At 40.6% G+C, this 236,573-nt stretch overlaps 1 long non-coding RNA gene across 2 annotated transcripts; it reads left to right on the top strand.

Annotated features, from left to right (window-relative positions):
• Nucleotides 1-10,007: 10,007 nt before the first annotated feature.
• Nucleotides 10,008-221,525, top strand: LOC135188106 (uncharacterized). Of its 2 annotated transcripts, XR_010307564.1 has the most exons (5): nt 10,008-10,325; nt 102,093-102,141; nt 190,769-190,964; nt 210,558-210,653; nt 221,431-221,525. It is a non-coding gene; the product is annotated as an uncharacterized LOC135188106 (long non-coding RNA). The 2 variants fall into 2 exon arrangements; XR_010307565.1 differs by lacking the exons at nt 210,558-210,653; nt 221,431-221,525 and adding an exon at nt 192,168-192,252.
• The last annotated feature ends 15,048 nt before the right edge of the window (nt 221,526-236,573 follow it).

The following is a 236,573-nucleotide window of genomic DNA, read 5'->3' on the forward strand; positions in this document are numbered from 1 at the left end:
CAATCTGCATTTCAGTTTACACTGTGGTTGTGGCTTCAGAGATTATTAACTTCCTACAAGCCTGAAGAAGAGCAGATGTTTTCTACAGAAGGAAGGGCTGAGGTACAAGTTCATCTTTTACTGGATCCCCAAGAGATCCATGTAGGAAAAGGTAGGTGATGTGGAGTTCTCACCTATAATTCACCCAGAGGACACAGACTTCTGGAGACCTGGTCCCTGCTGTTTGCATGGTGTAGAAAGCTGCTTGTTCAACCTTCCTTGCCTCTTCTACAGAAGATGATTTAAGGAATGAAGAGACAATGCTGGAGCCCATCTGCTTGCTGTATACTGTGAGAAAAGGAGTTCTCATGTTGCTTTAGTTAAATAGCCATTTTCTTTTGAGGCCAGAGTGCTTTCATTACCTTTGCCAAAGGCTGCCAGGTGGGCAGAATTACAGCTGCCGCTTCTGTGGAAAGCAGGACACAGCGAATGCATGTCAGAAATGTGTAATTCCTGCTATGCATCTTCTTATCTGGTATGTTAGATGATAAGAGCTCTGTCATAACACATCAGTTGCACCAGATAAATATACAGCAATACACAAAGGTTCATGATATCAAAACCAGTCCATTTCCCAAGACACTGATGCACATGCTGTGTTGGGCAGTGCTATGGCTGCTTCTTGGCATCCTCAGCATTTTGAGGAAGAGCAGACTTCCTTCTTTCCAGTGCTGCGTGTGGAACACACACTGGTGAAACAGGAGTCTTCATTAATTTTATCTCAGAGCCTTTTCCTAAACAGCACTTTCTTATCTCTCTACTATCTGAAACTGGAGCCTGAGATATGAGCCTCTTGTCCTAGGTTTGCATGAACTCCTTTGGATCAATGTACATGCCCGGTCTGCAGGCTGTAGAGCATGAAATCAAACTGAAACACCACCATATCTGAAAATAGCTGGCATTCTCTGGTGGAAAGCCTTTGCTGCTGTGCTTTCATGGTATTTGTCTTTTACTGTATTTCTCTTAGCAAAGATTTTTTTTTCCTTTGGCAGAAGAAGGCAACATAAGAACTCATCTTTTACAATTTACACACGAGGCGGAAAGCTTTATTGTCTCACTGGCTCCTTTCACCATCCCACAGCAAACATTTATCTTCTCATTCCTCTAATGGGAGGTGCCTTGTTTAAACATCATATTTTGAAAGGCTGCAATTTAACAGGTGTATTTTATCCCTCCTTCCCTAACATGCAGATAGTTTGCAGAGACCAAGCATTTAAAAAGCAGTGCAACCTTCCAGTGATCAGAATTTCTACCAGAGCCTTCTCCAGTGTGCCTGTTCGCTTGTAACTTTGTACAATCATAGAATCATAGAATCAACCAGGTTGGAAGAGACCTCCAAGATCATCCAGACCAACCTAGCACCCAGCCCTATCTAGTCAACTAGACCATGGCACTAAGTGCCTCATCCAGTCTTTTCTTGAAGTCCATCCCAAACAAACATCTGCATCATGCTTGCTCAGGGCCACTCCAAATTCCCACATTCTGTGGTAATGCAGGCACTATGATGAAGGTTAAGAGTGGCAGGGTCTAAGTTGCAGAAAATTAGCTGTGCTGTTTTAATGCATGCACTGAAATTCACTGAAGCAAGAACATTGTGAGTTCCTCATTATTTTACTAGCAGCAAGTAATGCACTGATAACTGAAATATCCATTTCCTCCCCTCACAGTGTAGATCGAAGATAGAATTCATTCCATCAGGGAAGCACCCTAAGGAAATTCTGAGCTGTCAGCTGGAGCAGTGCTGTATATAAAACATCTCTGGCTCTATTTTTACCATTGCTGATGAGAGTCTTTAATCGTCCCTACCTGGTGCAGGGGAGACAGGACTAGGCTGCATTTTCTTTCTGGCATGAACTGTGCAGGTCTCAGTGGGGCTTTTTAAAATATTTTTGTTCATTATTCTAAATAAATAGAATTGGCACTGAACAAATCCTATACAGCTGATTTCAGGTGGGTTTTACAAGCTGAAATTGTCCTGTCTGAAAAGAACCAATCCCTGTAGAAAAGGCTGATTAAGGGCCAGCACTTCCCAAGGGGAAGACTGCCACATCCCTTCCTGATGCTACCTGCTCTGAGAGACTGTAGAGGTGCAGGGAACATCACAGTGCTGCAGGGTGAACCAGTTGCCTTTTCAAGTCTCTCCTGTATAGCTGCCCCAAGCAACAGCTCACACCTAGTCTTTGCTCTTGGAAGTGATGCCCCTCAGCCAAAATAGGAGCATGTGATGAAGGCATGAGCATCTTGATCCATCTCTTTCTCAGAGGCAGGCTGAAGCTCCATGGTGTGTAACAGGTGCATGACAAGTATGGGTTCTGAAGACAATGCAACCACAATCATGCAGGGCTGTACATGGATAGATGAACAGGCCATGTGCTGACAGGTAGGGAGCCTAACACAGGTTTCTCCAGTGCTGCATGAGGTACAGAGCTGAATGCTTCAGGAGAATTAAAGCAGATGTGAAGCCTAGAAACTGCTAATGCAGCTGTTGGCCACTCACATCTTTTGGATCTTCAGCAGCTGTTGGGCAGGTTATGCAATTACCAGGAGAGCACAGGTACTTGTCTCTGCCATTTCCTAAGAAAAGAGACAGGCATATAGTGTCCTGAGGCCTGCCCATGTATGTCTAATTGCCTAGGAAGAAAAGAGCAACATTACTGCCTTAGCTAAGGTGTGAAGACTGAGGTCAGCCAGCTGAGATCATTAAGGAAGTGAAATGAGAAGAACCAGGAGCCTCACCTTTTGAAAGCACTGGAAATGTGGATGCTGATTTCTTTCTGAGCTTATGTTCTTTTCTGTACAAGTAAATTAAAGCATCCTCTGGTGATGTCCTGAACAGCAGGTTTGTTGCAATTTCTTTGCTAATAAATCTTGTAGGGAAGAGGACTCTACAGGCTGGCCTGGATCCTCTTTCCAGCTAACCTGCTTCCTGCCTGTGGGGAACTAGGAGCATGAATAGGTCATTCTTAAGGTTGTGTTTTACAGCAAAATGTGAAAATGTCACAAGTGACACATGAGTGGGGACCTCATCTCCGACTGGTGAGAGGTCTGCCAGCGCCTTGCCCTTGCACCACTGCTCTCCAGCACTCAATAGTGGCCAAGTAACACCTGAGCACCAGCATTTCCAGAGGACAAGGGTGGGAGTGTCCTGGTGGGCAATTTGCAGCAGTAGGTTGTGAGCTTCTGTAGAAATTGTTCCTCACAGGGGTTGAGATTGCACATCTGGGACAGCAGAGTAGAAATGTGGAGGAAAAGGCTGGTTTCTGAAGGCTGCCCTGTGAAACTGAGCATCCTGTGCTGTTTCGCTTTCTGCAGAGAAAGTGAGCAGAGAGCCCTGGGCAGTGCAGCAGCTGCTGGGCTGCAGCTCCAGTCTGCCTCTTTCCAGGACTCAGAAATAGCACGCAGCTCCCCATCTTAACACCAACCAGGAGGTAATGGCTCCTTGGGCATTCCCTCTCCAAACTCTTTGGCAGCATCCATGTAACTTGGTAATGTGAGTAATTTGTGAGTGTGCCTAGTGGCTCTGTTCATGTTATGCTTTCCTGTATCAGTAGTATAAGGACTGGTTAAATCTCCAGATTTATTTTGCATCATGAAATCCTTGAAAAAAAGCTCCAGCACCACACACAAAAAGACCTGAAGATCTGAGGTTTTAAGTATGAAAGCTATTTCTTTATATCATTGTAATAATGCAAATTTCCCAGTTAATATAAATCCTTAAATTCATACTGAATTAGCCAATTAATTCACTAAAAACCTGCAATAAGAGTTTGCAAATACCACAGAGGACATTCAATTTATCTGAATTAAAATGCTGCCAGTCTCTTGCATAAACATAGTGTGCACTTTGGTTTTGTACATGGTCAAACACGGAATGAGGCAATTTAGCCAAAGGAAATGGTAAGCAATGCAAGCCATTGCTGCCCCGTGGAATGCCAATACTTTAATAAAACATATGCTTGCTAGATCAAATATTCCTGCCTCTCTTTGCTCTGCAGTGAAACTGTGAGATCCAAGCAGAAGGTATGCTGAGATACTCTGCTCTCCGAAGTGGTAAACTGCTGAGCACCTCAAATCACCAGCTACTTCAATTATTCTTGGTACCAGGATGTACCTGTGTTTAAATAGATGTTAAAGTTCTGACTGTAAACAGAAAATAAAAAGCCACCCCAAAGCCCAACTAACCAAGCAAAAACCCCGTGCTGGAACAGAAAAGTGAAAACAGATGCTTTTGAATGGCAGAGAACTGTTTACAACTGTGAAAGTGAGTTTTAAAATGTGAAATGGAAGGATGATGCAAAGAACTGTTCTTGCTGGTGGCAGTGCTGAAGCTGGCAGGGTGCTGATCATGGGTAAATGGCTGAAGCACAACAGATAAATAAGTCCTGTACGTCAGTAGAATTTGCGTTTTGTCTATCAGTAGCATGCCATCACGTGGGGAGTAAATGATGCAGTATGTCAGTATGAGTACATGATACCCACACATTTCAGATTGTATTTCCCCCAGTATTTACGTATATTGGCTTCAGAGTGAGTACTTCCAAATCTGCATTCCCTTTGTGGTTAAGGTGTGTTTAAAATGCAGATTGAAATGTGTGTTGAAACTTGCAATGCTTCTTTTACCCATATTGACTAAACTGGAGGTATATAATGTAGGTATGTGGTATCTAAGAGCTTGAATCAGTTCCAGGGACAGCATATCTCCTCTGTGATGGTGAACAGTCTTGGCATTGCTGTCTACAACTACCTGAAGGGAGGTTGTAGCCAGGTGGGGCTGGTCTCTTCTGCCAGGCAAGCAGCAACAGAACAAGGGGACACAGTCTCAAGTTGTGCCAGGGGAGGCATAGGCTGGATGTTAGGAGGAAGTTGTTGCCAGAGAGAGTGATTGGCATTGGAATGGGCTGCCCAGGGAGGTGGTGGAATCACCGTCCCTGGAGGTGTTGAAGCAAAGCCTGGATGAGGCACTTGGTGCCATGGTCTAGTTGATTGGACAGGGCTGGGTGGTAGGTTGGACTGGATGATCTTGGAGGTCTCTTCCAACCTGGTTGTTTCTATGATTCTATGACTGCAGCACAGCCCACAGCCCAACTCTTCACTCAAACAGGAGTAAACTCTTCCAAGGGGAAAACCAATGGAAAGCTAGCACAGGAAAAGGTGTAGAAAACATGAGAAATACATGCTTTGGTGTCTCGATTTTTGCTTGAGCTGCAGAAAAATGTAAACCCCAGACAATTTGTTTTCCACTTTTTCTCTCTCACCATCAAGCAATCCGCCCTGGGAAGGCTGGGCTGTCTTTGGTGTGGCTCAAGCTTTCCCCACCAGAGGTGCTGGCTACAGCATGAAACTCAAATGATATTTTTTTCTATTTTTAATTCCTTGTAATGATTCCCTTGTAGAAATCACACATGTAGTCACACAGAGAGAAGCAGTTGTGTGGTGTGTGAGAATACCCCTAGGAAAGAAAACCCTTAGTGAGTGCTCCCAGCTCTGTGCCCAGGTTATATGCTCAGCTGTGGGTTGTGTCTACATCTGGCTTTGAAGAACTTGGCAGCCTGGGTGAGCTGGAGGTTGACAATACCTGGTGCCTGACCCAATGAGGCTGCTTTTGAAAGAAGGTTGTGAGGTAACCTAAAGCAGGAGGTATTCTCTCTGTATTTCACAAAAGTAAATTAAACTCTGGGAATACTCTGCTTCATGCATGGAAGGAGACCAAGAATTCTACAGACATATGCTCAAGTGGGGAGAAAAATGATCTAAAGTAATTAATTGTGTTGGTTTCTCAGTTGTTTCTTAACTATTTTGCATATAGTTAACCTATAGTAACTAAAGTTAACTATAGTTCAAATAGTAACATATAGTTCTTACTATGTGGATGAATGACAAAAATAAAAGAGGGGTGTGTGCAGTCTTCTCTTCCTTTAAAGATGAATGGAGAAACTGTAATGCAATGAAGAGGTTATCCCTTCCACAAATATAATGGGCAGCACAGAAAGTGTTTTCTCTCCCCCACTGTTCAGTTTATCTAGACTTTGGCCTCAGATGGGATTCCTATTTAGTGAAGAGATACACTGCCAGTCCTAATGTGTGGGTGTTGCTCATCCAAAAGAGTCCTGGGGGCAGTAAAATTCCCAGTACAGCCCCAAAGCAACCTCAGGAGTCTCTGGCAGAGAGACTTCCAGCAAAGCTGTTTGTTTCAGTGAGCTTTGCTGCAGTTACCAAGGGTTCACTGTGAAATTCCTCCCAAAACCGAAGGCACATTTAACACATTATTGCTAAACTCAAAAAGATGTCTGTGGGGAGGCTGATGCTGTGGTGATAGCTTATTGTTTGGAAATTGAATTGTCCTGCTAGAGCTGTTACCCATCTGTTGCTTTTCCTCTCTTTCATCCCTGGTATTATTTTTTGAAGTGTGATAATGCATTTCAGGAGCCTTTCTTGATTGAATAATTGTATGTTTGAGGTTACATATATATACACACATAAAACAAATGACAGACAAACAAAAAAACAAAACCCCACAAACAAAAGAAACACAACCTCACAAGATTGTTGTGGTGTAAAGATTCAGCAGGAAGAATCCGTGTACTGGAGTCAATGAGAAGATCTCAACTAACAGTGTTTGATGATCTGAAGCCCTGTTACAGTGCAAAGGCATCCATGTTCGCTGCAGCAGTGTACAGCTAGCTTGGCAGTGCTGTACAAAGGGCTGAAGAGATCATTGATTGTGAAGACACCTGTGTACCTTTCCTGTTTTATTTTTCCTTCTCAGAGAATGTTTTTAAGCTCGTTGCACTTTGAGTGAGTTCATGACGATTTTTCTTTCCATTCTGAGATGTATTGCAGATCATGTTCAAGTTTGTCTGTGATTAGATTGGTGGGGATGGTTTGTGGCAGGAGTCATGGTACGTTTTCCATTCCTTTAAAGCTGCATACTACACAGATTTTTTTTCCTCACCTTGATCAATTCAAAATTCATGGATTACTCAGTGCCAAGATTAAGCAAGAATAATTCTGTAACACAGGAAGATATTAGGCTCAGGTAAAGCCTTTTTTTTTTTTGGCTTGGCTCTTGTAACTGGGTATTAGACTCATCAGTAGGGACTGCAGGGCAAAGCACCATCAGAAAGATGGGTCAGTGCAGAACTAAATAGCAGAAAGCCAGAGCTGCTTGGGTGTATGTGTGGCAGGGGCACTGTCTTGGATGTGGTGTTTTGGCTCGAGGTGGCCATCTGTGCACCCAGATAGGCAATAGAGACAGGTTCTCTGGAATGATGAAAATGCCTTTTGCAGAATAGTAAAAAAAAGCCTGAATACAAACATGCCTGGGAAGATTAAATACCTGGTGAAATGATCAGCATGTTTGAATGTGTAGGTAGGGACAGTCCTCCAGCAGGTACCCAGCCTTGAGGTGGAGGTTAATGGTAGGAAGGCAGACACGAGTGCCACTTTAATAGGCAAGCAACAGGCCTGCAAGGTTGTTAGTTCACCAGTTACAGTCTATAGATAAAGCTTCAGAAACAGGTCAGAGCTAAATCGGCTGAAATCTGCTTCTCAGTAAGCTTCAAATGCAGTTATTTGTACGATGAGCGGAAAGATGACATTACTTACCAGTTGGTTTGAGTCTCTGTGTCTCTGCAGATCGTATTTCTTTGTTGCCTTTTTTATCTGATTTCTGTTCTGTCAGAGAGATGATTCCCAAAATACCTTGGGGTACATTCCTCAGTCTGGATGTTCATTATCTGTAAATGCCTTGAGCCCCATATATTTGTTTTCTGCAGACCTCTGTCTGGAAACAATAAACTCTGCAGCCTGTTGTGGCTGTGCAGCTATCTGCAATCTGACTTATTTATTAATTTACTTGCTCTGAGATTTTGGTTTCATTGCTACCTGCTGCAGTTCAAAGAGTTCTTCTATTCCTTTTTAATAGTTTTCCCCCAAAAGCTGAAATTGTATTTTCCCAGATGCAGGTCACATTTCATGTCATTCACCTTTCTTCAACTCTTCCCCAGCCACCACAAACTGACCAAACCTTAAGCAAAAACAAATATCTTGATAGATATAAATTATTACAGCTTTGCAAAAGCTCATCTTGGTCTGCTCCTGATTTCTAACCTTGTTAAAAAGAATAGTGAATAATAGAGAAGGACTCACTTGAATTGACAAAATAGTAGGGAGGTAAGTGTCTCTTAGATATTTGGGTTTGCCCTTACAATTTATCTTTGCTGTAGGTTTAAAGTACTCTTCCCTGCATTTACCCAAACTCATCTACCATCACTGCTCAGCATTATGGAAGCCTGGACCCCAGGGCTGCTTTCTGGAGGTATAAACTATAGTCCTCCTCCTTTGTATTGTGACAGCAGATCAATCTTTGCAGAGATTTGTGATACTCATCCAAGTAGTTTACTACTCTGCCTCTGAGTTAAACCATTGCCCCGAACACAGGGACTGTGCAAAGTAACCTGGACACACTAGAGTGGGAAGCATGTGAGGAGCTTGGAGAGGTCCTGGGTGACATGCACAGCTGGGTGCCTCAAAAAGCTGCCGACCATGTCCCAGGGACTGTGGGCTAGCAGGAGAGATAAGGTGGAACCACAGCTGGGCAAGCATTGCAGGAAGCTCACCTTGGTGGTCAGCACCTGAAGGATGTGTACTTACTGAGGTTGACAGGTGAAGGAAAAGCTAAAGATCTGCTCAGTGAGGGCAGTTTGAGGGGAGTGACAGTTTCTTGTGACCTTCCAGAGGAAGGAGAAAGATGAGAGGCTAATTGATTTTTAGAAGTTTTAGGGGTTTTAATATTGTTTATTAATTTTGATATCCAGGAATCTCACCACCCCACCCACTAGTTTTAATAATGAATGGTTCTTTGCATGGTCATGGAAATGTTATACAGAAGAATAACTAGGTCTAGACCAAATAACTAGCCATAATACAACACTGAATTCAATTGAACTGGAAGAGAAGGTTCTTGCAGGCAATTATACTACTTGCCCATTAGATGGACTGAATTAGCTCCTTTCTGTTTATGGCAGAAGGCAATTGGTGAATTACAAGAGGTCTTCCAAGAGATATAGCTGATAGGCATACTTTGTGGTAATGACTAAACAGTGATGAGAAAGAAGGTGCCCTCAAAAGAGAGGCTGTGGACAGGTACCTTAGCACTTGAACTGCTGCTGTGAAACAAATGTCTTCCTAGCGCTGAGTCCTCAGTGACTGTTGCAGATAACAACCACTCAAAGATGCCACCAACATTGGGTACAGGCATGGCAGCTTAAAGAGTCTATGCATGCTCTACACTTCATTTGAGCATTCAGGAAGGCTTTTGGTAAACATTGCTGATTCTTTCTTTTTGCAAAGCTAACTAAATAAAATTAAGCCTCTTCATCAAGTTCTAACCATCTCCCAGAAATATTTTGTGTTCCTGCAGGCTGTTTAAGTACACACAGTAACAGATAATTTTCAAGTACTTGATAAGTCTCGTTGTTACATGTTGAATAATACAGAGCAGCATAACAACAGAGTTTTTTTCAGAGCTGAAGAGTGAATGTTGTTTGGAATACTTTTGCCCTTTTGAGGCACCTGATTGCCTGCTTAATGGGTCTCAACAGGAATTCTCAGCAGTTATGGCATCTCCCAAATTACAGTTAAAACTACAGAAGCCATGCAATAAAGTAGTTTCACAGGTGTGGATGCTTGGATCAATAGTCTTGAAGTGATCAGGTGGAAGAGACACAATGCATGCCAATTTAACTACAACAAGAACCACCTGCAAGCTTCAAATGAAGTAAACTTGGTTTTTTTTCCTTTCTGGAGACTTAGAAATTTATTAAAAAATAAGTTTGAGATCTTTTTGTCCTTCAAGGTCTCAATCAGGTTCAGGAATGTGACAACAGTATGAGAAAAAAAAAAACAAGCTGTGAGAGTTTTCAGGCAAATTTTAGGGACCTAAGTGCTATTAGCCAGCAGAAGGTAAATTGCAGCTTCAAAGTGCACCTGTGGAGCAATCAGAGTGATTTGGCCAGGGCTGGTGAGGGCTTGCAAAGTGTGAATAGAAAAGCTGAACAGAGCGTTTGGGGCCATGCAGCCTCTGGGTCTGCTGGGCATACACAAGTGTTGTCTGCCCGGAGGAGACCTGACTTGCTGTATCCTGAAGCTTTCAGAAAGGCTTTTGCTTGGCAGCCGTGGCACTCTGAAGGCAGAAGCTGAGAGATGGATGTGTCCTGCAGAGCTGACGTAGAGAGATGAGGAAACTCAAGGTCCTGTGACTCGGCCAGCTGAATACCTAGACCAGTGTAAGTGTTTGTGTGCTTTGGCCTGGATTCTGCATGTTTTTCCCACCCTGCTTTGATCAGTTCTTTTCAACAGAAATTAATTGAATGTAGCTTGTATCTGCGGTCAGAAGCATGCATCAGGTTGTAATGTTGGGTTGGGATCTGTGAAACCTCAGAATTAACATTTGCTGTGGTTGAGGGTTTTGATAAGGTATCTTGTGGAGCTAAAACTCGCATTCTGCCAATTTTCACAAAGCCTAGGAGCCAGCCTGGGATTTAGTGGCTCAAAATAGGTAAAAGTTAAATTCTCTGATATGAGTGAGAGTTCAGGCTGTAAGATGCATTAAACTGCAGAGTACTTTGACATCCCACTTGCTTTAAATTTTCTTCAAGCACTGCAATAGTTGAGGCTATTGTAGGGTTTTTACAGATTAGAAGGAGTTTTATATCTTTGCTTTGTACTCAAGAGAGCCCACAATTGCTTCTTTCACGATATAAGGCACCCATGTGGCCAAAATGGGGTTTACACAACCTAAGATTTGCTCTAGAGCAGCAAAATAACTTCCTGTAATGTGAAAACTGAGAAAGTGTAAAGTAGCAAAAAGTAACAGGTGACTGTTTCTGAGTGATGTACATTTATAAGATGTTGTTCCGTTTAGGATCTTTTGAGGTATGCAGTGGTAGTGGGAGGTGTTGTGATTAATTCTAAGTGCCTTTGAGAGATGGTTACAGAAAAAGGAAGGGTGAGGTGAAATGGGAAGGGTAGGAGTGAGAGAGAATGCCAGGACTAGAGGTAAACAACGTTGCACAGGTGCATGTTTGCAAGCCATAAATAAAGACACATTATACAGCTGTGGAAATGCAACCCAAAGGACTTTCCACCGTATGATTGAGCTCACTCTGCCTCTGGGATAACTTAGCACCAGGATCACAGATTCCCTACAGTAAAGACAGCAAAGGAAGGTCCTTCTGAAACCTGGCTTTAGCAGACTTCTATCAGAGAAGAGATAAACCACATTTTCTTAATGAGTTTTTAATGACTGAGTTGGAACAGATTCCCAAATGTGGGCTTTTTACTTTTCATGTAAGATACCTTCCCATAACTGGCTTCCCACTCAGACCTGCAGCATAGACTTCACATACACTTTCTGGTTTTGCTGATTCGCTAGCAGCAAACTAAAGTAAGTCAGCTTGATTAGTTGTGATTAGAGACAGTGAACAAAACAGTGGCCTGGAGTTTAGGTATTGCTATTAGGTATTGTATTGCTCTGTTTTGAAAGAGCTGAATGGCCACACCAAATGGGCATCAGAGATAGTAAATAATAATAACTAAAATTGGAGGTGTAAAAGAAGCAGCACAATAGATTTCCAGAGGTTTTACTAGTGTTGTTATTAACAAAGACATGACTACACAGAGCATCTCCACGCATCCGGACAGTGAATGTGTTTTAGGTACAGCAGGGAGAGAAGTAGCAGCAACACAAACAGCTGTTCAGAATTCTTATTGCTTAGGGCAGCTGGAAGGTAAATCTCTGTTGGAATCCTGGAAAAGAAAATGTGAATTTTAGATTGTATGGGAAATAATAAACCTCAGATTGGGGCAACTTGTGTCAGAGGAGGGAAAATCCAACTTCAGTGAAGTCAGTGATTTATTTGGTCCCTGTAAACTGAAGGAACAAATAAATACCCCATTTGTCACATATACATTTAAGTGTTGATGGCAAATGGCATTACATGGGAAAAGTGTTTGTGTAAGGATTCTGCTCTCCCAAAGCTATCATCAGATTAATGAAAATATTTGTATAGAACCCTCAAACTTCCTTACGAAGCCTGCATGTTGTTTATTAGTGCGGTCAGTTCATTATGGGAGGTGTATCACCTTAACCCTGCTTTAAAAAGTAGTTCTTGGGACTCTTAGCATGGGATTTGGCATGAGACTTGAAAATCATGCTTTTACATTCCCTGTGTGCTTTGAGGCATTTGAAAGAATATAGCAGAGTGTTTCTTCAAAGTAAAAATATTTACCATGGCAACTCCATTATGCAATCTGGCTGAGAAGTTTGATAACCACAGCAGTTAACAGAAAAGAAGCACGTAGGTGGGAATAAATGGAGGAGCTGCCTCATTTATGAAGTGTTTTTTAAGTAGAACTGGAGCCTGTGGAGTGGACATATGTTTCTCATTTAAATAAAGCCAGTTTGACTCTGACATTTATGAAAATGAGACTAATGAGCAGAGATCAAGCTGTGTTCTCACCCTCAGCAGGGTAGCACCAGATTGACCTGACCGTGCATAAGTGTGAGTGCAATCTAGTTCATTTATTGTCTAGTAACAGGCAGTTGTTACCTACTAATCTTTGTGTTAATTTTTCCACAACTGTGTTTTGTTGGCATAAATGCTTAAAGATGGCCTTTTCAAAATCTCACATGCTTATTTCTGACAGAACTGTTATGGTAGACAGGGAAACCTCCTTGCAAGCTGTACCTGTGAGAAGTGTTGTTGGCTGATTTGTCTGGTCCTCTCCCAGAAATTAGAAATGGAGAAAGAAAGGATTTTTATATTTCTCAGGCTGTTTGCTAGAATTTCCTATGTGTTTCTTGGAGTACTGAATTTTATTTAATTCTCCTGAAGAACCTTATCAAATAGGACAGAGCCAGGACTTCATGGCTGGTCATGTTCAGCATGGCTGGAAGGAGATGTTGCTGTAATACAGGATTTTAGTTTGGATAAATTAAGAAAATGAACCTAATGTGGAATCTATTAACAAAAAGGTAGTCAGAACTGTTAGAGATGTTCAGAGTGTGACACTAAGGAAGTGAGCAGGAGCTGATGGGAAATGAAGTGGTAGGAGACTAAATGATTTAGGTTCATTTATTACTGTTGTTGTCCCAGAAATGTTAAAAAGCTGAAACAGACTGAGCTATAATACTTGAGATGTCTTTCCACTTAATACCAGTGTCTGCTTTGAACACATCTGCTCTTTGGAACTTCTATGAAAGGTGCAAGAATTAACATTTAAGGTACCTCTGACAGGTATTGATCTAAGGCTCCATGGAGCAAGTCAAGGGTGCAAACTCAGGGGGACTTCCCAGCAAAAGAAGCTCTGTGTCTTATTTTCTGCCAGTCCTGGAAAACAACCACAGGGTAGACTTTTGACACCATTTAGCACAATGTGAGTGTTGTTTTCACTCTAGCCAATCTCTGTTTTAACCAAATTTAATCTGAAGATGTGTAGATGTCACCCATCAACATAACAGTTCTTGCTTATTATGTTTCTTCTTTCCCTGACCACAAGCCCTGTTCAAGCTTAATGACTGTGCAGTATGATTGCTCATTACAGATGCAGAACTGCATCTGGAGGGGAGTAGTTCTCCCAAGGGAACTCAAGCAATCAATAGAGTTGTGTTTCACCTGATGTCTGTCTCACAGAATAATTGAGGTTGTAAGGTACCTGTGGAGGTCATCTTGTCCAAGCCCCTGCTCAAGCAGAGCTGCCTAAAACCAGGGTCCCAGGACTGTGCCTAGGTGTTTTTTGACTATAAGAATGGAGAGTCCACAGCCAACTTAGCCTATTCCAGTGCTCAGTCACCTTCACCATAAGAAAGTATTTCCTGATGTTCAGATGGACACAAGCTGAGATATGGGCGGTTCCATTTCCTCCAGTCCTGTCACTGGTGACCACTGAAAAGAGCCTGGATCTCCCTTTTCACCTTCTCTTCAGGTACATATTAGCAAGATCCCACTGAATGTTAGATCTGGCTCTAAATTTGTGTAAAATAAAACCCGTCTGAGGTAGAATAGTAGGGCTAGTCTATAATGGCATGAACAGAGTTCAAACAGATTTTAGCATGAAGTTAGAGGTAGGTGAGCTATCAACTTGGTGATGAACAGGAATCTTAAGTGGCAGCAAATCTGCATCAGAGTAAGTCTTATTTTATGAAGAAAATGTTAAAGCTGCAGAGGTAACCAAAATGTATTTCTTTGCCAGGAACTGCTCTCCTGATGACACTGAAGTCTTGCACATCCTGCCCCTGTGGCCATCCTGGCCCTCGTGAGGTTGGAAGTTGCTTAATGAGGCAGCCAGTTGTATAGGTTTCAATATGCAAGCAAAATGTCTCTTTTAATTGTTTTCCTTCAGTGTTCTAGGTAAGAGGTTGGCAGACCAAAAGGAAAGTGGTACATCTAACTAGAAACTAGTGCAGTGGCTTTCTGCATACAGCCATTGTCTCACACTTAATCAGAATTGTGCTTATCTACTCTTCCATGAGTTTCTGTACTCATTCTGGTTTGATTTCTTATGCTAACTATCACACTAGGCAGTTACACACTCAAGAGGTGCACAAGTCCTGACTACTTTGAAGAGGGATTGATAATGAAGCCCTGAAGTGAATAAAATACCTTGTCTTTTATCCTATCTGATACCATGTCAGGGATCATTTGGACTTTGAAAACAGTCATCATTCTCTAATGGTGACTTGTAAAAGTTTCAATTTGTGTTGCAGCATGCTGCCATGCCTTGGTGTTACACAGACAGTAGAGAATTAAGGGTACAATTAAGCTGCCCTGGCTTGAATTGCCAACTGACTTAAAAGCTTGAAGGTAAAAAGAAAATCTCTCTCTCATATATCTTTGCTAATATATGGCTGTGAGATAAAAAAATAACGAAGAAATAACTTCATTGCAAGGGTCAAGACTGATGCTAAGTGACCAGCAACAAGTTCAAGGCAGCTGCATGTTTCTATAGCTACAACATTTTCCTCTATATTCTATTTAGAACCCAAATAGAGCACCTGAATAACTTTCAGTAAGTCTTATATCTTCTAAGTGCAGACACTTTATTTGAATTATATTTTATTCTTAATAGGAGGAATGAAAAGAATGTATTTTTTGGACAGGGTTTAGAAATAAATACTGAAAATGAATAGAAATATTTTTGTGAAAAGCAGTATTAGAGATGGATTATTGCACAAGATTAGGAGAAGTAAGATAGAGATTTGCTTTTAGAACACTTTCATTCTCTAAATGTGGTATGCTGAGGTCAGTGCAAGCTCCTGATTCAGGGGATTACTGAACAAAACACACAATTATCTCTGGGTATGTAACAGAAGTAAGCAAAGCTTTTAGCATCACTGGAGATACCAGCTAACTTAGAGTATTTCATGGTATACAGCGGAATAGCTGATAGACTATAATAACTCATAGAACAGATGACAAGGAGCCAATTTCTTTACTATACTCATAGAACCATAGAATGGTTTGGGTTGGAAGGAACCTCCAAAGGTCACCTAGTCCAATCCCCCTGCAGTGAGCAGGGACATCTTCTGCTAGATAAGGTTGCTCAGAGCCTTGTTGAGCCTGCCCTTGAATATCTCCAGGAATGAGGCAATCTGTTCAGGTGTTCCACCACTTTCATGGTAAAGAATTTGCCTTATTGACTTGCTCCCTAAGGATCTGGAAGTTTGCCTTCCTGAAATTTAGAGTCCTGACTCTGCTTCTTTTCCTGTCCCATGTCCTTTAGGTCTGCAAACTCCACTAGTGCATGACCTCCGCAGCCCAGACTGCCCTGAGTTTTAACATCAGTGAAGAACTCACCAGCATTTGTGACCATCAGGTCTAGTATTGCATTCCCTCAGATAGGGCTGTCTATAATTTGGCTCAAGAAGTTAGCGTCGAGGCACTGCAGGAGTCTTCTTGATTGCCTACAGTTTGCTGTGCTGTTTTTCCAGCAGATGTCAGGGTAGCTGAAATTCCCTAGGAGGAGGAGAGACTGCAAGTGTGAAGCCTCCCGTACTTGATGTAGGAAGCATTATAGCATTAAAACGAAGTGAAGTTTCTGGCTTTTGGTTCATGTTACACCTGAAATATCAAGCAGCAGGATAACCTTAAACTGTGGATTAAATCCATCTCTTACCTGTGAGGCACCTAAGTTAAGTGAACTGTCAGATAGCTTTTTTGAAAGCCTGACTCATTCCTCGAACTTCTGGCTGGCATTCCTGATTGCTGGATGTTTAGCAAAGAATAGCCCTCCCTTCATCATAAGGATGCTTTCAACTTTCTTACAGTGAATATGAGCAGTTATGTGTTATTCCCACTGCAAAGATACTCTCTGTGTCCAAAGCCTGCTTGAAATTCACAGCCATTCTTGTCTATGATTGTCCTCTTGTGCTTATAGCAGATACCCACTTCACACTCCAAATTAAAATCCTTCAGTGGCTTTTACCACTATACTAACTTCTTGTATCAGAAAAGCCCAATAGGTTATCTTTTCATTTATGAAACAGTAACAGCTGAAGTTGTCTTGCTTAAGTCTTCCTAATGAGATTTCTTACTGTTCTTCTTCAAAATGCTGGGGGCAAAAAAGATCATTTAATGCAATGTTTTATGACACACAGTCTCAGGGGAATAACTATCATGGCTAGGTGACACATGGGCTTTATTGAATAGCACAACTGGCATATCAGATACAGTTTCCAGTCATCTCTGTTTTTGTATTTGCGGCAAGGGTCTACTCTGGGTTGAGCAATGGAAGGTATTTACATGAAAATATTTATCTAGTCCTCAATGACTTTTGGTTTTAACCAAAGATAGGAGGGGGTTACAGTATTTTTCTATGTGTTCTAGGAAAAGGCAAAGGGAAATCTGGAGTTATCAGGCACCACTCTTTGTCTAGGAGAATATTAAAGCTCTGATATTCTGTAGGTGGGTAAAGCAGGGAAGAAGCTATTTCCTCTAAAGGTGAATATGGGAATAAATGGGGTACTGGTAGAGCGTAGCTGAACATGAGCTAGCAGTGTGCCCAGATGGCCAGGAGAGCCAATGGCATCCTGGCCTGCATCAGGAACAGTGTGGCCAGTAGGACAAGGGAGGTTATTCTTCCCCTGTACTCAGCACTGCTCAGGCCGCACCTTGAGTGCTGTGTTCAGTTCTGGGCTCCTCAATTCAAGAGAGATGCTGAGGTACTGGAACATGTCCACTGAAGGGCAATGAAGCTGATGAGGGCCCGAAGCACAGCCCTGTGAGGAGAGAGGCTGAGGGAGCTGGGGGTGTGCAGCCTGGAGAAGAGGAGTCTCAGGGGTGACCTCATTGCTGTCTACAACTACCTGAAGGGAGGCTGTAGCCAGGTGGGGCTGGTCTCTTTTGCCAGGCAACCAGCAACAGAACCAGGGGACACAGCCTCAAGTTGTGCCAGGGGAGGTCTAGGCTTGATATTAGAAGGAAGTTCTTCCCAGAGAGAGTGATTGGCATTGGATTACTATCTGTGAAATGGTTGAAAGGAAAAGCTCCCTTTGTTTCATTGAAAAACTAAGAAGCATTTGAATTTTTAGCAAAGAAAGGTAAAACCCAACAAAACCACAAATCAATTCCCCAAAGGACATCTGTTTATATTTTCTTTAATGTGGAAGGATGAAAAAAAAAATAGTGTGTTTTTCTTTTTTGCTTGGTTGGTTTTTGCCTTTTTTTTTTTTAACGAATGCCTTTTGAAAATGATGATAGCATATCTGGGGAAACACAGGTCCTAACTCGTGCAGATCATTCTTTTTAACTTGTAGCTTAACCAAATTCAAAGAGCATTGTGGTGGCAAATCGACACTTCCAGTTGCCACTTCACAAAGGCATTTTACAAATGGGTTTATTCTGCATGAATATCTTGGAAGTTTATGAGATAAAATATTGATGCTTTGGCAAATTCTGGCTATTCTAACAGTCTGTGTACTAGTAGCACTCACTAGGACCTATTAATACATTTGATTTCAATGATTACACAAGGTGTATAAAATTCTACATGCATATAGCACTTAGAGGAATGTGAAGATCAGTTTCTTCTGTTTGTGACTCATCACACATGCTCTTGTAAGACCCCACCTGGAGTACTGTGTGCAGTTCTGGAGCCCCCAATACGAGGACGTTGAACTGTTGGAGTGAGTTCAGAGGAGGGCCACGAAGATGCTCAGAGGGCTGAAGCAGCTCTGCTATGAGGACAGGCTACAAGAGTTAGGGCTCTTCAGCCTGGAGAAGAGAAGGCTTCAAGGAGACCTTATAGTGGCCTTCCAGTCTCTGAAGGGGGCCTATAGGAAGGCTGTGGAGGAACTAGTTACAAGGTCTTGTAATGACAGGGCAAGGACTAATGGATTTAAACTGGCAGAGGGGAGATGTAAACTAGATGTTAGGAAAGGGTTCTTTACAATGAGAGTGGTGAGACACTGGCACAGGTTGTCCAGAGAGCAGGTGGATGCTTCCTCCCTGTAGGTGTTCAAGGCCAGGTTGAATGAGGCATTGAATGACCTGTTCTAGTAGGACATGTCCTTGCCTATGGTGAAGAGTTGGAACTGGATGATCTTTGAGGTCCCTTCCAACCTAAGCCATTGTGTGATTCTAAGATGCTCTTGCCCTTTTTGTGGCTGTAATGCAATAAGACCAGACCATCCAGTTGAATAAAACAGCCAAGATCTTTACTTCTAAGGTCAAATATTTTCTAATTGTGAATGTTTGGTAAATAGCTTATTGGAATGCAAAGTATTTGGTAACTATTAATAGGGAAATTAAACTTGTGCCATGCTATGCTTTCCTGGCTTCAGTGTTTGAAGAAGTACCGGAAGAATTCTTGTGGCTCTATTAATGGGCAGGCTGTAGAAGTGAGGATAAAGGAAAAAGTCAGCTGGCTTACCCACAGGTGAAATATCCTTCATAGCAAGTCTCTAGCTATTACTCTTGTTGCCTCTGTGTGACCTCAATAGTTATTTATCATTCCTCACAGTTGAAATTCTACTTTCTCCATTAACTTCTCTCACTTCAGCTGTCACATTTGAATTTATCCCTTCCTAGAAAAAATATTTATTTTCCTTTCCTGTGAAGTGGGAATGCAATGATTAGCCATACAATCAGGAGATGTTGATCTTCAGAGAAATTCTATACTTTATGACATGAATAGGAATTATACACCCTTAAACTGTATTAGTCACACTCCTTAGCCAGACAGTGCGCAGAGAGACAGGATAATTCAGCAGCCTAATCTGAAGCCAGAGGAAAGGCTTGTGCTAATTTCAGCATGCTTTGAATCAGGCCAGAAGTCTGAAGTAATTATATCTTCAGGATTACAGCATTGAAAGAGTAAAGAAAGGCTCCTTATCTTCAAGCTCTTCCACTCTGAAAATACTTTGCAGTGGAACTACTTAAGGCAGGCAAACTAACAATTTGTTTTACCTTTTGGGAAGTAGACTGAAATAATAGATCTGCTTCATTCCTATTTTATGACTGAATGCCATCATTATTGAAGACAAGATTTTCTTCCCTGGGCTCCCAAAGGACACCACATTATTTTGGTTTTATTATATTTATCAATGTGCCTAACTTTATAGATACTGTTATTCTTTCACTGAAATAAAAAAGCCACTCAGGTGTGTTTGGCTAAAAATTCATCCTAGTGAAATGTAAATTATTCCAGAGGGTCCATCTACATAAGTACACATTAATCTGCTTCTTAAATATGTAGTAGAGTCTTTCCCCTGAGGAGACTATGGAGCTGAGAAAATATGTAACAGTAATTAATTACCAGCCAAGAATAGATTAATATTGCATGATAGGAATAATGAGACAAAATGCATATAACTAAGTGGTGTCTGTAGGATAATGTGAACAGGGAAGAAACATCAGACAGTGACAGTGTTATATTTAATATCCCATCAAAAGGAAAGGGCAGTTTTTTATTTGAATGACATTTTCTGTATAGCACAGCTATTTATTTTCACAGCTCATATTCTAGACAAATGAAAACATTTTATTTCCTGTGGCCCAAGAGAGCTGGCTTTATTGTTGCTGCAAAACAGGAAAAAAAAGTGTCATTTCTTCCTTTGGGGATTGCTGTTGGGCATACTGCTGAGGTCTGTTCCTTGATATTAAACATCGTTGCCTTGTCTGTGTTTGTGTGTAAACTCAAGATCAGAATGTGTTCCTGAAAATATCTACCATGCACTGTACTTTGCCTCTTGTCATTTAAAGGTTTTGCCCAAAGTGTCACTGCACCTCACCCATTCTCTCAGCTGATGCTTGTTTTAAGTGATGCAGTAGCAAAGGTCTCTGGAAGACATATAAATGGAATATCTTTAGGTTTAACTCAAATACAAAACTCCATTAACAATTTCAAATATGAATTATGTGCTATGCACTAAGCTGAACAAGAAAACCAGCAAACTGCTCTGATTTACAGTGCGGTGTAAGAGCCACTGCCACACTTGGTGCTATTTTATCCCTTAGCGATATAAAGATTTCCAATTTGTTTTTAATTTAGGATATTAGCAAAGGACTCAAGCTCTACCTGTTTAACATGGGAATATAAAGGGAAAAAAGCTGTCTGGGTCACTGAATCCAATTTCTTGTGCTTGGAGTCAAGCACATTCAGAGTATTTAGTCCAGAATATTACCCCAGATCAGAAGGCCTCCTGGCTTTTCTGGCTCCACGAGCCCTACGTTACAGTTTAGTGCTTCAGCAAACACAGAACACTGTTGCTCCTAACACAAAAAAGTGTGGTGTGCCTTAGGACAGCAACACATGTCGATATCCAGGGGCCCACAACTATTCCAGATATCTAACAAAACCCATGACACTTGCTGGATGAGACATTCCATGGTGCCAGAGGAATAGATGTGCTCAATGATCCTTGAGTGCAGTCTGTGTGAGTCTCCTCCTTGGCAAGGAGAGCACCATAAAGACACAGCTCATAGGCTTTCCTCTGAGGGCAGAGCTGAGGAAGCAATACTCTGTTCAAGCTGAGAATTTCCATGATCACCTTTACTTTCTCAGAACCAACAGATTCCTCCTACCTGGAGAAGGTGAAAGCTGACTTGGACTTGCCCCAAACCAGCCTTGTTCTTGTACCCATTCAGACCACTGTTTTTATTCCAAGTGTCCAGCCGTGAAATTCTTCCACAGGATATGCAAATTACAGCTCACTGAGTGCATCTGACTGCGTGTTTGCTCTCAATATTTACTTCTTGCTTTGTCCACAGGTTGAAAATAGTCCTGCTTTTTCCTTTTGAAATACACTTTTTTTCCTTCTTGTTCTATGTATTTCCACCCCCCTCGTCTGGAAGCCAGTTCAGAATTGTAGAACAAATTACTTCCATACAATTGAAGCTCTACTGCAGGCTTTTCTTCTGCTGCTTCCAAGTATACCATGCACACTTTTTAATAAGGGATAAAAAAAGCATAATTAAAATCAGCACATGGTGCTTCCACTTGGGTGAAAAAAATGTGGTTTAGAACTTAAGGATGGCTGCAAGAACAGCAAGTGAACAGCATAGCACAGTGCTTCAGGAGAGGTTTGTCAGCTCCTGCTTTAGAGCGGCTGGATAAAAAAGCAACCTTCAATTTCCACTGGGGTAAATTCAACATCTGTTCTCCTAGCTCACTTTTTAAAAACAAATTTAAGTGGAATAAAATAACAACTTCTGCCAGCATCTTTGAGATGAAGATATTTATATTCCTTGCTAGAGCAGAGCAGTGTAGTGTGAGGTTTGAAATACCCTGCTTTCTCCTTTTTGTGAGCAACTATGGAACTTTGCCAGCTGAAATAGTCTTAAAGCCTTCTCCTTTACAGAGAAATTGAAGCCTGGTTGGCTTTTTTCCCACTTCTCTAGATGCAAAGTATCAAAACCCAGCAAGTATAGCATCAGACAGTAGCTCCTAGGAAGTGTAAGCACTTCACTTCATCCTATGCAGCATTTCTCAGGAAGGTCATTTAGAGAAGAGATCTCACAGCACAATTTGCCTCCTGTTTTATGAATTGTCTGCACTTTTTTTAGCATATGGCTATGCATTTATCTGCTTCTGCTTATGTTACAAAAGCAAAGACTACCCAGTCACTTACCTGTGTCTTTTTGCATATGTTTGCTACAGTAGATATTTTTTTTTAACCCGTCACTTTTCTGTTCTAGGCATTAACAGCTTGGAAAACAGACGTCTGTGGTATTTGCTGTGTGTATGTAAGCTGGAATGAACATTAGTTTGATTATACAGGGCCCTATTTGTGCTCCTAAGTTACTCATTTATTATAAGGACAGGTTCTAGTGTGCACTAAACACACATTTGCATGATTGAATGTGTTATTGTGCTTCCAAATGCCTCTCTGTGTCTGCAGTTATTCATGACCACATGATCTAGTGGCTAGAGAAAGAGGCTGTGAGTCTGCAGACCATAATTCTTGTACTGGCTCCACCACTACTTCATCATATGGCATTGGGAAATTGCTTAGGGCGGTGGATAGTGGTGACACTAGTTAGGCAGCTACCTCATTGATACATGAAAGCAAATGCTAGCCATTTTTGCTCTTCTCTGTAGAAGAAATCTTCTGAATACTGGTTTGTGGTCTGCACCACAGTGCCTTAACAGTAGAGCAGGAACTCTGTGCACACCTTTCATGTTGTGCGACTTGGAGTGAGCTTTGCAAACAACAGTGTTCTGTGTCTGGAACACATTGGAGGAGCCATGGCAACTGCCACTCGTGTCCAATCCAATTGAAAGGAAGTGCTATCTCTTCAAAAGTTTGTAAGGTACAACCAGTACTATCTGTTTTAAAGTTTTCCTTATGGTGAGTGAAAGAAGACTGCACTAAGCTACAGCACAATCCCCTGAGGACACTAGCTGCTGTCTTGCTATTTTCCTTTGGGAAACAGAAAGGAATTAATATAATATAATCAATTTGGTCTTTCTCACACAAGAATGAGACACATCTGAGAAGCAGTGGCATCAATATAGAAATGCAATAATGATATATAGGGTGCTGCTTTGGTCAGGTTGTGAGGCTTGCCTGATGCAATTCACCATTGTTTTAACGTTTGGTGTTGGCTGCTGCCAGATGAAATGATAGGTTAGCTGAATCTGAGATGGGCTGTTCTTTTTGTGACCCTGTTCTCCAGTGGACATTTTCACACACAGCAAAGTGAAAAAGAACTCTTTTTTTCTTAACTTTGTAATTTCCTGCTCCTTCCTCAGCCTTTGTAACAGCATATCACAGTGTCAAGACTTGATTAATTCAATGAATTATAGGAGAACTGGAGCTGTCAAGAGGTTGCCAGTGTGTTTTGATTGATATTCAATTACTTTTCATGTAAACAGCAATGATTTTAATGTCCTTATTTTCTGAAGTTATTTATGAAACAAATTTCCTGAAAGCCATCAGAGAAGCCAGAGTCACTACTGACAGGCTCATCACGTGTGGTGCAATAATGACTGGAATGAAAAGTAAAATTTGATTGCCATAGGGACACAGGACCAAAAAACTCCTACTGCAAAGGGTCCCTCTAACTTAGCCACATCAGAGCATCATGTTTAATATCATATTGGTGGTGAATGGTGCCACATCCAGTTGGCAGCCAGTCACTAGTGGTGTTTCCCAAGGATCAGTCCTGGGCCAAATCCTGCTCAACGTCTTTATTGATGATCTGGACCAGGGGATTGAGCCCAGTATCAGTAAATTTGCAAATGACACCAAGTTAGGAGCAGGTATTGATCTGTTGGAGGGTAGGAGAGCCCTGCAGAGGGACCTGGACAGGCTGGATGGGTGGGCAGAGGCCAATGGGATGAGATTTAACAAGGCCAAGTGCAGGGTTCTACACTTTGGCCACAACAACCCCAAGCAGCACTACAGGCTGAGGACAGAGTGGCTGGAGAGCAGCCAAGAGGAAGGGGACCTGGGAGTGCTGGTAGATAGTAGCTGAGCATGAGGCAGCAGTGTGCCCAGGTGGGCAAGAGAGCCAATGGCATCCTGGCCTACATCAGGAACAGTGTGGCCAGTAGGACAAGGGAGGTTATTCTTCCCCTGTACTCAGCACTGCTCAGGCCACACTTTGAGTGCTGTGTTCAGTTCTGGGCTCCTCAATTCAAGAGAGATGCTGAGATACTGGATCATGTCTAGAGAAGGGCAACGAAGCTGGTGAGGGGCCTGGAGCAGAGCCCTGTGAGGAGAGGCTGAGGGAGCTGGGGGTGTTTAGCCTGGAGAAGAAGAGGCTCAGGGGTGACCTCATTGCTGTCTACAACTACCTGAAGGGGCATTGTAGCCAGGTGGGTCTGGTCTCTTCTGCCAGGCAAGCAGCAACAGAACAAGGGGACACAGTCTCAAATTGTGCTGGGACAGGTCTAGGCTGGATGCTAGGAGAAAGTTGTTGGCAGAGAGAGTGATTGGCATTGGAATGGGCTGCCCAGGGAGGTGGTGGAGTTGCCATCCCTGAAGGTGTTCAAGAAAAGACTGGGTTGGGCACTTAGTGCCATGGTCTAGTTGACTGGCTAGGGCTGGGTTATATAGGTTGGGCTGGATGATCTTGGAGGTCTCTTCCAACCTGGTTGACTCTATGATATAGGACAAAAATCCAGATGAATTGCTGTCTTTTCACTCTGTGAACATTTGTACACCTCTCCGATCCCACCAGTTGATTTGTACCGGGGCTATGGATTTCTTATGCAAAGAAGAGCAGACATGAGCATTGCAGATGACCTTGATTTCTTCATTCTCATCACCGAGCACTTCTCTGAATAGTTCCAACACCAGAGATTCCACAATGACTCTTCAAGGAGTGAATGCATTATGTACCCTTTGTGACCAATATGGTCCAAACAATTCTTTCTTTTCCTAAAAATCCTATCAGAGGGAGAGCCTTGAAAATGTTAATTTAGCACCTGAGAACAAAGCTGAATGTGGTCAAATATGGCAACATTTTCCAGGATGTCATCAAAGTGTCAGTTACTAATAAAAAATAAATTAGTTGCTTGACCTTACACAGGATCAAAAGGAATAGGAGCTTACACAGGAACAGAAGGATCAAAAATGCATATGCAGTGTACCCTGCAACTTGTAGCTGCAGTATGTTCTACACTTGTTTTTTTCCTCAATGAGGTCTAATTCAAGCTTTAATGAGATCGAGAGTTGCCAGCTCTACTATGAATTAGTGCCAGAGGTTTGCTGGTTGTGAAATAAGAGATCTATCTGCAACAAGGCTAAAAAGATTGAGGAATCTCATGAAGGCAAGATGATAACAGGATGATTTTTGAAAGCCTTTGGCAAAGATAAGTCCGCCAGGCAATTCTTAATGTCCTACTGGAGTATGCAGTTTGCTTCCTAAATTCACCATGTCCCTCTTACTTGCATAAAATATTGTTGAGTGTTTAGCTTTATAAATAGATTATTTTGTCATTGCTTTTTATTTTCTTTAGATAAATAGGATTAGCCCACCAGTGCATTATGTATGTTTATCAAACATCCTGGGATTCTTAATCGTTGTCATAAACCTTGGAGGATCTTGGATTTGATTGGGAAAAAAGAATTGAAAAGTTTACTTTTTCGAGTAGCTTAACTTTATTTAAGCTTTTTTCTCCAAGAGAAAGGAAACATAATGTTGAATAGATATAGGATACCCTCCGAGAAAGGCAGATATCTGGAAATATCTGCTTTCTTCAGAAGTTATCATCTGCCCAATCAGACTATTTCATTCTATTATCATATTTTATGAATTAGCAGTCTGTATATAAATGTACAGTTTAATGGAAATTTAACAGCATATGCAATGAAATGCAAATGCTTTCTTAAGTGCAGCATAGCATTCTTAATTTTCCACTCAAGTAATTTAGAAACCATTAGTTTAAGTGAAAATCTAAGCTAAAGCACATCCACGTGGTTGCAATGGCTCCTCTGAAGACTGCACTTATAATTGTCTGAGAAAGATAAATTCCTAATTGCATTTCATTACATTTTGTTGCAGCTGGTATAAGTCTGTTTTGTAGGTACCTGCCTGCCTGCCAGATGGGTTTAGGTTATCCAAAAACTGTCTTTTCACACAGGAGCATTCTCCTCTGTGACTTCATTTGCTACTAATTGATGATTTCTCAAAGTGCAGATGACCATTTCAGCCAGATTTGCAGTGAAGCAGTGTGGTTTTAAAGCTAGAATAAAGTAAAAATCTTCCAATTGTGTTAAAAACAAGTGTAAATATTTGAAAGGGGCAGGCTGTGGCTGCTGCCTTCCTGGAAATTCATTACTATGACTGTGCGACATGGACAGGATTTCCTGGCTTGGGAGGAGGGTCCTTTGGCAGAGCAGAAATGGAGTAGAAATGTTCTAGCAGGACACCTGAATACTTGTGGTTTAGCTGTTGGGAGTGGTATCTTTCTCAAAGAAGCAATCTGACTAGGCTGGTATAAGCAGGATAGGAAGACCACATCTAAACAGTTTTATCAGTACAGCCATTGGTATGTGTGGTGCATTAGTTTAGTTAATTACGACAGCACAGAGATTCATTGCAAATTGTTCCTAGTTAAAACTGAAAATTCACTGGAACAAGGAGTGTACTGCAATGTGCAGAAAACCTTGCCTTTTGTTTTATTTTTTTTTCTCTTCCCCCCCCTTTTTTCCCCCTTTTTTTCCTGCTAAACAACTTCCAAAAATAGTGTCAGAGGTTTTCTTTACAACTTGATGATTCAGAAACCAAGCAGTCACCATTTACTTTGCTCCATCTGCTACATTAATTCTCATCAGATCTGCACTGTCTGAAGAGACAGCAGGTGTCAGATCTGAAAGAATAATTTCTGTTTGTTTGTTTAGTTTTGTTGCCATCTCCCTCGACATACTTTGCTGGGTAATGCATCTAAAGATGCTTCACAATCAAATTAAGGACAGACTTTTACTCTAGACGTATTTCGAAGTGTGTGCTTTAGAAAGTAGACTTCAGGGGTTTTCAGACTCTTCTTAAGGGTGAGTTGTTACCAACCCAATCAAATGCCTCGCCACTTTTCACAAAGTAGCTATTTGCTCTAAACAGAGGATGTTTGGGCTAATATTAAGAGAAGAATTATCCTTGGATTTTTTTTTTTTTTTTAAAGCCACAGCTGCAAAACCAGTATGAAGATGTGCATTTTTTTTTTCTACTAAAATTTCACCTCTGTGCAATTGAAGTTATTTGCAACAGAAAGATCTCCTTTGTTTTCAGTGATTTCAAGAAGCAGTTTTTTTTCCAAAGCCTAAATCTGTCTGCATGTAAATTGAACAATATTGTAACATGGACCATATATAAGTTCACTGATGTGTATTATCAAGAGAGATGTTGAGGTGCTGGAACATGTCCAGAGAAAGGTGATGAAGCTGGTGAAAGGCCTGGAACACAAACCCTATGATGAGAGGCTGAGGGAGCTGGGGTTGTGCAGCCTGGAGTAGAGGAGGCTCAGGGGGACCTCATTGCTGTCTACAACTACCTGATGGGAGGTTCTAGCCAGGTGAGGGTTGGTCTCTTCTGCCAGGCAACCAGCAACAGAACAAGGGGACACAGTCTCAAGTTGTGTCAGGGGAAGTATAGGCTGGATGTTAGGAGGAAGTTGTTGCCAGAGAGAGTGATTGGCATTGGAATGAGCTGCCCAGGGAGGCGGAGGAGTCGCTCTCCCTAGAGGTGTTCAAGACAAGACTAGATGAGGCACTTAGTGCCATAGTCTAGCTGACTGGTTAGGGCTGGGTGATGGGTTGGATTGGATGATCTTGAAGGTCTCTTTCAACCTGGTTGATTGTATGATCATGAATCTTACCTTAAATATCACTGGGAAGTAAGGATGGGTTTTTTTTTGGTTCTTTGATTTTGAATTTGTGGTGATTTTTGGGTTGTTTGCCTTTTTCCCCCTGTAGTTCACAGTACATCTTCACTAAATTGATAAAAGTGTTTTTATATTTATTAACTTCTTAGAAAGTAAATTAAACAGGAATGGAAACTCTCAGGAAGCCAGACTAGGTGGTGGTTCTCATGGTTGAGCACAAGTTGTTGGCTTGTGATTTTTATTTTTGTGCCTAAAACTACAAAGGTAGATTTGATGGTCTGGAAACAGTTCCATTCCAGGGTCTGAGGGAGACATTTGTCTGAGAATAACCTCAATTGAGTGAGAGTAACCGCAGACCTGTTCTTAGTAACTACGTTGCTAACACACAGTTTAACATTCCTTGTCTTTATTTTCATCTGCTTATTACTTGGGTACAAATATCTTCTTCTGCCCTTCCCAGCAGGGATGCATAAATTAGCTGGAGGAACTGATTCTAGGATTTCTAACTTTAAAAGAATTATGTGTCCCAAAATTACCCTTTTTAACTCTCTTTCATTATAGTCACAGATGAAGGTCTGATGTAAATTCATGAATTAAACGGGAAGACTTCTACCGACTTAAGCATTGAATCAGATCCTAAAGGCAGTGAATTAAAATTACTTTAATAACAGTTTTCCTGTGGCTTTCAGTATGCAAATATTCAAGCATCTCACATACCTTCAAGGACTTCTGTGGGGGGAAAAAAACTTGACCAAAGCCTGTCAATGTTTCACATGTATAAACTTTTCCTTTTAGACAAAATAGAGTAAGACTCCATTTTGAGTGCTCCGTTCGGTTTTGGGCTCCCCAGTTTAAGAGGCACAGGGATCTGCTTGAGAGAGTCCAGCAGAGGGCTATGAGGATGATTAAGGGAGTGGAACACTGCCTGGTGAGGAGAGGCTGAAGGACCTGGGGCTGCTTAGTCTGGAGAAGAGAAGACTGAGAGAGGATTTAATCGATGTTTATAAATATCTGCAGGCTGAGGGTTGGGGTGGGGGGGAGAGGCTCTGCTCACTGCTCCCTGGGATAGGACAAGGAGCAGCGGATATAAGCTGTAGCACAGGAGGTTCCACTTCAACATAAGGGGGAACTTCTTTACTGTAAGGGTCACAGAGCACTGGAACAGGCTCCCCAGAGAGGTTGTGGAGTCTCTTTCATTGGAGACTTTCAGGACTGTCTGGGCCCATGTTCCTCTGGGCTAGATTCTTTGATCTTGGTCTGGCAGAGGTGTTGGACTGGATGATCTATTTGGCCCCTTCCAATCCTTAACGTCCTGTGATGTAGCTCTGTCCATTGACTGAACTGATGTTGCTTGAATTGACTTGCTGCAGCGTTTGCAATCCATCTAGCTTTCAAAGTTCTTCAGCCTTTGTTTTCATGTAATACTAATTCTCATCCTTTCCATTTTGATTTCCTATTATTCTGCTGTACATTTTGTAGGAAATAATGGTAATGCAACTCAAATTATCTGATCAAACTCTTTGCAGGTAGTTGATTGCAGGATTTGTTTCCAAACATTTTACCTTTCATGTGCAGTTGGCTGCGTTTAACATCAACAGTATATGGAAAACTTAATACACTGTGCTCTGTCCCTTCTGCTGTTTCCAAGTCAGTTCACTGGTGATTTATTATTGTTAAAGACAAAAAAGTAACATATGCTCTGATCACTTAATAAAATCACTTTGAAATAGTGATTTGAATGCAGTCTTGACAAGTCATATGCTGGTCTGATAAAAATTGATGGAGTCTTAGCAAACACTGTATGGCTCTGCTGATTTATACCTGTCTCAACCTTGAGTTATAAAACTGACTTTAATTTTGTCTGGAGCAAAATTCTTATGAAATGCCTATCACTGAGGAAAACTATATTGACTCACAATCTGCACAATTTATATCTGCTACTTTACACAGACCTGTACCCAGGATTTCTGTTTATAGAGGAATATTAAATCAACAGTTCAATTGGACTCCTTCTGTTGACACCAGGGTTAGGCCACTTGGCAATACAGAATCGTGGAGAGATAGGGATCAAAAGGGACCTCTGGAGATCATTTAGCTCAATGCCCCTGTCAGAGAATGGTCATCTAAAGCAGGCTGCACAGGATGGTGTCCAGTTGGGTTTTGAATAACTCCAGAGATGGAGAGTCCATCAGCTCTCTGGGCAGCCTGTTCCAGTGCTCTGCCACCCTCAAAGTAAAGAAGTTCCTCCTCGTGTTTAGATGAAATTTCCTACGTTAAAGTTTGTGCCCACGTATTGACAGCTTACTTTTTTTAGGTAGAGATGCAAAACCTGGGGCTGAGGGAATAATTTTGCAGTCATCTGTTGAGGACTGGCATCACCTTTTATTAACTTGCATGAGTGGTGGACTTGGGCCATTACCTCCTCTATTGCCACCTGTGGGGACTGTGCCCTGTTAGAGTCTTGGCTGTTTATGCTGTGGTGAAGTTGGTCTGATACATCTGAGACTTCAGTAGGATAGTGCAGATGATACCTCTCCTTCAAGTGTCCAGAGCAGAATTTTCAAGGAGACAACACTAAAGTTCAGCTGCCTTCAGGTTCCAATGGAGGTGAGATAAGTTACTGTCGTGGCTTTTAAAGGTAGCCAACAGAAAGGAAACTCTCCAGTGAAACTGGAGTAAAAATACAGGATCATATTTGAGAGAAATACACAGAGAAACATCACAAAGCAATTACCACATCCCTGGCAAACCCCCTTGAATTTTCCCCCAACCCAAAAAGACCTGAACCTACGCTCCCCAGTGCTCCAGTCCAACCCCCCCCCCCCGCCCAGTGCCTCCGCCACCCATGAGGCCTAAACAAGCCTCTGGAGGCCCCTGGGCGGGCCTGCAGCTGGCATGTTCTTGCCGCTGGAGCGGCTCCCGCCAGACGCCGGGCAGGAGGAGGAGGAAAGGAGAACGAGCTGGTCCTGCTGTGAGTTCCTAAAGAGATAGCAGAATTATGGGATTGAATGACACTCTTCTTGTCCCCAGAAGACCTTTTTAACCCAATAGACTCAACCTGGGACAGTTACTGTCGTGGCTTTTAAAGGTAGCTGACAGAAACGCTGCTTAATTTGGCTGCTTTCACTGACAGGCAGGTGGTGTCTTCAAGAAGTCATTTAAGAGCTGAACAGAAATTATTCATGGTTAGGAATGGCAATTCACTGTAACCAGTTTAGGGTACATAAACCAGTGTCAGCTTTGTGACATTTATTCATGTTTGTTGGGAGCTTCCCAGCTTTGGGAAGGACACTGTGCAACCACTCAGCTGGTGAGGGGCCTGGAACACAAACTCTGTGAGGAGAGGCTGAGGGAGCTGGGGGTGTGCAGCCTGCAGAAGAGGAGGCTCAGGGCAGACCTCATTGCTGTCTACAACTACCTGAAGGGGCATTGTAGCCAGGTGGGGGTTGGCCTCTTCTCCCAGGCAACCAGCAATAGAACAAGGGGACACAGTCTCAAGTTGTGCCAGAGGAGGTCTAGGCTGGATGTTAGGAGGAAGTTGTTGCCAGAGAGAGTGATTGGCATTGGAATGGGCTGCCCAGGGAGGTGGTGGAGGCACAGTCCCTTGAGGTCTTCAAGAAAAGCCTGGATGAGGCACTTAGTGCCATGGTCTGGTTGACTGGCTAGGACTGGGTGCTAGGTTGGACTGGGTGATCTTGGAGGTCTCTTCCAACCTGGTTGATTCTATGATTCAGGCATTATCAGAAAGAAAACCATAGGTGTATTAGTCTTCAAGGTATGGCAGGATCCTGAATTTAATGCTGCATGATTTTAATTAGCTAAAAAGGGCAGAATGCTGCCTGGACTGTATGTTGGCTACGGAGATACTAGAAGGTGTATTGCAGTTCCTTATGGATCACTGTTGATAAAGCTAACCTGATCAGGAACATAAGGGTAATAATAACCACTTTGTCTTTTGGAAGTGTAATACATCTGAAACCTGCTTTCAGCGTTGTTTGATTTCCAGAGTTATTCTGGCATCCAGGTGATTCTCTTAGACTTTAAAACTCTTCCTTTTAACTGAAATTGCAATTTGTTCCTATACAAGGGTTGGATCTTCTGGCCCATATGTGCTCAATATTAGGACAAGGCAGGAACAGAGACAGCCTTAGGCTATGTCTGTGTTAGCTGGCAGTTTGATGAGAGAGGAATGGATCTATGCAGCCAGGCAGCTCCTGCTGAGGATGTGACATCTGTACTAGACACAGTGAGTTTTTACTTTGGGCTAGTTTGTGAGATGTGAACATTGGCCAGCAGATAGTGTGGGGGCCTCACATCTGCCACCTGTCATCTGGTTTGGTTTTATTGGGAAGAAATGTGCTTTCACTTTCAAAAGACCCCCCTATGCTGGAAGAGGGATAAATGGAAATAAGCAAAATGTTTGATTGTCTGGAGTGTGTCCAGAGAAGGGCTATGAGGCTTGTAAATGGCCTGGAGCACATGACCTATGAGGAGCATCTGAAGGGTAAAGTCTGGAGAAGAGGAGGCTGAGGAGAGACTGAATTGCTTTCTACCTGAAGGGAAGTTAGAGCAACAAGAAGGCCAGCCTCTTCTCCTTGGTAGCAAGTGCAGGGCTAGAGAAAACTGTTACAAGCTGCACCAGGGGAGGTTAGGCTGGATGTTAGGAAATATTTCTTCACTAATAAGGTTATCAAGCTTCAGCATGGTCTGCCCAGGGCAGCGGTGGAATCCCCATCCCTGGAAGTGTCCAAGCCACATGTGGACCTGGTGCTGGGGGCATGATTTTGTGTTGACCCTTCACTGCAGGGTCAAAGGTTGACTAGGTGATCTTTGAGGTCTCTTCCAACCAGATATATTCCGCAATTCTGTGATTTTTGTGATCCTGTGATTTTGAAGCTGCACTTTTGATACAAATGCGCTTGCTGATGTGCATGCATCTCTAAGTTCTTCTGCAGCACAATTTTTAAGGGCTATAATAGGGCAGACTTTCTTGTGAATTAGAAAAAAAACACATCCTGAGGTTTCCTTTTTAAACTTTTTTTCCTGATTTTTTTTTTTTTGTTTGCAAGGAGTAAAAAAAAAAGAGGGGACTGGGGAAAGCCTAGATTCTTCCAGTTTTTCAACCACTCTTTCATCATAGAATGACTTGGATTGGAAGGGACTTTAAAGATCATGTAGTTACAACTCTATTGCCATGGTTAGGTAATTAGTATCTGCTAGTCCTGTAGCACTTAGTTTGTGCTTTAAAGGCAGTGGCAGAGGTACAGCACATGATTGCACTATGGGTGCATTTCTGCTATACACCATACAAATTATCTCCAGAGTGATCATCATTCCTACCATCATATCTGCACTTGAGTGGCAAAAATATCTGAAAGAAGGGTTGAAGGAAAGAAGTAGTTTATGTAAGTGCATGCTTTTAAAGAAGGCTCTTGTACTGCAGAGATAATAAGCATATCTGTTTATTTTAAGTCACCTTTTTATTTCCTTTCCCCCCACCCACATGTATTTACTGTCAAGTCTTAGTGGGTTGTATTATCTTTAGGCTACAAAGCTTCTGGGCACAAGGAACTGTTTTCTCTCCTTGTCTACAAAGCTTTGTGCATTGCTATGACACTATAAAATCACAGAGAAGAGAAATAGAACTGACTTGGAGAATTGATAGCTTTTGCAGTAGCACAATGAATTAATTGAGGGAAAAATCAAAGTGAATGTAAAAATAACTTCTGTGTTCCTGCACTTTAAACAGTTTCTTTTCTCAAGGTTTTATACAAGAAGTTATTAACTACTAGAGAAAAGTCTACATTTGAGTGACATTAAGTATTTAAAATACACTATCAAAAGTCAAGGTATTCAGTGTGAGTGTATGAAGCTAATCTTCTAAAACGTGTACACTTGGTTCTCCAGGATTCAATGGCATCAAATTTTAAAAAGCACTGGTCTATAAAGGTTTTGAGTTAATGTAGTGTATATAACTCTTCCAAAACTGCCACTTAGTCAAGCAGATATGATTTCATGGGCTACTAAACACTGAGAATTGTCCAAACATATTACCTTAATAAAGCAGTTGTATCTGAGATTTTTGGACCTAGTTCAGTGTGAAAGATTTGCTGTGCCTGATAGCACAGACATTTGGGTCTGTGCCAACACCGGAGTGGGGGTGACTCTGCTCAGCACAGTAGATAATCTGCTGGAATTTCCTCTTTTATGAATGGAGACACAAAGGTTGCCTTTGAACATCATCTTGACACAACTGAGGACATGGCTAAACTAATAGCCACAGTTCCCAGGCCCTGGGGAGAAATAAGTGATATGGAATAATTAAGCCAATCTTCAGTTATACTACCACTCTTACTAACCTGTGTAACTATAATACAACATTCTCAGAAACAGAGATAATTCATAATAATTTGTGATGGTTATGATTTTTTTCTTCATTCCAGGCAAAATATTAACCTTTAGACTATTTGTGTGTTTGCTAGTGATGCAACTTTTTATTCCACCATTCCCATCACAACTCCTCAAAGGAAACTCTCCTTCCTTGTAGTAATATTTATTCAGATCTAAATACTTCCAGCTTCCAAATGCATGGAATGCATGCTTCCAAATCCATGGTGATGTGGGATTTTGTTCAATTAGTATTCTATTTGCATATTGACCTGTTCCATATTATCCTGATACATAACTTTTGGATATTGGCAATCGGAAGACATTTGCAGAGGGTATTCTTTGTGCCTGAAAGAATGAAACTCCAGGGAAGCATTGCCACTGCCTAGAAGAGGCTTAGCCAAATTCTATGCTGCTTTAATAATGTTAAGGACAGACCACAACAGAGGCAAAGTCACTGCACTTAACTGGCTATTGAATGGTATTGACACTGTTTGGTGGCCTAGTCAAGTCTTAGAGAAGTTCTTCTTTTGTGCCTGTGTTCAGTAGAAGTGAAATTAGAGAGAAGGTGACCTATCATGACAAAATCAGTGGAAAGAGACACTAGTAATTGAAGTAATTAATTTTCTATTTTTAATCTCAGGATTCTTTTGTTTTTCCCAGAACAGTGTATAGCTCTTATGTAAAATAAAGAGTTCTTTCCTTAGAGACTGAATCACCCTGCAGTCTAGAAAGGATGGTCATAATAAAGAGGTTTCAGGTGAGTGCAAGGCACAGCCATCTGCAGTGCAGAGGCAAAAGCTGTTCTAAAACTTTTCTAAAGTCAGGTTTCCTTTGTTTGCTCCTTCATTCCACATACAGAACCTTTTTTCTGCCTCTATGCACATATAGCACACCTATGAAATGCGTGCTCTCCTGCCCTTCTTGCCCCTGAAATTTCGATTTCGGCACAGGTTGTTATAACTGAGAGAAGGAAGTGTACAAAGATTCTGTTTCCATAAAGAAAGAGTGTGAGCTGCTCTGACAGTGTGGGGCTTTCTGGACTGCCATTTGCTCTTTTGGTCTCATGGATACAGAAGGTTTTAGTAGCTGATCATGAAGCTTTTGCCTTTGCCCAGCCATTGTTTGCAAAGGAGCAAAGTGAGACAGCATAGAATCATAGAATGATTTAGGTTGGAAGGGATCTCAAAGATCATCCAGTTCCAAACCCTTGCCATAGGCAGGGACACCTCCCACTAGAACAGGCTGCTCAAGGCCTCATCCAACCTGGCCTTGAACACCTACAGGGAGGAAGCATCCACAGGCTCCCTGGACAACCTGTGCCAGTGTCTCACCAGCCTCACTGTAAAGAACCTTTCCTAACATCTAGTTTGAATCTCCCTTCTACCAATTTAAACCCATTACCCCTTTGTCCTGTCATTACAAGACCTTGTAAATAGTCCCTCTCCAGCCTTCCTGTAGCTCTCTTTCAGATACTGGAAGGTCACTATATGGTCTTCTTGAAGCCTTTTCTTCTCCAGGCTGAAGAGTCCCAACTCTTGTAGCCTGTTCTCATAACAGAGCTGCTCCAGCCCTCTGATCAGGACTGGATGATACACTTAGTGTCATGGTCTAGTTGATTGGCTAGGGCAGGGTGATAGGTTGGACTAGATGATCCTGGAGGTCTCTTCTAACCTGGTTGATTCTATGATCATCTTCGTGGCCCTCCTTTGGACTTGCTCCAACAGTTTGATGTCCTTTGGCAGACGGTGGAGAATTTGTTTTGTCAGATATTATATGGCCAGTTCTTCCTTGCTAAGCTTAAACAAAAAGCAACAACAAAAAAACTCCAAACCCAACAAACAAAACCCAGACAAGAAGAATAACAAAAAGCCAAGCAAAATAGACAAAAAAAATCTCCCAAACCACAAAAAAAAAAAAAAATCCCAAACAAACCCTAGAAAACCAAAACCAAGCCAAGAAAAGCAAATTGAAAGAAACAAGCAAAACCTAATTATTGCACAAAGGGTATGAGTACATCAGTAGGGATTTCTTCTCATACAAAGTGGAGTGGTGCTAGTGAAATTTGTGATGTCTGAAAAGGAGATCTACTGTCTGTCTTCAGGGGGGATGTGTTCTTACATAAATAAAATTGAGGGAACAATTTCCTATTTGTGGGGCAATGTCAATTGGGTTGAGCAGAGGAAGACCACTTGCAAATTACTGGAGCAAGTGTGTGGGCAGCAGCACAGCAACGCAGCAGAAATTCCAGAATGCTGTTTTCTAAACCTCCTGTGATTGTATCTTGCCTTTATGTATTGGTCTGAAGTTTTTTTTCTTTTAAAGAGCTTTTTAAAGACCAGAGGACAAAGTCCTGTAGATTAAAGAGTGCTGTTTCCATCTTCCCTGCTCCTTTGATGCCCAGGAACTGTTTAAACTTAGATGCTACGATGCTGTTCCAGAGGGACACATTTACAGCGTCTGGCCACAAAACTGCAGCCTCTGCTTACTTTAGGAAGGCTCTCACTGTCACTGAAATCAATGATTTTAAGGCTCATAGATTGTCTTGGTTTTGTGAATGGAACTTATTTCTGTGAAAATTAATCTGGAATCAAATACCCTTTTAAACAGCAGGGAAATGAAGGCTTGGGTTACTTTTTAGGGAAGTAAAATACCAGAGTTTTATCTGTAAAGCAAAAGAACAAATTGGTCTGGAGCAGTGCCACAAAATCAAGGATTAAATAGCTCTGAAAACATATAAGTAAGATATCCCTAGAAGCTCTTTAAATGTTTGAAATAACTATTAAGATAGAGAAATTTTCATGTTGTGTACAGAGTATTTGAAGAAATTGGCATCAGAGTGGCCAGACAGACACAGTGAGCAAAGATGGAAGCTGAGACAGTAGCAATAAGGCATTTTGACTGACTCCTTCCAGCCCTCAAATTTCCTTTTCACAATTTGATAGTGGTGATAGTGACTGTGCAGACTTCATTATTCTGAGCCCTGTCTGCAGATTGCCTCCTGCCCATAGCATGGCTCTAATAAGAGGAGTAGCCTTCTGCCACAGAAAACAAGAAGAAGACTTTTCAGATCACTTCATGTCGACCCTCTGTGGCTGTGGCCTAGAATTTCTAAGCCATATCAAACCTGTGGCATTGTTGAATCTGGAAAGAAATTGGGTTACCAGAAGTGCACTTCACCTGGATGAGGAATGTCCATCACCAGACAGAGTGAGATGCTGGAGATTGTTTTAACTTTTTAAAAGTCCCTCTTCTCTGTATAGTTTGTCTTGTAACCCCCCTGTAAATTATGAGGGAAGAAATCACCATTTTTAGTCTTGTACACATTGTCATTGAGCACCTGAATAGAGGTGTTTTGGAATGGGTGTTTCTAAAGATCATAGGCAGCAGAATTGTCAACTTGAGAAGGGTAATTTACTAAGTTATAAGTAAAAGTTTCATATTTCCTTTTCTCCCCTTTTCCTATATCTTCTGTTACTGAAGATAGGTGGGAGAAAATTGTGTGTAGCATAGCTTCAAAGACCTGCTTAACAGTGCCAGATACAAAGCACCACTTTCAAAGAGCAAAATTGCATCTGGATAAGTTACTTTCCTTGAATATTCCTTTAATTGTAGATTATTATATTCCTTCCATAAAATGCATAAGTATCACTTGCTGCAACTCATGTTTTTCCTTATAAATCTTATGAGGAGTACCTGAGGGAGCTGGGGCTGTTTAGTTCAAAAAAGAGGAGGCTGAAGGGAGACCCCGTTGCTGTCTATGGCTACCTGAAGGGATGTTGCAGAGAGACTGCTGCTGGTCTCTTCTCACACATAATTGGAGACACAACAAGGGGGGATGGCCACAAGCTGAGAGTGGATAGGTTTAGATTGGATATTGGGAAAAGTTTTTTGTCAAGAGATTGTTCAGGCCCTGGAATGAGCTGCAAAGGGACGTGGTTAAGTCACCAACCCTGGATGTCCATCATCAGTAAGTTTTCAAATGACACCAAGCTAGGATCAGGAGGAGTCGATCTGTTGGAGGGTGGGAGAGTCCTGCGGAGGAACCTTGACAGGCTGGATGGGCAGAGGCCAATGGGATGAACAAGGGGACACAGTCTCAAGTTGTGCCAGGGGAAGTATAGGCTGGATGCTAGGAGGAAGTTGTTACCAGAGAGAGTGATTGGCATTGGAATGGGCTGCCCAGGGAGGTGGTGGAGTTGCTGTCCCTGGAGGTGTTCAAGAAAAGCCTAGATGAGGCACTTAGTGCCATGTTCTGTTTGATTGGACAGGGCTGGGTGCTAGGTTGGACTGGATGATTTTGGAGCTCTCTTCCAACCTGGTTGATTCTATGTGTTTAAGGGTCATTCACATGTGGTGCTTAGGGATATGGTTTAAGGTGAATCTTTTAGAGTAGGATTATAGGGTGGACTTGGTGATCCTAGGAGGCTTTTCCAACCTGAATGTTTCTGTGACTCTTCTTAAATTCTATTTAAATATCAAATCTCTGTTCATATACTTTATGCTAGAAAAATCCAAGAAAACCCATCAGTGAATATAGTCCCACACCTCCTGGATTCTCTAGGCTAGAGAATCCTCTATGCATTAGAAGTGGGAATAGCAGACGTGTAACAAATCATTGCTCTCTCAGTTCAAAGGGCTGGATTTAATTAAAATGCCTGATTTTTGTTTTGTAAATCTCATGACTTTTTCTAATATAGAATTCATGCTGTTGATCAACCATCTTAAGGGTTTTTTTTTTCCCTATTTGCTTAATTTTACTGTCCTCAAATTTATTTTTATATACATTAGGGACTAAAATATTTAATACATGAGAAAGAGATCTGGATGTCTATAGAATATTAAGTAGGTGGCATTAGCAGATATTCTTTGTTAGTGTCTGTCTTCAATCATAGCTAGAATGTTTTTTTATATTCTTCTAGGGCAAAGAATATGCATTAAGAGAGATTTGCTTTTTTCTGCCATTGGGAGAAGATAGATGTACAGTAAGATAAAATCCACCAGAGGTGGATGCATCATTTGAAATCTAGAGTTAGGGACTGGAAGTCTTTTAAGATGTATCTATCCATGCCAGCAGGAACTTCAATATTCCTATGAGTTATAGTTCAAATCTCCATGGTATCTTGGTAAAGATTACTCTGTGTTTGGGATTTATAAACCTTTTTTCTCATAAACCTGGAAACAAAAGTTTTATATGTGGTCATATTTAGTCCCAAGGCCAGTGGACTCTTCCACTGTGATCTATAGTTTAAATATTGAGCTATTGCTATGTGGCTTGAGATTTAATTATAGCTCTTAAATTGTGATGGATTATGCAAAATTAATAATCTGTATTAATTTTGATATCCAGGCAATGATTGTTAATAACTATGAAAACTGTTTATTAACGTTAAAACTCACCAGAAAACTTATTCACAAGGTTCAAAATGATCAGGTTGGAGATTTCTACACGCAGGGAACAGGCAAAACTAGATCACTTATTTCTTAACGTGGCAAATGCAAATATTATACTGGAAGAGGCTTTTAAGTATTTACTCACAAAATTATTATTACCTGGCTTGCAGGGCTAGCCACAGTCCCAGACAGTACCCAAGTGCTTTTAGGGAACTCTGTCTTGTTGGCCACTGAGGTTTGATTCTTCCCAGACTTTTGGGGAAAGGAGACAGACAATCTTTGATCTTGTCTCCTGGCTCCTCTGAAGGATCTGTGTATCTTCAGGACTTAGTAGGAGACTTTCAGGTGCAGGCAGGATGTCTTGCTATATGCAGTCCCAGCATGATGTCACTCTGGCTATGCAGAATGATCATGTGCAGGCATTTACAGCCTGTTCCTGGTAAGCTCTCCAGGCAAATTCAGGATGCAAAATGAGACAGCAGCAGCTTTGTGCTGCCTGCTATTCCCTTTTATCAATATCCATTGATAGGGCATTGGACATAGATTAGCCAATGAGAATGGCACTTTGCCAAGACTCATGATTTTAGGCAAAGCCAGGGTGTTTGCCCTCCCTTCCTATATTTGTCTCCCTCTGCACAGAAATAAAGGGAGCAGGGAAACATGTCTAGGAAAGCCAGGGCATGAATAAGCCCATGTTTGCCCTATCAGACCTACCACCACATAAATATAAAGAAGAGACTCTTACTAACTTTGTTTAGGTGAGAACTGAACCATCCTGTTTAGTGGATAGCTGGAGGTTCCTTTTTGTTGACTACTGCAGAAAATTGTGATCTAAATTAAGAACATGCATTCTTTTTCCTTTTAGACATTTTTTTTTTTTGCTGTTAGAACATTGCAATATTGTTAAAATCCTGTTAGTGGCTTCTTGATAAGAATCACCATAAGACAGTAGTAGGCAGCTACAAACCTTATTGATGATAATGCGATTTTCTAGCAACTTGTATAAGATTGCTTACCACAGAGTTTTCAGATAAACCATTAATTTGGAAGAACTTTTCCTTGGGCTGTGCTTGATAGCTATTGACTCCAATTTAGTCAACAACAGAGTACTTTCCTTCAAGTACACCATGACTCTCAGATCATTTTTCAACAATGACAATACTGAAATCTCCTGCTAAGAAATAGGATTCTGTATAATCTTACTTCTAAATGCTATGATCAATGAGAAGTTGTCTGGAAGTATTCACTCCCTACTGTGAATGCTGTGTTTGTATGAAGACATTTGATTTGTGAGGAATCTTTCCTGTTCTTCAGAGAATTTTGTTGAAGAGAATTGCCAGGTGCAATGTGACAGGGCAGTTCACTATAGAAATGAAGGAACCAGAACTTCATTTGTGAATTACATGTAGTCACCATGTAGTTAGGCCAGACAATCACTCTAGGTGCCTTCCAGTGAATCTATTCTGCTGCCAACACAATGTTAATTTTGGATTGAACAAATTCTCTTTCCTGTTCTTATTCTTATCTGTCATGGATCCATCTCCATCTTAGATGTTCAAACCTGTGTCACTAAAGCACATGGAATCAATTTGGTGAGCATCAGAGAATGTATTACAGGAATGTCTTCACAAATGCAAGTCATTTGCAGTGTCAGTAACACTAAAAAAATACATTAATTATATTAATTGTATTCTGTTCCTATTGCCAAAACACAGAATCAGGTTAAAATACTCTGATTGATTGATGGAGAGAAGCTGGAGGTGGGTAGGCTCAGACTGGACGTGAAGAGGAAGTTCTTCACCATGAGAGTGGTGAGACTCTGGAATGGGTTGCCCAGGGAAGCACCTCCCTAGAGGTGTTCAAGGCCAGGCTGGATGGAGGCCCTGGGCAGACTGATCTAGGGTAGAGTGTCCCTGCCCGTGGCAGAGGGGTTGGAACTGGATGATCCTTGTGGTCCCTTCCAACCCTGACTGATTCTGTGATTTTGTGGAGAAATAGTCATTTGTATCTAGCTATATTTATTTTTCTATGGGTGAACAAGAATTGACAGAGCTGTCAATCTGTCACTTTCTATAGCATGTTATTAATTCATGAATTAAAAAATCTCAAACACTAAAGTTAAAATGGATTATAGATGCTGTGATTACCATGGTGTTTATTAAACTAAAGACATATTTAGGGGGAAATAAGGAATTTCAATTAGTATTTACATATAAACTTTTAATAAACTTCATAAACCTTGGCCATTAGTTTAGTAACCATTGTGTTGTCTGCCAGAAGTCTTTTGTTTTTCAGAAACCAGGCTGAGGAAATGATACATTTCAGATTATTTTTAAAAGAAGGAAGGGGTTTAGGAAAGCTTTGAGTGCTTTGCACAAAGTTTGGTACAGACTTTATTATTCCTCAAGGTGGAATAAATGAGTTAAACCATAAAAGAACAGTGTGAGACAAGAAAAACCCAGTCTGTGGTTTAACACGTGTTTTTTCACGTGCCAAAAAGGGTGATACTTTTACACCATGTAGTGAGCTCATTCTGTTTCAGGATACCTTGCAGTTTTAGGTTACGTTTATGTGACCAGGTGGAAAGCCAGTCAGAGCACGTGCAGTATGAAATGGCTGATTATATAGTGCAGTTTGTACAGAAGATATGGGAGCATTGGTCATGATGATGCTTACCTGTGCCAATTATTTATTACAGTTGTTGTTCATTGCATGTTTTAGGGGTGTTTTTAATGAGATAAGTTCCTCATCCCAGATAATTGTAGAATAAGCTGGCAAGTGGTGGGATGTTAGTGCCATGGTCTAGTTGACTGGATAGGGCTGGGTGATAGGTTGGACTGGATGATCTTGGAGGTCTCTTCCAACCTGGTTGATTCTATGATTCTATGTTAGTGGCTTCTTGTGTCCTTACTTGCAGCTGACAAACAAGCTGTGTTTCCACTCACTGGCTATGAGGTGAACATCGAGCACAGCTATGTGGAAATGTGTGCTGTCAGGAAAGATTATCTATGCATGTCTTTTATGGTAAAATGGTTATGTCACTTCTCTTTTGGAAGAAGCTGGTCCCCAGCTGTATTTCCTAGGGTTTCCTGTAGATTTCCGTCAACATCTCTGAAGTCCAGTGACAAAAACCCAAGTTCTTGTGCTTTTCACTTTCCTACTGGTGGTAAGTTTGACCATGTAGAAAACTACCACAGCAGTTCATGAATTAACACTCTCACACTGGAGGTGTTTTCTGTATTGGGCAGTAGGAATTATTTGGAGAACAATGTGAATCAGAATCCACTAGAGACTTGAAAATACTCATTGGGTTTGGTTTGCAGCACCTAATCTGTAATTTATCCATCTTTCACAAAGCCTGTGAGGTCCATGTAAGACTGTTTCAATACTCACAATTGCAGAGTGTAAATAGATGGTTTTGAAAATTCAGCAATGCAAAACTTTGCCAAGCTCTGTGGTTAGAAGAACAGAGAATGCTTTCACTGGTGGTAGTAATTCCATGTGCATGTACTTGCATGCATTGGTCCTAGCAAACCTGGCAAACAAACAAAACAACAATAAATACATTTAAAAAATAAAAAAGATTTAACATATGAAGTTTTAAGTAAGTTTCTCTTTGAGTTAGAGGTGTTCATAGGCAAAGCAGAGGGGGAAAAAGATTTTTATTAGATATTACTATCTAGTGGGATCTTAAAATGCTTATTATCTTCAATAATAACAATCATATGATATGATGTGAACTCTTACAGTATGGGAAGCTGAATATAAGCATTTATATACAGAAGTATGTGAGTTTCTGTTTGATTTGCATTTCCTGTGGTTGAGGAACAATGCAAGAAAAGTCACCTCTGTGTGTCTCTCTGCAATTTCTAATGTGGATTTTAAAGAAAATTGCTCCTTAAGGGAGGAGAAAAGACAACACATTACATTATAAATAAGCTTATGAAAAGAAATGTTACTGCCATAGAAATAAATGTCATACACAATATAAAGCTCATCAAGAAAGACATCTATTTGTAGAGGCAGCAGTGATGGTGGGTAAAGGAGGCAAATGGAGCATTGTAATTTGGAACGATGTGAAGGCACTGAAGGAGAAAAGCAGACAGGACTGAAACACCGAAGCAATGACAAGGAGGAACCAGGTGCCCGAAGCTGGGCTAGGAACAGTGCTCTTAGCATAGGGAGAGCTTCTTTTTTGTTACTTCTATGCTCCTAAGTAACATCACCATCCAGTCAATGTGACTAGGCCACACAGAGTCTCAACATCATGAAGTGGCGCAAACTGCTCTCACATGTCACATCCCAAAGCTGATCTTAAATAACAGGAGGAAACAAATGCCAGATTTGTAATAGCTTGCAATATTTTCCTCTTCACCTTTTAATATACTCAGAAATACTATTATCTGTGTGTTTAAACCACAAAGTAATTTATTTATTGCCAGTTAAGTTTGTAACAAATCAACAGCTTTTAATTTTTGCCCCTTGTGTCTTCAACATAAGTTCTACTTGCTATGGAGAGACAAAACCTCAAAACTAGTCTCACACAGCTTCTGTGTAGCCATATTAAATTAATGCCCTATGATATATGCATTTTCAGTCCTGAAATCTGACCACAAATATTTAAATGTTGGCTATGTATGTTTATATACACAGAAATATCTTAAAGGACTTCTTTTTGATGCCAAAATCCTGGCTGTTTTCAACTGTCCTGTCAGATATTGTATTTGATATTGCTATTGGAAAGCTGGAATGTATTGATTTAAGTAATTTTTCTGTCTGCCTTGGGTAATGTTTATTTTCAAAGCCTAGCTATGCCCTCTACTCAATTTACATTTGAAATGAAATCATTATGTGTAGTTAACTGCTAAAACTTGAGCATTTGAACAGATTAGAAAAAAAGGATTAATAGCAAATTAGATTTTAAATCATAAGGAATTTCAGCTTCCAACCCTATCAATTCTATATATGTAGTTCATTATATTCCTGGAGACAAATGCATTTAACAGGCTGACAAGTTCAATTTCCTCACAGCTTTATTACACAAATTACTTATTGCAAGGAAAAAATGTCAAGTGCCTACTGCTCTAAACTGTGACCATGCCTTTTGAGCATTCCCACAAGGGAATTTGTGAAAAAAAAGATAAAATCCAGTGGTTTGTGTTTGATGCTGACATCAGCAACACTATAGCTACACTTCTCCCTACCCCAGCTCATCTGGCTCCCCCCATCATTCAGTACAATCACTCTTTCCACAGTTGCTTGCTTAGAATTTATTGTGACAGTTGTATCTTAAAATATGTAAGCTGTTTCTGGAGTTTTCTTTGCCCATCACTATCTGTCAGAAATTTGCCTTAATAACCATCTGTCAAATATAACAAGCAAAATTTGCTAAGGCATGCCATGGTTGCACAGAATATATTGTTGTGTACAGCTGGTGTGATTAGCTAACTTGTCTGGTGACCAAGCCAAAGTTAAGAAAATACCTAATATTTTTTTGAGGGTAAATCTCTTGCCATGGTTAATGCAGTTTAACTTCTCAGTAATCCATCTACAGCAACACAGCAAACTCTAACAGCTCTGGCAAATTCTCATTCCAAGCCAAATACACTGTTCATAGGGATTTATTGTGAAAGCTGTGTTTACCTGTGATCCATTTTAGTATGAGAGAAGCAGGTACCAGGTGGTTCTAGAATATGTGTAGCCTGCCTGTATTGGCAGGGCTGAAGGTGTGTCTCTAGGTGCTTTCCATTGGCAGACATTTATGGGCTTCATTCTCTCTCTTGTTTTGCTGTTCTAATATGACAGAGAAACCAACACCTACTTAAAATGTGGAGAACCAAAAATAATATTTGCACAAATTCAGAGAGAGCTCTAAATGTCTTTTGAAAATGGATTCAGGTTTCTCACTTACATATCCACAGCCTAACTGTTAGTTAATCAGTGCTCTCTCATCTGACAGATATAAGTCTCATTTAATGTTTCAGTTATAATGAAAATCATGTTCCAGCCACGATTTAGTGAGTTCTATGCAAAGCTGTCCATGGACAAATTATTCTTCCTCAACCCCTGCCAAACTGAATCTGATTTGAGAAAGTGTAGAAATGAAGATTGATGGCAAAAGGACAGAGAAGGATTTGTTTTTTGAAAGCCCACAGCCATAAACCAGAAGGAAATATTGAGTACTGGGTTTGTTCCAAGTGGGTGGTAGTTAGGAGTTTGATCTGGCTGGGTTATGTGCTTGTGGAAACAGCTGAGAGCAGAAAGTCAGAATGTGCAGGTCAGATCTGCACAGGTCAGTCACAGGTCTGGATTTATGTATTCCTGAGTTTTACAGCCGTGCCTTATCCATTGTGAAAGGCTGTCTTTTGGTGGTTTAGCCAATGCTTTATCTTTTTATTGGGATACATAAGAACCACATCAGATAAAAGAAAGAAATTGTTTGTGCTTTTCCACATCTGTAATGACTGTGCATGAAGCACTTTTGGTAGTAAAAATACTTTGCTCTTGGTGGTTAAAGGTCAGACTTATGTGATAATGGCACTTGGCAGACACAAGAATAAGCACACATCATAAGCCAAAACCCAAATCTGATTTCCTTTTGATGTGTTATTAGGGCAGCTAGACTGTCTAAGCATGACAAACAGCATTGGATTAAGCTATTCAGTTTGCAGGGCACAAACTATAACTTTTTTCACTGTACAGGTTTCAACTTTGCTGCCCTTTCTGAGGTACACTGCTGCTTTGCATCACTTCAGAATCTGAAGGCAAGAATCATGGCCCTTCAGGGCAACTCTATGCAAGCAGCCAAACCACTTCTCTTTAAAGTAAGAGAATTTTAAAAGAAAGTATTTCAGTTCATTTTTCTTTTCTTACCCCAAGTCATGATTAAATCCTCATCTTAAACAGAATTTCTTCCCAATACATTTGATGGGATTTTGATGGTGAAACAAACATATGGTTTAAAGAAAAACAATAAAACTCTTTCACACAACTCATCCTACCATGCAAGAATTAATCCTTAGGCACGTCAAAGTCAGTGATGTGGCAAGCAGCAATATAATGCTGCTGTTGTCACTGAATTGTCTGTATAGCTGTATAAAGCAAATTTGAAAGTGATAAATGTCAATCAGTAAGAGTATCTATAAGGAGTTTTGTGCTATTTTTTCTCTTTCTGTCAAATTTGACCAAATTAAGATTCACCAAGCATTCACAAGGGAATAAACAGCAATGAGTTAGGAGGTCCATTTTAGGACTACTCATGAAGTTATATGAGAAAATGAGAAGATGTGAGCTCTTCCAAACAGTATTAACCATCCCTCATTTTGTCTCTAATCTACTATCTGTTAGGGGTGACTCCATATAGATGCTTTAGACACTATTTCACTAGACTTAAAATGAGAAATTAGTTTTGTAGTATCTGGCCCAATTTTCTCTTCCTGTCATTTCAACTCATTCTTCAAGGCATATTGAATGTAGTGAAACATATGGTTCCTTTCCTTTGTCATTGACTTTATATAGAATAAGACATAGTGGTTATCATCATACTTTTAGCTTTCTCTCTAGTTAGCAGCCTAAGCACTGCTGAGTCCATCATGACTTGCCATGTTCCTGCTTGCTGCTCTCCTGTAGATTTCTGAGTGGTTCTTATCCATCCTGAAGCACAGATTCTGAAGCTAGATGCTGTCCATTGGCTCCCTATTTTTGCCAAGTAGTTAATTAATTCAGATGTTGATTCTAGGAGGCATTCAAAGAGACAACTGAAAACATGTCTAGAGTTTAATTTTTAACAGACACTCCTTGCATGTGAGTCCTAAAGTACTAAAACCAGCTTTTGGAGTAAATAGTTGATCGAAAACACCCTAGTCGCAAATAACTTGCAAGCACTTTGGTAAAATGACTTTAAGTTTTAACAGATTGCTGCTAAGCTGTACACAGTATAACATACAGTGCAAGTCAGTGAAGGACATGGTGCTTATCAATTAGAAGCAAGCTTAAACAGCTTCCTTAATCTTTGCTTATTGTCTGAATCTCTTGATGTTATAAATTTACGTTACCTCCACTGAGGTCAGGAGCAGCAATAGCAAATGGACTTTCTTTATTTTCTGATCTTGCATAAAAGCTCAGCTTAACATAGATCAATTTATCCAAATTAATGTTCTCCTTCAGAGCCCTTTAAAAAGTCTTGATTTTGAGAGTCTGCTGAGAAATTTTTCTCTACAAGCCAGACTTTGAGCACCTGATGGTGGGCACTGAGCACCTAAAATATTTCATGGAGCTGTATTTGAATGTGTGGGTATTATTATATTAGTAGAACAAATGTTCAACCTCTTATAGTTCTTATAGTAATTTATCTCTCTCTCTATATATATACACACAGACACACTGCTGAAATATAAATGAGGCACAGAATTAGTTTGTAAGAAACTATTGGTTTGGTTTTGGGTTTTTGTGTGTTATTTTTTCTTTTTCCTTTGAATCAGAAGAATTTCCAGGAAACACTGGTATGAGAGGCAGAATTCAAGGATGGCTATCACAGATGCAAAGACTCAGAAGAGAAAAGGGTGGGGGAAATATTGAGAAATATATTTGCTGTCATTAGCTATTCTCTGTTCAGATCCATTCTGCAAGAGCACTGAAGCAATCCCAGCTCAAAGGCTGGTGAGGGTTTATTTTTTTCTGGGAAAATCCTACATATTTCCTTCCTTTGGTGTACAGGACTCTGCTGTTTGTCTTTCTAGGGAATCTCCCTCTATGGTAGTAAATAATTTTGGCTTTACTGGGAATTTCTGGTTTGGGTCCAGCCTTCTCAGGCTTCTAGATCTCTTATCTGGATACAGATTTTGAAGAGCATGACTTCCATTCAGGATGCTTAATGGTGCTGTGGGTAGTCTCATTGCTTAATAGGAAAGTTACTTCAGCTTTTAACGCTTCCATCTCACATTTCTAAAGAGATTGTTTATATTTGCTCAAGGTCTTCTGAAAGGGTGATTGGACTTTTTGCTTAAGTGGGAACTTGATGTCTAAAAACCTTTTTCATAAGACATTGTAAATGCTTCGTAAATAAGCAAAATGAAGAGAAGTTGATTAGAATCAGCAAAGTGTGAGGAAAGCTTTAGACATATTCAGGTTTTGTACTGCAGTCATCACTGAGGGAAAGTCATTAATGCATTTGATCTATTTCTGTCAAGACTTGTAACTGAACAACGTTCAGACATTGAACAGAGATAATTAATTGAAATTTAACCTGAAATCAGTTGGCCTTTCATTAAGTGTAACAGACCTGTCCTGCAGCCTTGGGAAATGAAAGGCAAATCTTCATTTGAGTTCTAGAGTGTTCAGCGTTCAGTTCTGTTTAATTGGCTGGAGGGCTGGGCCCAGAGAGTGGTGGTGAATGGTGCCACATCCAGATGGCAGCCAGTCACTACTGTTGACCCCTGGGGATCAGTGCTGGGCCTGATCCTGTTCAATATCTTTATCAATGATCTGAAGGAGGGATTTGAGCCCAGCATCAGTACATTTGCAGATGACACCAAACCAGGAGCAGGAGTCAATCTGTTGGAGGGTTGGTGAGCCCTGCAGAGGGACCTTGCGAGGCTGGATGGGTGGGCAGAGGCCAATGGGATGAGATTTAACAAGGCCAAGTGCAGAGTTCTACATTTTGGCCACGACAACCCCAAGCAGACTGGGGACAGAGTGGTTGAAGAGCAGTCAGGCAGAAAGGGACCTGGTATCAGGAACAGTGTGACTAGCAAGACAAGGGAGGTTATTCTGCCCCTGTAATCAACACCGCTCAGGCCACACCTTGAGTCCTGTGTCCAGCTCTGGGTTACTCAATTCAAGAGAGATGGTGAGGTACTGGAATGTGTCCACAGAAGGGTGATGAAGCTGGTGAGGGGACTGGAACACAGCCCTGTGAGGAGAGGCTGAAGGAGCTAAAAGAATGCAGCCTGGAGAAGAGGAGGCTCAGGGGTGACCTCATTGCTGTCTACAACTACCTGAAGGGAGATTGTAGCCAGGTGGGAGTCAGTCTCTTCTGCCAGGCAACCAGCAACAGAACAAGGGGACACAGTCTCAAGTTATGCCAGGGTAGGTCTAGGCTGGATGTTAGGAGGAAGTTCTTCCCAGAGAGAGTGATTGGCATTGGAATGGGCTGCCCAGGGAGGTGGTGAAGTCTCCGTCCCTGAAGGTGTTGAAGCAAAGCCTGGATGAGGCACTTAGTGCCATGGTGTAGTTGACTGGCTAGGGCTGGGTGCTAGATTGGACTGGATGATCTTGGAGGTCTCTTCCAACCTGGTTGATTCTATGATTCTGTGGATGACTACTGAAGCATTGAAATACACTTATTTTTGTTTCAGTTTAAGGAAAAATTGTGTTTTGTCCCTGGTCCTTGGTTTATAATATGGATTAACACTTTGCAAGTAACTGCATGGACTAATAATCAAATATGAGATTAGGCTTTTTTTTTCCCCCTAGCTTTTTAAGAAATCAGATGACCCAACTATTATACTCTGGAAAGTAAAGATCATTTTCAGATGTATGTTTGTAATGACATTCTCAGATGTTGATGAACTCTTTACAAGCATGACTAAAGAGATACCAGAAGTCCAAATTAGAGAATAATGTATCCTTTGATCCCAAAACTGGTTCCCCCATGTAAGTTTCTTCAGAGATGAGTGTCGGTTCAAATAATTGGCAGCAAGAACAGAAAGTATAGAAACTGAAATAGATCTTAATTGTAAGATTACTCTTTTGTGATTTAGGCCACATTTGTTTCAACTTCTGTCTAACATAGCAGAGAAACACCTTTTGAGTGCTCTACAGCATGAAAGGAATTCTGTTGCTGGACTTCATGTCCCTGCTTTGGATCTTTAGTGATTGACACTTAAAAAAGGAGGCTACTAAGGGCAGTAAGATAAAATGTGCATTTACAGCTGCTAAAAATGTGTTTGAAAATCTCTCATCTTTGACTTGCCATGAGACCACAGAAGGCAGCTTCACTTGAGGCACTGGATGCCTGAGATTAACCATGGGAGTTCCAGTAGAGAGTGTGACTACTCTGAACTTCAGCCTTTCCTTTGAACACCTATCATCTCACAGAAATGGATAAAAATTTTAACATCATGGTTCCCTTAAAATGTCACTGTTATAGTCTCAAAAGGGGTCCCTTTTGCTCTCTTGGAGGTTTAGAGACTTGTTCTAGACAAAAGGAATTTATTGATGATAATTTTCAGACAACTTCCCTTGACTTTCATCTCTTGTCTCAGTCTCCTACCTTTAGCTTCAACTTGAGGGAGAAGAAAGTGAATACATTCAGAGTCTGATTTGCTTTTTGGTCGTGCAGACCTAAAGCTGTTTTGAGGGTTAAAGGACTGGAGGGGTTAGATCCTTGGCCAGTCTTGGCAGTTAGACTGCATTAGTGATGAACCTCAGGAAGATTCAGCAACCTACATTCATTTTTTATATGCTATTGCAATATACATATAATATTATTGCCACACAGACACTGGTAAACAAATGCTGTCATGGACCACTAAGGGCAGTATCAGTGTGACAGAAAGCAGGCAAAAGGACACTTGTAGAGTACAGCTGTATTGTGATATGCCTATTTACAGTCACTGACACAAGTAAGAGTTTTTCTCTGTCTCTAAGGGAGAAGAATCAGACACCTATTCAGCTAATTGGCAGCTTGCTTAATGTTTTGCCTGCTTAACTCCATTACTAGAGAAAATATCCCTTGCAGCCTGTATCGATGTGTCTAAACAATCAATAAATGAAACATCTAATTAAAAAAACTCCATTTATGTGGCACACAACAATTTAATTAATTGTAGTTAGGAACAAATTTGGATTGATTAGTGCTCATTGTTACTTAAAGTTACTTTCCCTTTTTCTTAGTAATATTCTTGAGAAGCATTGAAAGATGGAGAAGGAAATAATATGGGTTTTTTTTCCCAGTGAGGTTCTTGTCCAAATAGTAGGTTCTCTTTATAACACTTCTATAAAGGGTTCAAAATCATTATTTGTCTGAGTTAAACAGACTTAAGTTGGATATTGATACTTTTCACCAGTTTAAATATCTGTTTAATCAGCAGTCTATCTTATGCAGCTATGTAGGGAAATAATAAGGGAAGTGTAGAGCATGACAAGTATTCTATACTTCTCTGTATGCCAATACATTGTAATACACATTACAGTTTAGGAATGTTGCTGAACAGGGGCAGTCTTGAATCCTTTTTTCCTAAATACCATGATGGTTGTCCTAAGGATAGAGAGATGTAAAGGCTGGGCTCTCCTCTGTCTTTAGTTCATAACTATTAACATGGTTTAAATAAATTGCAATGCTTTTGTTTGTTAAAATCATACACTGCTTTCATTCCAAAAAAAAGTAATATTCATGCTTTGATGTCAAGCATGGACTGTTCCAGCAATGTTTATCATGCTTTATCTGACCCTATCTTTAAAAGACACATACTGCCTTTAATGATTTGCATTTTAATGTTCTTTAAATACCCATCGCTACGATTTATATAAACATACACTCGGTTAGTTCTCTTTTCAAGCTAGAAAAACACAAGCATTAAGCTTACTGAAATCTGATTCACAATTTCGAGGTATCAATTTAGTCCTTTAAGCTTTCACAGCTCCTAAAGGCTTAATATTGTAGGTCAAGTATTAAATGCTAGTTTAAGATTCCTGCTGCTTAAACACAGACTTGTGTTTTTGTTTTACTGCACTATTACAGTATGTTGGTATTATCCTTATATGATAATAGGTTTTCAAGGTGTTTTTATTCATGACTCAGTTTTTGAGAAATGGGGGAATGAACAGAATTTTTTCATGCCTGTTATAATAGATATCTGTAAACAGATGTAAAAATACAATTGTCTCCCTAACACATTGCCGCCTAGAGACTTAAAGAAATAACTACTCAGATCAGTTTACTGCAACATTAGTGTATTCAAAATAAGAATTCTCTGCAAGATGTATAAATAAAAGAATTAATAATAAAAATGGATGGATAAATATTTCAATCTCTCAAGCTTCAGTCTAGTTTGGTACTGCGTGGAAGCTGCCACCAGTAAAACTGCATATCTGAGTAGGACCATATCAGAGTGAATCTGTCCAAGCTGTGAGCTGCCAGCCTTGCCAGGAGCTTGTGTGTTGCAGACTGTGTCAAAGGCCTTGCTGAAGTCCAGGTAGACTCCATCCACAGCCTGCCCCACGTTCACCAGGGGGGTAACCTGATCAGAAAAGGAGATCAGGTTGGTCAGGCAGGACCTGCCCTTCCTAAAACCATGCTGGCTGGGCCTGATCCCTGATTTGTGGAATGCCTGTCAAATACCCATTGTGGCCAATAAGCCAGGTGTCTGAGGTCAGTGTCTGACACTCACCCCATCTATACCCTCATTGGGAAGAATTAAACAAGTTTTTCTTTCAAATGTTTTTACAAGGGACTTGGCAGCTCTCATGTGTGCCCTTCCGTGACCTCAAAGGCTTTTTAGAGGTGTTAAAGGATCTGTCCACTTTAAAACTATTCTTATATGAAATAATCAAGCTATAAAATAATACTCATATAGGGTACCTATGTAGGGTAGCAGCTTACGGGGAACAAAGAGTTAATACACAATAACTGCCAATAAGTTAAATTTTCCTGCAAAGTAGAAACTTCATCTTTGTCCATTGGACTAGATGATCTTTTGAGGTCCCTTCCAATCCCTGACATTCTGTGGTTGCAGCACAACTTCATGAAGAATCAAAACTTTCCATGATGGTTAGGAAGAGATTTTGTTTGAAAATTGCTATCTACAGATATGCTTTCAAAATTCATTTAGGTTACTCCTGCATCCCACCTGTAAAGGATCTCCTAATATACAGTTTTTAATACTGGTTATCAGTTATCAGCAGTGACTTGCCTATAAAAAGAAAACTTTTTAAGGTGAGATTTTTTTCCTTACTTTCCTTAAGGTAATATTGTTAATGTTTTTTCTTTACACAAGGCACTGTTTATTTACATTGATCAGTGTATAAATGTTTCTTTAATACAATCCTGTTCTAGAATTTGAAAACATGATGATGATAGAAAAGATGCAATGAAAATATCTTTGATTAGAAAGTTCTGTTCTTATGGAGGAGTACAACAGACCATAATGGAAGGTGCTTCACTGAATTCATTAGGAAATGTTTAGAATATGTATTAGAATTAAGAGTGAAAAAAGAAAACGTACTGAAAGGCTTACATGTTCTAATAAATGCCAGCAAGTAGAGTAACATTTCTGTAGGGTAGTTTTACATCTTGAACAATTTTCCTTTCAGGAAAATAAAACTTTATAATATATATATATATATATATATATATATATATATATATATATATATATATATATATATTAAGAACACAGCACTTCATCAGTAGATGTTGAATTATAATGGAAGTATATCCCCAACAGAATCTGAATTCATTAGCTTTCAAGTTTGGTGCTTGGCAGAAAGTCCAGTCCAGGAAGCAGCAGTTGTTACTGAGGTGGATATTGAGTTGGTTGGGTTCAGCTGTGGGGTGACAAAGCCGTGGGCTTGTTCCTGCTCTTCCACAGAAGCCAAATGGCTCCTGAGCAAGGTCATGCTGAGCCTGCTTGGGGTGGTGATGCAGACCAAAAGCAAACCCCGCACTGAAACAACAACCAATGAATTAGTTTTGAAACCAGAGCAGTTCTTGGACTGCTGTATGCAAATGTTTGAGCTTCCACAGCCAAGGGTTGTTGTTTCATCACTTGGGGCCTGCCTGTGCTGCTGCTGAACAACCAGGTCCTGAAACTATTGACTCCAGCACTAACATTCATCTGTAAATACCAGCAGGCAAAATACTATGGAAAAGGATAGGCATCAACATGTTCACTGCTGCAATCACCTCTTAGAATGAGTATTTTTCCTGTTGGGTTACAAAGACAGAGACATATTTGCTGCAGCCTCATATGAAGAAACTCACAGCTGGGCCAGAGGGACGCCTGCCCGTGCTGCTCTGACAGATAAATATGGAGACAGACCTAATGCAATCTCCCCATAAAGCCTGAGGAATGTGAATGACTCTAACAAGAAATGATTTTGCTGATAATAGCTGCTGCCATTTGGCAGTGCTGCTTTATGTCACACTGCACTCTGGCCAACGGAATCCATTCCTTGCTGTGCTCTGTACAAGAAGGCATTACACTGAGTCTGCTCCATGTTCCAAAGCATCAGTCTTTAATTTCTCTCCAATTTCCCCCCCTCTTTCTGTGGCTGTTGATTTTTTTTTTTTTTACTGCAAAATGGATCCTACTGTTGCTGAATTCATCAGTAAGTCTGACATCAGAAAGGCCACACAGAATCGTAGAATAGTAGAGTTTGGAAGAGACCTCCAGAGATCATTGAGTCCAACCCCCCTGCCAAACCAGGATCACCTAAAGTAGTCCACACAGGAATGCATCCAGGCAGGTTTCACAAGTCTCCAGAGAAGAAAACTCCACAACCTCTCTGGAGGTTTCTCCTCATGTTGAAGTGGAATCTTCTGTGTTCAAGTTTGTAGGCATTGCTCCTCTTTGTCTTATTGGTGTTGACCACCAAAAAGAGATTGGCCCCATCCACTTGACACCCTCCCCTCAGATACTTATAGACATTGATGAGATCTCCTCTCAGTCTTCTCCAGACTAAACAGCTGTAGGTCTCTCAGTCTCTCTCCACAAGGGAGATGCTCAAGTCTCACAGTCATTCTTGTGGCAGAACAAGACTTTATGTTCTTAAATTAGAAAAGGCTTGATCACCTTCTTGCCTTCAAAATATTGTGGCAGAATGAGCCTACTCAACAGTTCTATCCAACTATCCCTTGACTGATTTACCTCCCACCACAGCCCACGAGATCTACTGAACTGATGAATTTGTTCTACATTTAGCAGAGGCATATTTCTCCCTATGTCTTTTATTGGTCAAGCAGCGTCAGTACAGCCTTGAGGTACCATGATGCAGGGATATTGCTCTGAACTCATCTGTGGCAGTGTACCTCTGCATTGCATCATATGGAAATGCCTGGGCACAGTCCTCAAAGAACATAATTAGAGTGAAAAACTTGTTGGTCTGCTTACTCAAAGCTTTAGTGAAACCTTTGTGGAAACTCGCTAGTAATAAAATAAATGCCAACTGTTGGTTCCTATCTAGAACATTGCACTCTGGAGCTACATTTGCAGTGACTTGGTCTGTTTAGCTTACACACTAAAGGCAGCCCTAGTAGAGATGTAGCTGCATTCTTGATTCTTTACTCTGTTGTGGTGAAGGCCATCAGAGATCTATGCAATCTAGTGGAAAATCAATGAACTAAACAGTGTTTGCAAACCCCTACATGGAGTAAGTTATTTATGGACTTGTTTCAGAAGTTTGTTAGTAACATTTAGGTTTTGACACTGCAGTATTAGATTCAGTAGGATTCTTTTATCTGATTTTTTTTCTTTTTTTTTGGGGAGGGAGTAGAATTTCTTCTTGGATACTTCTGAATTGGGTGTAAAATAATTACAGTCCTTAACAGGAGATAAATGTTAAAATTGCTTCCATATCAAGCATGAATTGAATTTGAATATATATGACAGTCAATTTTATTACCTTTTTTATTCTGAATAGAAAAAAAAAACATAGAATGGATAAATACATTTCTAAATGCTAAAATTATCAGTTCTAGAGAACAAACATTCATTAGGGCTTGGAAGTGAGTTAATTAAATTCCACTTTCCAGTCTGATGGCTTTTGTGAAAAAAAGTGGATCAAGTGTTTGTATCTTGTGTACAAAGATAAGAGGCACAGAATAAAGAGAAATAAATATGACAGAAACAGCAATTTACACTGAATAGGAATGTGGAAAGAAGAATGCAAGCTGGATGCAGAGCTTTACTATGATATTGGAATAACCAAAAATTAACACCTTTCAAACTGTTGCATGATTATTTCTTGCTTCTGGATTGTAATGATAGTCCCTAAAAATTAAATACAATGTTTGATTCACTTGATTTCAGTAATACTTGACAGATCTTTATTTTTTTTGCATTCAAGAAGTGAGAAATAGAGGTGATACAATGTTCACATTCAAGACTACTACTGCTAAATCCTTGGATCAGACTGAGTTTAAAAGCTACCAGAAAACAACAACCACGAAAAAAAGGAAGATATTTGATAGAGTTTAATAGAAAACATATTTAAAAGCTCTTTTATTTTAACACCTTCTTTTTCACATTGTTTTTTTTTTTTTTTTTTTTTTTTATGCAAGGATAATGCTATGGTGTCTTGAAAAGATATTTAAAGATGGACATGAGCTATTCCTTCTAGGGAAAAGAAGTTCAGCTGAGTTGAAGCTCTCATTAAAAAGCTGACAATGTTACAGTGTATTAGAAGTGAAGACAGGACAACAGCAAGGAAAAGCAGAGGTTGGAAGTAGAGCTCACTCTTCTTTTCTTGCTCATCCTGGGGCAGGGCATAGTTGGAAGACTTTCCATTTTATAGCACCTCGTTTCTGCTGTGTTTACCAGATGGAATACATAGATATATACTCTGAGACGTTCCTATTGTGCACTAAAATCCACCTTAAGGGTGAAACTGCAGCAGCTGTTCCTTGCTGGTATTGCTACAGGATCACCTCAGAATGCAGTCCTGGAGAATATATCGTAGCATTCATGTGCACCCTTCATACTAGATCTCTGTATAAAGAGATGAAATTCTGTTCTCAGGCTTAGCTGTTGTCTAATGGATTTTTTTGTTGGTTTGGTTTTCTAGTTTCTTTTCAATTATGGCAAGTAAAATACCAAGTTTTTCAAAGGATTTCTTTTCCTTATTGGAGTTTTGACTGATTTCAAGAAGACAAGAAGTCCTTTTTATTGAAATATGGCAAAAGGGTGGCATAGTGTTACATACTCATCCGATTTACATTATGTCCTGTGTGTCTGATTCTTCCCACGGCAACACACTGCACTGCAATCCTGACCCTCCTAGAGGATCAATTTGTCAGTTCAACAATTATTGCCTTTTGTCTGTTTAAACCATCTACTTTCCCCTTTCCCTCCAGCCTTCAAACACTGAATAGAAAAGCGGATAGAAAACATCATTGAGCTGAATAAGTAGTGGAATGATGGTATTTGAGAGAATATTTTATTGAGGTCAGGATGAGGAAGACTGTAGATAACCACAGGCAAGGAGGACTGTGAGGAAAGTATTTGTTTCAAGAAAAAAAGAAGGGTGGGCACTTTTTAACATGTGAAGCCTTGGTCTCAAAGGAAAGATGAAATATGACTGTAGAAGAGTATCTGAATTTTTCCTTTAAATTTCAGTTATCTGGTCTAGGTATCCCACTGACCTTTCAAACCAAAACGAGCTTAAGGTGTCCTAGGCCCATTCCCTATGATAAAATACAAAGGGATTTATACTGCTCAGCATGCTGAGCACTCTCAGTTACCTTTGTGCTTGCCCGGGTTTCATGAAGTAGAATTTATTGACTTTTTTTCTTCCATGTTGTTCAGTATATTATCCAAGGGAAACACCAGTTTTCCTACCATAACAGAAGTGGCAAAAATAGTAGAAACATAGCAGCTTTATTGCAGGATGGCCGAACTGTGAGCTCCCTATGCTCTGCATGTGGTAGGATTTGTGCTGCCAAGACAGTATCTCTTCTGCCTGACAAGTGAGGTAGGAGCTGAGCGAAGCCAGTGTGTTCCACTACCCACTGTGTGGTTTAAACCAAATCAATGTGATACTGATGCTGCAGAAGCTTTATACCTTCTCCCAGGGTGGTTTGAGTAGATTTTGAAACTCTACTCCTGAAGTAGTCTGCACTTGACCTACCTCCCCCCCAACCCCCAAAAGATGCTCCTGAGACCTCAGTCGTGGCAACTGGGCTGTGTTAAGTCAACGCATGAGTTCATTTGGGTTTGAAATGTGCAGCAGTACAAAAGCTAAGAGGTAAGACTTTGGAAATCTACTTCTGGTAATGACTACCAAGAATCTCTGGAGGGAGGCCAAGATGGAATATACAGCTAATTATATTGTTCAGGGAGAGATTTAATCGAATGATAAGGTTGGAGGTGATTAAAAAACTTTCCCTGAGCTTCAACTTTTGTGAGTGTTCTGTGTGCAGTTTAGGGATTCTTTTTCCCCCCCTGTTTTTAGGAAGAAGTGATTTGTGTGTAAGATCAGTAATGCTGTATAGATATGCCAGGAGAGATTGCTAGATGCATTACTGACAGACAGAAATACAGAAACCCATTATTGCTTCCTAAGCCAAGTCACTGCTTTAAAGTGGTGAGAAACCAAATTTGTTAATAGAGGACGAACTGCAGTTTAACAGAGGTGGGCTTTCAAAATGTAATTGTTCTCCTGGTATTACAAAGGAGAAATAACTGTTACCTCACAACAAGTCAAAGTCTCAGTCATTTTAAGTAGTTTGTAATGATAATGTCTGGACAGATGCAGCCGGGAAACACTGGACCTGTGGAATTTCAGGATTTATGGCTTTGGAATAGGCAATTGCTTTACTGAGATTTAGGCATTGGCATTATCAGTTTGTTATGTGATACGTTTTCTACAAATTCAATCACAGACTCACAGGATAACTTGGGTTTGAAAAGATCTTTAAGATAATTGAGTCCAACCACTATCTAACTACCAAATCTGGGGCTAAACTATGTCCATCAGCACCACAACTTTGCATCTCTTAACCGACTCCCCAGCTAGCCTGTTTCAGTGTTTGAGAACCCTTTCATTTAACAGGCTTCTCCCTCGTTGTTCTGTGATTTAAAGACCTTACACATTTGGGGACATGGAAGTGGAATGTTGGCTGGAAGTTTTGATGTTTAAACTTCTCATTTCTTTCGCAGTCTTGGCTCCTGAGAATGTGAATAGGTAATCCCCACATAATTTACTCAGTTCTGTTTAGTGCAGTGGTATTACCAGAGAAGAAAACCCTGCAAATACTTCATTTTTTTTTCCATGAAGTGAATTTTGACAAGTTCCCAGAAATATGCCTCAAATGTTAACCTTTGCCTTCTTTGTAGGCAAAGAGAGATAACCGCAATGGAGATAAAAATGAGATGGTGACTTTAAGCAATGTGACAAGAGATTATACATCTGAGGACTGTCCTTGTACTGCACAGGAGATTGTAGTCTTAATTAAAAAGTTTTTGAGTGGCTCTCTGAGCGAGCCAATGACTCTTACACTTGTGCATCAGGATATCTACCTGGGAAGCCCGGTCAGTCTGTCCTGGGCCAGAATGAACTCTGAATGAGGCAGACAGTTATATAATCTGAACACCTGTATCAGAAGGGACACTTTGAGGTCTTTAATTCAAGACCAGTTGTATTCACACACTCAATCTGTGTGAAATGTGGGCTTTGCTTCCAGCCTGAGTGTGGACCCAGCATGGTGGAGCATCTTGTCCTATCTGCTGTGGTGCAGCCTTGCCACAGCAAAGCAGTCACAACAGCCTTGAAAAACCAGGGAAATCTTGGCTGTGTAGGCTGTGATTTGGACATTTAGTGGTGATGAGGCTGGCCTACATTTTAACTCCCCCTTCCTGGGGTGTTAATGGACTTTGTGGCACAGTCCCAAGGCTAAAACAAACAAATGTCTTGTCTTTGGAGTTGGGTAGTAGCAAGAAATACTTGTCCTTTAGGGATCTTGTCTGAGTTGTGTTGCATTTTGCAGTAGGGTTATCTTCACTTACTGGGAGCAAGCTTATTGAAAAATCAGAATAAGGTTTTATTTTGTCTGTCATTCTTGTGGAAATAGCTAAGAGGAGGTTCAGGAATGTATCATCAGTAATGGCTGAGAAACTTTAAGCACTTTAAAGTGCAGACTTAATTATAGCACAAGACTGTTCATTTTTCACATGAAGTATTGCAATATTTGGTTCTGCTGAACTGAAAGAATTTTTACTTCTTTTTTTTTTTCCCCCCTCATTAAAATGACTAGGATTGCAGGCAGTGTGTTCTCTGAGCCGGCCCTTTGCAGGCAGAACTTTACAATGTGGGTGGGGGAGAAAGAAGGAGTTTTATTCCCACCCACTCTTTTCCAGATTAGCAGCAGGTGGGACAGAACGCACATCTTTCAGTCACACAATCTGGTTGGACTCCCTTGCAAAATGAACTACTACCTTTAGCACAGAATTAGTTCTATCTGCTATAACACATTTGAAAAACAATTTTAATACATTTTTTTTTTGGGGGGGGAGAACAACCATAACAAACACTTTTGAGTAGTAGGCTTACAGAAAACCTTTGATATTGAATGTGGGTAACTTTACCTTATTTGTATGTTTGATCTCATACTGATTAAAAATAAGTTTTGCAATGGGGAATTATTTTGACTGGCTCTGCTTTAGAGGAAATTGTAAGGATGAAGTGAACTAACTTGACATATCTGCAAATGTCACCCTGAGATCTTTAACAGAACTTTAACACTCTGAAGGCAGAGAAATAAATCAAGGAGAAAATAGCATGAGATTATCATACAGGTTATTTTGCACTCTAATGCTTGGTGGCACTAGTGAACACCTTGTGCTGTGGAGCCAAATGCTGCAGGTTTGAGACAGTACAAGCAGTTTTACTGCTCTCTAGTGCGTTCTAACTAGCAGCAGAACCTGTCTTGCATAGATATCAAGGTACTGATTCAAATGGACTTTGGCACTAGTGTCCTTGTGCTCTTATGTACCCTTTTCATTTAAGAAGCTCTCTTCTCCACCGTGTATAGCATAGGTGCTCAAAATGCTGCACTAGACTGTTGTGGCTTAGCGTTCCATAACTTCTCATTATTACACTTTCCTACTGGGTGTATGAACTTCTATACAGAATCCAATGAGCCCACTAGTTGCCATCAGCTTAATACTTTCTTTCTATGAGAATCATCCCATGTGGCCATTTCCATATTAAATCTTTCTTGTGTGAGGCTGACAGTGGAATATAACATCCTTGTAGTGATGTAATTCTGTTTGAAGACCTTTTTAACCTAATTATGCACAAACCAGCTCAAGTAAATATAGCTACATTAAAACTAATTTGCAAGCTTATTATTTGGGAGTTGAGAAAGGATTAACAGGCTAGCTAGATTTTGTGTGGAGTTGTGGGAAAGTTTAACATCTGGTGCTAGACTAAGTTGCACTGACCTTAAGCTGGCTAGCATAGGTTGCCCCACTTGTCCTGCTGCTGTGCCTTCTGACTGTAATTGATCTGTACTGTTGGTATCCTTGTAGCTATGGTATCCTTTTCTGAGTTTGCTTGTGTAGGTTTGAGAGAACTGCAATCTAAAAAGCTATCTGTAAAGTGATGCTTCCCTTTAAAGGATCAATTTGTAGAACCAATGCCATCTTCTCTCCCATTAAGTTGTCAGACCCCAACAAAATCAAGGCAAAAAAACCATTTCAGAGTCTTGGAAACAAATACCTTAACTTCACTGATTCCTGTCTTTCCATTTTCTACTGTAATAATACACATACCATGACTCTAGACATCTGTTTCTGGCAGGACAACTGTTGCAGCAAGGAGAATAATGACTTGGAAGATCCAATTCTGTACAGTGTTTAAAAATATGTCAGTTTTCACAGGATCACTGTCCAGTGAACTGATACAGCACTGCAATTGCTCCTCAGCATACCTGTCAGTAAAGTTCATCTCAAGTTCTTTCTGGAAGTGCCACAATTATGGAAGAAGCAGTTAGAATGAGTTTGAGATACGGTGCAATGATTCACAGTTAGGAATGTAATAGGCACATTAGTACTAAGGAAGGAATAAAACACAGACATTCAGATTATCTTCTGTGGGATGAATTAAATTCTGATTTTTGAGTCCCTGTTAAATGTAATCAGATAAATTTCCTGTTGAATTCTTGGATACTTCAAGTATCACCTGATTACTTTTAATTGTGTTGCTTATTACAGCAATAATGTCCTACATTGCAAAACTTGCTATGCCACATAGAATATAAGATGAATAAAATCTTAGTATTGTTTTCTATCACTTCAAGCCTCTCAGTACTGGGTATTAAATGCAGCCAGGTCAGACCCATAGAGAAATATTCTGGCACTGTCATGCTGTATTTTTTTTTATTGTGGATGGGAAAAATAATTGTGATGTTTAAATGGATATGTCTCATTACAAGTGGTAACTTTTCTGTCAGTGTCTAAATGAAGATATTGTTTCAGCTCCTTGAAGAAAGAAGATGTTTTTTTGTGCTTAATATCACCTTTTAAAAACACCTTTTTAGACTATATGTGTTTTGAAGGGTTATGGTAAGTGTAAATTGCTCAGTTGCTCAATGTGATTCAGTTGTGAACTGAAATTTAGTTGAGTATTTCCAAAGGTGGAGATATTATGGAATCTGCCTGCCAGTCACAGGCTGACCATTCTTACTGTGAAGAATTCTTTCCTTATAACTTGGTCTTCTTTCTCATTTAACTTTTGTATTTGTTACCTTCATCTGTCTCTATCTTCTAACAATGCATTAAGTGGTAGAAGACATTGGTTTAAATCCTTCTCTGCCATCCTTACCCTTCTTTTCCCTCAGGCTGAACAAACCCATCTCATTAAGCTTTTCCTCTCAAACTGTGAGCTTCTGAGCCACCCTGTGAATGATATCCCTTACCTCCCTCATACACACCCCATTGGTACATTCATTTACTGAGAGTGTCCACCCAGGCTCTTACTGAAGATATAAACAGATATAACAGTATCAGCACCATTAGTACCTGCCTACCAGATGCATTTTCACCCCTCCTGGACCACCACTATCACTGCCTATCTTTTACAAGACTTGTTACAGGAATCTTTCATTTTCAGCTTAAATTTATTAATATCATTATGCACTTTTTGTGTCAATATGAGGATACAGGTTTTAATAGTTGACAAAATCCCCTTGGTTTAATCTGTTTTAGTTAAGAAAGACAGTCTTATCCAATACTTTTTGTTCCCTTGCTAGACCGAAAGAGCAAAACTAATTGATGAAATTGTTTGGAAAACAGGATTTGGTTTCCCTAGGTTGTCTCTTTTGATTCTGCATGAAAGAAAATTTGGGTGACACGGTTGATCAGAATCTTAGTAACTCAGACCATCTTGCATCACTATCACATAGAAAATGTGTGCACTTTCTCATCTCAGTTGCAGTTACTTCTCTTGCATGTAAAAGCCTTCCTTGATTTGTTCCTTATGTGGCCTCTAGTCACCTCTGAATATGCCCAGGTTTTCTCCTTATTTATTGATTGATTTGTCCCCAGTGACTGTTAGGGCTTTTAAAGGACCACAAGAAACATTGTGTTCTACTGCTGTCCTCAGTATTAGTATTGCTCAAGTAGCTTACTCAATGAGACTAGCTCCTATAAATGCACGACATATCGTGTCACTTTAAGGAAATACTGAAGTGAAAAGGCTTATACAGCTGTTAAATACAGTATTCTTAGGTTAGCTCTTGCAATGATATCATATTGGGAATATTGCAACCAAAGTGGCTGAAGGTATGGAAGATAAAGCTGCTCTAGATCACTTCCAGCTCTGAGAGAATAGATGAGAATTAAAAATTGTTCTGGATGGTAATCAGAGCTAGAAGGGCCATTTCTAAGTAGTAGGTTTGTTCCTTAAATGTTTAATTAAATATTACCAGTCTGCAGATTAGTCTGTTCCCACAGAAGGTTCTCTGGATGGCTGTTTCACAAAGAGCAAACATTACTTAAGAGAAAATAAAACTGTAGCTGTTACTATGATTCCCTGATGGTTTTGTATGTAGATGAACCCTAAAAACACACATACAATAGCTGAGTTGCTAGGGGCATATTCTTAGAGAGAAATGAAGGGTGTTGTGTGCGTGTTCAGTACTGCAGATCAGTTAATGGAGTGCCTCTGGCTACAGGCAGAGAATAGATGAGAATTTAAACAGACTAATAGCGCAGTCTGCAGCCATGATAGCACAAAGGTGGAGGAGCAAATCACTGAAAGGCACACAACTCTTACTCCTGCCCCTGTGTGCAGAAAGAAGTTACTCAAGGCTGAGCAACAGTGTGTAGCTCATTTTTAGATGTTTAATGCCAACGTATATGAATGGTTTCTTCCTTTCTTCTTATTGCTCTTGTAGTGAATCTTGGCTTAGCTTAGTTTGCACCAAGGACAAATTGCAGCAAATGTGAATAATTTAGTGGGTGCATAACTTGGACAACTGTTTTATGTCCTCACTTGTTCTCAATTTTTGGCCTTTGCCAAGTAGGTTAAAATTTCTGCTGTGTTGGTGAGAACTGCTAGTTAAAACCAGAATTTGTCTCATCCTTTTTTTAGCTTGATCGAAATGTCTGGAGCTGAAGTTGCTCTTTCCACTTAAGGTTTGTGCATGGACTTCACATGCTGTGGAATTGCCCTCACTGAAAATTAAATCGAATACTAGTGCAGCTTGCTTTAGAACAATCAGCATGCAGATTTAGAGGGTGAATGCTTTTTGTGTGATAAGCTAGATTCTGATCCACCTTTCTTCAATCCAAATTGCAGCATCTGCTTTACACAGGAGAGGCTATACTCTTTTATCAGTCCACCTTCTATATCGTTACTACCGCAACTTGGAATGCCCAAGCTGAAAATGTTATTGTAGCTTTGAAGGCTGAAATGCCAGACAGAGAATGCGATCTGTGGCAGAAGGTGCTTTCTCCGGTTTCTAGACAGTGAGGTGTACAAGCAATGCTTTGGATAGTGGTCCCTGCGCTCCAACACAGCAGTTACTTAGTGTCCTTTGTGCCTAATTACACCAGTTACTGTTCTTTGTGCCTAATTCTTGTCATTGTTACAGGGCCAAGCAGTAGTGTCAAGTAGCACTCCATATAGCTATTACTCACAAGTTTTAGCACAAGCTTTATAAAATGCTTTGTGATGATGACAAAACAACTCCTTTTGTCAATTACCCCTCTGTGTTTTATAGGTTGAATTAAAAAGTCTGCCGTGGGAAAAATAAAAAAAGGAAAGAACAAAGGAGTAAGGATTAACTATAGTGTGCAGTAAGATCGTAAAAGGGATGGTGATCTGAGACTGCCACACCTGACAGCATCTTCTCTGCTTTCTTTTTACTGCAGAACAGTAGAGGTCTTACACAAAGGGAATCATGATGGGTGTTTTGTATTTTTCCGAGGAGGTGGATGGAAGGAGAGTGAAATGATAGGTTGAGGAGCAGGTTTCTGGAGAAGGGAAAAGTAATGAATTAACTCAGAAATCTATTGTAAATGAAAGATTGGACATTAGTGGGGCCAGTAATGAGAATGTTTCCAATACATTCATGGACCAAGAACTGGCATTTCAAATCATACTACCTTTTGAAGTGTTTTTCTGCATTACAGCCAATGCCCTTATTCTGCTTACACTAAACACTTCTCCCTGCAGAAGAGCATCTTGGTGAAGCCTGTCACTGCTGCTGACTTGCTGAGATCCTCCTGGGGATAAAATGGGTGACATGGAAGGCAGACAGGGTGGCCAGGACAGATGCTGTCTGGCTAATAGAGACAATGTCCCCATCTGTTAGGAGGATTTCCTGCAGTTCTGAATGCTTGCTCCCCACATTCTCCTGTACTCAACAGATGGTGGGTTAAAAATGTGTAAATAACTTTGAAGTTTGGACAGAAAAATGCAAAAAGTATTATTTTCTGAAATTGTTGCTAACTCATGGAGGATTCTTACTGAACTTGAAACTTCCATTTTCTGTGAGGAAAATTAGTTGTGTTTTTTTTCCCCCCTCTCCTTGCATTTCCCAGCCATTTCTAAGGATAAATGATGCAGAGGAAGAACAATACTCCACAAGAGCTGCCACCATATGAAAAGTTATTATTTGCTGATAGCTGACATCTCCCCACAGATGTGCATAGCTATTTTCTATTCTAAATGTGGGAGAATAAGGACAATATTTTTCCAAGACAAGTACTTGGTAATCACAGGTAAACGCTGCCTCTTTTCTCCTTGCAAGTTCCACATTGTTCAAAAATCACACGGGCATAAACTTAAGCTAAAGTCATCTGAGCCTCACTCTGAATATGTTGACAATGAACAGCAGTAAAGGAGACAGACTGTCAGAATAACATGTAGGGGAGAAGTATTCACCTTTCTGATACAAACTGCTATTGTGGTGTCCTTGGGCATCAGAAGGAAGCATGCATGGTAAACTACAAAAAAAGATGAAAAGACTCATTTAAATTTCCAGAGGCTAGACTTGCAGTCTGAGGTAATGGAAGTGTCCAGCACACAATCTGAAGATTTTGGGGGCTAGGATGGGGTGGTGGAGTGTTTTGCTGGAGGGAAAACTTCACAGAAATGCACCTTTTAAAAATGCAAACTTGTAAACCTACCACTACCCTGATGGTTTGCATTTAGGGTTGATTGATAAACACCACTCCTCTCTAATGAGAAGTTAAAAGCAAGTTAGACAGTGGAAATCTTGTCCTGTGAAAGTAGCATCATTTTGATGAATATTTTGCTGGTGTATTGCAGATCTATGTTAATAAAGTCATGACAATTTGATCCAGTAAGTCTTTTGGTTGACTTAACCACTCTCAGTTTTGTTGTTGTTGGTTTGGGTTGGTTTGGATAGGGTTTTTTGCTTGGGGTTTGGTTTTGATTTTAGTATTGTGGGGTTTTTTTTGTAGGGGGGTGTTGTGGGTTGGTTTGTTCATTTGTGGGCTTTTTTGTTTGGTTTGGGTTGGATTTTTTTGGTGGTGTTTTTTGTGTTGTGGTTTGTTTTTCTGATTTGGCAAACAGCAGAAATATTGCTGAAATACTGAGAAAGCAGAAATATTTCCTGAAACTCAGAGAGTGTCTGCATTTTTTTGTGGAATAATAATGGCACAAAGCCTCTGAAAGCAAAGTCATTCTTCTTTGCTATCAGCCACTCTGCTTACTAAGGATGCTCAGAGGCGATGGTGTTTCAATGTTCTCAGTATATCTCTTAAGGATATTCATTTGTGCTTTGGAGCTCTTAGTTGCTACTTCTGTCCTTCCAGGGCTGATAAGCTTGGTGGCATTTGGTAAATTGTAAGAGCTGTGCCTATGACATCCTGCTATAGGACACAGTATAACAGGCTGATATTTTTGATGTTTTGCCTCAGAATTCTACTGTGTTATTAATACAAAATTTACTCTGTTTCCCAGCAAGTACCAATTCCATACACTTGCTGAGTTTGATGGAATTCAGCTTGGGAATGGTTTAGGTTTAACAGCCAGAAAAGAAACAAAGGAAGAAGTTTTAATGTTTGGGTTGTTGCTTGTGTTTCATTGCTCTTGGTGGGTGTTTTGTGGTTGGTTAGGGTTTTCTGTGATTTGGTGTTCTATTGTGTGTGTGGGGGGGTGGGTTGCTTGTGATTGGTTTGGTTTTTCAGTTGGTTTGGTTTGTTGGTTGCTTTTGGGTTTTTTGTTTGATTTGGTTTTGCCTTTAAGGAAAGCATAATGGATTCAGAAAACCAGAGAAGGACAGGAAAAGCTCAGAATCCCCCAGACACAAAATGTTACCTATTTAACTTGGCTAGACTACATACTTTGAGCTTTACCATAGCTAATTTTTGAAGAAGAAAATATGCTTAGCTGACCTCAACATCGTTTGGAGGGTTGTTTTTACTCTTCTTAAGAAGTAGTGTAGGGAAAGGAGAGCTAAGAGGCAATGTCATCATTATGTGTATTTATGAATCACAAGATCTAAACAGTGAAGTGTTTCATTAGTCCAAATGAACTTGTGTAACAGATTCACTAGTGGCTGTGGGTCAACTTTTCATGAAATTCCTTCTGTAGTTTGGGGAAGATTTACCTGGGAGCAGATAAGGGACAGACAGGTCACCTGAACTGAGCCTTTCCAGCTGCCTGCTTGTAGGAGACTGGAGCATTACTTCCAACAGTGACTTAGCTGACAAATAAAGCAGCCGTTGTAGGTAGAAGGATGCATTTCAATTTGTCAAAAGATGTAGTTGTAGGTGTTTTAAATTCAGTTTTATTCATTGTATCAAAAATTATTACTTGGTTATGAATTCGTAGAATCATTGAATCAACCAGGTTGGGAGACCTCCAAGATCATCCAGTCCAACCTAGCACCCAGCCCTATCCAATCAACTAGACCATGGCACTAAGTGCCTCAGCCAGTCTTTTCTTGAACACCTCTAGGGACGGTGACTCCACCACCTCCCTGGGCAGCCCATTCCAATGGCAAATCACTCTCTCTGTGAAGAACTTCCTCCTAACATCCAGCCTAAATTACGACTGTTAATGTTATTATTAACATTCAAAAACTGAGAAAAATCCCTGAGGCTCTTTGGATTTTTGGTTGACAAGAAGCAATTGCATAGAATTAAACAGTTTAATCAACCAGAACTTGGAAAACAGTAACATGAGAACAGGAAAAATTCCAACTAATGCCTATGGAGTCTGGCATTCAGTCCAGAATATACTGATGATGCCTTTGGTCCCTGAGTAAATCTCCTGCATGAAAGACACTTTGAAACTCCTGATACTCCCGGGGTAACGTACAGGCAGAGGAGGAAGGAGATGCTGCTAAGCCACTTGTGTGAGCCACATACACGTGGCCACCTCTTAACCAGCCACAAACCAGGAGCTGCTCAGTGCAAAGGCAGGCTGCAGAAAGGCTGCTGTAGAAAAGAAGTGTGGTTTTCTAAGTCACCTTTACAAACTCGATTTTGAAACCAAACTGGTCAATAGGCACTAGCACCATTGTTCTGGCCAATGAATTCAAAGCTTCCTGCCTCCTTTGACTATGCAGGCACATTGAGGGCAGCACAAGACTCCTGACACGAGGTGCTTTGCTGGCGGGAAACCCTTACTGTTTGCTCATCTACTCACTCCCGGACCCCAGCACAACAGAAAGAGGAGAGGCAGGGTTAAACCTGCCCGGCAGGATTTATGTCCTTCCAGGACTTTCATATTTCAATATAAGGATTTAAGGAGAGTTTTTAATATTGTTGCTACGTGTCCTCTGAAGGGTGCAGGCAGTTTGCATGAATGTGTTCACTGTGCAAGCAAATTCTTCATACCAACACTCACAGTTCAAAAGTCTTATTGTCTTCATGTATGCTACGCCCAAGAGGTGCAAAAAGCAACGTGAATGCATAGAAGTACCTGCAGAGACTTTCAAAAAATACAGTGCACCAGATGAATGTGAAATTAGGAAAATTATAGTTGTACAACAGACTCTTAAACCATACAGCTGTGTTCTTAGCAATAGTACGAAAGTGAATTCATAAAACTAAATGTGGGATTTGCTCAGCATTACTGAGGAAATGAAATTTATGGCTGCAATGGAGAAGCTGACAGGTGCTCAGCAATTTTATGCTCTGTTTAGAAGTGGGGAAACAGTGGGATACAAGATTTACTGCTGATAGCTTGTTTTAGTATTAGGGATTGTGTTTAGTTAGTTAACACAAGCTTGGCAAACCCCTCTTGGGACTGATGAAGAGGTTATAATGTCAAAGGAAGTGTCTAATTAGAGGTCCCTTACCATCGGTGTCATAAGGCATGTTGAATAGATGCTGCGTGACTGGACATTTTAGTAAGGGGTCAGTGGTTGCAGTGAAAAGTAGTGTATGGTTAATGGTATGTCTAATCATGAGAGGAACATAGCTTTTTAATATAGTCTCAACAAAATGCATCCAAGTAGCAGCTGCAAGACTATGAATTTCTTTCATATATCCCAAGAAACTCAGGAATCTATTTGAAGTTTTGAAAGTTCTAGAATCGATGAAGAAAAGGCAGTTGAAAATAACAGGGGTTACCCTGTGTAACAGAATTGTCTGGGTTTTGGGAGGTACATTCATGAAAGAAACAATTTGAAATGTGAGCATCTTTCTACTTTTTAAAATTGACATACATGTACTACTTTGGACAAGAAGAAGCACAGAGGTGCTTGTGGTTTTGAAAGGCTTTGGGTGTTTCATGATTGTTTCTTGACTGTATTTAAGTCTAACATGAAGTCAATTTACAAAACACAAAATTTTCAGCTATTGTTCCATATGTTTTGATACAAGTCTGTGTAGTTAGTTTAGTTAAAGACCTGTGCCTGTTTTTCCCTTAGATTTTGATAAAAGTGAATCAATCATTTCAATTTACAGAGCTGATATGCAGGCTAGGCTGTGCAGGACCCATTAACTGATATTACACGATTAAATCAGTGTCCATGGGTTTGAGAAGCAGAAGTCTAACTATACATGTACAATTTAGGATGTATTGTCAGGTAGCAAATTATGCTGATGTCAGGGATGGTTCTTTATTCTAGGAAACTGAAATGGAGAGTAAGGATTTACACCTCCCAGTGTATTTAAATGTTTGTATTTACAGATCATTCTCACTGTGAGATACTTTTACTTAATATGAAGCCTTGTTTTCTAGGCTTCCCCCCACCCCAGTATTAAATATTAATCTCTTTGCAGTTAGTCTAGAAATTTTCTAGTCTCCCTTCCTGTGCAAAAATATCTTTACACTTTCCTGCAGAGGACAGGTTACAATCAATGATGTTTCCCCTCTCATTGCAATAAATGTCAGGCTTTCTGCAAAATACCTTTGCTGGCTAACCAAAAAATGCACATCTGAATGCTGATGTGGCATTTGCAGCCAGGCTGATTTACTTAATGCTTCTGGCTAGGCCGTTCAGGGAGTGTGTAAAGTGAGGTCAGCTCCTTCTCCTAAAATCAGGGCAGATTTTCTTATGAGATCGTATTTATATAGAAACTGCTCAAGGTGCAATTAAAACAATTTTGCATGCATCTGAGTGTTGTAGTTTGGTGCTCCATTTCAGCAGTAATTTAGCTGATATTGCTCCCTAATTAATTCCCTTTAAGACTATTAGGCTTGCATATCCAGCATTGCTATTTTATGTGTCTTGAGTGAGTTTCTTCATTGCGTTTTTTTGCACCCTTCTAGAAAGTTTTAAATGATGCAATCATTTTAGTAATAATTGCTACCATATCACACAAGCACAGCAAATATCATCAATATCTCCATTTATTACCTCTGAACATCTTTAATTTTTCATTTTGATAATGTAATTATATGCAGTGAAAGGTGATGTGAGTGGCTTAGTGATAGCTATGAGCAGGATGTACTTGTCAGGACTGCTTGCTACTTGTACTCAGTATTCTAATATTTTAATATCTAAATTCTTTCACCAATTTTTTTTTTTTCCACTCCTGCTGACACTTACAAGGAACTATCATAATTCCAGAGACTTCTTTCAGGTGCTTTAAAAAGTGGGAGGGGAAAAAAGGTGAATATTCCTCAGGCTTCTCCTTTGTAAAAAGAGGACTCATTTGTCTGAAGTCTCTTTCCTAAAGAACATAAGCAAAATGTTATTACTTTAGTGAAACCCTTGTCAATCCTGACATTATATACATAAGCCATCAAAGTGGAGCTGCCTTTGTATCACTTGATGCCTTTATATGCATAAGAAGCAAGAATATAACCACATGAGCAACTTGGAAAAGCTGAGTTAATAATACTTTAGAAAAGCAAGCGAAGGAGAGAACACTGAAATACCTGGAAGCTTCAGGATAAGCAGAGCCTTCTGCAACACTGTTCGTCCTGCTGGAACAGTTGATATCTCTGCAGTACCTGTTCAGGAGATTTTTGCAAGAGGCTTGGTACAGAAAAGGGTACAGGGTACTAAACCCCTTTCTAATAGGAAATTTTCCCCTTCTGTTGTGTGCTTAAGTTGCTAGCTAGCTCAGGCTGTCTGGTTTCTTCCTCTTTTTACAAATACAAATTACTTGCATAATTCACCTTCTGTGAGCAAGGAGAAAGAGCTATTAAAAGAAGAAGAAAATGCTACCACTTGCAAGATGATCAAAGTTTCTAAAAGTAAGTTAGAATCTTGTGCCCATGAGTTTCACCAGCTTTAAAATAAGTTATGAACTATTTTTATGTTCCGGATGTGATGCCTGGGTGCAGAAACACCACAGATCTCTCCCAGTGGACCATCACATCAGTCCACCAAGTGTGCAATCCACTTCAACCTAGTGATCAAGGCTGGAGCTTATCAGTTCACTAGCTCAGCCTGACAAAGATCCAGAGCTGAACTTTGCTCAAAACTGACAGATGCAAAAGTGACCACGTCTCATCACTGAGAGGAGACTTCATTACAGAGCATAATGTGAAGTTGACTTGGAGTAAAAAGTGTCCATTCCAAACTCCTTTATTCTTTCAACTGTAGAAAGATTTTGTATTTCATGAATGCTTTACATGATGAGAAAAGTAGGGTAAACATTAATAGCTTCTAATATCTATGATCTGCTCTGGCACATGGAAGATCAGAAAATTAATGTTTTCTTTCCCTATGTACCTGTGGATTTTTTCCCCTCTGTACAGTATTTACTACAATATATATATAAAAAAAAAAAGAGTATGCCAATAAAATATGAATTACTGTAGTAGTTTATACTATCTGTTAATCCAACACAGTAGTAGTTATAAAGTGTTGTAATGTTCTGCTCTCTCCCTGAGTTAGATTTGCCCTGTCTAGTGTCATCGTTTTAAGCTCCAGTTTGTTGGCAGCAGCACATTTTTGTTCTAATACACACTGCAGACACTGAATGAAAGCGAACAGAGAGAGAGGAATGCATTAAATCTACGTATTCCCCTGCAACAGCAACTCTTTTACTTGCAGAAGCTCTGTAGCCAGAAGGCACTGCATAGGTGAGATAGTTCTTTATAGGGTGGAGTCTTTTTTCTTGTATCACTATCCTTAGTGTCTTCAGAACATATATAATAGAGACCATAATTTTTCTCCTCTATCCAAGCACTTCTATGAAAAGAAAGACAGCTCATATTTTATAGCCTTAACTTCCAGCCCTTGGAAGTCCCAATTTATGCTGATCCTCACCTGAGTGAACTGCAGTGCTTTGGACATGAAGTGATTCCTAGACAAAATGAGTTGGATTTCCATCTGTAATTTCCAGCGTTTAACAGCATATAATACAAACTCCCCTTTAAGATTCTGGACTGGTTGTTAACTTGCTGCTGGACATTTGCCAGTGCTGCCTGCACCTGCGATACTTCCCTGCTAATATTTCAAAGCGTCAGCTCAAGTGGCCTGAGAACTGCCTGTGGAAGTGTTGTAATTGCTGAGATACGCTTACTCCAACTGTGATAATAACACATGGGGAGGGACTGGACAGAGGGAGAGAAAAAAGATAACAGCTGGGATTTATGCTTGCAGGTTTAAAAAGAAAGCTGCTTCATAAGTTTGATGATAAACAGAATGTCAGACTGTAGCAATAAAACAGAGAGAGGGAAGTCTAGCATGAGTGAAAACACAGGAATATGCCTTGACTAAACCCTAGGTGCATGTGGGTGCGTTGGAGAAGTCATTTCCCCTTGATTGTGTGCAAACTGTGAATACTCCACAGATGCAGTGACAGAGAGTTGGAGCCTCTCCCTTATGGAGACAGCCTGGAGAAGCCAAGGCTCCAGGGAGATCTTAAAGTGGCTTTCCAGTACCTGAAAAGGGCCTACGAGGGCTGGGAAGGGATGTTTTACAACAGTTTTTAGCAATAGGATGACAAGGAGTGGATTGAAGCCTAGGGACAGATTTAGACTAGATATTAGAAAGAAATTATTTACAGTCAGAGTGGTGAGACACTGGACAGGTTGCCCAGGGAGGTCATGGACGCTCCTTCCCTGAGCTATCAAGGCCTTGAGCAACCTGGTCCAGTGGAAGGTGTCCCTCTCTGTGGCAGAAGGTTGGAACCAGATGATCTTTATGATCTTTATGGTACTTTCCACTCAAACCATCATCCACCGAATGATGCATTGGAAATTAAAGACTGTTTAGCCTAACACATACATCAAAAAACACACTCTTATTGGCTGTTTATTTTAGCTGGATTTTCTTTCTTGATGTGATACTTTGTTGTTTTTTTCTCCCAAAAAATCTTTCATGCTTAGAAATTCAAATGGGAAAGATGCATCCATTTTTGTTGTTATTATTTAAATATGCATTGCATGTTTTGGTTTGCACTTGAGTTGGGATGTCATACATTAATGCTGTTTATTTTTAGGTTTATACACATGGGAATCCAATAATTTCAGTATAAACTCAGTTTGAGCTAAAATGTCTTGCATAGTACTGGATAAAATGTTACAGAGCTCATCCCTTTGAGAAGACCACTGTTCTACTCATTGTCAGGACTAATCCTACCCCTTGTTAGAAAGAGGTGTTTGAAAACCTCGCTCACACATTCCTTTATGAAGCTTAGAAGAGTGTTTCTTGCACTGTCCAGAGACTAATCTATTGTTTCCTCATCTTATAGGGCCTCCAAAACACTCTTATTCATCATCTCAAAACCAGTTGGGGAATCAAACTGTCTTCCAATTTACTCAGAGGGAAAGATGCATATTCAGCCTTAATTTTCTTTCTTTAAATCTGCAAAGGATGCTAGAACAAGCTGAACAATCCATTCATTTTTCCATTCTACAGCCTTACTTTGAAGCTTATGTATAGAGGCTAATTGGTTTTCTGTCCTCCACACTTGGCTGCATCAAGGTTATGGTATTCCCTGGCTCCCTCAAACAACTTTCATTTTTCTTGAATTAATTTAAGTTCATGTTAAACTGTAATAAAATATTTTACATGTGATAAAGAAATGAACACTTAAAGTAAGAAGCACAGAAATCGTGTTAGATCAGTATTGCAAGACACATTTCAGAGACCAGTTGCTGGAATCTCTATTAGTAGATTGCCATTAGTAGCTGAAACACAAAGCTATAGAATAGATCCCACTTCTGCAAATCAAAATCCATTAGAATAACGTTCTTGCACACTAAAAGTCAAATCGATTCTGAAGAAGCAAGGACCTGCTGGTCCCAGATGAAAGTTTCTTAGATATTTTTTATAATTTGAAAATAAAATTAATATTTTTTAATTTATTTTTTCCTCCTTCATCAAATCTTAAGATGTGGACTTACAGCTGAAGTTGAGGGATCTCAGTATCCCTTAACTACAGGACATGTCTAGTTGATTGGACAGGGCTGGCTGGAGTGATAAGTTGGACTGGATGATCTTGGAGGGGCTCTTCCAACCTGGTTGACTCTATGATTCTATGACTTTATTTGGGGCTTCAGGGAAATGATGTGGAGAATTTTATACAATTATGTCAGCTCAATTTTTTTTCTATCTAGTCCCACTGATGATAATCCTTAATAAGGGGACAGCAACTTCTTTCTGTCTGAACACTAGTCAGTCAGTGGTTAACTGACAATTGTAGCAAAACTGCAAGAAAGAAGCTCTGAAACAAACTTGAGCATGACCCACTCCACAAACCTTCACACCCCCAAAAAAGAAGCAGCAGTCCCTACATTGTTCCCAATGGGCCACCCACACACTAAAAAGGTGGGTCCCAGACCGTCCTACCCAAACTAGAGTGCCTCTGTCTTTTAAAAGGTTTCCCTAAGTTCTAACTAAAACTTCATTACATTGATCTAAACTCCTTACCTTCTTCCAACTACAGTAGAAATTAAAATGAATGCACTGTTCCTTTCTTTGCAGCTACCTTTCTGTATCTGAAGATTGTGTCTGAGAACGTTTTCTGAATGTTTATGAGGCATGTTTCCTATTCATTCCTATTATGCAAATAGTAAGATCTAGGAAGAGAGTTACTCACAGAATGCTTAAGCTAATTCTGTGTTCATCTTTGGAGGAGAAAAAGATTCAGTAATTTTATCCATATATATCTTGGCCTTCCAGTTTGATTCCCTGAACTTGGGTTTTAAAAGTTAAAGCTTCAGCCTTTAACTCCTGCTGCTGTCAAACGCAAACCTATCTTACTTTTCATTAACATTTTAATGCACTGTAACAAAGTGTGTTAACTGAGACTCAACTAATGCCTCCTGTTTTCTCATAGTAAAATAGAGATGCACATGTTCTCAGATGAATCAGCTTTATTGGTTCTCTTATTTGGTCACAAGTTTTAGTATTATCAAATGCAATCAGCATTTCATAAACCCCTTTACTGAAACATTTCACTGAGGACCATTACTGAGAGAATCACTTTGCACAGGAGGGTGGAAGTAGGGATTTTACCCCATCGAAGGTGATACCCCTTGTTGGATATAGTAATGTTAAATGCAGTGATTTTGTAGAATTGTCTGATATTACACAGTGAAATAAGCCATGGACAGGCAAGAGTCATTAAGTGCTGATAGGGATCAAGTGGAAGGTTGGAACGACCTTAGAGAATGGTGTAGCAAATGTAAACAAGTGTAAGCCTGGAGTCTGTGGTTTTCACCTATCTATGCTGACAGAACTGCTCAGACACAATATATGTGTTGTTGAGAGAATATGAAGAATGCCTATGCCAATTAGTGTGTAATCCTGATGTAGTCCTAACTCAGGTGTGTGTAGCCAATCAGAGCATACATGATTTTGTACTCTTATTATGTAGCCTTCTGATAGAAAATACTTAAGCCATGCTTGGGGTGCAATAAACTGATTTGATTGGCTTGTGTCAGGCCTTTGCCCCATCTCTTATTATCCCCCTGATACTATGGTATCTCAGCCTGTGGACAACCCCTAATACTTCAAGCATTTTACTGTATTTATTTGAATAAACATTTCAGTGAAAAAGAATGTTTGAAGGGACATGGAAGGTGTTGAAAAAGCTTAACATGTTTTCATCTGGCTAAAATGAACATTATTCAATTTTTTTCTATTTGGAAAAAAAAAAGTTTAATTTTAGTCCAATCTAAAACTCAGTGGGATGGAGACATGGAGGTATTTTATCACTCATTTTAAATTATCAGCCACTGAGGTATAGTTCATAAGGAAGTGAATAAACTGCAAGATGTAACCTCAAAAAAATGAGAAAGTGTTAGAGAAGTTTTATTTCTTGAACACAAAAAATCTACTTGGATGAATAACACCTTGTTTCAATCTCTTTTATGATAAAATTCACATTAAATTGTCTAGTTTAAGGCTGGCTATGGCTTTTTTTTGAGATCTTATGACAATTGAATGGACTAGGTTACATGAGAAACTGCACTAAGCCTTTTATTTTTCCTTATCCACATTTCTTGTTCTTGCAGCTGCTACCTCAATAATACTAATCTTTGTAATTATCATAGCCTTGATATTAATGTAGGTTCTTAATTCAGCATTTCACAAATCATCCAGGAACAATCTTCCCCCCCCTGCTCCCAACTCTGTGGCATGAATTAAATGTGTAGAATAAAAACTGTGTCTCATCTTAAAGGGCTACCAGTAAAATGGATAATTGGTAAAGCAATTGGTAAATTGGTTTAGCGAGGTACTGCAGCATTTCCATTCCAAGTCATGATCTGGGTCTTGTGGGATTGCATTTTAGTCCACTGAAATCATAAAAACATCAAAGTGAGAGCAATGACAAATGAAGACATGCTTGTATCAGTAGCAACTGGAGGGAATTAGAATGAAAAGGCAGGAGTGTAGCAAGATATTTATTCTCTCCTTCAATAGTTGTATCAATCCATCAGCAAGGCAAATGCAATCTATCAGGATGGAAATCAATAACTTTCATGTGTTACATTGACTAAGCCAGAAGTATATTTTTCTCCCTGTCCTGGTTCTTTTGCTCAATAGACTGGCTTACCCTAGGAACTTGTGTAAAAAAATAAAACAGATCTGTGATGCCCCAGTCAGTGATTTCTCTTGAATGTCGCCATCGGATGTTTCTGATGAATATTTGCTGTTGTACCCTGATGTGTTGTTGCCTCTTCAGAAGCAGACATCACTGTGGTGAGTTCAAGTTTCTGCTTCAGTCTTCTGAAATTGTTTATTATAAATGAATATGGTGGAATACAGTCTCTGAAATAGCAGCTGTCTGTCTGGCAAGCTGGCTGTGAGAATGATTAGGGGATAGACTTTCAGCAAATGTAAAACACTGCAGATCAGGAGTGAGGCTCTGTGTCATGTTGTTTTTCCTAGCTATTATTTATTTGCTTGTCAGTGAATTTCCATCAAAGGAAATTATTCATCATCTCTTTCAAAATCTCATTCTGTTGCACATGTTTTGCCTGTCTGTGACACGCTGCATGGTGATAATTTGTGATACTCAAGTCAGTTAACGATGTGTAAGCATTTTACAGACTCATTAATCATTTTTATCAAAACTGGAAAAAAATTAGCTAGGAATGCCCTTGCTGAAGCCCTCAGTATATTAATCACAGAATTAACCAGGTTGGAAGAGACCTCTAGGACCATCAAGTCCAACCTACCACCTAACCCCTCTAATTAACTAAAGCGTGGCATTAAGTGCTTCATCCTGCCGCCTTTTAAACATGCCCCAGCTTCCAAAAGGGTGAGAGATACCGAATTTTTATTTCCCTCCTCCCCCTCGTACCTGCCTTTCCATTGTGGAAAGAATAAGGTAGCTTTAGACTCCTTTGTAACTTCTTGCTGCATTTCCTCTCTATTATTAAAGAAGCAGAAATGGTTTTCACTGTCTCCTTTGGTTTTGATCACTAATAGCAACATCAAGACAAAATCTTTATCAGAGAGATATTGTGTTGATATTCAGTATTCAGCCTGGAGAAGAGGGTCAGGGGTGACTTCGTTGCTGTCTACAACTACCTGGAGGGAGGCTGTAGTCAGGTGGCAGTCTATCTCTTCTGCCAGGCAGCCAGCAACAGAACAAGGGGACACAGTCTCAAATTGTTCTGGGGGAAGTCTAGGCTGGATGTTAGGAGGAAGTTTTTGGCAGAGAGAGTGATTTCACTGGAATGGGCTGCCCAGGGAGGAGGGGGAGTTGTCATCCATGAAGGTGTTCAAGAAAAGCCTGGATGAGGCACTTAGTGTCATGGTCTAGTTGATTGGCTAGGGCTGGGTGATAGGTTGGACTGGATGAGCTTGGAGGTCCTTTCCAACCTGGTTGATACTACAATTCTCTAAGTCAGGGCTTGCTTTTACCTTTTTAGGGAGGAACACTAACAGGTGTATAAAGACGTGCAGGTGCTCTGTTTACAACTTGGAAGGGACATGGAGGCCTTTGTCTTCCTTTTCCATGGCTGCTTCCTCAACAGCTAAAGAGAGGGAGAGCAGAAAACATGTCTCTGCAAGCCAGATTATGTTTAGGCCTCTTTTGGCCTTCCACAACGTAGTGAAATATTGCGTAATATTTATGGGCAGAGCTATTTTTTGGATGCTGGCAGACACATAGCAAAGCCATGAGAACAGGTGGTGAATTGATCTGGAGATAAACAATACAAACCACTGCATCATTAAGCAAAACTTTGACAATCTGTTTAGTATCTTAATTTTTACAAAAAAATCAAGATGTACCTAACTTTACCACATAAGTCAGTAAAATTGAGTCCAATTTACATCACTTCTTCACTTATAGGTGTTTAAAAGATTTAATGCATCTTTAAATTGTCCAAATACCCTCAACCGTGATCCAACAGCTGCAGCTTGTTATTCATCTCTAGCATTAAACCACATATTAAATCACTGTAGTAGAAAACATATTCACTGAATTTTAGGCTTATCACTACTTTACTTCTTTCTCAAAATGAACATAAAATTTTCTGTATCCCATACACAGAGAAATGAGTATTTTTTGCTACCAAAACCATGTTGTTGACAGACGGAGAAGATGTATTGCAAAGTAGCTGGAAACAATTACTGCTTCTATTAAGCACTGTAGACAGCTTTCCTTGACCTGTGATTCACCTGTTTCAGACATTTTTTGAAGTTCTGTTCTTCAAGAGAGTGAACAATACTTATCCTAGATGCTTTCCCCAAGGGAAGGAAAAGAGATCGCATAGACCTTAAATATATGAATAATAAAAGATTTTATTAGTTTAGGGTTTTTTCCTTTGTTGTTGTTTTTGGGTTTGGGTTTTGTTTTTTTACTTTCTGTGTTCCCTATGAACAGGGTAGCAGCAAATTTAAAGTGGATCAGTGTTTCCACCCCATGGCAGCCACTTAAACTAGCACAGTATTGTATCTGTAGAGTTCATTTGCATGGTCAGCCTTAGCTTGAAGATTATTGCTGTCAAAAAAAGGAAAAACACAAACTCCAGCTTAGATATTCCTTCAACTGAGCATTGTCAAAAACAGAAGAGACCGAAGTATGGCTACAGCCTTTATCAAATCCCTCTGTAAGTACATAATGCCATGTGGTCATTGTCCAGTCTGTGCTCTGAGAGATCACAGGAAGTCATGAACAGAGTTTAAGTCTCTTTCCAACTCATTTCATTAGATCATGGAATCATAGCATCAACCAGGCTGGAAAAGACCTTCAAGCTCATCCAGTCCAACCTAGCACCAATCCCTGTCCAATCAACTAGACCATGGCATTAAGTGCCTCATCCAGGCTTTGCTTGAATGGTGACTCTACCATTGATTAGCTTATTCTTCAAAATTCCTATAATAGGAATCCTGAAGTGGTATTTTCTAGTCATCTGGGTTTGAAATTATCTTTTCTAGACATAAAAATGTCATCCTGACTTTGTTCAGTTGTGGAAAACAAGGAGAACAGAAGTTTGTACCAACAAAAAAGTTCTCCATCTTTGAATGAACTATTCATCCACTTAGTTTAGTAATAGTAAAATAAATCACATATGATCTTTCATGCCTCATCATCCTATTTTAATAGTATGCCCTTTATTATGACAGATTTTATGGTATTTTGTGATGACAGTCATGGGGAAAAAGTGTTTAATGTACTGACATCTAATTTTATATCTCTGCTACCTCTTCATTTTCTCAAAGCATTTCTTTCAGTTGGTGTCATGTTAAGGTACTGTACTTTCAAGCTGGGCTATGACAGTATCAAGAGCTAATCTAATAAATCAATAAGGAAGCCAAAAGACCAGTCACAGAGACAACTGCATAATTCACTGGTGACAATGGTAACACTCAGAGCCTAGCTAAGCAATTTCTCCATCTATTACTGAACTTATTTTTCTAAAGTAAAATGTCTGTTCCCCAAGTGTGTGCTCCAGCCCTTTGCGTTTCTGCTGATTTTGTAATAGGTAAAATGTGATTTCCATGCTCAATGTGAGACATCCCAGTCACGGAGAAGACAATGTGCACTTTGGAAAATGAATTAAAATTCAGATTAGAGGGAGCTAAAAGGACCAGCTGATTATTCTCACCGTCAGAGTGCTCAAAATATAGAACTGGAACCCTAGAAGCTCATGCTGCCGATATTTGTGCAACAATCTGGTGTGTTTTAGGGTGCATCTGCCTGAACTTCCTCGTGGACAATAAACTTGCACACTACTGAATTCTGCCAGATGCAACGTCAGGCCTGTTCAAACAATCACGTTTATACTCTTCTTGTGGCAGTTTCTGTTATGTAGACTAGAACCCATAATGCAACCAGGCTAGCCTGTGTATCTCAGGATCGAGACTGTGTCTCTGGAGCCACCTTTAACAAAAGCTGCATTTGCACAGTAGAAGGAGACAGCTCAACAGTCTTCCAATTCACTGACATTAACTCAGAATGCAAAGCAAGAAAAACTATATGCAAGATTAACAACAATACCTCTCTTTTTTCCCCTTATCCCCCCTTTTCTACATTCTTCTGCTGGCTTTCCTGTATTTGAAAGTCTATTTGCTCATTTGTGCCATGGGCTTGAGACTACATAGAATCATAGAATTAACCAGGTTGGAAGAGACCTCCAAGATCATTCAGTCCAACCTATCACCCAGCCCTATCCAGTCATCTAGACCATGGCACTAAGTGCCTCAGCCAGTCTTTTCTTGAACACCTCCAGGATGGTGACTCACCACCTCCCTGGGCAGCCCATTACAATGCCAATCACTCTGCTTGTTTTGATAGATGGTAAAGAGGATATTTGCTAAGGACGGTGAGTTCCCCTTAAAGAGGAAACAAAGTCTTATTTTCCCTCCATCAAACCAAGTGGATGAAATGTCAGTAGCCACCCCTGTTCTAAAGACATGCACATACAGCTTTTGGAGACAGATATGGTTCAGAGGTATTTCCTACCTTCATCTCAAGGTTAAAAGAAATCTACACCAGAAAGTGATTAGCAGATGTATACACTCTTTTTTGTCTGCTTTATCCATATGAGTTCAGAAAGAAAAAAGATAATAAACAAGAGAGTGAGGTCCTTATGGAGCAGCCAGGATGTGGTGGACACATACCTGAGTCTTTCTAGCTTATTGCACTAGTGAGGCATTGTAGCATTTGAGGAGCATACAGCAGTGGCTATGCTGCTATAAAAAACTGAGATGCTCTTTTCATGCTGATTAATCTGAAATCTCCTACTTATATTTCCATACTTGCTCTTTGATGCTAAAAGACTAATTTCAAAAGAGACATCATGGCTCTAGCTACCAGATGATGTGTAGTTAAATTGTAGTCATGCTGTGCAGCTACTGTAGATTTGTGACAGTGGTGGAATAGAATTGAATATCATTTATATTGAAAGCTGAACTCTGGTATAGAGCAGAAATGCAGTGATACCATTTTAATGTGAGTGGGGAAAGTTAAGGTTCGAAATGCCTAGGTAAAATCTTTATATTTGGGGGCAAAAAATGATAAATGTTGACACCAGGAGTAAGGTTTGTTGGGTTTGTTTTATGGAAATAACTCCAAATAATTGCTCTGAGGATTTAAACGACAGGATTTTCCTAACTTATTTGTTTGCATTAGAAAAAAAGAGAAAAGATGCTGTTTGTGGCATTTTTTCTTGATATTTATTAATTCTTACTACTGATCAGAGAAATAAGAGCTTGAAACTCCCACTTTGTCATTTCATACATACAGTGAATAGAGAATATACAGTTAAAATCAAAGCAAACTAAGGTGTCTGGTTCAAGAAGTGATAAGTGTGAATATTGTGCAACTGAACTTGTTCACTGTCATCCTCAAATGGTTCTCACGGCTTTCATTGCTTGCCTCCTTCAAGGCTAATTGCACCAAGCAAGAGAACAAACTTATTCTAACAAGTTGTTGTGCATCAGGATGTATTTTACCTTTTCTTCTCTAGCTATTAGCTGTGCTTCCTAAAGGACAAATGATGTGAGTTCTTGACTGTTCTTTACAATTCTCAGTTTCATTGGAAGGATTCATAACTCCAAGGTGATGTGCAAATGTAGGTACCTTAGAATATTAAGAAAATAATAACCAAGAACAAAACCAAACAAGTAAAAAAAAAAAAACAAAAATTTGCAACCATCTCATCAGTAAAGAATAATGAACAGAAAATTGTTCTAGTAATGTAGAGAGGAAATAGTGAAATAAGGAGCATTTTCATATGTACTCCCATTCTACCAAAAAGGAAAAATTCAGAAGTATAGCAGAATTATACCTCTGGATTCAAAGAGAGATAATCTGAGACATTACCTTTTATGAGTATTTCCTATTTCATAAACAGAGGCTACACTTCTACTTCAGTGGCTGACTTAGTTACTGCTGTTACTGGAAGTCTGATGTTCTGCTAAGCCTTAGGTCTGCAATGACATCCTGGATGAGGCAACATCAGTTACTTCTCCTGACAGATAGACAATAAAGAGGTTTTTTTTTAATAAAGAGAAAAAAGGAAGGATACATTTCTGTATTGCTTTCAAACACAATTCAGTCTCCTAGGAAGGATATCAAACTAAATTCGTGCAGACAGCCAATGAAAGATGAGTCTCTACACTATGAATAGACAAAATCCTCCCTAGAGCAGCCACACCACATGTGTAGCAATGATTACATGAGCCACTTGAAGCAATATATAATCCACTCCCAGACTCCCTCCTGTCCACCTAATTCTGTATCAAAGACTTTTATTGAGGAGTCATGTATATTTCATTCAAGTGTGAGTATTGTCCACAAAAAAATCTATTCATTAGGTGCCAGGTTGGGGGCAAATGAATGACACAACCTTTGCAGAATTTCTTCTCTGTGTTTGCAATTGCTTTATTATAACAGGAGCCTGAACACCAACTAAAAATGATTCTTCCTTTTGTCAGTCAGTGAATGAAGATGCAACTGAGAATATCTAAAGGGAGTCTATTGTTAACTCTATAAACAAGTGGCCTGCTTTTGTTGTGATGTCTGTAGACTTTGCAGGTGGTAATGTGTCTTACCACTGCAGATTCACCAGCTAACAGCATTTTTCGTGATCATCAATGAAGGATTAGATGTGTATGTATAGGTGAATGAATATAAACTTAATTTAAAATGTGCAACTTATGCATTTGAGGTTCTGAATTCAATTTTTGGCCTCAGACACTAATAGTATGAGCCAGTGTCTCTTGAACTAAGTAAGACAAGGATAATTCCTCAATCCCCTGTCAGTTTTCATATTTTTAAAATTGGAAATTTTAAAGTTCCTTTATTTATCTCAAGACATTAATACCAAAAAGCTAGTCAGTGAATAAATCATGTGAGTTAGTTTGTTCAAGGTTTTCATTGTTTCATGTGGTAAGATACAGTTGCCTATTTGTATAGGTATTAATAAAAACACTTTCAAGGTTGTATACTCTTGAAATGAGATCAATGAACATTAGGAGACTCATCAGGTGGTGGGCAGTGGCAGAGTCGTTAGTCTGTTCTTGTATATTAAAGGTGCATCTTTAATATCCTTCCTTCAAAAGCTTTTCCTTGACATTATGGATGAGATTTCAGCCTTAACTTCCTGCTGACTTCCTAATGCCTCTTAGAATTTCATAAATCCTGGCAAAGTCACAAGTACTTGAGTCTGCACACGGCAACATAAGTCCTTTGTGATCATAGGTCAGCAAAATTATTGTGATCTCTACAGCTTGAAAAACCTCACACAAGACTGAAAACCCTAATCGTTCAAGAGCATTGAAAGAGAATGCTTTATAGAATACATAACCAGCCTAGATAGCATCAGAAAACTCTTATTTTTACCTCTTCTCTTCAAAGTAAAAGATACTATAAATAATATCTTTTATACTCTTCCCCTAATATAAGTTTAGATTTATATACCCAGATATAGGGGCGGTGGGTACTATGAAACTCTGACACCCTATAATAGTAGGTGTTTCAGAATGAGAAATAGCTGTGTTTAAATTTACTTCATTTCCTCAAGTGAAAAAGATCAAATACTCTCTTTGGGAAATGTGTTTTCCTAAAGATTTTAGTAAGAGAGGGAAGGACACTGAAAACTCACCTGGAGCCAGTGATTTGCCAAAGCTGCAGAGATAAGCGTATCATACCCACTTTATGGTCTGCTTTGAGCAGATGTGACTGTAAACAGAACCTTTTCTATTTTATTTTTTTTTTCCCATGAGTCTAGATTAAAGTTTGCTATTTCCCCAAGCTTTTGCTGAAAGACAAATTGTGAAGTTCCTCTTTAGGTAGCTTCCCAGAGAGCAGATGTGCAACAGTGTGAGGACAAAATTATATCCAGGAGTGTAACCAGATAGTGGGATATAATCCTACCCCATGTTTAATTGTATTCATTTCATGCAGTTAAAATGATGTTTTTCTTATACTGTTTTATCTAAGTCAAAACCACAAAAGCACCATCCTCTCCTTCAAGTAATAATGAGAGACAGTCTACCCTCACCTCAGCAGAACCAGCCACATCTGCATTCCAGCCACATCTCTCACTGTGCTGGCACCAAACCCACTGGGAACAAAGAAATGAGAGCTTTACCTTGCCCAGATAGTCTGTCTTTTCTTGTTTGTTTGTTTTTTAGTACACTAGATGTCTATAAAATATTGATTACACAAGACATTAGTATTTTGAAATGTATGAATTGTTACAGCATTTTCCATAGCTGTAACAAGGATATAGTTCTCAGTTGATGCTCTTGCACTTCCCTTGCACACTGATAAGAATGCTGCATCTGTGTCTGCTGTTGCCCATCCTGAGGTATGTCTGCAGATGTTGCAAGGTAAACTGCCCTATTTGGTTGATCTGTTGTTCTCAGTATTTATCTTTATTAACAACTCTGCCCATATGGTAGATCTGATGCTCCTTGTGGTTTGGTACTGGTGCAACCAAACCCCACTGAACAAGTTCAAATGTCTTGATCCGTTATGTGTGTACAGAGACTGTGTACATCACCCTTTCATTAAGCTTCTTCTGAATGACTGGATTTGTTGTGTGTGAGTAATAAGCTCAGCCAGGATTTCTGGAGGATTGATATATCAGATTAAATGTGACCATCTCTACTATAGTTACAGATTAGCTTTCCTATGGGAAAAAGAATCAAGGAGTTCTGGATATGTTTTTCCTATACATAACTCAGCTTAAGCTTCTCATGCTTAAAAGTAGTTGAGGCTCAAATTCAGCATGTTCTTAATGCTCTCAGTTTCTTATTTAAGGTAAGGCATCTATTTAATTGGCAGTAACCATCCCTATAGAAGCTTGCTGTGATTTTCATTGAATCAGACAGGCTGGAAGAGACCCCCCAAGATCATCCAGTCCAAACTATTGCCCAGCCCTGGCCAATCAACCAGACCATGGCACTAAGTGCCTCATCCAGGCTTTTCTTGAACACCTCCAGGGACAGTGACTTCACCTCCCTGGGCAGCTCTGTGAAGAACTCCTCCTAACCATCCCAGCCTATACCTCCCCTAGAACAACTGAGACTGTCCACCCTTGTTCTGTTGCTGGTTGCCTGGCAGAAGAGACCAACCCCACCCGGGCTACAGCCTCCCTCCCAGGATAGTTGCATACAGCAATGAGGTCCCACCCTGAGCCTCCTCTTCTCAGGCTAACAACTCCAGCTCCCTCCAGCCTCTCCTCATAGGGCTGTGCTCCAGACCCCTCACCAGCTTTGTCACCCTAACTTTACAAAACTTTATTCTGAACTCTACTGTAGAATGACTTGAATGCTAACTCGAATTGTGTCTGACTGCAGAGCTCCAGAAGTTCCTGCAGATACTGCAAACACTGTCAGGTTCTTGCTAAAATAGTGACTGCCTGGTGCAACACAGAGCTGAAAACTTGCTTTTATGAATGCAGCTTCTGGTTGCATTAAAAACAAAAAACTTACATCTTGAACTCTGAACCAAAAAAATCCTTTCAATGTGGGCAGTGCTTGAAACTCACTCATAGATGGGCTGGAACTTCAGGCTATGCTGTGTGGCTCAAGTCCCTACAGGGTGCATTTGTCAGCCTCCTGAAAGAGATTAATGAAATGGTGACCCATTTAGCACAAGTCTCTGTGGACTGTTAACATGGTTCAAGAACTTCACAAAATCTTTTTAAAGGAAGTAGGAATGTGTTTTAAAGAGATTTTTTTCAAGGACTCTGGAGTGCTCCATGGTCAGTAAGAGGCCTGGACTGCTGAAACATATGTTTTCTTTGTTCAGCTCCATTAACAGTCAGATATTGTGTGTATTGTCTCTGTTGAAATACTGTTTGTTCTTGAACTCCCTCAGATTTCAAAGTAACTCATGGAGAATTAGGATATGCTTTTGTTTGTGTTGCTGTGTTGGTTTATTCTATAGACTAGCTTTCTTTACTGTGATGTTTAGGAGGAACACCAAGTGTTGTCATCTGTGATTCACTCTTAGTCCTCTTGGTTTTTCTCTTACATTCTCATTAAAGATCTTCCAAAATCTTCAATATATAAGGAATGTAACCCCATTGTCTCCACAGCTCATATAAGCTGTAGGGTTTTACTCTCATTTGTTTGGAGTGCAGGCTGGAAAGATCAGAGTGGGTCATAGTGCAGGTATTTTGGCTTTTGCATAGTGAAGTGCAAACCTTTAAAGAGCTACTTCTCAGTAGAGGAAACAAGTTTCAAAATACTTAAGTAATGGGGAAATAAGTTATAGAAAATAGAAATCTCAAGGAAAACAAGAGTAAGCAGCAGAGGACAAGACTGCAGCTGCACTTACAGGTTCTTGAGTATATTTTTCTCACCCACAGATACCCTCTAACATCTGCAGTCCCTCTATGGGGAATCATGCTAGACTTCCACCAGTTGATGGCTTCTCAGGTCATGTTAGCTGTCACTGCAATTTACTTAATTCAGATCTCCTGAGCTGTGCACTGTGGTCAAGTCTTCAGTCATTAAAGGTTTTATTGTATTGACTTTTTTGTCTTTTACTCCCTCAAAAGGGTGTGTTCCCATTTGTCCCAAAGAAAAATCAATTACATCTAGGAACATGCTAAAGTGACTAAAGGATTGGATTCCACGTCTTCTCATTAGAAGGCTGAGCTAAACTGTAGCCTCCCTGAATGACTGGTGAAAGTGCTGGGAGTTATTAACCCACAAATACACCTTTCTCACATTGAACAAGCTGCATTGTGTGCTGAATATACTGCTTCAGAACCCTCTTGTGGCCCAAAGCAAAGCGGCACCACCTGACTCAGTGCTGGTAATTTCTTCTAGTATATGCTGTGTAAGATCATGATGGTCGTTACGCAGTGGCAATGTACTCAGGAACTTTCAGATGAGTGTCTGTGCACTTGTCATAGTCTCTCACTGTGTCAAGTGCTTCTATTTCACTTGAAAATTCAGGGAAAGAGAATAATTTCAGTTCTGCTTACTAGAAATCGGAAAGAAAGGCAGCATTTAGGCTGTTCTAATCTATCCACTATGGGATTAGTGTTTCTGTGATACCTGAGTTACAAACCTCCTGTTGGGGCCTGTGATGCTTCTCCCATCAGGGGCTTGCAGCACAGTCTAGTGACATTCTCAGACATTAAAATTTGGGCATAAGGCTCCAATACTAGGAAAATTTACATGTCATTATAAAGAAAATGAGCACCAGCAGGGCAGTCACATAGTTTCAGTCTAACACTTGACAGTTTCACTGCACCAGTGATTTCAGTCCAGAAGTCCTTTTCTTGTTGATTAAGTCTAGCCCCTTAGTTTGAAAATAGGCTTTGTTGAACAAGTGCTGCCAACTGAGAATCTTAAATGAAACCTGCTTAAAGGTTTAGAGCTCCATGGAGAGCAGTCTCCTGGTACATCACTGCAGGGTCTCATCACCATCTCTCTGCCTTACATGCATCCTCTAGATCATCCTTTCTGTAATACAAGAATAATTACTACCTCTTCTGGAACACAAAAGTACAAATGATATTTCTGATACTGTTTTTGCCAGGTTTTAAGTTTATTTGGGACAGCACAGTCTTTACCTTCTCTGTGATTGCAAATTACAAGTATGAAAGCAAAATACTACAGAAGTAAAATTATACAGCAAGGCAGGGGACTGTCTCCTTCACTCCATACTAGGGATGTTGTGCCATAAGTGGAGAAAAAAATGAAAAAGTAGAAGCCAAATGTTCACAAAACTTCTGCAAGAAGACACTATAATTCATGAGACTATCTAAGTATGCACTTAGGTGTGTATATCTACTTCTAATCTTGCTCTAGGGCAGCTACTTTCCATGTTCTGTAAATACATTTTGAGGCAGATTTTCAGACTTTGCTGTTAACCTTATGGATTTTACTTTCCATTAATGCTAAGTTATACCATAAATCTTGTGTAGTGAGAACTTACTAAAAAAGTCTGATAGAGTAGCAAATCTTTTCCTTTTTTTTGGATTTCAGTCATCAACCACCATAGTAAATTTTCTCTGAGGCCCTCATAAAGCTGATGGAGAGATGCCTTTGAAAAATAACAGAAGATCTTCAATTTTAGGTCTGAATTGGTTTTGCCTTTTTTTTTAACATAATTAAAAAGTCCATGTTAGTGAGACAGTGATGTGAATGAGTAGTGGTTCTAAATTGCAGAAAAGCAGCTTGGAATTCATGAAAGAGTTGATACACACCTGACAAATAATGGGATTTATTCTGAAGAAGTCATTGCTTTACTTCTACCTTTTTCCTTTGTGCAAGTATCTCTTCTAAATAATAACAAGACTAGCAATATATAGCTTTCTGTATGTCATCTAAATCATAGAATCAACCAGGTTGGAAGAGACCTCCAAGGTCATTCAGTCCAACTAGCACCCAGCCCTGGCCAATGAACTAGACCCATGGCGCCTAAGTGCCTCATCCAGGCTTTGCTCAACACCTCTAGGGACAGTGACTCCAACCACCTCCTTGGGCAAGCCCATTCCAATGACAATCATTCTCTCTGTGAAGAACTTCCTCCTAACATCCAGCCTAAAACTCCCCTGGACACAACTTGAGACTGTTCTGTTGCTGGTTGCCTTGGGATTGTAATGCAGGACATGAGCGTAAAGTTTCCTTCTTTATTGCATTTCTTATAATGTTCGGTCTTTGGCCAAAAGTTTTAGCTAGGGTAAATATGTAGATGTAGGTGTAAAATTCATAAAGTGGGGATTTACTAAAGAAATGCCAGTGGGTTCCTCTAATAAAGTCATGCAGTGTGCCTGAGCAGGCAATTATTAAAGAACAAAGCATCTACTTACAAACAAGCATTTTGGTAATCAGCAGTGAAACCACAAGATTATGTTCTCTTAATTATCATCCAAGGAATTGATTTGCTACTTATCAGTAGCTTCATTTGCTGAGTACTGATAACACTGCAAGTCTGTAATAAGAACTGTCATAGTTTCTATATTTTCCAGGGATGTTCAGTGTCCTGTTTGAAAAAATACATAGTCCTGTCCATGCTCTGTTGTCACTCTGTATTAACTTAGACTTTTATTCCATTTTGATTCATCTCCAGGACATTTTGAAGCACCACTAACACAGGTGTGTTTTACAAACCTTTTACAGTGGTTTATGGGAAGTTGTGAACTGTTCTTTTGCTTTCTTGAAGCAGCTTCTTGTCAATGTAGCATCAAAATTCATAGCCTGCAGATGCTAGCTACCATGACTGTGTATTTAAAATCCACAATCTCTCCCAAATGCTGTAGTCCCCTGAGACCAGCCTCCCACAATATATAAATCTCTGGAAATTTCTTTTCATCGTCATACAAAAAAGTGGCCTCACTTCCATATCAATAGCATTGTTGAAGTCTTTTCCATAGTACTCCAAAGCAGTGAGATCATTCTTCATGCACATTTATTCTTAATTCCAGCTTTACATGTTAATCTTGTAAATTGCTTATGGTTTTATAGCATAATCACAATCTGATTAATTATGATTATGCTATAAGGTTGTTCTAAAAACTCATTTAGAGGTGTCTGGTGTCAGGGATCTGGAGGAGATTCTGTGCTGCTCCAGATGTTAAACTAGATTTTGTGTCTCATTCTAGTGCCAGGCAAATTAATGCCAACTGTTACAACATTCTAGAATCATAGAATGGTCTGGGTTGGAAGGGACCTCCAAAGCATGAGGCTTCCCATAGCCTTACATTTCTGAAAGGAGCTCTTTGTGGAGGACATGGTTTGGTTCAAAGGAAGGTCAGTGGGAGTTATTTTTAGCAATTATTTTGCATTTCTACAGCACCTCCTATTTGCTGATAATTTACAGTTAATTATGCCTAAGAATGCCAATGAGTAAACTGAAGAACAGCATTTATCAAAAGCAGCCACTAAGGACATTGTCATTGGAAAGTGGCAAACTCCATAATATTGATGAAACTTTGCAGAGTGAGAAATTCCAGTTTGAGAGCTGGTGACTAATTAGCTGCTCTGGTTAAATTTATATCTTGCATGCCTAATGACAGTCACCTTCTATAGGTGCATTTGAAAATTCAGCCTCTTGGTTAGATGCCAAAAGCTACACAGAAAATCAGTGGAGAGTTAGGAAAGGGCTAAAATCTGAGCCTGCTACTTTGAAATTCGTTGTAGCTGTTCAAGATATATTTTGTTTTAAATGAAACCTGACATTTACATCATAGAAATATTTGGTTTTGTACAGTCAGAACAAGAAAAGCTGAAAACCTTCCAATCTTTTGTGGACCAGCAATTTGGAATTATTTATGAGAGTAATGTAATATTTCATTTTCATATTTTCAATTAAAGCAGATTGAAAGCAAAGCTGTCCAGATCAATTCAGTGAAAAGAAATATTCTGATTTGGTTTAAAATAGTCCTGAAATGAAACCTTTCTTTATTCTGTTCTGTTTTTGTACATCAGTAGTATATAAAAAATGAGGAAAGTTATCTCAGTCTTCCATTTTTGTTGCTTTGTTTTTTTCTTTAGTGATGCCTACTCTTTTATTCCAAAACTAAATGCATAATAATTATCTGTTTTAAAAAAGAGTTGATGTGGTTCTTGAGGCTATGGCCTAGTGATGAAGGATGCTGGCAATAAAGGCTGGACTGGATGATCCTGGTGATCCTTCCAACCATAGTGATTCATAGTGATTAGATGTTGTGCTGAGGGATTTGGTTTAGTCAAGGACTTGTCAATGTGCAACTAATGATTGGACTCTATGATCTTGAAGGTCTTTTCTAATCTAAAAAATTCTGTGATTCTGTGATATGTTTTTCAAGTTGAGGATTTTTTTCCACAGAAATTGAATTCATACTGAAATATTATTGCTGAAAAGATTTAGCATTTCGAGTTCCGTCCACCCAGAGCTAGTGATTCTGTACAGCCTTCTGGAGTGTAGAGAAGAGTGATTTGTACTGATTTCCTGCCTGCTGGCATAACTGTGTGTGATGGTTTGTGAGTACCTACCTCCTTCGACTCCTTATGAAATCACCCCAGACTAGCTTCAGCCAGCTGGAAGTTAAGGAATGAAGCTTTATATTTACAGCAGGTATTTACAATAATTACAGCTATATATTGAAATATGCAGGTTAAAAGTAATACAGAAACACAGCACCCCTCCCAGAAACCAGAATCCCCAGGAGGGGCTCCCAACCACCCTTCCACCTTCTTTCCACTCCTCTACCTTATCTCAGAGTATGCCTTACAGTCAGGTGAGCTGTGAGGATCAGCAAGGGGGGGTTAGAAGAAGAATTAGTTGGGTTTACACAGCAAAGGCCCAGGGAGAGGAAAAGCACAGACACCAACAGAGATTCACAGACACTGTCTTATCTATGTTTGAGTTCTTGTTTTTATAGATCTCAGCAAGCCTATGTGTGAAGTAGGCATCACCATTGTTTTCACAGCTGATAATCCTTTTATTTCTCACCAAATATTCCAATTAGCCTCAAACTAGCACACTGTGGAAGAGACTGTACTCAGAAGGCTCACTTGTACCCTGCCACAGTCTACCTTTGTTTATCAATAGTCTTTTCCCTCCTTTGGTAACACTTGTCTTTTTAATTAAAAAATTATGTGGTATTTGAACAATACTTTATTTGCTTGTTCCAGGGGATTCTGAACCTGTACTCAAATGTCACGGAGTTCATATTAGTGTTTGAGTTTCATATTCTGGTTCACATGTGAAGTCCCATTACAGCATCCTTTCAACAGAGACTTGCTTTACATATATTTTCCACGTACTGTTTTCACAAAGAAGCTGTTTTTCATTGTTCCCATAGATAAAAACTCCTGGCATAGTTTCATCTCCTCCAAAATGAGCTACTAATGCTGGATCTAAATTCTTCCCTGCTGCGAGTTGCCAGGCAACTGCCACACAAATTCACCTGCAAGCAGCTGGTTTGGTCCCATTGTCCCCTTCTCAGGCATGGAAGTAAAAACTCCACGCTGACATCTTGGCTTCCCGTGGCAGGTGGATTAATCCCAGATGATCCATGCAGAAAGAGGCTAGAAAGCACACCAGCCCCTCCACCCAAGCCTCAGTTTCCATGCATGGAGAAGCCCATTACCTCGCTCCAGCATGAAACAAAGCTTCCACCTCCTGTGTCCAAATCCCTAAGCATTTTATCCTCAGTGTTTTAAGTGTGAATATAGTTGGATAAATATGCCCATTTCTCTGGTATTTCTTGCCTTTTTGTCAAATGCATGTGTATCATTTTCTGATAGTGGGAATGGGAAAGTAACTTCTGAGAATATTTACCAGTGTTGGTTTAGTCTAGGTCAGGTTGATGATGTTCTCTCTTGTGGTTTTTGGTTTTGGTTTTTTTTTTTTTGAAGCTCACCGAGGGAGCACAAAGCCATTGGCATTGCCAGCAAAATATTTGTGAGAGCTTGTTTTTTTTTTTTTTTTTCCTTTCAGATATTATTCTGCCTTCTGTTTTTGAAGGTAGCCAATTTGATCTTGATTACAGCAGGTATGTGAAGAAGGTTAAAAGCACAGCCACTTTTTATGGTCCTTAATCAGACAGGAGTGCAGGGAGATTACAAGAGAATGAAACTGGTTACTGTAGAAAAATGAGGCAGGAGTTGTGTTTTCTCAAACTGATGCTTGGTACTTTTGTTGTATTGTATGGTCAGACTTTCTGACACTACCTGCTGAGAAGCTGCTCTGTGGGACAAACCTGGCCATGAAGCAGCTCTTGGAATGTAGTCATGTGTGAGATCTTTTTGAGATCTTTATCAGAATAAGGTGGTTGTAACTTGGTTTAAAACTCCCCTAATTTATCCTTGGCATATCATGGTACTATTCTAAAGGTGGTCTTGAATGGTTACATCTATAGAATAAGCATGTTTCAGCTACTGTGGTAGATGTTCTGGGTCATGCTTCAATCCTGCCTCTACCAATATGTTGGGTGTCTTTACTCCAGTGAAGAGTTCAGCCCAAATTTTCTGTTGCATGCTCTGGCTCTTCCTCAATGTCACTGTGTATGAATACAGATGCAAACTAGGAGAAGGCTGCTCTCACATGGTGCTGAGTGCTGCTTGGACTTCCACAGTGCTGCCATTTGAAAAGGTAATATATTGCGCTCTGAAGTACAGAAAGGAAAAAAAGAATGGCTTATGTTAGACCACTTAGCAGGAGGAAGAGGAAATGTCACTGCAAAATTTTGCCATAATTCTGCTGAAATATGAGGTTGCTAATAGCTTAACTTCCATTTTAACTGACTTGTCTTGGCTCTTTCTTCAGCCATCTGGAAACAATAGGAAGTCTGTTATTGAAGCAGTGAAATCCATAGCCCATGAAATAAATATTATGCCCATACTGACTCCCTAAATATTATGGCATTACTCACTTATCTGAAAATGCCATGTGTGTAGAATCCCATGCAGCAGGGTTTAGTAAAATTATACTTTCTCAAAGATGCAAGTCCATGTGTGAGACCAGCCAGTAACCACCACTCCTTAAGATGACAATCACTGTATTTCACAAGCCCAGGGGTTCTGAGGATACCTTCCTGCTGCCAACTCAGCACATCCAAACCAGAACATGCCTGACTGGAGCCCATTTCACCATGCTTTTGTCCAATGAGGTTATTGTACAGGTGTTGCAAGGTGGTGGTGTATCTCCCACCACTGCCATGGCCACAGGAGCTGACAGCAAGCCTGTCACAAATTACTGAGTGCCTGTCTAAAAGTCAGAAGTCTCTAAAGGGCTAAACAAATAATTGCAAACTTGGAAAAGAGCAGAACATGTTTTTTTCCATCCACTGAGGGAAGTTCTTCAATACCACTAGGGAACATCAGTGACAGAATGCCATAGGTGGGATTCTTTCAACTAGGTGTTTACTTAGTTCAGGCTTTGGAAGAATTAAGGCAGTTTTAGGTTTGTGAACATTTTGATCTAAAGAGAAAAATAACTTCAGTTTGTATCGTGTTGTATGAGGAGCAATGAGATGTATCATTCCAATGGATGGTCAGCCTGAGGGCTTCACTTACTGAGATGATCTTTTACTTAATTCCTAGTATCAATAAATAATATTTTAAAATACATATAGTTTATATAATCATTTTCAAATGTGTCAACTTGGAATAATACTAAAAGCTGTGAAGTGGAACTGCTGGCTCTAAATCTAGATGTTATGTTTATAATTTGCTCTTACACCTCTTCTTAATCATAATATACATGTTGAGCATGTCAGGTTCACAGCAGCGTTCTTGGCAATGGCTTTTGTGCTGTAGTTTCACAATCAGTTATTATGAAGAGGCAGACATTAAAATGGATCTATTATACCATCCAAGGCTTCTCTTGACAAACATTTATTGTAAAGCTCCAAACTTTCTGCAGGGGTCTGTGTGCTGACCTAGTTCCAAGACCTAGCCATGCACTGAATTGATTCTACTCTGTAAGTCAAAATCTCATTCTGTAGTGTTGCTCATAGCTAATGTTGTGAATTTATTTAAACGATCATTAACAGCAAAGACTTAATCAAAATGCTACAGTATTGCCTGCTTCATGTCACACCTAACTCATTTAGTGTTGAAAACCTTGGTATTTCCCCCCAGTAGATAGATTAAACTGGTTGAGGAGTTGGGAGATAATTTGTTTGCTTTTTTGTTTGTGGTGTTGTTGGGGAAGTTGTTTGTATGTTTGTTCTTTTTTTTTTTCCCTGAAACACAAAGTTTCCAAATACAATATTTTTAAGCATGTTGGGCAGCATTTACCAAAGGACTTTCAATTCTTTCATTTCCTCATATTGAAGACATTTTTATAAGACTATTTTTCCTCTTAAAAAACATGGCACTGTAGAGGAAATGTTGTAAATTTCTGTTCCAATCTTTCAGCTTGGTGCATGGTTTGGTGTCCTTCACCTCTTCTATGTAGACAGACTGAAAGAGTTGGGGCTGTTGAGTCTGAAGAAGAGGAGGCTCCCAGGTGACCTTCTTGTGGCTTTTCAGTATCTGAATTGGGTCTAGAAAAGATGGGGAGGGGCTTTTCGGTTATCAGGGGTGAGATGACTGGGGGGAGTGGAACAAAGCTGGAGATGGGTAGGTTCAGGCTGGACCCGGGGAGGAAGTTGTTCAGCATGAGAGTGGTGAGAGGCTGGAATGGTTGCCCAGGGCGGTGGTTGAGGCCCCTCCCTGGAGGTGTTTAAGGTGAGGCTGGATGAGGTGTGGGCTGCCTGCTCTAGGGTAGGGTGTCCCCTGGCCATGGCAGGGGTGTTGGAACTAGATGATCCTTGTGGTCCCTTCCAACCTGACTGATTCTATGAGTAGGTATCAAGAACCACAAAATGCTTGATAAAACATGTTTCCCTGCAAAATCAGGAGATCTCTAGTTATGTACCCTATGTGATGCAGAGGCTATGTGGAAATACAGGACAGAGCTTAGAATAAAAATCTAATAGATTAATATCTTGACCCTTTTTTATTTGAAATTACTCTTCAGCTTTATGACTTTTGCTTGCAGAGAAGTCCATCAGGGAACAAATAGCATTGGACTTTCTGACATAAAAATGTAAGTGAATTGTTTCCTAGGTACTCTGTTAGGAAAAAAAATTAATTACAGTCTTGTAGTGCAACCAGATTAATTCTTTTTTAGACATACCACCTAAGACAGCAAATATTTTAAAAGCTTGGGAGTTAAATATATGCAAAAAATAACAGAGACTCCATGAGGAAGCCAAGGCAGGGACTTGTAATTAAAGCAGAAAGGTCTCTTGCAGTAGTGATGTATCTCATTCCCAAATAGGTTTTGTTTCTGCTTCTGCTGAATGAAATATTAATACTCTGAACCTGTACATCTGCTTAATGTACTTACAAAGGGACTGCAAATCCATCCCAATAAAACTGTTATTAGAGCCTTGACCTCTGTGTAGTGCCAATAAAACTGAATCTTAGCAGCGTTAGTGGTTTGATCTCAGTTAGTTTGAGACTCCAGGGGGGTTTTAGTGCATAACCTTAGAATCACTTTCTATTGCTGCTCCCTCACCATCTCCATCTTTCCTGGTGTGGTAGCACAACTGGTTGACAGCTGTATTGCATCCTAAGAAGGATACAGTAGATAATACCACAAGTAACTTAACTTCAAGGCTGATTCTCAACTCTTTTATTATGCCTCATTTTGATGGTATCTCCCTGTCACAAAGAGTAGTTTTTGCACTTCACTATAGATTTATTTTGGAACAAACTATGAAACACTGTAAAACTTCTTGCTTCTCCTCCGCTAATGATATAAACAGTTCTAGACAAGGCATTTCATAAGCTTTTATGTCAATAATGATCCTCAGCTACTTGTGTGTGTATCACTTTAGAGCTAGCCACCATCAAGCTTTATATCTTTAAATAGAAAGAGAATGAAGGATTTTCCCATCATCAAGAATAGAAAAATAACAGACTAAGGCTATCTTGAGATAAAATTCTATTCATTGATGTGTCAGAGGAAAAAAGTCTTTTTCTATAAGACCATGGCACAGAAAGAAACTGCTTTGCATCTTCTTTTACTTTCTAGAGAAGTTTCAGGCCTGAGGACTTTGTCTCAGTTTAGAGCTATGCAATCTAATAAGTGAAACAAGTCTAATAACGGGACCTAAGGGTAATTATGGGTATCACTGAGCCATCCTGATAGCAGCTAAAGCACTTGCTCAAGAGTGCTGCAGGAAGAGGCACTGCAAAACATTACTGCAAATGTTCCTCTCCTAGTAAAAAAACTTAGGAGAGATACAACCTTTCTTCATTTTATACACCCTGGTGGAAATTGACTGAACTTAATTGCAACATGAGATTTTAATCTGTGAAGGGTGAAGGATATCAGCATAGCCTTAGCCTGAAGAAAAACTGTCTTGTACAAATGACCTGCTAGGGGAATGGAATTAATATAAGTTGTTTTTATAGGGAATGCATCTCCGTTGTTTGTGAAAAGAATACCCTACAGAGATAGAGTTTCTGAATAAGATATTTGTTGTTCTAGCAACACACTGAGGCACTCACATTGAAAGAGTAAGCACTAATATTTGCAAGCTGAAATAAAGTTTTGTGTCTTTGTGTGCATGTACAAAATGAATATCTGGAAGAGGAAAACTTTTTGTTAGCAGCTGATCTGTCTGCTTTTGTCAGTGCAGTAAAGAATCCATAGAATCAGTCAGGGTTGGAAGAGACCACAAGCATCCTCTAATTCCAATCCCCCTGCCATGGGTGTTGTGTGGTTAAAATATTCTGTCAGTAATTTATTATAGATTTGTTCTATAGTTACTTGCAGAATTGCTTATCTTTGTTTCTACGTAAAAGTGGGAGATTATTTAGCTCTCATAAGAATGAGAGAAATCACTTTCCAGTGCAAATTCACAGCAAGCAATCACCCAGGTAGCACACTGTGCTAGTTTGAGCCTACCTGGGGTATTTTAGAGAGAGGAATTAGATTATAGGCTGTGTAAAGGAACCAGTGGTGATGTCTGCTTCACTCATAGGCTTGCTTAGATGTAAAAAAACAAGAACGCAAACATAGATAACAGAGTTGCTCTCTGGCTCTGGCTGCCTCCCTTCTCTCCCTATCTTGCTGTCTGTGTAACTAATCCATCTGCTTCCTAACCCCTGGCCGATTCTCCAAACTCACCTTGAACATAAGGCAAAGTCTGGGATAAGGTAGAAGGGTGGAAAGGAGGTGGAAGGGTGCTTGGAAGGAGGTGGAAGGGTGGTTAGGAGCCCCTCCTGGGGTCTCTGGTTTCTGGGAGGGCTGTTGTGTTTCTGTATTACTTTTAACCTTGTCTATTTCTGTCTACAGCTGTAAATACTGTAAATACCTGCTTATATATTGTGCTAAGCTGTAAATATAAAGCTTCATTTCTTAATTTCCAGCTTGGCTGAGTCTACTCTGAGTGATTTTTTCTTAAGTGTGTGTGGGGGCAGGGAACACCCAAACTGTCACACGCAGAGTAGTGTTCACATTCCCAGCATGCAGGTCCAGTTGCAGTTAGTTAACAAATGATTTATTTCAGAACATTGATTTAAATTGCAGTCACCCACCAGAGGGTGACTGTTGCTGGGCTTTTAAGAGGAAGGGTGAAGTAAGGTCAGAGGTGCATTTAGGTCATTACTATCTTGGCAAGTAACATGTCTCTATGGGGGTTTACTTCAGCAGGCTGCAGGATGTGAATTCCTTGTAACCCACAGATATCCACTTGCTTTTACCCTCCCCTCTCCTTAGGAAAAAAATTAAAGGTAAAACTTCTTCAGTCCATCCACAGTAAAAAAAAAAAATAATGCAAAATAAGTTCACCATTTTTGAAATGTTATGCTTCTGTCATAACAACTCTGGGGAAAAAACAGGTATAAGGAGCATCAATTCACTGGCACTTCTCCAGGACACTCTGGATTACAAGAAGTATAGCAGAAATGCTTTGCTTTTCCAGCTAATCCACTTAGTTCTGATAACATTGGTCACCAACTTTCCAATAGCCAATAAACAGAAAATAGCATACACTGTCATTAGCAATTCTTGTCCGTGTTGTGTTTATGAGGAAAAAAAAAAGGGAGATTTTGTGTTTTCATTTCTGCACTAAAGTGCTCTGGGCGCAGGGAAGAGATGCAGACACAAGGGCAATGAATAAGCTCTGCAGAGGGCAAAATGGTGAAGGGAGTGCTGAAGGCAAACTTTTTTAAATACACAATTCATCTTTTCTAAGTCTACATCTTTGGTGAGTTCATTTTGTCATTCACAAAGCTGCAGCAGTGAGGCACAGAGGTTAGAGACTTTCTCTACCAAAGAGGTATTTATGAGCTTTTAAGTAAAAAGAGTGAAAAATATTTTTATTAGAGGGAGGCTGCCAGGAGGGAAATTGATTCACTGGCTCTGTGTGAGAAAGTAAATATGTCCCTTTCACCTTAAATCGGTGCATCAAGCTCTGGAAAGTCCAATTATATTGACAAAAACTGATTTAACAAATAACAGAACCAGTAGGAGTGGAAGGGAAGAGGTGGAGGAAAGAGGCTCTGGAGGTGGGCAAAGTTACTGCAGGAATTGGCCCCTTAGGCAGCATGAGATGAAAAAAACTCAGAGGTGGAAAGGAAGACATTCCTGGAGGACTTTGTACTGCTGGAGATTTATTTGGCAGCAGAGTCTGTGTGTTTCACGTTTAATAATAAGATGTATTGTTACAGTTTCATGGCTTAGAAATGAATTCTGAGCCATTTCTGAAGTATAGCTGAAGGCATGTCTATACATTTTAAAAGAAGAAACAGGACTTTTTTCCCCTAAGCTTTGTTTGAAGTTATAGCATTGCCAAATTGTTCTTGAAATCACTCACCTCAGACGGTGATTAATGGGCTGAGAACAAAAGAGGCTGTAAGCATTGTCAATGCTAAGTGTTTCTTTGCTTGTATTTACAATTCTCTGCCTTGAAAACTAGCTTGGTGTTGTCTTAATCAGGATGGTAATTAAAGCGCTGCTTAATGATGTCTGCTTAATGAAGTCACCTGAAAATATTCTGGATGGGCTGAGAAACTTAATCATCAGGGTGATCTTGTGATTATTGGATTGTGAAGAGGGGCTGTGCAGCATCAGGAGTGATTAGGGGAGCTTGGGTGACTTAGCCAATATGCATGTGGGAGCCTGTGACACCTCTTTGGCTGTCTACAAAACCACATCTCTTGGAAAGCGGAGTGCTTTGGTGGCTGGGGCAAGCCTGTTGAGTTTGAGGAAGGGAAAATGCACTAGAATGAGCTTAGGAAATAATTAGCAGGAAAAATAATTATATACTTGAGCTGGCTGGAACCAAAATATACAGCAAACACTGTGGGCCCTTTTCATCTGGTTGTGGAGTTTGCCTTTCTCATGATAATGTACCAAAACAAAATCCCAGTTGTGCATATTAAGCTTGAAGACTTTCCAATCCACGGTGGGAATATTGTAGAGTGAGCTGCTCAAATTGAATTTCTCTTTGGTTTTTGTTTCCAGGTCTATCTGACAACGAAGCTCCCACTTCAGGGAAGCAGATGGCTTGCAGGTTGGTGAGTGTGCAAGGGGGTGCACCTATACTTGCCTTTTTCCCTGTCTTTCATTGTGCTTTCTACTCAGGTAAATTAATAAGATAAGGATAATAAACTTTTGGCCTCAGAGAGATATAATGGGAACTCAGGAACATTGCATCAAAAGCAAACTTCTCACAATCAGTAGTTTCCCTACCATATCAAGTGATCTTGTTCATACAAATATAATGATGAGTTTTTAAAACTCAGTTGGGTTTCCTATCCTGACTAATTCTGCCAAGAAATTGTTTCAGAATCGTCCTACTCTGACGATCAGGAATCTATTTGTTCATTGGCATTTTGTAAACAGTGCTATAGAACAGAAACATTGCAGTGACCAAAAGTCTGTTTTCCTGATGCTGTGCAATTGTAAAAGGCATTATGAAGTACAATTCTCCTCTTTCAATTCTAATGTCTCACTTTTCTTCGTGGTCTAATGTCTCACTTTTCTTCATGGCTAAAAAGAAGGGAAGTCCCTCTTTATCAAGATGCTATCTTCCACTTTCTGCCAAAGATCTCCAGAAAAGTTGATTCTTACAATGCAAAATAATGAATATTCTAAAAACTGAAAGTTATTGCAAGAATTCAGGCCTTGCATTCCTAATTTTTTTTTTTCTAATGTTAATAGTGGTTTTTGAACATCTACCCAACCTCCATGGACTTCATTATACAATCTAGTTGCAAGTCTATTTTATTGCTCCCCAGGCCTCCTGTGCAATTCAAATAACTCCATCATATTTTACCATATATTAGAACAGCAAAGAATTCCTGCTGTGCTTTTTTTGTAGTTTTGTGATTTTCAACATACAAGTGCCTGAAAATTAGCATTTTGCATTTAGTAATGCAGTCAACCTGCCTGTAGAATAAACACATAACATCACACACTAGGTGTTTATTCCTCAACTTCAGCAGGACACTATTGCAGTTTCTAGGCTTAGTCTGTTCCATGCCAGTTTGCACTTCATTCACATGTTAAATGAATCTACTTCTTATGCCTTTGTCTTAAATTTTACTTTAATGATATACAAATCTCTGCTAAAATCTGCCCAAAAGTTGAGCAGTGTGTATACCAATTTGGTCTGACTGAAGAGTCACTGCATGTCACCAGTGCACTATAAATATGGCACACCACAACTTGTGAGCAGCTGAAATGCTGTAAATCTGCAATTTTGAGTAAATCAAATCTACTTCCAGTAGCTGTTTTCAAAAACTCCTATCTAAATGATAGAACAAACTTGGAACTCCAGCTCTTAATGCACAGGTACAGAATCCCTGCAACCAGCATATCATTCCCAGTGCTTAGTCAAATAAGGAATTAGGTATCCTGCTGCCATTGCTTTATTTCTCTTTGTTTGCAAATATTGTCTTTCATTGGTCATTTGATTCTATTTCTCTGAGTAGTCTATCACAGTCGTCATACCACAGTGTAAAACTGGGGATACTTCACTAATCCCACTGAGCAGACTGCTTTGAAGTCAAAGGCGAGGTGGTCATGCATGTAGAGGGGGGCTCAAAGCACATAGATAAGGTATGCTGTTGTACACCAGTACCTAGGTGTGCTGATTAAAGGGGCAGCACCCTAAGAAAGCTGAGGGGGTGTGGAGTGTGATAACATTGCCTTTGTAATGAAGGTGAAATCTCCTCTCCTTTCAGTGTGAATATTGTACTTACGGAATGTGCTACTACAGCGTAACCCTACAGAGGGAATTGTAAGATAATAGACCATTTGTCTTGCCTGTCTAATTTGACTTATATTGCAACAATCATCTGTGCTTGGCTTTCCTGTTACTGCTCAACTTGAATGAGTACACAGAAATGTCATGCTTAAGTTGCTCTTTGAAGAAGAGAGTTTGCAGCGGTTATGAAACTGTGTTTAGAGTTCTGTGTTTACAATATGTCCATAAATTGTTAATGGAAAAAAGCTGTAAGTCTCTAAATTTTGGGAAAAAAAGAAGAACACCTGGAAGTACTTTACATTCATCATAACTTCATAGAAAAACTCTCTGAAATAGGAGTTAATTTTGTTGTTCTCATGGTAGCAATTACAGGATTCACTTCTTGTGAGGTTTCTTTACATTTCACATGATCTACCTGACACTATCTTCTTACAAGGTGAACAGTTTCTGGTGGCATGTTTACAGTGCACCATTGACAATGTCAAAACCACAGCTACACTATTCTAGTCCCCATGAGTTTTGGAAGCCTGCCTGGTGATGACACTGTTCGTGTTTCAAGGTACAGACTGTGTGCCTTTCAGCACGTCTCTGGGCTGTATCAGGAGAAGTGTGGCCAGCAGGGCCAGGGAGGTGATTCTCCCCCTCCACTCTGTTCTGGTGAGACCCCAGCTGGAGTACTGCATCCAGTTCTGGAGCCTCCATTACAAGAAGGTGGTGGACATGCTGGAGTGTGTCCAGAGAAGGGCCATGAGGATGATCAGAGAGCTGCAGCAGCTCTGCTGTGAGGACAGACAGAAAGAGTTGGGGCTGTTGAGTCTGGAGAAGAGGAGGCTTCCAGGTGACCTTCTTGTGGCTTTTCAGTATCTGAATTGGGCCTAGAAAAAGATGGGGAGGGGCTTTTTAGGATATCAGGGGATGAGATGACTGGGGGGAGTGGAACAAAGCTGGAGATGGGTAGGCTCAGGCTGGACCCGGGGAGGAAGTTGTTGAGCATGAGAGTGGTGAGAGGCTGGAATGGGTTGCCCAGGGAGGTGGTTGAGGCCCCATCCCTGGAGGTGTTTAAGGTGAGGCTGGATGAGGCTGTGGGCTGCCTGCTCTAGGGTAGGGTGTCTCTGGCCATGGCAGGGGTGTTGGAACTAGATGATCCTTGTGGTCCCTTCCAACCCTGACTGATTCTATGCTTCTATATTTTTTTTCCATCTATTCCTTTAAACTGACTCTTAGTCTTGATGTTTCATCTTTATTTTTCTAATAGGTCTTTGACTCTCTCTCCAAATTCAATAGAGATTTTGTACAATCTCACTGCTAGAAGAGAAACTGCATCCTGTCCATAGTGGTATTGCAGGTTAAGTCAGAGATGTATAGGCAGGACTGTCTGCCATAGGAGTGCTCCCAGGTGTTGATAAGGAAGAAACCTACCCTGTGATAAGTCATAGGATTTATTAATTTGAACGACTGTAGAAAAGTCACAGAAAGAGAATTAGAAAATTGCAGTCCAACATGCATTTTAGATACTCTGTTCCCTCCACTTCAACAAAACATAGCTTTGTTTTGAACATCTCCCTCTCTTTCTGCTATTCTAATGCTCTCCAGATTCCTTCATTTTGGGAATATCTACAGGGCTATCTATAACATTAAAGAGGGCTGGTGGGAGGGTAGTTTCTTTGAGCTAGGAACAAAAAAAAAGTCTTTTACCTTGAGCCTGGATTTTGCAGTGCAGTAGTAGCAGTAGGCTTTTGTAAAGAGACCACTGACATTTAATAAGTTAGCTGCTCGCAATCCTTTTCCATGGAGCACTTGAAATTGTACCTTGGAAACACATGTTTTAGATACATTTTGGTACAAATGGCTTGTAAAAATCCTCTCATCTTGCATTTTTTACTAGATTTTTTTTTTTCCTGGGCAATGCAGTGCTGTGCTTAGATAAATATTAAAAAACTAAACCTGAAAACAAAACCAAAGCAGGCAAAGCTGCTGTGTCAGAGAAAGGCTTTTATCACCTGAAAATAATCACATCTGTGCCACTGAACCAGCGTGAGCAAAACAAATGGCTTTTCCCTGCATTCTTAGGTATGAGCTTGCACGCCTGTGGAGAATGCAGAATAATTTCATAGACAAGAAGATGACTTTCTCCTGATTTCTCATAGATGTTTTCCCAGAATGTCAGGCTTCTCAGTGACTGAAGAGACTCCCTTGTCCCCTGTGAGCCCATAATCAGTCTGCAAAACAGTAGAGCGAGGGAAGGGTAGGGATTAGAGATTAGAAGTGTAACCAGCAAAAAGCTTGAGAACAGAGAAAGTAATTTGCTTTGACCTAAGCAATAAATCTACGGGGCAATAATGACCATCTCTTGACACTCACAGTGACATTGATCAAATGCACTGTCCAGGTTTTTTCCCTTCTGAACCTTGAAGAGTTTCCTGATCGTCTATGCCACTGCTCAAGCTTGGTCATCAAAGATCAGCTGTAAACAGATGGGGAAGAGGTATCTCCTAAATTCATGTGATTATTTGCTGTGCTAATTAGGAATGTCATTCTTCTTTCTGTGGAGTACACAAATTTCTGTGATCCTTCAAACACACAAAATTGAAGGCTCAGCGAACCTCAAAGATTTGATTTGAACAAATAAGAGGGAAGGGATGCAGAGGGATTCAATTAATGAAACTCCATCCTTAACTCCACTACCCTGTACTGGGTTTTACAGAAAATATCGATCACTGGAGAGCTTGAAGGAGAGGAGAAGCCAAAGAGAGCTGACGTTTGACCTGTGGGAGTTTTCAGAACTTCTCTTTGCTCAGTGGAATAAAGTGAATGTTTTGCTTCTAAGAGGAAAGAGGTGGATTTCTTCTTACACTCCACAAGATATTTTAAGCTAAAGGATTTTTTTTGGGGGAAGGGAGAGGAATACAATGAAAATCAAAAGCTTTTGCAGTCAACTTGCTGAAACATCAAATTGCTAGTTCTTAATCCTGCAGTCTGAACAAGGTAGGTTTTAAACTTCCAGGGAGCAATTCTTCTTTAAGAGCTAAAATATTTAGAAGCTTATTGTTCAGAAGTCGGTTGTATTTCTTGAATATTTGTGTAGTTTCAACTTCATGTCATCATTTCTTTCCACAAATGGTCTTGTAACAGTGGATAGAAATGCAGATGAGCTGATTTTTGCCTGTTATGTAAGCACTGTTCAGCCTCAGGTACGTCTCCACCACTTCTTCAGCTAAGGCTTTGTTTTCAGCTACTCTCTAAGTCAGAAGACTTTTTCACTTCTTTGGAGAAGTTCAAGTAATCAATGTTCAGGTTTTTAGCTCAGCCTGGATCAGACACCCACACCACATGCCTTAATTACAAAGTGAGTCCCTTCTTCTGGCTTTTGTTTCAATGTGCCCAAATGACTCCTACAAATTGTGATTCTAGCTGGACATCCAATTTAATCACATAGTGAGAACTACATTAATTAACTGCACAAATTCCACACAGAATGAGAGGATCTGGTTTTCAGGCAGTAAAACAGATGCAAAGCAGTCTCTCTTAGAAAGATGTTCAGATAAATAGGGTTAACGTTTTTGTATCTGTCAAATGATTTTCCTCCCAGCTCTGGCCTGTCCTTTTTCACCATCTGCAGTACTTTGCCCAGCCCCATACCGTAACCCTGTGCAGTTAATGTTTTATCATAAAGCACTGACAGATCCTGCATCCCAGCTGTTCTTCTCTCTGCTGCTGCATTCTGAAATGCTGCTGGATTTGAAGCTGCAGAAGGAATGCAAAATTAGCCTCCAAAGCAGTCCTGCCTTCCTGGAAAACATGAAATAGAAAGAACTTATCCCTTTCTGTAGATTGTCTTTCAGATAAATGGCATCCCAAAGTGTTTTACATACATGGGAGCTAGAAACTTTTGTTGTTAGGTCTTCTGATGAAATGCTTGAAAATAGCACTTTATTGGCATTCTGGTGGAAGGCAAATTGAATCTGAATCCAAGAACATGAATCTAATGCAATTCTTCTGTTCAGGCATATCAGACTCAGGCACCAGGTAGCAAAATTAAAACTTGCCTGCTTTTTCTCCTTCCTCATGGTTGTGCAGAGAGGGTCTCTCCTGTCTGCACAACCTGTGTAAAAAGCAGGTGTTTCCTAAAGATGCTGCAAGAGGAAATCCTTGTTGCAACACAAGTACTCGCAAAGTCAGTCAGCTCTCTTCATCTGCACTCCTGAGCCCATCTTTTATGGTCACTGTAAACTCAGATGAGTTTCTCCTAGTTGCTTAGGGGTTTATTTTCTTGAGAAAACTACCTGCCTTACAGGGCACAAGATGCAGCATATTTCCCCATTTTTAGTGCCATCATAATCAGAAAAGGATTAAGCAAGTACAGGATGGCACCTAGTAGAAAGAAGGGGAAACTGATCAAATGCTCTACACATTTCTGATGTAACTGTGCTGCTTAATCCTAGCCTTTGCTGTGTGTAGTGACTCAGCATGGTGAAGAGGTATCTGAATGGCAGTCTAGTTTTGCAGTTCATAACTAGCATCGCTCTGATACAGGAATGCATGGTAAGAGGAGTGGGAAGAAGCAGCAAGTCTTTGCTTTGTGCTAAAACTGAAGACTGATGCTGTGAAATGCTGAACAACTTTCCAAAGCAGCTCACAAGTGGATTTCAAACAGCTGTAATGGGCATATCTTGATAGTTTTGGTTATCATCAGCACAATAAGACAAAAATAAGGCTTTGAAATAAAATAACAACAAATTATCCTTCAGAAGCATGCTAATAGCTAGACAGAGCTCTGCAGCCTTGATTACAAGATGCTTTAAGATGCTCATAAAATTCAAGCAGTAGCTTGTCAAACTGAATTTTCCTCCACGGGTGTTGTAGGTAAAGGCTTATTGCTTCTGTATGGAAATGTTATTTTCTTCACCTCCACTAACACTTGTTGGGCTGAAACTTGGTAAATGCTAAACTCTCTCCATAAGCAAATCTACAGCATGTGAGCTAGGTAGAATGCTAATGAATCATTCAGTGTGACAGATGAGTGAAATGATGGATAGAGGGAGCTGAAATTGTTAACAGTAATGTTTTGCCTGCCACGGCCACATACTTAGAACAGATGTCTCCTCTGTTAAGTGGGATAGCAAATGCTGGCAAGTGCTCATGATTGCAGAAGAAACCTTTTAGAATAAAACCCACACTTCTTGTTGTGGCTTTTATTCACTCTTTGATTACAGTGTCTTCCCATGCCTTTGCCTATCATACAGGCACAGATAGCAATTAGTTACAGGACACTAATCTGCATGTTTTGAGCTCTGGCTGCTTTTTTTTTGCTCCATAACACCACACACAAGCAGACACATGCAAGCCACAGAAACAAAAAACATATTCCTTAGTCTCCTAATGTGGCAGATGATTTGCACCCACAGAAGGCATTTGCCTTGAAGCAAGGAGCATCCACTGTCCAGCATATTGCCTTTGGTCTCCTGAGCTGGTAGAGCAGATCCATATTTTCCAGATCATCCATTCCTGGCTAAGAAAGTTGATTTACTTAACCACTTTTAAAGTCATCCAGGCTTCCAGTTGCATTTGACCTAATGCATTTGTCAGAAATAACAGGCATAAACTTAGGTTCATGCAAAAATATGGCTTTTAATAGAGTTGCAGGAATCAAGCAATGTACAGGCCTGGGTGCGTGGGGAGACTCTGCTCTACCCTAACGCACACACTTTGCCTTCAGTTTTCTCTTTTTATACCCTATTCTATTACATTTTCATTACATATTCATTACTAATTCTAAGAAAAGGCTGGGTTTTCCTTGTCACTTTTAGGAATGGGAAGTGTCTCTTCCACGCATGTCTCTTTTTATCCGGTGATCCCTCTGGTGGTCTTCAGTGATGAAGTAAAGGGTCTTCCTCAAGTGTCCTTTCCCTGAATTCCAAACTCCTTTGTATTCCTCTGTTTGCTCATGCAAAAAAGGTTATCTCTTCCACATGCCTCCCTGTCTGTGACCTCTTGCCACAAATTGATTGGATCAAACATATATTTCTAGCACACCGGACACGGGAAGCTGTAAGAGAGAGCAATTATCAACATCTCCTTCATCAGCCCTCTCATTTTCTCCTCCAGATGTTCTTGGCCCTTCAGGGGTGATATCATAAAGTGACAATTACTCAATATCAGAAGATTTCTTAGAAATGATAAATAAAAAGTCCCTAACATGTTTAAGTACCAAGAGAGTAGAGTCCAAATCTTTCAAGGGAAATATATTTTCTTTATTAAAAGTTGCTGCTTTAGGGTGTCATCCTTGTGACAGAATCTTTAAACATCCATAAGCTGAAAGCAAGAGAAATAACAATTATTGATCCCTCACCAACATGGTTTAATGTATTTTGGAAGATATTGGCAGACTTTTAACTAAGGTCTCTTCATATCTGCTAGGTTTTTATTGAATCGTAATATTTTTTTGCTGTACAGTTCAGGGAGAACCTTTGTTACAAGTTAGCTGAGAACTTCTCCATGCATCAAATTAAATTTGAATTATTTTTAGCATGAAACCTTTTATTCTTGCTCAAAATTTTATCTGTGTATTGGATGAGAGGAGAAAAAGTACTTGAAAAAGTAGTTGTTCTCGCTCTATGTACAATCTGAACAAAACTCTTGAGTGTGGCTCTAACACAACTTGCTGAGACAAAGCAGTCCTTAGTAGACACTGCAACTCAATCCTTTGAGTCTAAAATCAAGTTTTACCTGTGACTGAACTCAGTTGGCAGGATAGGCCTCAGTTTCATTTTGTTTTCCTGCAAGTGATGAAGCCATTCCAATTGATTGATTGGTACTTTCTGTATGGTTACTGTTGATATGACTTACAGATCTGTGGTGTGAGTTTTCTTTGGGCAGCCTTTAAACTATTTTTCTGCTGTATGTCTATTGTCATGATTGTGTTTCTCACATATCAGCACTTCAAAGTATATGCTTCAACAATGTCATTTAAGAGATAACATTTTTATTGTACTGTTTAAAGCGTAAAGAACTTTATCTTATAACCATTTCCAATGGTGTCTTTGTACAGCTGGAGGTCAGAGAAGCAGGATATGACTAGTCCAAAAGTAAATAAATTTGAATATTTGCAACCTGTTCTGCAAGAAACCAAAAGAAGCACCAGGAGCACTTTCAGTTGTTGCTCTGCAATAAATCACTTTGAAAGGAATCTGATTGAGGAAATTGTCAGCAGCTATAACAGGAAAAAGCAAACTCTCTGTGTAAATATTTGTCTTGTTACTTATTCCTGTTGCCCTATTTATTATTTTTAATTCATCATTTATATTAAATATGACTTCTAAACATTTAGCAGGAGGCATATTTATAGTTCTGCTATCCTTCTGCTTCGAGCAGTACCTAATATGTGCACCTTTCCAATGAGAGTAAAACTGTTGCGTTCACCAGAGTGCAGCAAAACTGTCCTCTCCTCATGATACTGCCACTGCCTTGGCAAGGGGAGTTATTTTATTCTGGCTTTTAGTTAAAGTGCAACCTGAAGAAGAACTCTGTGTTTTTAATTATAGCAGGATGCAATTTAACAACAGAGTGTAATCTTGGCAGCATAATTATTACCACTGTGCTTGTTAGCTATTAAGAAAATAAATATTTAACTTGCTGCAGGCAGCATGGCTAAGGAATCATTGCCTTTCCTGAAAACACTCCAGCTCATCCGGGGTGCAGCTGTAATGCTGAAGGTCAAGTGGCTTGAAATACTTGAGCAAAGCAGTGATTCCTAGAAAGCATTTCCTAGAGCTCCTTTACATAGTTTTGGAGAGGAGCTCTGTCGAATGGTGGAGAAATTTGAGGATTCAACCTGTAGGCACTAAAAGGCTTCCTGAGATTTTAATCTCACAGCTGGAACTCCCAGGTTATACCATTAAGTCAGAGCTACAGAGAAAGGGGGTTTGAGAATTACAGAATCACAGAATCAGTCAGGGTTGGAAGAGACTACAAGGATCATCTAGTTCTAGCCCCTCTGCCACGGGCAGGAATTGTTTGTGTCACATTTCTGTTGCATTTAAGTTGCCAAAGATCAGGATTCATGATCTCATCCTGAAGTCATAAAGATCATAATTAAAACCAGAAAAAAAGTACTGGGGATCTTGTGACATTGGTAAAGATTCTAAGAGATGGAGTAAGCTTAATAACATGGCTTTTGTCTGAAAATAGGAGCATCAGAACAACTATTTGAAGTACAGGCAGGCCAGAAAACATCTGCTTCAAATGCACTGTGGAATTAATGCACAAAATTGCCTTTTTTGGTTTTGTTTCTAAATTGTGTGTTCAAGTTGACCTTGTTTAAGTTTCACCTTTTGATTTGTTAAGATGGCTCTCTGTGTTCACACCTTGAGTACTGTGTCCAATTCTGGGCCCGTCAGTTTAAGACAGATGTTGAGGTGCTTGAATGTGTCCAGAGAAGGGCAACAAGACTGTGAGAGGGATGGAGCACAGCCCTAGGAGGAGTGGCTGACAGAGCTGGGGTTCAGCCTGGAGGAGGCTCAGGGTAGACCTTATTGCTCTCTACAACTGCCTGAAAGGAGGTTGTAGTCAGGTGGGTTTGTGCTCTTCTCCTAGTAACACAGTGACAGAACAAGAGGACACAGTCTCAAACTGTTCCAGAGCAGGTTTAGGCTGGACAGTAGGAAGAACTTCTTCACTGAAAGAGTGATTGGCATTGGAATGGGCTGCCCAGGGATGTAGTGGGGTCACCATCCCTGGAGGTATTTAAGAGGAGGCTGGATGAGGCAATTAGTGCCAATGTTTAGTTAATTAGAAGGGCTAAGTAGTAGGTTGGACTGGATGATCTTAGAGGTCTTTATCAACCCAGCTGATTCTGTGATTTGCATTTATCCCTAGGGAAAAAAGAATCTTTGCTTAAAAAAAGACCAGACTTTAAGCTCAGCAAAAGCAATGGTAGATGAAGAACCTGTCATAGTGTTGCTATCCTTGTCTTAGCTGAAGACACGAGGATGACTTTCTTGTTCAGTCATCAAACGCTGTCAGCAGAAGCTACACAGCAAAACATTGAGACAAAACAAGCCATATTTGTATACTCTAATGGGATGTGAGTGGAAGATGGAAGTTCCTTGCAGTCTGTTCTGACATTTGAAATTATGAAAGGTTTATGTCTTTTGTGAAGCACAAGGTATGCTGTGGCTTAGGGGACTCAACATTTCTAAGCAGGATGTCACAGAATGAATGTTAGTACTTGTGGCTGCCTGAGGAGGGAAAGCACATCCCAATCTCAGTCTATTCAAATGGAATAAATATGTAATATCTGTTACTATGTATTACATTTCCCATTACTCCACCCATACCTTGACCATTTTTTCTTACTTGTGACTGCAAAAAAATACTCCAAAGGCCAATTGTGTGATCAGGATGAGACACTGCTGATGAAACTCACTTGTATGTTACTAATCAAAGCCACACAAACCATCAAGTAGGCTGCATTTTATCCATGTGAAATCTTTGGAAGATTTGTAGTGCCAGATAACAAACCTGCTGGGGATTAGTTTTACAGCTTATAACAACAACCAAGAAGGAAAACATCAGCTCAGGGGTCCCATTCATCTACATTAATAGAGAACGCTAGCTACTCATGTCTGTGGCAAAATCTCTGTTAATAACAGATGCCTGTACAAATGGCTACAGATTGCACTACTAAACGTCCTCTAATGGGGCTCCATTCCTCTTCTAAAGCACCGACATCCAGCTGAGCACCATATGAAGTAAGAGGAAGGATGGTGCTCGCTGCCAAGCAGAGAGATTTGCATTCCCTAACATACTGCCTGTGGATGGTGTGCTCATTTGGCTCTGAGGGGTTTTCCAGCTAACAGTAGGAGCTAAGTGAACTGACTTCCCAGGATACTTTCTAGAAGAAGATGGGCAAGGGCAGCCAACAGCAAAAGCATGGTAGAGGGAAGAGGAGACTGGGGGATAGGAATGTCAGAATGATATATGGGGAGATTCCTGAAGGCAAAAGCTTGGTAAGAAAGAAGTTGATTGGTACTGGAAGGTGTGACACAAGGATGTATCAAAGATGCAAGAAAAGGACTCTAAGAAATAGAAGTGTGCTATGAATTAGGTCGGCCTTGAAGAGACACAAGAGTTTTCAGCACAGTGAATGTTTATCAGGAATGATGCAGCTAGGATAGGAAATCAGATGACAGAAAAGCCCCAGCAGTGATGTAGTGTGGCAGGCAAGGAAGTGACTTCCCTTGTTGCTTGCAAGGGAGGGAAATCGCAATGAGACGGAGCCAGCAGAAGAGAAGGAAACAGTCTCCAAAGAGTGGACAGCTTGTAAAAGAAAGGAAGTACAGTGTGAGCAGAGTAAGAGAAGTCCTGCCTGGAAAGAGCAGTGGGCAGAGCATGGCTGGTGAATAGCCTAGGACAGAACAAGATAGAGATGCTAACATGCTTCTTTCAGAAAATACTCACAGGCCATATCCCTGTCCTTGCAGGCACATGCAGCAAATTAAAGAGTTAATCTATGTTGGGGAAAAAGAGGCATCAAAAGTCCATCCCCTGAGCAAAGCAGATGGGTTTGTTTGTTTCCATTATACTCTGAAAAATATAAAATGAAAAAAGCCACTTGACCCGTTCTGCTTTCTGACATCACTGAGACAAAAGCAACAGACTCAAATGAGCAATAGTGACTTCTCTATTTGCTCAACCTGCATAGAGAGAAGTTATTGTGGCTTATGAGTCCCTTGAGAGGCACTCAGATTGTTAAGAGAAGTAATTTCAAGATAAATGGTCATTACAAAGAGGCAGTGTTTAGAGTCCTGCACAATGCAGATCAAACTTCACCGCCGGATGCCTAGATGAAGAGCACTGAAGGCACTATTAGCTTCGGATGCTGAGGTAAAGCTTGTACCTGCAGCTGTCCTGTCAGAAAATGTCTGTGTTTTGGAAAGGAACACCTAGGAAATTGGAAAGGGAAAGACAGATGCAGATTTGTATGCATATTTCTCTTTAAGGAGCTTTGACTTCATCTAGTTCAGCAGGCATCCTGGTTTGATAATCCCTCAACCCTGGGAGAGGCGGCAGGAAATTGTAAGGGGAGAGGTAGGCATGCTACTACCCAGGGAGGAATGCCCTGGGCAGACAGGTTTGGAACAGCTAATGGGTCACAACCGATGGGCTGCCAGTTCCCTTCTGTTCATCATGAGGCTTTCTCCAGCTGCAGAGTTTCACCCCTGTGCTTGTGACTATGTCAGTTCTGAAACCTCAGTGCCTGTGGTTACCACTGTGACCTGATGCTTGAGCATACAGTCCCTTGAAGAGGTTAAAAGCCTGATGTGCTCATGCCTCATGGCCACAGAAATCTTTGAGGTCTAGAGTGAGCCCTCACTGTGTGTTAATACTTTTAGATCACTTGGTGAATGTTTTATGCTAACTCTTGTCAGGCAGTGGGACTGGGTAGCTATTCACTCCAAATTACATCTATAACTTTGTTGTGACGTACAAACCAAAGCAGCAGTGAGAATATCTCAGGCCACAGATAGCTCAAATAAATGGCATTTCCTACAAAACTGCTAATAGCTGAGGCTGAGTACAGCTTTAGCACTGAAATACCAGAACGGTGTCCTCAAGCACTGCACAGGTCCCCTGAAATTTGTGATGCTGGATTTGCTGACACCAGCTGGCAACTGACACACTGGAAGCAGTACCTTCTCCTGCTCCCCACTGTTTCTAGACCTTCATGTTCACCCAACTCTGCCCCAGCTACCCCATAAAGAACTGTGATGTTTTTGGGCAGTAATAAAATAAAGACTTGAAATGTCTTTTCAGCCATTACTCACAGAGTTCAAGATACAGACATGCAATGAAAGCATGATGAGATGGCAAATATGTAACCGGCCATTTCAAGGAGTTCCAGACCAGCTGATAGAGTTTATGGTGCAGTGAAGATTATTCTCCTTAGAATCACTTTTTGTTTAATGTAATAGCTTCTGCATATTTCATTTGTAAGGATATTGCAGAAAAGAACAGTGCACTTAAGGAAATAATTCCGCCACATGAGGCCATAAACCTTTAGTTCTGAGGAAATCCAAATAAATGTTTATGAACTGTCACATTCCAAACAGGACTTTTGTGGAGGAATAAACAAAAAGCAGCAGAAGAATCCATAAACTTTCCCCCCCCCACCCCAGCAAACACAAACTATTTTTTGCTTTCTACATAGAAATTAGCACCCTAGTTACTGCACTAGCAGATGAGCTCTTACCCATTTAAAATACAGCCTTTGCTCATATGAAATAGTAAGGTTAACTTACAGCCCCTGTGAAGAAACTGATTTAGTAGTAAATATTTCATAGTGTAGTAAGCACTAGGAACACACACACGCTGCTGGTTTGTGGGGAAAAGCAAGCTGTGCTTCTCAAATACATTAGCAAGCAGTGCACAGCAGTAGAAGCAAATCACATCCACTTCCCAAATGGGTTTGAGACCGCTAGCACCGGTGACATCACCAAATACATATAAAAGGCCTCACTCTGGACTAGCACTGGACATTAGGAACAGGTTCCTTACCATGAGGGTGGTTGAACACTGAAACAGGTGAGGTGGTGGAGGCTCCATCCCTGCAGACATTCAAGGCCAGGCGTGATGGTGCTCTGAGCAGCCTGCTGTAGTTGGGGATGTCTCAGGCGACTGCAGTGTGAGTGGACTAGATGACTTTAAAAGGTCCCTCCCAACTCGGTGCATTCCATGACTCCAGTGATCAGAGTGTGCATTAAGTGTGCTCCTGGGGAATGTCTGCCAGACTTTTAAAACCTTTTTCTTTTTTTTCCAGGATATTTTTTGACCTGTGTGGGTGAAGTTTAGTTTATGTATTTAAAGTATTTGGTACATTGAGGACCTACAGCAATACTACTGAAAACAAACAGACAGTGCTTCTGAAGTGATGGACACCTTCTAGTTGTTTTAACATGAAAAGATTTAGTTGAAACATTCTTTCTCTCCATAGCTATTTTCATCAGGCAACATAAAGGTGAAAAGAAAATGTTAAGACAGGATTACATAAGTATGACAGTTGATCAGTGAATCTTTGCAGTTCTGAGTATTATTTCTTTCAGCTTACAATTGAAAGTTTCTGTTTTCTGAGTTAGTATAGTATTTCCTGAACTTGGCTACAACTCTTACTGCAACCTTTAAAAATTAACTATTGTGCCACCATCTAGGCACCTGTCATTTATTTACCCACAAATAAAATAATTGACTTACAGAATCATAGAATCACTATGGCTGAAATAGACCTTTAAGGTCATCGAGTCCAACAGTAACAAAACTACCATGAACACTAAACCATATATATTGCTGTGCTCCTTTCTGCTTTGATTACAGGTGAAATCATATGTCTGATGGTCACAAACAATCTCAAGTGTAGGTAGGTTGCAGGTGTGAAGATGAAGTGTCAAATGCTAAGAAGGGACATGGTGTGAAAATTGAAACGCGCTGTGTAAATGGTGGGTGTACGGAAGATCCTTGTTTCAAATGTGCAGTGGTAGCAGGTGTCTTCTAGTGAAGAATTCCCTGCCTCTAAGTGAAAACATTAGGATGCATTCTCCCCTCCTCAAACTAGACTGTGTGCCTCTCTCTTCAGGGATTAGAGTAAAACAGATGAATGAAACTCTGTACAGAAAAAGCAGGTTGCACAGACTTGAGTTAGAAAATGACACACCACTGCAAATCTTGTTGGAGGTGTTTACTCTAGTTTGCTGCTTTGTGTTTGCAGTGCAGGCCACTAAGTAGGCTTCAATAAGTCATAACAATGTAGAAGATTACATTCTTATTTTAAACTTTCATGGTCAGTCACATGAGATCAATGAATATTGTTTTCTTCTGCCTGCTAAGAAAAATCACAAAGCCTAATTGTAAAGGGTTAACCCTCCTGGGAGATGGGCTTGACCCTCACCGCAGGTTCTCCAGCTTCCTCCTCGGGGACGGGCTTGAACATTATTCCAGGTGTAGTGTAGCCCACTCCCATTTACTGTTTAGCCCCCTATAAAAACAGAGGAACTTCCTGTTTTGTCCTCTCTTGCCCTGCCTCCCTCCTTGACAGCACAACCCTCCTGTTCCTTCTGCTCTTTGTTTTATCATGTGGCCATCAGCCCACGAGGGTGGACAAAACTCACTGTCATCAACCTGGTTGTATACATATATTTTGTATCTTGATTTCCCTTCCCTATACTTCTTTGTAACTCCTCCACCTCAAATACCTTTTATTTGTAGTTCAAGTTTTCTCTTTTAGCTTCCAAATCAAAGTGAGGCTGTTTATTGGGGTGTGTTTTGCCTTTTCCTCTCTACATCTAACTCCCTTTCTTTGAAATAAGAGAGAAAGAGGGAAAGGCATCTTATGAATTGTTATTGATTCTATTAACTATATTTGAGTCTCTGGGAAATTTAGCCTAGAACTGAGACACTAACATACTGTTCTATCTGCTCTTCAGGATTCCACGCACTTTTAGCAGACTTTATAAGCAATGGAATCTAATTTTAAAGCTACATACTCATCCTCTTGGATACCCTTAATGTGAATCTAATAGACCTGCTTCAAGTGCAAAGTTCAAATCACAGAATTTCTTAGATTGGAAAAGACCTTCAAGCTCATTGAGTCCAATCACTAGTTTCACACTGACAAGTCCTTGACTAAACCAAATCCCTCAGCACAAAATCTAATCACTATGAATCACTATGGTTGGAAAGGACCACCAGGATCATCCAGTCCAACCTTCATCCCAGCATCCTTCATCACTAGACCATAGCCTCAAGCACCACATCCACTCACCCTTTAAACACCTCCAGGGATGGGGACTCAACCACCTCCCTGGGCAGCCTGTTCTAGTGCCTGACCACCTGCTCAGTAAAGAACTTCCTCCCAATGTCCAACCTAAACCTCCCCTGATGCAACTTGAGGCCATTTCCTCTTGTCCTATCTTTAGTAACTCGGAGAAGAGACCAGCTCCAGCCTCACTCCAGCCTCCTTTTAGGTAGTTGTAGAGGGCAATAAGGTCCCCTTGCAGCCTCCTCTTCTCCAGCCTGAAATCAACAACTTAAAATCAATGATTGTAGGGTGGACTTGAAATTTGTACTCAGTAGGTGTGGTCACTTGATAGGAAGTAACTCTGGAGCATCATCATTTTCCATGTGTGATCTTTCCTGTCCTCCAACACTATAAATGTTTTAGAGATGTTAAAAGTTGAAAGATTGTTCACATTGGTCCTCTTCTCATTCTGTTCTCTCACTCTAGTGAGAGAACATAATGAGTCTGAAACATAATGAGTCTGAAACATGGAGATAGAGACCATGGTGTTAGGTACCTTGTATGCTCAGTTGTTTCCTAACTTTACATAGGCACCTGATTTTGAAGTGTGCTCTGAGTGTATCTGTCGAGAAAATATTTACTATATTGTAAATAGCTGCAGATTTTTTTCAGGTGAATATTTTCCTTGGTTCCTCAGCACCAAACTGATTTTCCAAACTCACTCTGAAGTATCCAATGTTTTAACAAAGGCCTAAATCTACTTCTGGAATAGTAATCTATCTGCCTTTGTTCATTCCTGTTACTCATCCCTAATTAGTAAACCGTGTTCCGATAGCATTGATCTTCCCTCAGCTTTAGTGCTGCTGTTAGTCAAGGAATGCTAAGAAGAGCCTTTATGAACATTTTCCCTGCAGATACTCTTTCCTGAGACTCAAAGTGACACAAAGAAGGTGTGATCCACTCTGGGGAGATGAACGAAGAATTTGTTTGATGAAAAGCAGACTTACACTTTAATAGGTTCCTCAGGAAAGAGTGTTTCACAAGAAGAATTCTTTTATCCTGCTATGGTGGCAGAGAAAACAGGATCATGGGATTTTCAGTATTAAGTAAAGTACAATGTGGCAGTATTTGTATTTCCAAAGCTTTAAATTCCATACAAGTGATTCTGAAAGTGTGTTCCATGCAATTTGAACACGTGGTGAAATCAAAGTGTTCCATAAATAACCTTTTACAAGAGAGAGTATCTGGCTGGTTACAGTACGAAGCGTTTAACTGACACTGCCCTGAACATATGGCTGTGAAAGTTCTGGAGGAATGTTCAATAAGAAAACAAAACTTCTTTTATGGTTGTTTTTTTTTTTTTTTTTCTGGCATGCCAGTATTGAGATCAGCCAAGCTTGAAGATGCACAGGTTGTGCTTTGTGATCAAATGTGCTATCATGCCTTCTAAATAGCACAAATGTTTCCTGTGATCTCTTAATATGACACAGAGACATCACAGTATCATAGTATCATGAAGGTTGGAAGAGACCTCATAGATCATCAAGTCCAACCCTTTACCACAGAGCTCAAGGCTAGACCATGGCACCAAGTGCCACGTCCAATCTTGCTTTGAACAGCTCCAGTGATGGTGACTCCACCACCTCCCTGGGCAGTCCATTCCAGTGTCCAGTGACTCTCTCAGTGAAGAACTTTCTCCTCACCTCAAGCCTAAATTTCCCCTGGTGCAGCCTGAGGCTGTGTCCTCTCATTCTGCCGCTGGCCACCTGAGAGAAGAGAGCAACCTCCTCCTGGCCACAACCACCCCTCAAGTAGTTGTAGACAGCAATAAGATCACCCCTGAGCCTCCTCTTCTCCAGGCTACAAAGCATAGTTTTTTTCCTTATCAGAGAGGATTTCCCCAGTTACGTCTTCTATAAGACAAAACTGCTGCATGTGGTGAGCTATTGGGCACAAAATGGCAAATGCATGCTAGCACACAATACACCTACCTGACATTTGTGATAGGATGGACAGGTCTATAGGTTGGTAGAAAAAAATCATTGCCCAAGAAACTGTAAACAATGTACACTTGCCCCTGTTTATTTCTATTATCAGCTCATTCCTTTTAATCAAACCCCGAAACCTTTCTCCCCACTGGATCAACCACTGACTGTGCTTTCTTCAGACTTAAATCATAGAATCATAGAAACAACCAGGTTGGAAGAGACCTCCAAGATCATCCAGTCCAACCTAGCACCCAGCCCTGTCCAGTCAGCCAGACCACGGCACTAAGTGCCTCATCCAGTCTTTTCTTGAACACCTCCAGGGACAGTGTCTCCACCACCTCCCTGGGCAGCCCATTCCATATATATGAAACTCACCTCTAGCTTCTTTCCTTAGTAGTAGAGTCATTTAAACATGCATTTTCTTTAAAGGTAATTAAAAAATAATAGCAGAGGAATAAAATCTTGCAATTTTCATAGTATGCTTCTCAATCATTCATGAAATGGTTTATATTGCTTTTGTCACCTAAATTATAGTCATTCAAATATTAAGTGTCCCCTTAAGAAGCTAAAATATAGTTGAGATATTGTACAAGTTTTCAGCTCAAGGTGTTCCTTTTATATCAAAGGTGGTGTTACCTAACTGCGAGACTTTTGGGGTGATAGGTTGCAAGATGCTGTTCTTAAAGTAAGTATTTCACCAAAGACTTGCTGATACTCTCACCTGTCTTTTGAAACTGAATATATTAACGCTGATGACTCCATTTTGTGAATGCAGCTCTTGAACCATCATAATAAAGCATTATTGTCTGACTCACAAGCAGGGCAGGAAGCTTGTGATCTCCAAAATCCTGTGGCATCTGTTGCCCTGGGTGTGTGGGTGTGATTTCTGACAAATTGGCCTCAACCTCTTTTCTTCAGGAAACCATTTTGAAGACTTCATAGAGGCAGATTTTGAAAGAGAGAAGTTGCAAATAGTGTAGCCAGATGAACAGATCAGGAGTCTTTCAACTAACATCTATTTAAATCGAGACTATAGGAACAGAATTTAAATTCTTAAAGGGTATTGTAGACTTCCATTGGCTTCTTTACAGTCAACAAAGGTTTCTTGCTGCTAATAGGGTAGTCAGAATGTCAATCTTGTTGTAAAGAAAAACTAGGCAAGTAGAATTCTACTTTTGTCCTCACACATCCACTAGTAGCACTTTCAACCCCCCCCCCATTTCTTCAAATGACTTGAGTACTAAACCTGCTTCTTCTAGACTTCAGAATCTAGGTGATTTCATACCTAAAATAAACTCAAGTTATGCATATTTTAATGTTTTATTATAACAAGAGCTTATTGGCAAAGATTTTCTCCCCCTAAGACTAGTTGAGTAGATACTTGGTCATTTCACGGGGTGGTGTTCATGATCACATAGTTCTGCAGCTGAGGAAATGTTAGCTACTATTCTTTTCTTTTTAGAGGAGACTTTTTTAGTTTTCCTTTTCTCTATGGAATTTTCTATAAATCCTGTGGTAGTTTCTCACATAAAGGAAAGATGGAGAAGGATGAGGAGGATGTTTCTGTGGTTAAAAATAGATGAAAGCTTACAGTTTGCCATAGAAGCCTTTATCTTGGGAACTTTCTACTATATTTCTTAAGTTTATACTGTCCTTTCTTAGAGGATTCTTGACAGAGTTATCCAATGATTTAAAAATGCCCACTTTTTAATGTAGTACTAAGATTAAGTGCAAAACAAAACAATAACAAATTAGTTTATATAGCAGGTAGGTTATATGACTCACTGCCAGAATTGCCCCTCCAGTGGGACTGACTTTGAGTGGTGAGTGGGTTTTGCATTGACTTGAACCATGTATATGGAACTGGCCTGAATTTGTTTTTTTGGGGGGTGTCAAAATAAGTTCAGTTTTTAATCTTGCAATTTAAGAAAGTTTAGCTGTTGAGGAAGGTTTTTATGGGAGCATTCCCAATTTCTACATCTACCCTTTTGAAGCATACTGACAGGTGGTGTTTGTTCTTCTTATTTTTTTCTTTACCAAATTGAATGTCTGTAAATTATTTGGATTCCAACAGCACCTGAAGCACCAGGCTGGAACAGTCCCTTTGACTTTTCATTGTTAGACATACAGAAAACTAAAGGATGGCCTCTCTTTTCATATTTAGACATACAGAAAACTAAAGGATGGCCTCTCTTTTCATAGTTAGACATACAGAAAATGAAAGGACAGCCTCTCTTCCCATATTTTAACCCAGTTCCTAGGGATTAATGCACAGTCTAGTTATGAATTTAGAAGATCTGTTTTTTGTAGATGTTACCTGATAAGCTCCCTTCCACACCATGACCCCTGTGATCTTTTGCAGCAAGGCTTGGACCTGGTAATTCCCCTAATGGCAGTTCAGCGATGAGGTTTATCTTCCAAACCTTCCCTGCTCTGTTCTGGGTGCTGCATGCTAGCAATGTCAGCCAACCATTCCGTGTTTTCTCTCCCAGTTCCAGCCACAGATGTCTCACACAATCTTTCTCAAGTCAAAAAAATTGTTGGCTCTGATGGGTTTGGGATTAATTTGCAATTTCTCAGTGTTAAAAGAAAAAGGCTGATTGGACAGAACTTGTTTAAAATGTGAGATTTAAACTTTTCAAAGTCACTGCTCTTGGCAAGAGGGCAAGAACTCTAGGATAGTTGGGACAATCAAAAAGAATAAATGAGAGAGCAAATTGCAAGCTAATTCCTCTTCGAGGTTAGTGGAGCTGGCTTCTAACATTAAGGAGTCTCTGTTGTGGTTGCTGATGGTTTCGGTCCCACAGGGAGAAATTAAGCCTGAGGACACTGATAGAATTTAAATATTGGGATCTAGAGTTTTGCATGTAAATGCTTCTTTAATGCTTGCCCCATCAGGTCATCAGCAGATGGTGTCGGGTCAGAATGTATGTCTTTCTCTTCCCTTCTCTTTCTTCTTTCTTACTTTCGTGTTACCCACTTCAACCTGCTTTATCATCCTGACCTACCAAGGTAGTTTTGGTAAGCAAGTTAAAACGCTAACAGCTCGTTTTGATTTCTTTTTGTTGTTGCTGTTGTGGTGGGGCTTGTTTGTTTTTTTTTTTTTTTTTTTTTTTTTTTTTTTTTTTACTGTGTTGTATCTAAATGAAAATTCATATGAAAACATGATCAAAAAAGGGAGTGCTAAAGAAATCACACTTAATTTATACTCTGTAGGCATGACCGTAACACTTGATGGGATGTTGCTGACTACATTCAAATGATACTGCTGTAGTTTGCAAAGGGATTCATGCACTTTAGCAGCACTTGACAATGGCTGTTTAATAATCTGCTTAATCAGAAGTGGATTATAGCAACAAAACTAATGAAGCACTGAAAGTCTTTAATGAATGGAGAATCTTTCATGCTTTTATTCTCCCGTATTTATTCAATTAAAAGACGTTTCTGTAAGAACTAAAGCCAGGTACATCAGTTTGTTACTGGATTTATTGAACTGCTGCATTGGCTATTGAAGCTGTAGATTCTTCAGTCTTAGCTCACCTTTAAACGAGAGCAAAGCCAAGGTGCAAAGCTCTTCAGTCTGCATTTTGTTTAAACGGTTTCTACTTCTGTCTATCAAAGAAATCCCCAAAGTTGTGTATGCATTAGGTGTCAGCTTTAGTGTGTCTATAACAGAGAGCAAAACTTCCTCCCCCTCCCCAGGTTATTTACAAAGGAAATTGATTCTGACAGTAAGGTTGAGCAGCTGGATTATGGAAGTCACGTCTTCAATCAGAGCAGGTTTTGACTGGCATATGTGCACAGTGAAACGATGCAGGCAGCACTACCGTGTGCGAAGAACTATTCGTCAATGCAAATACAGAACATGTCAGTAGTTAAGACAGTTACATCCACATAATTGAATGTTTTCTATTAATGATGACCATTGTTGCATGTAGCTTTTGTTTTTAGCGAGAGAAGGAGCATTTAATTCTTTAGTAGTCACACTCTTGTTGAAACAAACAGCTCAAGAGCTTACTTAAGGCTTTTTTCTAATGTCAGTTTGGAAGCTGCTGGGAGAGAATGTGGAAGATGATAAAGCATGTAACTATAGATAGGCAAGCTTCATGTGCCAGTGTCACACTCCAGCCTTTCTCTGCTTTGTGCAAGGAGTCTCAGTGTTTATTGTGCATCAAAATTTCCATTTCAGCAATGAAGATACAGCCATTGTCAGGATTGAGGATGGTGCTTCAAAGCACCGTGGCACATAAAACCACACTCATTTTTGAGTTAGATTTAAACAGGAAACAACTTTTCACTAAAGTTACAGTTGCAAAAAGTTGTCCATTTGTGTACATTGCTAATTTCTCTATGCAAGTTCCACAACACGTTCCTTGACATCAATGTTTTGCTGTAAAATCTGACTTGTGATGACTGAGGTACACTAATAGGGATTCTCCCTTTCTCTCTCTCTTTCTCTCTTTCTTTCTCTCTCTTTCTCTCTTTCTCTCTCTCTTTCTCTTTCTCCCTTTCTCTTTCTCCCTTTCTCTCTTTCTCTCTCTTTCTCTCTTTCTCTCTCTCTCTCCTTCTCTCTCTCTTTCTCTCTCTCTTTCTTTCTCTCTCTCTTTCTTTCTCTCTCTCTCTTTCTCTCTCTCTCTCTTTCTCTCTCTTTTTCTCTTTCTCTTCCTCTCTCTCTTTCTCTCTCTTTTTCTCTCTCTTTCTCTCTCTCTTTCTCTCTCTCTCTCCCCCCCTCCCTCCCTCCCTCCTTTTTCCTTTCCCTTTCTTTTTCCCTTAAGAAGGGCAATTTCCCTTAAGAAGGACTACCATTTTGCACATCTTTATTTGTACATGATCCTTTACAGACTTGATTTGTGGAGCCTCTAATTATGACTAAAATTATTAATGTGCTTATTACTTGTTTTTTCTACTGCATAGGGAGCTACTTTCACATGTATGTGTCTGAGATTACATTATAGGAAAGACTACAGTGGAAAAGAATATCCTTCATTACTGCTGGTGAAACTGCCAAGTTTCACTAGCACAAATACTTCTGAGCATATTTCTCTCTTACTTTAGAACAAGGCAGAGTCACAAAGTGCTATGTCCACACATTTCTTGAATGCCTCCAGGGACAGTGACTCCACCACCTCCCTGAGCAGCCTACTTCAATGCCTGACCATTCTTTCAGTGATAACTTTTTTCCAATATCCAATCTAAACCTCACAAATTGGGTAATCATATTATAAACTCTAAGGACCTTGTTTCCAAAATGAATGTTGTTATTTTGGATGCTTTCTTAGGGACCCTAAAAGATTATTTCATTTTATGAGCATTATTTTGTGAAACCCATACCTTGCAAGTTGTCTCTGAGATGGGTGAGCTTTAAAAGAGAGTGAGGAGATTATTGACTCAAAGCTGTTCCTTGTTCTATGGGACTCAGCAGCAAACCTCAATTTCTACAGTCTCAATAACCACCCTTTAACCACAGAAAAGGTTGTGCTCCCTGCAGAGAAAGATAAGACACTTTTAGAACTCAAGCATTAGAAAGCCTGAATTGTGTCTGTCTTTGGAAATGGTCACAATCCACAGTGATTTTCACAGGCTAACTTTGCTCAATGTTTGATAGAGGTGCTTGTATCACATGCATCATATTTGTCTCTAAGTGTGTGTGAAAAGGATTATTATCTGGAAAGTGTTAAGGAATTTAATCCCCAAAAGAGGTCAGGTCTGATATAAATCTCTAATTCCAGAAAGATGTCCACTTAATAAACAGCAGCCATAAAGATGATAACCATTTAAACCTTCAGAATGGGATTTGTATGGAGCTGAATGTTTCCCAGCATGGCAACATGTTTGGGCGTGTGGTTGAAACTCATCCAGAGCAGATGAAATGCAGATTCTGAGTGAAGGACTGTCACTGTCTGTGATGTTGACTAACATACAAACTAGAAGATGTTGATACTGAGAGAATTACTTAGTCTAAAGAAAGACACTGGTTGGTCTGCCAGTCTTTTCATTTCTAATGTCATGCTGAGATAAAAATGTCAGTGATGCTTAAATAACACCTTTGTGATGGAGAACAGATGAATGCATGCCTCAAAACAGTAACTTCTCCTATAATCTAGCTGGATGCTGTTTCTCTGATGTTTCACAGTGTCTCCATGCCTGAGAGACCCTGCTGGGGTCAAATTTATTCTGCAAAAACTCCAAACATGTACCAACAAGTTCCTGTACCCCAAATAAAACTCTCCTATGGATTGCACTAGAAGAAGTAGAGTTTGTCCCTTCACGCTCAGTACAAATGTTAGGAATTGTCCTGTAGATCTGTGGAGTTGTGGGGATATTCAGAAATTATTTCCTGATGTCTGTGAGTTGCCAGGTGCCACTGCAGAACTCTCACTAAGTCATGTGTACATAGGGAAAAAGGCCTCCTATAAAGCCCTTCCCCAGGGATCGCAGGGATGCTCAGTGTTTGCAGGCAGCTTGCCTCCTCGTACAGGAATACAGACACATTGCAGGGTGATGGCTTGCAACGCCCCCCCTTTGACAAGCTATGGGTACGCAAGTGTTGATGGAGCTTCTTTTCAACCTCCAGGGTTTAATGCCACCAGATGACTTTTAAGATGTTATCCTGGTCTCTGGGTCTAGGCTTCTCTGAGATATGCCTTTCTTGTGGAGTATGTTCCTCAGTCTTAACACATCACAACTTCTGATGTTGTGTGATAGTTTTTCTTCAGGATTTTTTATTGTTTAATGCATTTACCACTTCTTGTGGCAAATGCATTAAACTTCTTTTTCTGTTCAGCTTCTCCTTCCACTCATCCACCTCTCTTTGACAGAAAGCTGCTCTGACTGCCAACCTCTCACTTCCTTCGAGCCTTCATCTGTGACCATCTAACATCTCTTGCTCAGGTTAGCTTCAGCTTGTCTAGGAAGCCAAATAAATATTTTATTTATTCTGAACTTTTCCCTTGGGATTTTTTTTCTTTTGAACTAAGTGCAATACTTCATTGCAAAGGAGTTCTGAAAAGATCAGCAACTGAAGTGTGCTGCCTGTTTATGTGAATTTTAAACACTGTCCCTGATCTGTACAGGGAGAACAACTCAATCATTTGTATGACTTAGCTGAAGGATGCCATGTCCATATCTAATGGGTAGACAACTTGCATACAGTAAAGAGTGAAAGCAGGATTTGTGTCTGATCCTCCATTCATATTAATGTTATTGGCAATTCCTACTTTATACTAATGGGCAACTGTCAAGAAGAGAGTAAATATAGACTCATCTTTGTTTGCTTGTAACACATTATAAACTCTGGATGAGAATTTTCAACCCTTCCAAGCTTTTCTTCTCAGCGAGAACAAAAGGAGCAAAAAAAAAAATACCCTGTTACTAGGCTGTGCACTGAGTTGAAATACTAAGTCTTATCAAATCTTTACTATCTTTCCTAAAATATACATCAAAGCTTTATTTAAGAAAGCAATCTTAGACCAGAGAGGAAAGGAAAAAGGAGGGGAAGAGAGAGATTAACATTCCACTTGAATTCTCTATGATCCTGTGGAAAAGACAGGGTTGTTTTTATTTGGGCACTTCCCATTAGTCAGATAATTTGGCACTTAAGGTGAAGTATCTTATGTTTATTGTTTTCTAAATTAAAACTAATTTAAATTGTTTCATGTATATAACTCTGATGTTTTTTATATATATACTGTTTTATATATATATGTTTTATATATGTTACATATAAAACTGTTTATACAAATAGAGAGGGAGGAATTCAGCTTGGGACATCGAAGGGATTCTTCTTCTCTAATCTTGAATTATCCAGACTCTTTAGGTACAAGTCCAGGCTGGGTCTCAATAAACCAGTTTGGATTTTTTGAAGCAATGCAACCATTTCAGGACTGCATTATGTTCAAATAAAAAACATCTCATGGGGTTTGAGTCAAACTAAAGTACTCAGATAATCAGATAATCATAGAATCATAGAATCAACCAGGTTGGAAGAGACCTCCAAGATCATCCAGTCCAACCTAACACCCAACCCTAGCCAGTCATCTAGACCATATCACTAAATGCCTCATCCAGGTTTTTCTTGAACACCTCCAGGGACAGTGCCTCCACCACCTCCCTGGGCAGCCCATTCCAATGCCAATCACTCTCTCTGGGAACAACTTCCTCCTAACATCCAGCCTAGACCTCCCCCAGCACAACTTGAGACTGTGTCCCCTTCTGTTGCTGGTTGTCTGGCAGAAGAGACCAACCCCCACCTGGCTACAACCTCCCTTCAGGTGGTTGTAGACAACAATGAGGTCACCCCTGACCTCCTCTTCTCCAGGCTAAACAACCCCAGCTCCCTCAGCCTTTCCTCATAGGCCTTTCACCAGCTTTGCAACCCTTGTCTGGACACATTCCAGCACCTCAACATCTCTCTTGAGTCATATCCCAGTATGGTGCTGTTGGGACCATGTGTTCCTTCATCTGTGAAGTGAGGGATAACAGTTGTTCTCCATTAGGACCTGTAAGAATAAATACAGCCAAGACTGTAAGATGCACTGCTGTAATAACAGGATATTGTAAATGCTTACTATAGATTTTTAATCTTTATTCTAATACATAGCCATCTGTTAGAAGAATTCACAGTGGGGATGAAGTTTTGCAACAAAATCTAGTCTCTTTCTAGTAATTTTTGTTTGTAAGACCTATGCACAAATGGACATGCCCAAAATAAAATGCTGTGGGTTCATGCTCCTGTTTAAATCTGTAGAGCCACATTACAGCTTGACTGAAATCAATAAATGTGATTTACATCATTATTGTAATCATTATTGCAGGTTTTCACCAGGATAATGCATGAGATAATTTAATTAATTGATGCCTGTAATCAAGTCTTCTAAATTTTGTGATGGCATAGTTTATTTGCAAATGAAAGGAACAGGTTGTACTTTTTTTTGTTAACAATGCAACAGCAGAATTGTTGGAAAGAGGAAAAATGATTTATTCTGGTTCATATTTGATCTTTTCCATCTTTATTTAATACAATGCCATTCAGGCACTGATGTTTAAAACATGAAAACTCACACAGAAAGACACATGGATAGTGCAGTAATGTGTTGAGAGCTCTGTTTCTGGAGTTTGTAGCTGTGTTGCAGCTGCAGCAGCAAGTCTAAGCACTTGTTAGAAATATTGAGATTGACCAGTGACAGTTCCATTCTTTTGAGAAATAGGTGTGATTTCCCAGGAACTGCTGCAGTTATCTGCTCAAGTCTTGCCTTTCTGATTCTCCTCTACAAGTTTGTGTCTGCCTCTGTCCTCTTGCTTGATAAAAGCCCAGAAGGTGATAAAAGATTCCTGCTTCTCTCGCTGGCACTTGGTGTGATCACCAGTCCCAGAGGCACAGGGGCACTACAGCAATAGTAAAGATGAGCCTTTCTCACGTCTCTGACTGCTCTGTGCATGTAAGAAGGCACTTACATAAGTGAGGGATGATAATCAAGGCTGTTGGTATGCTGAAAGCTGGCCCAGTAGCTGGATTCTCTTTGAACAGCTTTGGAAGGTGCTGATGCTCAAGAGGCCGAATCACATTATTGGCTTTTTCCACTTCCCAGTTTTATCTGCCACAAGAAGCTCCTAGCCAAGCTGGCAGCTCATGGTTTGGACAGATTCACTCTGTGCTGGATCAAGAACTGGCTGGATGGCAGAGCCCAGAGAGTGGCGGTGAATGGTGCCACATCCAGTTGGCAGCCAGTCACTAGTGGTGTTCCCCAAGGATCAGTGCTGGGCACAGTCCTGCTCAATGTCTTTATTGATGACCTGGACGCGGGGATTGAGTCCAGCATCAGTAAGTTTGCAGACGACACCAAGCTAGAAGCAGGTGTGGAGCTGTTGGAAGGTAGGAGAGCCCTGCAGAGGGACCTGGACAGGCTGGATGGGTGGGCAGAGGCCAATGGGATGAGATTTAACAAGGCCAGGTGCAGGATTCTGCACTTTGGCCACAACAACCCCAAGCAGCGCTACAGGCTGGGGACTGAGTGGCTGGAGAGCAGCCAAGAGGAAGGGGACCTGGGAGTGCTGGTAGATAGTAAGCTGAAGATGAGCCAGCAGTGTGCCCAGGTGGCCAAGAGAGCCAATGGCATCCTGGCCTGCATCAGGAACAGTGTGGCCAGTAAGACAAGGGAGGTTATTCTGCCCCTGTACTCAGCACTGGTCAGGCCACACCTTGAGTCCTGTGTCCAGTTCTGGGACCCTCAATTCAAGAGAGATGTTGAGGTGGTGAACGTGTCCAGAGAAGGGCGACAAAGCTGGTGAGGGGCCTGGAACACAAAACTTATGAAGAGAGGCTGAGGGGGCTGGGGTTATTTAGCCTGGAGAAGAGGAGGCTCAGGGCTGACCTCATTGCTGTCTACAACTACCTGAAGGGTGGCTGTAGGCAGATGGGGGTTGATCTCTTCTCCCAGGCGACCAGCAACAGAACAAGGGGACACAGTCTCAAGTTGTGCTGGGGGAAGTCTAGGCTGGATGTTAGGAGGAAGTTCTTGCCAGAGAGAGTGATTGGCATTGGAATGGGCTGCCCAGGGAGGTGGTGGAGGCACCGTCCCTGGAGGTGTTGAAGAAAAGACTGGATGAGGCACTTAGTGCCATGGTCTAGTTGACTGACTAGGGCTGGGTGCTAGGTTGGACTGGATGAGCTTGGAGGTCTCTTCCAACCTGGTTGATTCTGTGATTCCATGATTCTATCATATATGGAATAGTATCCCATCTCTATTTTTTAATAGGAAGCTTTATGGCTTGATTCAGTTAAAGCTTGTGAACTATTTAGAGGATAGTGGGAGTGAAGCACCACAAAAACACAAGGCATGACCTAAGTGCAACTGTTTCAATGTTTAACCTCTTTTTGTGCCTTTCCCTGTTTGTCCTGCAGTTCAGTGTGTCCTCTAGCCTCTAAGCCCCTGCTATGAGGTCTGCTCCTGCAGGCTATCTCTGGTTCTAGCTGAGCTCTTTACCTTCTCAATCTCTACGGACTCAGACCGAACATTGATCAAACAAATTAAATTCATAATGGCTCCACCTCAGCTTCTTGCATGTAAAATGGGATATCACCACGTTAATAGAGAATGCATTGTGAGAACATTCTAAAAGTAGCAGAGAATGGAGAACAACTGCAAATTCAATTTTGGTGTGGCTGCACTCTAACTGCCAAGTTCCAGCTTGAACATAATTAGTAAAAATGATAGAAGTCAAAATGCTTACTGAATAAATGGCAACAACAAAACCAAACCACGGGAAGTCACTCAGCTGGGGAGAGAAACATTCCCAAATAAACTGTATCAGATAGTTGGTCAGAAAAGTTTCCCTGACAATGTGATATTATTTACCCTTCCTATACTGACTGAGATAATTGGAATAATTGCACAATTCATTTTCACAGAGAGAGTGGAAAGTGCTTGAAATCATTTCACTCTGGAAGAAATAACATGTGCTTCATGCAGTAACAAAGCATTTTGGGCAAGCAACATTTACTTCATCAAAAACTTGTAAAGAGAGCATTTTGGTTTAGCTGCCAGATGGCTTTATAAAGATAGGAGATACTTAAAGGGAAAAAAAAATCTATGGGATGTGCTGTAAAAGTACCACTTCTAGATGAGATGCTGTCTTTAGACAGGTGTGGTCCCTGAGAGAACAAACCTTTAATTTTGAATGGAATCAGAGAATATTTCAGGTAGTGACCTGAAAGATGGCAACCATCTCAGTATTAATGCAAATAGCAAAGGATTGACTCTATCTCTGTGTACTGATCTGTGCAACAAAAAACAAAGAGGAAGGTGTTTCACTAGGCTAAATAACATGGGTTTCATTTCAGCTTCATATGGAACGATGCTCTACTTAGAATAAAAGGTTTTGCTCTGTTGTAATCTATGAATCCTGCTTGAGACATAACTCAAGCCAAGTAATGGGTCAGGTGAAATCAGAACACCTGCAACCTAAATGAAGAAATAATTGGTGGAGTGATGCAGTCCTTCTGAATTGTCCAAGAGATTTTTGTCATTGGGAGGGGATCTGGAAATAGTACTTCTTGACACACTGTGATGCTATCTTGATGTAGGCTCAAAATACAGGGAGCTGTTGCCGTATGTTGAGAATTGCATTACCTAGGAAAGAAAACTGATTCAGGTGCAAATTAAAGAGAATGAGCCAGAGGGAGACAGGCAAAACAAGAACTCCTCCTTCTGTCTGTACCTTCATCTTCCTTCTATGTTTGTTCTTTGGTCTTCCTTGATATTCAGTCTACCTGTAGCAGGTACAAACCACCACACTTACATACGCAGGGTCCTGACAGACCCTGAGCAGGGGAGTGGGGCCTCCTAGGAGCCAATAAAGACCAGTTTGATGCTCCTGGTGTCTCTGCATCTAGGACTCTTGTTTGCTTGAGAAACCCTGTTCTCCCACTAATTAAGCAATTGATCACAGCCAAACTAACAAGGGTATAAGTTGAATTCTGCTGCGGGGAGAAGTTCTTTTGCTCCGCTCCACAGAAACAACCTTTGTAGCTCTGAACTTCTCCCCTTTAAAACTGAATCTAAGAAACCTCACATTCCTCCCACTCTTTGGTGAGTAGATATAAATAAATAAGTAAATGTATCAATGTGTGTGTATATATATGTGCATGAGAGATTTTCCTTTTGAATGAGTTGTGTACACATTTTGGTTCATTGTTTCTAACAGTTTAATTGGTCGTGCAACAGTATTTTCCCAAGTGATGTCTGACCTTGTAATTTTGTTGTGTCAGAAAGAGAGCAGGTTCATTTGAAATGAATCAGTGGCTGTTAGCCACCTGTTTTGTGTGTTTCCTTCATGACAGTACCGTACTGGAATTATCTGGTGTGCTAGTCAACCTCTCTGAAGGAATGCACCTTGAGGAAGACACTTTGATATCAAAAGAAGGTTGCAAAATATACTCTTCAAAATCTCACTAAATGGCTGAAAGGCTTTTGTGGCAATGCCTTGTGAAAGAGTAATACTTAAATCCCTCAGTTTGAGAACTAGGTTTTCACTTGTGTTGCGTATAAATGAGCAACCTATGGTACTGTATTAGTTCCCCATATGCTTTCTTCTACCCTGGATTTGAACAGTTAAAATAGAATTGCCATAAACACAGATCACAGAGAGAATAGATATTTCCCTTCACTGAGTCTGCTTTGAATTAATGCCATCTGATCTATATTTTCCTCTCTGAGAAGTTCCATTTTCCTGAATATGCTGCTTATTATTGATGAGGTATCCTTTCTTCCACTGGCAGACAGCTAGGGAGAGCATGCCATTTTCTGTTGGTTTTCAAAGATGAAATATGAAACAAGTGCTGGTTAATCCTTGAGCTTCCAACCTGACCTCTGCTCAATCATTAGGTGTCAGCAAATTTGCAATATGGCCACGTTAGACAAATTTGTCAAGTAAGCCAGGTTGACTAATAAAAGCACAAATTCTTCCTTACACAAATCACATTCTGGACCCATAAAAAGCACTGAAGACCTTGGAAAGAATTGCATGAAAGCAGCCATTTGTTTCTGTTTTCTGCTCAGGGGACAAGCAAAGCAGCCCTGTGACTTCAGCAGAAGCTACATCTTGGAGTTACTGATGTATAAATTGTTAAATCTGGAAGTGGAAAAATAGGGGAAGATAATGAAATATTAGCTATTGGTTTTGAAGAAGTGCATCTGTCTGGAAACTTACATTAGCAGTAATGGAGGTTTTGTCTGTTTGGTCGACCTTCAGATAGCAGAGAGACCAATGACAGTTTTAAAGCATGGAATTTGGGCAACAAACAGTTTAGACTGAAACTCATCTTGAAACTTCCACTTCAGTGAAAATATAATGCCTTAAGCAAGCTTACTTTGGGGAAATTCAGTGGTTTCTCAAACAGCTGAGTTGGTGCTAGTGATGGGCAAGAGGGTGACTGAGGCCTTGGAGCTCTCACAACAGTGAGGAGGAAATGTGACCTCCTGCATCTGGGAATTTTGTAATGAAAACTTTTACCTTTTTCTTTTAAGCAGGGTTTGAGCTAAGTTTGGAGTATTGGTTTCTCTGAGCTGAAGGAAAAATGGCAATTACGTCATTTAACTGGTTTCATATATTCTTACTGGCTCACTTCTTAAACCTTTTAAGTGAAACTGGAACAGCTTGATGGTTTTGCAGGACACCTAAACCAAACATGTTGATCTGACTGACTTAGGCATGAAATTGTGTTTCTTGAAGGGTTCTAAACAGAATCTCAGACTCATAGAAAAGGAAACAAATTCTCATCTGAGTTATCACAAAGCAAAGGCAATTTTTACCTATTTTAAGACATGGGTAAATGATATTCTACTCATCCATATTAAAAGCCACTTTCTAATAGTTTGATACCAAGAAAAATGAGCAAGTAAAATGCTAAAATTGCTTCGGTTTGCCAAAAAATGATTGTGTTTTCTGCCTAGTGATGTCTTTGCATTCTGCTTTGTTTTAGGTAGGTACAATCTTTTATATGCACAAAATTAAATTCACAGTCAGTCTGTCTGAAAAAAAACCCTGATATTCCAGCTCCCAGCCAGGTTAGCCTGAAGGGCTGCTGCTTGTATAGACTGCAAGGGTGATGGTTTGGGTATTACTCACGCACCCCACTCCCAACTCTTATGAAATCACCCAGACTAGTCTCAGTCAAGCTGGAAATTAAGTATGAATCTCTGTTATAGCTCATCACAATATACAGGCATATATACACAAATATAGACAGTTATATGCAAATTAAAAGTAACACAGAAACACAATACTCCTCCCAGAAACATTCAAAGTCTCCAGGAGGGTTCCAGACCCAAACTCCCTCCCTCCTCCCTCCCTTTTTCCCTTCCTTCAGAAATAACCAGACCAACTCATGTATACCTCACTTGATAAATCTGGAGATCTGAGGTGAGATGTCAAAAAGCAGATGATAAGGAGGTTAGAGAACAAAGGGGTTAGGTGGATTAGAGTTAAAGGCAGAGTCAGCCACAGAGACCAGCCTGCCAGAAAGAAGGCACAGCCCAAAGGGAGAGCTGTGTGACAAGTGCCTCTCTTATCTGTATTTTGACTAGTTGCATTTCTCAGCAGAAAAAAGTGAGGTATATAGATTACTGTTTTGTTTTTTTTTTCTTCTCACAGCCAAGGATTTAATTTCTCTCAGTACAATTAGCCTCAAAGCAGCACAAAGGGCTTGCTCTCCTTGGCAACGTTGTCTCCTTTTTCCATAGAGGAACCATTTATTTCTTAGTGTATTTCTCTCTCCAAAGACTTAAAACAGTTTTGCTTGGCACTCTTGCATTCCTCAGTTACCATTTAAAGATCGAGTGCCTTTGCTATTATTATTTCATCATCCTGCTCAAAGTAATGCCACTCTACGGTGACTGAAAACCAGAGTGACAGAGAATAGGGTAACTTTGGGGTTCTGAGAATCAATGACATTCCCACTTTTCTCCTGTTAACCCTCTTCCTCCTCCAAGAGCAAATGGATGTTATATCTGTGCACCTGACACATTAGAGGGGAAAAAATATGAATATTCTGAAGTGATCTGAAAATTCCCCTTCTGGCCAAACACTATGCTCCTTTTACCTCAGAAAATTTTCAGAAGATTTGAGTTATATTTGATATTTAGCCCCTGGATAAAAATCTAACTGTAATGAAATCAGGGGCATCACTTCAAATGCATTGAAGCCAGGCTTTCACAAAGTGCTTCTCCCCTGCTATAAAAGATTTTCTCCCTCCCATGTCAAAAGGAAGCAAGAAGATTATATTTGACAGGGAAAGATTTATTAATAAAACCTCTGTTCATCTGGATCACTATATTAACAGGGTCCTAATTAACAAGCAACCAATTTGATTTTTCTTTGACTAGAGCAGAGGTGAAAGGGTTTTTAAAAAAGTCCCATTTTAAAAATAAAAACTTAGGAGTGTTTTCAACTTTTCCTGCTCTCATTGTTCCTGATAGTGCTTCATGGCTGTGAAAAACCTGTCTTCAGCCAAACTGCATTTAGCATTTTCCCTCTGTGACTAGGGCAGATGCTGGTATATTTTTCTAGCTTCAGTTGTATGGGCAGCCCTGTGGCAGCCCAGCCCAGCTGCCCAAGATGGAGACAGTGCTCCCTTCCATTCTTCTCCTCCCGCTGCCCTACAGTCCCTCTGAAATCCAGCATCCCACTCACCAGCTTGTTCAGCTGGTCCTACAATATCTTTGGGGGGCTGTATTTGGTATGTTGCTGAACTGAGTTACCCCATGGAGAGAGAGGCACATGGAAGATGGGAGAAGAAGCAGCCCTCAGCTTGGGAGGGTGGATTTTTGTGAAGAGAGGCGAGAAAGAAAAGAGGATTGAGACTGCTCTTCTGGCACTGGGGAGCACCCAGTAGTGGTTTCACTTGACCTGTGCAACCACAGCCTTCAAGAGGGTGCTTTACATTCAATTTTGTCTCCTGATTCAGTTGAAACCTGCTGCAAGAATAAAGCATTTGCTTTGATAAGGAAGAGACCCATGGCCCTTTTCAAATTCATTTCTCTTATCTATTAGCCCCTATTTGCTGACCCTCTCCAGAAATGTTGTTAGCTCTGATTAGGAATTTTTTTGGATGGAGAGCACTGTCTAGACTTAGGTTATACCCATAGAGGCAAAAAAATGTATTTTAATATTTTTCTGAATGTTTTCCTGCTAGTCTCAAACTGCTTTTGAATAGCACAGCTTTTACCCTCTTCTACAGCAGTATCTACTTTTGTCTAAATTCTTCTGCAGTTTTGTTTTGTATTGGTGCTACTTTTTGTCTTCTCTAGCACCTTGATAGTAACTGTCAGGCAGACCCAGACTTGTATTGGTTCTGTTAACTTCAGCTCAAGTCTTTGTGCTCTGGTCTGACATGCTTGCTCTTATTTTAATGAAAAATACTTCATTTTGGTGGAACATCTGTCTGTATTGATTTTTCCAGCCACTTATTTCCTCAGGTTTTAGCCATACTTTTGTGTGAGATGCACACTGTGCAGGAACAGTCCTTAATCCTCAGATCTCCTTCCAACTCAAGCAGAGTTGCCAGGAAAACTGCTAACTACTAGCCAGAAGAAATTTATAGAACAGCCCTGAAGCAGCAGGCAGTGATTGTATGTTAAGTTGTATTATTTCCATGACCCTCAGTAGGTAGTCTGGAACCCATCATTATCTTTGCTGGGCAAGAGAGAGCTCAGTGTACATAAATATTGCACTGGAAGTAGCAGGTGTTGTAAAATTGCTGAGTAGTAATAACTTTTGCTGTTCTAATGGAACAATCAGGTGATTATTTTCTGTTCCTATATGATTCCATCTTTACACTGAGCAAACCAAAAGCAATCTTCATCAGGTTAATTCCCCGTGTTCTGTACAGAAAGCAGAGGCCAAAGAGGATGGAAAGCTGATAATAAAAGAAAATTCAAGCTGATCTTTAGTGTTAGCCTCACATCAATAATCTAATGCTTACAGGAGGCATAAATAACTTGCATCTGGAATGCTATGATCTACAAAATTCATGGAGTTGCTACAACTATAAAATGTAGTGTGTTGAGTGTCTGCCTGCTTGCTTGTTCTTTATTTCCCCTCTATGTCTTGTAGGACTCGGTCTTTCCCTCCGGGTATTACACAGCTAATATCTCTTTAAATCTCAATGCAATCACCATTCTTTGTGGGTGTCTGGTGCTTAGTGTTTGTGCCTTCTCTTCTAACCTAAAACCAGTGAGCATAATCTTTTCTCCCTTTGCAAAGATATTGTGTGACAACTGTATTAAAATCATACCTCAAACACTTTTTCCACCCAAAAAGATTCTATGATTCTATGAATCACTAAATTGGAGAATAATGTCTGGCTGGTTTCTTCTGCCAGGCAACCAGCAACAGAATGAGGGGACACAGTCTCGAGTTGTGCCAGGGGAGGTCTAGGCTGGATGTTAGGAGGAGCTTCTTAATGGAGTGATTTGCCATTGGAATGGGCTGCTCAGGGAGGTGGTGGAGTTGCCATCCTTGGAGATAACCAAGAAAAGACTGGATGAGGCAATTAGTGCCATAGTCTAGTTGGTTGGATAGGGCTGGGTGCTAGGTTGGACTGGATGATCTTGGAGGTCTCTTCCTACCTAGTTGATTCTATGATTCAGCAGCAGCTCCCTCCATGCACAGCAAAAGGGCTCCCCATACCACCCAGGACATGACTAGTACCCTGCTATGGAAGAACTGGAACGTGCTGGGTGATGGCAGCAGGAGTGCTTCCCAGGGTGACTGTACTGGTAGTGTTCACATTTCACTGTGCTTTGCTTGTGCCCTGCCTACATTTGGATCCTAGAGATGCTAGCAGAGGAAATTCCAAGGGCCTTCTTTCAGTTCATCAATTCACAAGCAAATTTGAAAATACCAGTAGATGTTAAAGCTCTGTGTATTATCTAAGCAAGTTATTTTTTAAACTATGTGAAACTTTCTGATTTGATTTGTAAGCAGATGTAGACTGCAATGTTTCTCATATGTTTCTCCAATTCCAGCTGGCTCACTGAAGACTAATTTTAAAAAGAGAAATATGCCATATCTGAGTGTCCAAGCAAATCTAAGCAACAAGGAATTCCTCACATGACATGAAAGCACCTGCACAGCAAAAATTAGGAAGAGGTGTCTTGGAAGTTTAACTAATTTCTGTGAGGGAAACTGCATTGTAGAAGGAACTTTGCAAGCAGCATCAATCTGACTCTCCCAAGCAGCAGGTTTACATTAGTAGGTCATTCCTGCCGACTCCCTGCAGATCAGGACTCTTTATCTGTTTCTTCCTGTTATAGGAAGTAGGAAAGTAAACTTTTATTTTAGTGGTTATTAAAAGTAGCTTTGGATTGTGGATTTATGTAGGTTTTACATTTACCTGTGAGATGCTTGACAGAGTTGCCAAGCCTAGAGAAGTCAACGCAGTTTTGGGCTACCAGATCCCTGTAGGTTATCATGTTCTCTTAATAGTCTTCAACTGCAGACTGCAGCATACTGAAGACAAACTGTGGCATTATATCCTAGAAGCAGAAGGCATTCTTGCAGAATTTCATGAGTAATTCCTTTCAGTAGTTCAGAACAAACCGACTGAAGCTGGCAACCACAAATCACAGCAGCAGTACTGGTTGGCTGCTAAGGCAGCTTTATTTTGCAGACTACTGGTAAATCTCTGGGAAGTTTCCTCTGCAGCTGGGTGCTGGATGGGAGACATAAGTGATGGGCAGACCCTCATAACAGACCAGAACATTGTAAAATTGCTGTAAAATTACTGGGTTGTAGAGAATTCTGTGGGTAATAAATCTCTCTTTATATAAACAAAAAGAGGAGGCTGAATTCAGTGAAGTCTTTTCCAAACATAGAATAAGAAAGACATAACATAAAAGAGCTTTTGAAGGAGTAAGTTGTGAACCCAAATAATACAAGTGAAATGGTTCAAAGCAGGAGACTGAATAGCAAAGAACAAAGCCAAAGGATTAGTTATAACACAAATAGCCCCTAACTTCAAAGGTTTAGAACAACTGTGGTTAGCTTAAGTGATTACTGAAGTTCATCTGAAATCAAGCAGGAATAATAGTTCTTCTGGCCTCAAACTCTGCCCTAGCCAGAGGCAAGGGGAGTGCTCACTTCTTTGTAAGGCAAATCCGAGTGCTCTAGGAGATGATTACCAAGGTGCAAGTGAACATTGCTGACCTTAGTGGGTTTTCCCTTTTTGTGCTACATCTTACAGCACTGGTTTGATAATAGCATTTGGGTTACTAGCTTGTGAGAACTCAAGCCTGGAAAGCTTCGAGTAGAAAGTGCAGAACATTGGATGTCCTTGACCTCCTAAAGCATGTGTAGACTGGTAGCTTTAGAGCCTGCAGCTTAGCAAAGAGAACGTGCAGTGCCTAAAAGATGGCACTGGTGATGCAAATGTCATTTTGGTGTGAAAGGAGAATAGGACCCTTGGTTTACATATATAGACTTTGGCCACAACAACCCTAAGCAGTGCTACAGGCTGGGGACAGACTGGCTGGAGAGTGGTCAGGCAGAAAGAGACTTGGAAGTGTTGGTAGATAGTAGGCTTAAAATGAGCCAGCAGTGTGCCCAGGTGGCCAAGAGAGCCAATGGCATCCTGGCCTTCATCAGGAACAGTGTGGCCAGTAGGACAAAGGAGTACTCAGCACTGGTCAGGCCACACCCTGAGTGCTATGTCCAGTTCTGGGATCCTCAGTTCAGGAGAGATGTTGAGATACTGGAATGTGTCCACTGAAGGGCAGTGAAGCTGATGAGGGGCCTGGAGCACAGCCCTGTGAGGAGAGGCTGAGGGAGCTGGGGGTGTGCAGCTTGGAGAAGAGAAGGCTCAGGGGTGAACTCATTGCTGTCTACAACTACCTGAAGGGAGGCTGTTACCAGGTAGGATTGGTCATCTTCTCCCAGGCAACCAGCAACAGAACAAGGGGACACAGTCTCAAGTTGTGCTAGGAGAAGTATAGCTGGATGTCAGGAGGAAGTTCTTTCCCACAGAGAGTGACTGGCATTGGAATGGGCTGCCCAGGGAGGTGGTGGAGTTGCTATCCCTGGAGGTCTTCCAGAGAAGACCTGATGGGGCACTTAGTGCCATGTCTAGTTGATTGGCTAGGGCTGGGTGCTAGGTTGGACTGGATTATCTTGGAGGTCTCTTCCAACCTGCTTGATTCTATGATATACACAGCATCATCACCATCAAAGTCCTGTTTTGTGGAAGATATCTACATTATTCAATTGCCTTTGATTCACAAACCAAACGCCCTGTGACTATTTGCATTGGTAAATGCTACCTGAAGACACTTTATTTCTGGTGTATGTTCACAGTTGGTCTTGTGCAGGACAGTGACCCTGTGCTAGTCTATCCCTTATTAAGGAAGTTCTGCAGAAGACAAAGGTTTAAATTTTAGGTTACTGACTTTTCCAGCAGCTATGAAGTAATCTAACTTCATTCAATTAAACTGAATTATTCCTTTCCCCTCTCCCAGGCTGCAGATCTATCCATTTGTCTGCATCAACTAGTAAGGCAAAGGGGAGGAAAAGGCTGTTTCTTGTTTCTATAATAAGCCTAGGAGGAGGCTCAACTGCTACAGTGAATGCAGCCTTCTGAGGAGACTTAGACATTATGCACAGCATGAAATGTTTGTAGCTCAATGTAGCATTTAAATCTTCCAGCCAATTAAGTGTAATTATTGAATGAAAGGTAATACTTTTCTTCAACAATATGATGGTTAAATTTAAATTGGTTTTTAAATTAGAAGGTGACACCTACTAACTGTCAGTCAATTAGGTGTTTATCTGAAGACTACTGGCACGAAATTTCTCCTTTTTATGTAAATTGTAGTCCATGTATTAATGGCTGAAGATATTTCTTCATTTCATGCATACAGTAAATACACAGAGCACATGTGGTGACAAAGCTGGTGAAGGGCCTGGAACACAAACCCTGTTAGGAGAGCCTGTGGGAGCTGGGGGTGTGCAGCCTGCAGAAGAGGAGGCTCAGGGGTGACCTCATTGCTGTCTACAACTACCTGAAGGGAGGCTGTAGCCAGGTGGGGTTGGTCTCTTCTGCCAGGCAACCAGCAACAGAACAAGGGGACGCAGTCTCAAGCTGTGCCAAGGGAGGTCTAGGCTGGATGTTAGGAGGAAGTTGTTGGCAGAGAGAGTGATTGGCATTGGAATGGGCTGCCCAGGGAGGTGGTGGAGTTGCCATTCTTGGAGATAGCCAAGAAAAGCCTAGATGAGACACTTAGTGCCATGGTCTGGTTGATTGTCTAGGGCTGGGTGTTAGGTTGGACTGGATGAGCTTGGAGGTCTCTTCCAACCTGGTTGATTCTATGATGATGATTCTGCCACTAGGAGCCTGAGGAGTCCCTTCTGTTCCCTGTCCCAAAACGGCTTCCACTTGGTTTCTGATCATGGCACTATTTTATGTATATGTCAGCGTCAAAAAAAAAAAAAGGGCTCTGTGTAAATGCAGGCGAGCTAGCAGCTCTTTTCATCCTGAGCAGCTGTGGCACACATTTGGCCCAGCTTTGCTAGGAAATGCCAAGGCTGCTGTCTCTGCCTGGGCACTGTGCTCAGCCCTGCTGCAGCTCCAGCTGCTTGCTCCCTGAGCCTGGCTCCGTTACAAACCTGATCCCTACCAACCAAGCATCTACCAATGCTTAGGGGCAAAAGGCTCAGAAGAGGAGCTCTGCTTAGCCAGAGATTTCTGTCTGTTAACAAAACAGGCCAGAGTTCAGAGTATTAGAACGGAAAAACCAATGCACAGGAGCTGATGCATCTGTAAGGTTAACATTGTAGGTGCAAGGTTAGTTGTCAATATGTGTAGTGCCTGCTGTTAATTTGCAGACCTGAAATGCCTGCCTAGCATGCAATTGTATGAAAATGTAGAATTAATCACATGGAAATGGAGAAAATCACAACCAATATATACAAGATAATTTTCCCATTTGTTTCCCCTTTCTCCTTTTTCCTTTCATTCTCCCAGTATTCAATTAGCAGCAGTTTAAAAAAACCAACAAAAAACAAAAAAAAAAAACCAAAAACCACCAAACCACAACAGAAAACAAAACCCCCAAAAAACTGTTGACAATTTTCTGCTAGTTTCTCTTTTTGCTTTGTTTTGGTTGCTTGAGTGTTGTTTTTTTTTGCTCCCTGACCTTCCAGTGGAAGTGCTACACTACTTTATCATACAAAGGGGAACACTTAAAACAGTTATTACAGAAATGCTTCTACTTAGTTTCCCTTTCAAAACGTTCAGCCTTTCAATGTTACAATTATGCAGACAAATCTTTCTGCTGTACCAGAAGACAAAAAAGAAAAGGGAGAGGAGGGGAAGCCTCAAGAACCACACAACCACTTAAAAGCTACTTCAGGCATTGTGTACGCTCTATTCTAGATCCGTTTTAGACATTAGACTAAGCCCTGTGTTCAGGCACATAGAGTAGCTCTAACAAAGAGCCTGGCTTTGTTCAGATGTTAAGGGCATTATTTGCTACTGTGAGCAAATTGGTTTGGTATGTAACAGGCACAGCCATCAGGGAGGATAAATGGTATAATTGTAACCCCGACCCATGTAACAGTGTTATGTTTTCATTCATTTAGCTGTGTTGTAGAATCTGCTGGAGACTGGATAGGCACCCTGAGAGCCAGGTGTGGTGCAAAGCTAACACCTTGCTGACACTGGGCAGACTTGTCTTGTAGCTAAACCAGAATGAAAAGTCTTGGGGGGTTGTTATGTTTGCTTCTGTGACAGTTTGGGAGTTACCTGCTCCCCCACACTTCAGAAATTCACCCAGACTAGGCTCATAAATTAAGGAATGAGGCTATATTTACAGTGTAACACAACTTACAAGCATACATACACAAATATATACAGTTACATATAAATTAAAAGTAACACAGAAACACAATACCCCTCCCAGAAACAGAGTCCCCAGGAGGGCTCCCAACTCAAACTTCCTTCCCTCCCCTTTTTCCCTCTCTTCAGAAACAACAAGATCAACCCACGCATATTTCACATGATAAATCTGGAGATCTGAGGTGAGATGTCAAAAAGTGATGACAAGGAGGTTGGAGGGAAAAGGGCTTAGGTGGATTAGAGTTGAAGGCAGAATCAGCCAGAGACCAGACCGCCAGAAAGAAGGCACAGCCCAAAGTGAGGGCTAAGAAGTGTGTGAGAAGTGCCTCTCTTGTCTCTATTTTGAGTAGTTGCATTTCTCAGCAGAAGAATGGTGGCACGTGTCGTTGTTCTTTCTTTTCATAGCCAAGGATTTAATTTCTCTCAGCAAAAAACAGCCTCAAATCAGCACATCTTGTTATTGTTTTTCTTTGTTTCATTTTGGTTTTCTTGTGGAAGAGTGCAGCAAGCCTTTGAAATGCATTTGATTTATGACATTTCATCATGGTTGCTTCCAGTAAGAGCAAAAGCAAAAATGAGTGAAACCATGGCCCACTTTGAGTCTTATACTCAGACTCTGCTGTCAGTATAACATCAGTGTGAGCCTGTTGCCACCTACTAGGTGCCATTGCTTCACTGGCCAAATAATGTGCCTATGTCTGGCTCCAGCTGGGATAAATGGTATGGGTTTCACAGAAGAAAATGGGAGCTCAGATGCATGCAGTACTTGACACAGTGGAGAATTAATGTGGATAGACTACCCAGGAACTGCAAATTTCCATGCTGGATGTCTGATTCAAGGATAGTAATATAAGAAAGGAGTGGGGTTTGCTGGATGGGTGATCTAACAGTGGAGTAAGTTGCCCAGTGATGCCTTGAAGTCTCCCTCCTTGGAGAGACTCTCAACTTGGCTCTTCTTTGATCAGTAGCTTGGATGAGATGGCCTTCAGAGGATCCTTTCAAACTGTCTGTTTTGAGATCTCATAAATGATGTTAAATAATGTCAAACTTGGTTGCCATGGTAATGGAATTTCCTATTGTTTCCTTATGTACCTGAAAAAGAGCATGCAGAGGTCAGATTTTATGCCCTCTAGTCTGTAACAGATCAAACATAATCAAGTTTTAGTCAGAGGTTAAAGCTTTATTTGCCCTTGGGTTTAGCTGAGGATCTACCCCCATGTGTGCACATGGTGTATAATGGTATCAGTTGGTGACTCTCTTGTTTCTTGTGGTCTGTGCTGTGAAATGGTATGTATGGTCTGAAAAGACATGATTTTGGGGGGAGAATTTTGAACCCTGAAGAAGAGCATGTATCTGATGGAGGTAATGACACATTCACTTTATTGCAGTACTTCTGTATTATAAAATGTCATTGACTTTAATATTGACTAACTATGTCCTAGTTTTGACAGACAGATGATATTGCTATTGATTTTGTAATCAGAGTAAAATTACACAGTCTGTAAAGCATTCTCAACATGATTAACATGAGCATCTATAGAGTAGAATTAGCAGGAGAAGTTTATCTTGAAAGCATAAATTACTGCAGCTACCTTTGTTGCCTGAGATCATGGGAACTACAACTGCTGCTCTAAAATTCCCTTTGACAATTCATGGTGAAATCCTATGATTGCCTAGGAAGTACAATACTACTAATTTAATTACACTCCCAGTACATTAAATTTGAAATTACTTCTCAGCTTCTTTTTAATTGTGCCCTGTAATAATTGGCAATAGTAGTACAAACACTTGACTGTGTTCTGGTACAAGCTGCCATCAGAGAACTTCTGTGTTCTTTCCAGAGGTGGTAAATTAAACTATCAAAGTACAAAAGGTACAGTTCAGTTATAACCTCAAGAGCTGAGTTAATTTTCTAGATATTAAGTTGCTGTGTTTTTTCTGCTAAAAGTGTGAGAGAATGGAAATACAGATGTTTAAAACAACAGATGGCTTTTAGAATGGAATATTTTGACTGGTGGTCAGGATTTTTTGCATTAGGAAGATTTTGAATTGAAAGTGACTTTTTTTTTAAATCATCAATGAGAGAAATTGCAGAAAGAAAACCAGTATTGTTTCTATAAACCCAATAGGATGAGCCTCATCAGTGTAGGATAATAAATTAAAAGGACTGATTCAAGCTTAGGAAGAGGCTGTTTGTGGTTTGAATCCTTTAATCAATGATGCGTTAGAGCTCTGTCCATGACATTCTACAGCCACTTTATCTGACAAACTGCTTAAACAGCACTACCCACAGGAGAAATTGTTTTGAAAGTTGCTGTGAGTTACCATTTGACTTTGAAGTTGGCTTTGCTTTGTGTAGGATTTAGACCAGATGCCCTCCAGGGATCCCCTCCAAACTAAAGCACTCAACGATTCTGTGTTTTCCATTGAGGAGGTGTCTTGAAAATAGCAATTCTCAGGGATGTATTTCTTGCTCTACATCATTTATAACAGGCTACCCAAAAATAGCAGTAGTATTGTGCTCATGTCTGATTATTCATTGATTCTGTTTGCTTCTCTAGATGGAATTATTTTATGCAGCCCTTTAAGCAATCATTCATCTTTGTTATTTTTTTTGCTTTTTCATTTGTATTGAAGTCTCTTGTAAAGAATGACCTCCTCCAGAGCCCCCAAACACAGTAACAGGAAAATGACTAATGGAAGAGAATAACAGGTTTGTGGGGTTCCTTTAGACTTTGTAGTGTACCTTTTCTCTTTTCAGGCTGATTTTTCTTCAAAACTGTCAGCATAATGGAGAAAAATCTTGTTTTGTTTTGCTATGAACAATGCACTCACTTGGCAGCTCAACAGCCTCTATTCCAGCCTAAGTCTCTCAAATGCCTAAAATTCACACCTTTCTTCAAAGGCCCTTCTGTTTTTATTGCATACTAAACCCAAACATCTAATTGAATCTTCTCTCTCCCTAGTCAGTGCTGCAAGGGCTGCATCTCTCCTGACTTTTGATGGATTTGGGTATTAGGATTTATCTTTTTCAACAGCATATCAAAGTACTTTAAAAGAGAAGCTTTCAGCATAAGGCTTGTGTATGACTTATGTAAATCTGTTTGGGAAGAACAAAGCTTATCTCTGTGCTTAAATAATAATAATAAAAATATTTTAGTAACTCTACAGAGCAGAGAAGTGTTACATACCCAGAAGGCAGCAGCCACTTGTTGCTCCACTGAGAACATGAGCAGTATTTCATGTTAATAACAAATCAGTGTTCTGCAGGAATGTCTTTTCCACACCAGATATTACAATGTGTGACTAGTAGCTTAATGGAGTAAGAAATGGGATAACTGGGACTAAGGCAGAGGAAAAGCACAAACAGAGGAATTCAATACTCCTGAATGAAATACCATTAAACTGCTAGTTCTGGGGAGGATTTCTGAACAGAAGTACAGAGCTTGTTCCACAGCTTGTCTTACTGTCTTTGGTGGATTGCAACAAAATGTAATGCTCTGATCTTTCTTGCTGATAATGAAGATCAGTTGTATTTCAGCTTCTTTCCTTTTGTTGTTTCTTGGGGAACAAAAAAAAAAAGTTTGATTTTTTTTTTGTCAGTTATGCAGAAATCAAGGAAATAAGAAGGAAACTGAAATCTTGAGATACAAGTTTTGCATTGCCATAGAGGAGTGGACAGTAGCAAACTTATCACCGAAACATTCAGGTCAGCAAAGCCCCTCAAGATCACCAAGTCCAACCTATAATCCTGCTCTACAAGGTTCACCTTAAACCATATCCCTAAGCACCACATCCAAACCACCCATAAACACATGCAGGGTTGCTGACTCCACCATCTCCCTGGGCAGCTCATTCCAGTCCCTGACCACTCTCTCCATGAAAAACGTTTTCCTAATGTCCAATCTAAACCTACCCAGTTTCAGCTTGAGACATTTCCTCCTTGCTCTGTCTCCTGTCACCTGTGAGAAAAGACCAGCAGCAGCCTCTCCACAATGTCCCTTCAGGTAGTTGTAGACAGCAGTGAGGTCTCCCTTCAGCCTCCCCTTTTTCAAACTAACCATCCCCAGCTCTCTCAGTCACTCTTCATAGGATTTATTCTCTAGGCCCTTTCCCAGCTTCATTGCCCTCCTCTGGACCTGCTGCAGCACCTCCTCATCTGTCTTGTGTTGGGGTGCCCAAAACTGAACACAATGCTTGAGATGTGGCTTCACCAAAGCCAAGTACAAGGAGATGATCACTTCTCTACTCCTGCTGGCCAGGATGCCACTGGTCTTCTTGGTTGCCTGAGCACACTGCTGGCTCATATTCAGCTGCCTGTCTGTTACAACCCTCAGGTCCCTTTCTGCCAGGCACACTGCCCCAAACCTATATTGTTGCTAGGGGCTGTTGTGACCCAAGTGCAGGCCCTGGCATTTATTAATAGAATAGAACTAAAATCATGTCCTGCTTTAAAACTGAAATACTTGAGTAACATTCAGTGAACCACCAGCATGTGATGAATGCTGAAATGTGAAAAGAATGATTTCTCAGAGCTCACAAAGCAGGGATTTAAAAAGCAAACAAAAACACTTTAGCAGAGACACAATAGATCTAAAGTGGCTACTCCTGAGGCAAAACCACAGAAGTGGACAGACCTGCCACTCTCCCATCCTCTGTTCAAAGTGTGATTGCCTGGTTGGTTGTCCTAATCCTGTCTTTCCTATTTGTTTAAGCTACTCAAAAGTGTTTCTCATCTCCCTTGCTTCAGGCTATGGTGAAAATAACTCCACTGTGTTACTGAGTTTAAAAACAAACTATCCTGTTCCTGGGGGAAAAAAAATAGCCGGGAGTCCTCAAACTTAGGAATCTCAATGTTAGTTGTGCATATGTGTGAAATGTCTTGGTAATTAGAGTAAAATCTTTGGCAGAAAATCTGAAAAATAATTGTTCTAGAATTGAATCATAGTTTTCTTTAAATTAGAATTTATCAAAGTAGAGCCAAAAGCCCTGGTGCCATCTGTATATTGGGAGTAGTGTTCCACACCATGTTCTACTGAGGTGGCTGTAAGTGACTATGCCTTAACATGGCAAATTCCATCAATTTTACAAAGCTCCTATTGTCAAAACAATGCAGCCCCTCCTATGGTAATCAGATCATTGAAACTGCAGTAAACTGGCAGCACTTGCTAAATTAATTTGTGAAACAGTTTTAAGTAACAAATAGATGGGAGAAAAATCACAATCTGATTAGAGATATTGCAGAAGTAAGAAACGAAGTTCAATTCATGGGATAAATTATTCATTGTGCATTGCTTTCTCTGTACTACAACTAACACCCCAGGGGAAAATATACTATAAAGCTTCAAAGAGGAGTTAAAGCACCTACCTTTGATTTCTAATAAAAAGTTTTAGATGACTTCAGGTGCTTTGGATACCTCCTTGAAACTATTCCAATTCAGTTCAGCATAGCAAAGGAATGAGGGGCATGGAATGGAATGGAATGATGGATTTGGGAATCAGATTTCTTGAGTCTTCTGGCTCTCTACCATTGACTTCATGTATGATTGTGTGCAGATGTACATATTATTTATATTTTCTCTTAAAATCAGAAAGCATAGAAATAAAGGGAGGCTGTAGCTAGCTGGAGTTGGTCTCTTCTCCCAGGCAACTAGCAACAGAACAAGGGAACACAGTCTCAAGTTGTGCCAGAGGAGGTATAGGCTGGATGTTAGGAGGAAATTCTTCCCAGAGAGAGTGATTGGCATTGGAATGAGCTGCCCAGGGAGGTGGTGGAGTTGCTGTCCTTGGATGTGCTCTAGAAAATCCTGGATGAGGCATTTAGTCCCATGGTCTAGTTGATTGGCTAAGGGCTGGGTGCTAGGTTGGACTGGATGATCTTGGAGGTCTCTTCCAACCTGATTGACTCTATGAAAAATATTGCTCAAGTTCTTAGACAAGTGTTGGCCTCTAAGGAGATGTAAAATGGAGGAAATGTATTAAGGACTCCTCATCCAGATATGGTTGTGAAAGTCAGCCATAGACAGAAAGCCGAGATGATGGTGGTTCCTCATGCTGTTGTGCTGAAGTTGTTGCCTCTGATTCATAAGCACCCAGCGCCCAGATCATTCAGGTCACAATTTCAGGGAATATATATTTATTTTTTCATTTATTTCTTTAAGTAAATACTTAAGTGGTCTTCAGAATCAAGGCCACAAAGGGATTCAGATTTACTCTCATTGGAAATTGCAAGCACATGTTTCAAATAAATATGGGGAGAATGATATGGAGACTCCTTTCAAAACTTCCAGTTATGAAGTCAGGTGTGATATGTTCCTTTGAAACCTGCTCCATTTCCTTATAGTATAAGCTGCCCTTAATACCTGTTCCCTTCTGTCTTATTTTGGTTTCATCAAAACAAAATAGAAGCAGCCTGGGGCTGTAGCACAGACTGGTTAATAAATGCACACCATTTGGAATTAGCTTCATCTGACAAGAAATCTAAGATGAATGCACCAATTTCCCAAATGAAAACTGTTTAATCCTCCTTTGTCCCTAGGTACAAATTCCTCTCAAAATTCTACCCATGGATTTTGATTTAGTTGGGACAATTAATGAGGCTGGAATTATAAACTATGTAGTTAATTTTATTTCTGGAAAGCCCTGTCCACAACTAGATACAAATTAGTCAAATTTGGGTTGGGAAAATCTTCACAAAGATGTTTATGGGCAATTCATTCATTTAGGAGAATCAGAACATTTGGAAAAGTTTAGGCACAAAATGGCTTTGCCCCACTTATAAATAGGTAGCCTGGAGCCCTAAGGAAAGTCTGTTCTCATTAACTGCAGTGGAGTAGAAATTTCAAGGTAGTCCCTGGCCCCTTTGTGGCAGTGTTGGAACTGCTTGGCTGTTGAGAGGCTTCTAGATCCCCTCTTCTGCAGGCTGCACACCCCCAGCTCCCTCAGCCTCTCCTCACAGGGCTGTGCTCCAGGCCCCTCACCAGCTTTGTTGCCCTTCTCTGGATACATTCCAGCACCTCAGCATCTCTCTTGAATTGAGGAGCCCAGAAGTGGACACAGTACTTAAGGTGTGGCCTTCACTCTGAACCCTTGTAACCAGTTAAAATACAGATGGGAATTTTACAGAGCTCTTTTGATATAGTGCTGCTGGTCCTTCTCTAGGCATTTGTACACAGGATTTTAAATGTTTAATTTATCTTCTAAAGAACAAAGTGCATGTACAAGTGTGATCAATAGGAGGCAAGTACTCTCACACCTAGGATTTAAGGAACAAGTCTCAAAGCCTGTCAGAGACAGTCAGGCATAAGACTTTCAGTTGAAGGATTGTATGAAAACAAATTGCTCTTGTCTGCTGTCCTGGACACAAGGTTAATTACTGTAATGTAGAACAGACTGAAGAAAACATTGTGAATAGATCTCCTCAATTAACCCTTTGTCTAGAAAGGAAGCACTCTGCAGTAAGCAATGACTATCTGGTCATTTAACTAGCAGGTGTTTCATGGCACTGGAACATTGGGAGAGAGCATGAAATAATGGCACAAGGAATGCCATAAACATGTAGAGAAAATGGTGAAATTGAGAGTTAACCAAAATCCTGCAGTATGAAACAGATGAATGACAGAAAATAGCACAGGTCAGATATTTGTAGGACAGCCTTTGATTTTCTGTGTACAGTTTTGCATACTTAAACACTATCTCTTGAGTGATTGATTATCTAGGAGTGTACAAAGTCACCTGTCAGCAACAGTTGTCTCAAACGCATCTCAGAGTGCCTTAGAGAAATACTCTATCACACAGAGTAATTAGGCTGTGGAACTAACTAGTACAGAAAAATCATTGATAGCAAAAAATTGGGCAAATGAATGGATAACAGCCCTGTCAGATTCTTCAACTGATGGTAAAAAGAAAAAGAACATGAAAATTCTCAGTTTAAGAATTAAGACTTCCCCTTCACAACTGGAGATGTGATGTATGGGACATAGTCAGGCATATATCTCTTCTCAAGGTCTGTGCTCTGACCACTGTTGGAGGTGGGATGGACAAGATATTGTCAGATATCATCCGATGTAATGACTCCTCTCCATAACTAGAGGTAGTTGCAATCCACAAACTGTTTTCCAAGGCCTATGGACAATGTTCTTTCATGCCCAACCCTGGAATGGGTTGCTTAGGGAGGTGGTTGAGGCCCCATGCCTGGAGATATTTAAGGCCAGGTTGGATGAGGCTCTGGCCAGCCTGATCTAGGGTAGAGTGTCTCTGCCCATGGCAGAGGGGTTGGAACTAGATGATCCTTGTGGTCCCTTGCAACCCTGCCTGATTCTATGATTTTTCCCTTATTTTAGGAGGAGATGTCCCTTTCTTTACTTTCATAGCTGTGGAGTATAAACTTCTCATATTTTGTAGCAGTGCAGAAGCCCAAACTGAAAATAAGAAGGTTCTTAGTTGCCTGAAGCAGAGTATAAGGGAGAAGGAGTTATTTGATCTGTTATTGCCAGAGTGACTCAATTGACAACAATATTGCTTCCAAACTGGTAGGTTTTGGGTTGCTAAACCATATCACAGGTATAGGGGATTGTTTCTGGGAAGAAACTTGGAGAAAAAGAGGAGCTAAATGATGATGAAAAATGCTTGTGATTCCTTTAGTAGGTAGCACATGTCATTTTCCTTAAGTCTAGAGTTGACTGCAGATGTATACTCTTCTTCACTCCCAAGTGCAGTGTCCTTGCTTAGAAAAATCTCATCTACACCACTCATTCTTCCCTCCTTAAGTTCAGGGGAAATTGTAAAGCACAGGCCTAAAGCTAGGTGTGTAGACTTTTGCAAGCTGAAAGAACTGAGCAAATTTTCAAATCTACTTAGGAATCTCCAAATAAATTTGTATTAGGTGAGAGCTTCAAACTTCTGAAAATTAGACAATGCAGTTTGAAACCTTAACCTCAATCTAAAAGTCAGATTTTGTCAATCCCTCCTGGCTTTTTTCTTCAGCAACTTGACTTTTGGCACATACACTGTGGAGAAAGAAAAAGCAGCCTCCTGAAACCTGAAGTGTCAATACGCCAGTCTAATTTTCAAGCTTGGGACTGTCAAAACTCTGTATGCAAGCCCCAGCAATCCTCTTTCAAAATGTCACATTTTTCATGCAATTATTTTGGCAGCATAAAATAGTTGCACCCTGGGAAGTTATGAATGGTGAATATTTGTTCAAAGTGTGCCAGCTTCAGGACTTGAGAGTCAGAATTATTTTTGTTGCCCATCAATCAACTCTCCAGGTGAATTGTGCATGCTTCCTGAGGAATGACAAGAAATGTGTAGCCACTGGTTTCAGTCATGCAAAATCTAGTCCAGAACTAGATTCAAATGAGCAGCACCAGGGAAGTTTGTGGTGGTTAGAACGTGGTGTGTATTGCTACTTGCAAGCAAAAATCAGGAGTTGACTTGCTAAGTCCTGTAAGACTGAAGCTTGTACCTTCAGACTTGGACTATTTTGTCAGACTGATATCCAAATAAATGCTAAGGATAAGCTTACTGTGGTGAGTTCAGAGCTGTGCCTGCTGAGCTGCCCAGCAGCCACAGGCACAAGCCAAATGGCTGTCATGTCTCTGCTTCTTCATAGGAAAACAAATTTGTTGTGAAGAGACTTGAGGTTTAGCAAGTGACAGCTGTGATATTTTCTCCACACTCCTCATGAACACCATATATTTTTCTCTTCTCACACCATTCCTTATGGACTACTGCTACCTATAGACTTTGTCATGGGGAAAAGTAGAAGGAAAGAAAAAAAAAAGGAAAAGACAGAGTAGGAAGAGTCAATCTAGGACCACTTCTTTCCTGTTTCTTTCATATATTATATTGTCAAACATGGGATGCTTTAGATTGGCTCATTCCAAACAAGCACTGCCAGATAGCGAAGAGAAGTGAAATATGCTCATGGGCATCAAGTGGTCATCCTGGTGATTTTTTGGAGGTCTTTCTTAGAATCATAGAATCAGTCAGACTTGGAAGGAACTACAAGGATCACCTAATTCCAACACCCCTGCTGTGGGCAAGGACACCCTACCCTAGATCAGGTTGGCCACAGCCTCATCTAGCCCGTCCTTAAGCACCTTCAGGGATGGGGCCTCAACCACCTTCCGGGGCAACTCATTCCAGGCTCTCACCACTCTCATGCTGAACAACTTCCTCCTCATGTCCAGTCTGAACCTCCCCACCTCCAACTTTGCTCCATTCTCCCTAGTCTATCACTACCTAATAGCCTAATATGTCCCTCCTCTCCTTCATGTGTATGGTGTTGACCCAAAGTGTGGTAAGCTGCAAACAGGGGCAGGGCTTATGCTTCCTGGTGTCTCATTGACTAACAGTCATTCTTCAACTTGCTGTTGTCTTTTGAAGTGAATACAACTTGCTTAAAGTTGAGGCAGTCAGTTTGTTCATTAGTTTGAAGTTTTGTCTGGTTGGCCTTCTGCTTTGGGTATGTTGGTTTTGACCAAAATCTGTGATAGTAACCAACTATGACAGTTTTGGACATCCTGAGGTGAAGGAGAATTATACCAGGTCAGTTTATTCCACTATTTTTTAACTAAACTTTTTTTGTGTGTATCATTGAGACATGATGAATAATTTCTTTAACTCCAAACCCTCCATCCTGAGATGGAGCACTATTGCCTCTATAATGTCTTTTTAGCAGCAGTTGGGTTCTCAGAGCTGTTTCTGTATAAATGATAATAGCGATTAAGGAGCAGGTCCTGGTGGTCTTGCTCTCTTAGAAATGCTTCTATGGTGGTGCCCAGGAGCATATTACAGCTTTTCTCTGGAAACTGTATAGCAACAGAATAAGGGGACACAGTCTCAAGTTGTGCCAGGGAAGGTCTAGGCTGGATGTTAGAGGAAGTTCTTCACAGAGAAGAACTGCATTGGGATGGGCTGCCCAGGGAGGTGGTGGAGTTGCCCTCCCTGAAGGTGTTCAAGAAAAGCCTGGATGAAGCACTTAGTGCCATGGTCTAGTTCACTGGATAGGGCTGGGTGCTAGGTTGGACTGGATGATCTTGGAGGTTTCTTCCAACCTGGCTGATTCTATGATTCTGTATTGGAAAGTATGTGTAGAAGATGAACTGTGTCTCTTTACTGAATAAATTAACAGCCTTAATATAAAGAATGTTCATTTTCATCTTTGAAACTCTTGAAAGTCTGGACCAAACAGTTGTTTGTTTTTTTTTCATGTGCATAAACTTTGTAATGTGAAAAATTGGAATGTTTTCAGAGGAAACTCACTATTTTCCTAGCTGGGGAGGAAATCATTCTGCTGAAAAGCAATTACCTATTGGGAGAAGAAAACCAGTTTGATGGGAAATTGACCACCTATCAAAAATTGATCAGCTTTGCCAGACTGGCTGAGAAAGAATTAGCTAGAGAAAGATAGGAAGCAGGAAAAGAAGGGACATAAAGGCAAAAGAGAGATGCTTATCACCACATTTCATTCCTTATCAGAATCACTGCTCTGTAGCCACTTTAGGCAAAGAAGGATCAGTTTAGGTATGGTTCCTTTCCTCCTCTTTGGGTGACTAAACGAAAGTCTAACTTGACTGCAGTGAGACCTGAGCACCTGTGCTCTGCTATGGATTGCCATGTGTTCCATCCAGTGGGTCAGAGCCACAGGAAAACAGTGAAGTGAGTGGTAAAGTTTCTTTGGGTTTATTTCTCAGCTTCACCTGTCTTACAGCATGGGGCAGCAAATGTTCAATTTGATTGAGTTTCCCAGAAAATTCTGCTTAGCTCAGTCATTTCTGTCAAGCCATTAACTGCAGTTGTCATGTTTGCTTGCCACTGAACAAGGATTCAGCTACCAATCCCTAGCTAATTTATGGTACAGAACTTTCTTGTCCCAAGAAAGGCACATATTTCTTTGCCAGAAATTATCGGTGTTGCATGCTTTTCTGGTTTATCTCCTTGCTGGTTTTGTCTGCTTGGTGATTTATATGTTTTTAAAATATTCAATGAGGCAAATAATATTTACCATGCCTTGGCTGGATAGGACAAAATTCCCCCAAAAAAGTATGACATGGAAAGAAAAGCTGCATTATTTAAGGATTTGAGAAAGTGATCTCTTTGTCTATGGGAACAGCCTTTGGCAGTTTGGGATGGCAGCCTTCCTGAGAGCAACAGAAGTGGGAATACCTTCCCTACTGCAATAAGCAGAAGGAACATATGACCTCTGGGAATAAAAGAGATGGGCAGAAGTGGCCAGCAGGACATGTCACCATTTTGTTTCTCCACTTCAAGAGTATAGGGGATTTGTAGTGAAAAGTCCATTCCTCCTTCCTGAGATACCATCCCTCTGCTCCTTCTTTACCAGCACCTTCCTTCCAGTAGTGTCTAAATTTGTCTGCAAATCTCTAAAGAACCCAAGAGCTCCCATTTGGACAGACTGATTTCTGACTTTGCCAAGCATACAAGTCAGAGGCAAAACTAATTAACGACACAGTCCTGCAGACTCTTCCCTAATGAATCCCCCTCCTCTTCAAATTAACCGTAAATGAAGCGAGTAACATATTTTGCAGCTGGATCGTTAGAGGTGTTATCTGCCATACAGGAGTCTGATACTGTATTTCCTCACCAGCTCAATTGGAATTGGTCAAAGCTGTAGCTCAGAGGAAAAAAAAAAACTGAAGCCATTGGCACCAGCAGCTTCTCTGTATCCCAGCCAGAAACTGAATGAGAGCCATTGCTGTTGTTTTGCTTCGTGGTCCTGTCACCGAAACATCTCTTGCTCGCTTTGTATTTGCATGCTTGATGAAAGCATTTGGTTCTTGCAGAGAAATTTAAAGAGGCTTTAGCACAAACTCTGAGTTTTCCTTCTCTTCTGGTTGGTCAGGGCAGCACATGGAGGGAGTATTTCAGTCAGCTTTTATTACTATCTGAAATGCTCTTCCTGTATTTAAATATTAAGAAAGTAATTTTGCTGCTGGCAGCATAGTTCCTCAGGATGAGTCGTGGCAGGGGCCTGTTGGCAGTTTGAGTATTGGGAATAAGAGCTATTCAGAGCTGCTAAGTGGTTTTTAAAAGAGCTCAGCTGCTGCTTAGAGATCCAAATGCCGTGGCTAGATCTGGGACAGATCCATCCTCTTGGCATCAGTGGAGAATCCTCCACCTTGAAAAGACTGTCATGAGGACTCTTGAAGTTCTGACCACTGCAACCACTGAGCAGAGATGTGAGCACACATAAGACAACAGGTCCTGAGCCTGGGCACATCACACTGGGTATTGTGCAGAACAGCCCTCCTTGGTGCTGCTGATGTTGGCAGGGCTGGTTTAAAGGTCTTTTCTGGCTGTATCTTAGTTTTAGCAGTGAAAGACAAAGTGCTATACAAGCAAGACAAATGTAAGGATTTCACGTTCCCTGCGCTGCCTTTGTCCAAATTCTGTTTGCATCCTTTGGATCATCTGAACTTTCATGTTCAAAACAACAGCAACTAACAAAAACTCCACCCAAGAGAAAGCTGAAACCAAACCTCAGTTTTGTTACTGCCAGGAAGAAATGAATTGGTTTTTATCAATTTTATTTTAAAAAGGGCCTTTTTTAGAAACAATAAAGGAACCAAAAATGTGAATACCTCCAGTGGGGATGGGTGTGCATGTTCTTTGGACAAGTGAAGTGGGATGTTGTTGCTTGTCTGAAGGCAGGAAAAGGGGGAAAAAAGAAGCCAATCAAGCAAAACCTTCTGACCTGGGAGTAAGATGACAGACTGATATGTCACAGAATGAATGAAAAAGTATACTTGCAGGAAGGAAGAGGAATGCAGGGAGGGGGAGGAGGAGGAGAAAGATTGAATCCACAGGATTGAAAGGCAAATAACATGGTACAGAAACTCGGGGAGAGACATTGACACTAGAAGATGCATTCCTGCCCCAGATTTGCACCAGTCTCTTGAAAACGTCAAAAGGATGTGGTTCCTTTTGAAATGCCAGCTAATGTGGGCATTCAGCACAATCTCTCCCAGGTGCTAGAACAGTATGGGGTTTGGTCTTGTGAGGTCATTATTGCTGAGCTCATTGTGTATCTGCTGCACCTGCCAGGTAGAAGGTTTATATTTAAAAGAGGAAAGACAGATACATTGCCAGAATTAGGGTTTTTTTGGGTTTTTTTTTCTTCAACTAGGACTTTTAAAAGTCTCCAGTAACTTTTACACATTTAGTTTTTGATCAGCACTACAGAGTAAAAAAGAAAAGTGGTCATCAACACAACTTTCTTTACTTATGGCTATGTGAATATACACACATAGGATATGCAAACCCACATTCTAAAAGGGCAATTCAAATGAACCTATGAAGCCCATTGTCATTATAGATAGAAAAGACTTGATCCCTTCTGAACCACATGTAAGATTATTAAGTCCTTTAGTTGGAAAAGAGGGTGGAAATTGCCAATCCTTGCATGATACATAACCAAACCTTAGTTCATTTGTGCTCCAGCCATCACCATTTGCTAAATTTAAAGGTATGTAAACTGGAAGGAGTTAGCAGTGTGCCCAGGTGGCCAAGAGAGCCAGTGGCATCCTGACCTGTATCAGGAACAGTGTGGCCAGTAGGACAGGGGAGGTTATTCTGCCCCTGTACTCAGCACTGGTCAGGACACACCTTGAGTCCTGTGTCCAGTTCTGGGACCCTCAATTCAAGAGAGATGTTGAGGTGGTGAACGTGTCCAGAGAAGGGCAACAAAGCTGGTGAGGGGCCTGGAACACAAACCCTGTGAGGAGAGGCTGAGGGAGCTGGGGTTATTTAGCCTGGAGAAGAGGAGGCTCAGGGCTGACCTCATTGCTGTCTACAACTACCTGAAGGATGGTTGTAGGCAGGTAGGGGTTGGTCTCTTCTCCCAGGAGACCAGCAATAGAACAAGGGGACACAGTCTCAAGTTGTGCCTGGGGAAGTCTAGGCTGGATGTTAGGAGGAAGTTGTTGCCAGAGAGTGATTGGCATTGGAATGGGCTGCCCAGGGAGGTGGTGGAGTCACCATCTTTGGAAGTGTTGAAGAAAAGCCTGGATGGGCACTTAGTGCCATGGTCTAGTTGACTGGCTAGGGCTGGGTGCTAGGTTGGACTGGATGATCTTGGAGGTCTCTTCCAACCTGGTTGATTCTATGCTTCAGAACCTTAAAACTGTTTCAGGATCTTTACTCCATGCACACTGCAAGTCTGATTAGAAAATGCTGCCAGCTCAGAACAGTATGTGTCCATTTTTGCCTTCTATGTCAGTGCCATGTTGAAATGCTTTTTCCCCAAGTGAAAATGACTTACCACAGAGCAGGGAAATGAAGAATTAACTTGTAGATGTTGCTTATTAGAGATGCCCTAATGTAACAGAAAGTACAGAGAAGTAATTAAGCTAGACTTCTCTGGAAAGGGAAGTCTAAAACTCCCTCAGAAAAAGGAATAGTGGGAGATATTTTTATTATTTTTTTTCTTTTGTCACTTGTTGCTGTGATCTACATTTATTAGGACTGTGTTATTTTTGATGCTCAGAGCCCAAGAAGATTTGATTCGACCTTCTAGTTAGGTTAAAGTCCAATCTATATTCATGTGAGGAAAGATCTTATGTCTGCGAGAGTCAAAACTGTTCTCACACCGCTTTTAAGAGCAGAATCATCTCCGGGGGAGATTAATTTAGTGCTGAGATGCAAAGAAAATTACAGACTGTATGGATGATTTTAGGTATTTTATCTGTTCTGCTGCTAAGATTAAAAAATTACTATATGTAATCAGCTATTTCAAGTATTCAGACTTCTGTTTCAGAACTTCCTCAGTTCCTCTATGAATAGCTCTTGACTTCTGTATTTTTACCTCACACATTTTGAAGTCTTCCTGAGGTCTGATCAAGGTGCTGTGAATAGACACCATAGAAACACGCAGATATTACCCAGATGGATGCATTTATTTCTACAAATGGCAGCAAAAGGATGGCTAAGAATGGGCAAAATTCCATACTCAAAATTAACAAATCTAATTGAACTGAGCCTTAGTAATTATTACCGTTAAGCCAAGCGCTTTTGGGAGACACTATATTGTATAAAGTTAAGTGATTACTGTACTTACAGTTATTCATACAAGTGAATATGGTCCTCTCAGCACAGATGGGATATAAAGAGAGGGCTGCTTTTGTGCCAAATTAGAAAAAGTGGCATTTTCACTGATGGAAGAGAAGATTCAGATATGCTGGGTTTGTTGGGTTAGAATCCATTTATTCTGCTCTGTGCACTGAGTTGAAAATGTGAGCTGTAATTATCTGCCTGTGTTTTAGTAACTGGAAAATATACTCAGAAACAGATTGTTATTTAGCCCAGAAGAGGAGTTTATACCTGAGAGTCTTTCACTGTTTAAGCTTCTTTAAATAGTAGGGCAGAATTTCTGAGGGTTAAACTGCCCTACATATATTTGTGTGCAGATAGGATTGCTTGTTCTGATGCCCAGCTTTAGCACACTTCTGTGTAACTCCCTGCTTACACCTATACATGGAATATATCTGGAGCTAATTTTTTTGAAGCATATTTGATTTAGGTATTTTTTGTTTGCTTTTGTTTAACTCTGTACAGAGTTTCAGGGATGATCTAGTACCTTAATTCCCTGTCAGACTCAGTTTTCTGGCTATCTGGTTGCATTCACCAGTAGAGACCTTGCACCATAGGGCTAATATTTGCTGTATATCACTATATTACACAAGAGGTATCATAGCAGCTGCCAGACAGTCCAACAGCCCTGTTGTAGGTGCTGTGGTTTCCAGATGCAGTACCTAGTTTTAATTATCTAGGTAATTGCTGCAGTAATTGCTCCAGAGTCACCTCTTCGGTGACACTGGAGCACTCCCTATAAACTGGGTGCTGTTGTGGTCACCCCAGTAGCAGAGCTCATGCTGGTGTTCTTTTAAAGTTATCTCAGGTACCTCTGCCTGATCTGTAGTCCTAGCAGCTGGTGTGGCGCAGACACACACTGAGCCCCAAGCTATAGAGAATGAAAATAATCACCAATAAAAAAAAGGCTCAGGGATACGATGATCTGGCAGCAAGTGTCATTCCACAAGAGCACCAAAAAGCTACAGTGCCACTGCATGACACAAAGCAAGAAGAAAATCTTTAGTGCAGTCTTACAAATGGACCAAAACCTGGAAGTTAGCACACCTCCGTTCTTCCTAACTCTGCTAATGTCACCTTGGACTTTGTGTAATTCATTCCATACCTGCTAATGCAGGTTGCTATCTCTAAATATATAGAGAAATAATTACTTCTGATCTAGATTTCAAGGCTTGACTAAGCAATTTAAAGCTATACATAGGCTTCAAAATAATGCAGTTGTGCTCATTTGAAGCAGGCTAGAATGTTTTGGTGAGAAGAACTAGATTACAGGCTGCAAAAGGAAAACAGTGGTGGTGTCCACTTCACTCATAGGCTTGCTGAGATGTATGGGAACAAGAAATGAAAACATAGATAACCACTCTCGCTTGGGCTGCTGGCTGAGCTGCATCTTACTCTCTAACCTCACCCTCCATTTTGGACTAATCCACTTTGCTTCCTAACCCCCAGACCAAACCTCTATGCTTCCTTGGGACTGGGATAAGGTTGAGAGGGGTAGGGGGAAGGTGAAGGGGTGGTTGAGAGCCCCTCCTGGGGACTCAGGTTTCTGGGAGGGGAGTTGTGTTTCTATATTCCCTTTTACCTTGTCTATTTCTGTGTATAACTGTGTATACTGTAAATACCTGCTTGTATATTGTGCTAGCTGTAAATATAAGCTTCATTCATATTTCCAGAGCTGGGTGAGCCTAGTCTGGGTGATTTCCAAAGTGTGGGGGTGCAGGGAACACCCAAACCATCACAGCAATATAGCTCCTGTTACATCTCTGGTTTTGATTAATGCTCAATGAGCGTTATTCAACCTTAGAGTTTTCATCCATTTCACTCTGCCCATTATTTTGGGCATTTTCCTAACATTAGGTGTTTGATATTTTTTAAGAACAGCTTTAGTAAGCAAACCCTTACCCTACTTGTACATTCATACCATTTGCACAACGAGCTCTCAGGCCAAGTTGAACTTTTCTCCCACCCACAAAAGGACAGACCAGATAATCCATGTTGTTTGGATCTATTTAATAATCAGAAATACTTCTGCTCATGAATATTTCATGCTGCCTCACTTTGATGTTATGCTGAATGTCTATATCATCAGATTATGCAGCAAACAAAGGAAAGCATATGTTCTGTGTAGCTCTTCTTAACAGTTTGCTATAGTGAGAACACCTGGCATAGTTAGAAACAGGATGCAAAGAAACTGCTTCCTTTTGTTATTTGCACTGCTGAAATTTTAAGTTGTATCTCATCTACAGTCATGGGTTTAACTTTGGGAAAATATAATTGAAAAAAAAAAAGGTGTTAGAGAGTTCTATTTTGTAATTAATGGCAATAGATTCATTTCTCTCTGCTCCTCAAAGAGTGTTCAGAAACAAAAATAAGAACAGTATCTTGCTGTTTTATTATTTTTACTTTTGAAATCTCATTGATTGCTATTTGTGTTGCCTAAATCATGGATGAGATGGCAGCACGCTGAAAGCAGCATTGCAGTGACTGATTGATGGGAAACTCTGCCTGTGGTTCTTGTGGCAGCACAGGGCTGTGCATGCATACTGCAGATGACAGAGGCTCCCTGTTTGAATGGAAGTGAGTTTGCTTCTAAATGGCACTAACAATCACAACTTTTAACAATAAACTAAACAAATGGAAATAGCTCAGCAAGCTCTATGAAGAGACTTAGCACCTATGTGGCATAGCTACCAAGTTATAAGAATTGCTCAGAGTAGTTATGGTCCAAATAAAAGTTTAGGTTATCCTGTAGCTATTACAAATGTGCTAGATCAGTGTATTGGTGTCTCTTATGCTCAGCAACCATAGCAGGCACTGTTGCAGCAAATCGTGGCTGAATGTTCATAAATCCCAGTGGTGTTGGTAAGATGCAGCTTGTGTGTGGCTGTTATGCAGACAGTTGGTGAGCCAAGACCAAAATGAATAATTTGCTAAAATAAACACAAGTACTTGGAGCAGATTTTGGTTAGGGAAGGTAGGTGCTACGTTGTCAGGCTGATTGTGAGAACAAGGTTATAAAAGCATGGTCATCATCCACAACAGCTAGTAAGAAATCCAGTATCAGGTTTAGTAGCTCAAGTGTGGATGATTTCCAATGGTATCATGCTGCTGAAATATGAAGTATTCATGCTACAAGCAGAAAACCTCTCACTCTAGGGAAAATATTTGTAAGTGTGCACTGTAAAATGAAGTTAATGTAAATGCAACACATAGTTTTGGTTAATAATCCTGAGTGCTTTGAAGATACAGGGCAAGAACTTGAAAAAAACCACTTCTAAATGTTAAAAAGTAGCCTCAGGTAGCAATGTTGTTCTTCTTAAAGTTAAACCATGGAAGCTCTGAGTATGATGCCTCAATGTATTTATTCTAAAAGTGAGTAATTGGAATAATTTGCATATTTTTAGTTTAGTGACTTGCTTCATGTTCTTCAGGTAAGAACATGGCCTTGATAAAGCAGATCATGTAGAATTAAATGGCCATACTGGAGCCCCAGTCTAGCTTGACATAGCCCAGCATAAAAATCCTCACTCCTCTTGATTCCAATCAGACTCTGGGTTCTCACTTTAGGCCTGGTGTCTCCTCTCCCAAAGGCTTCATTAAATGACTGCAGAAAGAGATGGTGGCTCCTCCCTGCAAGGACCCACCCTGATCTTTAGTCATCTAGTGTCCATGCTGCCCTCCCAGAAGAATCAGGAAACTGTCACCTTTTGCAGTACCACTTGATCCCTCTCCAGTGAACTAGTCATCAAATGAACACATTTGCTCATGTTTCCTTGCCACTGCTGAAGCCAGCTTTTATCTGGTGGCCTGCTGGTGTAGTTTCAGAGGTCTCCTTTATTTGCTGAGTGCTCTCTATCCAGAAGACCTTCATCTGGCAGTGACTAACTCAGAGCAGATGACTATTCTAGCAAAGACATGGAAAACAAGTTGTTTTGTATTAATTATAGAAACCAGTAGTATTACTATGGATGGTGAAGGCACATCCTGAAATACAATCAAATATAATAACATATTGCTCATGCTTTGCACAGCCAATACGACTCCTGGCATCGCTGAAACAGTATTTCTGGCAATAAGCAGTGCCAGGAGGTTATGGATGGTTAAATACTCTTCATGAACAGAGCAATCTTCTAGGATAATGACAATAATGAACTGATTTCAATGTAGAGCAAATTCAATAAAACTGATTAAATATAAATTTCCAGTCTGGTTGCTGGTCTGCAACGGAGCAATGCTTTAGCAGTGCCAAATGTGGTTGGTTTTTATTCTTTCTCTGCTACAAAATGACATGAAATCTGTTACTGATTTTGTTAAGAAGAAAAGGGCTCCAAATAAAGAAGGTTGTGGTTTTCCTTGAGATGGTTTTCTGCCTTGTAAATTCAGGGAAGTGTTTTCATGAAGTGAAAAATATACTGGTAGCTCATGGTTTAAAAACTGTGCTTTTCTTTTGCTTGGATGGTTTTGGTTTTGTCCTGGGGAGAAGAAACAGCAAAAACTACAACCAACATTTTTGTTTTTCTGAGTTAAGTTATGATGATGAGATGTATAGTGTTTTGTATGCTGTCAGCAGTACATGGGACTGCTCTTTTATAAGAGACAGATATGAACACAGAGAGACAGGGATGTAAGGAATTATTTGTCTGCATCTAATTACAAGGTTTAGCCCAAACAACTCACCCAGGTTCTCCAGATTCTTCTGTTTGTATGCTTAGGACTGTTTGATCCCAGGTTTAATTTGGACCAAAACATATTTCATAGTCTCCTCTTGGCTTCCCCTTTCCTTCTTCATAGATGTCCTTCACTCCCATGTGGATAAATGAGGCAATGCATGTGTTAGCTGAAATTGTTGCACATTCATCAATTTATGTCTTTATCAACATGATGCCATGCCATAAGGTAAAGTGCAGCTTCAGAAGATTCAGGGATTATATTTCCAACAAACAGAATAAAAATCTGCAGCCAATCTTAAAAAAAAGGCTTCTCCAATGGGAAATCACCAACAAACTTCTGTTTCTATCCTGATATCACCCATGCCTTGATTTATTACACCATCCCCTTGCTATAGGAGTAGGCTGAAGGACCTTAGGTGCATAAGCCCCAACTTGTACGCAAGCTTTGTTAAGCTTGTGATTTGAATGTGAAATTCCATCTCCTTCTTAATGTCATTGGCACCAGTGAGATTTAATTAAACTTTTCTTCACTGGGTTTTTATTAAAGAGAAGTTTTGCTCCTGAGTTTTACTGAAGAAACAGACATCATCAGAAAGGCTTCAAAGGCTGTGACGAACAGACAGACTAAAGAGAAAGATGAATTCGGAAGAGTTCAATAATATGATCAGATAGAGAGTAACAGTCAGGGAAGCAATTAATAATTGTAACATTATTTAATTATCTTTTTTGGTCATTGAATGTCATCATCTGCCTTTTCTTTAATTAAAACTTTATTTTGCTTTTCTCTTTCACACTCTCAAACATGCCTAAAGAAAAATATCATGATTTGCTCTGTCTCATTAGGATGTTGGATTGGTTTGTATTTGAATATTTAAGCAGTATCTCTTAAAGACCTGGGACTTGCTAAAGACTTATTTACCCTCTTTCACCTCTCACCATGGACCATAGGAGTGTCATTCTTTATAACCAAGCTGCAGAAGTGCTGTGTAAGCCAACAGTACCATTAGATATTAGCTATGTACCTGATATTTCACCCAAATGAAACAAGTTTCTCTTTGTTTATTCTGTTCTGCAGTTAATGCAAAAGTTCTTAAGGCTTTGATGAGAGAAAGAAGGCAACTATGTTAAAATGAAAACAACTTTTGAAATGAAGCTGTAGTTCATTGTTCCAGAAGTCTTGGGAGCTTTTATCATCTCAAAAAAGAAATTTCAGGAGACTAGTGATTCCCTTGCTAAAATGACATTTCACTGTTAAAAGGATGAGCAGAAAGGCTTGTTCTAGGAAGATCTTACAGGCTGTTTGATATAATGGAGGAGTTTTCTTTTGCTACTGAAATATGCAACAAGAAACATTCTTAGAGTAATAAAGTCACCAACGTTCTTAGGAGATTAGAGGGTAGGTTTGTTCCTTTTTTCTTTTCCCCTCCCTCTTGCTTTCTTTTTTCTTTTTTAACTGTGAGTCTTTCTCTTGGGTAAAATATTTGTAAGATAGTTATGGAAAAACTTCATACATGCTATTTCTTTTTTTCCTCTCTCTGAGAGGGAAGAAAACTCTAATCAGTATGTGAAACATGAGGCTGACCCCAGCCTCCTGCTCCAGTGCCTGTGGGGACTCAGGGCAGGGCATACCCTGAAAGCAGGCAGCTCTTAATGTGGGGCATGGGTGAGAATGATTGGGGCAGGGGGGGTGGAAGCTAAAAATAAACTTCTCTACTTTGTCCAGAGATTGCAGTAAGTATTGTACATGGTATTAAGGACTTCATCAAAGCTGAAATCTTTGTGCCAGGACTCGCAGATGTAAGTGGTCTGAGGAAATAACACAATTTCAAGTGCATGGAGGTGTTTGCACTTGGTGGAAGAAAACTGAGGCAATCCTCTGTTCATACTAAATTTCTCTGGGGAAAAGAGGAAAGAAGCTAGTGGGTTTTGAAAACACTCTTTATTTTCAAGTGTATATTTATTTTAATTATATTATATATTAAATTACTTATTAGTAAATAACATAATTGTATTAATTATATATCATATATACTATAAATTGCATGCATAAAACTATAAATTATATGTTTATTCTAGATTATATTAATTTATATACCAAGTTATTATATTTAATTATATTCCATTTATATATATATATTAAATATTTTGTGAATTTATGCAGAAGTTAGGACTTGAATGAAGACTCTTCTTTGCATACTTGTGTCCAAAAGACATTCTCCCAGCGTTAATGACAGTAGGGCTTTGAACTGTAAAATTAAAGCCAGTGGAGCTACTCAGGCACTTAAATTTAGACACCTGTAGAATTATTTGCAGAACAGTTTTAAGCTCTGTGTGTGTGGGTTATGACTATGTAAACATGCATACTTTTTCTTTATTGCTAGCATAAAGCAGTATTTCATTGCCTTATAAGGTTTTCTCCTGCCAGCACAAAAGAGCAATGTGTGAAAATAGGCTGCTATTTAAAAGAGGTCACATCATAGAATGGTTTAGATTAGAAGGGACCTCAGAGATCATCCAGTTCCAACCCGACAGCATAGGCAGGGTCACCTCCCACTAGACACAAGTTTAGCTGGTGGGCTGTGCATTTATGCATACAGGTGTCTCCGGGTGGAAATGAAGAGCTGGTAGTCAGCTAAAGAATCTCTTCAGCTTTTTATTTACTGCTGCCTTGCAGTGATGGCAAGCAGTGGAATTGTGAGGAAAGCTGTCAGTTTGTTTGCAGCAATGAGAGTTTCTGGGCACAACATTATCTTGGCATGTAGTTCAGAAATCTGCCATGGAAACCACAGTTGGTGCAGCAGCAGTAAAGAGAAGTCTGTGGGAACTGTGGTGCCCAGCTTGGAGGGAAGGTGATACTGAATAAAGGAAAAACAGGGCAGTAAGCTCCCTTGCAGTTCCACACATACACATCCTAAGCTGATGTGCAGGCAAGAGAACAAACTGCACGAAGGTGAGCTCTGGGATCTTCTAGCCCCAGCCATAACTGATTGCAATCACTAAATTGGAGTAACAAGAGAAGATAGCACTGTATAGCTCTGTTACAATCTTAATGTTTTTTCACCTTGTATGCTCAGGGGTTACAGAGATTAGTCTAGTATCACTTACAAGCCCCAGAGGACAGGCAGCTGATGGGAATGAAGCCCATCAGTTCTACTTACCTGTCTGGAGGCATAGCGTGTGCCTGCTGCAATTGCCATCAGGAGCCTCCTGTGTGGCACCGTTCCCCCTTTCCCACTTGGCCATGCAGATTGGCTCCTCAAAGCACCATCTTCAGAGCCTAAGTGGTGGATGTCTGTGCCTTATCAAATAATCCTGATTTAGTTATTTCTCTAATGAAAGATCATACAGAAGAATAAAATCTAGTCTCTGAGCTATAATGACATAGTTGAATTACAAATCACTTCTGAGGATTAATAGTTTTGAATTAAAGACAAGCAAGGAAACCTCAAAGTAAAACTAAAGCTCTCCAGAGGCAATCTCACTGCGTTCAGCAACAAAGGCACATGTCTGTACCCAGCAAGTGCTGTTTGCTGTTTGCACAGGGCACGTTTAATCTGTGGCATTTTGGCTGTCACAAGGACTGAAGAACAGACTCTTGCTTAGAAAAGAGCCTATGTTTTCAGAGTTAAAGATGAGGAAACTGTTTCTGTGATGTGCTTGCTGCTTAACTGAAACTTTGGGGTTCTTCTGTTTTCAGAGTAGGGGCTCAGCCTGGATCATCACAGACTCTGGTTCACCTAAACTGGCAAGCCCATGCAAACTGGCTGTTGCAAAGATGTTGGAAATTTGACCAGGAGAAGTCCTCCTAACTATCATTAATGCCAAGTATTCTCCTTTTGGAAGTCTGAAAACATATGGGTAGATTGAAACAAGCAAGGAAGGCTAAGATTTGGTTGGGTTTTTTTCCCTTCTCCTTTCTTTAATTTTACTTTTCTTCTCTCTGAAAGAGCAATACTTCATCTTGGATTGGAATTCATCCACAACAAACAGTGTACCTATTACAGCAGGTTGATTCAAAAGTGCTTTATCTTTTGAATGTCATCTTCACAAGAGTTAAGCCTGAATCTGGAAGCTTTCACATTTTTTTTTCCTCCTGCTGAGTAGGCCATCCAAAATCACTTTTATTCAGATTAAAATCAAACCACATCAATGAGTATTACTGAGAAAAACAGATGGATCGGAGGTCTGTCCCACACTCACTTCACCTTGGTATTCCTTGGTGAAATCAATGGTAAAACATTCACTGACCTCATTCATGTGTATCAATATGTAGGGGATGAGTGCCAGGAGGATGGAGCCAGCCTCTTCTCAGTGATGCTGAGTGACAGGACAAGGGGCAGTGGGTGAAAGATGAGGCATAGGAGGTACCATGTGAACATGAGGAAGGATCTTTTCACTGTGATGGTGACAGAGCACTGGAACAGGCTGCCCAGGGAGGTTGTGGAGTCTCCCTCTCTGGAGGTATTCAGGAACCATCTGGATGTCACAGGATCACAGGATGTTAGGGGTTGGAAGGGACCCGAGGAGATCAGAGAGGCCAATCCCCCTGCCAGAGCAGGACAATCCTATCTAACACAGATCACAGAGGAACACATCCAGACAGGCCTTGAGAGTCTCCAGAGAAGGAGACCCCACAACATCTCTGGGAAGCCTTTTCCAGTGCTCTGTGACCCTTACAGTAAAGAAGTTCCCTCTTGTGTTGAGGTGGAACCTCTTTTGCTGCAACTTACATCCACTGCTCCTTGTCCTATCCCAGAGAGCAAATGAGAAGAGCCTGTGTGTCCCCCAACTCCTGGCCAGCCTTCAGAGACTTGTAAACATTGATGAAATGTCCTCTCAGTCTTCTCCTCTCCAGACTAAACAGCCCCAGGTCCCTCAGCCTCTCCTCATAAGCCATACCCGCCAGTCCCCTAATCATCCTCATAGCCCTCCACTGGACTCTCTCCAGCAGATCTCTGCCCCTCTTAAACTGGGGAGCCCAAAACCAAACACAGTATTCACAATAGAGTCTCACCAGGGCAGAGTAGAGGGGAGGAGAACCTCTCAAATAAGATGCACATGTTCCAGTGTGATCTGCTCTATGTGATTCTGCTCTGGCAATGGGGCTGGACCAAATAATCTTTTGAGGTCCATTCCAGCCCCTGATACTCTATGATTCTATGAAACCAGGACTTTACAGGCTTCCTCAGCAAGACTGCCCTGGTCCTGTGTACGCAGAAAGTTTTTACTTGCTAACGGTTTTGGGACAAAAGCTTAGCCCAAGGACCCACCAAAAATGTTAGAGACTTTCCTGCGCCAGCTCCTGCCTGAAACAACCACTCTTAAGAGGCCCTGTATTCACCCTAATTATTTCTACCTTTTCACCACTTGTTCTGTATAAACATCTCTAATGAAGATGAAAGAAAATAAACTACTTCATGCAGGAGCTTCTGGATCCATCCAAGAGCTCTCTCTGGCAAAACTGCCAGAAAAACTGGAAGAAAGAGCTCCATAAGGAGTTTATATAAATTCTGGCAGTCTCTGGCTGCTGAATTTCTCCCTTCTTGGAGGTATTATTTAAAGCATCTTGGGAGCAGAGGGCTCCTTCCAGCATCCTGATTCTTTGCCAGATACAGTTCAGTTGAATTGGTGGTTCTGGCACACTGCTAAAATAACTGTAAGGAAATCAGCTGGAGTGATTTAGTGGGAAGTGTTTACTGTCTTAGTAGAGGAAGGAAACCCAGCATCCCGTGGTGATGTATGGAGTCACTGGAGTTATCCTTTCCTGTTTTTAGCTCCATGCATTTCACTTCATCCCACACGCTTGGCTTCAGTGCCATTCTGTAAACTCTTCTCTATTAACATATAACCAAAAGTGGAAAGAGAAGCCAAGAAGAAAATCAGAGCTAAGAGAACTTAGTTGAGTTATTGTGGGCAAGTATTAAAAACACAGACAAATGGTATTATTTTAACTTTCTCTGTAGTATTGTAGCCATGTGCTCCCACCACCATCCTTTAAATGTAATGCTCTTAGCAGACTGAGGTAATACTTGAAATATTTACAACAGAGAGGTTGCCTGAATATGTTGCATTTAGGAAATAAAGGGCTCTATCTGACATGGATTAATACTCAATGTGAATGTTGTGCATTGGATGCTTCTGTAAATATTTCCTTGCCCATTCTACGTGCTGGTTTATGTCATTTTTAATGGAGCCATCAAAAATGTTTACAGATCTGCTTCTGAAATGGCAGCTTTTGAAGTCTTAATTTTCCCATGAAGTATGTCTGGCCTTCATTAGAATTCAGAATTTTAAGACTCTTGGATATAATCCCCCTACAATTTACATGGAGCTTAAAGCTAATAAACAAACTCTTTACTATGTGGTCTCTGAGAACACAGAGTTTTGTCTGCAGTTTTTCTTTTTTTTGGGTTGTTCTTAAATCTGAATGCTGCTGCACAGTGCAGGGGATGTGCTGTGCTAGAACTGCATAATGAAAAGTCAATTTGATTATGTGCTGCAGATGTGCAGAACAGTTTGAAAGAAATTGTGGAAGAAACAATAAAGATTTCATAGACTGGTAGAGCCTGGAGCTAAAGGTTTTACTTCTTGCTTTCATGGAGGTCATTTGCTTTCAGAATAGTGATCACCAAAAGGTTACAAAGTAGAAGGGAGGTAGACTTGTCCCTCTGGTTTAGCAGCCTAATTGAGTCAAAATCTAGAGGGGCTAGTACTTGCCACATGGAGAGATATGGGGTGATGTATATAGGGACATGTTTTTTATCATCATCCCCATATGATGATATGAGGATCAGGTTTTTTTTGGACAAGGCTTTCTCAAAAATAACCAAACCAAGAAACCCAACAAACTATCCAAGTACTACCACTGTTGGCACCTTTGTCAGCTTCATTCTATTATACAGATGAACTGAAGTCTTCAGTTCTAAAGCCACCTTTATAACTATTCAGTCCAACAAAAGGAGGGGGGAAAAAAAATCCCTTCTGGAATTACTCAGCTAAATTAAGTTTTGGTTAGAAAATGTTAATTGTATCAGTTACACCAGGACCTGGTCCTGAAAACTGTTAATAACTTTTGTGGAGTGCTGAGAACCTCAGGTTATCATTACTTCATTAGTAGTTTGGAGGTACTTTAGGAGATTATAGGGAAGATGGCTTATCTCCTTGTTTCAAGCACATAGAATGAAAGGTAGAAGCATGAAAAATACCTCACTTAACCTCTTGGTATACCCAGCCTTTCAGGCTAATAAATGAGATTTTTCCCTAGATACCTTTAATACTGGATCAGGAGGTTTTGTTATAAGGTGTCTTCTTGCTGAGCTAGAGGTGTAGCAAGCATGTTAGGGATCACAAAGACTATTTGATCCTCCCCAAGGAATATAAAGACAGGGTGACCCAGACATTTAAAGGCCACAAAGGATTACTGAATCACCCTTCTTTACATTGCATCTAGTACCAGTTGAAAAATGGGATAGAATGATAGTTGAAAGAAAGATTATTATTGCATGCTTCATATTCTTGGGCATGTGAGCATGCCAGAGAATGTGGCAAACTAAGGAGTGGGGGAGGAGGGAGGGATCTGTTAAGGTTTCATTCTGACTTGATTATTGTTTTATTTTTACTTCAGAGAAAGTAACACAGAAAAGGCTCCCATGATAGGAATATATATATATATATATATATATAATATAGCAGAAAGGTTTTTGATATCAGACATTTGTTATTGTGTTACTTCTCACTGGAAATTTGATCAATTTAAAGAAAAAAAAATCAGTGTTTTTGAAATGAAAAGTCAAAACATTTCAGCTGGAAGTAGTCAAAATAGAGCATGCCTCTGAAAATTCATTCTCCTGACAAAATGATTTGCTGTACTCAAATGAGAGATTTTAATTGCTTTAAGCTTATGTTTTCTAAATATTTATTATTACTCTTCACAGCACTTTCAGTGATTAGTCAGACCAATATTTTCTTCAAATAAATACTTCAGAATTCAGAGCTGTCTCCAAGGATACTTTAAAAAATACATCTCCTCTCTAGGTTAATTTTGTCTTTGCTCTTCAAAGAGCTACTTATCTTTGTCAGCAGAGCTAAAAGATCTCTACTTTCAGATTTATTCCCACGACTTAGTGCATGTCAGTGATTATGTCATGCCTTGTCTTATGCCTAAATTCAGCTTCTTTCAGTTGGTCTAACACTAGTAGGAGAGAGCTTTGATTTGATAATTCATGAAGGAGGTTTTGCTACTGCTAGTTGTGTCGGGGGAAGTTTAAGCTGGATGTTAGGAGGAAGTTCTTCACAGAGAGAGTGATTTGCCATTGGAATGGGCTGCCCAGGGAGGTGGTGGAGTCACTGTCTCTGGAGGTGTTCAAGAAAAGCCTGGCTGAGGCACTTAGTGCCATGGTCTGGTTGACTGGATAGGGCTGGGTGCTAGGTTGGACTGGATGATCTTGGAGGTCTCTTCCAACCTGCTTGATTCTATGATTCTATTCTAACATCATAATGCCTACTTGTGTGGGATTAATGAATGGATCTTCTGTCAGAACAAACAGTATCAATTGCCCCAGAGTTGTTCTGGTTTATAGTGTAAAGTCATTGTTGGCTACTTTTATGGCATTACTTCACTGTGGTTATAGTTCTTCTGTTTAAGTGGGACCAGGTCCTCTGCTGCTAATGGACAGATCCTGAAAGTATTGTCTGACTTTGGGTTTTTTTTAGAGAGATTATTCTACCTAATGTAGAGATGACAAATGCAATGCACAATATGGCATCCACAAACTTCAGCTACTAGACTTGTAGGCAACAGGGTTGGAAAGTACTTTGACTCACTTGCTCACCTTGGCTTGCTTGCTCCCTGTGATAGGGCAAGGAGCAATGGGTGTAAGTTGCAGCAAAAGAGGTTCCACCTCAACACAGAGGGGAGCTTCATTACTGTAAGGGTCACAGAGCACTGGAACAGGCTCTCCAGGGAGGCTGTGGAGTCTCCTCTGGAGACTTTCAAGGCCTATCTGGATGTGTTCCTCTGTGATCTGTGTTAGTATTGTCTTGGTCTGGCAGGGGGATTGGCCTCAATGATCTCCTTGGGTCCCTTCCAACCGCTAACATCCTGTGATCCTGTGACTCCAAGGAACATGCAGTATCCCATCCTTTCTCTTGATCTCATTTAAATCAACAAAGCTTTCTCCAGAGCACTTGTGTCTGAGCCCCTCTATTCTGAGTGAAGGAGTGAGAAGGTTTAAACTGGATTTTCTGTCCATATATGTAACAATCTATTCGATAAAGCTGCATGATATGGTGGCCTCCATCAAACCTCTGCAAGAAGATAAGCTTACTTGTGTAAAACACTGTCTTAGATGGAGAAATGTCTGCTTCTGTAACCTTTTCCATAAGGGAATCATCTCTCTCTTTCGCTCTGTATAAACAAACATTGAAGTAGAGTTTTTGGGGCAGGATTGTATCCCACAGGAGCCTTGAGGCTGGGCTCTCTTTGAGAAGTGGGAGCTGTGAGTTCAATATAAAAATAAGCAGCGATCAAACCTGCCCCATGTGTTGAGTGCCAGCATTTCGTGACAGAACAGCCAGGACACAGAGGCCAGCTAAAGTTTCAGAGCAGAGACTACTGCAACGTTTCTGTTAGGAAGTTTGAATCCCTTGTTCTGATAATTTAGTGCATGTACTAAGAAATTTGGCTAAGGAGACAAAAAACTAGAAGGGCATGCTTTGTCTTAGCCTGTCTTAAAGACTCCTGTGAGGTACTGCAAAGTGTATTGATAATGAGACAAGTAGAGATGGGATAAAACCAATGAGCATCAGATGTTTTATGTCTTCACAGAGACAAAACATGAGCTAAAGCAGGGTGTGCAGTGTCCCGAAAAGCTTTGCCAACAAGGGGAGGAAGTGAAATGCTGGGAGAGTTGCAGGCGTGGGCCCTGGTGTTGCCAGGGGTGGATCTGCCCTGTGGGCACAAGAAGCTTCCCTGACCCCTACTGAAGAAAGACTAAGAAGTCCTAGACCAGTAGCAGAAGAAATGAGTAGCTGCAGGCAATATTCTGATAGGCTTTTTCATATTGATGAGTACAAGACAAAAGTAGCCCTTTGGGTTTTCATGGGTCTGTGCACAGAATAACGTATTTCTCAACAACAGTAGGAGGTTTAAAGTCTCTGCCCTGAATTTGCTGTTCAGCCTCATGAACTTCACCTTTCAAGCTCATTATATGTTAATATATTACACTTGTCACACACCAAACTTGTTCTGAATTTTTCCAATTGTTTTCCTGCATGTGGCTGAACAGCAAATGGATACAGCTGAACCTCTCTCAATAAACCTTTAATTATAACCAGTGGGGGTTCTCTCTTTATAGCTGCTTCTCTTTCCTTAATAGGTGGTATGATTAAATTACATTTTCATTCAATTTATCAAATTATTAATAAGGATTGCTAAGAAACAGGTTAACTAGAAAATGAGAAAGTTAATATTTGCTGTGATCATGCATGAAAAGAGCCTTTTTCACAAGCAGGGTTTAGAGAAGGATTCATGTAATAACTTGTTTTCTTCAATAATATAAACTTGAGCTAGTTCATTCCTTGTCCTGTGAGGAAAGAAAATTACTCATACAGGAGATTTCTCACTGAAGCATTTAGCTCTCACAATTAAAACAGTTCTACAGATGACTTTTCCAAACACAAATGAAGGCTGTGCATTTCAAAGGGCAGCAGAGCAAACATTTTCCTTATTCAAAATTGAGGCAAGGAAATATATTTAGTTTTCTTCTCTGTCCTCTCCCAGCATTGATTTTGGTGGAAGGAAACTGTTGTTTTATTTTGTGTGTGTTTGTATTGGTGGGTGGCTTTTCAGTAACTGAAAAGGGCTTATAAAAAAGCTGGGGAGGGACTTTTTAGGATACCAGGTAGCAGGAGACTAGGGAGAATGGAGCAAAGCTGGAGGAGGGTGGATTCAGACTGGATGTGAGGAGGAAGTTGTTCAGCATGAGAGTGGTGAGAGCCTGGAATGGGTTGCCTGGGGAGGTGGTTGAGGCCCCATGCCTAGAGATGTTTAAAGCCAGGCTGGATGAGGCTCTGCCCAGCCTGCTCTAGGGTAGGGCGTCCCTGCCCATGGCAGGGGGGTTGGAACTGGATGATCCTTGTGGTCCCTTCCAACCCTGACTGATTTTGTGATTCTGTTAAATAAGGAAAGAAATGTAGATGTTTCAGCAGGAAAAAGAACATTTGAAAATGAGGCTTTGTATCTTGAGCATGAAAGGTAATTTATAGCTGACCAGACTAGTTTGGGGTGAGAGGGAACTGGGGATGGAAGTTAATGTATGAATTTCAGCAACCCTAAGAAAATGTCAGTCCCCAATGATGCAAGGCATGCAGTCTGTCCAGTAAGGGAAATAACATTCATCTTCCTTTCTCTGATGGCTAATTGGTGACTCACGCAACAAAATGTCATGTTCAGATGTTTGTATGACATGATAATTTCAGTACTTCATCTGACTTCTGCCCTTGAAGGGAGATAGGATCATTTTATCTGCTTAGGGACAAGACAGGGGTCATGTTCTTCCCAAGTGACCTAAGAAACAAATGGCAGTGAGTTTATCACTGTGGGGTCATTTAAGAACATGCCTGGCCAACACTCACTGTGGCTGTCAGTGGTGGCTGAAGGCAGATAGATCTTATCAGACAAGCGAGTTATGCGCATATAGATGTGGCAAACCCCTGCAAATTAGCTGGCACTTCTCACTGCTCTGTGAGAAGAGACAACATTTGAAAAACAAAACAAACAATGACAAAAAAACCCAACCCACAACCAGGAGAATGCATTAAGGAGATTTTTCCTGGGAAAAAGTAAGCCTTTAGTAACAATGGAGCCCTTGTGTTTCTCTCTGGTACTTCTTTGAAGCAGTTAAGTCAGTGGCTATTGCCTGTAAACCTGTGACCCTTGCAAGTCCCAAGATAGCATTTCAGGCAGAGGGAACTTAGCATGAAGGTGTAAAAAAAGAAAAGAGCAGCAGACAGACTAGACGTCCTGAGAACCAGGAACAGACAATGAGCTGCTGACCAGGGGACTGCTTCCCCTCTGCTTCCCCAAGAGCAGCCAGAGACCTCTCTATCTTGCAGGGTTCTGACCTTGGGCTGATGTGTCTAATGTCCCTCCAGCAGTGGTGCCACACCTGTTGTTTGAAACTAGAAAGCAAAGATAAGTCTAAGATCCAGATTCCTGGTTATGAATCTGGGAAGTTGCTGCTCCTTCAGCTAAGCTAATTACTTTCTGCTTTCCTTCCTTGACTTGTGACATTTAATAGAAAGACAACATTGGCCTAAAGAAAATTATGCAGTCAATCTGTAATATATGTGCATATATATAAATGATATATATATATATTTGACCCTTCTCATGAGAATTATCTCAAACTCATACTTCTCATACAATTTTTCTATGGTACATTACTCACAGACTGCATTGGGTTGGAATGGACCCTCAAAGGTCATTTTGTCCAACCTTCCTGTGGTCAGCAGGGATACCACCAACTAGATCAGGCTGCTCAGAGCCTGACGTGACTATTTACTCATTGCAGCCATGGTATTGAGGAATCGAGCCTCACCCATTCCCACAAAAAGAAACAGAAGGTTCAGAATTCAGCATCTTCCCAAATCAGCCTCCCTGACTCTGCAGTGAATGATTGCCACAAGCTCCCATATTGCTCTTTCACCAGACCACTCAGTGTTGCCAGCCAGCATAGTTTGAAGGGGTAGGCACAGCAAGAGGGTACATCATAGTTCATTGTCAGAAAATATTTCAGTGAGGCCCTTTCTTAAGTCAACTGTCATTTAAAAGCAGTTTACCAAACCATGGATTTTAACCAGCAAACCAGAAGAAGAGTGTAAGGGCTAGGTTGTGATTTTCCCACCACTCCTCAACCATGAAGAGCCTCATTACAATTAGTTTAGAAAATGGCTGTCTCTGAGCAGAAGAAAAGTAGAACATTCATCAAACCTGAAAAATCACTTTACAAATTCTGACTGCAACTTTGGGACCATTTTTTATCACATAGGTTCCCTCGTGATGCTGTCCAGTTTTACTTTAAAGTGGATGAATAGCAGATGTCATATCATGTGCTACACAACATGCCTGAGTCTGGCTGTCTTGCATATTTAGCTACTGAAGGCTTTTATTCCTCTTTAAATTGCACACTGAGATGATTTTGTAGGGGGAAAAAGAGGAAGAAAATTACTTCTTTCTTTTTTTTCTAAGTGGTGACTTGGAAATATGACATTATGTGTAATTTATCTCTTTCTTTCTAATAAACTAAACATACTTCAAGATATAAAAGCTTTACTGATGGCTCTTGTTAAGAGCTGAAAATAATTGCAATTCATCATCCTCATCTGCCTGAATATGAATTTTCTGTTGTGTTAATGGTAGCCAAAAAGGATTTTATGACAAAGAGGGGGTGGGAGGATATAATTCAACTTGCCCTCCTCTGGCAGAATGTATGCTCAAGTTGACTAATAGAAAACATCATTTAACAGTAGAAACAACAAAAGAACGTGTGATAAAATGCTCTGCTTTTATGATGGGCTTAATGCTGTGGTAATAGGACTTTCACACTAACGTTACCCTTCTTAGGCTGCTCCAATCACATCTATAGTTTGTTCTATAATACTAATAAATGTAAGAGTAAATTCTGTGCCCTTTTTAAAAACTTTTTAACAAATGATAGAAGAACAAAAGTAATAATCAGTAATAGAGAAGAATTTGCTACTGTAACCTATCCTAATGCATCACATTAGATGTGTCTCATATATGTAAAATCAAACTAGAGTAGTACTTTGCATTCATCTTCTTCCTGAAAAATAGATTTAATTTCTTTTCCCACTATTACTTTTTGTCTTTATGAACCAATATTCAACTTCTTTTGAGTGTAGGTTGCACAGGTTGAGTTCAGGAACCACAGTGAGGAAGGAGCCATTGAGCAATGTGGGAACCTGAGGTTTTCTGGTTTTGCAGAAATGTAAAGCTCCTGGGGCAGAAAATCTACTAAAAGCAAACAAGGCAAAACAAACAAACAGCAAAACCTGAAAATAAAAGACTGTGAATCGGTAGAAACTGGGTGGGAAAATCAATTCATTTCTTTTTTATGAGATTTGGACAGTGTTTTTACTAAGAACATAGACTCTGGAGTTATTCCAACCTGGAAACAGAGAGAGTTAGCCAAAAATAGACTTAAATATGAGTTTTCTGTGGTTATTTTCTCCCAACCCTAGTGTATAGTTTTATTTATTTGTTTTAAGCAAGCAAACAAAGCTGCCAGTGGAACTGGCTCATTATTACTTCATTGGTGGTAATTTTATTATCAACCATGAGCCCTTCATCAAAATTCTTCCTTGCACATCTCAATAGGCTCCTGCACATACCAGGGAAGCTGCCTGTGTCAAGATCATCTGTGCAGTTTTAAGAGCATTTTGCCCTTGGGCTCTTATCAATGCATTGATTATACAGAAGCAGCTCTTCTTGGCAGCCCAGTACCTGTGCTGTGTTTCATGCTGTAATTAGGAAATGCTTGCCTTTTACCAAGTAGAAATACAGGTATCACTTCTCCTTGTCCACCTCATGCTCCAAAGGAAAGCTGTAGCTCTCTGAGTGCTTGGAGTTAGGGAAGTTTAGTCTCTGTGGGTTTGTGCTTCATGATTCAGCTCTCTGAGGTGTAATGGGTTGAGCTCTGGTGGAAACCTTTCTGTGGCAGTACTGAGAGAGAAGCCTCTCATTTGTGAATCTGCTTATTGGAATTAGTGTGACCGTCATAACTTTGAAGATATTTAGTGATAATTAGTTGTAGATAATTAACTGAACAAATCAATTTGGTCAAATTTGATTGTAATTAGCCAAAAGGTTATAGTAGGGAGGGGACAGAAAGAAGATGAAGGCATGTAGTTTGTACTTGCTGCTTATGTGTAGGTGCCTGAGCTAAAAGTAGAACGTGTCAATTTCAATCTTTACCTCATTGCATTAGCTTTGCACACTGCATTAATTAATTAATTAGCTATAGAGATTAATTAATTAATTAGCTATAGAGATTCAGCAGAAAGCATAAGGCAAGAAAGGAGTCTAGGCACATGCTTAAAGTTAAATGCCTACTTAAACCAATTGTTTGAATCAAGGATTTATGTTGATGAATGAGGAATCACTTAAAAATTCTGCATGAGCTACTCTTTTGGATTTGTTTCCACCACATTTTACACTCCTTTTGTTTAGACTGAGATTTATTTCTTGGGTTTTCTGCTAATTTTGAAGACCCAGAATTCCATTTAGAATAAACCCCATTAACACTGTAGTCTACATGTGTACAAATATGCATATTTCAGGAGATGTGCATTCTAATAGGATTATTTTTTCGTTCATATTAAAGCTCTGAAACTGCCATCATAGAATCTACAGATCAGGTGTATGTCTTTACTGAACCATTTAAGGAGAAATGCATTAATATTATTGAGAAAGCAGTCATAAGCATGCTTTATAGCTCTTTTATACTGATATCAAATGAATTCCTTGACAAGCTGAACACAGCAGCCTTTAATCATGGGAAGCTGCATTGTGCTTCAGCTGCATAAATTAGGGACAATCAACTAAAAACCAAAATGAGTTACACACATGCAGCTCATTATTTTTAATTTGAGATTTTGTTTCTGCTGGAGTCAGTTGCTATGTGATATGTCAGCTCAAAACCAAAATCAATGTATTGGGTAGCATTCTGCAGACAAGAAGAGCTGGAGCAAGTGACTGTTTTGATGCTAACATCAAAGCTGAGAAATGCCATGTTTCCTTAAGTGATTTGTCCCCAGTGTCTGGAAGACTGCAGAAGCATGCACTTGCAAGCCAACATGTGTTGCTTCTGGGATGCACCAAAGGTGTCATAGAACCAGTTTATCTTCTCCATCTCCTCTCATTTTATGATCATCTGTTCTGATGGCTCCTACATACCCTCAAATACTCCTGGCTAGAAACTCTCTGTAGTCATCTTTCAGGCAAGAAAATCATAAAGATACTTCTAGCTTACCAAGTCTGACCATCATTTGCTTTTTCTCAGCTTGAATGTGGTGGGTGATATGAAAATTAACCTGGTTAAACTATTCCATCCTAAATACTATGTACAGAAAAACAATTTGCAGCTTCAAAACCAATAATAATTCTTTGTCTCCTTTCAACTCCCATTCAAATAGTGAAGTAGCTACACCTTTCCTTTTCTGCAGGGATTCTCTAGGGTCAGCAGTCTGCAAAAGCAGATTTCACTCCACTAATATTATTAATTCCAATTTATTGCCTGCTGTGTATTTTTTTGGCAGCAGCCCTTTGTGTTAATAGTTACAGCAATTATATGCAGCACTATAAATAATTGTTTTGCCATTGCTGAGATTTTGTTGAGCTCTCAGGAAAAGAGCAAGAAACATCATTCAGGATAAAGAGGGGAGAGGAAAAATAAATTCAAGACTATTTCTGTGAAGTTAAGAAAAATTTCAGTGCATTGTATTTTAATTTTCCTTTTTTTTTGGTCTACTTTGAAAAATATTTTGAAATCTATTTGACTAGAATCGTATTAGTTTCAGTCTGCCAATACTGAAAGGGTGAGGGTTTGTCAAAACTGTCATAGTTTTCTGAAGAGTTTCAGTTTTCTTAAGCTATCATGTTAGCTAAAAATAGTTAATTGGGGAAAAAAATCATCTGTCTGTAATCCTGTTTTCACCAGCTCCAAAACTGGATAGAGAAATCACAGCTCAGACAGGCTGTCCCAGCCCCCTTGTGAAGTGCAAGATTACCATCTCCTGGCTTCTAACCTAGAGACTTTCAAGTATGCAGCAAATCAGTTTGGATTATTTAATGTTTTAAAATATGCATTACAAATCTACTGTTGAGTTCTCAGGAAATGTTTCCCTACTGTATGTCTTAGCATGGGTTCATATGGTGTCTATCAGAAAAACAATTAAGGACCCTTTTTCCCCAAAATTCCCCATTCCATATCTTGAAGATCCTGGAATCCTCCAGTGGAACTGTCTTCTTCAGTTTTGCACCCTGCAACACACAGAAAGTGAGCTGTCATGAATTATTCAAAGCACCAGAAGCAGCAACAGTTATTTGTGTTCATCTCTAATCTGAAAGGGTAGCGAATTGGAGAACTTAGTTGACAACAGAGGGGAAGAGGAGGAAACAGTGGTAATTAATTGCTGTCCAACACCTCATGGAATCAACCAGGTTGGAAAAGACTTCTAAGGTCATCCAATCCAACCTAGCATGCAGCCCTGGCCAATCAACTAAACCATGGCACTAAGTGCCTCATCCAGGCTTTGCTTGAACACCTCCAGGGATGGCAACTCCACCACCTCCCTGGGCAGCTCAGTCCAATGCCAATCACTCTCTCTGCCAACAACTTCCTCCTAACATCCAGCCTAAACATCCCCTGGCACAACTTGAGATTGTGTCCCCTTGTTCTGTTGCTGGTTGCCTGGCAGAAGAGACCAACCCCACCTGGCTACAGCCTCCCTTCAGGTAGTTGTAGACAGCAATGAGGTCTGCCCGGAGCCTCCTCTTCTCAAGCTGCACACCCCCAGCTCCTTCAGCCTCTCCTCACAGGGCTGTGCTCCAGGCCCCTCACCAGCTTCATTTCCCTTCTGTGGATGCATTCCAGTATCTCAACATCTCTCTTGAACTGAGGATCCCAGAACTGGACATAGTACTCAAGGTGTGGCCTGACCAGTGTTGAGTACAGGCTCTGTTTAATTTGGTAACCTAGACTGTGGTCCCTTCTGTTAGAAACAATGGCAACAAAGTGGTTGTGTGAAAGTCTGCTTCTTCCAAAAGGTATAGAAATAGCCCATTTCAAGTGACAGAACAAATTCTGCTTTAAAAGTTATCAGAGCCAGGCAGGTATCTTCAGAAAGGAAACAAAACAAATGGAAGATCACTGCAGTTGTTCATGAGTACATAGTAGGTGGATTGTGATACGCTGTGGGCCAGGTTCTCCAGTAGTGTATTGGGTTGCTACTACTGTACAGCACAAAGGAGCAGGAAAACTTCTTTATCACTGTTGTGGGGATAACTGTATGCTTGGTAAAAACTTTGTGTGTTTCCTCTAGAGCATTATTTAAGCAACAATTCATTCTATGCAGAGCAGAAAATTTTCTTTGGGTACAAAGAAATCAATGTCAGTAAACAGAATGTTAAAGAGTTCAGCACTTAGTCTGAAGCTTAACTACTATTTACTCTCCTGGGATAAACCCCAAGGTCTCTTACTCAGGCAAACTCTCTTTGATACCAGTGGTGTTTGCTTGAATGAAGACATAATTAAGAAGCTCAAGGTGTGGGTCATGAGACAACCTGTAAAGACATTTAGCAAGGATCACAGAAGCACAGGATTCACATAAAGACCCTGTATCTCTAAAATCAATTGATTTTAGTGAAGTCACTTGCTTATTTGTTTTTATCCTGGAGAGCAAGAAATAGCAAGTCAAGATAAATTAACTTCACGTAAATTCCAGGCTATAATTTGATGTGCAGCTGTGCAAACAGGAATAGAAGACAGATACAGCTCTACATCTTTTAGGATACTATTTGTTTGCACAGGAATACCAGGCACCTACACAGGGTGTGAAGGCAATAACAGTAGAGGAATTGACCCTTTTTTTTAAGAAAGAGTGGTGAGTCAACCTCAAAATCAGGCAAGAAGAATCTCTAATGTAATCAATGTTTAAAAAAAGGGAAGAGACAATTAACAAAAATTTAATTTCCTGTAGCTATTCTCTTGTTTGGAAGGTGGAAACAAGCTGACTTTAGAAGGTTTAGCTGATCTTGGAGCAGAAAGAAAGGTGCTGTGCATCATTTTATGGCAGTGAGAACAGGAAATCACTCAAGTGCAGCTACGTGAGTGGGTCATTGTTGTTTTGGTTTTGACTCATTAATTAGTTTAATGTAACTGAATACTTAGGCCAGAGGTGACCACCAATCCCACTTTAAGCTCTCTGAGGAAGCTTTTGCAATGCTGCAAGGGTCCAGGGCTCCTGAGCCACTGCCCTGACTCTAGCAACAGGACAGATCTTTTGCATCCCCACAAATTGCTGTCCCTCATTGCAAACTGATTTCCATTAAATACTGTCTGGAGATCTTCACAAATCCTCACATATTAAGGTCTACCTCACAGGAACAGTAATGGGTGGTGTTCTAATTAAACAGCCAGGAATGGAAGGAGCAGAGATCTCAGCTCTAATGGATGAGGAAGAGCTGCAGCATAGAGGGCACAAAGGTGGCTGCTTCTCTCCCACCTTTATTTCCTCCCTGGACCTGAACACAGGTCCCATCAAACAGAAGCTAGCTCCCTTTTCCTTGGCAGTGCCTAGCACAGACCAGCTCACCATCAGGCTGGTGATTGTTAGTAAATCCCTGCCTGGCAGCTAACTCCCCGTGTTCCTTAGCCCCTTTTCCACTAAAAGGTGCCTGTTTGCAGTGGCTCAGCTCTCATGAGTTAGCTGTCCAGCAGTGCCACCGGGGCTGCAAAAGCTTGTCAGCAGAGTTGCAGCTGAGGCTCTGAATATCCTGGGATGTTTCTGAGGCATCTCAGCATGAGGATTTCTACCAATTTATGGTCTGTCCATAGTGAATCCAAGATATTCAAGATGAGGCAAAAGACTCCAGTGAGCACTGCTGCCAATGTGCTGCTTGAACCACTCAGCTGCAGCCCTCCAGTAAGGAGTTTTTAAAACGAATTGCTGAGAGTCAGACTATTCTTCTGGAAAGTGGAAGCACAAGGGTGCCTGTCCTACAGGGATGGCTTGAAATTGGGGAAACCTGCTGCTTTTCCTTCTTTTCTCTACCAGGTGAGTAAGCTACAGCTGCTCTCACCCCTCAGGTCAACCCCTTGGGCTGCTGAGTAGAAGTCTCAGCTTCAGGATCTAATATCCCAAATGGTGGACGTGAAATGGCTTGCTATGCAAGTATCTGTAGGAAGACAGCCATTTGCAAGAACAGGAAAAATGGGACTCCTCTAGTCCTCTAAAAGACTCATTTTCTCTCTGTTCCTTCCTGTTGGAATGTGTGAATGAGGATCACATCGGGGTAGGAATCAATACCAGTGAGATCTAAGTTAACTGAAAAGGACTGAAGCCAGGTGGCTACATAAACACCTGAGCCATCTCAACCTCCCTTACAGTGATAGCACAAAATAAAAAGGAAGAATAGTGCCATACATTTTCTTGTCATGATATTCTGAGGCACAAATTTAATAGCAAGTGATGAGTTCTTAGTGTGATTGCCTTCAATACAACAAGGAAAAGAAACCCCGAAGTGGTTCACTGATTAGGGTTCTTTTAAGCAAAAGCATTCTTCAATAAACAGTTGCATCAGCTAGGAAAGCAGGAAGCAAAGGGTAGAAATCAGATGTCCAATCAGAATATGTAAGAAATTCTGTTTAAAATTGTTTCAATGGAGAAAAATTACCTTTTTGCTCTTAGAGAAGTATATTCCCTTCTTCTTTCTCTTGTCTTGCTTTCCTGGCTTTTAAGCCACTTCCACTTTACAGTGGGATACTGGAGAACCCCTGCACAGTCATATAAATGATATTGACTTTTTCTGAGGAAAAATGTGGGGAAAAAAATCCCTCTTTTTTTGGTCCATGTTGTACTGTGATGTCCCAGTGCATCTCTAAGTAATTGCACGCTTCATCATCCAGATCACAAAGCTATGAAGAAAATAGAGGAGACTTTTACCTGTAGGATAAAAGAGGGATCAGATGACTGAAGTGGAAGCAGTCAGAGAGCACAAATGCAGGAGTTTGTCCTGTCAGTATCTAGCACCAAGCAAAGGAAATGGAAATGAGCTACGAAGCCAAATGATAAAATGTTTCTCAGCTTATTTTAAACAGCCTGTTTCCAGTTACACTTACAGCCTTGGTTAGATTCATTCTTCAGTGTCCCTCAGTCAATATTCTATTTATCATTCAGCAGCCAGTGACTACAATCCATCATCCCTGAAAATAAATAGTAGAAATTATTGATTTAAGTGGGTGCAGGAATGAGAACTTGGTTCACTACCTTCCTGTTAACTCTGTTGCTTACTGTAAATTACTTGAGAAAAGTCCATTTGCTGTATTACTTGTACCCATTTAGTTCTGTTTTCAACGCTGCTCAGAATTGCTTTCTCCCCAAAGACACAGAGCATCATCACGGAATCCATGGATTAGATCTCCTTCAGCTGAAATCAGCCTGTGCAATTCTGGTCATAGTTATTTTTCAGAACAGATTTGTATATGTCTCTGGGTATTTTAAGAAGTACTTTGTTGGTTACTAAAGCAATCAAGTCCAGACAGTCATTTTTGTGATTCACTTCAGCAGCATGATATAAATACAGTAACTGAGCTTTCCAGCTTCATTTATAACCCTGAACACCCACTCGGCTGCCTTGCTGTGACTTCTTCCACTGCCTCCAATTCGATGTTTGTCAGCTCCTTAAACTGGAAGAAAACCCACCCCATGCACAACCTAGGTGTTTTTGGAGGAAGAGCCTGATGGCTCTCTTTGTACAGAAAGGACCTACTTTCTCCTCAGTTGATTTTATAGGTTGCTGCCCACACCGAGCCAGCCCGTTTATCACTCTCATCCTCAGCCACTCTTTCTCAACCTGTCCATAGCTATATTTTGCCTTCCCAATTTGTTTAGCTCAAGATTTAGGTGGACAGAGGCTGCCGCTCATATAAATCCTGATTTCATTAGTGACAAAGTATTGGGCAAAAACTCCCTGCAGCAAACACTCTGCTCTCCATCTCCTGCCCAGGCTAACTAGGTCTCCAATGGTAAAAAGAGCGTAGGATGTCTGGGGCCCACAGAAGCATGATAATAAGACTTAGGAAGAAAGTGGTCCCTGCGAGACCTCATTACAAGCATTTCCAGGGCTAAGTTACTGCTTCAGAGAGTGCAAAAGGCTTCTTTACAACAACTTACCCAAACCAAAGTGGGTGATTTCACCCTGGATCTGTCTTTCACTTCTTTCATAATAGTAGCACAGTAAGACTTGCTAATTGGTACATAATGCAGTTTGTCATATATTTCTGTTCTGCTGTCATTATTTTTACCATCAATATGAACCCATCTTAACACTGAGGCATAACTGTCTCCAATTAACTGATAAAAAATGACATCCAAGTGAATGTGCAGTGTAAAATTGTCCTCATCTATCTGAATACAGTGGGTTTTTCTCCTCAGTAGCTTTCCTTTAGAGACAAACTAAAATCATGAGATGAAATTAAATAAATAAATAAACCAGCAACATCTCTGTTTTCACCAAGTAGATAGATGATGTTGTGTAACATATTTCAGTAGGAGTGAGAAAGATATATGTTACCTGTCCCATTACCTGAAAGATAATACAACTATATTGCAGGGACAAAAAAAGCTCCAATGGGATAAAACCATCTAGAAGTAAACCAGGATCTAGTCTTGGCATTTTTGGAATTATTTTGTTTCAAAAAACATGAATTTTGAGAGTGATATCTGGTAATTTAAATTTATCTGCATGTATAGGTACAGGTGTATGTGTATTCATCTTTATATGAAACATATTTTGCCCAGGTGGCCAAGAGAGCCAGTGGCATCCTGGCCTGCATCAGGAGTGGTGTGGTCAGCAGGAGCAGAGAGGTCATTCTGCCCCTGTACTCTGCACTGGTTAGACCACACCTTGAGTACTGTGTTCAGTTCTGGGCCCCCAGTTTAGGAGGGACATTGAGATGCTTGAGCGTGTCCAGAGAAGGGCGACGAGGCTGGGGAGAAACCTCGAGCAGAAGCCCTACGAGGAGAGGCTGAGGGAGCTGGGATTGGTTAGCCTGGAGAGGAGGAGGCTCAGGGGTGACCTTATTGCTGTCTACAACTACCTGAGGGGAGGTTGTAGCCAGGAGGAGGTTGCTCTCTTCTCTCAGGTGGCCAGCACCAGAACGAGAGGACACAGCCTCAAGCTGCGCCAGGGGAGATTTAGGCTGGAGGTGAGGAGAAAGTTCTTCCCTGAGAGAGTCATTGGACACTGGAATGGGCTGCCCGGGGAGGTGGTGGAGTCGCCGTCCCTGGAGATGTTTAAGGCAGGATTGGACGTGGCACTTGGTGCCATGGTCTAGCCTTGAGCTCTGTGGTAAAGGGTTAGACTGGATGATCTGTGAGGTCTCTTCCAACCTTGGTGATACTGTGATATTTATATCTGCTTTCAATACAAAGAGTAAATGGGTAACTCTTTATTATCAGAGGCTCTACTTATAGCAGCTTAATGTTTCCCTGAAGTAGGAATAGAAGTTGGATTTAGAAGTTGAATACTTTTAAGTTGGTTTGAATCAAAGTGCACGTAAACTGTTGAGAGAAAATGTGGAGGCTGAAAAGGAGATGTGGAAATTCCTATTCCCAACTGCTCTTACCAGGAGGACTAACAAGTCCTCTTGATCCATGTTACAAAAGAAACAGTGATAAGCAGCAGACTTTGTGCAGATCCAAATCAGCTGTATACATGAAGGATGACAAGGTGTCATTGCAGGACCCAGGCAAACTTGCCAGAGCTGTGAGAGCTTTAATGTTTGAGGTTTGAAAGAGGAGTCAACACATCTGCAGCCATATGTAGCAGTACAGTGGGTCTTTTAAAGACCGCAGTGGTGTTTATGATCCTCTGTGGGTGTGTAAAAATAGATAGCAGTAGGCATTTAAACATAAAATTTTCTTCTGTCTATGTTCACCTTGTCTGAGCTCAAGATCAAGATGACACACACTCTGCAGAAGAATTTTCTGCTGCCTCATTTTGTATTTACAGACAAAATGGCCTGAAGAGAAGCCACGTTTATTTGCAACTAAAATGCCATCTGCTTATGTGCGACAAAAATATAGTCTAGTCATATGGATTTGGGGTTAGCATGATAAATTTAATTATCAGAAAGTAAAAGAGCAATTCACATTTGGAAACAGCAAATTTCAGCAGAACTCAATATTTAATTTTATGCCATTTCCTGAAAGTTCAATAGATGCTGTGAGTTCCTCCCAAACTGAATACATCGTCTGGTGCAAAACTGTTGAGCTGCTGCATTTATGAAGCATAATAAACTGTAGCTTATCACACACACCCCCCCCGTTGTGGCTGCTAATACACATTGGAAAGCTTCCTGCAATTTCATCATTCATACTTTTGTGTCTTTTATCAGTGGCTGCCCACAGAATCATGTAACTTAGCTTAGGTTACCCAAACTAATTTCGCTACACCAAATTAGGTTGGTGGGTTTGGTTTTGGTTTTTTATTCCATAAAGTAGATGTGTGCTACATATGGTCTAATATTATAGTTCATCAGAATTGATTAGAATTTTTTAGTTATTCTATTACATTAAAAATATCACTTTTATTTTTCCTACCATAGTTTCTTAGACACAGCTAATATCGAGACAACAAATAATTACTCTATGAGAAGACCAAAAAGCCCCAAAATTGTGTCTATATTGAACAGATGTTCTTCTCTGTCCTGATTAGTATCCACATCACTGTGAAGTTGAACATTTCCTTTTATTTCTCTGTGTGAAACTTTATAGTGTCAGTGTTGGGGTTTCTCTTCAGCCATCACCTTTTTGGGTTCCTCAGACTTAGCTTTCACACATCCAGACTCGGTACAGCCATGCCCAGTAGAGCACTCACTGTTACATAACGCAATGCAGCTCTGTCACTCTTCTGTTCCCTGAATGTATGGTCAAGCTGTTCAGCAATGTATATCTTTACTGTGCTACATGCTGAGATATGCTCTAGTTTAAGGATATCTTTTTCTAACTACAGAAAAAGTGTTCATTTGTCAAGCTGAAGAATTTCTGGGCACTCTCTCTTCCGACTTATTATTTGCTAAGTGAAGACTCTAAGATTTCCATGCCAACTTCGGTGAGACATTAGTGCTTCTTTGAAGCCACTAAAACACTGTTTTGTTTTTCTCAGAGAAAGACCTACCATATGTGTGTAGTGGGCTGCTCAATCTCTTCCTGAAGGCTTGAGAGATATGGTTGATCCCAGATGGACCAGATTCCAAACCAGTTCCATCTCTCATAGCCTGGAGAAGAGGAGACTGAGAGGGGATCTTCTCACTGTTTTTCAGTATCAGAGAGGCAGGAGGCAAAAAAACAGAGACATAATCTTGCCAGTGGCATCCAGTGACAAGGGACAATGAGCACAAACTGGAACCCAGAAGGTTCCAGATGAATATGGGGACATGTCATGCAGACTTGTCAATCTAATTGAACATACTGCTTAACTATTGGAAGTACATACTGTTTCATCTCTCTAGTATAGATGACATGACCTGGGTTCTTTTGTCTCATTCACCACACAGGTTCCTGCACTCTCCCTCTGGGACAAGGCAGGCTTTGTTGTAAAATTTTGGTTTGGTTTCCAATTGTGTTAATGAATCTTCTTAAATTTTACCAAATGAGGTGTGAATGTTTCTCAGACATTTGAATTCAAGCCACAAAGTGACATAAATCCAAACCCACTCATCTGAAACTGAAAAAGTATCCTACAAACGAGGGGAGGAAGGGGAAAGAAGGATAGAAAAGTTGGTGGCAGATGTGCTTATGATAGATCACTGTTTTGAACAGCAAAAAGACTTTGTGTTTATACAAGCTTCTCTGTGTTTTACCTTCTTTATATCACTTCAATTTAATTTTCAAGTACTGTCCCACAAATTCAAGTAATACAGCTCATGACTAGTCTCCTTTGCCCAATTTAAAAGAAAGCTGTTTCAAAACATCAAGTATTTGAGAACAAGCTCCTGTCAGGGGCAGGAAAGAAAAAAAAGGAAAAACCCAGTGACTGTCTCTTTGCTGGGATCATTTCTTATTGATTCAAAAAGTTATGTCTCTACTATCTTCCACATTTCTGGAGAATTTCAGCTCTCATCAAGTTTCTTCCCTTTCTTTTTATTTTTAACTGGAGTATTCTCATCTTTCTCTACAGGCCTGGTATCTACCTTGCTAATCACTCAGAGGCTGACATATCCTTTGTTCAGTGTTTCATCTCTAACTGATCAGCTTAATCAACGTACTTCCAACTGTTTCCTGTGGTCCTTTGTAAACAAGCAGCAGGATTTTCTCCAGAAGATGGATTATGCATTTTACCTTTAGTAGGAGTTCTAATTTATCTCTGAGCACTGGTGAGTCCACGATCTCTTCCTCTACCATACCAGTTTAATTTAAGATCAGTACTTGCATTTCTAACATTTAATATATGCTTATAATCTTGTTTGGATTTGGTCCCTGAGAATTATTTTTAGTATTTAATTTCCTGCACTTTCTGGGGTTTTTTCCTTCTAGGATAGTGTAATTCACTGTTTAATTGTTCTTGAAGAAAAATCATTCCTTTCCTAAATTTTGGGTTATTTTTTTAGTAAACTTAATACAGAGCTCTTTTAAACATGAAGAATCTTCAACTTTGTGAGAAGTCATTAAAGTTCCCCTTCTGACTGAAGGCAGAACAAACAGTTTCCTTTGAGTACTGAGTGCCCAGACCAATGTGCATCTTTGCTATCATTTAAAAGAGATGAATAATAGGGTGGCAACTAAGACTTTAGATGAATAATAGGGTGGTAACTAAGACTTTAGATGAATAATAGGCTGGTAACTAAGACTTTTTCCCCTCCCTTTTCTTTTTTTCTTAGCTTTGTAAAATATTGCTAAGGGGTTTCTAATAGAACAAAAACCACAACTCATTAACTTGGGCAGGTTTTTCAAATGCATGTGACCAGTCGGTATAATTCTGGATGTAGGGAACCAGAAGGCAGCATGCCTAACGAACTTAAACTTACGTGCAGCTCTGATCTCTTGCACAAGAGGGGGTCAGTCTGAGGCAATTCCTAAAGAAATCAGTAGGAGTCTCAGCTTTTGTGTCAGAACTCCTTTTGGAACGTCAATGAAAATTGTCACAGATACTATAGCACTATCTCTTGTATCTATATCTATGTATTGCTCTTTACAACTACCTGAAGGGAGGCTGTAGACAGATGGGGATCAGTCTGTTCTCCCAGGCAACTAGCAATAGAACAAGGGCTGCCCAGGGAGGTGGTGCAGTCACCGTACCTGGAGGTGTTCAAGAAAAGGCTGGATGAGGCACTTAGTGCCATGGTCTAGTTGATTGGCTAGGGCTTGGTGCTAGGTTGGACTGGGTGATCTTGGAGGTCTCTTCCAACCTGCTTGATTCTATGATTCTATGTATGTTGCAATAAGCATTGCTTTAGGTACATACCCTCTGCATTGCTTAGAAGAGTTAAAGCAGACAAAGATGTTAAATTTCATTTTGCTGTTAGAGGGCTTTGATTGCTTACTAAACCGGTGGAAAAAGTCCCTTTTTTTTCATCTAGGATACTTGGGCATCCAAACCAAGTGAAGATGAAATTTTGTCTAAACATCAATAAAAATTCCCTGTCCCCCCCCTTTGAAAGGACTATTCAATCTTTGAGAGAGATTTCATAATAAAGGAACTCATATTAAACAGAGCTTAAAATTCTCTGCAGGTAAAAGCTGCATCTTCCAAAAAATAAACTTTACACTGAATTTGCAGCTGAGACTTACTTCATTCCAGGTCAATCCTATATTTTGCTGGGTTTGCACAAGAATAAAATCATGCAAATTACATACTGCTAAAGAAGTTCCCTAGCTAGTTCCTTTTCCTATCACCTTACCCAGCTTTCCAGTGCCTCTCTAAACCTGCACTCTATTTTGCACAGAATTGAATGGTTTCAGATGTCTTTTACACTCTGACTGTATATTTGGGCAAAATTTCCCATCACAGTTGCAGCATCAGTGATCAAACTATAATTGGTTGTGATCTTATGCTCCCAGTAATTGTGTCTTCTCTAGCTTGAAGGTGGATAAAACTTCTATTACACTTTGAAGGACTCAGACTTCAACTCAGTCTTTCTAACTGAAAATTATGAAAAAGTGGGGGAAGCAGAATGTGCTCAGCAGGAGCAATATTGCCTTTGAACAGAAATGTTTAATACTTTCAGTTTACATTAAGGCCTCAGTCTTTGTTGCCAGTGTATGACACAGGCATAGGCTTTAGATGCAGTGGAAGGATTTTCTTTTCCCAGATGGCAGAATATGATTAGCAATTTTCTGTGATCTATTCTGATACACCCATTCATTCCAAGAAGGATTCATGCAACAGAGGGAAACTTGTTTTGTTCTCAGCCCTTTCTCAAGCTCTCTCCCAGTGCCTCAAATTTGCCGGGCAACATGCACTCTCAGAAGTGTGCTCCTTCAGAAACACCTCTACAACTTCATCTCAGCTTCACCCTGTGATTCTCTTTTGTCTGAAACCCTATACTGCTCCAGAAAAGAATGATTCCTTGCTCTACCCTTCATATAATTTCTTTTCATTCCCTCTGTTGGTTTGACACTATGCAGTTACTTTTTTTTTTTTACATGAAAGCATGGAAAGGTACAACTAAGTCCTAAAATATCTATAAATGGTCCAAGGGAATGCAAACAAAGGAACATTAAAAGGATCTTTAAAATGTAGTTTAATCTCCATCAAAAGCTAAAATATAAAATGCCCCTCAGTAATTTCTGCATCAAGCCAAAAGTCCTCCTCTCACCTGCGGTGAGCAAACTTCTATTCCAATATCCTCTGCTGGCACACCAAAAATGCTTAGTGTAATTAATTTACTGCTGCTTACCTAACATCACACATTTCCTAGCTTAGATGTTTCACAGTAGGACTGATCTCCTGTCTCCTGCTGCAGGAATGTTCTGTTTGAAGAGCAGAACATGGCTTAACAGACTCATTAACTGTTTATTACAACTGCTGGTGCTCTGATCGATGCAGAAGCGGTTCTCCAGTAATCATAAATGCAGCTGCTTTCAGTTTGATGTCAAATGCTGTGCAGCTCAGGCGTGGAAGCATTATCAGGATTGAATCTCTGGATAGTGTCCTTCATTCTAACTGCCTGTCCATCTACATTCAGAAAGGTCTACCAGACATTAGACATAAGCATCAACCTCTTTTTGGTGGTTTTTTTTTTAGAGGTTGGGGCTGGTGTAGGTTTTATTATCCAACAACTTTTATTGCTAATTTTATTTTCTTTGGAATTTGAAACATGTGAATACCCTACTGTTCTTTTTTATTTTTGCTCCCTTCAGTACTGCAAGCTGCATAGAACTGCTTTAGTTCAAGTCTCTGTTTTCATTATTTTTTCTGTGTCCATTAATGCTCTCAGCTTTTCTGGCCCCTGCCAGTAATACAGGCTAAGTTAGCTTTTCCCACTGAGTGTGGCCACCAGTTCTTGTTGGGAAAGGTGGCAAGAACCCTTCTGTTGAAGTGAAGGAATATTTTTCCTTTAGCACAGACAGATTTTGATTGGTTTAAGATCTGAGTCCAATGGTTTAGTGGTGATTCCCCTGTGCAAGACAAAATAAAATTCCATACATGAAGTTATATCAACACACAATGAGCACAAAGGAATATAAATTAAAAGATAGCACACCAGTTCTTTTGGTGCTGTAACTGAAATGTTACATTTCATGCTACTTTTCCATCTCTTGACTGAAATGAAAAGTAAGGACTTTCTCCTCTATATAGTTCTTAGGAAGGAAGTCGCTTGCATATAAAGGCAAGAAGAGAAAAAGGAAAGATTTAATTCAAAGAAATCTGAATGTGGTATTGTTCACAATGCTGCAATGCCAAAAAGACCTTGTCCTCTTCCTCCCAAAGCACAGTGGCTTTGCTTAAAAAAAAAAAGAGAAAGGGTACAGTAGAACTGCTATGAAGCAGGTACTCAACCCATCCAGGTTGATTTTCTGTGCTCACATGCTTGAAGAATCTGTGCAAAGTAATTAGAAGTGTAAAAATGAGGGAAAAAAATAGAAGTATAATAATTTTAATAAGATTTGAAAGGCATATATTAATTCACATGCCTATCAAAAACCCCAAAGAACATTTCAACAAAGAACATACCTAAGGGTGGCTGGTTCCAACTTTTCCATTAAGCGAAAGTAGATCAGTGCTTTCTTGTTACGTGGTCGGAGTTCAGTAACTTTGGCCCCACTGTATTTCTAAAGTGTTCAGATCAAGTTAAATGGCTTCACATTGTTCAGCATCTTTCCAATTTTCTGCTGTAGAGGAACAGACAGAATATGTGCCTTGTCAAGTGCAAGAAATGGTAGGATCAAGTGTTGAGTTTCAATCTCAAGTTTCAATCTGTTTCACATCTTCTGATATACAGTATCTTTGTATCTGTGGAAATAGGTGGGTAAGCAGCCTTTATTCTAAGGCTTCATGCTGACAATAATGCTAACAGTCCAAAATAATATAATTCTCTGAAAAAGAAGCTTGAAGCTCTGAAATGAGACACAACAGAGACTCCTTGTGCTGCTACTCAGTGAAGCAGTGAGATAGGAAGGAAATGTATGGGTGAAATGATGCTTTTAAGGCACTAAGATGACAGCCTGTCTTTGTGTATTTTGATTCTTTTGCATGTTATTAGGAGACTACAATCAAAGCAGAAAGTTTGGGTCCTCTTCTTCATGTAACCACTAATAAGATGTAGAGTATTGTGTGAAGAATGAGATGCAATACTTGGATTTACAGAGAATCTCTTGATTTATTTTTTTCCTGTCAATCTATTCTTTAATAAGGAAAGATTGGTGTGAGGGTCCTGGCACACCACCTGCTGCTTCTGTTAAATGGATGTCCAAAGCAAATATCTGATTCTTTATCTAATCAATAACCCAAATCACCAGCTCTCCAGTTTGGGTTCTTTCACAGACCAGGAGTCAAGGATTTAAATAAACTCCTCCATCTTCTGCTGCCTCAGACACCCTTCCAGGTGGCTCGAGGGGCATGTCACTGCTCTGCTGGTTTGCAGCATACTCAGAGCACTCCTAATTCTCTGGCCACGTGGACTGAGGCCAGAGGACTTTTGTTGCTCTTCCCTTATCTTTATGGAAGTTGCCTACACAGGACTTTTTTCCCCACACTGTCCTACTTGAACCCCATGTGGACCTCAAAATGCCTAAACAGTAGAGCCAGTGGTGAACTGGAAGAGGAATTCCTCCTTATTGAATTGAAAATGGCTTCAACAGAGCTATCTCATATCTTAGATTATTACTTGCCTCATGCTTTACTTATTCAAGTGCCTCATCAATGACTCACTTTGTCTTGGGTAGTTACAAATTTTGATGCTAATTTAAAGACCACTGAAGCTTAAGTAAAGACTCTTATTTTACTATACAGTAGGAAGAGAGAAAGTACACTTTTGCCCTCACAAAGAGGTAGCTCTTTCAAGTTCAGGGACACAAAGTTTGCATTTGCTTATGCTGCTCCTTCTCAGGAAAGTATGTGGGTATAACTGTATGTTTTAGTTTGTCTTATTGTTTCAGTTAAGTTAATTCTCTTCCATGTGTTTCTCCTTCAGGAAGTCTTATCCACCACATTTGACAAACGACTCAAGGTTTTGACCCTCTGGAGTATCTGTGGTTCCCAATAATGTCAGGTAGAACTGTGCAGACAGAGCAAGGCAAAGTCTCTAACGCTTCAAAGAGAAAGGAGGTGGTTGATAAGACAAAAGACAGAAAGTTATCTGAGGGAATGGTCAACAAAATGAATCTGAGGGAAAACTAGGATGCTGCTAAAGGAAGTGTTTTTAGGGGGAAAAAAGGGACAAAATTATGGAATGGAATAGTCTAGATCACAGTAGTGCATAAAAAGGTGGAATCTAATTCAGACACAAGATGAGACAAGATGGGAGTGAATTTCAATAAAGAAAAGCAGTTGCTATAGAAAAGACATTTAGCTGATCTCAGGAAACTATCTAAGGTTTTAAAATGAGTTCAATAGCAAGAAAAGTATCAAAGTCCTTAGAGTAGCACGTAGACATTAATGAATAATGACAGCTATTGCAAGGACTGTGAGCCATCTGCTTTTATGTAAGTTAACAGAAGTTTTAATAATGGTTTCAAGTTTTAGTAAAGGTTTTAGCAGTGAGATAAATGTAGTGGTCTTTTGCCTTCAAGAAAAAGAAGACAGATGATCCAACTAGTTACTCTGTGAAATGGTAAAATCTTCAGATAGGTATCTGGAAGTACTGGTTTTCATACTTCATTTAGTTGTTTTGCAAGCACTTGCATATTTTCTCCTAAGATTTTGCAAAAGATTGCAACTCTGGGTAATGCAAGCAGACAGATATATGCTGGTCAGCACTGCAAGGTGTATAGAGAGGGAGCACAGAAAGTACATAGCCAGGGCAGGAGACTCTCTTCAGCAGAAAAAGTCTCCCTGGAAGAGCCCACAAGCCAGAGGCACTGTTCTGTGGCTTGCTGGGTTCAGAAACTCAGCAGTTCTATGTTCATAGGCCAAGGTTCACTTGTCTTGAATGTATGTATGACCTGTATTCATAGAAATTCCTAGGTTTATGACTTGACCCCATCTGTTCTTGAAGGGGCTCACTGACTTGTCAGGTTAAGGAAAAGGCTGGTCCTAAGTTCAGGTCATTCCAAAAGAAAAGCAAGGATATGATTGAAGCAATTTGTACTGGCTTTTCAGCATCCAGGCTATTAATTTACATGTGCCCTCCTCACATCACTGTTGTAGTCAAAGTTTCTGCTTCATACTAATTAAACTTTCATTGCATAATTAAAATGAGAAACAGTAGAACACCCATCTCTACTGCCTTTGTTAAAGATATATCACTGATGATGTGCAACATTGCTGTTTACTTCATGAAAAAGTATTCTTTTTAGTCGTGGTAAATAACATTTGATCTATATGCTATTGCGATTAAACCATATTACTGTGTCCAGTTCTGGCCTCCTCAGTTCAAGAGAGATGTTGAGATACTGGAATGTGTTCAGAGGAGGGCGACAAAGCTGATGAGAAGCCTGGAGCACAGCCCTGTGAGGAGAGGCTGAGGGAGCTGGGAGTGTGCAGCCTGCAGAAGAGGATGCTCAGGGCAGACCTCATTGCTGTCTACAATTACCTGAAGGGAGGCTGTAGCCAGGTGGAGTTGATCTCTTCTGCCAAACAACCAGCAACAGAACAAGGGGACACAGTCTCAAGTTGTACCAGGGGAGGTATAGGCTGAATGTTAGGAGGAAGTTGTTGCCAGAGAGAGTGATTGGCATTGGAATGGGCTGCCCAGGGAGGTGGTGGAGTCACCATCCCTGGAGGTGTTCAAGAAAAGCCTGGATGAGGCACTTAGTGCCATGATCTGGTTGATTGTCTAGGGCTGGGTGCTAGGTTGGACTGGATGAGCTTGGAGGTCTCTTCCAACCTTCCTGATTCTATAATTCTATGAATAAGCTATGCTCTTCCAGATATATCTCACTTCAGAGCAAAATCACTTTAAATTTCAAGTTCTGCAATATTCCTAGAGAGGAAAACTGTATGCCTTCATTGCCAATTGAAATGGGTGGAAGTAGATCCCATCAATCTTTGATTTTCTTTAATAATTCATGAAATTTTGTGAATCAGCAGGTAATTGATTCTTACAGACAAGCCTCTGAGCGCTTTCTTAGTGTATTCCAGAGTTCCATGAATTTGTCTCTGCATATAACAGTTAATGCCTTTAAACAGGGACACTAAAAAAGTTCCACTTTACGTACAAATGACCTTTTAAACAGCACCTATGATTGATTTGCAGTAGATTAAATAACATCCCTGCACTTCCTGGGATTTCAGTTACCTGACAGAGCCATCTCTCACAGGTTTTCTCAAGGGATTTTGAGCAAGCTATTCTCAGGATTATTGTGTATCCAATTAGAATTGTCTCTAACAAAATAGTAAATTAGAGGTCTTCTTTTTCTTTTGAGATGTTATCAAGTTGTTAAATCATTTGGTAATTTTTCCTTCTGATCTTTCTTTGTTTTGGTCTACTCACAGCTTGTGATGAAACCAGGGCTGGGGTTGTACAGCCTGGAGAAGATGAGGCTCAGGGGAGACCTTATGGCTCTCTACAACTACCTGAAAGGAGGTTGTAGCCAGGTGGGGGTTGGGCTCTTCTCCCAGGAATCCAGTGACAGAATGAGAGGACATAGTCTCAAACTGCACCAGGGCAGGTTTAGGCTGGATGTTAGGAAGAAGTTCTTGCCAGAGAGAGTGATTGGCATTGGATTGGGCTGCCCAGGGAGGTGGTGGAGCCACCCTCCCTGGAGGTGTTTAAAAGTAGGTTGGATGAGGCACTTAGTGCCATGGTTTAGTTAATGAGAAGGGTTAGGTGATAGGTTGGACTCAGTGATCTCAGAGGTCTTTTCCAACCTGGATAATTCTGTGATTCTGTGAAGGTATGCTGGGCAGAGCACTTTCCATGAAGGACTGTGCCTCCTGCTCCCTACCTCCTTTCCTTTCAATCTTAAAACATCTATATCTTCAAATCAGTCATGGTCCCCCCATATCTTAAACCCCTTGTGGGTTAGGCAGTTCAGGGTGAGATTGTTCACACATCCGCTTGACCCTCTATTCTAGTGAACAGCCTCTGGCCTCCCCACAGAGACAAGATGTCCACATCTGCAAGGCAGTGCAGGAGCCATTGCAGTCTGAGGGCTGCCTTCCTCTGACTGCTCCTTAAGGCCACTCTCCTCAGCAGGTCTTCTGCTGTCTCTTGAGAACATTCAGCCTACAGTGAACAGCATCTCACTGCTGCCTCTATTAACTTTTCACCTGCATGCTTTGATGAAATGCCAATGAATTTATTACTTTAAGATACATCTGTTGTATCTGATAGGGTACAAACTCAGAGTAAGCCTTTAGAATCAGTCAGGGTTGGAAGGGACCACAAGGATCATCTAGTTCCAAACTCTCTGCCATGGGCAGGGACACCCTACCCTAGATCAGGATGTCAAGAGCCCCATCCAGCCTGGCCTTAAATGCCTCCAGCCATGGGGCCTCAACCACCTCCCTGGGCAACCCATTCCAGGCTCTCACCACTCTCATGCTGAATAACTTCCTCCTCATGTCCACTCTGAACCTGCCCATCTCCAGCTTTGCTTCATTCCCCCAGTCCTGTCACTACATTTGCCTTACAATGAGTTAAAAAAAGCCCTCTTGTGTCTTTGAAGAAAACATTCTTTGATCTTATTTTTGCATTTTGGTTACAAAGTTGAACAGACTAATAAGTGTTCTAAAATAACCATAGTTAATGAGCCAAAACAACCTCAGGTCTTTAGGTTTATCAGAAGTTTATTAATAAATGAGATTTAATGCCAGATTCCCCATCTTAGCTTTGGTGATCTACCTTGTTCTTCTTTGTTCTTCCTCATTTTCAAAGCAAAAGTGATGGTAGCAGTTTCAGCAAGAAAATCCTCACCATGGCATTAAGACCAAGGGGTATACAATACCCTGGAGAAAGCTTGAAATAGATGTAATTAAAATGGCCTTTTCTCCTTGAAAAATTATTTTCCAGTCAAGCACAACCTACTGCAGTAGTTCCATTACAGAAAAGTCTTCATTATAAATCCTGTCTTACAGATTCATTGATTTAATCAAAAAGATCATCTTAATGCAAATGCTAATTCTTCATTTGGGGAAAGCAAGGCACAGAGGCCTTGAGCAAAACTCCCAAGCTGACAGGCACCATGACCCTTGAGTTCCTCATCAGACCACACTCCTTTGGCCAGGATCTGCATGCCATGATAACAAATGTCCTGTCTGTTTCCTGTGCACGTTACTAGCAGTGGTGTAGCTGGCATATAACAGGACTGAGGATGGAGATGTACTTCATTGGAACTAATCTTTGCACAAAGACTGGGGGAGGAAAGACTACCTGTATTTCATCACTAATCATAGAATGGTTGGGGTTGGAAGGGACCTCAAAGATCATCCAGTTCCAACCCCCTGCCACAGGCATGGATGTTTCCCACTGGAACAGGTTGCTCAAGGCCTTGTCCGACCTGGCCATGAACATCTCCAGGGAGAGGGCATCTACAACCTCCCTGGGCAACATGTTGCAGTGTCTCACCACCCTCACTGTAAGGAACCCTTTCCTAACATCTAGTTTGAATCTCCCCTCTTCCAGTTTAAACCCATTACCCCTCATCTTGTCATTACAAGACATTGTAAATAGTCCCTCCCCAGCTTTCCTGTAAGCCCTCTTCAGATCAGGTCACTATAAGGTCTCCTCGAAACCTACTCTTCTCCAGGCTGAAGAGCCCCAACTCTTGTAGCCTGTCCTCATAGCAGGGTTGCTCCAGCCCTCTGAGCATCTTCATGGCCCACAGATATTCTTCATAGCCTTGGCTCTAGGATTTACATATTCACAGCAGTGTCAAACAGTAAGAAACCTGAGGCTTGCTGTTAGAAAGGCTCATATCACAGAGGGCACGACAGCGTAGCTGAGGATTCCTTTTCACTTTTGCATATTGCAGGGCTGAAATTCACTTCAAGGAGAACTTGTACTCACAAAATGTATCTCCAGAAATTGAATGAGAGGCACAAATCAAAGCACCTGTACTTAGCTACATGAATATTACTTTCAATGAGAGAACTTTTCCTCTTGCATGTACGACCCCAGCTCTAATCAACACCAATCTAAAAAATGGTGTTCAGGACCCATGCCTGCTTTTCTTGATGAGACACCAGCAAGTGATTTATTCATTTGCAGATGAGCTATTAGATGATATCTTCCTGTCTCTGTATGCATTTTCCTCAGAAGAACTTAAAAGTATGTGCAAATATGTGCACCTTTGAGTAGGTCTATGTGACGTGAATTAATATGGTTGCAGCTTGTGGGTGGAGGGGATGATATGTGGTTGTGGGATGAGAAGTAATGTGGACACTGATTTGAGTGAACCCATGGGACAGGCACTTCCACCTGTAACATCAGTAAAGCTATAAAAAAAAAAAAACCTTCAACAATTAATTCATAATCACTTTTAATCTAAAGTGTAGACCAAATCCAGTTTCCATCCTTGTCTCCAGACCTAAACCAAGACCCTGTAAAGTTGTAATTCATTCTGAAACATCCAACATAAAATGCAGTACTGACATGAGCAGCTCTGTATATAGATATTGGTTTAGCAGAACTAAGCTGGTTTTGGTCTTGGGAGGCTGTTTTCAAGACACTGGAAGGGAATCTGGTTTTTATAGGACTAGGATACCACACCCAGGCTGTATCTAGAAATCAGCAAGTACAACTTACTCTTTCCAGATGACAGAAGAAAAATTATAATGCTATGTTCTTATTCACTGAATTTCCTTCCTTCCTTCCTTCCTTGACACCATCTTCCTTTCCACTTTCCTGGTCAAGCTCCTTTCTCTTGTTTCCATTAACAGTACCACAAAGCATAATGTTTCTGCATTTTCTTTGACAAAAGTACAACAGTTTTGCAATCAAGATGTTAGTATGAACTGAGCTTTGTCCTGTCCCACTCAAAAAATCTGGGGAAGGACTTTTCAGATATCAGGGAGTGACAGGACTAGGGGCAATGGAGTGAAGGTGGATATGGGTGCATTCAGGCTGGATGTGAGGAGGAAGTTCTTCAGCATGAGAGTGGTGAGAGGCTGGAATGGGTTGCCCAGGAAGGTGGTTGAGGCCCCATGGCTGGAGGCATTTAAAGCTAGGCTGGATGAGGCTGTGTGCAGCCTACTCTAGGGTAGGGTGTCCCTGCCCATGGCAGGGGGGTTGGAACTGGCTGCTCCTTGTGGTCCCTTCCAACCCTGACTGATTCTATGATTCTATACTCTGTCTGCTATCCAATTCTGCAAACACAGAAATGTGTGTCTTTGAAACCGATGAACTTAGCCACACAAGTGAAGTTGCTCTCTGACTGCACTGCTAGTGGGATCAGATCCCTAATTAATGAATGTAGTCTTGGTGTTTAGTAAATTAAGATAGAACAGAAGATTGTTGTCGATACTATTATGTCAGGGAGTTGAGCAATTAGCGCTCAAATTTCCATTTTAGTGCTTCGTTCAGCTCCTCCTGCCCATCTTAATGATTACGTTCCCTAGCTACCAGACATCCATTACATTGTACATGTTGTCTGCAGCATTGATATACAGTCCCATCAACTACTGTATAAGCTCTTATTTCACCTTCACTAACATGGTCTTCATTATTGAATACTGATGAAGGCAAAGTAGAAAACCAGTCTCCATCAACTTTCCACACATGGTGTGAACAAAACTGATGAAAACTGACTCATCTGTGCCCACTTAAAAGATTAGTGTTCTACAACCATTCTTAATTACCTTTTGGTCTTATCTTTGAATTCCTTCCCAGCTTTACTGTATCCAATGTCTTCCATCATGTAATACAAACCCTTGCTTTTCTGCTGAGCAATCGGGCACTTACTTCATCAGCAATGAACTTGTCAAGTGAAAGTGAGAAGAAAAATCTGGCTTTGCTATACACAATAGAAGTCAAAGGGCTTCTCATGGCACAGAACTACTACACAGTCTTTATAAACTGTTTCTTGCATCCTCACATTCTTTATTTCCCTGCCAGCAGGACCTTGTGGTGTCTTCACTAAGCACAGTGTAGTTGGAAGTCTTGAATATATTTGCCAGACTCTCTTACCTTGTAAGTTAAGGATCCTTAACACTTGTTCCACATGCATCTTCTCTTGCTTTGTCTTCTGCAGAGACAAACTCCCTTTATCTCTGTGGAACAAATTATCTTAGAGCCAGGACTGATTCCTTGCCAAAACCTGTGAGGAAATGCAGAGGAAAAATATTCTGCATTTTGTGACACGTCTTCACTTTGTGACTGACAGGAAACTTGGACCCCTTTTGCCACGCTCTTTGGCTGAACATGCTGATAGTAGATTGTTCTGTACGGGGCTTTTCTTCTTTTTGTGTTCACAGAGAGGCTTACAAGGGACTTGGGTTTATTCTAAGATGAAAGAAGTTTTTTTTTTCTTCCCTTGCAAAAAGGATATGGTTTTCATTGTAGAGCTGAAAATAGACATCATATGAAGAGGGATGTCAGTTGGATGAGAAGAGCATCTTTCCATCATGTGGCTGAGGACATAAGCCACAGAGTAGTGCTAATGCAATGGGAAGTCTTGCTCTTCTCAAATCTTGCCCTTCAGTTCTTATTGTGCATTGCCAAACATCACAAGTCATTGCCAGATTATGACAAGGTCAAGATAAAAACTAACAGTAGAAAGCACAAAACTGCCCAATCCTGTCAACAGACCTGTCAGAGTATAAAGGAATTCACTAAGCGATAAGATGCCAAGGTGTAGGAAATGGTAAATGATAGGCCTATAGTATCATGCCTGCATTTAGCTGAAGTGTATCAGAACTGCAAAAGATACCACTTGAAATATACTTAGCAATGTGGAGCATAGGAGCCTAACTACTATTGATAACATTAAAGATATACAAATGTACATATCCAAATGCCACAAATCTGACAAGATGTATAGAATATGCTGGTTTTGCACAGGGATTGAAATGAATAGGCATGGCCTTTTCCTGGCTTACCTTTCAACATCATGAATTCAGCAGGCTTGCAAAAGAGCCTCACTGGGATTTGTTTGTGGGTTTTTTTTTTCACATCAAACACAACAAAAGTTGCTCTTTTTTTTTTTAATCCATTCCCAGTAGTCTCTTAAAAAACAAATATTGTAACAAGCTGTATTCCCTCTGAGTCATGGCACTAGTAGCAGGTTAGCATCTAGATTTATGTACAAGCAAGCATCCACCCTTGGATTAGATTTTCCAGCAGATAGTCTTGACTTCATACGCAGCAGTGATGCTCAGATCCAAATAGGGAAAGCTTAGTCAGAACGAATAGATGGTATTAATTACACTGCATTCAGAATGCACACAGCAAGAGCTTCCTGTTCAGTGGTTGATTTTCAGCTTCTAGCATCCCTTGGTCAAATATGCACACAGGTAGGATGATGAAACACCCTGCATCCCACCAGGCACTCGCTCAATTTAAGATTCTCTATTCAGTAGAGCCCAATGATAATATTTCACAGGGGGGTGCAACAGCTCCACTAAGGAAAATTATCTGTTCCTTTGGAGAGTATTTTCCTATCCCCTGGCAACCAGCTACTAACTAATGTTCTCAATCTCTTTTGTGTTCTTTTCATACTTAAGTTCAAGTTATCCATTTGTGCATCTACTCTCTTCAGAAACAGCAGTAATCTCTGGGCCTGCACACTGTGAGTATTGTACTTTGAGCAATATGGATTGTGGAGCATGTGTTCTGCTGCACGTGTTTTTGAGCCTTTCCCTACCATTAAACTCTGCCTGTGTTGCAGTATCTACAGGGACAGAGACAGGCTGAGCTTCTCTGAATTCCTAAATATTTTGTATAGATCTTCAAGTGCCTTGGAAGTTCTTTCAAGGTGCCCTTCTTCCACCTATGTCAGCAGAAATACACCTGAAACCTTGCTTTCCTGGTCTTCTTCTAGGGCCTGACTCTCTAGCAAGGAACCAGTGTCCAAAATGAAATCTCCTCCATCAAAATTATATTAAAGTACAAAAATGCAGATTTCTTAAGAGCTTGGGATGTGGTAGGTCAAGTAATGCCATTAGGAAAATCCTTCCAAGAGGACAGCAGAACAGCTTGGAGCTGTGTGCTGTGCTGTTCTGTCATCTTCTCCCATTCTGGGTAGCAGCCAGAGTGAGACGGGAACACGTGGATGAGTCTGGCATCACTTGCCCCTTGAGGGAGTAATTGAATGAGAAACCAGTCTTAACAGCCACCAGAAGATCACTGCTTAAGAATTAATTTTCTGATAAGAAATTATGACCTTTTCAAGTATTCTGAATTAAGTTTAGCCCTTGCAGGTCTGTGCTATAGGCAGTGGCATACACTACTGCCCCAGGATTGCCTATAGTATTTATAGATTACTGAGGTGTAACTTGGAGGCCTCTGAAATACCTCAGAGGAGGAAATTTCCTTAAAAACATCTCCTAGTCATACAAACACATACATTTTAAAATGCCCAAACATGCAGCTTCATTAAAGAATAAATTTCCTTTTTGAAGCATAGCTTTAAGAGGCTGCTGCTAATGCATGGACCTCATACACAGGTCGGGGAAAGGGGAAAAAAGTTATAGCAGTAAGCAGAGAGAACTGTATATTGGGGCTTTGAAATAAGTGTGAAAAGCCTCCACTGATTTGAATCAACAGTAGACAAATCAGCACTGTGGCAAGACCTCAGCAGCCACAGGACCATTGTCCTGATGTTATCTGCAATGAGTTTAAGAAAGAGTAAAAGTCAGACTGGGAACCTGTAAACTGGTACAAACTCCCCAAGTGGAATTTTATTAATTGCCTGATTTTCAAGTTAGCATGTTGTGACTTTTCAAATATTAATTACTGTGAGTAGTAGCCTTCAGTTGCTTAACTGTCTTACTCTGAATACTTCTTGCAACTGCAACTTCTGTGAACAGGCAGAGAGGCCATGGAAATAGGTTAATAAGAGGTTGCCTTTCAACATTTCTTGAAAGCCTGGCAGAGCTTCTGCTTGATGGAGAGCTTGCTATTCAGATGGTGATGCTAAACTGCAATAAAAGACATGAGGTTTTATAAAGTTTCTAATGTTTTTAAAGCAAATCCAAAAGGTAGTGATGAATTGTCTAGGTGTCATTCATATGTGCTGAGAATGCTATTTCCCCCTAGATTACTGGTTTTCTAAACCTGTGGCAGTACTGCAGAAGTGCATCTTACATTAGAATAACATTATGAAGAGTGCCAAAAATGGTTTTGCTAAAGATACAAAATGCCAGCATTAAAACAAACAAGCCCAATATAATAATCTTTTAGCCTTTCTCCTCCTTGCAGAAAAAAAAGGTCACAACTAATTATATGACTCTGTGTGATATTTTTCAAAGGGTGTTTGTCTTTTTCAGTATCTGGATTGAAATAGGGGTTCAAGCCTATAGGTTTGTAGCAAATAAATAAATTTTCTACTGGAACTGTTGTTACTCTTGCACTGAAGTTCTCAAGTGCAATAAGAAGCAAGAAAGGGAAGTTAGAAGGAAAAGAATCGTAGAATCTACCAGGTTGGAAGAGACCACCAAACTCATCCAGTCCAACCTAGCACCCAGCCCTGGCCAATCAACCAGACCATGGCACTCAGTGCCTCATCCAGGCTTTTCTTGGGCACCTCCAGGCACGGCGATGCCACCACCTCCCTGGGCAGCCCATTCCAATGCCAATCACTCTCTCTGCCAACAACTTCCTCCTAAGATCCAGCCTAGACCTCCCCTGACACAACTTGAGACTGTGTCCTCTTGTTCTATTGCTGCTTGCCTGGCAGAAGAGACCGACTCCCAACTGGCCAAAGCCTCCCTTCAAGTAGTTGTAGACAGCAATGAGGTCTGCCCTGAGCCTTCTCTTCTCCAGGCTGCACACCTCCAGCTCCCTCAGCCTCTCCTCACAGGGCTGTGCTCCAGGTCTCTCATTAGCTTCGTTTCCCTTCTCTGGACACATTTCAGCCTCTCAACATCTCTCTTGAATTGAGGAGCCCAGAACTGGACACAGTACTCAAGGTGTGGCCTGACCAGTGTTGAGTACAGGGGCAGAATAACCTCCCCTGTCCTAATGGCCACACTGTTCCTGATACAAGCCAGGATGCCATTGGCTCTCTTGGTGTGTATGGATGTGCCTGTGCTCTTGCCACAGTGTCTGCTGTAGGCAGCTCATCACTAATTTCATTCTTTACTTTCTCCTAACCCCACTTTCTGTGTCCTGGCTTGCAGAAATGTTTCTGTTGCACTCCTGTTACGGAAATCAAAGTGATCATGAAAGTAAGGTCAACACCATGCCTCATGGGCACAAGCAAGGCTATTATTACAAACAGTTTAACTTAATGCCACTAGACTTTGCTAGGTAGATGTTGTTTTGCAATGCTTAGTTCTTCTATGTCTATTGCAGACTCCAAAAGTTGATACATTAGGATTCATTTATTTCCAGTCTTCTTTCTAAGTTTTTCTCAGGGAAAAAAAAAAAAAAAAAACAAGACAAAACAACCAAAACCAGCCAACAAAAAAACAAAACAATACAATCCAGAACCAACAAGAAGTTGGGTTTTTTTAAAGATTACCATTGATGGCTTGTGGTTTGTTTTCCCCTATAAGATAGAGCTGCATTTTCACTTGCAAAAGAGCTGCAGGATGTTAAGAATTCAGTGTTCCTCAGTTGTTTGCTGTAGCCTTGCCTGATGAAAAGCAGCACCAGATGGGTAAAGCAACATTGAATTGTTGCAACATAAAGGAATATGGATTTGCTTAAACTCCCTGCTGTAAATATCTGCCTTAAGTTCTTATTTAAAGCCTTTTTCACCTGAAAGTTTTAACCCAGGTACAGTAATTGCTGACCCAGCTCATACAAACCCACGCTCTGAGGCTACGTAACATATGCAACTTGGGCTGTGGCTGAGAGCAGTTAGTGCCAAGCAGCTGTTGCCCAAGCTGTGATTATCAGTCTCCATATATTTGCTAGGACAAACCAAGGATCAACAGATTTTAATTCAATCAATCCTGAAAGAAGAACCTAGTCTTAATTCCACACATGCATGTACAATTTCAGGTCCAGAGAGTGCATTTTCCTATTCAGCTACTTTCTGAAACTGCACCTCTTGAACCATCTGCACATAATCCACCACACAATGAAAAGAATTAGCTGTGTGCTTTAGATTGCCCTTGGAAATGGCACTGCCATAGTGCATTTGGATTGCTTTACCACAGAGAACATCAAACTCTGATCACTCAGAATGTACTCATATCCACTTGATTTTAATCTGAATAGAGGTTTTAGAACAAATGCTTCTATCAGTGAGACAAAACTCCGATCACAAACCTATTCAGCAGAAACGGAGAGCAGAGACTGTAAGAACAATTTATTCTAAAGAGATCACACTTAGGGATGTAGTGGGTTTCTAGTTCCTCTCCTCTTAGCAATAAAAGCTGCACAACACAGCTGAAAACCTTCATGAACTGATCTAGTTAACAGTCCTTCAGTCATGCATTCCTCACTACATATATGGTGCGAGAACCAACAACGAAAAAACAAAGCACGTAAATGAGTGCAGATATTCAGGCATATGCTAATCAGTGCATGACGTTTGATGGCTATCTGCTAGCACAACAGAGAAAACCAAGTGGTGGTTTTTAGTTAACCTGGTATCAGCTCTTTCAAGAAAAAAGAATACAGCAGCTGCAAGGTAGTTCTGGCCCTGGAAACTGCGTAGTGGAATGGATTTATTTTTATTTGATGCAGCTCTCACCGATTGAGGCACAGCAAAGAAAGTTTCTATAACACCATATCTCCTTTTCTCTTTTCTTTTCTTGGCTGTAAGCAGTGTCAGCTACTTCTTTCATATTTAAGTATTACTTCTGAATTGGGTGTTTGTTTATCAAGTTGGGAAAATTTAAACAAGTTTTGCAGCACATTATCAGACGACTTCTGCATTGCCTCGAGGAGATATTAAAAACAGAAAGTCAGGCTCAATTCTAATTTACTTCTAAAGCAGTAGGAGTTCTTGCATGAGTTTTATTGCTCTGTAGTTGTAATACAGTGTAGAGTTTTCTAGGAATCTGTTGTATTTTCTTTTGTTTGTATTGCTTAGCAATTTTTTGCATATATGGAGGAAGATCTGCTCAATCTTACATCCAGGTAGAGACACTTCTTCCAAATTAACATTTAAATGTATAACAGGATAATCAACAAATGCATGATAATGATAACCAGGTTTGTACAAGATCACAGAATCATGGAATGTCAGAGGCTGGAAGGGACCTCAAAAGATCATCTAGTCCAAACCCCCACCCTGCCAGAACAGGATCACCTGTACCAAATCACAGAGTTCTTCTCCTGTTACTCATGTTATATTATTTTTGTTGTTATTAATTTTATCAGGTTTTATTTTGGCCTCTTTTAAAAGCTTTATTCCTCCTGTAACAATATACATAATACATGTTACAAACTTTGCTTAATAATAGCCTTGGATCGCTGTCATTTGCAGTGGAATCAATCAAGTCAGTGATACACAGTGGTTCCCTGCATGAGTTTGTAACAGCCTTATGCTATGAGATGGGAAAGAAAAAGTAATGCTACAGCATAAATTTTGCTGCATTGCTGGAAAGCCCACCAATGGGTTGGGTTTATATTTACAGCTGCGCTATCGTGGTGGTTTGAGGCCAATGGGAATATTGGTAAATTCCACTAGTGTGGGAGGGTGGAAGTTCCTAACCCACCATAACTTTCACTTCTAACGTTGTGGTAAACTATTTCCAAGCACCATGGTATTGTGCAGGAACTTGTCAAAATAGGTTAACTTGTCCTGTAAGTCTTCATCTCATTTTTTTCCAGTACCACACAATTTGGTTATTAGGATCATAGGCAACTCTCAAATGTGATGGTAGAGAAATGACATTTTTTGTAATTTAAATCACTTCAGATCACCTGAACAACTGATTTTTCAAAGCAGAATGACAAATAATCCTTTGGTAGGCCAGATCAGAAAGCAGTTAGGAGCTTTGCTCTGTTGCATTTGTTGAGGAAGCCAAGTGAGAGCAGCAGTAACACTCTAGCCCAGGCAAGTAGTAAAAAAATGCTGGAGAGTAGCAAATTTATCATCAGCTGCACATGGTGACAGAGCTGCACGATAAAAATTGTGTTTGATTATATATGCATCTAGCAAATAGATCCTAAGATTTCTCTGCTGAAACTCCTGGGGTTTATCCCTGCATCCAGCTGAGATTCTTCCTCGCGTTTCTTCTTTTCCTTAACTTTGTCTCTCTTTTGGAGGAGTTTCTAAAAGTTAAGGTGTTTCTTCTCACATTCTAGGTACATATTAAATGTGTCTACCAGAATGTCATGGTGGCCTGTTCCTCCTTCCTGTGGGCCTGATCCAGTATGGACTCGACTCATGTAGCTTGAGATGTGAGTATCCCACTGAGTTTATTGCAGCCACACAAATCCCTGAGTTTGTCCACATAATTGCTATGCTGGCTTCATGCCAGGAAAAGCTACCCATGTACTACTAGCAAGCAGGGGGGAAAAAAGGTTGTTGCTGGTCTCTGGAAATCCTGTTGTTTTGTTAAGTGGAGACCTAGTTTTAGGAGGGACATCTCGTGTTTCATGTTGTTTCTCTAGGTCAGTAAATTGTATTTGGATTTCCCTGGTGACAAGAGAGCAGCACTGAATGGGCCTCTTCAGTGCTGCAAATAACTGTGGCAGCAAGGACAGGATTATTTATTCACCATGACCTGGCATGTGTGTGGCCTATGACATTTCTGCTTTGATATGATGAAATTGTGTTAATAGATTTCTGTTAAGTAGATGGCTAAAATCCTTTTGAATTTTAGTTTGGAAAGAGGGGGGAAAGAATTGAAACCATTTAATGCATCTGCTCGTTGATTTTCAATGTTAAAAGTCAGTCAAGTCCCTGGAGCTGAAATTGAAATTCACATTTTCCCTACAGACCATCCACAGAAACCCAAAGTGAGTTTAAAATCCCCCAATTAGCAATGATTCTGTAATATGATTGCACACCCAGATACTGTAATAATGCATTCTGCACATTGTGTGGAGAAAGTGACTGAGGGGCTGCTAGGGAGGAGATCTTAACAAATGTGCCCATAGATGCAAACCAGGAGCGGGATGGAGCCTGCAGTAGGTTCCACCATTCCTTCCTTCTGGTGCCCTGCCAGGCTCACCAGACCTAACCTCAGTTAGGATTTTGCTCCCTCAAAATAGGTGTGTGTGTGTGGGTTTAGTTTCTTTGCTCTCTGGATCCTTCAAGCTACCTGGGGAAAACAAGACAGAAGTGTTGTAGATTTGAAGGGCACAAGCTGCCAGCATTGGAGGGAGTTTGCTAGGGAGCGCAGTAGTGTCATATGCTGCAATACCATGGTATCAAGGGGATAATAAGAGAAGGGGCAAAGGCCTGATACAAGCCAACCCAAATCCAATCTGAATCCATTTATTGCACCCCAAGCATGGGCTTATGTCCATTTTTATCAGAAAGCTACATAATAGGGTTACAACATCACGTTAGATTCTGATTGGCCATACACACCTGCGTCAGAACTATGTTAGGACTACACACCAGTGGGCAGACATTCTGCATATTCTCTCAACAACATGTATGTTGTGTCTGGCAATTCTAAGTGAGCAAAGTGAAAACCACAGACTCCAGGCTCACACCTGTTCACATTTGCTACACCATTCTCTTCCACTTTAACTCAGCACTTACTGAACTCTCTCCTGTCCATGGCTGGACAATAGCTGCACCACAGTCACACAATTCTATGCAATCACTGCATTCAATATTACTATATCCAGTGCAGTTCAGCCTAGCTCAAGGCCTGTACCAGAGGCAGCTAGAGGATGCTTTCAAGCTCTGTCTTTGCAAAGTGACTGTAGACCATAGCCAAACAAAACTTCCAATTTGTTCTTGACACGTTGCAAACCTCTTTGGAGGCAGTAGTGTCAATCACAGAGCGAACTCTGCGATGAGACCATCACTACCCTACATCTCCTCGGGAAAATGAAGGAAAGCATTTTAATTAATTGCCAGGAACACATCATCACATTCCATCAAATTACAGTCCTAGAATATTGTTCTCAGTGGGACCTGCCTTTCCTAAATGAAAAGCTAAACCATTTACTAAAAAGCTGTCATCGTGGTTGTTTAGTTGCCTAATTGCTGCTTCTTTAGTATGTTCTCACACTGTTACAAGCCACTTTGGCAAACTAAATTAGGAAGTATATATTACAAAGAGCCAGTGATTTTAAGAACACGGTTCTAATTACTCTCTCTCGTTTTCCCAGTATCAAACACCATAATTGTTACGGGCTTAGGTTTCCTGCAGAGCAGCCTAGGGGCAAACCTTGTGCATTCCTATTTGAGTATAACCTTCCCTCTGCCCAGTCTCATTATTATGCAAAAAGGTGCTGAGAATAACAAACTTTGTATTTTGCTTTCCTGAAACATCATCTATCAGGCTGTGTCCTTGGAGACCTGGGAATAGATGCAAAACCACTAACAAAGAAAAGGGACAGTTGTGTCTTTATCACTTTCTGGTTTTATCAGCTTAATATTAAAAACTTTTGGGGTGCAAAACATTGAAGTACCTATACATGTTGAGGGAACAAACTTTATTGGCTGACTCACAGAGGAAACTGAATTCAATTTTATTTTCCTACTTGCAACTCGTACCAGGAATGTTGGCACCTTTGGGTAAACGCTCTTCCTTGTTATGAAATAAATCTATATAAATTAATTAATAATGTAAAATTGACCTAAAAAGTGGCACTTCAGTTCCACATCAGGCCTCAGAACAAGACAATGGTCTAACATAAATGCTATCTAAATTTAGTTGGGATTTCCATCACTCTGTAATTTTTCTTCACCGTTTGTGCACCGCTGATGCATCCTTTTCCAGTTCAGCACTTGCAGCACTCATAAGGCCCCTGCTGTAGGTGCTGTGCCCTTATGTATTTTGACTGTACATTGTGTGATGTATCTGCAGCATGACTTTATTTTTGTTGTAGAGAAATCACCTCCAATTTCACTTTCTTCACCCTGTTCTTCCTGGTACATCTCCTCTTTACAGACTGCAACATCATACACTGGAGAGAAATTCATTATGTAGTCGAGGTTTTAGATCACACTTTGGTAAGGCAGATAATTGCAGTTATGGCAGAGAGGACTTTTTAAAATGTGCCTTTATGTTTGTTACTGAAATCTTAAGCTATCCTTGAATTTGCAGGAAAAATGTTTTGCCTTGTGGCAATTCAATTTACAGTAATTTATTATATGTTAGGAGATTTACATTGGCTAATTTCATAAAGTTTAATCACACTCAGCCTTTTTCAGACAGTATGAATAACATACAATTGAGAGACACAGTCCACAACCATTTCCAGTACTGTTCAAAGACAGGCAGAGTGGTGATTCCCAGCACCCAGCTGCAATATTCATTGACACTATAGGGAATCCATGGAAGTGCCAATTGTTGGCTTGGGGTTTTTGTCTTTTTTCACTGACATTTGGGGATTAGATTGGTTACATTCTTTGTTCACTGTATGCGTGACCCATAAAGATTTGCCTGCTCTCTGCTGCACAAATTGATGACCACAAATTAGCAAAGACGTGCTTCAATATAAGTGGAAGACCAGGATTCAGAGAGGCCACTTTTCAGTATTTAATTCAAGTTTCAGGGTTGGGAGCTTGTTGACTTGGTTTTATGGCACATGTGCATGTAAAGGAGAGATGGGAGGAGAAGCAGCACTCAGCTGGGCTCCTTCATGGTGCTGTTATGATATGTGCCTGTCTGAGTGCACAGACAGCAAGGGTTTATCATGACCCTCTTCTTCAAAAGTGATGCAGATCAATGCAAATGTGTTTCAGCCATTCCATTATGCCAGCATCTCAAAACCCAGGCATGATACATTTTGCAGAAATGGTGAGGATGTGATTTAGAGGTGAACCATAATTAAACATTTTGTAAAGAAATGATTAATAATAACGACAATCTTTCCTGTAAAGCCAAGCAGCTTTTTAGTGTTTCTAGCCCTACAACTTACATTCAAATAAATGAAGAACTTGGATAAATAAAAGAACTAATTTATGCTGAAGAATGTTCAGCTCTTCAGCTCTGCTTGCTCAAGCCCATGCACATGCATGCAAAGATGCTGATTTCTACTGGGTCTGTGTTAACCCTCTTTGATGTGTGCAAAATTTACAATAGTTCTAATTATAGCAAAAAAAAACCCTGTGTGTACCTTGAGCTCATTCACAACACATGATGCCTCTTGATGAGTCATAATGGAGTGGGTTCAAGAGAAAACCAGGGATAACAGTGTTGGGGGGACCAGAGCTTGTGAGGCAGACCTAGAGATACTGACAGGAAGAACTAGGGTGACTGCTCTGGCAAATTGTAGAGGTATTTAGGGCAAATCCTTCGGTGCCAGGCAAAGATCATTCTCCTATTCACAGACCAACTTGTTTTCTTTGTTGAAGTTTGGATACTAAGACATTTGGACTGTGAGCCTTCTGATGATGGATTCCTAGTCAGAGTAAAGATGAAGTGATCAGAGGTGCCCGAGAAATGAATGTGCTCATTTATCACAGAGCTCTCCAATTTATCACATGGCTAAACAACAAGCTGTGAGTGATGACATAGGTTTTATTAAGAATTATCTCTGGTAAATAAACTTTTGGGGATGGTCTACTATTGGAAATTGTCTACATCAAATGTAACAAAACTTCCAGTTCTGATGAACTCTCCTCCCCTGGGCAGTCTCTACTCCAAGATCTCATAGATCTGTTTTCCCTTTATTGCTGAACATGAAGGGTAAGGCAAGCCAAAGGCTCATGCAGCTGCAACTGCATTCAACACAAACACCCACTTGAAATGTACTGTCAGGGTAGATGTGCACTAACAGTGACACTGTTTCCTTTACCACGGAATGATTCTGGAGATGCCAATGAGCCAAAATATGTACTTTGTGCAGGTAGAAGAATCATTTAAACTTACTTCAGACTATACTTGTAGCAGTCTCAGGGTGAAACTGAGCTGATGCTGGAGCTTATGGTTGGGAGTGGTACATCACCTTATCCCTACTCTTGATACTGCCCATGTGAACCATAGTGGAAACAGTCAGCACAGTCTAGAAAATAACCTCTGATGTGATTTTAAAGTGGTTTTACACTGCTGTAGCAGTACCAAATGGCTTGGCTGAAGACTGAAATTTAGTCCCTTAGTATGCTGCTAATTTGGGAGCTATGAATTTTTATCCCTATTCCTGACTGGCAGGGCTACAGGTCCTTTCTTCCTAAATTCATTATTTTTGTTTTGATTTTAATGGGCTAACTCCTTATGCATGTCAATTCTTTTAACATCAGTAAAACAAATCTAATTTTACCTAAGCAGTTGAGGGTCTGACAGATCTGGTGACCTTTCATTACAATGTCACTTGCAACTAAGACTAATTTATTCACCATGGCTGAACTGATATTCAGATTAGATATATTATTCTCACGAGGCACTACAAATATACTACTTTACCCTTCACTGCTCACTCTCTGTCCAGCTTTTTGAAAGAATATTTTACATTTCATTGTTCACTAAGGTGACCCTGGTCTGGGTAATTTATTCCAAGCCAGTTAAGAACGCTAGTTTCTCTCCGAAGTGCAGATGCTCTAGCTCCATGCTGAGGATTTAGGGTATGATCTTACAATCCCTCAGCATTTGACTTCCTGCTGAGTTTGTTTAGCTGTGTGAAGGAAAAGTGTGATGTTGCTAATATAAGAATCCAGAGAGAGCAGAGGCAGGCAAAGGGAGTGGGCTGCAGCTTTGCAAGAAGCAGGCTCTCACAATGGATTTGAGGAGTTGTTATCACCCTTGAACTTATTACACAACTGTGTTTGAGATATAGTTACAGTGCTGCTCTGCTTGTAGACATCTGTCTTAGTATATCTATAGTTTCTTATGGGGGGAAAAGGAAAATAAAAAAGAGACATTCCTTCTTTCTTTCAATCAGTTTAGAGTAGAAGCAATAGTAATCTTTGATCCCTGATTTTACCTGTAGTTTTGTATTACTTCCACACTGCTTCCATTGGGCATGGTTCAGACATCAGCTATACCTCTGCCAGCAAATAGAGCAACTGTACTTTGGGTTGCGATTCCTAGATGGCCAAATACCTCTGGTATTTTGATCTAGTTATTCAGATCCAAACCTGTAGTGCTGCTGAAGGGAGATGGTAGCCAGGTGGGGGTTGGTCTCTTCTTCCAGGCAATCAGCAACAGAACAAGGGGACAGAGTCTCAAGTTGTGCCAGGGGAGGTCTAGGCTGGATGTTAGGAGGAAGTTGTTGCCAGAGAGAGTGATTGGCATTGGAATGGGCTGCCCAGGGAGGTGGTGGAGTCACCGTGCCTGGAGGTGTCCAAGAAAAGCCTGGATGAGGCACTTAGTGCCATGGTCTGGTTGATTGTCTAGGGCTGGGTGCTAGGTTGGACTGGATGAGCTTGGAGGTGTCTTCCAACTTGGTTGTTTCTATGGCCCTATGATTCTATACTGTATAGTGCTGCCAAGCAGCAAGAGCACTCACGTCAGCTTTAACTGCTCTCAGTGTGTCTTTTCTTGTAGATCTCTTTGCCCCTAACCTCGTGAGCCATGATTTGAGGTGTTCATTTTTGTTCATGTACGCTCCCAAAACAGAGTTGTCTCACACACTGCTACCTCCTGTATTTCTAAATGCCTCCATGAAAACCATACAGTCACAGCTTGCTGCAACTCCAGAGGTTGCAAAACTCTCAAAGATAAATATTTTCTTCCTTACTGTGTTATTTTCCCTTTATATTCTCACACAAACAAACTGCTCTGTGCTCTACTTACCTGTATTAATTTAAGAAATAAAAAAGATGAAAGAGGAGATAATGTAGGCCCTTCAGTTTGTGCTGATTATTGGGTTTGGATGCAAAAATACTTCAACATTTTCAAGCGCCTGAGTGAAATTGCTGAGCACTGTGAAGGAACTGATTTGGGCTTTTCATTGCCACTAAAAAAAGAAAGGCTTCTAGTGCACCACTGCTTATTTAACAACAAAGGAAGGTACATATTATTTGCAGTATCTTCTGGATGTCATAACAGAAGCCTCAGGTAGAATTCTTACACAGATATGTCCTGGCAAACACCTAGTGCACAGTGGTCCCCAGCTTGCAGAGTCTGTGACTTGGGCAGACCAAGGCACCAGGCTGCAAAGAGTAACTAGAGAGTGATTTTACACACACACAGAGTATCATCATCAGGGTTGGAAGAGACCTCACAGATCATCAAGTCCAACCCTCTACGAGACAGACAACTATCTAAACTCCTTAAACAGAAAATCATCTCTTCATGTTTTCTCTGGTTTGCACTGGAAATAATATGATAGTGTGCTTTGGTTTCTAGCTGGACATTAGATCTGCAAAATGTTTCCAGACTTTTCACAGTATCACAGTATTATCAAGGTTGGAAGAGACCTCACAGATCATCAAGTCCAACCCTTTACCACAGAGCTCAAGGCTAGACCATGGCACCAAGTGCCACGTCCAATCCTGCCTTGAACAAACCTTCAAACCTTCTGTCTCCTTGCTGGTAACTAAGAAGCTGTCATTTTATTCTGACTTCTAATGGCATTTTGTTCATTGAAACACATGATATGCAGCCTTTTTGCCTCTCATGAGCTAAACTGTTGTTTATTCCTTTAATCTTCCTCAAAGACAACTGTGATTTTGTTGTTATTCCTGGTGTTTCTTATCCTAGGCCCTATTTCTTCCCAAGCCAACTTTTGCAGCACATCTTTCAGACAAGCTGTGAAACCGTGGAAAATCAAGCATATTGCTTAAAGTAAAACCCTTCATCTTTTGATTGTTATTGTTGCCACGAAAGCATAGATGAAAGTTAGAAGCTTCATTGCCAGAAAACAGTTCTTTAGGGTTCCATCTAACAGTTTGCAGTGGCCTAGCAGAGATTATTGAGAAACAATTGCTTTCAAACATGTCACTGAATAGGAGTAAAATTACTTTGGCAAATATTGCCCTAAGAGTTCCAGGCCTGAGAGAAATGTCTCATTTCTAAAGAAACAAAAGGAGTAAGAGTGCTGTTACATCTACAAGATGTCACACAACGTGTGGCTTCAAACATCCATGCTAATGCTGTGGTTAACAAGTCTGCCCTGTTTCTAATCATTATCTACACTGCCAGAATTTAAAACTACCAATTACCAGGCAGAGAAATTATACAAGCAGCACTTTGTTGGTTTGGTTTATGCTAGTTTTAGAGCCCTAACCAGCACTTTCACAGTACTTTTTCTTCCCTCTTCCATCCTCTAATTAAAGAGTCACCTTCATGAGGTTTGGACTCAGTCCAATCAGTTAGGATTGGAAGGGACCACAAGGATCATCCAGTTCCAACCCCCCTGCCATGGGCAGGGACACCCTAGCCTCGATCAGGCTGGCTACAGCCTCATCCAGCCTGGCCTGAAACACCTCCAGGGATGAGGCCTCAACCACCTCCCTGGCAACCCATTCCAGGCTCTCACCACTCTCATGCTCAACAACTTCCTCCTCCCATACAGTCTGAATATCCCCACCTCCAGCTTTGCTCCATTGCCCCTGGTCCTGTCACTCCCTGATACCCTGAAAAGTCTTTCCCCAGCTTTTTTGTAGCTCCGTTCAGATCCTGGAAGGCCACAAGAAGGTCACCTGGGAGCCTCCTCTTCTCCAGACTGAACAGCCTCAACTCTTTCAGTCTCTCCTCATAGCACAGCTGCTGCAGCCCTCTGAGCATCCTTGTGGCCCTTCTCTGGGCACGCTCCAGCATCTCCACATCGCTCTTGTAACAGGGGCTCCAGAGCTGGATGCAGTACTCCAGCTGGGGTCTCATCAGAGCAGAGTAGAAGGGGAGAATCATCTCCCTCACCCTGCTGGCCACACTTCTTCTGATGCAGCCCAGGATCTGGTTGGTCCTCCAAGCTGCAAGTGCACACTGCTGACTCATGTTGAGCTTCTCATCCACCAGCACTCCCAAGTGTCTCTACTCAGGGCTGCTCTCCAGCCTGTATTTGTGCTTGGAATTGCCTCGACCCAAATGCAGGACACTGCACTTAGTCTTGTTGAACCTCATGAGGTTGGCTTGTGCCCACCTCTGCAGCCTATCCAGGTCCCTGTGGATGGCATCCCTTCCCTCCAGCCTGTCTGCTGCACCACACAGCTTGGTGTCATCAGCAAACTTGCTGAGTGCACTCGGTGCCAAAGCCCATGTCACTGACAAAGATGTTGAACAGGACTGGTCCCAGGATTGATCCCTGAGGGACTCCATGTGTCACTGCCTCCACTTGGACATGGAGCCATTGACAGCCACTCTTTGGGTGCAGCCTTCAAGCCAGTTCTTTATCCATCTCATGGTCCACCCATCAAACCCATGTGTCACCATCTTGGACACCAGGATGTGGTGTGGCACAGTGCCAAAGGCCTTGCTCAGGTCCAGGTCAATGACATCAGTTGCTCACCCCTCATCTATTAATGTTGTGACCTGTTCGTAGAAGGCCACCAGATTTGTCAGGCAGGATGTGCCCTTGGTGAAGCCACGCTGGTTGTACCACATCACCTCTTCACTATTCTCCTGTCTCAGTAGTGCCTTCAAGAGGGTCTGCTCCATTATATTACCAGGCACAGAGGTGAGACTGACTGGTCTGTAGTTCCTTGGCTCCTCTTTCCTGCCCTTGGGAGGATAGGAGTGGGAGTTATGTTTCCCCTTTTCCAGTCAATGGGGACTTCACCAGACTGCCACGACTTTTGGAATAGAATAGAGAGGGGTTTAGCAACTGCTAAAGTGGTGCTGTTGTACATCAGAATAGAGAATATTGACCTGGTTTATTTACACACCAATAATCTGAAGAGAATTCTGCCAATATGAAACAAACGTAAAAGAGATGAGGAAAAACAGACTCTCCAGTGCTCCGAGATGCATTCTGGAGAGAGAAAAAAGGGTTTAACAAAGACATCTGAAGTCTCTGCAGAGAATTGATAGCAGCAGCTAGTTAGAGCTTAATGTCAGCTCTGTGTACAGGCCAGCAAGATCAGTTTTCTTGCCGTTAGTGAAAAACGCCTGGCTGAGCAACCTACAAATAGTTTCTGAAGTTGGCCTTTTCTTGGCATGAATCATGTGGAATAAGAGGAGGTTAAAAACTCAACAGCAAAGGGTAGATTTATCCTTTTGCTTGATAGGTAATCATGCAAAAGATTCAGCTTGGTGTTCTTCTGAGGTAGTCTTCATTTCTATAGTGCTCTAAGGTGTTTATTGGCTTGGTCTCTTTAATTAAAGGAGATTAGATTGCTGCAAGACCTAGATCAGTTCTTTTGCCTGATTCAGAGGCAAAAACACAAGGAAAACTGTTTGCCTTTTTTTTTATTACCTTTTTTTTCAGCAGGCTTCAATTTATTTATCAATCCAGTATTCCAGAGCTCAGGCTGCTGGATGTCAAGATACGAGAATATCCAGTTGATTAACTGTTTTTCACTGATGTTAAAGGATTCAGCAGCATCAGAATTTTTTTACTGCTTTAATTTTTAATTTAGTTGTACCAATTAATTTTTATTATATTTGCCTCCTGTAGCAGACTTTGCTTTTCACCCTACAGGAAAAAGCTACCTTCTAACTAACAAGGGCCCATTTCTGCACTCCCTGAAATCAATTGGCATAATGTGCTGACCTTCCAAACTCTAAGCAGTGGTGTAATAAATCTGAAATCAAGACTCCCTATAGGAAGAACCCTTTCTGATTTATATTTCAGCTTGTTCTGGTACATCTGGAATGCTTAAGTGGCAACATATTTCACATGCTCCATTCTGTTCAGGCACAGAGCTGCAGATGGAATTGGCTTGGTTTCATGTAACAGAAAGTGATGCTATGAAAAGAAAAGACCATTTCTTGGATAAATTGGGATTGGAGACATGTTGGAATTTGTGACTCACCTACTAGGAACACACACTCATACCTTATATCCAGAGTATATCAGAGTAGTGTTCCCTACTGAAGGACCAATTTCTAGTCTTGTGCCAGATCCATTTTTTTCTTTTAGTAATATCTCTTTATGGTTCAATTGAAAGCACACAAAGACCAGAAGTGTGGAGCTCCCTAATACTGCAACTCTCATTTCTTCATAGAAAGGAGAGAGGAACTTGAGGATGGTTGTATTGGGTCTCTTTCTTTGGGGACAGCTCAGTCCATGCGGCAGCAAATAGTGATAGAGGACAAAATCTGACCTGTAAGTATTATTTGCATTAAAAGTGTAATTTTGTTAATTTTATGCAGTATTGCATCACTCCCACAAACATGATTTAGTGTGGAGGCCTGGCTTCACTAGCACCTTTTTTTTCCAGTGTGTTACTGAAGCCATTCAATATAAGTTTGCTCAGTGCCAACCAGAAGTAGCAAGTATCAAGTGTGAGCCTGCCTTGCAGCCGAGATCTTCAGGGTTGAGCTGTAATCCTCATTTACTCTACATGGTCAGGTCACTGACCCTATCTGACTGGAAATTATCCACTCTACACAATCTTATTTTGAGTCGAGATCCATGGGCTGCCTTAACACTAACAAAAGTTACAGGCAGGGAAAGTAATTTAACTTCAGGGTAACATGGCCCACCAGCAGCAGTTGCATCCACTCCTAACAATTCAGATATTCAATACTCTGCATTCAGTGACAAAATTCACTGGGAAAGCAACACTAAATTACTTTTACAATAATAATGGTTTTTTTCTTTGCTTCCCCCCCCTTTTTTTAAATTTTTTTAAACAAAGGAGAATCCTGCTTTGAAGTTTTCATTTTCCCAGATTTTTTGCACCTGAGAAGACCATGACGATCCAGCTTCCTAGGCCAGTGAATGACTTTCAAACAGAGCTGACAGCATCCCCTGTTTATCTGTCTCATGTCTCATCACTGGAGAGCTTGTCTCAGCTCTATTTATGTTGTTTTATAAGGTCCTGCTACCTTTGGCACTAAGTTTGTGTGAATGCATCTTTTTATTCCCTGGTGTAACCTCAGATCTTGAGATCTCACAGAATTTGTGAGTTCAACCCTTTTTTTCTCTCTCTGAGAGACTTGCCAACACTTTAGGTTTCTCTGAACACCTTGCAGAGAAACTCAGGAATCCCAATGGACTCTGCTTCTCATTTATGGGTGAAAGGCTGAGAAACATCCCAGTGAGCTCCTGCAGTTCTTGGGGAAGTCAATGGGTGATACAGCTGCAGACCCATCTAGGCCACTGGAACACAAGTAGTTGACCCTAATGTGTATTATTACTGCCCCAGCTCCCAAGAAGCTACATCAAGAGCCTGCTGGGGGCTGGTTAAGCCATCTCTGCAGCCTCTCTGGGGACTCCTTGTGTTGGAAAGGGCCACACAGGTTTGAGTGAGAATGTCTAGAGGCAGGTATACCTTGGATGAATAAATGGTAAATGCCCATGGACAAATATTGAAATACACAGAGCAGAAAATTCACTTAGTGCTCTTTCTGCACATTTCAAGACTGATAATTATAATGAGGTCATAAGCAAAATGTGTAGGTTAAGGTCGTTCTTGGTTATTCATTTCTGGGCTTAGCCATGCTTGTCATACTGATTTAAACAGTTTTGCCTTTAGGCCCTTGGAGAGCCAACCCCTAGGTCTACCTTGACTAGCATGAAGAGGCACTGAGTACAGGCACTAATCTGGTTTCTGAATATGCTTTGCAGATCCTTTGTCATGTCGTATCCAAAATGAATAACAATGCTTCTACCACACTGAGTTGAGGAAACAGCCCGAGGGCTCCAGAGCTCCAACCACAAGTTAAGACTAATGTAAATCTTATCATAAAATATGTAATATAAGTCTAGCCTGGACTTGGCTTATTTATGACTGCAGTCCTTCAAATTTATAAATGATGATCAGCTGAAGTGGAAGCTGGCTCAAAACAGTCTCTTTATATTTTGGAACCTAGTGTGGACTTTTTAAGCATCACTTTTATCAATATATGAAGTAAGTAGAACCTGTTTCTTTCAACTTATGCTGTCTTACTCCTCAGAAGAACTTTTGAAATCTTTTGGATACTTCAAAAATCAAATAAGACTTGCAGACAAAGAAAGGGGAGATCACAGTTAGTCTAGATTCTTACTTAGGCAATGCAGAAACCAACTTAATTTGTTTTCTGTGTCGCCAGATGTGAGCTTGTAGCCCCTTATGTCTATTCCCTGCCTCCCTTTATTCTAGCAGTCAGGGTGGCAGTGAATCTCTAGGTAGATCGATCGATCCAAGCCACTACATTTAAAGAAGCATCTGCACCACTCTCTTCCCTCCCATCGTTATCTTTTCATCTGCTCTCATTGCTCTCATCTTGACTCCTTTCCAAGTAGAAAGGCACATGTTTCTCCCCGTTACTTTTCCCAGCTTAGCTTCTTCAGACCCTTTAGCAGGCTGCATTTTCCATTCCTTGTTCTCACACACTCTTGAAAGTGTGGTGGCCATTTGATCGTTGCTGGATACAGCTTTCTGGGAGAGGGCTGCTCAGCACAGAGTGCAGAGGTGCTACCTGCTCTCATTTGTATTCTTCAAGCAGTTCACTGTATCCGAGAATCTTGTTTGCTTTCCTTTACTGAGCCTCTACAATGAGCAGACAGCTTTAGGGATTTTTTCTGTAATCACTTATAAATCTCTCCCCTGGTCAGTATTCTGCTGCACCTTTCCACCAAAAAAAGACACTTCCAGCCTCTATTACTGCTGTGTTGTTGGATTTGAACTCAGTATTATACAGTGATGGTCTCCTTCAGATCTTTTGGCATTACAGATGCTGAGAGGCAAAGGATTCATTGCCTCCTTTTTTTTTTTCCCAATGCAACTGCTTTCCCAGTCTACTAATAATGAATAAGATGAGAGAAACTTGCCAATGAGATCAATCTATTGCTAAGAGTACTGCTGGTTTTGGGAAGAGGAAGATAGGGAAGAGGAAGATATTTCATCTTATGGAACAAACTCATTTATTGTAAAAAATCTGCTAATCTTTGGGAGAATTTTTTTTTTCAAGGGTCTTCCAAAGGTATTTTTGTCTCTGACTTCCTTGGCTTCTTACTAGGAAATTGTCAGGAATTTATTCCAGAAGCTGGTATCACTCTTGGGGAATGTCTCTCTCTTAAACCAAAGTACTCTTCCTCTGGTACCTCCTATGCACAATGGCAACTACCAAAAAAAAAAAAAGGGTCCCAAAAGGTTTACCTTGTGCATAGGAGCTAAAATTGAAATCTATAATTCATCTGCACCTTCTTTTTAGAATTCACTTAGTTTAAGCAAATGAACATATTCTGTAGTCATTCTTTTCTTGTATGCTGCCACAGCAGGAGCGCCATCTGAAACACTCTTAAATCAATGCATTTCAAATGCCTTTATTTTATATGAAGAAATTAAAGTAAAGCAAAGCACCTATGTATACAGAAGCAAACTGCCTGGGTCAAGAACACCTGGAGTTGCAAACTAGCTGTAGCAGATGGCTTTGGTGTGATTTTTCAGAACGTTCAGCAGATCAATCACTCTCTTCAGCTGACAGCTGACAGAGTGGATTGCAAATTTGTTGTGGATCTCTTCCCACATGAAAGAAGGACTTTAAAGACAAAAAGGGGAATTCTCAAAGCAGTGGTGAGGGTAACAAACCACAAGAAGCAGAACAGAACATGACTTGGGGAAGCAAATCCTGCTTCCTGTTCAGGAGCAGCTGTGGTATGAACTCTTGTCAGGAGCAGAGGAAACCACCAGATAAGGAAAGCAGTCCAGAATTCCCTTATCACAACAAACATCTGAGAAGAATATAAAGAATATACATCCCCACATCCTGATCAAACATCACCCATGTATCATAGAATCAACCAGGTTGGAAGAGACCTGCAAGACCATCCAGTCTAACCTATCACCCAGCTCAGTCATGAAAGAAGTGAGGTTTTGGTCCCCACTGAAAACAGTGTTTCAGCCCCAAGTCCAGATACTTTATGTCATAAAGCACATAGCACATTTTTTAGGTTCCTGAATTTTTATTGTCTGCAAAACTTTCCCATGCTGTTTCAAAAGTCTTTTTTTTTGTGTGTGTGTAGGTTAAATAGCTGTCATTTTTCAGTGGTGAGACTTTTGATACACATTTTGGTCAGTTCTATGTGCAATTCATTTACAGCTTGCTCCACTGAGAGACGAGCACTTAACAGAGTGACCCACCAGGTGAAGTACAGAACAGCATAATAAAAGTACCCTTTTCACTCAGCTGTAATGCAAGATGATCCTTCATTTGTTTTTAACTTTGACACAGCGAGATCAAGACCAGCTTATTTCCATGTCTGTATTTTTGGAGAATGGAAAGCATTTCATTTACTTCCCCACTATAGGAATGTTTGGGACTGATGAGCTGTGCAGAGTTCAGGATCTTTTTAAAACATCATTTCTGTGTGATTTAGGTGTGTGAGCTTCTTTTCAAACCTTCCTTCTGACACTGTTGACTAAAAAATGAGTCTGTGGTACAGCTCAGAATACTGGTCTCCCATTTCCAGGGCTTCTTCCTGGGGTTTGATTGTTTTTGGGCTGAGGGGATTATTTCTTAGCAAAGTGGGCCTATTGTGTAAAATGGGTTATGAATAGTAACTTTTCAGACTGGGTCTTGCAAAGTGAGCAGGATTTGTACTATAGCTGAAACTACAGAACCCAGTGCCCCTGGCCAGCCAGCTCTGCTCCAACTACAGGGCCAAGGATGCACTTTAGGCAATCTGAAGTGCCATTTGCTGCCTCTTCCCTGTAAGGTATAGAGCTAAGCAGCCCCACTCCCTTAGCCTGTGTGGCTGCTCTTAGCAGTTGGTGGCACAGCTGCATGGCTTCACAGCCCTGATCTCCCAGTCACATCAGGGCATTATCTGCTAATTAGGCCCTTTGCCTATAGAAAGGAAGGTGCAGAAGCAAGGATGTTTTAAAATGTGCTCTAGTATTTTCCTGATGGACTCTTGATTGTAAGTAACCTCAGGATGTGTAGTAGCACTGAGATTGCAAGTAAGCAATCTGTGGTCCAGGCAAGGTGGTAGCTGTGAACTGAGAGGTGCTCAGGGAAGAAAAAATAGAAGAAAAGAAAAGCAGGGAAATGCTTGCCAAACCACTTTGCTGCTCCTGATAAAGTCACCATTCTGGAGTTTAATTTCTATTTTCATCTTTGTCAGCGCACTCTAAGATGAAAGGGAGAAGCCTGATAGAGGATGCCAAGCAAAGGGCATGGCAAGCTCCAGCACTGCTCATGCCACACACAGGAAAAAAGAAGGTCTTCAGATTCTTTCCTTGAGTCTTTCCTCTTGTGCCATTTTCTCCTTGTTTTGTGTGATGAGAAAGTTAAGAATTCTTTTTATTTCTGTAAGTAAGTATAAAAGATTACATTGGGTTAGAAAGTGTGTGTCACTACTATGGGGAGACAGAAGCACAACATTTCCAGAGAAAACAGATCTGAAGTTGGAACAGCTGCTGAAAATACCAGTTTTGTTTTGTGGTAGTGTTTCCTTTTCTGGGGTGACAGCCAGACACAGCAGAGCACTCTGAAACTGTTTAAGAAGCAGCAAAACTGGCATTTATTGTTTTACAGCAGCATCACTGATAGTTTGGTTGGGCTGTCTAGTTTTAAGACCTGTGTTGTTTAGCTTTTGACTGGCTTGTGAATTACACCTCTATTACTGCCCTGGGTATTCTTATGGAGGCCATCAAAATGTTTGGGATGATTGCAAGTTCTGAGCAGTCCCAGGCAGCCTCTCTGCACTCTGTTGTGTGCTGGTTGTTGGCATTGCTTCCCTTGGTGTCAAGATAATGAAATGGGAACTCCTCAGTGCACTGGGGGAAAAAAGGGATATACAGGTAGTTCCATAGGCATTATTTATATGCACCATCAATCTCCAGCTGGCAGAGACAGCGAAGTGTGTCTTTGCAGTTTTCTGAGTGGAAGTCATTTTGGCCACTAATAGTTGCACTGTGTTCTTGGCTTTAATATGCTGGTGAAACTACACTTTAACAGCATGCTCGAAGCAGTGCAGAAGGACTCACTGCCAAAAAGCACACTGCAACATCTGCCTTTTCTGGGGTAGGGGAGGAGGTTGGTTTAGTTTGGTTTGTTGTTTTTTTTTCCAAGCACAAGAGAATGTCTCATTTTAAAACTTCCCCTTTTTATTAGGTGTGATAAGAGAAAGAAAACAAGTTTCTCTAAAAACCCTTCTTGTTGCAGCAAAATGTGGTATTTAATTGGGGGTGTGGGTGAGTGAGTGGGTTTTCTTTTTTTCTAGTATGAAAAACTGCCTTTGGATCATCATTGCATGAGTGTGTCTGTGTGTGCATGTTTCCAGACCAAGTAACTACTCTGATTGCTGTCTGACATAATGCAGCCATGGGAGAAATCTTCAACCAGCTTGTGAAAAAGTCATGGGAACAAACCTGCTCTGTAACTCCTCAGGTCCAGGGTAGTTGAGCAGCACTTAGGATGATAGAAGATCAACTGACACTTGTCACTGCCACGTATTTTCCAACAAATAGTGTTAAGTGAGGCTCTAACCTCCAAAGTTTTGGGTTGTAGTAGGATCTCACCTTCATGAGAAATGCCATAAAAAATTTCTTGTGAACAATGATTTAAATAATGAAAGAAGCTATAGATCTGCAGCAGGGTGGTTTAACTTCACTACTTCTGTATGCATAAGGGAAGGGCAAGTGCAGCTCAGGTCACTAGGAGAGCAAACTTTCAGGTAGCCAGGTAGACACTGTGCAAAAGAGAAGGCAAGGCTGAATATCTTTTCCAGGTTTTAGAGCATTTATATACCCAGCATTTTCAAATAACAACTGCATGGACAGAGTAGTGCAAAGTAACCGTGACAGCAGAGAGGCTGAGCAGAAATGAGCATAAATAAACAGTAGGACTTAGTTGCAAATATAGTTAGCCATGTTGAACATGCACAGTGGGAATTAAAGGTGAAAATGGGGCACTGAATTTTCAGTCAAGTCATATTTGTTACAGCATGCCTCAAGTTTCTAAAGACCTTCTCCTGCTAAGTCTGTTTTGAAGAGTGTTTTCTGATTTTTATGAGGTTCTTTCCGTTAAGCAGATCAGCTCTGGAGCCATTTGCCAGTGAATGCTCACTGAAAATTCTGCCTTTGTGAACTTGGGCAGATCTGTCTGGACAGATAAGTGGATAACAAAATGAAATAGGTTGACTTACACATCTGTATCTGTCCAAATGTAAATCAGAGCACTTTTGTTACCATTTATACCTAGAGAAACCACAGAAACTCTAATAGCAAGAAGAAAACGCTTAGAGTGCTTTCTCTTCTAGAGCTGCTTGACACAGTAGCAGAGTCTGAACCATTACTACCTTTGATCAAAGCCAGTGCTTTATTTTGATCACCAACTTGTCAGATTTTAATAGCATAAGCTATGTAGCAAAAAGTCCAAAACTGTTGAAATAACATCTTTTACCTGCTTTCATGTTCTATTTCCTCTGTGTATTTCTATATTAAGTACAATCCAGTGGGTTTCCAGTGCAAGTTTATGGACAAGGCATTTCACATGTGTGACTGCTTGCTTTGAAAGAGTTTAGGAGACCTCCCTAAATATGTCATTTTACTGCAGAGTGTCCTTTTTCTTGGCACTGTGGTTCATCAGGTAATCTCTCGGGCTCCAGCATATCCATGATACAATGCAAAGTGTCATCATATTAAACCTCTTTTCCTATGGCTTTTCATCAGACCCGGAGACAATCAAGAAAGCTGAAATTACTGCAGTCTGACAGTTGTGAAAGGTCACCAAGTGAAATTAATTCACATTATTTCCAGTGCATCATAATACATGGGAAAGAAATTAGCAGAGCTCTGAAACTCTGTGAGAATGACCCACTCTGAACCCCAGGATTTGTGAAGGAAGTGACTATGGTGAGGTCAGTGCTGTCACCGCTGCTCAGAGGAACGGGAGGCTGGATATTAGCTGGCCAGAGAATATGTTATCTATTGTGACAAACCTTCAGGGTCTTTTGTAGCCCTGTGAAATTAGCTTACATCTGAGCCATTAAAACATGAGCTTTTTTTGAGAAAAGAGTCTTTAACTGAGAGCTTATTTCTTTTGGTAGCTCAGCAGGGAGGGGAGGCATATCAAACATCTTCAGGTAGTAAAGGATTAGGTGCCTCCGGCTGCTGAGAGTAGTTACCTCCTTGAGAACACTTTCATGTGGTTGGTTGGTCTGGTCAGGTTCACCAGCATGGATTTGATACTGGATTTGATTCTTAAAATGTGTAGTGGTGGGATTTTAGCAGGCTTTAAAAGCCAGAGGCATTTATAATGGCATTTGCCATTGGAATGGGCTACCCAGGGAGGTGGTGGAGTCACCGTCCCTGGAGGTGTTCAAGAAAAGCCTGGATGAGGCACTTGGTGCCATGGTCTAGTTGATTGGCCAGGGCTGGGTGCTAGGTTGGACTGGATGATCTTGGAGGTCTCTTCCAACCTGGCTGATTCTATGAAAGATTAAGTTAGATTCTAAGCAAGTTTCACAATCTTACTTCTGATCGTTACCCAATAATTAGTTTGGGTTTAAATGTGTGGTAAGGGGAAAGATAGAGAATTTCTACTACTGATGAAAAGGCTTGACAGATTCTTGATTTTTTTATGCATTTATCATCTTTCTCATAAACTTAAATAACCAGTTTGCATGTAACACATTCTCAGTGTTCGACTACGGATCAGTCTCCAGACAGCATTGAAGGTTCTTAACTGGCCACCAAAGGTAGTGCCTAGTTAATGTGTACATACTTGTCCTTTGGTCTCTTTTTCCATCACCTTAATAGCACTTTTCCTTCCTCTCTGTTTGCTCTATGAAAAACTGATAGAGACTATTTTTGTAGCCTCTCAGCCTCCTTGTTACCTGGCTGTGTGTATTGAACCTCTTCTAGTCACCTCTTGTGAGATGGTCTCCATCCATATAATCATTCTCATAGCTCAGTTCTGCATCTGCCTACATAATTTGCCTTTCAGTGTCCAGACCTGTGCCCATCCAAATGAGCTTTCGTCAGTGCTGCTGACTTGCTGTTCCTTGTATTGCTCTCTTCAGGCACCATGGGTGGAGATTCATGGGCTTTCTTGCCTGAAGTGCAAGGAACACTTTGGGGCTTGCTGCCAGCTGGACAATACTGCCATCCCCATCCCACATTCTGCCACTGTCCCCGTGCTGGAATCTATCAGCACTATTTTAGGGGTAATATCTTTGCTCCTGATCCCATTCTCACTGCATAGCAGGCCACTTCTGTTCTTGTTCTCCTTTTATTTATACTGTTAAAAAGCCTTTTACTCCTTAATGTCCTTTGGCAAAGCCTAACTCAGCTTGACTTTTGAGCAGTTTTCTACTTTGGCAAAGCCTAACTCAGCTTGACTTTTGAGCAGTTTTCTACTTACTTTCAATATGCTTTTATCAATCCTTCAGGTTGTAACTCTTCCTTCACACTCCCCCAGAGCTATAGATTCAGGCTGATTTTGTACCTTTGGTTTAAAGCAGTTAATTCTGTACTACATTTACATTCCCTGATGACACTAATATGTCCTCTCTTCTCAGACCGAGCTCTTTTAGGTTAAAAAGTCTTACATCTTCATCTATTTTGCTCTCTGATTAAATGGCACTGGTGTTTTGACCAGTCTTATTTCCTGTTACCATCTCTTCAACAGCAATAAAAAGCCACTTTAAAATATCCTTGCCTCCTCTTATTGCTCATGACAGTTGCTGGTCACTCTAAATACCAATTCAATTGTTGGCTATAGATTTTTTTTTTCCCTGTCAAAATAATTATCTAAATCACTGTGCATATCCCATTTTAATTTAGAAGACTTCTGATTATTCCTAATTTTGTCCAAACACTCACTATCATACCCTGTGCTGATTTTAACCAGTGGTTTCCCTCACTTATCAAAAATATTCTTTTGTCATGATACTTTTCTCCTTTATCATAATTTCTGCACAACTGATGGTCTATCACTGGTTTCCTCTCTCAGTGGAGTGAACCTGAGGAGCTGGAGATGGGTAGGTTCAGACTGGACATGAGGAGGAAGTTCTTTACCATGAGAGTGGTGAGATCCTGGAATAGGTTGCCCAGGGAGGTGGTTGAGGCCCCATCCATGGAGGTGTTTAAGGCTAGGCTGGATGAGGCTGTGGCCAGCCTGATCGAGGCTAGGGTGTCCCTGCCCATGGCAGGGGGGTTGGAATGAGATGATCCTTGTGGTCCATTCCAAACCTGACTGATTCTATGTTCTAGCTTGTAGGGAAGTGGAAGAGGCCAAAAGAAGGAGATGAAAGTGTCATCAACTATTCCACAAATTTCTCCATTCAGATCTGCTAGGAGCCTAGCAGTTGGCAGATTATACATACTGGGTCTACTGGAGTTTGTCCCACTAGAACAATTTAGGGTAATCATGTGGCTCTGAGATTCTGTGGTCATTCTTGAGGTAAGCAGAAGATCACTTCATTTTTTTGAGGCAAAAGAACAAGAAGAAAATGTTCCAGAATTCACAGTTCCACTTAAGGAAGGAAATGCACAACAAAGTCTCTTCACACTTATCATAGCTCTGATTTTATCCAAAGTGCATTTAAGTTTCTTAAAGTAAATATCCAGAGGTCAGAACGCATTCTGGCTGCTGCTTTTGCATGTGTTTATGGATGCTTTCTTTTCAAATTAAGCTGACATCTTGATGGGTAGCAGATGTCTGATATCAGTATGGTACATATGGGATCATTCATGTGCCAGACCAAATCATCAGATGTTTTCTAAGAGATCTAGGAAAGAAACAAGGAACAGCGCAAGGAGGGGGCAATACCCTCAGTAAGTTCCTACCTTTGTTAAGGCTGACTAAAGTGCATGATTCCAATCAGAGATTCAATGAGAGCTGCAATTCAAAGAAGAATTCATTGTTCAAGCTCACTAATTTCTGCCAAGACTTGATTCTGCCTTTTTTTTTCTTTCCTTTTTCTTCTCCCCCTCCCCCCCGCCCAATAGTTGCAATGACTCAGATGTCTAAAATGATGCATAAATATAAAAGCCAGTGGGAAGTTATCTCTAAACCAGGCTATACAGGGAGATAAAGACTTGTCCCTTCGATCAGACATTTATGTATTTCTGCAAGGTATTCTCCTGCAAATCCTGGGAAAAGGGCACACAGAAGCTCTGCTTTGTGCTAGGGACTTTGAACTCTTCACTGACTTCAGGAATCATGAAGGGGCTTAAGACAAGGTGAGACTGGGCACCAAAGCTCTGAGAAAGCATGGAACAAAGGTGACTTCTTTACAGCCAAGCAAACTAAAACCCACTTGGAAATCTGGCATTTTGTTTATAGTCATCTCTCTGCCTTGGCTCAGAAAGAAGTGCCTCAGAGCTGATGAGTGAAAAAAATGAATGGGCCAGCGCAGTGTGTGTGAAGGTTACACTAAACTGCCCCGCAGGGCCCAGCCATCACTCATGCAATATCATATACACCTTACCTCTAGTTATTGCCAGCATGCAGAGAAAATCACTCACTAAAAGAGACAGCTAATGAAATGGACTTTAGAAAGGGCTGAAGGGAATTCCTGGAAGCAGTTCTGTGGTAGTAGGGATATTTTTATCGCTAGTACAATTGGAGTTCCTCAAGTTATGGAGACCTTAGCCCACACTACATGCAGATGAATTATCTGTTTGCCTATCGTAATCAGAAACTGGCTGCACATGCACTGAAGAAAGAAAAGCTCAGCTCTGCTTGAGTGTACAGTATAAATTAGTATCTGTGCCTTATATTACGTTTAAAACCCATCAGCTGAGTTTTACTGCAGTGTCACAGCCATTGTGAAAACATAACCAAGCGCAAAAAGACAGCGATCAGAAGTAAATGCCTTCTTCACAGTCCTTTATGCTTTTTTATGCACGTAGGAAAACAAGATCCATGCTTCACAAAGTCCTGTGGGTTATTACCATGTGTTAAATTGTGATCTGCAAACACAAGCTGCTCTTAAACAAGAACAAAAAAGAAAAAGCAGATGGTTTCTTTTAACGTCATGTGAAACTTTTCTTGAACACAAGCTTCTGCTTTCTCTTATCCAGCTGGCAATTCCCACATGGAAATGATCTGATTTTATCATTTCAGGAGCCACATAAGACCCTCTCTATTACAAAAAGGCACATTACCCTTAAAGAGAGAGGCACAAAGAATGCAAAGTGCTTTACAATAAAGCTGCTGAAAATATTATTTCCTCCATTGGCTAGTTGAAAATCTGTCCAGAGCTAATGGAAAAAGGAAAGAGAGAGTGGGAGGATGTGAGGAAATAAATACCTGTGCCTTGAGATGCTTCACTGTCAGAACTTTTGTGACTAAGACACTCCTTTAAAACTCTGTCTCACTGACACTGACAGACTGGCAGCTACATGCCTGCCTGCACTCAGTGGGGCTGCCTAGGGGATGACGACTGCAGGTGCAAAGCAGCAATCTGCCGCTTTAGTGAGACAGAGCATCACTTTCCTGCAGTTCCCACACCTCACACCTGAGCCTGCAAGGCAGCAGGATCAAAGCCAGCAGAAATGTTTGTTTTCTGCAGGAAAATGTGTGTGCCTGTGTCAGGAGGATCCCCAGCTGAATGCAGACCGGGGAGGTAATTATTCTTGATGGGTCCCCAGAGATTTTTGTTGTGCTGATTGGTGGGGTTTTTTTTACCCCTCTGCCCCAGCATTCTTTAGATCTGAGCTATACATATACATTTTGTGGCAAGGAAAGAATGTTTCTTAAGGAAAAAAATAATGCATACTCAACCAGGCAATGAGTTGGAAGATTTAATGTTAGGAACTTACTTGATTCAAGGCAGAAATAGAAAACCTGAGATTTGCCACTCCATTAGTTGACAGCAATACCTGCACTTTTGTGTTCTCTGTGCTACCTCTTTTTTAGACAGCAGGTGTGAAACTAAACAGAGTTTCACAGAAATTTCTATTACCTCTGCTTGATCTATGCTCACTCTTAATAGATGCATTCTCATAGCTTCAATGCAAGCCTGTTACCAAAAGGGCCAGTAGCAGCAAGACAGAAAAAACAGTGCATAATTGTTGCAGGGTGATAATCATTAGCCAGGACCCACAGAAGTGGTTTTAATTCTCTCAGGTTTCAACTACTAGCACACACCTATTTATTTCTTCACTTTGCTTTCATCTTTTATTTTTAACTCAGGTGTAATATCCTTGACTCAGCTGAAACATTTCCTGATGTTCCTCAGTGAGGAGAGCACAGAGATGTGATGTTAACTGTGCAATATGAGACATTTTAATGCTTGTTCCAAACAGAAAGTGACGTCTCTGTATCCCAGATATCAGCTCTTCACTCTCCTTCTGCATGCAGTCTTTTACTGAAACACTGAATTGGAGATAAATCATAAATTACAACTTTAACAGAGGACCAAGAGACACAGAACCACTGCAAATTGACCACAGAGGCCCCAGAGTAATGGAACCTTTGTACTGTGCTGGGAGCCACAGGTGAAGGCTCCAGGGTAGGAGTTTGAGCATCTCCATCTAGATCATTCCAGCAAGGCTGTTCATCATGTTTCTTTAAAGGTCTTTCTATAAACTCATGTTTGGCAAGCAAATAGGCTCTGGAATAGCACACAGGAAGAAATGATTTGTCTGGATCTAAATTTCTGGGGAGATAAAGGATTTTCATAATTCTATTATTTATCCCTTTCAATGGATTTTTTTCCCTGGGGATGCTGAGGAACAGAAGAAAGCACAGAAATGATTGGTGTTTCTTTAGTAAATATGAGATTGAGACCTGATCCAGAAAGCTATTAATCCAGTGGTTAGAATCCAAGCTTCTGCATTCAGTTCCCTCTTTTGCTTATTTGCCATACCAAACATAATAATACAAATATCTAAATAGATAGCTAGATAGATAAATGAATGAACCATCAGGCTGTTGGCTTTCCCAGCAAACACTGTCTGCACTTCTTTCTGTATCTGTTCCACTTTGTGTTTTTCAATTTGCCATTCTGTTTTGGTTCCTCACACCCTAATTGTTCTTCTTTATATACCAAAACTGAACTACTAACTGACAGCCCTCTAATTAATTTTAAAGCTTTCTTTATGAGCTGATAAAATCCAGGATATGGACTAATTTAGGGGCCAATAAGCAAGACATTTTAGGGAGTTTCAACTAGCACTTACACTTTATCCTCTCAGTGTTTAATCTATATCTCTTTAGAGCCAATATATTCAACAAGAAGTGGCACTAGTATAATAACATCACTTGGGAATCAAATATTAATGCTTTTCTAAATGTTTATTATGCTGTTAAATTAAAATATTTTCATGCATGGGCAGAACAGATTAGTTCTGTTCTGCAAAAGAAATGGCATTAAATCAAGTATTGGCCATTTAGCAACAAATTCATTATTCTCTCTTCTCTCCTAATTTCCTAAAACTGAAAGAAAAAGCACAGGAAAAAAAAAAAAAACAAACCCACAAACCAGAACTAGAGAAAGTGAACTCACAGTGACAAGGGATGATATGTGTTCCAGTTTTGGAGTTATCAAAGTTCTGAACACATCAATTGTGTCTTGTGGTGGTACTTATCTTGCTTTACTAACCTTGTGTTTGCTCAGAAGTTTCTTTACTTACCTCCATATGTGGCAATTTTTATCCTGGAAGATGATCATTTACTCTGAATAAATGCCTGGACAGGGGTGACCTCATTGCTGTCTACAACTACCTGGAGGGAAGCTGTAGCCAGGTGGGGTTGGTCTCCTCTCCCAGGCAGCCAGCAACAGAACAAGGGGACACAGTCTCAAGTTGTGCCAGGGGAGGTATAGGCTGGATATTAGGAGGAAGTTCTTGCCAGAGAGAGTGATTGGCATTGGAATGGGCTGCCCAGGGAGGTGATGGAGTTGCTGTCCCTGGAGGTGTTGAAGAAAAGCTTGGATGAGTCACTTAGTGCCACGGTTTAGTTGATTGGCCAGAGCTGGATGATAGGTTGGACTGGATGATCTTGGCAGTCTCTTCCAACCTGATTGATTCTATGAATACCCAAATTCCAGAATCTTTCATCCTTCAGGCACCTTCTGTTCAGTCAAACAAAAGAATTTGCTCTCAAGAACCTGGCAAATGCCTCCGAAGAAATTCTGGCAACACATTGTGGGCTCTACTGTCTCATTTCCAGTTCTAGCCTCTTTCGTGTGCTTTGCACACCCCAAGGTGTTGAACACATGTTTTCATGTCAATGGATCTGTTTTACAGCATTTCTGGTATTC

Source organism: Pogoniulus pusillus, chromosome 29, assembly GCF_015220805.1.
Source record: "Pogoniulus pusillus isolate bPogPus1 chromosome 29, bPogPus1.pri, whole genome shotgun sequence".
NCBI classification, from domain to species: domain Eukaryota; kingdom Metazoa; phylum Chordata; class Aves; order Piciformes; family Lybiidae; genus Pogoniulus; species Pogoniulus pusillus.